The sequence below is a fragment of the Diabrotica virgifera genome, chromosome 9 (assembly GCF_917563875.1).
Source record: "Diabrotica virgifera virgifera chromosome 9, PGI_DIABVI_V3a".
Lineage (NCBI taxonomy): Eukaryota > Metazoa > Arthropoda > Insecta > Coleoptera > Chrysomelidae > Diabrotica > Diabrotica virgifera.
In genome coordinates, this window is record NC_065451.1 from 75373806 (window position 1) to 75662163 (window position 288358).

The 288358-nt window shown below is 33.0% G+C and overlaps 1 protein-coding gene across 1 annotated transcript; it reads right to left on the reverse strand.

Annotated features, from left to right (window-relative positions):
• Positions 1 to 239852: 239852 nt before the first annotated feature.
• LOC126891009 (uncharacterized) lies at positions 239853 to 240635 on the reverse strand. Its single transcript, XM_050660189.1, has 2 exons — positions 240204 to 240635; positions 239853 to 240151 (listed from the first exon to the last, which is right to left on the reverse strand). The coding sequence occupies exons 1-2, from the start codon at positions 240355 to 240357 to the stop codon at positions 239853 to 239855; spliced, it is 453 nt and encodes a 150-aa protein (XP_050516146.1). The 5' UTR covers positions 240358 to 240635.
• Positions 240636 to 288358: the final 47723 nt, after the last annotated feature.

Here is a 288358-nt window from a genome sequence, read left to right on the forward strand (position 1 = left end):
GTTTAGATTTCCTGAAAAAACTATTTATCTCCAAAGTTTATACAGCATTGTTGAATGTGCAGATTTTTCTACAGCAACCCACTTAACGACCAGATTAAAGTATCACTCACTTTTGTAAAGAGTAATGAAATTTAAAGTAGCACATTTTGTCCACAAATACAAACCCCTCGAAATATTATTCGAGTGTAAAACTCACCAATTTACCGGCCGTATTTTTTCTTGTGTTCAAAAACAATATACGCCAACGATAGAGTTAATTAAATGCTCTACTTTCTCATCATCATCATCACAGCAACTACACTCCTAGTGGAGTGACTGCCGCCCTCTTTGGGCTCTTCCGATTCATTTTTCGCGGTGAATTAGTCCGCATTAACATTTTGGTTTTACAATTGGTTGTGTGACTTGGCATCTTCTACAATTGTTCTCCATTCGTTCCTGTTTTTACTTGTGGTTACCTATTCTCTAACTCCCATCTTCGTAAGTTCCTAATCTACTCCTATATAAACAAAAATGTCAGTTCAGCAATTATCCCATCATTATAATTCGATTTGGGCCTTTGTGTACTTTCAAATTCATCGACTCTGCGTATGCGAGAACAGTGAAGAATATATAAAAATAAAAAAATACAAGACTAAGTTTTTCAACCTAATAAAAATATTTGTAAAATAAAATATTTTTAAAAGATTTTTAATTGAAAAACTTATTGACCCATTTTCCTGGTGACACCGCCAAGGCTTCTAAAAAGGGAAGGAATTCTACACTATGCAATTCACAACCCCCGTCTGCAGCTTGGTAAAGTTCCAACGGAAAATGGACCTATTTAGTTACTCTACAGGAGTAATACTAATATAAAATAAAAGTGTATACAATTTTTATTCAGTTGCAGTGCCAAGCCAAAACCGTCTTAATTTTTACTTAGATCAGAGAGTGCAGCCAGCACTCTTATCGATGATTTCACCTCTTGTTGGAGGCTCTTCGGAGAATGCATAGGCTACTTTCTCTACTCCAAGTAAAAATTTTCGACATATATTAGTCCCCCATTGCAACTGACGTGAAGACAGTTAGTAGGTTCGTAGCGGCACCTGCTAAATGAAAGACTAAGTTTTTCAACCTAATAAAAATATTTGTAAAATAAAATATTTTTAAAAGATTTTTAATTGAAAAACTTATTGGCCCATTTTCCTGGTGACACCTCCAAGGCTTCTACAATGTGCAAGCCAGATGGATGCTGCAGTGAAGACAAAAGGGAAGGAATTCTACACTATGCAATTCACAACCCCAGTCTGTAGCTTGGTAAAGTTCCAACAGAAAATGGACCTAGTTACTCTATAGGAGTAATACTAATATAAAATAAAAATGTATACCATTTTTATTCAGTTGCAATGCGAAGCCAAAACCTCTTAATTTTTACTTAGATCAGAGAGTGCAGCCAGCACTCTTATCGACGATTTCACCTCTTGTTAGAGGCTCTTCAGAGAATGCATAGGCTGCTTTCTCTACTCCAAGTAAAAATTTTCGACATCTATTAGTCCCCCATTGCAACTGACGTGAAGGTAGTAGGTGCGTAGCTGCATCTGCTAAATGAAAGACTAAGTTTTTCAACCTAATAAAATATTTGTAAAATAATAGTTATTTTCCTAACAAGTGCAGAAAGTCATACTTTTCCGCACGCGACTGCAGTTTGCCGAACGACGCGAAGCGGGAGTTCGGCAAGCAGTCGAGTGCGGAAACGAGACTTTCTGCAAGCGTTAGGAACAATAATATTATTTTTTCTACGAGTCTTTAAAAAATGACCAAATCTTAATCAATTAATTTAATTAATATGAAAATAGATAAACAAATTAATTATTTGACAAGGTTGTCAAAACCAAACTTTCAGCATAATTGGTTAGCATGACGACGATCTTGGTTTCCATGACGACGATTCAAAACCACTGTTATTGTCTACTGATTTGACTTTCGAAAATTATGTCAAAATTATTTTATTTCGAATTATTTTTTATCGAATTCTCAGTAGTAATTGCACAAGAGCTCTAAAATTCTATATTAATTTTAGAGATCGAGTGCAATTTGTTGCGATTATTTCATGAATAAAACTGTTCAAAACCAAAATTTTATTATAATTTATTTATGTAAGTACAAAATTAGTACAATTAAACACACATGTTATAAATATTTCACGGTTGAAAGTCATCACTTTTATAATTTTTAAAACATTAGTTGTCATTAATGTCACTGAATGTATTTTTTCGTAACAACGAAGGGCATCTGACGTAATATACTTGACGACGGGAAATTATCAAAAATTATCAATTTAATTTAGATTTCTGTAGCTTTTCTATTGGTCAGAATCTCCAATGAATGAACTAATCGCGTTAATTTCATTAAAACATGAATACAGTAAGATATATTTGAAATAAATTAATAAATAATATCTAAATATCAGTTTATTGCATGTATTATAATTACTTTAAGGCCATTAACATATCTAAATTAACACGCGTACGGAAAAGTAAAACGCGGGCGGAAAAGTAACACGCGTGCGGAAAAGTAACACGCGTGCGGAAAAGTAAAACTTTCTAAACTAAAACGCGTGCGCGAAAGTAGACATTCTTGCACGCTTGTAGAAAAAATATTTTTAAAAGATTTTTAATTGAAAAACTTATTGGCCCATTTTCCTGGTGACACCTCCAAGGCTTCTACAATATGCAAGCCAGATGGATGCTGCAGTGAAGACAAAAGGGAAGGAATTCTACACTATGCAATTCACAACCCCCGTCTGCAGCTTGGTAAAGTTCCAACGGAAAATGGACCTATTTAGTTACTCTACAGGAGTAATACTAATATAAAATAAAAGTGTATACCATTTTTATTCAGTTGCAATGCGAGGCCAAAACCGTCTTATTTTTTTACTTAGATCAGAGACTGCAGCCAGCACTCTTATCGACGATTTCACCTCTTGTTAGAGGCTCTTCAGAGGCTGAGATGCGTAGCGGCATCTACTAAATGAAAGACTAAGTTTTTCAACCTAATAAAAATATTTGTAAAAGACTAAGTTTCTACTACCTTCACCACAGTTGCAATGGGGGACTAATAAATGTCAAAAATTTTTACCTGGAGTAGAGATAGCAGCCTATGCATTCTCTGAAGAGCCTCTAACAAGAGGTGAAATCGTCGATAAGAGTGCTGGCTGCAGTCCCTGATCTAAGTAAAAAATTAAGACGGTTTTGGCTTCGCATTGCAACTGAATAAAAATGGTATACATTTTTATTTTATATTAGTATTACTCCTATAGAGTAACTAGGTCAATTTTCCGTTTGAACTTTACCAAGCTGCAGACGGGGGTTGTGAATTGCATAGTGTAGAATTCCTTCCCTTTTGTCTTCACTGCAGCATCCATCTGGCTTGCATATTGTAGAAGCCTTGGAGGTGTCACCAGGAAAATGGGCCAATAAGTTTTTCAATTAAAAATCTTTTAAAAATATTTTATTTTACAAATATTTTTATTAGGTTGAAAAACTTATTATTTCGTTTAGCGGATGCCGCTACGCACCTACTACCTTCACGTTAGTTGCAATGGGGGACTAATAGATGTCGAAAATTTTACTTGGAGTAGAGAAAGCAGCCTATGCGTTCTCTGAAGAGCCACTAACAAGAGGTGAAATCGTCGATAAGAGTGCTGGCTGCACTCTTTGATCTAAGTAAAAATTAAGACGGTTTTGGCTTCGCATTGCAACTAAATAAAAATAATATGGGTCATTCCATTTCAAATCACTCAATTTTGGAGCAAAAAAAAATTTGGACCTCCGATTTGTCTGAAAATTGGTATATAGCTTCTGCGGGATGTAAAAATAAGATATTTAAGGTCAAAAAATCTTCTTCTTCTTGTTTTCTCAAAATGTTATTTTATGCGATTTTACAGTGATTTGGTGTTTATTTATACAAATTTGCATTTTCTATCGTAAAGTATCAATGAAAAACATAATATTTTAATAGAAGGGACTCAAAAATGTAATTATATGGCATTATAACAAGTTACTTTGATTCAAAACAAGCTTTTGATCAAATTTTATAGTGCAGAAAACGTTAAAATACCGTTTTTACATTTTTCTCCATTCCCAAAATACATCATAACCGATTTGGTTGAAAATTTGCCCACAGATAGACAAAACATAGGACTTTAAGTGGTGAAAAGGATTTGAATTATATTACAATACCAAAAAAGTTACATGCAATATTATAGTCAAAATATAGGCGTCTACTGTAAGTAAAATTAACTCGAAAATATCGACCTCACCACAAAAATTGTTAAAAAGAAATTGTAATAATTGTAAACACCATTTTTTTTGGAACAATTTCAGTTCCTACCATTTTTGTCGAAAAGTTAAAAATGGCGGAGATATTGAGCAAAACAGGTTCTCCTTTAAAATCGAGATGGCGGCTAACGTAACGGAGGAATTCATTCGTGATTTTAAATTTAGGCTACTATTGACTCCCCTAAAGATCAGAAAAATAAAATTTTGGGCATCTCGGCATTCAAGGTCAAATGCTATCCCGACTGGACTAATATATACTTTTGGGTCTGATATTACTGCATGTAACTTTTTTGGTATTGTAATATAATTCAAATCCTTCTAACCACTTAAAGTCCCATCTTTTGGCTATCTGTGGGCAAATTTTCAGCCAAATCGATGATGATGTATTTTGGAAATGGAGGAAAATGTGTTAAAACGGTATTTTAACGTTTTTTACGTTATTAAATTTGATCAAAAACTTGTTTTGATTCAAAATAACTTGTTATAATGCCATATAATGACATTTTTGAGTCCCTTCTATTAAAATATTATGTTTTTCATTGATACTTTACGACAGAAAATGCAAATTTGTTTAAATAAACACCAAATCACTGTAAAATCGCATAAAATAACATTTTGAGAAAAAAAGAAGAAGAAGATTTTTTGACCTTAAATATCTTATATTTACGTCCCGCAGAAGCTATATACCAATTTTCAGACAAATCAGAGATCCAAAATTTTTCGCCTGAGTGATTTGACATGGAATGTACCATATACATTAAAAAAAAATACCTTCAAATTATCAGCCACCTTTGGGGCTCTTTCTGACCTACGGATCTCCACGATCAAACCATTTTTTTGCGTTGGCGTCGACTTTGGCGGTCCTTTTCTGATACAGGCCATGAGCTTAAAAATTCAAAACGAACCAAAGCCTATAATTGCCTTTTTGTATGCTTTGCCACTAAGGCTTTGCAATTGGAATTGGTATCTGAGCTTAGTATATAGGTAGTTTAAGCGTCATTTAGACGTTTTGTCAGGGCCCCCGCAACGCTGATTGGCGCCCGCGTGCGGGACATATTTTAGCGCCCTTTAAATCAACTATATGTATAAAACTAATAAATATTTTTGAAAAATTTAAACTCAGAATAAAAGACTACATTATTACTGAGGTCGAAAGTCCCTGAAAACTTCTATAATGTTTATTTTAATAAGTTACAGGGTGAAAATAAAAGAGAAAATTTAGTGTAATTTTTAATAATTGCAAATATTTAATTCAAAAGAACCTTTTTATTTATTTTAAGGGACTGTCGGCCCTCGGCAATAACGCTATCGTTCATTCTGCGTTTAAATGTTTTAAAAATGCTAATTAGTTTTCTCAGGATTCGAAAAAAATTAATATGTACATTTAAAACGTATTGAAAATTTTGACAGGCGACATTTTGCGCCTTTCCCCTTAAATTTTTTGCTGCAACATTCATGAAGCACCCTGCATATTAAATTAAAAATATACATTTCAGTAAATAAACAATAATATTTTTTCATTTCAAAGTTTTCAAACAAATTTTATAAAGGGTGTCTACATAACTAGGAACCATATGGGAAACTGTTTTATTATTAATTTTACGAGAAAAAGTTATTCTTCATAAAAAGTTCCGCATTGTCTAGAACTCAGAATGCAACCATCAAATATCAAATTTTATGAATCTTATACGAGGTATGTCAAAAAATATGAGTAGAAGGGGAATGCCGGTTCTGCTACCAAGATATAGAAATCAATGTGTTAGAGAGAGAAGTACCTTTCCAATGAGTAAGAGTGAGATAGATGCTGACGTCACAAGGAATCTTCCATAATGGAATCTACCATAGTTATACAAAAAACAAAGATGGCGGCATAGCCAAAACGGCACTAAAGCATATCTCCGTTGTTATTGGTCCGATCGAGACATGTGAGGTATCATAGGAAAGGGGAGGGGGTAACGAATACGTTAACACAAGAAACAAAGATGGCGGCATAGCCAAAACGGCACTAAAGCATATCTCCGTTGTTATTGGTCCGATCGAGACATGTGAGGTATCATAGGAAAGGGGAGGGGGTAACGAATACGTTAACACAAGAAACAAAGATGGCGGCATAGCCAAAACGGCACTAAAGCATATCTCCGTTGTTATTGGTCCGATCGTGACATGTGAGGTATCATAGGAAAGGGGAGGGGGTAACGAATACGTTAACACAAAAAACAAAGATGGCGGCATAGCCAAAACGGCACTAAAGCATATCTCCGTTGTTATTGGTCCGACGTGTGAGGTATTGGAAAGGGATGTGTTGGATCGTGACGTACAAATTGATCGGTGGAAAGGGGCCCGTTGCATATACTATATTTTATCTACGACCATAACATCATATGTTATTTAAACCAATCACGTGCAGAAATCTAAGCATTACGAGTTGCATACTATATTTTATCTACGACCGTAACCTATTCGGCATTTTTATTCAAATTCGCCATTTTTATTCAAATTCACCATTTTTAACCCAATTTTCCTTGACATTACATCGAAGAAATCTACCATAGTTTACCTATTAGCCGCTGGATGATGCCATTTTTAGTCCATTTTTATTCAAATTCGCCATTTTTATCCAATTTTCCTTGACATTACGTCGAAGAAATCTACCATAATTCAGCTATTATCCGATAGTTGGCGCTATACATCTCGTTAGCATTGGTCTGATTGGAGATTGTGGTACGTTAAAGGTGTGGGTATAGTATTTTTACTACAAAAACGTTATTACGTAGGTCAAAATTTTTGACGTAAGAGAACTGTCAAAACATTAGAATGTGACTTTTCATTATTGCCGTGTTTATAATAAACCTAGCAATAATGAAAAGTCACATTCTAATGTTTTGACAGTTCTCTTACGTCAAAAATTTTGACCTACGTAATAACGTTTTTGTAGTAAAAATACTATAGTAACGAATATGTTATTTAATACATAAACTATCCGTTGCAAGCTGCATACTATATTTTATCTACGACCATAATATGTTATTTAAACCAATCACGTGCAGAAATCTAAGCATTACGAGTTGCATACTATATTTTATGTACGACCGTAACGTAATTTATGTTTAAGCGGTGGTAGCATTACAGTGCCTAAACGGCTTAACGTAGAGAGGCATAGACGTTAGGAGAGAAATGGACAATAAAGGTTGTAGGTATGCCTAAATGGCTTAACGTAGAGAGGCATAGACAATAAAAGTTGTAGGTCTGTAGTACCTAAACGGCTTAACGTAGAGAAGCATAGACGTAAGGAGAGACATGGGCAATAAAGGTTGTAGGCATGCCTAAATGGCTTAACGTATAGAGGCATAGCAAATAAAAGTTGTAGGTATGTAGTGCCCACCGGTATGGGCGCACAAAAAAAATTTCCCTAGATCTACTGACAAACTGGGCATTTCACAACATCTGGCAACAGCGCCTCCCATAAGAGCCTGTGTATTAGAGTTAGATAGAAAATCAATTTTTCCCCAGATGCTGGGGAAATTTTAAAAAAATTTTAAGGTCCATTCTGCTCATTTTTGTCTCGTTTTGTGGTGGAGGCCCGACTTGTACGTCACGATTGGGTCAATAAAATCGAAGATATAACTAATGCCCATTTGGTTGTATCATGAAAATACGTAACTAAAGCCCCTGATAACGTATAAGATACAATAGAAGCATTCTTTTGATATGTCCAATCCATCCCTCTCTGAGAGATATGCGAGGCATCATGTGATTTAACAAATTGAATAATATAGAAAAATTAAACATAACATCATGCCATAAAGGCATTAGATACAAATGATTTAACCAACAGACACAGAAAAATCAAATACAGCATCATGTTAAAAGGACCTTAGTTACGTATCTTCGGTAATATTGGTCCAATAGTGACATACGAGTTCTCAAATGATTTAACCAATACAGTACAGTGACAAAAAAATAAAATACATCATGTCAAAAGGCCTTAGATATGTATTTTCGATCCAATCGTAACGTACAGTACCTCAACCAATAGAATACGGCATAAAAATCAAGTACATCAGCATATCAAAAAGGCTTTAGTTAGGTATTTTCACAATACAGCCAAAAGGGCATTAGTTATACATCTTCGGCCGTATTGACCCAATCGTGACGTCCAACCAATAAAATACAATGGCATAAAAATCAAATACATCAGCATGTCAAAAAGGCTTTAGTATTTTCGTTTCTACTGAGAAACATTCAAATCTTTCGTATACTATTATACACACAGGCGTTCTTTCATTGTGTCCAATCTAGTAAACCTCTTATTTTTAACGTGCAACTCTCAATATTTACATTATCTCTCCCTAGAAAATGTCAGTGTATGGAACACAAATATATGCAAACCACCAATTGCCAAATCTATCATTATATTGCTAATACCTACAATACATATCAGATAAATTCTTTCTGTAAGTCCAGACCACCTATATTTCCCACATTATTTTCAAACCAGATTTAGAGAAATCGAACTCCTATTGGTCCAATGAAAAAATTCAACACGTTAAAAGAACCTTAGTTACATATTTTCAGTCCTATTGGTCACATGATTATTTAACAGAATAAAATGACACAGAAAAATGAAATTTTCCTCCCCGTAGATCTGCTAATATGGGAAAAATATTATATTAGAAACTTTATTTAATTTTTGTTTAATAGCTAAATGATATATGGAAAAATATTAGAAACTTTGCTTAATTGCAAAGCAATTAGAATGTAATTTAAAAAAATACTTCACACTAATTGATGGAGAAAATACAATAATTAAAGACAAATCAATATAATTACTGGACTTTGATATAAAAACGAGAAAATCACTGAAAATATTATTACATTAGAGTTTTCAAGACAGCTAAGTACATTTGGTATATTGCAGTAAATATAGAAGTAAGTACTATTTTTACTTTATTCTGATATTTTTATTTATATTCGCACCTTGTTGTATGTCATTTTTCGATAAAATTAAACTAAAATAATTTTGTGACCTTTTTTTCTCTTAAATACATGATTTTTCTGTTTTATTTTTTAGTAGTTCTCGATATTTTTTCGTTTCGTGACTATGTAGTTTTATTGCTCTTTGTACATTATTGCCTCTTTTTTGTAAACACACTGCTTCTCCATTCGTCTGGCGTTTGTCCAACTTCCATAATTCTAATAAATTAACCTGTTAGCAAACTTGTTTCTGTCTTTATCAGAAATATCATCTGACAGCTTTTCCATTCTTTATTTTTTGAAGTGCTTCGAAGAGAGTGAAACTGTGTAGAGCAAAAATAAATTATGTGTCTTTTTTCTTCTGTTTTGTCCAGTGCCCCGTAGCGTTGCATCAGATTAGAATCTCACATTTTCAAGTATTTTATTTATACAAATTAGATCTATCTTTGCTTATAGTCGTACTTTGTGTATATGTAATTTTCTCAATGAAATTACTCTAATTAAACTAAAAGTAAAATTTTGCAACTTTTTCTTCTATTAGAGACCCTACTTTTAGATATATTTTTTGTTTTTGTTCTATTCAGAGTCTCGTAGCGGGTTCAAATCTCACACAAGAGGAGCATTTTTTTCTCGATTTTTTCGAAGAGAGTCAAGTTGTGTATAACAAGTTATTATTGTTTTAGATGGATCTAGCAAAAATAAATGCCGTTTCTTCTATTGCAGAGAAAAAAACAAAACAAATAAAAAAAGTGAGTGATTTAACTCCTAATACTCCATTTAAAATAGTAGCAGCCAAGCTGGTCAAGGGAAAGTTCAAAAAACAAATTTTGCTGGAACTAGAGGAGAACGTTGTGTTCCTGCCAGATAGAGTAACAGAAGTGTATACTCCATTCATCACCGAATTTATAAGCAAAAAGTACTCAATAGTGTTTCGAGAACTCATCGATATTGGGTTCCACCACCCAGCGACAACATTTGAAATAATTGAAGACTAGATCTTAGAATAAAATACTCAGTTAGTTCACCTCACTCTTCAACATGAGTTCTCAAGATAGTGGTTATAGTTCATCAAGTAGTTCTATTGTGGTATTCGATGATTCATCAAGTGAAATTAATTATGGTACCGAACTAGACCAAGTTTTAACAAAATTCGAAGAAGCTGTGAAGAATGAACCATGCTACTTGTTAGAAGCCTCCTTTCCACTAGATAGTTACATAATTAAAGTTGGTCTATCTCCAGCTAGACAGTTTACGGCATCTGTCATTTTATGTCAACATGCCCTAAAAGAAGAATTATTCTACGGTCGAAGAATTAGTATAGACAAATTTGAGTGGAGTAACATAATTAACCTGTTTTCACAAAAGATGAATGATTTTTTCTATGTAGACGAGTTTGATCCTGTCGAGTTTCAGTGTGGAGACTACTGCAAGATACGACAATTGGTGTTGGATTCAATCAAATTCCTTGTTATTGAAAAACATGGTGTGGAATACTATTTAGATGAAAATGATGTTACGCAAATTCTACAAGTACACCACAGTATAGTGACTCATCGCATATCGTTGTTGGAAAATTTAAACTTTCATGCATATTATACAAATGTTGTATATTTTTTGCAACAGAATTTTTGTACCGATACTAGTTTATATGGCCCGTTTGAAGCTATGACTGCGTTTTGTGAAATTTCTCCAGCAGATACTTTGTTAAGCCATGCTCTGAGAGAATATGTATATTATTATAAAATTAAAGTTGTAAATGACTTGAATAACTTAATTTGTTAATAAATATTATGTATGTAACACTTGTGTTTTATTTTAATGGTCGAATACACCTTTGGTTTGTGCTTTTAATCTTGTATTCTTTTAAGCAATTTTCAAAATCTTCAAATGTGATTATATTTTTGACTACAATATATTTTACACCTTTTGCTTTTTTGATTATATAGGGGAGTGCATTTAGATTTTCACTTTGGAAAAAATCAAACAAGAAAAAACTTTTTGTAATTTCATTAAGAAATGTTCAATAAACAACATACCAAAAAGTTCTACCCGAGAAGTGGGTGCTTCATTTTGTATTAAACAAATGAACAGCAAAGTTAGATGGTTTTTAAATAACTCCGAAAATTTAATTTTTAGAAAAAAACTGACTTGACCATTGAAAAATTCAGAAAATGTTACAAAAAAACCTTATATAAAGATTTTTCTAAAATTAAATCTCTAGCTTCTGTAATTTTTTATTTATAACGCTAAAGTCCCCTTCTTACACACATTGGAGCACTGTAAACTAGGGTTGGAAGAAGCGCACGGTTGAGTTTTTGTAATGTAATTCCTTAACTAATGGATCAAAAGAAATTTTACAAATTGGACATGAAAGAAGATAAAATGGTTGCAATAAAAAGAAATAAAATGTATGGACATAAGTACGGTGTTGGCGGAAATTGAGCCTTACATGAATTTTGTTTAAAAATGATATAAAAATGTGTAACTAATACAATTTTACTTATAAAACTCTCAAATCTGCACAGCTTACCTCTCAATCATCTTACTAAACGATGTTTCATTCAAAAAAAAATCTCGAAAATTTAATTCAAATAATACGATGTCTCAAAAAACGTAATTTTTGAAAACTTCGTAGTTTTATAGAATTCCCACCATTTTAAGACGGTATTACTCAAGTTTGAATAAATCTAATACAATTTTTTGATATTGTTTTAAAGCTTAGAATGTAATCTTTAAAAAACATTGAATTATTGTAGTTTAATAATAAATTAAACAATTTCTTTTTGAGAAAACTAAGAAAGATAACAAAAATGTAATACAAAACCGAAAATTACCAGCTGAAAAATGTATATACAGAGTGATCAATGATATATTATGCAGCAATAACTATGTTTTCAAAAACTATACCAACCAATCTCTTTCATTCTGACTATTTTCCGATGTATTTATACAATTACAACATTATTTACTTAAAAAGTTTAAAGCAATGTTGGCTGAATATCCAAGAAACTGAGTATATTTAGCCTATTTTACAATATTTCTGAAAAACTTCAACGAATTTGTCTATTTACCGAAAAAAAAAATCTAATTCACACAGTTTTATTGGAAAAATTTACTATTTCACCATTTTATTCACTGTCTTTTTAATCTGTTGAGTAACATCTTTAATTTATTTTGATTTTTATGAAGTTGTCTAACCTCGTGTAATTACGATTTTTTTGTAGAATTTGGATTGGTTTTATAGGATTATGATAGGTATGTGTATCTGATAACACAATAATTCCAAAGAGACATTCGTTGTAGCTTAGTGTAAATTGGTCTTCTAATACTAAAACATTATAAAACATAATAGAGTAAAGCAATACAGGAGACTTAAAAAAGTGTTAAAATCTCATGGTACAAAAAAGAAAATGTCTCGAGTGTGAATTTAAAAATGGAGTTACTACAAAAAAGAAGATGGTACATACCTTTGAATATTAAAAAATATTTGAAAAATTTTAATTTTTTTTTTGTAGATTGTGTAGTTAATACTAAAAATTAGTAAGGAAATAAAAATGATTATAAATTAAAAAAATCTTCGACGTTTGTTCTTAGAGCATGTGAAACATTAATAATTACCAAAAAATTTCAGTAGGTACCTTTAAATATTAAAAGTATTTGAAAAATTTTAATTTTTGTAGATTGTGTAGTTAATACTAAAAAATTAGTATGGACCTTGGACAAGTGACCCCGTCACTTGTCCAAGGTAAACTTTCCGTTTTCCATGCTTTTTATATGGGTATCCTATGTCAAAACTCACAGCTAATATTGGGAAATCGGGAAAGCTCGGGCATACTCGAACTACGCTCTAAGAACAAACGCTGAAACTTTCCGTTTTCCATGCTTTTTATATGGGTATCCTATGCCGAAACTCACAGCTAATATTGGGAAATCGGGAAAGTTCGGGCATACTCGGACTACGCTCTAAGAACAAACGCTGAAACTTTCCGTTTTCCATGCTTTTTATATGGGTATCCTATGCCAAAACTCACAGCTAATATTGGGAAATCGGGAAAGTTCGGGCATACTCGAACTACGCTCTAAGAACAAACGCTGAAACTTTCCGTTTTCCATGCTTTTTATATGGGTATCCTATGCCAAAACTCACAGCTAATATTGGGAAATCGGGAAAGTTCGGGCATACTCGAACTACGCTCTAAGAACAAACGCTGAAAATTTATTTTTTAATTGATATTTATTTTTATTTCCACACTAATTTTTGGTATTAACTACACAATCTACAAAAAATTAAAATTTTTCAAATACTTTTAATATTTAAAGGTACCGTAATTTTTTGGTAAATATTAATGTTTCACATGCTCTAAGAACAAACGTCAAAGATTTTTTTTTATTTATAATCATAAAGCTCACACTCTAAATAACAGTATTTTGAATAAAATATTATTTGAAAAACATTTTATTTCTTTTTATTGTCAATAGGAATGTCATAACATGTGAATATCATCGTTGTTTTTTAGAGCAAAGTTCCAAAGCCACGTTGGTCGAGTGATTTAAGACTTTGTTACATTGTATTGAAAATAAGTAAGTGTTGGACCATAGGTTCAAATCCCCTGCACTGCAATACTTTAAACCAGTCAACCAACTTGGCTTTTTTATTTTATTCCAAAGAAATAAAACATTTTTTCTTATTTTTGTATATATCTTATTCCGATCACGTAACTAATTAGATTATTTTATTAAGAATTAAAAAAGAAAAAGAGCTGGTACCCACAATAAAACAGTTAAAATCGAATACATCCGACACATTGTAAGAAAGAGCGAAGATATGAACTGCTGCAACTAATTTTACAGAGAAAAGTAGAAGAAAACCAGGAAGGTGAAGGAATTTCTGTCTAAAAAATCTATATATGTGGTGCAGCACAACAACTACAAATCTTTTCAGTGCATTAGTATGCAAAGTATATATTTCTAGGATAATCGTCAACATCCAAAATGGATGAGCACTACAAGAAGAAGAAGAAGTAGATATATTGGGAATCGGGAAAGTTCGGGCATACTCGAACTACGCTCTAAGAACAAACGCTGAAGATTTTTTTAATTGTTATTTATTTTTATTTCCATATCTACTGAAATTTTTTGGTAATTATTAATGTTTCACATGCTCTAAGAACAAACGTCGAAGATTTTTTTAATTTATAATCATTTTTATTTCCTTACTAATTTTTAGTATTAACTACACAATCTACAAAAAAAAAATTAAAATTTTTCAAATATTTTTTAATATTCAAAGGTATGTACCATCTTCTTTTTTGTAGTAACTCCATTTTTAAATTCACACTCGAGACATTTTCTTTTTTGTACCATGAGATTTTAACACTTTTTTAAGTCTCCTGTATTGCTTTACTCTATTATGTTTTATAATGTTTTAGTATTAGAAGACCAATTTACACTAAGCTACAACGAATGTCTCTTTGGAATTATTGTGTTATCAGATACACATACCTATCATAATCCTATAAAACCAATCCAAATTCTACAAAAAAATCGTAATTACACGAGGTTAGACAACTTCATAAAAATCAAAATAAATTAAAGATGTTACTCAACAGATTAAAAAGACAGTGAATAAAATGGTGAAATAGTAAATTTTTCCAATAAAACTGTGTGAATTAGATTTTTTTTTTTTCGGTAAATAGACAAATTCGTTGAAGTTTTTCAGAAATATTGTAAAATAGGCTAAATATACTCAGTTTCTTGGATATTCAGCCAACATTGCTTTAAACTTTTTAAGTAAATAATGTTGTAATTGTATAAATACATCGGAAAATAGTCAGAATGAAAGAGATTGGTTGGTATAGTTTTTGAAAACATAGTTATTGCTGCATAATATATCATTGATCACTCTGTATATACATTTTTCAGCTGGTAATTTTCGGTTTTGTATTACATTTTTGTTATCTTTCTTAGTTTTCTCAAAAAGAAATTGTTTAATTTATTATTAAACTACAATAATTCAATGTTTTTTAAAGATTACATTCTAAGCTTTAAAACAATATCAAAAAATTGTATTAGATTTATTCAAACTTGAGTAATACCGTCTTAAAATGGTGGGAATTCTATAAAACTACGAAGTTTTCAAAAATTACGTTTTTTGAGACATCGTATTATTTGAATTAAATTTTCGAGATTTTTTTTTGAATGAAACATCGTTTAGTAAGATGATTGAGAGGTAAGCTGTGCAGATTTGAGAGTTTTATAAGTAAAATTGTATTAGTTACACATTTTTATATCATTTTTAAACAAAATTCATGTAAGGCTCAATTTCCGCCAACACCGTACTTATGTCCATACATTTTATTTCTTTTTATTGCAACCATTTTATCTTCTTTCATGTCCAATTTGTAAAATTTCTTTTGATCCATTAGTTAAGGTTGATATGAACCCTCAATTAATTTGTTTCTGATCCTAGAGATGGCTCTACTGTAGCATGCCATTGTGGTAACATTTTCAACTTAATTGTAGATTTCTACATGATGACTCAGTAATATGTAGAAACCTGAACACTTTTTTATCGTTACACCCATCGGCTCAATTGGCTATGTTGCCAAATTGTTTAAACACTAATTTTATCAACGCCCAATAACACAATGTTAATAGCAAGAAACATTTAGTCCCTGTTGTGAAGCCGCTCCCGTCTGAAAGAAAATTATGTTTCGGTTTCTTTGCGGATTCCTATTCAAAAATGTCCCCTTTAAGGAAATCTGAGGGCGAAATTTTTCGCCAGAAATTGTTTAAAAAAGTTTTTTAAAGAAATTTAAAAGATTACCATTTTTTGCTCCGAAAAATATTTTTTTTAGGTTTTTTGGGCCATTCTAAACAAGAAAGGTATCTTGTCATTTTTCTCAAAAGTTAATAGTTTTCACGTTAGAGGCGATTTAAAATCTGAAAAATGCGATAATACGCATTTCGACGATTTATATTAATATATCGCACATCCCATTCAATACCGATACAACTGCGGTTTTCTTCTTCTACAAAATAGATATTTTAAGACAAGTAATTGAATATTAGAATATTAGTAATTCAATAGCACACGAATGGATATATTTTTTCAAAAACAAGCAATATTTAACCGTTATAAATATTTGTAAGATATGGCGGTATTGGCAATACCGTATTGCATTATCTTGTTAAATAACTCATCAACCATAACTGCTACGATTATAAATATAGATTAACAATGAAAAACCAGACAAAGTTATAAATGATAGTTTATTACATGTAGATAAATTTAATAATCATAATTGTATATTATAAATCACTTACAAGAAATTAACTCAACAAATTGAAATAAAATTATTGGTGTACATTTGCAATAAGATTTTTTTTGCATAATTCCAGTAAATGCTCTTTTGTTTTCTCTCCTACAATAGGAGGCTTTTCGTAGGCTGGTTTTGAGTTATATTGCTCTAAAATATTATTATTATCAGAAAAACGACGAGTAGAAAGGTCAATAGTTTTATAGGTTATATAGTCAAAGTTAGTTTTGTAAAAAACTTTTGTAAAAAACTTTTGTAGGATAACACTTTTCTACTTTAAGAATTTGTATATTATTCCATATTACTTTCTCGTTATCCGAATTTTTGGTGAATTTTTGCCCAAAAATTTTTGAAAGGTACTTGAAGTCAAAAACGTCTTCAGCGTCATTTCATTCACGATAGCTAGAGAGACATGTTAGAATTTAATTTGCTCCTCGCATAGGAATGGTTTCGTGCCAAAAAAAGCAGGAACCGTTTGCGATGCTACTTCGAAAATCGTAAAATTAAAGCAATTGAGGCAAGACTTACAAAAAAATGTAGAAATATCTCCGCAATGTGTAGGTAATACTGCTTGCAAATCAAAGCAAGCTAACATGAGTTTATTATTTTTTATGTAGGCTTTGTAATATCTTTTGCTTTTTCTTCTCGGCTTCTTTCTTTACTACGAAAGTGACGTGTGTATTGTTCTTGGCCTTTGTATTTTTCTTCTTGATTGCATTGTTTATACACCTCATAAGTTGCGCACTGATCTTTCGTCGGTTAAAAAAAAAGAGATATTACATTCTGTGTTAAAAAATGTTTCATATGTACATCTTTTGACAGATGGCAACTGCTTTTCTTCTCGTTACTCTTTGTAGTATCTACACATCTGAGCTAAGGTTAATGATCCATCAAGATCAATTCTCTACGAGTTTGAGCTCTTAAATAGTGAGACTCTACGCGCTCAAAGCTATTAATGTGTTTTCTTACGACGGTTTCCTTAAGTTTCTCGTCTATAGTTGTGCGTTTTTGATGATTTCCTCTATTATCTTTCTGAACGATGTTATAATCTTTTGACTTAGCCCAACTTGTTCGAATAAATCGATCTCCAATAATAAGGGTATTCATAAAAATATTTTGCATGCTCTTCTCCTTAATTTGTTTATAGTTAAATAGAAACATAAATTGTTTGTCCTATTACTTCCTTCTACAACTCTCCCATACTTCGGAATATTGTGCAAACGTTTCTGTAAAAGACCCCTAGAACTCGCAACATGTGGCGGTATAACATTTAAACATATTATATTCTCCGTGTAATATCCATACATTATGATACAGTTACGGCGCTACAAACTACTAGACTAAGAGCCGCTATAGGTGAAATTTCTTAATCATTTTAGGCACGACGGGACCTTATAACTTAAATAGTAGAACCTAAAAGAAAACGTTTGAGCACTATGCCGTCACTTTTCAGTGGCACATGTGTCTACAGTGGCGCATCAAATTTTCCACTTATGGACGGGATACATAAATTAAAAAATACCCTCCCTCATTACCAGAATTTAATTTTTTTCATTTTTTTTAAGTTCTTTGTGATTAAGACATAAGATTCATCGTAATATTAACCCACCACCCCCTTCTCCTTGCCCCCACCATCAAAAACTTTATTTTTCGATTTTATTTTCTTTTGGTGGGATGCAATCAATTTTAAAATTTCAAAAAATTCACATAGACCTGTAGGTAGAGTGTACATAACCTCAAAAATATTTTAATTTTTTTTTTGGAAAAAAGTATATAACTTTTTTTGGGGGATAGCTGCAGATCTAATTTTTTCTTAGTCTTGTGTATTTTATCATACACTATATTTCTAATTTTTTTCAGATTTTTCTGTAACGCTGGTCACCTTCAAAAATCCAAAAAAAACTGTTTTTTAAGGGGGTAAGGTGGGTTAAATTACGCTGAAATCTATGTGTCAATCACATAGAACTTAAAAAAATAAAAATAAAATTAATTCTGTTAGTAAGGGAGGGTAACTTTTAATTTATTTATCCCGTCCATAAGTGGAAAGTTTGATGCGCCACTGTCGACGCATGTGCCACTGAAAAGTGACGGCACAGTGTTCAAATGTTTTCTTTTAGGTTCTACTATTTAAGTTATAGGGTCCCATCGTCCTAAAATGATTAAGAAATTTCACCTATAACGGCTCTTAGTCTATACGTTTTTGAAGTTACGTCACTAATGTTCTCAGCAAGCGATGTGTATTCTCGCAATTTTCAGATTTTAAATCCCTTGTAACTCGAAAACTGTAACTTCTCAGAAAAATGAGAAGATATCTTTTTTGTTTAGAAGGAGCCAAAAAACCTAAAAAATTACAGGGCAAAATTGGAGATTGTTGAAATAGAGCTTGCCGCATTGGCATTAAAATCGGATGGACGCGCATAATTAACAATTAAAAAACAACGGTCTAAATTGAAGTTAGACCCGATTACTACTCAGAATTTCAAAAATGAATGTTTAAACTTCACTTAAATATAATAATTTAAATATGAGTTTTTACGCCTCGAAAATGTGTATTTCGCATTTTTCAGATTTTAATTCACCTCTAACTCGAAAACTATCAACTTTTGAGAAAAATGACAAGATATCTTTCTTGCTTAGAATGACCCAAAAACAAGACAAAATATTTTTCTGGACAAAAAATGGTAATCTTGTGAATTTGTTTAGAAACATTTTTTAAACAATTTCTGTCCAAAAATTTCGTTGGCACCCTTCTGATTTATTTAAAAGGGACATTTTTGAATAGGAATCCGCAAAGAAACCAAATCAGAATTTTTTTCAGACGGGAGCGGTCTCACATAATAGACTAATTACATCTTATGTTTCTCGGTAACTAAATATTCCAGTTTGTCAGGCATTCATCTTATCTCACACTGACACTGAAAGATGGTAATAAAATTTTACGACCTCTTCCATTCACTGTCGACAAATCAAATCATGTAAAAATGTAGTTTTGTATTTGCATTGCACAAATTTTGTTTATACACATAAACCTTTTTTTAACACGTTGACGGACAGTGGACAGTGCGTCAAAAGTATAATCAAGTGTTGTGACACTATTATGAATTTTACAAAGTAGAATAGGGAAATTGCTAACTTTGTTTTAGCGCTTATAGTTTATGGAAACAATATGTTTTTTGTAAACATGTGGACGACGACCATGGATGTAGTATCATATTTCATATGCATCTGGTAGATGTAATAATAGGATTTTGTTTTAAATTCAGCAAAAATGTTTAAGCAAGGCGAAAACCTCGCGTTTCTTGGGAAAAATATTCCCATGAGATCTTTTTGCGTAAGGGACCGTTCAAGTATTAGGTACGTACCACAGGTTAGGGGGGGTCAAAAATCTTCAAAAATTGCGTTACGCAATAGATAAAATCCCATAAGACTGCATTACGTGGGGGGGGGGTTAAAATCTTCAAAAATCGCGTTACGTAATACTTGAACGCACCCTAATCAGTTTCATGAGATACCGCAGAATAATAATAAAGATATTAAAAATGACTGTTAACAGAAAAAAATACTCAAAACTATTTCACTAACACCAAAAGTAATTCGTCTCTGTCTTGTTAAGAGAACCGTCGATTTATTGCATTTCGATGCAATGATTCAGCTCCATAGTAAAGCACACTGTGTACATAACATTTAATTAGCCTTATTCTGAGGGTCATTATCAGATCTTTGCTGTATAAAATCTTTTTTATTTTCACGAAGTTGGCACGTGCTTTTTCAATTCTCTCTCTTATTTCTGCAATCTAATCGTTATTTTCTGTGATTATCGTTCCCAAGTAAGTATATTTTTTTATTATCTCAGACTACTGGCCGCCTACCGTTAATATTTCATTTGTATTGTTGTTCTTGCTATTTTTCATAAATTTGGGTTTTTTGATGTTAAGAGAGAGTCCGTATTCTCCACTACATATATCTTAATATTTTGTTCATTATTCTTTCTAAGTCTTCCAAGTTGTCTGATATTATGACTGTATCGTCGGCATACCTAATGTTATTAATTAAATTTTCATTCACTTTTATGCCGACTGTCTCGTTTACCAAAGCTTCTTGTGTGATTTCTTCAGAATAAGCACTAAACAATAACGGTGACAGTATGTAACCTTGCCTGGCCCCTCTCCTTATCTCCATTTCTTCTGACACGTCTCTTCCAAATTACACATTTGATCGTTGGCTGTAGTATAAATGGTATAGTTTATTACTAATGTTATTATTATTATGGTATGGTTTATTACTAACGAGGAAGTTATAAATGCCTTAAATCAAATGAAAAATGGAAAATATAGAGACGACGGAATAACAAAAGAGATGATTAGAGATGGAGGTCAAACTAACTTGAAGGCAGTTAAAATCCTAATGAAGAAGTGCCTCTTTGATATTGCTATTCCAACCACTTGGCAAAATGCGCAGCTACTTCTACTACAAAATAAAGGAGACAAACACAAACTCGAAAATTACAGACCAATAAGTTAGAACATTAAGACAATAGAATATAGAATTATTTACTCTTGCATTAGAAGATGCCTTATGTCTTAGAAGAAAAAGTTAAATTGTCACTTAAATTATTAAGTCATCTAAGATTTGCCGATGACATAGTGCTCATAAGCAACAATACAGAAGAACTAATCTACATACCTAAAGATGTAATGCTTAAACAGGAATCTGAGAAAAGCGGTTTAAAAATAAATTTAATAAAACAAAAGTGATGACAAATCAAAAAATCAGAATCGACTTAGATGCAAGTGAGATCGAAACTGTCGAAGAGTCACACGATCAAGCTAGACAAACAGAATCAAACGGCAGAGATAACTAGAAGAATCCGAATTACTTGGGCAGCAGTTGCAAGACTCAGTGATATGTTGAAAAACAAAAAGATGCCAATAAATCTAGAAAAAGGGTGTTCAACAGTTGTATTCTACCAGTTATGACTGATGGAGTGGATACCGTGACACTTACAGGGTTATCAGCCAATAGATTAAGAACACAGATTGCCATCGAACGAGCTATGTTAGGAGTATCTCTGAGAGAACATATTCGAAATGGGACGTACGAAACAGAACGAAGGTGGAATATGTAATTGGAAGAATTGCGCAAATGAAATGGAACTGGATAGGACACGTGGCACGGCAAAACAACGAAAGGCAACACATAGTAGTAGCAGAGGAAGACCACAAAAACGATGGCTAGATGACTTCAAAGCAAAAGTGGGTAGAAACTGGTACCAAATCACACAAAACAGAGAAGAGTGGAGAACTCATGGGAGGCCTTTGTCGAGGAGTGGATGCAAACAGGCTAAAGAAGAAGTTATTGTTTTCTTTAGGGACATTCACTTAACAAGCTACATGTTTTTATGGATTTGGCTGTCTCTAGAGGTGTATATTCTCGGTCTGAATACAGTCACTTAACTTCCACAATCTTATTATCACCTACTAACCCGTCCGGGGAAGCTCATAAAAACCGATAATATTTTTCCAAGCACACAAACAATCCACACTGCTTTACTTTTGATAGCAATTTTTGGCTTTTCTTCGTGTCTTATCAGATAAAACAATTGCTCTAGATATCGTTATCGGGTTTCCTTTTTTACTTCTTTATGGATGATTATTCTGCCGCGCCGTTTTCATTTTCTAATATTCCATACTCTTTCTCTTCCTGCTCTCAAAGAAACTGTTTATTAGATTTTTCTCTTTCTCATCTAATTTATACCGATCCAGATTAGCTCCATATAACAGTTCTAGTTCTACTTGCATCAGACTAATCAATACGTTTATTTAACATATTATTAAGTGTCAACACATTTTTGCTTTTGTCTTCGCTAAGATTTATTTATTTCTGTTGTTTTTTTTGTACATATGTAGAAGAAATCAATATAGATGTAAGATTTTTAAAATTGACTGTTATTATTCCTTTTATATTGATCCTTTTTTATTTTTAATATGAAGGTGAAAATATTTTTTAACCTATCCTGAATTAATTTCAGAAGTGGTTATTTATTTACTCTTACATATCTATTTAAAAAGTAAAAAGTAATGAACAAGGAAAATTTTAAAGATAAAATAATGGTTTCAATTAAAATCTTTAATAAACATAAGTGCGACAAAAGAGAAACACCATGGATGGCAGTTATTAGAAAAACTATTTGACAAAAGAAGACTATTTATGCTCCAATTCAAAATATAGTCAAATACAAAGCTTCAGAGATACATGAAAAAATACAAATAAAAAAGACAACTTATGTTACTTAAAAACATTAAAAAGCCAACTCGGGTTTAATCGAGACAGAAAGTACCGACCCTAAATATATCAAAATCTAATACGGCCAAGGGGACTGACAATATTTCTGGAACAGTAGTTAAATTAATTTCAGAAGGTCACGTTGATGCGTTATAAATAGACGTTATAGTAGGCTTATATCTATATTATGTTACCTACTAACCATAATACAATAAAACATTTTGTTGTACAAAGTAATTGATATGGCAACGCTGCTAGGATAAAGTTCTGTTTGACGCGATTCTAGCAGAAGGTACTGCTATCTATCGAACATAAATATTACCGATGGTGTAGGTGGAGCCACGTCATGGCAGCACAAATTCATAGCGGCAATTCAAGATATAATTCTTGTTTAACGAGATTTTTCATATGTTTAGGAAAAAATATTGAACATTTTATTGCAAATATTTTCCACTCTTACAGTTTTATATATGTTGTTATTAAAATTTTGTCCGATTTCTTACCGGTAGCTTTATTATAAGCCAAAACATATTATTTTTTCCTATTGTGGCAAAACTGTAAGATCAAAAATTTTCAAAAAATTCATAAGTATTTCTTAGGATTATATCTTTATCCTGTAAGAAAATTAACAAAATTGTATGTTTGGTTTTCCCGTTTTATACTTGGAAAAAAAGAGTATTATGGAGTTTTTTTGAAAACGAAAACATGAAGTTTGCTCAAAATTTGTCAATATACTTCTAGTAATCATATACACCTTCTCAAATTTTTTCAAAATTTTTGAACTTCAAAATTTTTTTTAGGGGGTTCAGATCAACCTTAAGGAATTACATTACAAAAACTCAACCGTGCGCTTCTTCCAACCCTAGTTTACAGTGCTCCAATGTGTGTAAGAAGGGGACTTTAGCGTTATAAATAAAAAATTACAGAAGCTAGAGATTTAATTTTAGAAAAATCTTTATATAAGGTTTTTTTGTAACATTTTCTGAATTTTTCAATGGTCAAGTCAGTTTTTTTCTAAAAATTAAATTTTCGGAGTTATTTAAAAACCATCTAACTTTGCTGTTCATTTGTTTAATACAAAATGAAGCACCCACTTCTCGGGTAGAACTTTTTGGTATGTTGTTTATTGAACATTTCTTAATGAAATTACAAAAAGTTTTTTCTTGTTTGATTTTTTCCAAAGTGAAAATCTAAATGCACTCCCCTATATAATCAAAAAAGCAAAAGGTGTAAAATATATTGTAGTCAAAAATATAATCACATTTGAAGATTTTGAAAATTGCTTAAAAGAATACAAGATTAAAAGCACAAACCAAAGGTGTATTCGACCATTAAAATAAAACACAAGTGTTACATACATAATATTTATTAACAAATTAAGTTATTCAAGTCATTTACAACTTTAATTTTATAATAATATACATATTCTCTCAGAGCATGGCTTAACAAAGTATCTGCTGGAGAAATTTCACAAAACGCAGTCATAGCTTCAAACGGGCCATATAAACTAGTATCGGTACAAAAATTCTGTTGCAAAAAATATACAACATTTGTATAATATGCATGAAAGTTTAAATTTTCCAACAACGATATGCGATGAGTCACTATACTGTGGTGTACTTGTAGAATTTGCGTAACATCATTTTCATCTAAATAGTATTCCACACCATGTTTTTCAATAACAAGGAATTTGATTGAATCCAACACCAATTGTCGTATCTTGCAGTAGTCTCCACACTGAAACTCGACAGGATCAAACTCGTCTACATAGAAAAAATCATTCATCTTTTGTGAAAACAGGTTAATTATGTTACTCCACTCAAATTTGTCTATACTAATTCTTCGACCGTAGAATAATTCTTCTTTTAGGGCATGTTGACATAAAATGACAGATGCCGTAAACTGTCTAGCTGGAGATAGACCAACTTTAATTATGTAACTATCTAGTGGAAAGGAGGCTTCTAACAAGTAGCATGGTTCATTCTTCACAGCTTCTTCGAATTTTGTTAAAACTTGGTCTAGTTCGGTACCATAATTAATTTCACTTGATGAATCATCGAATACCACAATAGAACTACTTGATGAACTATAACCACTATCTTGAGAACTCATGTTGAAGAGTGAGGTGAACTAACTGAGTATTTTATTCTAAGATCTAGTCTTCAATTATTTCAAATGTTGTCGCTGGGTGGTGGAACCCAATATCGATGAGTTCTCGAAACACTATTGAGTACTTTTTGCTTATAAATTCGGTGATGAATGGAGTATACACTTCTGTTACTCTATCTGGCAGGAACACAACGTTCTCCTCTAGTTCCAGCAAAATTTGTTTTTTGAACTTTCCCTTGACCAGCTTGGCTGCTACTATTTTAAATGGAGTATTAGGAGTTAAATCACTCACTTTTTTTATTTGTTTTGTTTTTTTCTCTGCAATAGAAGAAACGGCATTTATTTTTGCTAGATCCATCTAAAACAATAATAACTTGTTATACACAACTTGACTCTCTTCGAAAAAATCGAGAAAAAAATGCTCCTCTTGTGTGAGATTTGAACCCGCTACGAGACTCTGAATAGAACAAAAACAAAAAATATATCTAAAAGTAGGGTCTCTAATAGAAGAAAAAGTTGCAAAATTTTACTTTTAGTTTAATTAGAGTAATTTCATTGAGAAAATTACATATACACAAAGTACGACTATAAGCAAAGATAGATCTAATTTGTATAAATAAAATACTTGAAAATGTGAGATTCTAATCTGATGCAACGCTACGGGGCACTGGACAAAACAGAAGAAAAAAGACACATAATTTATTTTTGCTCTACACAGTTTCACTCTCTTCGAAGCACTTCAAAAAATAAAGAATGGAAAAGCTGTCAGATGATATTTCTGATAAAGACAGAAACAAGTTTGCTAACAGGTTAATTTATTAGAATTATGGAAGTTGGACAAACGCCAGACGAATGGAGAAGCAGTGTGTTTACAAAAAAGAGGCAATAATGTACAAAGAGCAATAAAACTACATAGTCACGAAACGAAAAAATATCGAGAACTACTAAAAAATAAAACAGAAAAATCATGTATTTAAGAGAAAAAAAGGTCACAAAATTATTTTAGTTTAATTTTATCGAAAAATGACATACAACAAGGTGCGAATATAAATAAAAATATCAGAATAAAGTAAAAATAGTACTTACTTCTATATTTACTGCAATATACCAAATGTACTTAGCTGTCTTGAAAACTCTAATGTAATAATATTTTCAGTGATTTTCTCGTTTTTATATCAAAGTCCAGTAATTATATTGATTTGTCTTTAATTATTGTATTTTCTCCATCAATTAGTGTGAAGTATTTTTTTAAATTACATTCTAATTGCTTTGCAATTAAGCAAAGTTTCTAATATTTTTCCATATATCATTTAGCTATTAAACAAAAATTAAATAAAGTTTCTAATATAATATTTTTCCCATATTAGCAGATCTACGGGGAGGAAAATTTCATTTTTCTGTGTCATTTTATTCTGTTAAATAATCATGTGACCAATAGGACTGAAAATATGTAACTAAGGTTCTTTTAACGTGTTGAATTTTTTCATTGGACCAATAGGAGTTCGATTTCTCTAAATCTGGTTTGAAAATAATGTGGGAAATATAGGTGGTCTGGACTTACAGAAAGAATTTATCTGATATGTATTGTAGGTATTAGCAATATAATGATAGATTTGGCAATTGGTGGTTTGCATATATTTGTGTTCCATACACTGACATTTTCTAGGGAGAGATAATGTAAATATTGAGAGTTGCACGTTAAAAATAAGAGGTTTACTAGATTGGACACAATGAAAGAACGCCTGTGTGTATAATAGTATACGAAAGATTTGAATGTTTCTCAGTAGAAACGAAAATACTAAAGCCTTTTTGACATGCTGATGTATTTGATTTTTATGCCATTGTATTTTATTGGTTGGACGTCACGATTGGGTCAATACGGCCGAAGATGTATAACTAATGCCCTTTTGGCTGTATTGTGAAAATACCTAACTAAAGCCTTTTTGATATGCTGATGTACTTGATTTTTATGCCGTATTCTATTGGTTGAGGTACTGTACGTTACGATTGGATCGAAAATACATATCTAAGGCCTTTTGACATGATGTATTTTATTTTTTTGTCACTGTACTGTATTGGTTAAATCATTTGAGAACTCGTATGTCACTATTGGACCAATATTACCGAAGATACGTAACTAAGGTCCTTTTAACATGATGCTGTATTTGATTTTTCTGTGTCTGTTGGTTAAATCATTTGTATCTAATGCCTTTATGGCATGATGTTATGTTTAATTTTTCTATATTATTCAATTTGTTAAATCACATGATGCCTCGCATATCTCTCAGAGAGGGATGGATTGGACATATCAAAAGAATGCTTCTATTGTATCTTATACGTTATCAGGGGCTTTAGTTACGTATTTTCATGATACAACCAAATGGGCATTAGTTATATCTTCGATTTTATTGACCCAATCGTGACGTACAAGTCGGGCCTCCACCACAAAACGAGACAAAAATGAGCAGAATGGACCTTAAAATTTTTTTAAAATTTCCCCAGCATCTGGGGAAAAATTGATTTTCTATCTAACTCTAATACACAGGCTCTTATGGGAGGCGCTGTTGCCAGATGTTGTGAAATGCCCAGTTTGTCAGTAGATCTAGGGAAATTTTTTTTGTGCGCCCATACCGGTGGGCACTACATACCTACAACTTTTATTTGCTATGCCTCTATACGTTAAGCCATTTAGGCATGCCTACAACCTTTATTGCCCATGTCTCTCCTTACGTCTATGCTTCTCTACGTTAAGCCGTTTAGGTACTACAGACCTACAACTTTTATTGTCTATGCCTCTCTACGTTAAGCCATTTAGGCATACCTACAACCTTTATTGTCCATTTCTCTCCTAACGTCTATGCCTCTCTACGTTAAGCCGTTTAGGCACTGTAATGCTACCACCGCTTAAACATAAATTACGTTACGGTCGTACATAAAATATAGTATGCAACTCGTAATGCTTAGATTTCTGCACGTGATTGGTTTAAATAACATATTATGGTCGTAGATAAAATATAGTATGCAGCTTGCAACGGATAGTTTATGTATTAAATAACATATTCGTTACTATAGTATTTTTACTACAAAAACGTTATTACGTAGGTCAAAATTTTTGACGTAAGAGAACTGTCAAAACATTAGAATGTGACTTTTCATTATTGCTAGGTTTATTATAAACACGGCAATAATGAAAAGTCACATTCTAATGTTTTGACAGTTCTCTTACGTCAAAAATTTTGACCTACGTAATAACGTTTTTGTAGTAAAAATACTATACCCACACCTTTAACGTACCACAATCTCCAATCAGACCAATGCTAACGAGATGTATAGCGCCAACTATCGGATAATAGCTGAATTATGGTAGATTTCTTCGACGTAATGTCAAGGAAAATTGGATAAAAATGGCGAATTTGAATAAAAATGGACTAAAAATGGCATCATCCAGCGGCTAATAGGTAAACTATGGTAGATTTCTTCGATGTAATGTCAAGGAAAATTGGGTTAAAAATGGTGAATTTGAATAAAAATGGCGAATTTGAATAAAAATGCCGAATAGGTTACGGTCGTAGATAAAATATAGTATGCAACTCGTAATGCTTAGATTTCTGCACGTGATTGGTTTAAATAACATATGATGTTATGGTCGTAGATAAAATATAGTATATGCAACGGGCCCCTTTCCACCGATCAATTTGTACGTCACGATCCAACACATCCCTTTCCAATACCTCACACGTCGGACCAATAACAACGGAGATATGCTTTAGTGCCGTTTTGGCTATGCCGCCATCTTTGTTTTTTGTGTTAACGTATTCGTTACCCCCTCCCCTTTCCTATGATACCTCACATGTCACGATCGGACCAATAACAACGGAGATATGCTTTAGTGCCGTTTTGGCTATGCCGCCATCTTTGTTTCTTGTGTTAACGTATTCGTTACCCCCTCCCCTTTCCTATGATACCTCACATGTCTCGATCGGACCAATAACAACGGAGATATGCTTTAGTGCCGTTTTGGCTATGCCGCCATCTTTGTTTCTTGTGTTAACGTATTCGTTACCCCCTCCCCTTTCCTATGATACCTCACATGTCTCGATCGGACCAATAACAACGGAGATATGCTTTAGTGCCGTTTTGGCTATGCCGCCATCTTTGTTTTTTGTATAACTATGGTAGATTCCATTATGGAAGATTCCTTGTGACGTCAGCATCTATCTCACTCTTACTCATTGGAAAGGTACTTCTCTCTCTAACACATTGATTTCTATATCTTGGTAGCAGAACCGGCATTCCCCTTCTACTAATATGAATTGAAAATTTATTATGAAAAGTTGTTCAGTATTAAAAACAAACTAAATATGTTTCTATATGCAATTACATCCTTCTAATTGAAATATATTGTGATATAGAAAGGCACTTACTTTTGATCGAAACTCATATTTTTTACATACCTATATCTCATATAAAATTGAAAAAAATTGATAGGATATGATGGTTGCATCTTAGATTTTAGACCATGCAAAGCTTTTTAGAAAGAACTTTTTATCGTACATTAATTGTACTTTTCAACAACGCCCTTTTCATTTATTAGAAATAATGTGATAATTCTTTTATTATTAATAATTAGCCCTTTTCAGAAACTACAAATAATGTGATAACTCTTTTATAATTATTAATTAATTAATCAATAACAATAAAGAGTTATCGCATTATTCGTAGTAAATGCAAAGGGCGTTGGGTATCTGTAATTTGAGAAAAAAATTCAATTAAAAGGATGTAATTGCATAAGAGTTTTTAATTAATTCCAAACAACTTTTCATAAAAATAATTTTCGATATTGTGAAATATAAGGTACTCTTGATCGAAATTCATATTTTTGATACTCATAAGATTGACACAATTTTATATTTGGTTGCATTTTAGTTCTTAGACGCATTTTATGAAGAATACAGTTTTTCCGTAAAATTAATAATAAAAAATTTTCCCGGTTCCAATTTACGCAGACACAATTTCTTAATTATTTTATTTTTTTTCAAAATAAATTGTAAATTGTAGATTTTATTAGAGGAAACCCAATTATAAGTATTTAAAATGAATAATTTTATTATTATTCTATGCAATGATTATGATACTTACCATTTTCACAATTAATTTAATTTCCACGCCACTTAAAATAACAACAAATAAAAAGACTCTCCAATATTTTTTACACGAAAACAAAAGTTTAAAATCAGTAAAGATACTCAAGTCAAATACATACTCATAATTATCATTAATTCGAGTAAAACGGGCTCCACACTCTCGGCGAAGTTACTTCGCCAAAGTTGACCGAAGTCTGAAGTACCCTCTCAACACACTCGTTGGAAGTGCGATACCGACAGAGAATGGAAGTAGAACGAAGTCAGGCAAAGTTGTACAAGGTGGCCGTCTACACTCTCGTACTTGTTGAACCTCGATCGACTTCCGTGAGAGTGAGGTGCAGGCGAATATATTTTTGACGGAGCAAGTTCAACATTTCAAGACGGGAATAATTATTTTTTCAGTAATAACACAATGTTTGATTTTTGAGGAGAATAAACACGGAGCAAGTTCAACATTTCAGGACGGGAATAATTATTTTTTCAGTAATAACACAATGTTTGATTTTTGAGACTTCTAGCTGTTCATGAAATAATTAAAATTGTATATAAAAAATGATTATCTCATTTAAAATAAATAATTTTTATTTACCAAACCTTCGGTTTGGCGCCCCTTTGGGGTTACGCCCGCGTGCGCCGCACGCTTTGCACGCCCGGTTACGGGGGCCCTGCGTTTTGTAGCATGTCGAGGATGTTGCTTTGTGGTAAATTCAGATTACGGAACGAATTTTATAGGTACAAAATACTATGTACAGGACATTAAGTCACAGTTTGATAAAGACAACGTCATTACATGGCATTTTAATTCTCCTGCATCTTCCCATTTTGGTGAATTGTTTGAAGCCGGTATAAAAATCATATTTGTACAGAGTCATAAGCGAACAAATTTTAACCACTGTATACGTTCTTTAACAAGCTCTTCGACAAGTTCTTCAAATAAACCCGTATGAAGAATTTAATACGTTACTCATTCAAATAGAGGCGGTCTTAAATAGTCATCTTTTATGTCCTGTCAGTAATGATCCAAATGATTTTTCAGTATTGCACTTGGGCATTTTTTGACATTAGAACTTTTAAAGATTATTTACGATTGGAATTACAGTAATGATCAATTAAATCGACTAAATCGTTAGCAAATACTGCAACAATAACATGCAGCCTTTTGGCGAAGATGGATCAGAGAATATTTATATACTATTCATCAACGCACAAAGTAGCATAAAAATGAGGGGAATCCTAATATAGGCACACCTGTATTAATTCGTAATGAGACCAAGCCTCTCTTACAATGGCAAATGGTTCGAATTAAACTTTAATTTTCGGTAAAGATAGTATTGCTCGCATCGCTATCGTACAATCCGCGAAAGGTGATCTTATACGACCTTTAGTGAAGCGATGCCATCTGCCATTATATTAACTAAAATGCAAAAATAAATTTTGCTGGGTGAGAATAATCCGTCCATCCACATATATTTTTCTTTTATTAGTTATTAAGTATTTTATTCTTATTCATTTTTCTATTTAGTTTAAATTAACGTATGTGTATGTCTTTGCAAGCTTGCAAAGCATTCACACATACGCTCAGTCATGTTTTAACAGTCACAAATAAATGACACACAGTTTTATGTTTTTGACTCAAACCAAGTGAAAGAAAAGCAGTTTAATTGCAGTCCAGTGTACTAGATAAAGAAAGGGCATTCATTCATCATCAACGGTACCGCAACGTATTTTTACATGCACACTCATTCAATTAATTGATGAATTATAACTTATTTTGTCATAATATATAGCAACAACACTTATAAATAAAATATTATCTGAATTCTAAAGAATATTTATATGGCAATGCGGTTGTTTCGTTGTCCTTTCGTTGTAATTTCAGAAAAATAATCGAAAAATGATCCAGTTTAAATTTTTTTAAAAGACTATTTATCTCCAAAGTTTATACCGCATTGTTGAATGTGCAGATTTTTCTACAGCAACCCACTTAACAACCAAATTAAAGTATCATTCAGTTTTGTGAAGAGTAATGAAATTTACACTAGCACTTGTCCACAAACACAAACCCCTCGAACTATTATTCGAGTGTGAAACTCACCAATTTACCGGCCGTATTTTTTCCTGTGTACAAAAACAATATACGCCAACGATAGAGTCAATAAATACTCTACTTCCTATATAAACGAAAATGTCGGTTCAGCAATCCTCACATCATCCTAATTCGATTTGGGCCTTTGTGTACTTTCAAATTCATCGACTCTGCGTATGCGAGAACAGTGAAAAATATGATTGGAAACCGACTGCTAATATTGATGTAAAACAGATAATTTTTCTGTTGTTTTTTGTTTGGACCGTTACACTAACGCATCGGTTAACTGCATTAAATATCGATTTGTGATGTTTTTGACACTAAAATATGGCAAAAACCTGTTTGATACACTTTTGGGAATATGGACTATTAAAAAATGTACATTTGTTAGTTGAAAATATAATTTCGCATAAAACATAAAATTTTCCTGTTGAATCGGTAATTTATATAATTCGAGAATATTAATGGCGAATATCATAAATAACACCGAAAATTAGACAGGAGTCTTCTTCTCCTTTTATATTCTTTTCAACATGTCTTTGTAACCTTATAAACGCTTTTATTCTATTGCTAATGTTCATTTTCAGCAATTTTCATTTGATTTCTTGCTTATATAGTCGAGGAAATGAAGCTGAAAAAATGGCAAAACCTCGCAATCTTTTCGTCCAGCATCGATTTGTACAAAAATTTGGGGTTAGGCTCATTTCACCCTCTAGTTAATTTTCTATATTGAGCCATTGTACGCTTTTGTTTTTTTAAGGGTGAAAACTACCCCTAATTGTAAAAAATTATAAAATAACATTTTAAACTTTAATATTGTCAACATTTGGTTCTTATTAGTTACATAATGATTGTTTTATGCTTTAAGATATACTATCATAATATTTCAACCCTTAAAGTCACCCTTGTTGGAGCTATATATAAAAAATTTACTTATCCTAAAAGAATAATTTCGGCTTGCATCGATTTACATAAAAATTTGGGATTAGCATCATCTCACCCTGTACTTCATATTCTATATCATGCTTAAGGGCGTTGATTATTTTTAGGGGTGTAAACTACCCCTTATTGTCAAAAATTATAGAAAAATATTGTAAACTTTAATATGGGTAAAATTTGGTTTTGATTGGTTAAATAATGATTGTTTTATACTTTAGGATATAATATCATAATATTTCAACCCTGAAAAATCACCCTTAATAACATTACAGTTTTTATAAGTAGATATTGTATATATATAAATTCGGGTTCAAAACGTCCTCCGACGTTGTCCGATGCCTTGTTGCCAATATCTTCTATCATTGCAGTTTTCATCTTCTAATCCTCGTACACTCATTGATCGTCTTACTCCCTGTATCCATGTCGTTCTTGGCCTTCCTCTTTTTCTGTTTTCTGTAGGTATCCATTTCATAATTTTCTTTGGCAGTCTTTCCTCCTTAATTGTTTCTTCTCAATGCATTCTACAACCGTTTCCTGTAAATTCATTCTTCGCTTTACTTCCTCATTTCTAACCCGGTCCAATCTCGATGTTCTACTTGCTCTTCTTAGGGCGTCCATCTCAGTAGCTTCTATTTTTCGTTTTTGGTGTTCCTTTATTCTCCATGTTTCGGATCCGTATACCAATGTGCTCTTAATCATGGTGTTGTATATTCGCATTTTTCTTTGTTTCCCTATCTCGGTACTCCACAAAACTCCGTTCAATGATTTAATTATCGTTCTTGCTTTATTTATTCTGTTCTTAATTTCTGCATCGTCAGTACCTTCCTTGTTGAAATTAATGCCCAAATACTTATATTTATCACAGCTAGTTATTTTCTGATTATTGTCCAATATCATATCAGTTGAATCCTCACCTAGGCATAAATATTGTGTTTTTTCTACATTCATCTGCAATCCCCATTTTTCGTATTCTTCCTTCAATTTGTGAGTCATATATTCCAAATCTTCTTTATCGTTTGCACATATTACCTGATCGTCTGCAAACTGAAGGGTGTATATGCAGGTGTTGTCGTCGATTTGGATGCCCATTCCACTGCATTTTCGTTTCCATATTGTAAGGGCTTTGGCGTCATAAATCTTAAACAGACTTGGTGATATGCAACATCCTTGTCGTAGACCTTTGTTGACTGTAAACAAATCTGTTATTTTGTTTCCTAATTTTACTGCAGATTTCATGTCACTGTATAAATTTTGGACAGCTTTTATGAGAGTAAAGTTAATGTTGGAGTTTTGCAGTACTTCCCATAATTTCGGTATCGGTATGTTGTCATAAGCTTTTTGCAAATCTATAAAAACTAGGTGTATTGGCCTATTCCGTTCCAATTTTTTTTCGATGATTTGTTTTAACGAAAATACATTATCCGTACAGGACCTTCCAGCTCTAAACCCGCATTGTTCTTCTTCTTCGTATCCTGAGTATTCTTGTTCAATCAGTTCTCTTAAAATTTTTGTATATACCCTGCTTATTGTATTTGTTACTGATATTCCGCGATAATTGCTACATTTATTTTATTGCCCTTTTTATGAATCGATGATATATAAGCTATTTTCCAGTCACTGGGTACATTTTCGCCATTGATGTACTTTGTAAATACATATGCCAGAGATTCGAAAAATTTTTTAGTTCCATTTTTCAGTAGTTCGGCATTGATCCCACCTGGACCAGGAGATCTTCCATTTTTTAGTTGTTTAATTGCATTTTTAACTGCTACACTGTTTATGTTTATTTCTTCCCCTACAATTTGTATTTCCGTCTCTGTTGGTTGTGAGTATTCGGGCCTTTGTTCAGTTAATAAGTCCTTATAATGTTGAACCCATTTATCTGTTGGTATTAATTGTAGTTTGTCGTTGCGTGTTTCGTTATTCTTGATCTTGTTCAGAAATTTCCATGATTCACTGCATTTTCGTCCTCCTATGTGTGCTTCGATTTCTTGGCACTTTCGATCCCAGGTCTCTCTCTTACTTTGAATGATTTTATGTCTTGATTCTCTTTTCTTTTCTCTATATCTGTTGTAGTCTTCTTCATTTTTTGTGTTAAGCCATATTTTTGGTATAGTATCTTTTTTTCCTTGACTAGTCCTCTGTCTCTGAATTCCACCAGTATTTGTTACTTTTTCTAATTTCTCTGATACCAAGGGCTTCCTTTGCAGCTGCTTTTATGCTGTATACTATATTATTATAAACCTCTTCTGTTGTTAGATTATTCGGGCTTAGTATGTAATTGTCGAGTCTCGTTTGATAGAGATATTTAACACTTTCATGTAATAGGCTCTCTAAGTTATATTTCTCGTCTGTTATATTTGAAGTATTTTTGTCTGCATCCAGGATTGTTTTCGTCTTCGTTATTGTGTGTCTTATCGGGAAGAATATTTTAGCTCTTAGGAAATGATGATCTGAATGTTACATATTCCTCTGCATACTCGTATATCTTCAACTTTCAATAAGGTTTGTTGTTTTAGTATTGCGTAGTCAATTATTGATCTTAAATTTCTTGTCGGCTGTGTCCATGTATACTTATGTACCTCTTTGAAGTTGGTCGCATAAGTCTATAAGTCTTTCGCCATTGTCGTTGACTATTTCTTCATCAAAAGGTCCTATTATGTTGTTGTTTTCCATTTTTCCCGTTCGACTATTGATGTCTCCTAATATAATTATTTCTCTAGTGTCACCAATTTTCGATATCTCTTGATGTAACGTTTGAAAGAACATTTCTTTTTTACTGACGACACTATCATTTGACACACCGTATACTGCAAAAACAGTAAATACTGCATAATTTTAATAAAAAAAGTAGAACTAAATAATTACAAAAACATTTATTTACACAAAAATGCGAATTTACAAATATGTACAAATACAAATACAAATAGTTTTTTAGTCATCTTCCAGTATACGAACCGGTTCTGTGGTATTATACATACATTGAAAATTATCCATAAGCGGACTATCCGAATGTTTCGAAAAAAAAAATTCGTTTTATAAACATAGCTCCTTCATTTTTGGCGACAAAAAATGAATTTGTAGGATTTTTGAAGAGATATAAGACTGTGTAAACTAAATTGCGTAAGATCCCTTAGTTTTTAATTAGGGTGGGGTTAAAAGGCTCGAATAGGGGGGTGTTTGCTCGTAAATAGAGGTTTAAAACAGCTATAGCTCGCTAACTATTCACTGTAATGAAAATCTATTCAGAAGGTAATTTTAGTTATTAAAAAAGCTACAATTTAGTAGTACATCATTTTTTTCGTATCTGCTGTATTTTCGGAGATATTTTGAAGTAAAAGGTGAAAAATGGGAAATTCCAAAAAAATAATTTTTCTTTAAACTCCAATGTTTCTAAAATTAGGCCTTTTAAATAGGTCAAACAACTTGGGTGTATTGATAATACAAATATAAAAGGAATTACAGAAAGGTGAAGACCAATTTTTAATTAGGAGGGTAGTTAGGGGGTGGTTTTCACTGATTTTTTCATAGAGAAAAGCAGGTACCAACTTTCTTTTGATCATAAGTCGCCTAATTTTTAGGCTAGAAACTTTTTATTATTATTTTTTGAGAGGTCTAACTGTATTCTTGAAAAAAGATTATTTAAGTTTTCCTCAAAAAATGCAAAGTTTTTCCGTTATTTTACTTTGAATATTTCAAATTATGCATTTGACGAAAAAAGCTAAATTTAACATGCTGAATCTCGGTTTGTATTGGTCATAAAGATATTACAGAAAAAGAATTTGATTTGTGTTACTAAAAGGTACAAATTTGATGTCTTCAGTTTTTTTGATTAAATGCATATTTTTCGAGGTATTCTCAAAAAACCCTCTAAAAAAGTCGATTCTTTCATCGAAAAACTGCTACTTTCATGCGCGAATAACTTGAAAAATATTAGTTTTACGAAGAAAATGTAAAAAACATTTTTTTCTTAGAATTACTTTTTACATCGATTTACATAGTTAAATTGTAAAAAAAATCCCGCCCTCGAGATGGGATGGCAACCACCCCCAAGGTTTTAGCGTAGAGCGGCATGATATAGAAAATAATCCTTGGACTATTCCCTACCTTCTGTGAAAATCTCAAGTAAATCCATGCTGGACGAAAAAATTGCGAGCCAAAATGCTTCATTTCCTCGACTAATAATATTACGCCAGTCAATGAGAGCAAGAACAGGATCATCATCATCATCATATATCATACATCTCCAAGTGGAGCAAAGGGCACCTTGCGGTGTTTCAAGTAGCATGAGGAGTGATGGTGAGGTTGCTAGTCCCACGCATCATCTCTTGAGTTCCGTCCAATTTTGTTTACTAGTTTTCTCCATTCTCTTCTGTTTTTTGCTATCTTTTTTGCATCGTTCCATGTTAAATTATTTTCTTTGAGTTCTTTCTCTATTGTTCTTTTCCACGTATAAGATGGTCTACCCATTCTTCTTTTGCCTTGAGCATTGTAATGTAGAGCTTGTCTAGCAATATTTGTTGCTGGTTTTCTTAAGGTGTGTCCTATCCACTTCCATTTCCGTTTTTTTATTGTATGTTCTATCCTTTCTTCATTTGTTATTCTCCACAATTCGTCATTAGTAATTTTGTTTGGCCAAAATATTCTCAGTATAATACGTAGGCACCTGTTAATGAAGGATTGTATTTTCTGAAAGAATTTTTTATGGTGTTTCCATGTTTCTGCTCCATATAACAGGACAAACTCTACATTAGTTTCAAATAATCGTAACTTTGTTCTTCTGCTGATGTTTGTCGAGGCCCATATCTTGCGCAAAGAGTTGAAAGCGTTTTGTGCGAAGCTTATTCTTTGTATTATGTCCTTTTCTGTGCCTCCTGTTGTGTTTAGCAGACTGCCCAAATAACAGAAATCTTTTACTTCTTCTATTTGTTTCCCTTCCAAATATATATTGTTTCCGTTCGTTTCCCCATTTGATAGTATTTTCGTTTTTTTCGGATTTATTTTTAAGCCGGTTGTTTTTGCTATGTTGTTCAATCTGGTGATTTTGTTTTGCATGTGTTGTCTGCTTGATGTTATGAGACATATGTCGTCAGCGAACTCTAGATCCTCTAGTTTTGTAAATGGTGACCATTGTATACCTGTTTTTTTATCTTCAGTTTGTTTCATTATCCAATCTATGACTATTCTAAACAATGTCGGTGAAGAACAGGATATTACCTCCGAATTCATTGAATTCTACTGCATGGATTTTAATGAAATTTTGGGAATAGCCTATACTTTTCTCCTAATTTAAAGTCTACCCTATATACTCTGGCGCTTTTATCTTGGGGGCGGTTCCCACCCCTTTTTATGGGTGGAAAATTTTTTGGTTAAAATAACTACGGAAGTGGCTAGAGAACCTAATTCTAAGCAAAAACGGTTCTATAATTTTTTTTTGAAAACTCAATACTTTTTGAGTTATTCGTGGTTGAAAATTGCTCATTTTTATTGAAACAACACCTTTTCGAACCGTTTTTGCGAATATCTTAAAAACTATGCATATAACTAAAAAGACTATATAAGTAGTAAATTACATACCTAGCGGGAAAGTACTCTATTTCAGCCGAGCGGCAAGGTAGTTTACCGAGGTGCGAAGCACCGAGATAAACTACAGACGCGAGGCTAGAATGAGTTCCCGCGAGGTTTGTATACTATTTTACTCACAATCGGTTAGTAGTTTATGGATTTCTAATACTCACAATCTACCAATAATAATTTCGTTTCAAATATCACTATCCACTTTCATTATGTGATAAGATGAATTATTTTAAGTAACCTGTGAGATCGTTGCTAGGTAACAAAACAAGTTTGTTGAATCTGACAAATATATTTCTGAAACTCATAATTTTGAGCAACACGGTCTTACTTTAACCGTTAATAGTAATCATAATTCCAATGTAACTATTAATATTTATAATTCCAAATAGTTTTCTTTTTGTTATTGTTGTTGTTGTTTCTTAATTAAATAAATGTTGAGTGGATTCTATTCTTTCTAAACCATCTTTTAATCAAAAATAACATTGACATTTGCAGGTAGAAAAGTGACAGATGCTAGCCGGGAAAGTACTTTCCCGGCTAGCTGGGAAAGTAAAGTAAGTAATAAGTCGCTTCCTGATTACTTCAAAGGTTAGAAATCCATAAATTACTAGCCGATTGTGAGTAAACAATTTTGTAGCTTATAAAAAAACAAAGAGAGTCGTTCCTTCATAAATCCTTTAGTTATAATATAAAAAGAGATATGGTAGGTGAAAAGAGTTTATTTTTTTGGTATGCTCACATCGGTGTATTCAACTAGAAATAACAGAGAAACGGTCGATTTTAGGTGTATAATGCTAACAGTACCTTTTTTAGTACTTGAAGAAAGTCCTTTAAAATGAGCAATATTAAATGTCGATTACATTCAAACTTAGCGAGATATGCTGCAAAAAAAACTTGATGACTATTGTATTTTAAGAAAAAAATGGGAAGTATATTTAACCCCTCGTTCACCAGAATTTAAATGCATCGTTTTTGTTCTACAATACCTTTTATTATAGTGTTAGTTCTATGTTCAAAAAGTTGAACGGGTTTAAAATGAATGGTTTTTGAAAAAATAAGATCAAGTTATAGAGCGCATTTTTAAATTTTCTTAAAAATCTTCCTTTTTCTCCATGTAACTTGAAAATGATAAGAGATACGGCAATGAAAAATAAAAACAAGATTTTTATCTAAAAAACCCTACATTTTTGTACAGTATCTTTTTTTCGTACCTCTTATCATTTGCGAGTTACATGGAGAAAAAGGAAGATTTTTAAGAAAATTTAAAAATGCGCTCTATAATTTGATCTTATTTTTTTTTAAACCATTCATTTTAACCCGTCCAACTTTTTGAACATAGAAATAACACTATAATAAAAGGTATTGTAGAATGAAAACGATACATGTAAATTCTGGTGGATTAGGGGTTAAATATACTATTCTCGAAAAAATGAATTTAGTCCATAATTTTGAACATCTCTATTTAAGTGTGTTGAAACTTTATTATATAATCCAAATTCTAATCTTTGCTTTATTACGCCCCTAAAATTATGTCACATTTAATACACGATTTTGGCCTTCTTAAAAAATCTATCTCAAAAAATGAGTGACAATTCCTAAAAAAAATATTTGTCAATGTTACATATATTTAAAAAAAAAAACGATAGCTTTTTCAATTATAATAGTTCATAATTAGGTCCAAATTAATATTTGGGACTTTTTTTGTACAATATTAATTCTCGATGTGTCTGGCGTAAAAGCTAAACTTAGCTTTAGTAAGTGTAGTCTTTTTAAATAAACCCATTAGGAAAAAGAAGTAATTTATTCTACAACCAAGAGACGGAGAAAACGGTTTGGGAATTAATACCAAAGCGATACTTCTTCATTTGGCCTACATCGAGCCGGATTTTTGACCAGTATAAAACTTATGGAAAGTTCTTCAAGATTATTCACCGACACAACAGCAAAAGGATATACTGGGTGAGATAAGTCCATTTATGTACCCTTTGTTTCATTATTCTATTTGGCTATCAGTTATTCAAAGACATTAAAATCATTAAATTCTGTGATTCAAAGACATTTTCGTGTTCCAATATCTTTAATAAAAATGGATGAGTTCAAAAAATACAGAAAAATTGCTAAGTCTTCTCTTACTCGTATGTATAACTGGTTTATAGCCAAAAAAGACGTAGAATTAGATGTTACCCAGTTCGAGACGCGATTAAGTAGACTTCATTTAATATTTCATGATTATGAAAAAGCACAAAATGAAATCGAATTCCTTGCATCAAATACAGGCAAAGAAGAAAAAGATAGAGAGTTTACAGAAAATCAATATTTCAAACTTGTAAGCGATTTGACCGCTTGTGTTAATAAATTAAAAGCTGCACCTTCTCAGATAACATCTAGTTCATCCAGTGAGGGTTCTTGTAGTGCTCCAATAGCAGTTCGTCTTCCGGATACAAAAATTTCAAATTTCTCAGGTCATATTAGAGACTTTCAATCGTTCATCGAGCTCTTCGATGCGCTCATAGTGAAAAATGAGACATTAACAGATGTCCAAAAACTTGTGTACTTGAAGAGTTATTTAAAAGGTGAAAGCCTTCAACTTATAGATTCATTACCGATAATTAATGAAAATTTTGTAATCGCGTTAAATATTTTAAAGAAGAGATACGAAAACAAATTCGCCATAATAAATTCTTATTTGCAAGCAATTTTTGATTGTAATAATATTTCTAAATGTAAGTCAGACACATTAAGACAATTAATCACTACAATTCAAAAAAATATTTTGTCACTAAAAAATTTGAATTTAACTTCCGAAAATTTATTTGACTTAACACTTATATTCATTCTAAAAAAGAAGTTAGATTTTCAATCGGCTAATGCATATGAATCTGAGAGGAATCACGATGAAATACCTACTTTAAATCATTTCTTAAAATTCTTAGAAAAACGTGCAGTAATTCTGGAAAATGTTGAAATTTCTAGTCCTAAAACTACCAGAAAAAATTTCTCATCTCATTCGACAATGCATGAGGCAACTTCAAATCGCCAATTTCAATTAATTTGTATCTACTGTAACAAGGAGGGCCATACAATTTACACTTGCTCTGAGTTTAAAGATATATCTCATTCAGCCAAATTGCAATTTATTAGGGCAAAGAATTTATGCATAAATTGTTTTGGTAAACACAATTTGAAAGAGTGTAAATCCTCTAAAAAATGTTCTTTTTGCTCCAAGTCACACAATTCGTTAATGCACATAAAAATCGGCGAAAATCAACATTCTCCGCCAATGACTAGTAGTAAGCGTCATTCACATTCTCTATATAATAATGGTTCAAATTCTCAACCTAATAGCTACGCAGGTAACCATAGCTCTCTAATCTCATCTAATAGTTCTTATTTAGATAATACTGCTCATGTTCAAAATGGTAATAATTCATCTTCTCATCTCGATAGTAATTCAAATCTTCAAACCCGTTCTCTGGATATCCAACCAGTACAGGAAAATTCAGGAATAACAAATTTTCAAGGTCCTTCGAGAAATTTTACGGAAAATAACCCTACCGCAAATAATCATTCAGCGAATCATTCTGTTCAGTCAGTAAAAAATAGTCATATTCTTCTGGGTACTGCAAAAGTAACCTTACTTGGTAAAAACGCTAATTTCTGCATAGCGAAAATTCTTTTGGACACAGGATCCCAAAATTCATTTATCGTAGAGAAGCTTGTGAACAAGTTACAATTAGATACGTATAACAAGTCAGTACATATATCAGGAATAGGAGGGAGTGGCTCGACTTGTACTAAAATGTCAGATATAACCATATTTTCCAATTATGGTCGTCGAAGAAGTTTTCATTTTTCAGTAGTTGTATTACCCGAGATTACTTGCGCTCTCCCTCAATCAAAAATACTAGTGAAAAAATTAAATATTCCGGAACAATTCTTTCTAGCAGACGACGAATTTTTTAAGCCTTCTGAAATTGACATTCTAATTGGTTTAGATCTTTATTACGATATTATTTTACCTAACTTCGTCAGACTTGGCAAAAATCTTCCAGTCTTACAAGAGTCTCACTTAGGTTTCGTGGTAGCTGGTACAGTTCCTGATCATTTTACTGTATCCAATATGTCTGTTACAGATAGTAGTTCAGAAGTTTTAACTGAATCTAATTCATTTCTTTCCACATTACAATTAGACAGCCGTTTGAAAAAATTCTGGGAAATCGAGGAAATTCCCAATAAATTCTATCTTTCAGAAGCTGATGAGGCATCTGAAAACCTATTCCGTTCTACAACTAAAATTTTACAAAATGGTAGATTTCAAGTAAGTTTGCCGCTGAAATCACCTTCAGAAAATCTAAAGTTAGGAAATTCTTATTACATGGCCAGAAAGCGTCTCATTTCTTTAGAAAATAAATTTAAAACTAATTGGAACTTTTATCAAGACTATAAAAAAGTTATTGATGAATTAATTGAACTTAAACATGCTCATTATGTACCCCTAACTCTGCTAAATGCCAAATCTGAAAATAAATATTTTATTCCGCACTTAGGTGTAGTTAGAGAATCCAGTTTAACAACGCGTTTGCGCGTTGTCATGGACGCCAGCGCCAAAAGTTCCTCAGGGTATTCCTTAAACGACGTGTGTTTAAAGGGATATCAGGTCCAGCCAGAATTGTATGACATTCTATGTAGATTTAGACTTTTTCCTTTTGTATTCACGGTAGATATTAAAAAAATGTTCCGACAGGTCCTCGTGAACCCGGAACAAACTTTTCTTCAAAACATTTTATGGCGAGAAAACCCTGATGAAGACTTTAAATGTATCCAACTCGATGTTGTAGTTTTTGGAACCAATTCAGCCCCGTTCTTGGCAACAAGGGTTCTTAAAGAAATTGCTTGTCTAAACTTTTTAGAATTTCCTCTTGCGTCTGATGCAATTCTGAATCAATTCTATATGGACGATGGCCTTTGTGGTTCATATAATCACAACGAACTTTTCAATTTATACTCTCAATTAAATACCATCTTAAATAAGCATGGGTTTGAGTTGCATAAATATTGTTCAAATAGTGATTATTTTCTTAAAAATATTTCCAAAGACTTTTCGGAAAATCAAAAAGCTGATTATGACATAAACATAGATGAACTCCCAAGTAAAGTTCTTGGGCTAAAGTGGAGTACAGCAGAAGATACTCTTTGTATTTCCGTGTCTCAAGAAATCGTGCAGGGTCCAGTTACCAAAAGAAAAATACTTTCTATCTTAGCTCAATGTTATGATCCGTTAGGCTTGATAAATCCTGTTATAGTAAAAGGTAAGATACTGATGCAAAAATTATGGTTTAAAAAGTTTCATTGGGACACCGTAATAAACGACGCTTGCATTCTTAAAGATTGGCACAATTTTATTGAACATATCCCCTTGCTTTCACAACAAAAAATAGCTAGACAATATTTTCGTCCGAAAACTATTAGCAAAATAGAAATTCATGGCTTTTCTGATGCAAGCATAGAGGCTTATGGTGCTTGCATTTATTTTCGAGTTCTTTATTCTGACAATGATATTTCTTCTACTTTAGTATCTTCAAAATCTAGAGTCGCCCCACTTAAATCAATTACCATTCCAAGGTTAGAACTTTGCGCTATGCTCTTGCTGGCGAAACTTGTAAACAAAATTCTACAAGTCTCCGAAAATAAATTAGAGTATGACTCAATAAATTTGTGGACCGATTCTCAGGTCGCTTTATGTTGGTACAGGGCACACCCTAGTAAATGGTCAGTGTTCGTATCGCATAGAGTTGCTCAAATTCAAGAACTGACGCAAAATTGTCAGTGGCGATACGTTAAATCAGCTGAAAACAGTGCTGACATTCTATCACGCGGTTTATCAGCCCAAGAAATTCTGGACAACAAGTTGTGGTGGTCCGGTCCTGCTTTTCTTCTTAATCATTCTTTAGAATTCTCTGATGAACCCCCAATAGCTGATCAGCTAATTACAGAGCACAGAAAAACTCGTTCCAATATACTCACAAACGTCAACTCAAAACCTCCTTTGGAACAATTATTTCAAAAATTTTCTTCTTTTTCTCGATTACGTCGTACTATCGCATATGTACTCAGATTTGTCAGTTGTTTAAAAGGAAACAAACAATCTGATCCCCTCACTGTTGAAGAATTGGACCAAGCTCTATATTTTATAGTTCGGCAAGTTCAGCTAACCAATTTTTCTAAAGAAATTTCCGAACTTTCTGCAAACCAGCAACTATCAAATAAACAATTATTATCTTTAAATCCATTTCTCGATGAATTATCAATGCTGAGGATCGGCGGACGGCTTTGTAACGCCTCCATTCCCTACCAACAGAAACATCCCTTGCTTTTGCCACCCCATAATCATACGACTTCCCTTATACTAGAGTACGAACATAGGCGGCTCGGCCATGCTGGTGCTCAAACCGTTCTGAGCAATATTCGTTTACGTTTTTGGCCCCTTAATGGGCTCAGAGAGATCAAAAAAATCATTCGAAATTGCAATATGTGTTTTCGATTCAATAATCAAGTCTGCCAACAGATTATGGCAAGTTTGCCCTCTGATCGTGTAAATGTTTCTAGACCATTTCAGAAAGTTGGAATTGATTTCGGAGGATTCTTTCAAATAAAATCCTCAAGGCTTCGTAAATCTCCACTCATAAAATCATACATTGCGGTTTTTGTTTGCATGGTCACCAAGGCAGTTCACATAGAGCTAGTTCTTGGACTGTCTACTGACTCCTTTCTGAACGCTTTAAAACGTTTTGTCTCGAGAAGAGGAAATCCGTCAGTGATCTATAGTGACAACGCCACCAATTTTTTAGGTGCAAAAAATGTCCTACATGAGTTGTATCAATTTTTCAAAACTAATAATAATGTAAATATTATCTGTGACTTTCTTTCACAAAATGAGACCAAGTGGAAATTCATTCCACCTCGATCTCCGCATTGGGGTGGAATCTGGGAATCCACCATCAAAAGCACAAAATTTCATATCAAGAGATTGGTGGGTAATGCTTTGCTCACTTCAGAAGAGTTTAACACTATTCTTTGTCAAATCGAGGCAACACTAAATTCTCGGCCCTTAGGTCCAGTTTCTAATGACCCTACAGATTTAACCTGCCTTACACCGGGACACTTTCTGATAGGGTCTCCTCTCACCGCTTATCCTGAAAAGGATCTTTCACATTTAAACGAACATAGACTTTCCACCTTCCAACAGATTTCTAAAATTCAACAAGTTTTTTGGAAACGTTGGTCGGTTGATTACTTAAATCGCCTTCAGAACCGGCCTAAATGGGCTGAAGAATATTCTAACCTGCAAGTAAATAAACTAGTTTTACTCAAGGAAGATAATGTACCTCCAATGATGTGGCCGTTGGCGCGCATCATTGAAGTATATCCTGGTAAGGATGGCAAAGTCCGTGTGGTTAAGCTCCGTACGGCTTCCGGAGAGTTTATCCGATCCATTTCAAAGCTTTCTTTATTACCAAATCAAACTCAACCTTAAAACGACCAACATGCTTATTTCTAGTTTTGTTACATTCTTCCTAACACTTTGTTTTTTCTGTTCCTGTTACTGTGTAATTTAGTTGAAGCAGGGATGCTTCAACGCGGGGGAGAATGTTGAAACTTTATTATATAATCCAAATTCTAATCTTTGCTTTATTACGCCCCTAAAATTATGTCACATTTAATACACGATTTTGGCCTTCTTAAAAAATCTATCTCAAAAAATGAGTGACAATTCCTAAAAAAAATATTTGTCAATGTTACATATATTTAAAAAAAAACGATAGCTTTTTCAATTATAATAGTTCATAATTAGGTCCAAATTAATATTTGGGACTTTTTTTGTACAATATTAATTCTCGATGTGTCTGGCGTAAAAGCTAAACTTAGCTTTAGTAAGTGTAGTCTTTTTAAATAAACCCATTAGGAAAAAGAAGTAATTTATTCTACAACCAAGAGACGGAGAAAACGGTTTGGGAATTAATACCAAAGCGATACTTCTTCAAAGTGTTTCTAATTTAAGTGGGTCGCACTATATATGCCCTACAATTATCATATGTAGCGTTGCGATTATGTTAGTAAATTTTGGTAAGAATTTACAAAAGTATGAATACAAAACCGTACTCTCGTTATGACTTCCTTAGTCGGTTGTAAAGAAATAATCTCGTCTTAGTATAAATAGCTACTTCCTCGAGCCCCTATATCCACCACCGAAGAAAAAAGACAAAGTGCTCAAATAGACTTAATTTATATTTAACGCATTGTGCAGGGAGGAATGAATTAGTTACAATCACCCTTTCCGACAACATTTCAACGCGAGTAATTGCCCAACAACGGTCACTAAATTACCCTAATGAATGGGGGTGCTCCTTCAGACTCAGTGCCCGGTATTTCGTAGTGCTTCCTACCTAAATCTGACTGTATTTATTAACACCAACTACGAAGTAAACTCGTTGCAGGGTAATTGATTTGTTTCTGAGGGGTTGAAAGCACGCCATGTCATAAGAAACCTCGAACGGACACATAAGTTTTAGGAGTTTCGTATGAGGATATATTTCTCACAACGGCAAGCTGCTTGCAAATAAACTAACAAAATTAAAGCATATATTTTAAGAGCAGTTTTTTTTTTAATCTTTAACTTAATTAACAATGAATGTTACGATAATTATTGTTTAATTTTCAAATGTCAAAAATATTATTATATTTTTGACTGTGTTTAATCTCTTATTAAAACCCTTAACTTTCAATAAATCTCAAGCCAGCCCTGTTCAATAGTACCATATCATCCCTCCTATTTCTTATCCTCTCTCCTCACCCTTACAGACAGACAGTATTTGGACAATTTGCGATTGAGAATTTTCTCTCTTCTCCTACAACCGCCAAAGGGTGAGCTTCTCTCTCGTACTTCTCGCCACACGTGAAGGTGCAACCTCTCTCCTCTACGATCTTTCGGTGGATCAACAGGGGTACCGGCTCATCTCTTGACGGTACAACTCATTAAACTCTTTGCTTAGCGCCAACCCAAGCTAGTCATAACCGTTAATCGATACGAACAATAGCAATACGTGCACGAACAGTAATTAATCGCGAGTGACGGCATACATCAGCACGGCAGTCAAAATTCAATTCGTGTGTGACCACGGCTCTAGTGATCTACAACGTTTCACAGTTTGGTAAGACTTTATTATACATATGAATATTGTCTGTCTAAAACATTTATACTCCCACTTAAACCAGTAAACTAGCAATCCTCATACAGTCCAATCCTAAGATTGTATTCACAATCTCACCTGTGTACAAGTTTTCGTACAATTATAATAAATAATAATTTCGTTGTGAATCGAAACAAGAGCAGCCTTACTTTAGTTAGTTCAGAGAACTCCAAAAGTGCTCTAACTAGTTTCAACTCTTGTTAGAGTTTCTTCAGAGAGCACATATTTGATTCTCTCTGAACCACCAAAATTCTGGCCGTCAGCCTCGATCCAAAACGAAAGACTACCATGACATGGATGCCTTGGCGGCATCTGCTAAAGACTAACGAAAGTTTTACCTTTAATATTAACAATGTTAAATATAAAGCTTTATCAGAACTTTATTGTTAATATTGTTAATATTAAAGGTAAAACTTTCATTAGCCTTTAACAGATGCCGCCACGGCATCCATGTCATGATAGTCTTTCAGTTGTGGATCAAGGCTGACGGCCAGAATTTTGGTGGTTCAGAGAGAATGAAATATGTGCTATTTCAATTTTTTTTCAAATTCAAAAGACGAAAAATTTTCAAATTGATTTTTCTAGAAAACGGTGCATCCTACAGACTTAAAGAAAGAGTACCTTTTAGTACTAGAATACCTCACAATTTAATAATTCAGTGTCAAAAATGCTTAGAACTTATAAGATAACAAAGTTATATTATAAAATAACCGTTGCCCTATACCCAAAACGGGCACCTATGACCGTTACTAGAAATTCGTAATCAATGGAATCGAATTACCTCTGGAAGAGCAATAAGCGTACCAGTTTTCGTTTTCCTAAAACAAAGCGTTCTGGAGATATTTAAGAAAAACTAATTCCAAGATGCCATCTTCAAACAGCTCTAGCTCCCTTAGGAAGTATTTTCGGACTAGGTGAATTGGGTTAAATTGTCTTAAAATTATCAGTAGTAATTACACAAGAGCTCTGAAATTATTGAATTTTTCCCGAGTGACACTTTGACAGTTTTAATTTCACTCGAAGGCGAGTGAAATTATGTCGAAAGTGTCACGAGGGCAAAAATCCTATATTAATTTTAGAGATCGAGTGCAATTTGTTGCGATTATTTCATGAATAAAACTGTTCAAAACCAAAGTTTTATTGTAATTTATTTATGTAAGTACAAATTAGTGCAATTAAACAAACAGTTATTATAAATATTAATTTGACTGTTGAAAGTTATCACTTTTATAATTTTTAAAACATTAATGTAATTGAATGTATTTTTTCGTAGTAACGAAGGGCATCTGACGTAATATACTTGACGACGGGAAATTATCAAAAATTATCGATTTAATTTAGATTTCTGTAGCTTTCTATTGGTCAGAATCTCCTATGAATGAAATAATCAGTAGTAATTGCACAAGAGCTCTAAAATTATTGAATTTTCCCCGAGTGACACTTTGACAGTTTTAATTTATGTCAAAGTGTGACGAGGGCAAAAATTCTATGTTAACATGAAGAGAAGTATCCATACTTACTCAAATGTGGTCTCGAGGTAAACCAATTACAAAAAACTCGAAGATGTACCACAAGGTTATTTATTATTGTTAAAAAACATATGAAAGGACGCGTTTCGGCTTTACACAAGCCATCATCAGCCATCATCGGCTCACATGATGGTTCCTCTACATGCGGAAGTTCTTGAGGATTTTACAATACAATAATAACAAAATGCTATTAATAGCTAATTATTAATGAAGAAATGTGTACATCTATATATTTTATAATGTAAACTAGCTGATTCTTCCTACTTCCTGTTTTTCTGGTCAGTCCGTTGTTTTTGTCCTGTATTTAAGCTGATGATGGCTTGTGTAAAGCCGAAACGCGTCCTTTCATATGTTTTTTAACAATAATAAATAACCTTGTGGTACATCTTCGAGTTTTTTGTAATTGGTTTAATTCTATATTAATTTTAGAGATCGAGTGCAATTTGTTTCATGAATAAAACTGTTCAAAACCAAAATTTTATTGTAATTTATTTATGTAAGTACAAATTAGTACAATTAAACACACAGTTGTTATAAATATTTTACGGTTGAAAGTCATCACTTTTATAATTTTTAAAATATTAATTGTCATTAATGTCACTGAATGTATTTTTTCATAGCAACGAAGGGCATCTGACTTAATATACTTGACGACGGGAAATTATCAAAAATTATCAGTCTAATTGAGATTTCTGTAGCTTTCTATTGGTCAGAATCTCCTATGAATGAAATAATCTGAGAAATCTCCTGTCTTCGTTTGTCGGGAGAGTTTCTGGACACCCTTTATATTGAAAAGTAAAATACGCGAGTATATAAGGTGAGGCAGATAAAGGATTTATTAGGAATATATCGAGAACTAAAGGCAACAGAATCATGAAAATTGGAGTGAAGGGGTTTTGAAGAGTGATCTATTTAATGAAAATATTTTTACCTGTTTGCTACTTCCGGTTATACCAGAAATTGCATATAACTTCGTTTTTTTAATGGGACGCCCTGTATATTTTTACATTTTTGGATTCTCCTCGACGTCATCTTTCTTAAAATATAAGGTTTTGTAATATTACACAGGGTAGTTTAAAAGATAATTACGTTTTTTTCTTAATTTCGTAGCAACATTCACACCCTGTAGAATTATAGTAGTTTGACATCAAAAACTCTATTTATATTGAAATGATTTTTAATATAGCCTACTATTGTTAAGAATTGTCAGTATAGCCAATTTTTTAATTTTAGTATACAGGGTTGGTCGACACTCGGAATGAGTATTTTCTGAGTTTTCTTAAATGGAACACCCTGTATTTTAATATTGTAATGAAATTATATTTTATGGTAGTTTTTTATTTCTTAAGCATTCCCCATACCTAAATGCTTTAATTTGTGCTTAATTGTTAATCGAACCAATAACTACGTAGGCATTTTGATAGATCAACCATTATTGCTAATTTTAAGGATCAGTCCAGATTAATATGTATTTATTTCCGAAAAATTATTTGTGACTGAATATTTTCACGGCCAACCTAGTAAAATTTCACGTATTTTTTGTTGCAATTAATAGTTGGTTTAAATCACCAATAACTCACAAACTAAAGGATTTAGGTATAGGTAATGTTTAAGAAATAAAAAAGTACCATAAAATATCATTTCCTTACAATACTAAAATACAGGGTGTTCTATTTAAGAAAACTCAGAAAAGACTCATTCCGAGTTTCGACCAACTAATATAATTCTACAGGGTGTGAATGTTGCTACGAAATTAAGAAAAAAAACGTAATTATCTTTTAAACTACCCTGTATAGTATTAAAAAACCTCATATTTTAAGAAAGAAGTCATCGGGGAGAATCCAAAAATGTAAAAATATACAGGGCGTCCCATTAAAAACGCAGTTATAGGCTACTTCCGGTATAACCGGAAGTAGCAAATAGATGAAAATATTTTCATTAAATAATCACTTTTCAAAACCCCTTTATTCCAATATTCATGATTCTGTTGCCTTTAGTTCTCGAGATATTTCTAATAGAACTTTTATCTGCCTCAGCCTGTATAATTCGATTGATTAAATTTTCAGACAGTACGTTTTAGTAAGTATATTATCTAAATAAATCGAAGAGTAATAGCCTCCCAAGTTGGGTCTGTTCTAGGAGAAGAGCCATTAGCATATCGCATGTTGGAAATAACGTGAATAGGTGGCTTCGATCCTGAGGCTCATTATCCTAATATGAGTGATTAGCGAGAAGGCAAGGCACGTTCATGTCCCGAGCCCGAGGAGCCCACCACGAAGAAACGATTCATGTGTGATAGAATAATCGAAAACATACAATGAGTTCACTTGCTAGCGGATGTATTTATTTTGTTTTACCGAGTAGAATAATTTTAGTTTAATTTTTTTGGTATAATATGTATATTATGTGTATATGAGACATGAGAAATGTCATTACAAAATATAAAAACCTTATCTTGTAAAAGGTATATTTAAAATCCCTGAAAAGGGCTATATCACAACAAAACGTTTTCGGTATCAGTATTCCATCATCAGTGTTATCACCTAAAATAAGTATAACTCTATAAGTAAAGCAAACGCGAGGTTAAATTTTGACACAGGTAAAAAATGAAGATCACGTTTGTTTTACTTATAGACTTATACTTATTTTAGGTGATAAAATTCATGATGGGATATTGATTCCGAAAACGTTTTGTTGTGATATGGGACCGTTGAAGTATTACGTAACGCAGGTGAGGGGGGGATCAAAAATCTTCAAAAATTGCGTTACGTAATAGTTAAACGCCCATTACAGTGCGTTACGTAGGGGGGAGGGGGGGTCAAAAAACTTCAAAAATCGCGTTACGTAATACTTGAACGCTCCCTATATCCCTTTTTAGGGATTTTATATATACCTTTTACAAGATAAGATTTTTATTTCTTGTGATTTATGGTCTACATCCAGTTACAGGAATTTTTCCTTGTGATATTACAAAATATTATGATATGACGTCACAAGGTCTCGCGCGCTTTTTCGATCGTTTGAATTGATTTAAATACACAGAACATTTTAAATTTGTACTTCCAAGTTATTATGAGGTTTTCTTCTTTTTCTTCTTCTTCTTCTTCTTCCTCTTTACAAGCAATTATTCTTGTTCATTGGCGGATTGGTATCTCTACGGACGGTTGTCACTCCATCTTTTGCGCGTTCGGCCGATACTTGTTCTAGCGATTGGTGAGTTATCTCTTGCTATTTTGACCACACGTGTCTCCCCTATTCTGGTTATGTGGTTATTCCATTCTTTTTTTTTTCTATTTAGTGTCGACTCGTTTATACACTGTACGTTACATTGTCTCTTAATGTCTTCACTCCTCTTTCGATCTCTCAGCATATTTCCTGTAATTCTTCTCAGTACTCTCATCTCTGCCGTTTCCAGTAGTCTTTGTGTTGTTGCTGTATCGGGTGTTGGTTCTGATGCATATGTCATTATTGACCTTACATTGGCTTTATAAATTCTTGACTTCATATCAGTGATAATAGCGTTATTAATGCATCCAGCCAGTCTATTTGCTTTTTGTACTTGATTTCTCATTTCTTTGTCCAGGTCTCCGTAACTTGACAATGTAATTCCAAGGTATTTTACTTCTATTACTTGTTCAATACTGATACCATCAATTTCTATTTTACATCTGATTGGTTCTTTTCTGATTACTATTGTTTTAGTTTTCTTAGATGAAATTGTCATATTGAATTCTTTTGCTGTTATGTTAAATCTGTGGACTAATCTTTGCAGCCTATCTTCATCTTGGGCTATCAATATTACGTCGTCTGCGTAGCAGGGGCAGACTGCAATTGCGCGCAGCGGTCAGGGTTCTCAACAGGGTGTCTAAGCCAATGGTGCAATTGCGCGCACGTCTTTAAAAAGGTATGCTGTGATTGCACGCAAAGTGGTAAATTATAGTAAACGGAAGTTTTATTTACTTCTTATTCGTTTTGAACGGAAATTTTGCTAATTTTAAAAAATTAAGATAATAACAAGTGAATACTACATTGAAATAGTTGTGATAAAAAAAACTAAATAGTGTTTCTTTTATAGTTAATATTTATTGTATTAAATAATGTACATACGTATACATTTAATTTGAACATGCCTTATAACATATAGTTTTAACAAATTCTATTCTGGATATTTCTTTATTTTTAAATTTCTCTATCAAATTTGTTACATATTTTAATGTTCTTTCATAATTAATATTTTTAATTTTTTTTGTAAATGTAAGCTATTTAATTGCACATAAGATCCTACTTGAACATTTTTTAATTCATTTAAAAACACAAAAATATTAGGATGCGGAGAATAAAATCTTTTGTTAAAATGGCTATGAAAAGATTCACAGGCGTTGGTAGTCCGTTCTCGACTTGGGCTACATGAAGCCCACATCTCTGGAGGAAATCTTGCAGATTCAGAAATGTAATTCTCCGTTAAATAATCGCAGAAGGACGTTATACGGGTATCGTTGGGGGCTTCAGCAATCAATTCTTCAACGAAGCATTCCGAAACATCGGTACTATCTAAATATATGAGGCCGAAAGACCAGCGTAACCATTTCCCCAACTCACTGTCCTTGTCGGAATACTCTCTTTTGAGTCCAATATTCTGTATTTTCCTCAGCCAAGCTTGGCTGATGTGGAATCTGCAGCCAGTTATCTTTAGCTGGGGCCAAACGTTTCGGCTTGCTTTGTGAATAGCTTCTTCGAAATCACACACAATTTCACGGGGATTTAATGTCAGATTCTTGCTATCACAAGCAGATATTACAGTTCTGAATACTTGCTCATAAGCTTGTCTTTTTATTTTTTATAAGTGCAAAAACTAATGGCACATAATGTCCATTACGAACCACGTGAATCGTGAATAACTGCGTGAAGAATTTTGTGCAGTAGTTGAAGGTCCCATCACACAAAAACTTTATGTAGTTTACGATGCACTGTTTTTTAAAAAACTTAACACTGAATTGTTCGTAAATATCACATATTTCTTTGTGTTTACATGGTAATTAGTACAAACTAGTAATAAGAAAAGAACTCGTACATATCAGAAATATCTACCTACAGCAAACGATAAAGCCTGTATTTAATATTAAAAATAATAAATAAGTCGATTATTATTCGAATATATTAATTTTGTTAAAACATCTTACCTTGATTTTCAGATTTTCATTTCCATCGTGGTTGTGCTCGTTCAAACTTTCTAAGAAAATAGTTTCGTTGTGATCCACTCTAATAGATGCTTTACACAATTTGTTCGTACACCGATATTTTGTACACGTAGATTGCACCCTATCTTTACGAAACGTAAAATTATTAATCACAATTAATTTGCTGCCACGTTCGCTCAACATAAACTCCATTTTCGAAATACTATATATTTATTTGTGATTTCTGTATTTATGCTGTCTTCAACAAATAAGAATTTACAAAATGTCATTAGTATCGTTCGCGGTAACGATCCCGTACTTGTCCAGGATTACTTCGCATGCGCACTTTAAAAAAGAGCGTTCGCGGTAATCGAGTTCTGAACTGCTAGTCCGTGATTTTGTCCGTGATATTTATTTTATTTGTGATACAAAAATAACCAATGTAATGTAAATGTATTAGGTTTAGGTACTTGAAAGAATGAATAAAATAACATAGGCAGTGGCGTAACTAGTCTGACCTGCGCCCCAATGCAAGTATTCCTCGTGCGCCCCCATCCCCAGACTTATTCTCCCCCCCCCCCCCCAACCTCCAACGAAACTAACAGCGACATTTCTCCAGAGAAAGATTATACAAAGAAATATAATACTTCCAAATACCAATAATATAACTCAAGTAAGGATCACATTATATACTTACAATTAATTAATGTACTTTTTAGGACGATAAAATATACACTACTTACTTTACTCAACATTTTTTATTTATTCAGTGCCCTATACAGTATCTATAGTATACATGATATCGCAAGCAACAATATAATATTTATGTTCCGTTTCTCAAACTTTGATTAATTTTACTAGAGATGCATTCTTACAGTCAAACATACCTACGGCTCATAGGAACAACACTGTACGTTAATTCCTATTCCCTGACAAAGCCCCTGCGACTCTTTGTTTCTAGGAACAGTCTTGCTAACTTTTCTACATCTAAAGACCGAGCTCTTTCATGTTCAATACTAAGTACACTAAGATCACACAGTCTAGTATTGGACATAGAGTTCCTTAAGTAGTTCTTTATTATTTTTAATTTAGAAAAAGATCTTTCATTACCTGCAACAGTTACGGGTAATGTAAGAAACATTATTAATGCTGCACGTACGTTTGGGACACTTGATGCAATAAATTTATTCCTAATTAATAGATAATCAGCCAAGTGGCTGATTTTGCTTATTTTATTACTTTTGATATCGTCTTTGACTACATTTCTAAAGCAAATTACTTCATTGGTCAAAGCATGAGTCACATCAGATTCATATTTTTTACAAAACTCAGAGGCTGACTTTACAAGTTGTTTGTCAGAAAAATGTAATAAATTATCTGGGTTTAAAAAACTGAACGTGTCAATTATACATACCATAGATTTAAACCTTTCGTTTAACTGTGAAATAAGAATATCAACAGCTCTCAAAAATACCTTAACTTTAAAGCAATGCACAGGATCACTAAACTCATAGTGACTAGAAAGTTCGTCAAAAAAAGTCTTTACTTTTCTTTTGCGTTTGGAGGTCATTGAGGAATCAATATTCCACTTCGCAGCTAACTTTCTGGCTTGATCCAGGACATCGTCGAATTCTCCTCGCAGTTCTCTCACAGTCTTTAAACACTTCTAAAGGAGATTCTTTGCATCATCTAGATTAACATCGGATCTCTGTAGGGTTTTCGATATAATCTGGATTCTTTCTAAAATTCGACTTTGAAACACTAACATCAAAACAAAATCAAATGAAGACATTTGATTTATAAGACCATTTGCTTCTGCAACTTCATTGTTCTTGTTCGAAGTCAAAATTATTTTTTTTAGACACTTCAGCACTGCTACAAAATTTACACTGATTGATAGCAAAGCGTCGTACCTCGACGACCACCTAGTAGGACAGAGTTTTTTCAAGGTTAACTTGATAACACACACACGAGTCGGTTAATTCTTTTAAACATTGCAATCTTGGTAGGCTTTGGCCGAAAAATACGTATATACTGTTTATTGTATCATAAAATGATGAAATCTGTGAAATCGATTTCATACTGTCGTTTAAAACTAAATTTAAATTGTGACTAGCACAATGAACATACTCAGCGTTAAGAGACTTTGATTTTATTCTGGTCATCATATCCCTGACCTCGGCACTTATCAAAAGTGCCGAAGTGAATAAAAATACCACGAATATTTTTTTTACATTTTTTATTTTCGGGAAGCTACAGGGAGTTTTGCTTCAACATATTTTTTTGCTAAAATTTTCCAGAATATCAGTTTTTTGCGCCCCCTAAGGCCTGCGCCCCAATGCACCGCATTGGTTGCATTGGCGTTAGTTACGCCACTGAACATAGGTATATCTATGAAATATTTATTAGACGAGGATACCCTAGTATAATATTGATTAATTAATTAAAAAATTAATATATTATATATATATATATATATATATATATATATATATATAAATCCTACTATCAATTTGGCATCGATACATTATGCATTTACCATCAATTTGGCATCGTCTTGCAAAGTGGCATCTGTATATCGATGCCACTTTACACTACCTTAATAACTTTTTTCCTGTACTTGTTAGCAGAAGTCTAATCAACTCTGTAGTTAGAGATTTGATTCCTTGATGTTACTTTAATATATCAGCTTTCTTTGTTTATTCCTTACTGACTTATATAAGTTTATTCCATAAAATGTTTGAGTTCAAAATGATGGCACAGTGAAAATATTATATACATTTAGTTCAGTGTTTTACCGTTTTGTCGCTGCCGCTATATACATGAAAACGTATATCCCACTTTCATTATCAATCATTTTGGCATCAGAAATTTGGCATCACTGTTGAATACAATATTATCCACAACGAAAAATAGGCAATTTGAGAATGTATATATTATTTTCATCAACAAATCATTCTGGCATCAAGTTGTTTTCACCCAATTTTGAAAAAATGTGAAAGCTTATAATCCAAGGATGGTACTAAAGGTGAGAAATTTGACCTAAACTATCTGTCCGTCGGTCTGTCCGACCGCGAATATAACTCTTACGTCATTATACCAGGTAGAATGACAAATGAGGTGTCAAATGAAAGCGTATAATCCAAGGATGGTACTAAAGGTGAGATATTTGACTTAAACTTTCTGTCCTTCGGTCTGTCCGACCGCAAATATAACTCCTCCGTCATTATACCAGGTAGAATGACAAATGAGGTGTCAAATGAAAGCTTATAATCCAAGGATGGTACTAAAGGTGAGAAATTTGACTTAGGCTGTCTGTCCGTTGGTCCGACCGACCGCGAATATAGCTCCTCCGTCATTATACCAGGTAGAATGACAAATGAGGTGTCAAATAGAAGCTTATAATCCAAGGATGGTACTAAAGGTGAGACATTTGACTTAGGCTGTCGGTCCGTCCGACCGCGAATATAACTCCTCCGTCATTATACCAGGTAGAATGACAAATGAGGTGTCAAATGAAAGCTTATAACCAAAGATGGTACTAAAGGTGAGAAATTTGACTTAGGCTGTCTGTCCGTCGCGTCGGTCAGTCCGACCCCGAATATAGCTCCTCCGTCATTATACCAGGTAGAATGACAAATGAGATGTCAAATGAAAGCTTATAATCGAAGTATGGTACTAAAGGTGAGACGTCGGTCCGTCCGACCGCGAATATAACTCCTCCGTCATTATACCAGGTAGAATGAAAAATGAGGTGTCAAAAGAAAGCTTATAATCCAAGGATGGTACTAAAAGTGAGAAATTTGACTTAGGCTGTCTGTCCGTCTGTCCGTCCGACCGCGAATATAGCTCCTCCGTCATTATACCAGGTAGAATGACAAATGAGATGTCAAATGAAAGCTTATAATCCAAGGATGGTATTAAAGGTGAGAAATTTAACTTGGGCTGTCTGTCCGTCGGTCCGTCCGACCGCGAATATAACTCCTCTACTATACCAGGTAGAATGACAAAAGAGGTGTCAAATGAAAGCTTATAATCCAAGGATTGTACTAAAGGTGAGAAATTTGACTTACGCTGTCTGACCGTCGGTCCGTCCGACCGCGAATATAGCTCCTCCGTCAATATACCAGGTAGAATGACAAATGAGGTGTCAAATGAAAGCTTATAATCCAAAGATGGTACTAAAGGTGAGAAATTTGACTTAGGCTGTCTGTCCGTCGCGTCGGTCAGTCCGACCCCGAATATAGCTCCTCCGTCATTATACCAGGTAGAATGACAAATGAGATGTCAAATGAAAGCTTATAATCGAAGTATGGTACTAAAGGTGAGACGTCGGTCCGTCCGACCGCGAATATAACTCCTCCGTCATTATACCAGGTAGAATGAAAAATGAGGTGTCAAAAGAAAGCTTATAATCCAAGGATGGTACTAAAAGTGAGAAATTTGACTTAGGCTGTCTGTCCGTTTGTCCGTCCGACCGCGAATATAGCTCCTCCGTCATTATACCAGGTAGAATGACAAATGAGATGTCAAATGAAAGCTTATAATCCAAGGATGGTATTAAAGGTGAGAAATTTGACTTGGGCTGTCTGTCCGTCGGTCCGTCCGACCGCGAATATAACTCCTCTACTATACCAGGTAGAATGACAAAAGAGGTGTCAAATGAAAGCTTATAATCCAAGGATGGTACTAAAGGTGAGAAATTTGACTTACGCTGTCTGACCGTCGGTCCGTCCGACCGCGAATATAGCTCCTCCGTCAATATACCAGGTAGAATGACAAATGAGGTGTCAAATGAAAGCTTATAATCCAAGGATGATACTAAAGGTGAAAAATTTGACCTAGGCTGTCTGTCCGTCGATCCCTCCGACCGCGAGTATAAATCCTCCGTCATTATACCAGGTATAATGGCAAATGAGGTGCCAAATGATAGCTTATAGTTCAAGCATGGTATTAAAGATGAAAAATTTTACCTAGGCTGTCTGTCCGTATGTCTGTCCATCCGCGAATACAACTCCTCCGTTATTAATACAGATAGAATGACAAATCGGGTGTCGAATGAAAGCTTTTAACTTAAGGATGGTATTATTAAAGATGAGAAATTTGACGTCGGAGTTCCGGTTTTAGAGTTGCAACCGTAAGTATTTACTATTTTAAAGTTGCCGAAAGAGAATAAGTGATATATTATTCAACGTGGCTTAGCAAGATGAGAACAAATGTAAAATTTTGGTTTTTACGTAATTTCCGCTTAAAAAGTTATAACCGGAAATGCCATTATTCGCGGTGTGCAAGTACTTGGAACGGATACGAGAAACGATCGTGCGCGAATAGCGGAGAAATATTGCAACTTTCTTAAATAATTCATATTGTCCATTGAAATTGTCAAATTGACGTACATTTCATACCTACTGTCATTGAAGAAGAAAAATTATATGTTGCTCTGCAATATTGATATTATATGCAATTATTATATGAAGGCAAATTAAATTAATTGTATTTTGCTTGCAGTACTGCATTTTAATAACTAATTTTATTTACTACATACAATTGTTTACGTTTTAATAACATAACCTGAATCTTATTTTTTCTTCTTATTATTTTTTTGGATTATGGCCTTGACAATTATCCAGTAACCAGGACTAATATAATTGGCCAATATAATTAAAAGTGCGAATAAAGTTGCAGAGCGTAGAAACCAGGTGTCGTTTTGCCGAACTTGCACGGTCCCAATAGACTCAGAAATAGTATACGAACACATAAATCGAAGCGTATTGAAAGGTTTGAATCTTTAGAGTTATTTCTGTGTAAACAGTTTAGTAAAAATGACTCAAAATTAGTAAATTTGTATATCAATCCACGCAAAGTTACACGAAGAATTCAAATATCGACTTCCAATTCTACTTTCGATTACTTTGGGTGAAAACCTAGGACTTACGAAGTCCAATTACTTGTTTTCTTTAAAAATAAGACATGTCATAAATATGCCTTAGGCATCATAGAAGACAATGACACAGAAAAATCAAACAAGCAGCAGGTCAAAAGGGCCTTAGTTATGTATCTTCGGTCCTATTGGTTCAATCGTGACGTACAGCGCCTGAAACGATGGGATTTAACTGGCAGAATACGATGGTGTAGACAAATGAAAATGACGGCATGTAATAACACTTTAAAATTGTAGAAATAAAATGGATTAACGCACATGGTATGACATATTATGTGAGAGTATTTAACAAATAGAATACGATTACATACGTCCAGTTTTTGACAAGCGACTTCTCTACATATGATAAACGCGAAAGGGCCCCAACGTTCACTGTTCGACATAGGCCTCCCGTTCACTGCATATACCCACTGCTTTCTGACGCTGTGACTTAAGAGGATAGGATTTAACGAATAAAACGACAAAGAAGACTAAACAAGGCAGATCACGGGAAAAACACAACTGTCCGTTTTATACTCCACAGGGAAGCATCAAATATTCAACGTAAGGATATATTATAGTATAACGGTATGATAAATCTTTTTCTTTTTTTTTTTTTTCATTTAGTGCATTCCGTACGTTTTTTAAACATAATCAGGAGAAGTTGTTGAATTTCTGAAGTCTATAAAAGAATTTCTTAACAAACCTTTTTTTAATTGTGTTATGGATTATTTTTAAGAATGTGTTTAAAAGGTAGCTCACAGGCTTATTGTTCAATGGTCTTATCACTTTTAAACGCCTGTCTTTTTTGTAGGACTATTAATTGTGATTTCAAACATTCTAGCGGGACAATGCCTTTTGTGTAACTGAAATAAATATTGTTATCCATTTAATTTTTTTCCTCAATTAATTGAATGCCTCCTACTGGTGTTTGGTCTAAGCTTACCGCTTTTCCCCATTTAAGCTAAACTGCTCGTCAAAAGTTAGGGATATAGAAAATTATGCTCATTTTCATAGCTAATTTTTTCGAGAACAGATTAACGGATTCCACTAATTTTTTTTAATATTTTAGATTTTTCGTTAGTATTTACACAGTTGTGCAAAAGTTTACCCAAACTTTTTTTTGTACTTTTACCGAGTGGTATAAGTACAAAAAAGAAGTTTGAGTAAACCTCTTGTTAGGTATTAGTTACGTATCTTCACTCCCATTGGTCCAAACGTGTCGTACGGCGGCTCAAATGATAGGAATCAGTCAACAGAATACAATGACACAGAAAAATCAATTACAGTAAAATATTGAAAGGGCCTTAGTTACGTATATTCGCTGCTATTTTTCCAATCATGACGTACGGTGGCTAAAATGGTAGGAATTAACCAACAGAATACAATGACACCCAAATCCGGTGTCGGAAAGCTGGTCGAGAACACTTCGTCGACGGAAAATTGGTCGACAACAGTTGGTCGACAAACAGTTGGTCGAATGCACAATTCATCGAATGGACAATTCATCGACGAACATTTGATCGAATGGAATTTTCGTCGACAAACTGTTATTTATCTTTAGGATAAAGGGATTAATGGTGACAAACGACGGGTAACTGGAATATTGTATTATATATTTTTTTTTGGGTTTTGTTAATTTTGTACCTAAATCTTACCGGAGGTATTGCGCCTTTTATAAATGTGTAGTTGTGAATTAAGTTTTTGATAATAAAATTAAGAGGGTAAGAATCGCTTTACTTTTAAACTCTTCACTTTTGGCGCATCATGGACGGCTCGTTTTTAAAAGAATCGTTTTAATTTTTTTTTGTATAAACATGCTCTTTCATTCGTTTAAATGTTGCTTTTCAAATTTTCTAATATTTATAAACAAAGCCCCGGTGAATTTTTGAAAAAAGTGGCTAACTCGGGTTTTAAGGGTTGTAGGGCATTAAATTTTTGTTTCAGTTTCTATAAGAATACCAACATGTCGAATAAAAAAAATTAACTTCCTACGTGTTGTTGTTCTGAAGCTATTTTCTTGTGGCATTTTTGGAATTAACTAGTTTTGATGGGAAATAAGCCACAATTTTACTAAAAAAACTGATTTTATTAACGTTTCGACGCTCAAATCGGGTGTCGTTGTCAAAATAAAACCATTTTTTTTAGTAAAATTGTGGCTTATTTCCCATCAAAATTAGTTAATTCCCACATGTTAATGCGGTTGTTATTTTAATTGTTTATTCGCGAACTCAATCGACTATAGGTGGCAGTGCAGTTGCATGAAAATGGCCGATGTAATTGGGATAATGCATTTTGATATAATTAATATTTTTATTGATGTAATTAATTAATATAAATAAATCATTCATTAAATGAACACACCAGACAAGCATTCAATCGACATTGATATATAGGTTAACGGATGTTTTGTTTAAATCTTCATCCCAATTCCTCTAGTTCAAAATAAGCGGCAGCACCCTCGCTTGAGTTCGCGAATAAGCTTAAAATAACACTACTTTTTCAAAATTATTTTATAATTATTTATAATATTTATTATAAACTTTTTATTCAAGACTTGATCTAATTTGATAAATTGAACCTTTCTCTTTGGTTTGATGTCTTTAGAATTTATGTTGACCTAATAGTTTATGCATAATAACGCTGTAGATAGAAGCTTTTTGGGATAAACAATTTCAATTTTGCAATAACTATTAGGTAAAACTTCTTGAAATTTTAACGGCTGAATACTTCTAATATTGTTCCTTTACTTACGCGAAAATAAAGCTTTTAGTGTATTTTTAGAAAAGTTATTAATTATTTTCAAAAAATCGACTTTTGAAGCTATTTTCCCAATAACTAAGCAACAAATTAACAAAAAGAACTTTCCAAACACTCATTTTAAAGAATTTTCTATGCTCTTCAGTAAAATTGTATCACCTTTCCATACAGCATACCGGTCTCCACCTTTAATATTTACAATCAAATAGCGATCTTTAATTGTTTATATATTGTTTATAAGTTAAAAAGTACGTTTGATTTTTTGCATAATTTTTATATTGGATACTGTTGTAACTAAATTTGCCCTAATGCCATAAGCAGTTCTTAGATACCTGTATCAACGGATGTCACGAAAGAGGCCATTTATTTGCTAATTTCTCTGGTCTATCACACCCTTTCTTATCTGTGTTTACAATCCAAATCATTAAGCCACATAAAGAGGTAGGGCAATAAACTCACTATAGCTATAGAAATGCTTTTACTACAAAATTTTAAAAGATAAGAGTTATAACGGAACAAGTATGCATACCTGCATTTTAAGACCCAGGTAGATTTTTGGGGATGACACAATGACACTAAAAGATGGCTTTGCCGATGATTGCATTCAATTGAGATGGTAAGTAGGTATGAATCACCTCTAGTTATATTTTAATGGCTTTGTAATTTAACTTCATGGGGTACGAAAGAATTAAGAAACTTTTAAGAATTTGAAAAAACATAGTTTTTGGGGGGTTTAGGTGTTTTACACAATTTTTGAATATCCCTAAAAACTCAGTTATTTCAAATTATATATACGTAACCTATAAAAAACCTTGAGTTAGTCTATTTTGAAGTATATAAAATGGAGAAAATCCCAAAAAACTACCGAAAAAACCAGTTTTCCGGATTTTTGAAGATGGCGCACCTTACGAATAAATCTGAAAAAAGTCAGAAATACAGATTTTGATAAAATTCACAAAACGCAAAAAAATTAGACATGCAGCCATCGCCAAAAAAAGTTATACGTACCTATTAAAAAAACAAAAAACATTGAGGTTATGTACACTCGACCTTCGGGTCCATAAAAATATATGTTTTGTAAAAGCCTCAGCTGTGCGTGTGAATTTTTTGTAATTTATAATTTAATTGCAAACCAACTTAAAAAAAAATAAAATCGAAAAATTGACATTTTTTGATGTGGGGAAAGGGGAAGGGGGTGGTGGGCTAAAATTGCGGTGATTCTTAATTTTTTTAATCACATAGAACGTAAAAAAATAAAAAAAAATATTCAGGCTGTATCGACTTCAAAATAATACAGCATCATGCCAAAAGGGCCTTAGTTATGTATGTTCGGCCCTATTGATCCAATCGTGACGTACGTCGGCTGAAATGATAGGAACTAACCAATAGCATACAATGACATAGAGAAATCAAATACAGCCTCATGTCAAAAAGAATAGAATAAACAAAAATTTCTTTTGAATTAAATATTTGAAATAAAAAATCACACTAAATTTTCTTTTTTTTTCACCCTTTCACTTATCAATATAAACATAAAAGTTTTTAGAGAGTTTCGCCCTCGGTTATAATGTAATCTTTCATTCTGCGTTTAAATTTTTCCAAAATTCTTATTAGTTTTCTCAGGATTCGAATAAACTGAATGCATTTAAATAGCATTGGTCATAATTTTGCGCCTACTCCCTCAAGGCTTAAAAAATGTAACATTTCAAAGGAATGGAGATATTTCAAAGATTCGCTGAGACTATAATTTTTATCTAATATACATATATCTGTAGTCCATCCACTCACGGTAAATATTGCAAAACCTCCGAATTTTAAACAACCGCTTGGATTGACATGAAATTGGGTATGCACATAGCTGACAGGTCAAAGAAAAAGTGATATTGTGCCGACGTGTGCTTTTGCCTTGGGAGTTAGTACAACCACTTTTATAATGTGAAAAGACATACATTCAAAATAAGTCCTAAAGTGGATAAACTGAGTAATTCTAAGCTAGTTTTTGTTCTATAGATTTTTTCTTAACATACTGTTTGAGTTATTTGCAAGTGAATATATTATGTTCGTTTTTCAACAAAAAAGTCACGTTTTTAGACGGTTTTAGAAAAAAACTCAAAAAGTATTTTAACGAAAAATATTCTTAGCAAAAATATAGCGTATAAAAAAGTGAAAACAATGGTGTATGTATGAAGTCTGTAGACCCTGTAAAAGTAGAGTTGTAGTTAAGAGGAAACAGTAGCGATCAACAGGTAGCGAAAACGCGTTCCAAGATTGCGGCTGTAATTTTGAATATTTTTTCGAGATATTTGGCACACGTATTCGTAATATAATAAAGAATGGCGGTACAGAGCCCAATTTGAAAAATATATGAATATGTGGAAATTACTCTGTAATTAAATACAATATTTAAAAAACGAGCCTGTACCGCCATTAAGAAGAACAAAAAAATACACTTTCTTCAAATGAACTTTTTTATCCGATGCCTAGATTTTGTGTCATTTTGGAACTACTAAAATTTTGTATTTCATTAGTAGTTCCAAAATGACACAAAATCTAGGCATCGGATAAAAAGTTTATTTGAAGAAAGTGTATTTTTTTGTTCTTCTTAATGGCGGTACAGGCTCGTTTTTTTAATATTATATTTAATTACAGAGTAATTTCCACATATTAATATATTTTTCAAATTCGGCTCTGTACCGCCATTCTTTATTATATTACGAATACGTGTGCCAAATATCTCGAAAAAATATTCAAAATTACAGCCGCAATCTTGGAACGCGTTTTGGCTACCTGTTGATCGCTACTGTATCACCTTAATGAAAAGCAGGTTCTACTTCGTCAAAATACAAATCGAATATTTTAACATGAAATAACCATAAAACGAAGCACTTTTCGGGAAAAACTCATGACTTACAACTGTTATAAAATGTCTAAAAAGTTTTATTTGTATTTTTATAAACGTTTCTAGCATCAAAAGTTAGTTAGCATCAAAATGAAGTCTCTTTTTTGTTAAAAAAATGTAAAAATCACCGCCTAATTTACTTATGTATTGTTTATGTGATATGTACATTTTTTACTCTTTGAGATATTTAGTATCACTAATGTTTAAGTTATTTTAAACCAAGGCATTTTTTTTCAAAATTAAAATTTTTTTATTTTAAAACCAATTTTTTTTAATAAGCATTTCTTGCCAATAAATCTTATAGATCATATAAACAGTATAATATAAGTAAATTAACTAGGGCGGTAACTATTAATTTCATATGGAATGCTAATTGGGTGGTGATTTTCACGATTTCTTTTAGCAAAAAAAGGGACATATTTTATTTAAAGCGTAACTTACTTTTGATGCTGATGGTGATAGAATAGATACTTTTTAAATAACAAAAATAAAACTTTTTTAAACACTTTAAAAAATTTGTGGCGAGTTTTCCCCGAAAAGTGCGTTATTTTTTGGATATTTTACGTTGAACTAGTCGATTTGGAATTCGACGAATAAGAACCAACTGTTGTTCAGCTCCAACTCTGTTTTTATTGTGTGTCCAGACTTCATACATACATAATTTTGTTTACTGTTTTATAAGCTTTATATTTGCTAAGAATAGTTTTTTCGATCAAATACTTACTTTTTGATTTATTTACGAAAAACCATCTAAAAACAAAAAATACAAGGAATTTAATTAGTTTATCCACTTACGGACATATTTTTACCTATATTTTTTCACACTCGAGAAGGGGGTGGTACTCATCCCCAGAAAAAAGCACACACTGGCACAATATCACTTTTTTCTTTGACATGTTAGCTATGCTTATGTCAAATTTCATGCCAATCCAAGCGATTTTGTAAAATCCAAAAACAGTGAGTAAATTGTCCAATGATATCTTTAAAAAAGACTAGTGCATTTTACAAAAACTTAGGTCAATAAATAATATGAAAACAGCGGAATATCAACCAATGTTGAATGTTTTTACAAAGTATTGTTTATTTTTCGCTACTCGAAGGGGACAACTATTAAACTGGTTTCTTCCACTTCCAGACAATTTTTTAACCGCATATGACATCAAAACCAGAATTAAAAAAATTCGGTTTCGACCTCTTAATACACGTAAATTGATCAAGTATATTTTTCTGTGACTATGTGTGTCACTTCCGGGTACACCATTTTAACCGGAAGTGGTGTAAAACTAAAAAAAGTATTTCTTTGTTCTCATTTTTCTAATGCGCGTCAAATTTCTAATCGCTAGTACCATCTATGGGTTATAATCTTTCATTCAACCTCTGTGATTATATCTGACAGACGGACGGACAGACAGGCATAAAACCGGACAGGCATAAATATTTGTTCTCGTCTTTCTAAGGCGCGTCGAGTAATACATAGTTTGTACTATTTCTGCGAATTTAGAACAATACTTCGGGTTGCAACTCTTTATCCTGAAGTCGGAGGCCAAATTTCTCACCTTTAGTACCATCTTTGGGTTATAAGCTTTCATTCCACATCTAATTTGTCATGTTTTAACCCGGCATCCGACAGGTGAACTTTTTTGCCACTAACAGACAGGTGGGATGTGACAAACCCCAGCATTGAAAGAGTTAAAGAATCTCAAAAAATATCTCTACGTTTAGATTAGTTAACAGAAACAGTAAAGATGCAGTAGAAATAAACAAACCAAGACACGTTAAATGATACTAGGAGCACTCCCGAATCATAATTTACAATGTGTAAACTTTGGAAATCATGACTTGGAATTTACAATGTATATACTGATGTGATCTTGATTATTGATATGAGATAATATTCTTATATGTCACTTAATTTAATCAATGTATTAATACTAATCTAATTAATTAACCAGATCACATATCAATATGTTTTCAATCTCAGGGCGAATTATAAATTAATTACTTACTTTCGTGGCTTCTGAATATTTCTTAATGGTTCCTAATCGGGATAGAAAAGAAAAGAGTAAAAAAAAATACAAATATGGGTTACAATTATAATCAAAATATTTTTTATTTTATTCAAAAGGCAATCAATGCTTAATATTTGCTATTTCTTATTATTCTTAAACATAACATTTACAACTGGGAATTTTATTTCCTTTTGGTTTTCTATTGAAAGTTTTTATTAACATTTAACTATTAGGAGTTATTAGGGACAACTCTATTTAAGTTTGATGAAGCTTTTCTGATATTATTGATTATGTTATTCAATTTTTTATGTGGAATTTAATACGAAAAACCCATACATTCATGTCCAAACAAATGAGACTGACCTTTTCCTGGTGAACTGAAAATGTCCTCACACAAAACCCTTTCCTGCTATCTTTGGCTGCGATCAAACCTCGTCCTGGCTTCCAGTGATGTTCTCCTTTGAAAAACTAGCTCGAATAGCTCTCGTTCCTGCTTTTGTCGTGATGCTGTGTTCTACCTTTTTCGAAACTGCTATCAGCTACCGGGACACTCTGGGCTCAAGGAGGTTCTTTTACTCTCGACCTGGCCTACTTCTCGTTCCACGATAGATACTCCACACTCACGGAACTACCGGCTTTCTCACTCCTCGAACACTACCGTCTACTACTCGACTTCACTTCTCGACAGCTCAAAACATTCTGATCCCACTTTGTCATTCATTCACCTACTTTCTCAATATCCCTTCCAGATTCACAAATCAACCTTCCACCACCAACTCTCATTCTCAGTATTCCTCAAAAACCAATTTTTAATCTTTCTAAATATGCTTAATGGATTTCAAAAGAAAATATTTAATTCCCATTCTAAAATCACTTTCTACTATTTACAAATTTTAATGACCTATTCTCTCTTTCAAATGAGTCTTATTTAGCATAGGCTAATGATCGAAACCTTCCGCGAAAAACGATAATGAACTATCATCTATTTCACTGAGTTTTATTTAGCATAGGCTAATGATCGACCTTCCGAGAAGAACGATAATGGTACGCGTCATTCACTTTGTTTATTTTAAGCGCACTGTCCCGAGTTCCGTCTAATCACTTCTTAAAATTAAATATAACAATTTGTTGTATACAGGGTGTTCTAAATTTATATGCCCGTGGTTGAGAAAATTGAAAATATTTTATATTAAATTGAATCCTGTTTACAACCATCAAAATTTAATTTTCATATCAAATAGAAATATAACAATACATTGTAAATAATTATGATTCGGGAGTGCTCCTAGTAGCATTTAACGTGTCTTGGTTTGTTTATTTCTACTGAATCTGGATTTTAAATTTAGTATAAATTTCTACGTATTATGACTGTTTCTTGTTGAGAATAAAGAAAAAACTTCACCAATTATGGTTTCATTTCGAAAACAACGCACACATCTTATGGAAAATATAATGTCACTCAAATTCAATAAAATTTATACGAATAGATCCGTTTTAATTTACCGATCAAATCTTATCATTGCGCCAACTCTCTATTTTCAAAAATAAGAGCAGAAATTGATACAAATAAATCTGAAATCAAATGGGTAGGTACATAAGTTAGAGAGAGAAAAAATATTTTAAACTACCCAGATTTTCGGTACTCCATAAATCAGCGGATTAGTTTCACTAATCCGCTTAGGCCCAGCGGGATTTAAGCTCTTATGAATAGCACTCGGAGCAATAATGATTGTAACTTTAACACTTTTAACACTTTATGGACTCCAAAAATGTGATTTCGATAAACTTTAATTGCAATTTGCGCCGTAATTAATCATAATTAAGAGTTGGCGCAATGATAAGATTTGATAGGTAAATTAAAACGGATCTATTCGTATAAATTTTATTGAATTTGAGTGACATTATATTTTCCATAAGATGTGTGCGTTGTCCGTATTATGACTGTTTCTTGTTGAGAATAAAGAAAAAACTTTACCAATTATGGTTTCATTTCGAAAACAACATAAGTCCACAAACTTTAAAACATAATATCAAAAAAATAAGCAACATTTAAACTTTTTTGGTCTTTCAGATATAGGTCTGGATCCCGCGTATGAAAAAAAAGTTGATTAATAGCAAGCTGAAAATTTGTTAATAGCTTAAGGGTGTCTAGTCGGATAAACTTTGATATATGGGAACACTGGAACAGGGGCAGTTATAATTTTGGAACAGGTTAAAAATTTGAAACGGTCACACCACGAAAACGGCACATGTATTTTGTCCGACAGAACAGACTTAAACTCTTCGAACAGAGATTAAACTCTCATGCAAAAATTAGACTGCTATTTATCACCAAATGGGCCTTTTAATGAGTAGAGCATGTAGAATATGTCAAATGACAGGAATTATGACAGGTGATAAATAGCAGTCTAATTTTTGCATGAGAGTTTAATCTCTATTCGGAGAGTTTAAGTCTGTTATGTCGGACAAAATAAATGTGCCGTTTTCGTGGTGTGACCGTTCCAAATTTTCAACCTGTTTCACAATTAAAACTGCCCCTGTTCCAGTGTTCCCATATATAAAAGTTTATCCGACTAAACACCCTTAAGCTATTAACAAATTTTCAGCTTGCTATTAATCAACTTTTTTTTCATACGCGGGATCCAGACCTAATAGATGCATTTATAACCCATAATACTTATATAAAATATAGTATTACTATCAGAATCTCTAACTACTAATGGAAAGATTTTTACGTTTCCTGAAAAATTTACACATTGTAACATACAGTGCTTCCATAAAGTAACGCATAATTTCATTATTTCGTAAACCGGCGACTTTAAGGAAAATTTTCGAAACAGGTCGATTTTTATTTTTAAATTACAATTTTTTGGCATATTACATATCATACTAGTGATGTCATCCATCTGGGCTTGATAACGTAATCGATGAATTTTTTAAATGAGAATAGGGGTCATGTGATAGCTCATTTGAAAGGGTATTTAATTCTCTATTTACTAATACAAACAATTATAATTATATAATTATATATACAGGGTGTCCAAAAAGAATTCTTTAATTAAATTAATTGAGACAAAAAGAAAAATGTATGTAACTTATTTAATTCAAAATTCGTTTTACTTTTGTCAGAAAATTAAATGTTAGAGCTGCCATCCACCTGCCTCTTGGAAGTTTAAGATTACGCTTAAGCGAAAATCAATATTTAGGTTTTAAATAAAACATTTTTATGTTTGCTGGCACCAATAAAATATATTTAGAATTAAACAAATTACATACATTCATCTTTTTATACCAATTAATTTAATTTAAATAACATTTTTTGGACACCCTGTATAAATAATTATATTAACAATTATATTATTGAATAGAGAATTACATACCCTTTCAAATGAGCTATTACATGCCCTTTATTCTTATTTAAAAAAATCAACGATTACGTCATCACGCCCAGATGGATGACGTCACTAGTATGATATGTATGCCAATAAATTGTAATTTAAAAATAAAAATCGACCTGTTTCGGTATTTTTCCTGAAAGTGTCCGGTTTGTGAAATAATGAATTTATGCGTTACTTTATGGACGCACTGTATATTGTTTCGCAATGACCCATTCAATTATTATAAATGCAATTAACCATTGACCATGTCATGAAAATGGCAATATAAAATTAATTTTTCAAATGTCAAACTTTAAAATTTGTTTTTGTTAACAAAAAAATAATTTAAATATCTATTATGAAATTCGTTACAAACAAAATCTGATATTTCAACTAAACGAAACAAAATACACAATAAAAGTGAATTATTAAACTCATTCAGGGACCCGTTCAGACAAAAGAGCCTACAACTGGTTTTTACCTGAGTGCGAGTGGAAGACTTGTAACGTGAAGCGATCGATATTATGTATCTAACTAGGTACTGTCTTTTCCGTAAAAATGTATATCTTGGCAACATCCTGTTGTTGCCAAAGTGATGTTTAAGCAATGTTTTTGACCTACGGGGGTCAAATTGTCGTTATAGTGTAAGGAATAAAATATATAAATAAATCGGATTACTGAAAATCCGACAACGGTGCCAAGCTTAAAGAAGTGTACTAAGCGAACATTCACGGATTATACCTAGAAAATGATAGCATTTCTAGGTGATGCCAAATGACTGCAACGTGAAAAGATGCCAATTTAATAGCGGGATGTATATATATATATATATATATATATATATATATATATATATATATATATATTATATATATATATATATATATATATATATATATATATATATATATATATATATATATATATATATATTATATATTATACAGTACAATTTTCAAAGGAGGAAGACCTAACCCTTCGGTCCAAACCTAACTTTCGGGTATTAGAGTGTAGAGTACCCCAGGAGGTATTTGACCGCTGCGCGCAATCACAACCCACCCCGTAGCAGAGTATTTTTACTTCTTTGTTTCCCATTCTATATTCTCTTCCTTTGTTGACGTTTTTGATTATTTTATTTATGATTAAATTGAAGAGCATAGGACTCAATGAGTCTCTCTGTCTTATTCCGCTGCCTATATCTATAAGTTCTGTAAGTTGTCCAGCTATTCTGACTTCCATTTTGTTGTTTTGGTAGATGTTTTCAATAGTTTTTATGATATCTAGGAGGACTTCTCTATTATACAGAAGATGGATTACATTTTTGAGTCTTACTCTGTCAAATGCTTTCTTCAAGTCAATCAGACATAGAAATTATTCTGGTCTATTATACTCTAGTAATTTCTCAGCCAAGAGTCAACAAAAGACTGGAAATATTGGAAACCATCAAGACACGAAAGCTGCGGTACCTGGGGCATGTTACGCGTAATGAGAGATACAACATACTTCAGTTGATTATACAGGGGAAAATCCAGGGCAAGAGAAGTGTAGGAAGGAGACGAATCTCGTGGTTGCGTAACTTGAGGGAATGGTACGGATGCACATCAACCGAACTATTCAGAGCAGCAGCATCTAAGATCAGAATAGCCATGATGATTGTCAACCTCCGTCGCGGAGATGGCACATGAAGAAGAAGAATTTCTCAGTAATTTTCTTTATGACGAATATTGCATCTGTTGTTCATCTGCTAAACTTATCCTCTGATTCATTAGGTCTTGTAAAATTTTAGCTGTAAGTTTTAGGGTAATATTTACCAAGTTAATACCTCTGTAGTTTTCTAGCTATTTTTTATCTCCTTTTTTGAATAGTAGAAGTAGTTCAATCGTTCTCCATTCTTCGGGTATTTTATTGTTGTCTATGATTTTGTTAATTAATGTTGTTAATTGTTCTGTCATTGCTGCTCCACAATATTTCAGTAATTTGTTTGCTATTCCATCCTTACCTGCAGCTTTTCTGTTCTTCAGCTTTTCGAGTGTTTTTCGTACTTCCTGTGCACTTATATTAACATCTTCATTTGTGGTAATTTTTAGTGTTTCTGGTTCTAGCATCATTTTTTCTTTCTCTGCATAGAGCTTTTTTAGATAGTCAATCCATGTATCCTTTTCTATGTGTTTTGATTTTATTAGTTCCTTTATCTCCGTTCTTTGACCTCTTATAAAGCGCTATATTTCCTTGTGGAGACCGTCAAAATCATGTTGAATTTCTTTCCAAAAACGTTCCCAGTGATCATTTTTTATCCTTCTTACGACTAAATTTTATTATGAGGTTTTAACGCGTGAAATTTTGAAAATCCTATTTTTAAACGAAACTGAACATTATTATGTAATAAAACAAAAAGGTGGAAGTTCCCTATTGCCCTCAGACTTTAATTAGAAAATCATGGAAGATGATGACCTCCTAGAAGTCGTACAACAACTTCCAGGATGTGAAAATGAAGAAGAAATCGCTATTACACAATGGATTGCAGCTGAAGACATTGTAGACTTGGTTCAATCGTACGGTAACCCTAATGAAGATGAAGAAAGCTAGGAAGAAGTTTTCCTGCCCGATCGAGTGTCACACGCAGAAGCCACTAAAGCTCTGGATGGCTCTACGTTACGCGGAGCAAAACTCTGCTGCGTTACCGATCGACGTATTGTTTATACGTAGGTTCAACATCGCTGCATCAAGTCACTACATTTCCATGCGTTCTGGTTTTACTCTGTATAATAAACACGTTTTTAAATTTTTGGCTTGAATTTTTAAATTTTTTTCACCTTCCGTTGCTTCTAGCGCCGGCGAGAACATCTAAACATTTTTAAATGTCTATAAACTTCAGGTCGACAGCCTGAATAAAATGAGTACCTTGGGTAAAACCAGGGGTAATAATAGGCGGTTGAAGCGTAGCACTGGCCCTGTTACCTTCCTTGTATACCGTTGGCCCTAGATATATCAGACTAGCTTGCTATAATCCCAAAGCCGCGTAAGCGGTATAAAACGGGAGACTATTGTTACAAAACTTGACTTTTATCTGATCTTTTAGGCACTAATGTTTAATTTTAGTTGACTTTATTTATTTTTAATAACTTACACCTAAACAAATGAAAAAAACTGAATTTATGTCCTTTATTTTACAAACTACGATATCTAATTTATTTATTACACTCAATCTTATAATTTATCTAATTACAAATTCAAAAATATACCGCGCCCGTTACATATCAAAGTACACCGACGTTTTCAAATTCACAACTGCCCTGCTAATTACAAAAACCTACTATTTATACAACATTCAATGTTCTAGAAATAAATAATATCTCGAATAGTATTTACACGAAACAAGAAAGAATTTACTCCAAAAGTCGAGAAGGAATAGAACATCATAAATAATAAAAAAAGGTTACTTGGTAAACAACTCGGGTCTGTTAGGCCGGGAGCTGAAAACAGTCTGTGGCATAATTACGTCACACTATTATTATTACATATTTATGAAATTTTATCAGTTAATAATATTATCTTCTCGTATATCTATTTTAGTTTGTCAAACGGTTTCTATTCTTCTTGTAGTTTCTTCTCCTATCGGAGGTTGGCTATCATCACAGCTATCCGTACCTTATTGGCGGCTGCTCTGAAAAGATCTACTTATCTGCAACTATACCAGTTTCTCAGCCAGGAAATTCTTCTTCTACCTATAGATCTTTTACCCTTTATTTTACCTTGCATTATGAGTCTACATATCTCATATTTCGCACCTCTGGTAATGTGGCCTAAATATTATAGCTTTCTTGTTTTGATGTTCTTTATCACCTCGCAATCCTTTTGCAGCCTTCTTAACACTTCTGCATTTGTAACTCGTTGGATCCATGGTATTTTCAAAATCCTTCTATAGACGGTTTATATACTTTCTTTCAAACTCTAATCCCTTTGTAGTATTTAACGTTTATTTGTTTTTAATTACTTATTCTACTGTATACTAACATTTTCTTTCTATATTTCAGGTAAGTGACACATATTATTACATATTATGCAGATCAAAGGTGAGTCGCTTCATAATACTTTAACTTGTACTTCTCTCTATTTAGGCGAGAAAGGAAACACTAAAATCGCCTAAACCTCTAACTTTTTTAAAGTAATACATTCCCACGGTCTGTTATTCTACGGATCATCACGCACAGCAGACGACTACGGACAAGAACGCACCGCGGACAGAGCTGTTCCCATGGTCCGCGGTCCGCGACAGTCTGTGTTTTTTATTGAGATTGAACTATTTAACTTTATTTCTCGCTAGCGAAACGACTGACGGTGTCACTCATGTGACTCATTTAATTTGTAATTTAATTTGGATATTGATTATATTGCGTTTCTCACATGTTTCTTATCTTTTTCAATGTTTTCGTTAATAGCATACGGTGTGAAATCTGTAGTATGCACATTCCGTGTAAATCAATAATTATACACGTATGTGTTTTATTTTTAACAAAATGTGTTAAATTATCAACTTGTAAAAAAATCGTTGGCCAAAAAAAATTTTGGGCCAACTTTGGATAATGCTTTATAATAGCTCGAGCGGTAGTGTCAAAGTTGACCGGAGCATTTTAGCATGGGTGTTTTTCTTTATTTAGTTAGGTGTTCCATTAACAAATGAGGTGGCAGATGGCCCAAAACCGGGGCTTTTAGGTAAAACAAGATAAAATATGAAACTAGATGAAAAAACCCTGGATGATACTAGATGGAAAATATGTCAAATATTTATCTCCGTGGCTTACATCCATGATGGCCTAAAATACCTTGCTCCTGGCTTTCACCCAGGCGAGCCGGGTTCCATTCCCCACGTTGTAAGTTTTTTTTTTGTTTTTAAAATTGACATTTTGATTTGAAAAAGAATTATTTTTATAATACCACGTTTTTATTATTTAGGTATACGACACAATATAAAAAAGTCTGTATGTCCTTTATAGGATCGTAAACTATGCATTTGATCATAATATGATGACCTCAAGCAAAGTTGTTGTACATGAACCCGGGAAGGTTTCTGAGTTAATACGACCAACCAAGTAATCATTATTTACGCAGACACCACAAAAAACTATTGTTTATTAGAAAAAAGGGCTGTTTGGGTTGTATGTATCTTTTGGTTATACATCATATAAAATTAAGAAAAAACAGTTTTTCCAAAAAAATAAAAAATAATAATAATAATAATATGGGGCAACCCCCAGATTAGTCGTACCAACTCAGCAATCTTCAGGGGTTCATGCACAACAACTTTGTTTAAGGTCATCATAATATGATCAAATGCATAGTTTACGATTTGTGTCGGATAAATAATAAGAACGTGGTATTGTAAAAACAATTATTGTTCAAATCAAAATGTAAATTTTAAAAACAAAAAAAACTTCCAACGCGGGAAATCGAACCCAACTCGCCTGAGTGAAAGCCTGGAGCTAGGTATTTTAGGCCATGATGGATGTAAGTCACGGAGATAAATATTTGACATATTAGTTTTTTCAACATTAAGTCAACAACAACAATTGTTGTTACTTGAAACAACAATTTCTAAACATCCCGTATTTAAACAGTTCTTATATTGGTGGAGATACGTGGATGATATACTAGTATGCTTTACAGAAACTAACAGACAACTTGACCAATTTCTATCATATATTAATTCACTTCATAATAATATTGAGTTTACAATAGAAACAGAACAGAATAACTCCATAAACTTTCTAGATGTAACGATTTCCAGACTACACAACAAACATGAGTTCTCCGTATATCATAAACCTACCCATACTGACACAACTATACACAATTCATCATCCCACCCTACACAACACAAATTAGCAGCCTACCATAGCATGATACATAGACTGACAGAAATTCCCATGACAAAAAATAACTTCGAGATAGAACTAAACATCATTAAACAAATAGCAGTAAACAACGGCTATAACGAACAAACAGTTAACAAAATTTTAAACCAAAAACTCCATAAGAAAGCCCTGAAATTAGTGTATCCACCACCACAGAAAGAACCCAGTACCTTCTGCTCTCTCACATATACTGCCAAGATAACAACAAAAATAGCCAGATACATAAAAAAGAAAGGAATAACACCAGCTTTCAGAACTAACAACAACTTAAGCAAATATATTAAGAACAATAAAAGCCGAAAGAGAAAGCAACTACAGAGTGGTGTGTACAAACTAACTTGTGGTGACTGTCCGAAAACGTACATCGGTCAAACTGGCAGAACTTTTGACAAACGGATAGCAGAACACAAAAGGGCATTCAACAATAGAAAAACAGACACTTCTACATACGCACTTCACCTTCTAGATCATAATCATTCTTTCAATGAAGAGTTTCAAATTCTGCATATTCAAAATAAAGGCCTTAAGCTATCTTTTTTAGAATCTATGGAAATTAATAAACAGAAAAATACAGATATAATTCTGAATGACCAACTCGAGACAAACAGCTCCCCACTCCTCAACCTCTTCAGTTGAAGACTTAAAAAGGCAAACACATTGTAAACTATATCACTTGAGAAAGGCACTCTGCCGAAACAGCTGTAGTCACTTAGTTATAATAAATTTTGTGGAGGTATAGAAAACAAACGTTTTCAGTGTTTTATTGTTAGATAAAATGAACTTCCATCAAGTAACGGTCGAATCCATCAAGTATTCCTTTGTATCCGTTTGGATACAGGTGGCCTAGATACCAAGCTTTGTGTTACACCCTGTAGTCTCTGTGGCAATTATTTTGGCGGATGAACTGTATTATTTCTGAAATTTCCACTAGTATTGTTTCTTGAGATAGTGTACTACAACAATAATTATAATAACAAATCAAGAGAGCAACTTTTTAATAGATCTACTGGTTCAATTTCACATATTTAATTTACTTTTTCTTTGTATGATTAAAGTATCTCGGGCGAAACCGATTTTGATGCTGACGTGATCATCTCGCTTCTCACTGCTGTTATTTTTCCCAGTTTTTTCACTTAATAAACTTCTCTTTTTTATCTAGAAGTGACTGATGAAAGGCGTGTTCTAGTAATGGAGTTGTCTGTATTCATACAAAATGGATACGACACGTTTTTCTCTTATCTCTTATCTCCGTTTCGTCTGTTTTTCTCTTTCTTTGCTGGAAAAGGGAAAACACGTTTTCAATTTCTAGTGTGTTCATAAGATTAGGAAGTTAAACGGTTTTAGTGTTTCGGGTTTGAAGTTAATTACAGTTGATTAACAATTTGAAACAACTGCCTCGAATTTATTTTTCAAGTCTGGGAGTTGTTGTTTGTAAACTTTTATCGATTATTAGGTCTCTACATTTATAAACTGAAAAATAAATGTGTAATCTAATAGCAGATTCATTTATAAAATAGCTATGACTTATATCTAGAGAAAACTGTTCCAAAAGACAAAATAAAAATGGCTAACGTTTCGGAGGACATAAAAAAATATGAGTAATAGTCTGCGTCACTATATCTATTGTGGCGACACGCTTCAATTACTATTTTGCTAATTTTAATTTTTAATTTTTAATAACTTTTTCAAAATGAAATCAAACGTCCCATTTAAAATTCACATTCTTTCGGCTCTTAATATCTATACGAAACCAGATGTTAATGGCCTGTTCAGTTTATGTATGGGAAACAAAAATTCCATATTTAATAAATTACCTTATCAGACCTTATGTCAATAAATCACTTTTTAAATGCATTTAAACCACAAACCACATAATGACAAACTGATGTTTGTAGTTCAGTAGAGTTACAGCAGGCACCCTGTGCGGTCACACCCTCGCTAGAATAACAAACTCTCTTTCGAGACATGTTCACGTTCTTTTTACCGATTAAAATAAATATATTGTTGACAGACAGTTTGTTGTTTTTACATTTATTTTAATTTCATTTAATCATTTCCGTGGACAATAAGATCACAAACGCAACTCGAACACCACCACGGAACACTACTAACTAGTATCTATTAAAATAAAATAAATTATGTTTTTAAAGATACAGAATGTTATGTTGGTAACACTGTTTCTAATGAAAGACAGGTTAACATTTATGTTAACAATAATAGGTTTCTGACCTATTAAATTAAATTGGAATTATTAAATTATAATTTGTACTATTTGCCATTCGTCTAGCATTTACTAGGTGCTGGTAGTATGAATCAAAGGAGAAAAAACACCAATACCTGCAAGAATTAAGCAGCATTGACGCGAGCAGTCGCTCTAACTTGTAACGTAGGCCATAGCTTTTTGCATGATCAAAGTAAAGAGATGAGCGAACTAATAAAAACGAGACACATTCAGAAGTGGACAGACTACCTTCGATACCTATTTGCTAAATGTGACCATAATGACTACCTGTGACAACCAATTAGACAGAGGTCCCAGTATATTGAAGTCAGAAGTCATAAAAGCAATACAACAAGCCAAAAATAATCAAGCACCTGGACCAGATCAAATCCCTGTTGAGCTACTTAAACTTTTAGATGAGGAAAACATTACCTACGTGACTACTTTCTTTAACAAAATTTACAACGAAGGAAAAATACCAGATGATTGGTTGGAGTCACTGTTTATAACATTACCAAAGAAAAGCAGGCCCACCAAATGCAGCGATTTTAGACTAATCAGTTTGATAAGTCACACACTTAAGATACTTTTACGTATTATACAAAACCGAGTATTCCTTCTGTACGAAACTAGAATGGGTAATAAGCAATTTGGATTTAGAAATGGTCTAGAAACTAGAGAAGCACTATTTTGTATGCGCGTTCTATTACAAAAAAGTTGTGAATTCCGAAAGAACGTTTATGTTTGTTTCATCGACTTCGAGAAGGCATTCGAACCGAGTACAACATGATACACTTTTCGATTACCTGCACGCAGCAGGACTTGACCACTACGATATAAGACTGCTGAAATAAAAAAAAAATTGAAGAAAATCTTCTGTGTAAAAGGTATATTTATTTAATACCCCAATAAAGGGCTACATTAAAAGACAGAACGTTTTCGCTCTAAAGAGCGCATCATCAGTGTTCTAAGCAAGCTCTACATGCTGAAATACTTATATTACAATCAAGTAGCCACTATCCAAATTGGAGACAGTCGTACTGAAAAACTGCCGATAAAACGTGGAGTTCGACAATGTTGTTTTTAATCTGTACTCTGAAGAAATCTTTAGGGAGGCTTTGGATGACAGACAAGAGGGAGTAAGGCTAGGCGGAGAAGTAATCAACAATATTAGATACGCTGACGATACAGCCATTCTTGCTGAAAATTTACAAGATCTTCAGACACTACTAAATCTAGTCAGTGAAGCAAGTTATCGGAGAGGTCTTAAAATCAACATTCCAAAAACAAAGTGGATGGCAGTTGGAAAGATTAATATAGATCAAGGTCAGCTTTCTCTTGATGGAGAGGAGTTAGAACGGGTAAATCATTTCAAGTAACTTGGTAGCTGGTTAAATGTAAATTGTGACTCTGATGAAGAGATAATAACTAGGATCGAAATATCACGGAAGGCTTTCATGACCTGGAAACCAGTTTTATGTAACAGAAACCTGTCGATGAATATTCGAGAGAAGGTGCTGAAATATTATCTGTGGTATATACTATTGTATGGTTGTGAGACATGGTCGTTAAAAACCACAATGCTAAACAAAATAGAAGCATTCGAATTGTGGTGCCATTGACGAATCCTAAAGATATCGTGGGTTTCGCACACTTCCAATGAAGATGTTCTTCAAATGCTGAATTCAGAACGTCTGCTCATAAGCATCACAAAGAGGAGAAAAACAGAATACTTCGGCCATATAATTAGAGGACCTAAATACCATCTGCTTCGCCTTATAATACAAGGAAAAGTGGAGGGAAAGAGATGGATTGGTCGAAAGAAACTTTCATGGCTGCGTAATATTAGACAGTGGTGTGGCTGCACAGTAGAAGAATTATTTCGCGCAGCAGCCGATAGAGAGAGATTTCAGGAAATTGTAAACATGATGACGGCCAACGTCTGAATACAGACACGGCACCTAAAAAAGAAGAAGACCATAATGAACTACCAACAGCAGACGTAACGGCAAACGAAAAAAGAAAGTTTCAGGAGGAAGGGCTAAAGGACGAATTAAGGAAATTAAAAATATAAAATGACCACGAGAGGACCGAACAAACTCATAAAATACGGAGGACCAGATCTGACCACAAGAGACCACAAGGGGAGCAGAATACCACAAGATAGAATTTAGATCAAAACCTCTCTTCAAAAAGGAAGACAAATCGGACCTGGAGAACTACATAAGAACTAATTTATTAAACATAATACTAAAATCAAGAACCAAAGTGATAACAAATACGCTGAGTGAAATTAAAACTGCAATACAATACAGAAGATAAGGAGAATACATATCGAAATCATGGGAATAGCAGAAATAAGATCGTCAAATTCTGGAGAAATACAAGTGGAAGGTTATAAGGTATACTACTCAAGAAACAGTGATGGATCACATGAATGTGGAGTCGGAGTAATCATGTCACCCAAGCAGTGGCGGCTCGTGACCTCAGTATGCGGGTAGGCTACACATATACTTCGGGTAGGCGACAAAAAATATCCTACAATTTGTAATACATTTTGAGCCGTCTTGCAATACTAAATGTAATCTATGAGCGCAACAATGTGTAAAAATTGCTTTTGGAGCATCTACTTTAATTTTTGATTGTAATCCGTTTAAAGAGCCAGCCATTACACTTGCACCATCGTAAAATTGAGAAATTAATTTATTTTTGTAATCATATGGCTCAAGCACGTTTGAAATTAAACTATATAATATAGAGCGTCTGCAGATCTATTCTCGCTAACATCAAAAAACCCTAAAAATCTTTCTGTTACCTGACCAACTTTGTTAACAAAACGGATTGTTAAAGTACACTGTGATTTTTCGGTTATATCAGTAGTATCGTCCGCTAGTATAGAAAAAAATTGACTTTCATTAATTTCTGTTGAAATTCATTTTTTACGTAATCGGCAAGACAATCTATTAAATCATTTTGTATTGTTTTTGACAAACCCGTGAACACCCCTTCTATTTTTTAACATGATCCTGGATTTCCTGATTGCGTTTAACTACTAAATTAAAAATTTCTTGAAAATTACCCATGTTTGAAGAATTATGGCTCTCATCACGACCGCGAAATGCAAGTTCTTGCTTTGCTAACAGAATTGTAACATCAATTTCTTCAACTTCTTCAATCTTTTTCAACTTCTTCATTATATATCTTATTAGATAGAGAAATATGTCCAGCTAAAGCACTGTCAATAGTTTGTTTATTTTTTTCTAACCGTTTTAAACCTAAGCAATTGTTTAAATGTTCTTTCGAAGATTCATGTTTTTTTACACTAGCTGATAAATTTTTTAAATCTGAATATCCCTGACTCACCCAAGCATTTTGCTTCAAATTTGAGAGCAACAGACAAGGCCAACAGAAAAGTGAATTTTTAAAATAACTTCCGCTTAGCCATTTATGATTTTCATACCATATTGTTTTAAACGATCTCGAAAATGGTCGATTGTCTTTTGTCTTATCTGTGGATAAAATTGTTAAATTTGGTAAAGGCCGGCCCATTGAAATAATTTCTGATCTTTCTTGATTTTGGCGCCTTGAAAAAGGCGTCTCGATCAAACTGCATATTACATCGTTTAAAATATTCATATTCGATGACTAAAGTTTTTCCACCAATAAAACTAACACACCTACGTTTCAACAACGTCAAATATTACTTATTTTATTTATGTATCAAATAATAATTTACTCTTCGAATAAATTGACAAGTTAACAATTAACCTCGCTTTAAATTTTTAATTATCTATATAATCTAATAACACAATTCGTCAGTTTAACTTTAAATTATCCAAATTGTATTGAAACACAATAAAAATATAATGGACGACTGACAAATAACTATTCACAGATTTATTTGTCGTTAGTGAATTATTACTAAATTAATATAAAATTAAAATGCCCTTCAATAGACCGATCTCAAATTTACCTGTTTATTATTCAGTTTTCATAAACAAATTTAAATTGTCCTACCTAGTTTTATTCAATACTTAACCTACTAATAACAGCCAAAATCAAATACAATTATTTAAAACATTTTCACAACACAAGAGAAGCAACTGATAAAATTTTGTAGGTCCGGCTATAAGACTCTGTGCCTATCCGCCCTTTCAAAATCGTAGAATACGGTCGCTAAGCAGGCCTTTAGTTCGCGTAAACAGAGAGAGATCGCACGTCAATTCGGTGCTGGCGTCGTTCTATTTCAGGCTACGTTTTCAAGTGCCTGACCAAGGAAGAATATAGAATCTTATACAGTTCTACTGATACTACAAGGAGCGTACAATAATTATAACTACGGAGAAAATTTTTTGGATATTTTTAAAAATAATTTGGATAATTTTTGCTATTTTATTGTAGGTATTGTGTCAAAATTTGTAAATTACAATTTTGAAATAAGTAATTTATATTATTGTACTATATTTGAAGAGGGTAGGCGGCGCCTTCCTTGCCTACCCCGACGGGTCGCCCCTGCACCCAAGGTTGCCAAATGCTTTACTAACTTTATACCAATGTCAGAGTTCGATAAGCATATCAAGAAGGAGAAGAAGAAGATGAATATTTAAACTAATTGTCGTCTATACACTAACGATGGTTGAGAAAAAGAACTCTTGACATTCTTTATATTTTTTTTTATTTTTTACTCTGCAACATTGAATTATTTTTAAATACCGAACAGTTTTTTTGAAAATAAACGAAATTACAACCGGAAAATCAAAGCACAAGCATCGAGTACGTTTAAATCATGATATATCATCATTAAGTTGTCACCACCTCAAAAATTAATAGCCTGAAACTTTTACATCGTGGAAAAAGTAATCGACCTCCTGTAGCTTCCAAGCTATCCATAAATAATTATGGCCATATTTAACTTACGGATCACGGAAGAAGGAAAAATAAAAAACTGGTTTCATAAACGCCAAAAATAAAATTTAGATAGTGTTCCCTTTTATCCGCCTTTCCAGAAGTTGATCTAGGAGGTCTATAAATAACTGCTATAACATCAGAAAAAGGTGGTCGGTTTTTTATGATTGTCAGAGTTGAACTAACTTTTTTTAAGTAACTGAATGTGAAAAATGAATTTTTTAAAACGTAGAGCGGCGAGAATTTTTATTTATCTGTAACAAACAACACTGCCCCCTCATGATAGTCTAAGAGCTAGTGAACCCTCCCCGACTAACGGTCTTCCTGTAAGGCTAGAAATTTGTATAGTGATAATTCATAGCACACCAAGGCTAAAAACCATGACCTGGCAGGCATCAGCCCTGCACGTGTATCTACAAGGTGAATCGAAAAGTGCATAGTTTGGGGGAAAAATAAACTTTCTTCTGTAAAGTTTAAATTTAAGTATGTGTTTGAGTAAGTCATTTAGAAAAAATATGTACAATGACAGGCGATTCTGAACAGCATAAAACCTTGCCAGGCGAAGGGAAAGGTTAGGGGTTTTTCCTAAAATTATTTTTTTTGCATCGCACAAAAGTTTTTTTAGGTATTTTGAATCATTCCAAACAGAAAGGTCTTTAGTGATTTTTCTCTTAGGTTAATAGTTTTTGTTATATAAGCGATTAAAAATTTTGAAAATTGCGAAATCGGCCATTTTTAACCCTAAATCGGACATTTAACTAAAAATTTCAATGTTGCCAAGGTAGGTAGATATTCTTTAAACATTGATTGATGAAATCCCGAAGAGTTTTTGCAATACAATATCGAAAACCCCTTTGTTTTTTAATTGCTAATCAAGCAGGCGCGACACTGTAGTATAAGTGAGGACGTTTGAGTTTGCATAAATTCATTATCTCGAGAAAGGGCAAATTTGAAGAGAAATCCTCAGACAGGTCGATTTTTATTCTTAAATTAGGACTTTTTGGCATATAATACTAGTGACGTCATCCATCTGGGCGTGATGACGTAATCCATGATTTTTTTTAAATGAGAGTAGGGTTTGTGTGATAGCTCATTTGAAAGGTTATTTAATTTTCTATTCAGTAATATAAACATTAACATAATTATTTATACAGTGTGTACAAAAAAAATTTTTGATTAAATTAATTTAGACAACAAGAAGAAAAAAATTTTTTGTACACCCTGTATAAATAATAAGTTAATGTTTATATTACTAAATAGAGAATTAAATAACCTTTAAAATGAGCTATCACACAACCCCTACTCTCATTTAAAAAAAATCATCGATTACGTCATCACGCCCAGATGGATGACGTCACTAGTATTATATATATGCCAAAAAGTCCTAATTTAAAAATAAAATCGACCTGTCTGAGGATTTCGCTTCAAATTTGCCCATTCTCGAGAAAATGAATTTATGCAAACTCAAACGTCCTCACTTATACTACAGTGTCGCAGTTTTCGATATTGTATTGCAAAAAACTCTTCGGGATTTCATCAATCTATGTTTAAAGAATAGCCTACCTTGACAACATTGAAATTTTTAGTGAAATGTCCGATTTAGGGTTAAAAATGCCGATTTCGCAATTTTCAAAATTTTTAATCGCTTATATAACAAACACTATTAACCTAAGAGAAAAATCACTAAAGACCTTTTCAGTTTGGAATGATTCAAAAAACCAAAAAAAACTTTGTTCGATGCAAAAAAAATAATTTTAGGAAAAACCCCTAATCTTTCCCCTCGCATCGCAAGGTCTTATGCTGTTCAGAATCGCCTGTCATTGTACACATTTCTTCTAAATGACTTACTCAAACACATACTTAAATTTAAACTTTACAGGAGAAAGTTTATTTTTCCCCTAAACTTTATTATTCACTTTTAGATTCACCTGGTAGATACACGTGCAGGGCTGATGCCTGCCAGGTCATGGTTTTTAGTCTTGGTGTGCTATGAATTATCACTATACAAATTTGTAGCCTTACAGGAAGACCGCTAGTCGGAGGGTTCACTAGCTCTTAGACTATGAGTAGGAATGGACAGTTAATTCATAATACCAAATATAAAAATACAAGAATGAAATTTATGCAAGAGCTGTTTTGGAATGAATTCGATAAATAATTCTATTGAAAGACCATCAATTTCTGTCCACCAATACCTGACGAAGTTTACTCTGAGATACTTAAATTGAAAGAAAATGATAATCTTGATCTGCTTGTAATTTTTAATGATACAATTTTCGATATAGAGTCCTGAGATGTCTAAGAAGAACGGCTTTAGGACGTTTCATCGCCGCCAGTTCATCGCCTCCCTTTCGATGCCGCCAATTCATCGCCGGTCGATTCATCGCCGGCCGATTCATCACCAGCCGATTCATCGCCAGTCAGTTAATCGCTAACTGATTTATTTCCGAATTTCCGACCAATTTTCGACAGTTACATTTATTTTTAATATTAATTAGGAATTCTAGGAAATGATCTAACCTAACCTAATTTAACTTAACACTACATAAATTTGAACATATATATTTCTACAAAGGCCATTTAACACTACATATTTAGTACTATTTAGTATCAAATTTAGGGGAAGTAGAAATAGAACAGTAAATTAATATAATATGTTTTATCTTTTTAATTGTCATAAGTTTTGAACTGAATTTAACGTCGTGCCGTGTCATCTCCCATAATAAAAATCAACTGACTAACTGGCGATGAAACGGACGGCGATGAAACGGACGGCGATGAAACGGACGGCGATGAAATGGACTGGCGATGAACCGGCGGCATCAAAGCGGCGGCGATGAACCGGCGGAGATGAAACGTCCCATTCCGAGAGAAACATAGGGCTTCCAGGATGTGGCTCCATCCAACTCTATTTCTCGCTAGTACTTTGATTTCAAGTCAGGATTTTCCCATTTCTTTCTCTTCGTCCAGTACTATTCTTTTCCAAGTGTTTTTAGGTGTGCCTTCCGTCGGCCTTGAGGATTCCAATCCAGCGCAGATCTGGCAATGTCATCTGGAAGTCTACGGAGTGTGTAACCCAGTCATTCCAATGTTCTTTGTCTTATTGGCTTCATGACATTTTCTTGGCTGGCTTGATTGCAGCTGGCACTGCCAATAAAAAGTTGTCAAATACTTGAGGATTTACCTAGACAGCTGCTTAACATGTCACAAGAATATTTGGAACAAACGAGTGTAACTGGGACTCCTATATAGAAAGATGTACTGGTTCATGAATCAAAAATCACACCTATATCTAGGCAACAAACTGTTAATCTACAAATGTGTAGTGAAACCTATCTAGACGTATGACATCCAAATCTGGGGAACTGCCAGAGCAACAAACTTACACAAACAAAACTCCTTGGTACTTTTCCAACAATACTATACAAAGGGATCGCCAAGTCCAAACACAGACACAGACCAAACACAGTCTAATACCGCATTTATACTCAGTCCTGTTGAGCAGAGAATTGGACTGGGAAGTGGGCAGCGTGAATGTGTAAATAGCTCACTCGCGCTGCTGCTGCTCATGCTACTGCCATTGCACGGCGCTCTCCAAAAAGTCGGTTTTCGGGATGGAAGTCAAAGGACTGGCAGCGTGAGCGCGAGTGAGTATTCACATTCAACTACTCATTCTCCCACTTGCCGCCGGCAAAGCGGCAAGTGAGTAAGTGAGCAAGACGATGCTGTCGTCACATTCCATTCTTGAGAGTCGTTCGGTAAATGAGTTGTGAGGACATTGGCGAGGAACTGATGTGAACACCTCACTCGCGTCGATATCGTATTTCGGGCAATATTTCCGGCAGCTGCAGCAGCAGTGGCAATGGCTGAGTATAAATCCGACATAAGTACCACATTCGACTGCCGGTTCAGCCTCCTGACACACCTACAGAACAGAAGACTAAAAGGAGCAGATACTCTTGACCGCAACGCTAGAAACTAATTAATTATTTCAATTATTGTACTGTACAAATTAATTCAATTAATTAATAACTAAATTAGTTCAGGATAAAGGCAGTTTTTGTTTTTATTTGATTCAGAGTCGGACCACCATCTCCATATATCTATTTCAGCATGTATGCATCCTCAGTGAAGCTATACAGTCACAACTCTGAAACAAATATCAACAATCCTGCCTATTTAAGGTAAAACATCGCGATGCAATGTTTCCACCTTTTGAGACGCAAAACAGCGACACCTCTCATAATACGAGGAAGACGAAAAGCCCTAGATACAAAGTTTGCTACTTTTATACAATTAGAATAATTGAAATAAAAATAATAAATAACATTTTAAATCCAAGACTTTTCGTTAAGAAACTGCTTTCTGGCTGCATCCTATATCTCCGGCTATTACAATGTATAAGCACAAGAGACGACGAATATATAAGAAAGCAAATAAAGTACCTGAAACTGTCCTTCGGTCCTTTTCCTAGACGAAAAGAAGGTAAATACGTGGCCAAAGTGTCCTTTATTTGCGTTCTTCTATATTCGCCGTTTCTTGTGCTTATACAGGGTGTTTCATTAATAATTGTCCATATACTAACTGGAGAAACCTTAGCACAAAATACGAAGATTTAACCTAAAACACTTAAATAAAATGTGGCTCCTTACTGAGTTACAGGGTGTTTTATCTAAAAATTTATAAATTATTTTTGCTCAGCATTTTAAAAATATTCGACATATCCTTTTCATAATTGGCAGGAAGTATAGATACTGTACAGACTACTAAATTATGTTAAACAAACGTTTCTGGCTATTACCAGAGGCGTACAACGGGGGAAAGTGAATGGTTGACCCTTTCCAAATTCTACGCCACTGGCGGAATTGCTATTTTAGTTCAATTTTTAGATTCTCCAATACTTTCTATGAAAATAATATACTCCTCATTCGTAACGATAAAGTCATTAGTTTTCGAGATCTTTGTAGTTAAAAATGAAAAGGCACGGTTATTTTGATTAATTTATTGTGTCGCTTCATTTTTAATTTCAAATATCTCGAAAACTAATCATTTTATCGTTACGAATGAAGAGTATATTATTTACATAAAAAGTATTGGAAAATCAAAAAATTACACTAAAATAGCAATTTCGTCAGTGGCGTAGAATTTTGGAAGGGTCAACCAGACTTTATCCCCTGTCGTACGCCTGTGGTAGTAGCTAGAAACGTTTATTTATCTTAATTTAGTAGGATGTACAGCACTTACACTTTCTGCCAAGTATGATAACAATATCCAAATAGTTTTAAAGTACTGGGTACAGATAATTTTTAAATTTTAATCACATGAACCATATCATAAATTAATCAAAATAACTGTCCGGTTTCATATTTAACTTCAAATATCTCGAAAACTAATGACTTTATCGTTACCAATGAAGAGTATATTATTTACGTAGAAAGTATTGGAGAATCTAAAAATGGTACTAAAATTGTAATTTCTCCAGTGGCGTAGAATTTGAGAGGGATCAATCATTCACTATCCCCTGTCGCACGCCTCTGGTAGCAGCTAGAAACGTTTGTTTATTATAATTTAGTAGGGTGTATAGTAGTAGTACTTTCTGCCAAGTATGAAAAGTATACGTTGAATATTGTTAAAATGCTGAGCAAAAATAATTTTTAAATTTTTAGATAAAACAACCTGTAACTCAGTAAGGAATCACATTTTATTTAAGTGTTTTAGGTTAAATCTTCGTATTTTATGCTAAGGTTTCTCCAGTTACTATATGGACAATTATTAATGAAACACCCTGTATATTGTAAGAGCCGGAGATACAGGATGTAGCCAGAAAGTAGTTTCTTAACGAAAAGTCTTGGATTTAAAATATTATTTATTATTTTTATTTCCATTATTCTAATTGTATATGTTACAGTTCAAGTTGATTCTCAGTTAGAGTTGACTCCAACTAGTTGGAGTCAACTCCAACTGAAACGAGCAGTAAAAGTTGATTTTAAAAATTTAAATCAACTTTTACTAGTTGGAGTTGACTCTTCCTGGATCGATTCAGTAAATGTTGATTATATATCCGAGAATCTCAAGTACATTTTTGATGAGTGTGCGTTTCTTTGTTTTGACCGTTTCAACTACTTATTAGTATAGTCTGTAACGTCGCCTCCGTTAGGTAAATTATTCAGATTCGATTTTTTGCACAAACTTATTCAAAGAAATACATCCGTATAACAACGTGGAATGAAGTAAACACTTCTGTTGTATGTAGGCATATATGAATTTATTAAAAAATCCTTAAAATTTATCCACGAAGGAGTGGAAGTACAAAACGTTTTCGGTTAAACTGACCATCATCAGTGTAAACCTGGAAATAAGTAAACCACTAAGATTAAAAAGCAAAAGGGTGAAATTTTGACAGTTAAAATTTTTTTAAAGAAAATGTGGTTACTTACGTCCAGTGTACAAGTAATTGAAACTAGCCACCTCAATAGGTATAAAAACCTCAAAAATACATTATTGTTACATTCTACAATGAAAAGTGGTCGACATTAAGTCGATGTCTTAAGATTTAAAGATCACCTGTGAATGTATTTCATCCTTGCTCGAGAATTACACAAGGTAAGTACCTGTGTTCAGGTGAGAGGTTACGAACCAACTGATTAGACAGTTTGGTGCCAGAAATGAATGACAAGATGTCAAAGGAAGTTAAGTGGATTTTTCATCTGTCAACCAAAAAAATTTTTTAACAAAGAGATTGATATTTAGTTTTAATTGGTATAATGAAAAATGCAGATATTAAAAAGTTTAATGTGAGTTCTAATTTAAAATTGAGGTAATACATTCCTTAGTACTAACTGAATTAAAAAAAAAAACAAAAATCTGCTCCGCATAATAATCCTTATAACAAATACATAGGGTGTCACGCGGTACCATCTCTTTAGCACTCACCATTGACGGCCGCCTAATACGCACTTAGCGCTCATTGTTAATAATTAAAGATAAAGCAAATGATCTAAAAAAACTGTTCGAAGTGAAAAAATTATTTTTGTGAATTTGTCTAAAAAAATTGTTTCAACAATTTATCGATCGAGGTACTGTCTGACACCCAGTAGATTTGTTATAAGGACCTCTTTTTGAGTAAGTTTGTGCAAAAAATTCGAATCGGATTAATTTACCTAACGGGGGCGACGATATAGCCTAGACTAATTTGAACATATTCAGTAACATTTAATTTTTAGAATCGGCTGTTTGTGTGAATCAGAATCAACTTTTACTAAATGGCATTGGGAAGAGTATACTTTTCCTAGTAAATGTTGAACATAAATCTTCATTTTATATTTATAATCAACTTTTACTGAAACCAGCCGTTAGAGTTGACTCCAACTAGTTGGAGTCAACTCCAACTGGATAATCAACTACTATCATTGTTTGATTTGCGTGTATAGATATAATGCTATGTAGAAATGCGTTCAATGATTGTCCCCGTTTAGGATTTAGTCCTCTTCAGGGTTTGTAGTGAATGTAAAATGTTGGCAGCAAAAGCAAACAGTCCGAAAAACACACTGGGGCAAGTGCCGTATCCTGGTGTTTTTTGGATCCTGGGTTATGCCGGACGGTGGTGTCCAGAAGGCTAAGAAGTCAACAGAGAAGAAAGTTTGATGGATTGTTGTTGGTTCCATAGACATTTACGTGTACTGTCCGTGCTTTGCTCTCGACCAGTCTCCCTAGAAACCATTGTACAACGACAGGCGAACCTGCGTCCCTCGTGGGCGGTCAGGAGGTGGCTTATGAGCGCAGCGTGGACAGTGAGCGTTCGAGTGGAGAAAATAGTTGCGGCTATTTTCTTGGGACGAACAGGTATAATTGTGCAATGAAGTTGGGAAACCGCAAAAAACCAACTTCTCCCTGTTCGGGGTAGGGAAGAGGATATGTTAAAGGTGGGTACGGTAGGCTAACGGGGTAGCCTCGAGGATGTTTTCGTACTCTACCGGGAGTTCGTCAATGCATGTTTGCATTAGAGCAGACGGTAAATGAATCTTTTTGTGTTTGGGCTTTCGGTAGAGTACGTGACCGGAAGATGAACAGGAACATTTGAGAGTTTCTTGTATGTCGGAGGGGGGATCGTTGATTACTTTTATTGTGAAGTTCCTGTTCAGAGAGTTTATTCTCTCGGTGATTTTGGGATGTTTGAAATGTTATGGATTTCGTTTGAGGGATATCTCCAGTGCTCGTAGTTGCATACACGCAAGATTCTACGTTCCGCTCGCAACAACCTCTCTTGTTTTGCTCTTGTGCAAAGAGAGTAGAGGCATGACTTGTACTCCATTACGGGTCGAATAAAGGTCTTGTAAGTGTGAATGAGAGTCTTTTTATGTGTCTTGCCAATTCGTCCAGAGAGAGGGTAGAGAAGTCTGGCCCTGTTCCTTACCCTATCTAAAGTTGCCTTTAGATCTGCGTCCCAGTTAAGAGTCCTGGTGAACAGTACTCCCAAATAGGTTGCAGTCGGGCTAACAACAAGCCTTCCTCCCAACAGTCTCAATGGATATTGGTCGTCTTCATTAATTATGATTCTATGTGACACAGAAGGGGCGCGAAACACAATTGTTGTTGTTTTGTTCGCGTTCAGCGTGACTCTCCACTTACAACACCATTCTCCGACCCCGTCCAACAGAGCCTGGGCTCTTCTGTGGATGAGTCTTGGGTTGTATCGAGAGGTTGTTGTGAGCAGAGCCGTGTCGTCTGCGTACAGAAACAGCCGAGTACCTGGGATATTTTGATTGGTGATATCGCTGTTGTAGATGATGTACAACAGCGGTGCTAGGACTGAACCCTGGGGAACTCCAGCTTGTGGAGTGAAAGGGGTGGACTTTTGCTCGCTTATTTTCACTCTGACAGTTCGGTTGTGGAGGTATGAGTGTACAATTTTGGTAAATTGTAATGGTAGCCCGATGTCCAGAAGTTTCCGAACCAGTCCGTCATGCCAGACCTGATCGAAAGCCTTCTGCACATCCAGGAATGTGGCTATGGCGAATGAACCATCGTTGATGGTTTGGGTAACTTTAGTAGTGAAATTTATTAATGCTGGATAATCAACTTGAACTGTAACATATACAGTATGTCCCTGTAAGTTGTATCCATATGGAAAACTTTTTTATTATTAATTTTACGAAAAAAAGTTATTCTTTATAAAAAGCTCTGCATGGTCCAAAACCTAAGATTTAACCATCAAATATCAAATTTTTTGAATATTATACGAGGTATGTCAAAAAGTTTGAATTTCACTCAAGAGTAAAGTAGCTTTATTTTTCACAATATTGAAAATTGCTATTATGAAAAGTTGTTTGGAATTAAAAACTGTATTCTAATATGCAATTACATCCTTCTAATTGAAAATTTTATTTATTATTTGTTATTTTCAGTTATTTTAATTCAGATAACTCTTTTATTATTAATTTTACGAAAAAAAGTGATTCTTAATAAAAAGTTCTGCATGGTCTAAAATCTAAAATACAACCATCTTTTGTCAAATTTTATCAATTTTATACGAGGTATGTCAAAAAATATGAATTTTTTGCTCAAGAGTAAAATACGTTTATTTTTCACAATATCGCAAATTGTTATTATGAAAAGTTATTTAGAATTAAAAACTATGTTTCAGTTGTAATTACATCCTTCTAATTAAAATATTCTGAACTATAAAGGTACTTTACTTTTGATCTAAATTTATCTTTTTTGACATACCTCGTATAAAATTGATAAAATTTGATATGAGATGGTTGTATTTTAAGTTTTAGACCATCCAGAACTTTTTATTAAGAATCACTTTTTTTCGTAAAATTAATAATAAAAGAGTTATCAGAATTAAAATAACTGAAAATAACAAATAATAAATAAAATTTTCAATTAGAAGGATGTAATTGCATATTAGAATACAGTTTTTAATTCCAAACAACTTTTCATAATAGCAATTTCTAATATTACGAAAAATAAAGCTGCTTTACTCTTGAATGAAATTCAAACTTTTTGACATACCTCGTATAATATTCAAAAAATTTGATATTTGATGGTTAAATCTTAGGTTTTGGACCATGCAGAGCTTTTTATAAAGAATAGCTTTTTTTCGTAAAATTAATAATAAAAAAGTTTTCCATATGGATACAACTTACAGGGACATACTGTATAAGTAGCAAACTTTGTATCTAGGGCTTTTCGTCTTCCTCGTATTACGAGAGGCGTCGCTGTTTGCGTCTCAAAAGGTGGAAACATTGCATCGCGATGTTTTCCCTTAAATAGGCAGGATTGTTGATATTCGTTTCAGAGTTGTGACTGCATAGCTTCACTGAGGATGCATAGATGCTGAAATAGCTATATGGAGATGGTGGTCCAACTCTGAATTAAATAAAAACAAAAACTGCCTTTATCTTTTTGATCTTTACTCAGATTTGAGTACCTGAAACTGTCTTTCTGTCCTATTCCTAAATTAGTTCAATTATTATTATAGTCTGTTAGGTATTCCCCACTGGGTGAATACTGACCGTGTCACTTTCGTAACACTTACATGTTTTGTTTATTGTTTTGTGTAAAATAGATCCAAACAAAATGGATGCAAAAAAATTGTACAAAGATTTCCTATATTTATTTACTTTGCTGCGGCACAAACGTTAAAACAGAGCGACTATTCGTTTCGTGTATTCATATTTCCAAATAATTACAATGCTTTGAAACAAACAATCAGCGTTCCTCATCTAGCTCAAAAGTCGGTTGGAGAAACTTATTCCAGAGTTAGTTAACTATTTTATTTCGACATCGTTCTGAGCTACCTTTATAATAGCCATGCTAGTAGTATTCTGTTACAGACTAGCGCAAATTTTATACTTTTCACAACTCCGTAACTTGTGCAGCGAAGTTCTCGCTCTAACACAATATCAACTTAATACAGGTTGATGTTACATCAAACAAGTAGTTATATGCCGGAATTTCCGTAACAGGAATGGATAATTTTGTTTTATATATTATACGTAGTTAACTATATTAGTTGGGTACTATGATTCTTATGACCATTGTCGTGATATTTTGGATCTTTAAATGAGTCTGGTTGGCTTTAATGTTGATTACAAGTAAAATAATGATGTTATCTTAGTATTCTCGTGAAATAATACATATTATCACAAAGCAAGGAAATATAATCTCAAAAGAGTGGCCCCCTATCTGTAGACCAGGACGGATCTGTTTTGAGGTGGATGTGAGAGGTGGCATTCGGATTTTTGCAGATAAAGTTAGGTGACAACTTCAATAATTATAATTGACTTATGCTCCTTATCAAATATGCCCGGAACATTAATAAAAAAATTTAAATATTTAAAAATTTCGAAAAAAAATCGATTTTTTTCAACTTTCATTGCTTATAACTTTAAAACGATTCATTTTGGAACAAAGTCGTAGGGAAAGAAAATAAAGATAATTTATGTAATATGAGACTGGTTTAAAATGTCTTACATTATTACGATTTCTGCAAAATAGCAATAAATAGAAAATAAGGGGGCAAAAAAGACTGTTTTTATTCAATGATTTTCAACCACTTTGGTTGCACTTAGAACCTTCATAATTCGCTTAGAAAATTTTTACAACATACTTAAACTGTCCACCAAATTTCATTAAAATCAACGTAATAGATTTTGCATAATAATTTTGCAATCTAAATTTTTTTAAAAATGTTCAAATTTTTTAAAAACTTTCTGAACAAAAAGTAGACCATGTAGAAGTTTGCTAATTTTTTTACATATAAAGAGGTTCTCTACCTATCTCATACACTTTACAGAATTACAATCGGATTATTTGAGCGGCCTCAGCACTGTTTTAAAATTATAAATTATAGTTTTGGCTTATAAACAAATACAGTGAGGACGTTTGAGTTGGAATAAATTCATTTTCTTGGGAATGGGCGACTCTGGAGATAAATCCCGAAACAAATCGATTTTTATTTTTAAATTATAATTTTTTGGCACAAATATCATACTGCTGACGTCATCCATCTGGATGTGATGACGTAATCTAAATATTGGAATTAATTTAATTATTTTTTTTTAAATTCAAACCCTGTCTAAATAAATTTGTTGATGTTTATATCAGTGAATACAAAATTGAATAGCCTTGCGATTGAGCTGTTACGCGGCAAGTATTCTTATTTACAAAAAATCATCGATTACGTCATCACGCCCAGATGGATGATGTCACTAGTATGAAATATATACCAAAAAATTTGAATTTAAAAATAAAAATCGACCTGTTTCGGGATTTATCTCCAGAGACCCTATTCTCGAGAAAATAAATTTATGCCAACTCAAACGTCCTCACTGTATTTTTTTATAAGCGAAAAAATTGTTCATAACTTTAAAACAGTGCTGAGGCCGCTTAAATAATCCGATTTTAATTCTGTAAAGTGTATTAGATAGGTAGAGAGCCTCTTTATATGTAAAAAAATTAGCAATAGTCTACTTTTTGTTCAGAAAGTTTTAAAAAAATTTTAACCTTTTTAAAAAATTTTGATTGCAAAATTATTCTGTAAAATCTATCAAGTCGATTTTAATGAAATTTGGTGAACGATTTAAGTATGTTGTAGGAATTTTCTAAGCGAATTACGAAAGTTCTGAGTGCAACCAAAGTGGTTGAAAAACATTGAATAAAACAGGCTTATTTTGCCCCCTTATTTTGTATTTATGGCTATTTCGCAGAAAGGGTAATAATTTGAGACATTTTTAACCAGTCGTTTACCATACAAAATTCAATTATCTTTATTTGATTTCCCTACGACTTCCAAAATGAATCGTTTTAAAGTTATGAGCAAAGAACGTAGAAAAAAATCGATGTTTTTCGAAATATTTAAATATTTAATTTTTTTTATTAATTTTTCGGGCATATTTGAGCAGGAGCATAAGTCAATTATAATTACTGAAGTTGTCACCTAACTTTATCTACAAAAATCCGAATGCCACCTCGCACATTCAAAAATAGACGTTTTTTCACAGATCCGGCCTGGTCTAATACATATTATCACAAAGCAAAGAAATATAATTTCAAAAGAAGGAATTATAAAAATCACAAAGCAAAGAAATATAATTTCAAAAGAAGGGATTATAAAAATCACAAAGCAAAGAAATATAATTTCCCTATCTGGGGGTTATTATAGACGAGAAACATCAGGAAGAATGAGAACTGAATGCCAGATTAGATGGGAAATTAGGGAAATAAAAAGATGGGAAGTCTAAGACCATTAATGAAACCCAAATATGTATCCAGAAAAACAATATATCAAACTAAGGATATATCAAACGGTAGTAAGACCCACAGTGACGTATGGTAGCGAGGTATGAACAATGAAAAAAGCAAATAAGGAGAAATTGGAAAGATGAGAAAAGAAAATTCTCAGAGCTGTTTATGGAGGCAGAAATACGGTGTAAGGTTGGGTGCGATGAACAAACAGGGAGCTAGAGGGATTGTATATCGAACAAAGCATCAGTCGCTTCATAAGGGCGCAGAGAGTGAGATGTAACGAGAAAACAATCACGAAGAGATGGAAAAGAAAACCCAAACAAAGGTGGTTTGACAGCGTCCAGGAAGATCTCAGAAATGAGGGAGTTATTGGTTGGGAAGAAAGGCAACAAACAGGGATGAATTGAGGAGAATATTAAGTCAATTTAGTGGGCAAGGAGCATGGTTGAACAAGAAGCCATCTCACTTTATACAAGTTTTTTAAAATAAAAGTATTATAAAATAAGTTATCAATCGAAGTATGTAGCACATAAAACGACAATAAAAATATCGTTCCCATACCACCAGATTGACTACAGGTGGAATACTTTCTTTGGTTACAACCTCCCTAGATTTTCAAAAATTATAAATCATACATGATGCCGAGGAAATTAAGATGAGAGAATTTTAAATAATTCACAACTCATCTGCTCAGCGTGGTAAAAGTTTCAACAAGAAAGATTCCTTAGTACTCAACAAAAGAATAAATGAATAAAAATGTATAAACATTTTCAATTTCTTTGCAACACGAAAATGCAGCAACTGCATAATACTCTGGTTAAATTGGAGAGTGCAGGAAGAGTCTATACCAGTTTCGGAGGTTTTTTCCTCCATCAGTAGTCCCATATCCTCTTCTCTCCGATTTCCCCAGGTATCATACTTTATAAGTACGATACCAAGTATGATACCTGGGGAAATCGGAGAGAAGAGGATATGGAAGTACTGATGAGGAGGAAAAAACCTCCAAAACCGGTAGTATAGACTCTTCCTGCACTCTCCGATTTAATCAGAGTATTATACAGCTGCTGCATTTTCGTGTAACAAAGAAATTGAAAATGTTTATACATTTTAATTCATTTACACTTTTGTTGAGTACTAAGGAATCTTTCTTGTTGGAACTTTTACCACGCTGAGCAGATGGTTGTGAATCATTTAAAATTCTCTCATCTTAATTTCCTCGGCATCCTGTATGATTTATAATTTTTGAAAATCTGCGGAGGTTGTAACCAAAGAAAATATTCCACCTGTTGTCAATCTGGTGGTATGGGAACGATATTTATTGTCGTTTTCTGTGCTACTTCGATAGATAACTTATTTTGTTTTTCTGTAGATGGCTCTAGTTCATCCGCGACATTTCGTTCTTTGCATTTCGTAAAGGCCCAAAGTATGATACCTGGGGAAATCGGAGAGAAGAGGATATGGGACTACTGATGAGGAGGAAAAAACCTCCGAAACCAGTATAGACTCTTTATAGATCTATAGATCCGATTTAACCAGAGTATTATACAGCTGCTGAATTTTCGTGTTGCAAAGAAATTGAAATTGTTTATACATTTTAATTCTGTTACTCTTTTGTTGAGTACTAAGGAATCTTTCTTGTTGGAACTTTTACCACGCTGAGCAGATAAGTTGTGAATTATTTAAAATTCTCTCATGTTAATTTCCTCGGCATCCTGTATGATTTATAATTTTTGAAAATCTCGGGAGGTTGTAACCAAAGAAAGTATTCCACCTTTTGTCAATCTGGTGGTATGGGAACGATATTTATTGTCGTTTTCTGTGCTACTTCGATTGATAACTTATTTTGTTTTTCTGTAGATGGCTCTAGTTCATCCGCGACATTTCGTTCTTTGCATTTCGTAAAGGCCAAAAGTATGATACCTGGGGAAATCGGAGAGAAATGGATATGGGACTACTGAGGAGGAGGAAAAAACCTCCGAAACCGGTATAGAGTCTTCTTTCACTCTCCGATTTAACCATAGTATTATGCAGCTGCTGCATTTTCGTGTTGCAAAGAAATTGAAAATGTTTATACATTTTAAGAGTATTATATTAATTGTATTTTTAGCCCTAAGTCTTCAAGGACTGTTGAGTTTAATAAAATGATAAAATGCAACAATATCCCTTCTTCGCTCCGCCCCCGATGAAAGCCCATTGCCGGGCATCTGCAAAAGAAAAACAAAATTGTATTTACTACTATCAAAAGAAAATGCAATTAATACAAGAAGCAATTACACACCGGCTCGCACCTCATTACACTTCAAACCAGTGTAACCACACATACTCTCACGATCAAAATATCAATAACTACACAGATACCCCTACAACAACTCCGGATCGGAGATGGCAGCAACCGTTCTCTACATGATTACACGGATTTTGTTACGAGCGAAGCATCTCTTCACTACAGAGTTCCTTCGCCCACATCGGCATACCGGTTCAGTGCAGTGCAGTGCATACTTCTTCCTCGGCTCTCTTCCTAAATAACATTTCGGCGGATTCTCATCTGGCATCCATCGGTAATGGAAGGAGTCTAGTGGGGGTGCGTTGGAATTTATGCGAGCTCGCTACCTTGCCGGTGATATGCTGAGAGGGCCATGGTTACAAGATCTCTAATGAGAGTAAAACATACGTAAGGACGTTTATGCTCCTCTCTGAACAAACTTAAATATAAAATGCCTCTCAGTTTAATAGTTTTTTCTTTAAAAATATTTCAATTTAGAAAGCAAAAGTTCCCTTAATTCTAAAAATCTTTCTTGATGCGTTTATGTAAACTACTTTCTAAAATAGCCGTGTTCCAATTTCATTTCGTAACGTACTTCCGATATACGCCACATATGCTAATAGTTTGGACTTCAGCTACAGCTTCAAATGCTAAAACAACTCCGAACTGGTCGTGCTGGCTTCAAAGCTGCTGACCAATTATGTATTACAGTTGTTTAGTTTTAGTTTTCGCTTTGCGTCCCCTTCAGGATGTGACATAACGACGTTATTAAATACGAAGAGTTTAATATGAGTGGATTTTGGGAATGAAATAGGGCTTATCTCGTGGTTCCTGTTTTTTTTGTAATTCTGACATTCTGTATTTATATATTTTAGTTAAATGAGTAATGTTATGAAAATAAGCTATAACTAATGGATAAGTAAAGTATTGCAACAACGTTTCTTGCATACTATCAGCATTTTTTAATATATTTTACTGTTTTACGGGGAATAAACTAACTGGGATAAATGAACGACATAAGCTGTGTGAGATCAGGAAGGATCGAGTAGGGATACCGAAATATGCACAGACTTATGTACATAATGAAAAAAACCTTATATTATTTTTAAGAGCTCTTTATTGATATTTACGATACGTCCAGATTCTAAAAGATTGGAATACACGCTACATTTATCGCTCTATCCAAAATACCACGTGGTACAGTATGCAAGAATCACCGGCTAAACTTTTGTTCACAATACTAGTACACACAATAATATTTAAGAAATGAGAATAGGTCAATTGATGGAGTCAATTTCGTTTGTTTTTCTCTGTTTCGTCGATTAAGAGAAAGCATTCGATAACGTAAAACAAGAACTTATGATAAAATATGTATAAGAGAGAAGAGAGTTAGGATTTGATGCAAAGGATATAAGAGCTATCGCCAATCTGTATTAGAAAAAGACAGCAACAGTACGGCTTCAAAATTTCAACGAAATGGAGGATTTCTCAATAAAAAAAGGAGTAAGCAAAGATTTTATACTTTCTCCAACGTTGTTTAACTTTTACGTAGAAAAATACTTCGCAGAAGCAGTGGCACGCTCTAATAAGGATATTAAAGTAAACAATAAGTAAATAGTTATTAATAATGTTATGAAAAACCTGTTGTCCCTAGCCGATCGCAGACGTTGTCGCACCTTTCAAAAAGTTATTTATCTGTCTTTGATTTATTTGTGTAAACATTCTTTGTTGTTCTAAAATAATAAGGGGCCCCATAACTGGTAAACAATAACCTTTCTTTCGAGATTAATCGATATATTCTTTTCTGTTCGATAAAGTAAACTTTATTTGATATTTTTATGTAAATATACTTTTTATTCTGGAGAATTCTTTTGTGTTCTATTCGATCAGGAATCGAGATGCAATGAGTATTGTATACATAAGATGCATTTGAAATAAATAAGAAATATGAGGCATTTGAAAGATCCCTAAAAATGGTAAATTCAAACTTTTATATTACAAATGATCTAAAATGTTTCAAACTGCTTATTTTCAATTGCACATGTACGTTTTTCCAAACAATACAGCTTCAGCTAAAATTTCTACAAAATGCCATCGTCAGCTACAATTTCCACGAAATGATCATTTCCAGTGACGTGAGATCGTTTATATGTGAAGGTTTAAATTCAGCCTTTTTAGGCATACCTCAAATGCCTCATATCTGTTGCCAAAATTCAAAATTGAAATTTTATGTTAAGAATATAATGCTGATAATAAGTTTTATTGATCTAAAATGATGATTTACTTAAATAAATGTCAAAAATCGCGCAACGTTTTTTTAACAGCTTCAAAAATAGCGCAATTTCTTTGAGGGGATTAGATATTAAGGGGTACAAGTGATAAAATGGTTTAGTTGAGAAAAACGAAGTCAAAGTTAAATTTACATAGTAAATTCTACAGCGAATTAATCAGTTATATGGAATTATTTTGAATAAATTTTCTACATTTTTTTTAAATTTTGCACTTGTTTCTCTTTGCCCCTTAATACTTTGTCACTTTTTAGTATCTAATATCTTACAGGCAAAGGTATACAAGTGTAGTTATAAGTGTTTGCCACAAACTCTTTTTAAATATTTCGTAAGTAGTCAAACTAGAACCTGCGATATGTCGCCACCGGTAGTTTAATTCACCTGATCTCTTTGGCACTAAATTTTTAATACTATCTAGTATTATTTTGTGCACTTATCTCAGTTTACAATATTTTGTCATTTGTACCCCTTAGCATCTAATCCACTCATTTAACAGCTTCATAGAAACTGACTTTTAGTATGTACAGGGTGTTTGGTAAAGAATGGGCCATAGCTTAACCTCAGGTTCCTGAGGTTAAAATAGGCCGACTTAAGCTAACTTACCTTAGTACAAAGTTTATAATAACCGATATACAGGGTGTCAAAGTTAAACCTTTTTTTTATTTATTATTGAATATTTCCTGACAGGTATGAGGTAACAACATGAGGTATGTGGGGGTTTTTTGGGTCGAGAAAACTAAATTCCCTACCAAAAATGATGTATTGCCCAGAGGGCGCCACATAAGCCTTTCAGCACTCATTTATTACGTTCAATTTTTTTATCCCTCACTCTGTATAATTTTGATATTAAAATTTTTATTCTCCTATTAGTTTTACTTAGAAAAGGTATACTTCTTTCATCTCCCTAAACTCAACCGTTTTCGAGATAAACGCATTTTAAATCTGCGATACACCATCATTTTTAGCATAATATATCATTGTATGTAGTTACGCCCGAAAAATAACTTAAAACCATAAAATTATCCAAAAATGTATCGCAAATTTCTTCAAATGGAATTTGCGATGCAATGACGTAAATTTGAGAACTGGCACAATTATTATGGTCTTAAGTTATTTTTCGGGTGGAACTACATGCAATGATATTATCCTAAAAATGATGGTGTATCGCAGAATTAAAATGCGTTTATCTCGAAAACGGTTGAGTTTAGGGAGATGAAAAAAGTATACATTTTTTAAGTAAAACTAATAGGAGAATAAAAATTTTAATGTCAAAATTATACAGAGTGAGGGATAAAAAAAGTGAATGTAATAAATGAGTGCTGAAAGGCGTATGTGGCGCCCCCTGGGCAATACGTCATTTTTGGTAGGGAATTTAGTTTTCTCGACCCAAAAAACCCCCACATACCAAAGGACATCGCTCACATCTTATGGAAAATATAATGTCACTCAAATTCAATAAAATTTATACGAATAGATTCGTTTTAAATTAACGGTCAAATCTTATCATTGCGCCAACTCTTAATTATGATTAATTACGGCGCAAATTGCAATTAAAGTTTATCGAAATCACATTTTTGGAGTCAGTAAAACTGTCAGTTACAATCACTATTGCTCTGGGTGCTATTCAAAAGAGCTTAAACCCCGCTGGGCCTAAGCGGATTAGTGAAACTAATCCGCTGATTTATGGAGTACCGACAATTTGGGTATTATAAAATATTTTTTCTCTCTCTAACTTATGTACGTATCCATTTGATTTCAGATTTATTTATATCAATTTCTGCTCTTATTATTGAAAATATGGAATTGGCGCAATGATAAGATTTAACCGTTAATTTAAAACGAATCTATTCGTATAAATTTTATTGAATTTGAGTGACATTATATTTTCCATAAGATGTGTGCGATGTCCTTTCATGTTGTTATCTCATACCTGTCAGGAAATATTCAATAATAAAAAAAGTTTAATTTTGACACCCTGTGTCTCGGTCATTATAAACTTTGTACCAGTGGCGGCTCGTCAGAGGAGGCAAGGGAGGCTCAGCCTCCCCATAAATTTTTTACATACTCTACACTGTTTTGTTTATCATGAATCGCGAAAACAATAAGCACTCTCACTATTATACAACGTGTAAATTCCATGTGATCACTAATTATCCATACGTACGGAGCATTAGCATTAGAACGCATGATCGCGTCTCAGTTTTATTAAATATTATTGTAGGCAGGACCCTGGGTTATCCCGAGATGCATGGACGGAGCCGAGAAGCCCAGCAGTTTCCGTTGCTAATGCTCCGTGCAGCGCAGCAGGCGTTTAAGGAGACCCGTTCTCCTAAGGCTACGGCTCCACGGGCGGGAAATTGACGCTAGCAGTAGCAGTAAAATGAACTTAAGGTTCCGCGGAACGGAATAGGGATAGCCGAACTGTACCGACTACAGGACTTGTGCGTAGTCGGTTCAGTTCGGCTATTCCCATTCCGTTCCGCGGAACCTTAAGTTCATTTTACTGCTACTGCTAGCGTCAATTTCCCGCCCGTGGAGCCGTAGCCTTAGGAGAACGGGTCTCCTTAAACGCCTGCTGCGCTGCACGGAGCATTAGCAACGGAAACTGCTGGGCTTCTCGGCTCCGTCCATGCATCTCGGGATAACCCAGGGTCCTGCCTACAATAATATTTAATAAAACTGAGACGCGATCATGCGTTCTAATGCTAATGCTCCGTACGTATGGATAATTAGTGATCACATGGAATTTACACGTTGTATAATAGTGAGAGTGCTTATTGTTTTCGCGATTCATGATAAACAAAACAGTGTAGAGTATGTAAAAAATTTATGGGGAGGCTGAGCCTCCCTTGCCTCCTCTGACGAGCCGCCACTGGTACAAAGTTTATAATAACCGAGACACAGGGTGTCAAAATTAAACTTTTTTTATTATTGAATATTTCCTGACAGGTATGAGATAACAACATGAAAGGACATCGCACACATCTTATGGAAAATATAATGTCACTCAAATTCAATAAAATTTATACGAATAGATTCGTTTTAAATTAACGGTCAAATCTTATCATTGCGCCAATTCCATATTTTCAATAATAAGAGCAGAAATTGATATAAATAAATCTGAAATCAAATGGATACGTACATAAGTTAGAGAGAGAAAAAATATTTTATAATACCCAAATTGTCGGTACTCCATAAATCAGCGGATTAGTTTCACTAATCCGCTTAGGCCCAGCGGGGTTTAAGTTTTTTTGAATAGCACCCAGAGCAATAGTGATTGTAACTGACAGTTTTACTGACTCCAAAAATGTGATTTCGATAAACTTTAATTGCAATTTGCGCCGTAATTAATCATAATTAAGAGTTGGCGCAATGATAAGATTTGACCGTTAATTTAAAACGAATCTATTATAAATTTTATTGAATTTGAGTGACATTATATTTTCCATAAGATGTGAGCGAATAAATTTTTTACATACTCTACACTGTTTTGTTTATCATGAATCGCGAAAACAATAAGCACTCTCACTATTATACAACGTGTAAATTCCATGTGATCACTAATTATCCATACGTACGGAGCATTAGCATTAGAACGCATGATCGCGTCTCAGTTTTATTAAATATTATTGTAGGCAGGACCCTGGGTTATCCCGAGATGCATGGACGGAGCCGAGAAGCCCAGCAGTTTCCGTTGCTAATGCTCCGTGCAGCGCAGCAGGCGTTTAAGGAGACCCGTTCTCCTAAGGCTACGGCTCCACGGGCGGGAAATTGACGCTAGCAGTAGCAGTAAAATGAACTTAAGGTTCCGCGGAACGGAATGGGAATAGCCGAACTGAACCGACTACGCACAAGTCCTGTAGTCGGTACAGTTCGGCTATCCCTATTCCGTTCCGCGGAACCTTAAGTTCATTTTACTGCTACTGCTAGCGTCAATTTCCCGCCCGTGGAGCCGTAGCCTAACAGTGGCGTCTACGGCGCCATCACACGCTGCCCGGAGATATACCAAGGGAGGCAGAGTAGCTTCTCGGCTCCGTTGCGTGGTTGCGTGCGTCTCGGGACAACGAATTTTAGGGTCCTGACTAAAAATAATGAAAAATCTAAAAGTGCGAATTTTGTTATGAAATTTGGTATGTGGGGTTATAATAATATTTGGAACAACTTGCTCAAATAACTTTTTCCGATATCTCTAACTCAAAGCAAAATATCGGTAATTTATCGTGTTTTTGAATTCGCAGTAGGCCGCGTTTAGAATTAAAAAAATTCAGTTGAGTATCTTAAAAAATTTGAAGCTCCATTATGTATGGACTGCAAAACTTCAAATCTGTATTTATTTTGATATGCATAGGTATCTATTTAGAAATAGATGAAATTGTTAACAAATAAACGACACAAACTTTGGTATTAAACTTTTACAATTAGACTAACTATTTTTAAAATGATATGATATCATGAAATTATGAATTAGGATGATATTATGAAATGTAAATAAAAAATGGTCAAAAAATAGAGCCTTAAATTACATTTTTTGGCGCATTTTTTTGCTAGTGCAAATTTGTCTAGATATTTTACAGTTAGGTATAGCCTCCCCTATTGTAAAAATCACGAGCCGCCACTGCTTTGTACTAAGGTAAGTTAGCTTAAATCGGTCTATTTTAACCTCAGGAACCTTTACCACACACCCTGTATATCCTTTCACGGTTTTTGCTGTAAATTTTAAAGAACCGCTTGGATTGACATGAAGTTTGGCAAACGCATAGCTAACATATCAAAGAAAAAAAGTGATATGGTGCCGATGTGTACTTTTGCCCTGGGGGTGAGTTTCACCCCATCTCGAGGGTGAAAAAATATATGTCCAAGACAAGTCCCGAAATGGATAAACTGAATAATTTTAAAAGTGTTTAAAAAAAGCTTTGTTTCTGTTTTTATAAAAACAATTTCTAGCATCAAATGTAAGCAAGTTACGCTCAAAATAAAGTTGGTCCCTTTTGTTTTGGCAAAAAAAAATCAGGAAAATCATCACCCAATTAGCAACTTAAATGAAATTAATCGTTACCGCTTCAGAAATTACTTTACTTATGTTGTGTTTATATGATCTGTAAGTTTCATCGATTCAAAGTGCTTATTTTTGAAAAAATTTGGTTTTAAAATAAAATTTTTAAAAATTTTAATTTTGAAAAGAATGCTTTTTTTCAAAATAACTTAAAAATTGTTAGAGATGCCAAAAATCTTAAACAATAAAAAATCCGGCTTTACTTTTCTGAATATTTTGTATGTTTTTGTTTTTCTGTAAGACACAAATTGGTTAAGATTCGGTGTTTCTAAATTTGCATACACTCGTGATAAGTGACTCGTTCAAGCCCTTTTAACTACAGCTCTTTCAAAAATAAGGACTTTGAGCCGATGAAACTTACAGATCATATGATCAATACATACGCGAGTAAAAAACTTGTGAAGTGATAACAATTAAAATCATTTGAAAAGCTAATTAGGGGGTGGATTTCCCGATTTCTTACCAAAAAAGGGACCAACTTTATTTTGAGCGTAACTTGTTTACTTTTATTGCTAAAATTTTTTTTTAAATAGGGATTTTTTTAAACACTTTGAAAAAGTTAAAATGAGTTTTCCCCAAAAAGTGCTTTGTTTTTGGTTATGGCACGTTAAAACATTCGATTTGGAATTTGACGAATATGAACCTATTTTTCATTAGCTATAACTCTGCTTCTACTAGGTATGGTGACCTAATATATACACCATGTTTTTCACTTTTTTACGTTCTATATTTTTGATAAGAATTTTTTTTTCGCCCAAATACTTACTTTTGAGTTATTTGCGAAAAACCGTCTGAAAACGTGGTTATTTTGTAGAAAAATTAACATATTCACTCGCAAATAACTCGAAAAGTATTAACTTAATGAAAAAACTTTATAGAACAAAAGTTGCTTAGAATTAGTCATTTTATCCATTTCCGGACTTATTTCGAACATATATTTTTCACTCCCAATAGGGGGTGAAACTCACCCCTAGGGCAATAGCACACATCGGCACAATATCATTTTTTTTTCTTTGACTTATTAGCTATGTGTATGCCAAATTTTATGTCAATACAAGCGGTTCTTTAAAATTTAGAGGTTTTGCAATATTTTACCTTTAAAGAACGTACTATTTGTTTCTGGCTAAATAAAAATATTGCTTACGAACGCAGCACTTTTCACCTTTAAAACGTATTTTAATTTTTGTCGATAGAATACTCTGATCAAAAGATATCGAATTCTAACCGTCGATTTGATACAAATTTTATTTAAAAACTTGATTTTGCGTAATTAACATTCAAATTCACGGGTCCATCCATTGCCCAGTAAATGAACGGGAAATACGGCGATACCCTATAATTATAGTGTCACCACCGAATTGCATGAAAACTATGATTTAGGTTCTAGTTACCCTACACTTCAAAGTTGGACTTACGCCGTTGGTTGCTTTTACTTGTAGGGCGAAAGTCACCCCTTCTCGGAGGTGAAAAAATATACGTTCAAGATAAGCCCGGAAATGGATAAATTGAGTAATTATAAGCAACTTTCGTTCTATATAGTTTTTTTTTTCTACGAGCGTGCAAAAATGTCTACTTTCGCGCACGCATTTTAGTTTAGAAAGTTTCACTTTTCCGCACGCGTCTTACTTTTCCGCACCCGTGTTACTTTTCCGCACGCGGTTTTTACTTTTCCGCACGCGCGTTAATTTAGATATGTTAATATGGCCTTAAAGTAATTATAATACATGCAATAAACTAATATTTAGATATTATTTACTAATTTATTTCAAATATATCTTATTGTGTTCCTGTTTTAATTAAATTAACGCGACAATTCGATGAAATAAAATTATTTTGACATAATATTCGGAAGTCAAATCGGTAGACAATAACAGTCGTTTTGAATCATCATCATGGAAACCAAGATCGTGGTCATGCTAACTAATTATATTGAAAGTTTGGTTTTGATCACCTTGTCAGCGAATTAATTTGTGTATGTATTTTCATATTAATTGATTAAGATTTGGTAATTTTTTAAAGACTTTTAGAAAAAATATTGTTCCTAACTCTTGCAGAAAGTCTCTTTTCCGCTCTCGACTGCTTGCCGAACTCCCGCTTCGCGTCGTTCGGCAAACTGCAGTGGCGTGCGGAAAATAATGACTTTCTGCACTTGTTAGGAAATAGTATATTGTGCAACAAGTGCAGAAAGGTACTACTTTCTCACGAGTTTGAAAAGTTGCGGTACGAGCGTAAGCGAGTGCCGCAATTCAAACGAGTGAGAAATTACCTTTCTGCACGTGTTTCACACTATACTTTTTCTACAAGCACAGTTTTTCCTAAAAATAAAAATCACAATTTCCAAACGACGATTAATTATAATAGGTACCTATGTGATAAATTTTAAACTGTATTTAATTAATACCTACTAATCAATTTAAATTCCTTATACCTAAATAAATTGCACAGAAATCAGTTAAAAAATTAATGCACTGCCTTAATTTGTTTAAATTTAAACAATTATTACACATTATTGACATTATATTTACGCAGTCACGGATTTACACAAAACCTACTTCATTCGACGTCTCTTGCACAGGTTGCTAAATCCTTATTGGTTATTTGATAATTATAAAATGTTTAATAAGAATAAAATTGTAAAATAAAACAGTTGTAACATCCATAATTTAGTTTCTATGCTATAGTTAAATATAATAATTGTCTTATAGGTTATATATTTGTCTAAAGTTTAACCACAGATGTAAACAGAATATAACGTTACTCAAAATGCGGTAGTCCACGGATGTAAACAGAATATAACGTTACTCAGAATGAGGTAGTCAACTGTGCAGAAAAGAACTTTGCGGCACAGAAACGTCACTTTGCGGCACAGAAACGTCACTTTTCTGCACACTAATGTCAAATATCTTATACTGTGAGAAAATATCAAGTTTGCTAACATAAAACCGTGCAGAAAAGTGCACTTTGAATAGTGGTTGTAGAAAAATAACTGTTACGTAAGTCAATACTTTTCGAGTTATTTGCGATTGAAAATGTTTATTTTTCGACAAAAAACCTACGTTTTCAGACGGTTTTTCGCAAATAACTTAAAGTAAATATTATGTTATCGAAAAAAATATTCTTAGGAAAAATGTAGCTTAGAAAAAAAAACGAAAGAGTTGTGTATTCGTGAAGTCTATAGATCCAGCAACAGCAAAGGACACCGCACACATAATTATGCCTATGGAAAATATAATGTCACTCAAATTAAATAAAATTTACATGAATAGATGCGTCCTGAGATTTCAATAATTAGATACCATTGCGCCAACTCTGAATTTTGCTTAATTGGGGCATTACTTATTGTAATTAAAGTTTATCAAAATCGCATTTTGAAGTCCATAAAACTGGCATTCATAAATAATATTAGTTTAGCGGCTATTGAAATCAGTCTATTCACCACTAGCTTAAGCCGATTAGAGGCGGTACAACTAACCAAATTATCAAATAATAGGAAAAGATAAGAGTAAGCCTCTGCCTTAATCCCTCGAGAAAGATTTATGGAGTAAGTGAATCACAAGATATTTTTTCTGTCTTTGACACACGTACATTCCTATTTGATTTTAGATTTATTTTGATCAATTTACGCTCTTGTTAATCAAAATGCAGAGTTTGCGCAATGGTATCAAATTATTAAAATTTCATTACGCATCTATTCATGTAAATTTTTATTTCAGTTGAGTGACATTATAATTTCCATAAGATGTGTGCGGTCTCCTTTGTAGCTCATGAAAAATACGTTTTTATTTGTCCAATTCCAAATCGAATATTTCATCGTGTAATAACCAAAAAACGAAGCACTTTCGGGAAAAACCCATTTAAAATTTTTTAAAGTGTTCTTTATTTTAATTGTTTATGAAAGTTTCTACCATTAAAAATAAGCGTGTTACGCTCAAAATAAAGTTGGCTCTTTTTTTAGCAAAAAAAAATATGAAAATCTCTCCGTTTAGCTCGCCAAATGAAATTAGTCGTTACCGCTTTACAAACAATTTACTTTACTTATCTATGTTTTATATGATCTGTCGGTTTCACCGGTTTAAAGTGCTTATTGAAAGGGTTGTAGTTGAAAGGGCTTGAACGAGCTACTAATCACGAGTGTATGCAAATTTTGAACAGCCATATCTTAACCAATTTTTGTCTTACAGAAAAACAAGATGATACTAGCATATTTATACAGTCGAACCTGCTTATTGGAATAGCCTTCGTGCCAAGTAAAAGTATTCCTATAACAGGGATATTCTAATAACCGATCATATGTGCATAGTAAAAACGTTTTGGGACCTCAAATTTTTATTCCTTAAGCCGGGATATTCCTTTAACCAGTATTCTAATAAGCGGGGTCGACTGTAACAGCAAAACCTCCATTGTTTTACTCTTTGAGATTTTTTGTATCACTAATGGTTTTTAAGATATTTTGAAAAAAAGGAAATTTTTCCAAAATTTTTGAGAAAATTTTTTTTTACTAGAAAACCAAATTTTTCCAAAGACAAACACCGGTCAAACTTACAGATCATATAAACAATACACTTGCATTTAAAGTAAATGGCAAAGCGGTAACGATTCATTTTATTTAGGGTGCTAAATAGAGGGAGATTATCATGATTTTATTTACCAAAAAAAGGGGCAACTTTTTTTTCAGCGTAACTCGTTTATTTTTGGTGCTAGAAACTTTTGTAAAAATAACAATAAAGCCTTTTTCAAACACTTTAAAAAATGTTAATAAGTTTTTCCCGAAAATTGTTTAATTTTTCGGTGAATTCACGTTGAAATGTTCGATTTGGAATTAGGTGAATAAGAACGTATTTTTCATGAGCCACAACTTTGCTTTTACTCGGTTTGTAGACTGTACTGATACACCATTTTTTTCGTATTTTTTTATAAGCTACATTTTTGCTGTACATATTTTTGTTTCGATAAAATATTTACTTTTTGAATTATTTGCGAAAAACCGTCTGAAAACATAGTTTTTTTGACTTGTGTGAAGTTAGCAATAGATTCCAGCAATAAACTGTATTTCGAAAAATCTCGTAAACTACCTCACAAAATAAATAAAAAATACTTCGTTACTTGTGTTACAACTAAAATATCATTAAAACCACCCCCTAAATTAAGCCCAAACCCAAAAAGTTCTACTACGTGAGTCCCATTTACAGCACGTCACAAAAATGATGAAATTATCGTGTTCATCACGAAATTTTTGCGAGTTTTGTGGATTATAAAATTAATCGATAATGTATCAACATGATATAAAAAAATTGGGGTAGGGTTATTTTTTGTTTTCACGTAATTATATGTAACCAAATCTATTGCCACCCTACGCCGGACGGCACGAAAATGATAAAATGACGGTGTTCATCACGAAATTTTTGCGATTTTTGTAGATTACATAATTAATGGATGATATATAAACATAATATAAAAAAATTGGGGTGGGGTTATTTTTTGTTTTCCCCTAATTATAAATAACTTAATCTTTTGCCAGCCTACGCCGGACGGCACGAAAATGATAAAATGACGGTGTTCATCTTGAAATTTTTGCGATTTTTGTGGATTATATAATTAATGGATGATATATAAACATACTATAAAAAAATTGGGGTGGGGTAATTTTTTGTTTTCGCGTAATTATAAGTAACCAAATCTATTGCCAGTCTACGCCGGACGACACGAAAATGATAAAATGACAGTGTTCATCATGAAATTTTTGCGATTTTTGTGGATTACATAATTAATGGATGATATATAAACATACTATAAAAAAATTGGGGTGGGCTTATTTTTTGTTTTCGCGTAATTATAAGTAACCAAATCTATTGCCAGTCTACGCCGGACGACACGAAAATGATAAAATGACAGTGTCCATCACGAAATTTTTGCGATTTTTGTGGATTATATAATTAATGGATGATATATGAACATAATATAAAAAAATTGGGGTGGGGTTATTTTTTGTTTTCACGTAATTATAAGTAAACCAATCTATGGCCAGCCTACGCCGGACAGCACGAAAATGATAAAATGACGGTGTTCATCACGAAATTTTTGCGATTTTTGTGGATTATATAATTAATTAATGATATATAAACATAATATAAAAAAATTGGGGTGGGGTTATTTTTTGTTTTCACGTAATTATAAATAACTTAATCTATTACCGGCCTACGCCCGACGGCACGAAAATGATAAAACGACGGTGATTATCACGAAATTTTTGCGATTTTTGTGGATTATATAATTAATGGATGATATATAAACATACCATAACAACTTGGGGTGGGGTTATTTTTTGTTTTCGCGTAATTATAAGTAACCAAATCTATTGCCAGTCTACGCCGGACGACACGAAAATGATAAAATGACGGTATTCGTCACGAAATTTTTGTGGATTATATAATTAAGGGATGATATATAAACATAATATAAAAAAATTGTGGTGGGGTTATTTTTTGTTTTCACGTAATTATAAGTAACCAAATCTATAGCCAGCCTACGCCGGACATAACGAAAATGATAAAATGACCGTGTTCGTCACGAAATTTTTGCGATTTTTGTGGATTATATAATTAATCGATGACATGTAAACATAATATAAAAAAAAATGGGGTGGTGTTATTTTTTGTTTTCACGTAATTATAATTAACTAAATCTATTGCCAGTCTGCGCCGAACAGCACGAAAATGATAAAATGACTATGTTCATCACGAAATTTTTGCGATTTTTGTGGATTATATAATTAATCGACGATATATAAACATAATATAAAAAAATTGGGGTGGGGTTATTTTTTCTTTTTACATAATTATATGTAACCAAATCTATTGCCAGCCTACGCCGGACGGCAAGAAAATGATAAAATGACGGTGTTCATCACGAAATTTTTGCGATTTTTGTGGATAATATAATTAATTAATGATATATAAACATAATAAAAAAATTGGGGAGGGGTTATTTTTTGTTTTCACGTAATTATAAATAACTTAATCTATTGCCGGCCTACGCCGGACGGCACGAAAATGATAAAACGACGGTGATTATCACGAAATTTTTGCGATTTTTGTGGATTATATAATTAATGGATAATATATAAACATACCATAAAAAAATTGGGGTAGGGTTATTTTCTGTTTTCGCGTAATTATAAGTAACCAAATCTATTGCCAGTCTACGCCGGACGACACGAAAATGATAAAATGACCGTGTTCATCACGAAATTTTTGCGATTTTTGTGGATTATATAATTAATGGATGATATATAAACATACCATAAAAAAATTGGGGTGGGGTTATTTTTTGTTTTCGCGTAAATATAAGTAACCAAATCTATTGCCAGTCTACGCTGGACGACACGAAAATGATAAAATGACGGTGTTCATCACGAAATTTTTGCGATTTTTGAGGATCATATAATTAAGGGGTGATATATAAACATAATATAAAAAAATTGGGGTGGGGTTTTTTTTTGTTTTCACGTAATTATAAATAACTTAATCTATTGCCGGCCTACGCCGGACGGCACGAAAATGATAAAATGACGGTGTTCATCACGAAATTTTTGCGATTTTTGAGGATTATATAATTAAGGGATGATATATAAACATAATTTAAAAAAATTGAGGTGGAGTTATTTTTTGTTTTCACGTAATTATAAGTAACCAAATCTATTGCCAGCCTAAGCCGGACGGCACGAAAATGATTAAATGACGGTGTTCGTCACGAAATGTTTGCGATTTTTGTGGATTATATAATTAATGGATGATATATGAGCATAATATAAAAAAATTGGGGTGGGGTTATTTTTTGTTTTCACATAATTATAAGTAACCAAATCTATTGCCAGCCTACGCCGGATGGCACGAAAATAATAAAATGACCGTGTTCGTCACGAAATTTTTGCGATTTTTGTGGATTATATAATTAATCGACGATAAATAGACATAATATAAAAAATTGGGGTGGGGTTATTTTTTGTTTTCACATAATTATAAGTAACCCAATCTATTGCCAGCCTACGCCGGACGGCAGGAAAATGATAAAATGGCGGTGTTCATCACGAAATTTTTGCGATTTTTGTGGATTATGTAATTAATCGATGATATATAAATATAATATAAAAAAATTGGGGTGAGGTTATTTTATGTTTTCAAGTTTTCACGTAATTATAATTAACTAAATCTCTTGCCAGCCTACCCTGGACGGCACGAAAATGATAAAATGACGGTGTTCATCACGAAATTTTTGCGATTTTTGTGGATTATGTAATTAATCGATGATATATAAACATAATATAAAAAAATTGGGGTGAGGTTATTTTATGTTTTCACGTAATTATAATTAACTAAATATCTTGCCAGCCTACGCTGGACGGCACGAAAATGATAAAATGACGGTGTTCATCACGAAATTTTTGCGATTTTTGTGGATTATATAATTAATTAATGATATATAAACATAATATAAAAAAATTGGGGTGGGGTTATTTTTTGTTTTCACGTAATTATAAGTAACCAAATATATTGCCAGCCTAAGCCGGACGGCAAGAAAATGATAAAATGACGGTGTTCATCACGAAATTTTTGCGATTTTTGTGGATTATATAAAATTATCGATGATATGTAAACATAATATAAAAAAAATGGGGTTGTGTTATTTTTTGTTTTCACGTAATTATAATTAACTAAATCTATTGCCAGTCTACGCCGAACAGCACGAAAATGATAAAATGACTATGTTCATCACGAAATTTTTGCGATTTTTGTGGATAATATAATTAATTAATGATATATAAACATAATATAAAAAAATTGGGGTGGGGTTATTTTTTGTTTTTACATAATTATATGCAACCAACTCTATTGCCAGCCTACACCGGACAGCACGAAAATGATAGAATGACGGTGTTCATCACGAAATTTTTGGGATTTTTGTGGATTATATAATTAATCAATGATATATAAACATAATATAAAAAATTGGGCTGGGGTTATTTTTTGTTTTCACGTAATTATAAATAACTTAATCTATTGCCGGCCTACGCCGGACGGAACGAAAATGATAAAATGACGGTGTTCATCACGAAATTTTTGAGATTTTTGTGGATTATATAATTAATGGATCATATATAAAATAGGTCTTTATATAGTCTTTATATAAAAGAGGTTCATTTGTTAAAAGCGAAGGGTACACGTTTACAGAAGCGGCGGGTAATATTGAAGAAGATTCGTGTTTATTTTTTTTTTATAAAATGCTAGAATATTATTATCTATGTCATCCAAATTGTCAGGGGGTCACATTATTAAGTTCATTTTGGGGAGTATTAGTCATTGACAAATTAGGATTTGTTGTACTTATCGTAGCGGTCTCCGAATCTTCACCAGACGTGGAAATGTCAGACACAAACACATGTTGATCATCATCATAAGATTGATCACACAAATTTTCGGTATAAATATTGTTTTTTAAAAACTTCACTGTCACGTAATTCTATATCACTTACATTATTTTCGGAACTATTTTTCAAATTTATAGAATCCACTAAATTTATTATTTCCTCGGTACTTCTTTTTAACTTTGTATATAAATGTAACCTATTTAACTGTTTATTGTCTCCGAATATTAACTTGCACGCATTTTTAATTAAATCATCGCTATAACTTAAACGACGAATTTTGTTTGAGCTCGTGGATACAGAACTAAAATAATTTGCTAATTCAAATACGATATCTTTAGAAGCCATTGTATGGAAACTTGGTATATGGATATATATAGGATAGGTATATTAACGCGTTATAACTACTAATTAAAAACAATGTACAAAAGAACAAATAAACTTATATTTAGAGGAAACGTAAGTAAAGCAACAATCTAAAATCTAACGGAGTGGACACGACGTGCTTGGTCAATTCACGCTTAAAAACTATCCCATTCTCATTTTAAATTCCCTTAGAGAGCCCTTGTATTTTTTTACAAACCAATATATTTAAAAGTAATAGCCCAGTGCCCACTTAATTAATATTCGGTCTAGAGTCTTAATTTCCTTCTATCGACACTGCCGCCTTTGTATTATGTATTTTATGACTACTCTCGGCTGAAGGGTGTCACGCTAATTAAAAATTTAACCATATCAATTTTTTTCACATTTAATATTTTACGGAACTTTAAGTACTCTCCATGAGACTAAAAGCAGTCTACCGGTAAAATACACGATCAGCCCAAAAGGTCTGATTGTTATTATTAAAAAATAATAATAATAGTTACCCAAAAAGCAAAATGTAGAAAATTCAGCATATATTCACTAAGATGAGGAATCCGATATTATTATGTTATTTATTTATACCTAAGTTTCAAGCCTGGACACTTCATGATATTGTATTACAAGTTTTAATAGTTTTTTGTCGAATTTATGTGTGGCATGTGTTTAAAATAAATAACATTTCTTCAGCTATTTTAATTGTATTTCTCGAAACCGGAAAAGATTTTTTCTATGGATGCTATACAATGTGCAACTTCTCTCACTACTTACATACCTTCAAAATGAACAATTTCTCAGGCAGTGAGAAAAGTCGGCCATTGCAGTGAGAAATATTTTTTCTCACGGGTTCACCGCCGGTTTACATACATATTATCGCCATTTCCATAGTAACATGCACAATACAAACACAATTATTTTTGTCAAATAAAATGTGTTCAAACTTGTCAAAACTTATCAAAAATTCCCTTTTAAGACTGTTCAACTGTGAATTATAATTTTAAATAAATAAAGTATATAAATATTAAGCATATTAAATACATATTTGTATATATTTATTTTATTTCAATTTAGGCATATAATATACCTAAAAGCACCTAAATTGTTTAATTTTAAAGTTTGAACTCTTGACAAAAACGCATCCATAGAAAAAGTACAGTGTACAACACGAGAGAAAATGATATATTTCTCTCTCGCTTGATTTGCGGCACTCGCCTCGTGCCTCCGCTCGTGCCAACAAACTTCTGCGCTCGTGAGAAATATGTCTTTTTTCTCTCTTGTTGTACAATATACTATTCTTTTGATTTTATAATCAACCCTTGATAAAACACCCATTTGTTATATTTACATATATAAAAAAAATTTACTTACATCTCAAGAAAAGAAATATTATTACAACATCATAAACTTTACTTTCAATTCCTGTGTATCTTTGAGTTACATGATGGAAATTTTCATTGTGATTATCATTCAAAAATAAATATTGTTAGCATCCATAACATGGACTTCGTCAAATTAGTAATTGTTATTACGCGAAAACAAAAAATAGCTCCACCTAAATTATTTTATATGTCGTTTATATCATCAATCAGCTAAATAATCCACAAAAACTGCAAAAATTTCGTGATGAACACCGTCATTTTATCATTTTCGTGCCGTCCAGCGTAGGCTGGCAAGAGATCAAGTTAATTATAATTACGTGAAAACAAAAAATAACCCCACCCCAATTTTTTTATATTATGTTATTATGTTTATATATCATCATTTAATTATGTAATCCACAAAAATCGCAACAATTTCGTGATGAACACCGTCATTTAATCATTTTCGTGCCGTCCTACTTAGGCTAGCAATAGATTTGGTTACTTATAATTACGTGAAAACAAAAAATAACTCCACCTCAATTTTTTTATATTATGTTAATATATCATCCCTTAATTATATAATCCTCAAAAATCGCAAAAATTTCGTGACGAACACCGTCATTTTATCATTTTCCTGTCGTCCAGCGTAGACTGGCAATAGATTTGGTTACTTATAATTACGCGAAAACAAAAAATAATCCCACCCCAATTTTTTTATATTATGTTTATATATCATTAATTAATTATATAATCCACAAAAATCGCAAAAATTTCGTGATGAACACCGTCATTTTATGATTTTCGTGCCGTCCGGCGTAGGCTGGCAATAGATTTGGTTACTTATAATTATGTGAAAACAAAAAATAACCCCACCCCATTTTTTTTATATTATGTTCATATATCATCCATTAATTATATAATCCATAAAAATCGCAAAAATTTCGTGATGGACACTGTCATTTTATCATTTTCGTGTCATCCGGCGTAGACTGGCAATAGATTTGGTTACTTATAATTACGCGAAAACAAAAAATAAGCCCACCCCAATTTTTTTATAGTATGTTTATATATCATCCATTAATTATGTAATCCACAAAAATCGCAAAAATTTCATGATGAACACTGTCATTTTATCATTTTCGTGTCGTCCGGCGTAGACTGGCAATAGATTTGGTTACTTATAATTACGCGAAAACAAAAAATTACCCCACCCCAATTTTTTTATAGTATGTTTATATATCATCCATTAATTATATAATCCACAAAAATAGCAAAAATTTCATGATGAACACCGTCATTTTATCATTTTCGTGCCGTCCGGCGTAGGCTGGCAAAAGATTAAGTTATTTATAATTACGGGAAAACAAAAAATAATCCCACCCCAATTTTTTCATATTATGTTTATATATCATTAATTAATTATATAATCCACAAAAATCGCAAAAATTTCGTGATGAACACCGTCATTTTATGATTTTCGTGCCGTCCGGCGTAGGCTGGCAATAGATTTGGTTACTTATAATTATGTGAAAACAAAAAATAACCCCACCCCAATTTTTTTATATTATGTTCATATATCATCCATTAATTATATAATCCACAAAAATCGCAAAAATTTCGTGATGGACACTGTCATTTTATCATTTTCGTGTCGTCCGGCGTAGACTGGCAATAGATTTTGTTACTTATAATTACGCGAAAACGAAAAATTACCCCACCCCAATTTTTTTATAGTATGTTTTTATATCATCCATTAATTATATAATCCACAAAAATCGCAAAAATTTCATGATGAAGACCGTCATTTTATCATTTTCGTGCCGTCCGGCGTAGGCTGGCAAAAGATTAAGTTATTTATAATTACCGGAAAACAAAAAATAACCCCACCCCAAATTTTTTATATTATGTTTATATATCATCCATTAATTATGTAATCCACAAAAATCGCAAAAATTTCATGACGAACACTGTCATTTTATCATTTTCGTGTCGTCCGGCGTAGACTGGCAATAGATTTGGATACTTATAATTACGCGAAAACAAAAAATTACCCCACCCCAATTTTTTTATAGTATGTTTATATATCATCCATTAATTATATAATCCACAAAAATCGCAAAAATTTCTTGATGAACACCGTCATTTTATCATTTTCGTGTCGTCCAGCGTAGACTGGCAATAGATTTGGTTACTTATAATTACGCGAAAACAAAAAATAACCCCACCACAATTTTTTTATGGTATGTTTATATATCATCCATTAATTATATAATCCACAAAAATCGCAAAAATTTCGTGATGAACGCGGTCATTTTATCATTTTCGTGTCGTCCGGCGTAGACTCGCAATAGATTTGGTTACTTACAATTATGTGAAAACAAAAAATAACCCCACCCCAATTTTTTTATATTATGTTTATATATCATTAATTAATTATATAATCCACAAAAATCGCAAAAATTTCGTGACGAACACCGTCATTTTATCATTTTCTTGCCGTGCGGCTTAGGCTGGCAATAGATTTGGTTACTTATAATTACGTGAAAACAAAAAATAACCCCACCCCAATTTTTTTATATTATGTTTATATATCGTTGATTAATTATATAAACCACAAAAATCGCAAAAATTTCGTGATGAACATAGTCATTTTATCATTTTCTTGCTGTTCGGCGTAGACTGGCAATAGATTTAGTTAATTATAATTACGTGAAAACAAAAAATAACACCACCCCATTTTTTTATATTATGTTTACATATCATCGATTAATTATATAATCCACAAAAATCGCAAAAATTTCGTGATGAACACGGTCATTTTATCATTTTCGTTATGTCCGGCGTAGGCTGGCTATAGATTTGGTTACTTATAATTACGTGAAAACAAAAAATAACCCCACCACAATTTTTTTATATTATGTTTATATATCATCCCTTAATTATATAATCCACAAAAATTTCGTGACGAATACCGTCATTTTATCATTTTCGTGTCGTCCGGCGTAGACTGGCAATAGATTTGGTTACTTATAATTACGCGAAAACAAAAAATAACCCCACCCCAATTTTTTTATATTATGTTTATATATCATTAATTAATTATATAATCCACAAAGATCGCAAAAATTTCGTGATGAACACCGTCATTTTATGATTTTCGTGCCGTCCGGCGTAGGCTGGCAATAGATTTGGTTACTTATAATTATGTGAAAACAAAAAATAACCCCACCCCAATTTTTTTATATTATGTTCATATATCATCCATTAATTATATAATCCACAAAAATCGCAAAAATTTCGTGATGGACACTGTCATTTTATCATTTTCGTGTCGTCCGGCGTAGACTGGCAATAGATTTGGTTACTTATAATTACGCGAAAACAAAAAATTACCCCACCCCAATTTTTTTATAGTATGTTTATATATCATCCATTAATTATGTAATCCACAAAAATCGCAAAATTTCATGATGAACACTGTCATTTTATGATTTTCGTGTCGTCCAGCGTAGACTGGCAATAGATTTGGTTACTTATAATTACGCGAAAACAAAAAATTACCCCACCTCAATTTTTTTATAGTATGTTTATATATCATCCATTAATTATATAATCCACAAAAATCGCAAAAATTTCATGATGAACACCGTCATTTTATCATTTTCGTGCCGTCCGGCGTAGGCTGGCAAAAGATTAAGTTATTTATAATTACGGGAAAACAAAAAATAACCCCACCCCAAATTTTTTATATTATGTTTATATATCATCCATTAATTATGTAGTCCACAAAAATCGCAAAAGTTTCGTGATGAACACCGTCATTTTATCATTTTCGTGCCGTCCGGCGTAGGCTGGCAATAGATTTGGTTACATATAATTACGTGAAAACAAAAAATAACCCTACCCCAATTTTTTTATATCATGTTGATACATTATCGATTAATTTTATGATCCACAAAACTCGCAAAAATTTCGTGATGAACACGATAATTTCATCATTTTTGTGACGTGCTGTACATGGGACTCACGTAGTAGAACTTTTTGGGGTTGGGGTTAATTTAGGGGGTGGTTTTAATGATATTTTAGTTGTAACACAAGTAACGAAGTATTTTTTATTTATTTTGTGAGGTAGTTTGCAAGATTTTTCGAAATACAGTTTATTGCTGGAATCTATTGCTAACTTCACACAAGTGTTTTTTTGTCGAAAAATAAACATTTTCAATCGCAAATAACTCGAAAAGTATTGACTTAAATAAAAAACTCTATAAAAGGAAAGTTGCTTATAATCAGTCAATTTATGCATTTCCGGTCTTATTTTAGACACGCATTTTTTCACCCCTGATAAGGGTTGACTATCATCCCCCAAGTAAAAGCAACCAACGGCACAAATTCAACTTTAAAGTGGAGGGTAAGTAGAACCTGAATACAAATTTTCATGCAATTCGGAGTTGCCCCTGAAAATTACACTCCAAAACGGTCGTTTACTGGGATATCAAGCGTTGTTTTTTAGAGAACGGTTCATTCTACACAAAAAGTGCTATAGACCAGTGCGCATATGTAAAAACATTAGTACATTTGGATGTTGAGAGGTGACTCATATTTTTTTGCAGAAATTGCTTGAAAATAACTCATATAATAATATTTGAGTTATCCTCCCACTCAAATTGAATTGAAAATTTTAAAAATTGTCACCCTTGTTGCAAAATAGCAATAATTTCGAAAAAACCATTAAAAAACAAGTATTTGCATTTTACGTTTTTCAACCATATATGCTACACTTAGGACCTTCATATTTCACCCAGAAAAACTTTATATGTTAAAACAATACTATAAATTTCATTAAGATCGGTTTAATAAATTTTGCAAAATAAATTTTACAATCCAGCTTTCGCAAAAAAAATTCATTTTTTCAAAATGTTGCAGCACTGAAAATAAAGCAGACAACAAGTTGAATTTTTTTTATATATAAAAGAATACTGTAATTTTTAGTACATTTCGAAATAAATAAATAAATTTGTTTATTGCAAAATAAAAACACATACTCTGTCCTTTGAAATAACCTTTTTTTAGCAAAAACTTTCTTTGTTCATATATTTTAACTTTACTTTAACTAGAAAATAAAAGTGTAATATTTTTAAACATATGTAATTGTTTAAACAATTTTTCACAAAAATTATCAAATTAATTTGATTTTTGTGGAATTAAAATATGAACATACAACAAAATATAGAGTAAGAAAATAATATATTAGATAAAGATTGCAAGAAATTTTGGTGGAAATCAACTTGTGTGAATCAAACACCGCTGTCCTGCGCGTAACACCAAAAATTATTATTTATTTAAAAATATTCCTGACGCCGTGGTAGTTAACCGATTTTAATTTTGCAAATTGCAAATGAAAGGTACAGTATTCTTCTATTTGTAAACAAATTTAACTTGCTATCTGCATTACTTTCAGTCCTGCAACATTTTGAAAAAATGAATTTTTTTGCGAAAGCTGGATTGCACAATTTATTTTGCAAAATCTATTGAACCGATCTTAACTAAATTTACAGTATTGTTTTACCATATCATAGAGTTTTTCTGGGTGAAATATGAATGTTCTAAGTTTAGAAGAAATGGTAGAAAAACGTAAAATGCGAATACTTCTTTATGTTTTTTTTTTGGAATTATTGCTATTTTGCAACAAGGGTAACATTTTTAAAAAAATTTAACCAATCTTATATTGTAGCAAATTTAATTACGCAACTTTTATTTTAGTGCAACTTTTTCGGAAGTGAATACTTTTAAAGTTATAATCAAAAAACGAAGAAAAAATCGAATTTTTCCTTCATTTTTTGACATTTTGATTATTTAAACAATGTTTTGGAACTTTTTGAGTGTGAGGATAACTCAATTATTATTATATTTAATTTCAAGCAATTTCTGCAAAAAAATTAGAGTCACCTCTCAATGTCCATCTCAAAACAGATCCGCCCTGGACTACTAATAAACATTTTTGTTCCATATGATCTCAGCTCGGAAATAGGAGTGGCAAACTTTTTGCTGCATCTTTTTAGCGATCCCAAAATTCCCATTTTTAGTATTCAATTCAATTAACAAATTAAGTTTGTCTCTCTCGTTTTTAGAGATCAAATATGTCAGGACTGGACTAACACTCTTCTGTATCTTTTATATTTATACTTTGTTCTTCTTCTTTACGTGATATCTCCACGACGAAGGTTGGCAATCATCATTGCTATTCTAACTTTGGACATTACAAACCGAAAGAGTTGAGTTGAGCTGCATCCAAACTATTCTCAACCAGGACATTTTTCTTCTACCTACTTGAGACTCGTCTAATAATTCTAATCTAAAAATAAATGTTTCCAATTTTTCAAGTTTGACTATTCCCGCATGAGAATGTAAGTTGCCACTAGAGAGAGTTTCAGACAATATTGATCGAATTTGTATAAAAACTTCCCCTCATTTGTAAACATTTACGAGTATATTCCCTGAAGTTTGCATTATATTTGAAAACTAAAGCAAAACTTGTGCACGTGGAACTCGCGGAAGAGCATAACTTCAATATGTAGCAAAATGTAAATATTTTCAAACAAACTAGGAAACTGACGTGCATCAAATATTCATTGGTTCCCGTTTTACGTTTCACAGCGCGAACCACTGACATATATGAAGTAAATAAGATAAATTAGAAAATAGGGGTATGTAGATAGATCTTCGGATACCTGTTAATAAGAGGGTTGTTTTGGAAGTTATTATTAGACCAAAAATTGGGTGGAAACAGAAATATATCATTCAATTACTTAATTTGCTCATTCATCAACTTAAAAACTAAGATAATAAACAGTCAGTAACGTTTCAAAATTGCGATACGTTATATCTTGTCAAAATTTTCTTTATTTTATTAAACTTTGTTAAAAACAATCAGTATATGATTTTAATTTCTGTAAAAGTACCCAAGAAATTATTCTAAACCGCTAATTCCTTTCTAATAAAACAACCGTAATAAACTGTTATAAACCGTTTTAGTTTGCCGTTAGGCCGATGCCACATTATGCGTTTTGAACGGATGCGGTGAAAACGCATCCGTTTCCAACGCAACCGGACCGACCTGTCACACTATGCATTTAGTCTTGTACAGTTTGTAAGCGCCTACCGATGACTCAAAACGCATCCGTTTCCAACGCAACCGGACCCATCTGTCACACTATGCGTTTTCACCGGATGCGGTGGAAACGCATCCGGTCAAAACGCATAATGTGGCATCGGCCTTAGCCGTTGGGCTGCCATAATACAATTACCCGTTAAAAGTACCACCTAACTATTCTGACTAAAGTTGTCGGTTGCTTTTCTAGAAGATAATCCCTCAAGAACTGCGCCGAAAGAGTGCCCCGTTGGTTTGGTCAATTTTAGTTTTATCTGTTTTGTTTAGAAATGTTCCCAGAGACTGTTCAGGTCACACACCAAGGCCGATGCCACATTATGCGTTTTGACCAGATGCGGTGAAAACGCATCCGTTTCCAACGCAACCGGACCGACCTGTCACACTATGCGTTTAGTCTGGTGCAGTTTGTAAGCGCGTACCGATGACTCAAAACGCATCCGTTTCCAACGCAACCGGACCGATCTGTCACACTATGCGTTTTCACCGGATGCGGCGGAGACGCATCCGGTCAAAACGCATAATGTGGCATCGGCCTTATGCGTTTTGACAGGATGCGGTGAAAACGCATCCGTTTCCAACGCAACCGGACCGAGCTGTCACACTATGCGTTTTCACCGGATGCGGCGGAAACGCATCCGGTCAAAACGCATAATCTGACATCGGCCTAAACGGTATATTTTTAGAATTTTTTTATATTAAAACGTTTTTATATACATACTTGGCTTCGTCTTTGTCACTATCTCCGCAAATTTTGTAATCCATTTTAAACAGAGATCTAGGCTACCTAGGCACCTGAAATTTTCAGAATAGCTCATAACTTGCTAACAATGCAATATTTAACTGCTATTATATGGATATATCTTCTTCTTCTTCTTCATGCGACTAGGATTACTCCTGTTTGTCTGCCTCTTATTCTGTTTTAGTTGTTGTTGACTGTACATTGTCTTTCCACTTTTTCGGCGGCCTTCCAACGGGTCTTCTGCTATACAGGTTGTTGTTTTTACAGTTATTCGCTAATATATCTGGTTCTATTCGGTTTATATGTTCGTTCCAGTTTTTCATTATGGATAAATCGATTTTTTAATTTCAAAATATTTTCAGGCCACTATCATTGTTGTGGAAGATCAGCTAGGCCCACTAACAGTATCAGCTATATACTGTCCGCCAAAGCACAATAACAAAACGGAACAGTTTGAAAATTTCTTTAAAACATTAGGAAATAGATTTATAGCAGGAGGAGATTTTAATTCTAAGCATACTACCTGGGGATCCAGAATTATTACCACAAAAGGCAGAGAATTTCTTAAAGCTATAAACGCGACCAATGCAAATTATCTCACCACAAGGGAACCAACTTACTGGCCTACCGACAATGCAAAAATACCTGATCTACTCGACTTCTATATTCTTAAAGGAATTAATCTTAAATTGGCAAAAGTAGAATCTTGTTACGATCTACCCTCTATCCGATCTGACCACTCTAGCATAATCGCGACATTGTATGCACAAATAACAAACAGTACTAAACAACCATCACTATACAGTAACAAAACAGACTGGAGCATTTTCAAGACTAAACTAGATGAACTAATTGACATAAACATCCCATTGAAAACAGAAAGTGACATCTACGCAGCAGTAGAAAATCTTCAGAAATCTATACAAGAAGCTGCTTGGTATGCTACCCCTGACTGCTACCAAACAGAATTTAAAGAGCATTGCCCAACTGTAATAAAGGAAATGATTGCTAGAAAGAGAAAAATAAAGGAGGAGTTGCGAAGAAAAAGAACACCCGAGAACAAGACAAAATTAAATAAAATCACCAAGGAAATTAAACTACAATTCCATAATATAAAAATAATAAAATACAAGAATATCTTACTGGTTTATCAGCAAACGCAGATAGTGAATATTCCCGTTGGAAGGCCACGAGAAAAATCAAACACAACATAAGGAAAAAGCCGAAGCATTTGCAAATCACCTCACAAATGTATTCCAGACACATCCCATGGAAGATGGTGACACAGAGGAAGAAATAAATGACTTCCTGGAATCACCCTACCAGATGGACTTACCTATACAAAAAATCACCACTAAAGAAGTTAGAAATATTATCCAGCATGAAATCAGTCCAAAAAAAGCTCCAGGGTATGACCTGATCAACGGGAAAGTACTGCAGCAATTGACATGCAAAGGTCTGAAAATGATAACGCAAGTATTTAATGCAATATTTAGGCTAGGTTACTACCCAGAACAATGTAAGATTGCTGTTGCAATTTGTTGCTCAAATTATTCTCATACCTAAGCCAGGGAAAAATAAAACTCAGGTGACTTCATACAGACCAATAAGCCTGCTACCTGTTCTATCAAAAATCTTGGAAAAACTTCTCCTTAAACAATTATCCCCAGTTATAGAAGAAAGGAAACTAATTCCCCAACACCAATTTGGGTTCAGAACACAACACGGAACGATAGAACAAGTACATAGACTGGTAAAACACATCAGAAGTGATCTAGAAAATAAAAGGTATTGTTCTGCTGCATTCCTGGACATTGGTCAGGCCTTCGACAAGGTATGGCATGCTGGTATGCTCTTTAAACTAAAGAAAAACCTTCCCCATCCTTTTTATCAAATCCTAAAAAGCTATATTTCCAACCGACATTTCCTAGTCAAGCAGGATAATGAATACACAAGCCTAAGACCAATAAAAGCCGGAGTACCACAAGGAAGTGTCTTGGGACCGATATTGTACTTGCTCTACACTGCTGACCTACCCACAAGTAACATAAAAACGTGTGCAACTTTTGCTGATGACACCGCTGTACTAGCCTCTCACCATGATCCAAATACAGCATCCAGAATCCTTCAGAAAGACCTTAATAATATACAAAGATGGCTTAAAAAATGGAAGATAAAGGCGAATGAGAGTCAATCCATCCATGTAACCTTCACTATGAAAAGACAAACATGTCCATCTGTAACACTAAATGAAACGCAACTCCCACAAACCGATACTGTCAAGTACCTAGGAATCCATCTTGATAGGAGATTAACTTGGCAAAAGCACATTTTTACAAAAAGGAAACTAGGAATAAAATTCCGAGAAATGTACTGGATCATCGGTCGTAAATCTCAACTATCTCTTGAAAACAAACTGCTGATATATAAATCTATATTAAAACCAGTGTGGACCTATGGTATCCAACTTTGGGGGACAGCCAGTCAAACTAACCTAGAAATACTGCAAAGATTCCAGAACAGTCCTTAGAACAATGCTGAATGCCCCTTGGTACGTGCCAAACTATGTGATAGAGCAAGACCTCAATGTGCCATCCATAAAAACAGTAATAACAGAATATTACAAAAAATATTCCAAGAGACTAGAATCTCATCCAAACGAGTTAGCCAGCAACCTCACTGATGACCACAATGATGTACGACGCCTGAAGAGATTCAAAGTAGTGGACCTAGCAAGAAGATTCGAATAATCTGTGATAACTAAACTTTTAACTTGTTTTAATTTAATTTATGTTAATTTATGTAACATTTATGTATGGTCAAATTTTCAATTTTTGTCAAAGAATTTACCTATTGTTCTTAGTTAAGGATAGATTGTAAATATTACAAAAAAAACTATTTTAAAAATGTGACTAATGCAATGAAATTTAGATTCCATTTTAAAGTACGTCAACAAATCGATAATTACAAATTGATAGTGGCTCAGTGGTAGAGCATTAGACTGCTCGAGAGGTCCCGAGTTCAAAACCCGGCTGTCGGGAATTTTTTTAAATTTTTTAAATAAATAATTAAAAGTTAATACACTTAAAGTTCATATTTTATAAGGTAATTATTATATACATATACCATTTTAAATATTTTCTTTGGTTTATATGAGTTTAAATCCGCTAGAGAAAATATGCCTCTAAAATAGCCGATTACAAAATTCTTTTATGACAGAAATTGAAACGACAAAATAGTTTATAATTTTATATTGGGTCCTATAAATAATGAAAACGTTTTATTATAAAAAGTTCTTTTTTACAAAAGTGTAATTATTTTTAGTATATTTTTATTGGAACATGTTCCTATATATACGCCTACTCTGGCTATTTTGTTCATTTCGCGTTAAAATTAAGCTGTAATGCTGGGGCCACACTAGCGTCTAATGCCGTTAATTATCGCATTATTTGCATTACAGAGATGGCAAATAATGCGATAATTTTATTAACGGCATTGGACGCTAGTGTGGCTCCAGCGTAAAGATTTGTTTTCATCCGCTGCGGTATTCTAAAATACTAAATTAAAAATACCTTTTGAATACAACAATTTCTATGTAGGAAAAACCGCAAGATCAGTGTCAAGATAAATGAGGATAAAAAATACATCATCAACAGGGACTTCGACAAATCACGTATATACAAATATGCCTGGGACATTGAACACTAGAGCTTCACAATACGATACAATATCGATACTTTTTAAGTATTGAGTATTGTATTGGTTATGCCAATGAAGTGTCGTATCGAGTATCGATATCGGCAATACTTTCTTATAAAAATATCGTATTGATATTGATTTCGATACGATATGGATACAATACTCGATAAAATATCGACATAAAGAGGATTGATTATACATCTGAGCTGCGTAGGCTCTTTATGCCCACTTTTGCATGCTTGGCAAATGGACAATATTCTAAAAATATTATAGTTATAACTTATAGATTCTTATAAAAATTGAATAAGGCTGAATGCTTCTTTGAAATGTTTGAAAGTCGACTAATACTTACCAATTCTGTATTGTTTAAAAACTACTTTTGAAAAGATAGGAAAATTCCCGGAGATTCGGAATAAATCGCAATTCAGTATTTGTTGAAAATTATTTTTGCGTCATCATCACTCACTTCCATAATATTGCCACAAATTCCACATGATATAAACATGATATACCGCATTTATACTCAGTCCTGTTGGACAGGGAAGTGGGCAGCGTGAATGTGTAAATAGCTCACTCGCGCTGCTGCTCCTCATGCTACTGCCATTGCATGGCGCTCCCTCAAAAGTCGGTTTTCGAGATGGAAGTCAAAGGACTGGCAGCGCGAGCACGAGTGGGTATTCACATTCAACTACTCTCTCACTTGCCGCCGACAAAGCGGCAAGTGAGTAAAGCCTTGGTTTCCTCGAAAGCGGCACCGACAAACTGCGACCGTAACACTGCGATGAATGACGTCAGATTACGGTGAAAAATTCAAGGTTCTTCACTGCGGCAATAAAATGTGTAAACTCAGCAAGCGGTGGCTTCCAACGTATCCTTGGAAACCACTGCTATTATTTTGCGTGGTACAGTTTTTTATGACGTCATCTATCGCAATGTTACGGTCGCAGCTTGTCTGTGCCGCTTTCGAGGAAACCCAGGCTTAAGGGAGCAACACGATGCTGTCGTCACATTCCATTCTTGTGAGTCGTTCGGTAATGAGTTGTGAGGACATTGGCGAGGAACTGATGTGAACACCTCACACCTCATTTGCGTCGATACCGTATTTCGGGCAATATTTCCGTCAGCGGCAGCAGCAGTGGCAATAGCTGAGTATAAATCCGGCAATATAAACAGTGTAAGCATAACCGTCATTTAGTCACTCTCAAGAGTTGCAAGTTCAGGGCATTCAAGTGTAAAATTAACAGCTGATGCTTGGGTTGCAGATCACTTATACTTTTATGTAAATAATTATTGTTTACATTATTTTTTTTCTCGATATCGATATTTTCAATAATATCGAGGCAAGCGTATCGACATTACAAGAGTATTGTATTGATTTCGGATAATGAGTATCGTATCGACATTAATATTACTAAGTTATGTATTGTATCTGTATCGTATTGATTTTCGATACGATATCAATACAATATCGATATTTTTATCGAATATCGTGAAACTCTATTGAACACAGAATACAATGAAAAGACGCATCAGCAATCACGAAAAAAACAGCCATAAAAAAGAGAAAAATCATAGAAGGATTCCCCATCCTACTCAATGAAGAAAAATGTGTAGCAAACCCATCAGCAGAATGTAGTTGGGTTTAGTTGCCAATACCAAAAGGAGAAGTCAACAAGAAGAATATACAAACAATGGCGGATCAGAAAACCTGAAACATATCGTCTACAATCATACACAATACATATGCAACACACAATACACAAACACTCACGTACAATCCCATATAGCACGTACATATAATGCAGAAACCACACAGAATAACCAGAATTTGATGTCCCACATAGCATACAATTCACCCTAAGATGTTTTCCGTGGCTGTTGCCTACAACACCGCTGCCAAGTAAATTCACTTCCATTTTTGAAAGGACAACCTCTTCAACAACTTTGGTGGTTATACACTTTTTCAACAAAAGTTTGTTAAGCAACCTTTTTTTGAAAACGATATCCGGAGTGGAAATCGAAACGTCAAATTTTTAGTTAAAAATATAATTGTCATTACAATCAATTGTGACTTAATCGCATATAAACACAATATTTAATTAGGACATGTCACAAGAAAATCATTTCGGAAATCAATAGATTGGTTGCCGTAGTCAATCATAACCTCAACACACTCCACAACCTTTCGATAACTGTGTTATCATATAAAATACACATAGTTACAAAAGTTATGCCTCACCTAAAATTATCCTCATTTTCATAGTTGATTTTTTCATGAAGAGATTAACTGATTCCGGTAATTTTTATTTAATATTTTAGATTTTTCTTTGGTACATAAGAACACAGTTGGGCAAAGGTATACTCAAACTTTTTTTTTGAACTTAAACTGGGTAGAAGAAAATAAATGTTTTTCTTATGTTAAGTTTGAGACACCATGTAGGGAAGAAAAGGTATAAATGTGAGTATAATATATCCAAATCGTCTGTAATATATCCAAATTGGAGTCTTATTATCTTAAGTTTTGTGAACATTTTGTTTTCCAATTGTCTCTGATATCTTTAGAAACAAAAAATAGACGGTTTTATTCGTTAACATGTGTTTTAACTGAAACGAAAATTTGAGACAACCTGTAGGGAGGAACAGGTACAAAGGGTATACATCGAAATTATGTTTAGTCCAGAGAAATAAGGTTTTCGTCGGGACACTTGAGCAGCCAGGTTGCAAATGGATTTTTTGGATACTATTTACCTAATACATTATAAATACAAAAATGCCCGTCACAGTTCGGACGAGAATTTTAGTTATTAACAAATAAGCATGAAAAATGGCAGTTTTTTCGTTTAAATCGCTACAGGTAAAAATAGGGTAATTAAAATTTAATTACCCTATTTTTACCTGTAGCGATTTAAACGAAAAAACTGCCATTTTTCATGCTTATTTGTTAATAACTAAAATTTAGATATTTAATATCTTCTTTAGAGTATTGATCTTTTAGTAGATGGACAAAGGTTCAAATTGGCAGTTTTTAAATTTTGGTCCCATCATTTGTTGCTTCGCTAATTGCCAAATCAGACTAAAATTTCGAAAATAAAAAATTTGCTATAACTTTTACGAAAATTTAACTTTGATATTGCATGAAAAGTTGAGACAACCAGTACAAACCATGCACAAAAAATTTCAAGACGATTTGTCAATTAGTTTAAATTTTATTCAATTTGTTTATCCCAAAAAGCTTTTTTTGCACTGTTATTGTTCAGAAAATGATAATGATACAGCAATTATGTGGAAACCACATAAAAGAAGTACACTTATATTTTCACAGCATTTAATAAAATCCAAAAAAGTCATTTTTGGCTAAAAACAATTTGAATAGCTTTGTTAATATTGACTCTAGAGTAAATCTACTTTGGGATTTCAAAAGCTGGTATTTTTACACGGATTTTTTAAAAAACAAACTTTTCTCCTAGTTCAATAATTGTGGTTAAAGTTAGCCACTTTTATTATTTAATTCAGTTACTTCTACATACATAAAATTCTCCTGTAAAAATGTTAGTTACCATACTCCTCCAAAACGGCTTGACCGATTTTTATGAAATTTTACACGTGTATCGTGTACGAATGAGAATAGGATTTAACCTATTTTTCATAGCCATAATTTATAAGGAGGGTTGCCTCCCTGACATTTTTTTTATTTTTTTAGACAAAATTGTCTACTTTAATTTTATATGGTGTAGAATTAAAAAAATACAAACAACCTTTAATTTTCATTCTTCTATCACCAACCCCTATTTTTTAATAGCCATCTATATATTTACTTCTATAAAATTCTCCTATAACAGTGTTAGTTGCCATACTCCTCCGAGACCGCTTGACCGATATTTATGAAATTATATATGTATATTTGGTAGGTTTGAGAATCGGTCGTAATCTATTTTTCATATCCCTAAGTGATAAGGGGGTTCCCCCTAACATTTTTTTAATGTTAGATGGGGATATGCGTACATAACGTACTCTACAAGACTACGAGTACATACAAATTAAAAAAATGATGATCAAAATCCATTAACAAGCTCCGGACATAATTATTGCAGCATATGTTTGAAGGATCAATTTCATTTTTTGAGTGCACGGATTTTAATAATTCCCCTCCACCGACCACGAATCAATTTCGTTAGGACGTAATTTGTAAACCTTTATTAAACACTTTGTTGAAGTTTAAAGTTTACTCAAACTTTTACACATAAACTATATACCTTAAACTTCAAAATGGCGCTAGTTAGGTTGCCTAATTTTTATAAACAAAATAGCTGTGAATTAAATAAAAAAAAGTGGCTAACTTTGACCGTAATTAACCTAGGCGAAAAGATTTTTTTTTGAAATTCGTGTAAAAATACCAGCTTTTCAAATCCCAAAGCAATTTTAGACTAGAGTCAATATTAACAAAGTTATTCAAATTGTTTATAAGCCAAAAATGACTCTACTATAGTAAAATATATTCGGAATGAAAATGACTTTTAATGATTTTTTTTAATTACGTTGAAAACATAAATATTCTTCTTTCACGTGGTTTCCACAGAATTGCTATATCGTTATTATTTTTTGAACAATAACATTTCAAAAAGAAGCTCTTTGGGATAAACAAATTAAATAAAATTTAAACTAATCGACGAATCGTCTTAAAATTTTTTGTCCATTATATGGACTCTTTGACTCAACTTTTCATGCAATATGAAAGTCTTAAGGTCATTTTTACAAAAGTTGTAGCACATTTTTATTTTCGAAATTTTAGTTTTATTCTGAAATTTCCAGAGCAACAAATGATGGGACTAAAATTCAAAAACTGCCATTTTAAACCTTTGCTCATCTACTAAAAGGAGGATACTATAAATAAGATATTTTTACCTGTGGCGATTTAAACGAAAAAACTGCCATTTTTGACACTTATTTGTTAATAACTAAAATTCTCGTCTGAACTGTGAGGGGCATTTTTGTATTTATAATGTATTAGATATATAGTACCCAAAAAACCCATTTGCAACCTGACTGCTCAAGTGTCCCGAACATGGTATATTTTTGCCTTAATTCCCTGGCGTAGTTGTAGTCTCATATTTTGTGAATATTTTATTTTTTTAGGTTCTGTGATATCTTTAATAACAAAGAAACTAGACTCTTTAATATGTGTTTTAACTGACGCCATGCAATACATGAGGAGGTCATATCTTATGATATACAAGATGAAATTATTTTCCATACCCATACAGTGCGAAAGTAACAAAGTGTTCAAAGAAAGAAAATCTGTACAATGTACATCTCGCTATTTAAAGAGCCTCCACGTAGACACCAAATTCGTACTTACACCTAATGAAATTCCAACCAAAAACATCACAGAGCCTTCATTAAACAATCTCGTCTCTCTTATGTTGCGCTGTGCATACCGCTCACTTGTTCGACAAGTACCTCTAACGGCACGGCGCGGCGATCTTACGGTGCACGTTGAAGAATCGTGCGATATGAAAAGCATTGGCTAGTTTATAGTACAACGCGCCGAATCGACAACGGGGAAGTGCGCCGTCTATTGTTTCAGTAAACCTTTTCCTAACTGTATAAATACCAAAGAAAAATCTAAAATACTACTACTATCGGTTTAAAGCGTTCTCCGATGCCTTTCGACTCCTAACCGCCATTCTTCTCTGTTTAACCATAGACCTGGACAGAGAGAAAACTCTAAAATAATAAAGGTACATTCCATGTCAAATCACTCAGGCATAGTGATGTAAGAACAAAATATTCTCAAGAGAATATTCTCGAGAACGAGAATATTCTCGAGAATATTCTCGGCCAGAATATTCTCGTTTTTGAGAATATACTCTTGACAGTGGCTGCGTCCCTAATCGTGCTAAGACGTTACATAAAAATGAAAAATGGAAAACGTGGATACGGCTTTTCTAAGTAAACGCGAATCAATCAGTAATTTAACTATGGAAATAATGCTAGACAATTATTTGAACTAGTGATTTCGAACTATTAATAAATATGATAGAGCCAAGAATAGAGAAGAACAAACATGAGAAACGCAATACCAATCTCAACAAGATTAGCAATTGTTATTTATATAATATACTAAAAGTTTTAGTTTAATGTATTTATTCAGGGTGCACTACTCTTCCATTTGTCTCATAGTTCCAGAAGTATGCCAAGTTCCACATGGATGTACTGCATTAATAAACCTTATTGTGATTTCATTTGACCACGTATTCATCTTTTCTTTGTATATTTTGACAAAACCAAATTAAATTTCAACAGAGTACAGGAAATAAAGAAGAAATACAGAGCAACATGCAAAATTTTCCACAGCAGTTCGACTTTATCGGCAACGCATCAGGCACTGCAATAGTGTTCAAATACCAGTAAGATTTCGGCCACATGGCTCAGCCAAACGGCGATATTTTCATTAGATGGCTGTAATGTTGCCAGAAACATACCAAATATATATTTTCGGCAACATATTGCTTCAAAAACTAGCCCGTCTAAATGCCCCTTTAGACATAGACACATGACTCAGCTGGCGACTCGTGAAAAATAAAATCCCACAACTTCTCATCAGTACATTGAAATGCAGAATGTAGATGGCCACGAGCCACGATGACCTAATGATAGAAATAGATTCTGAACCTGAGGCCTCATGTTTTTCTGATTAAATCACAACATCCATTACTTGCATTATTTGTTGTTAAGAGGAAACTTTCATTTTTTTTTTTCAAATAAATTTTGAATTCTCTTTTGTTTTTGTATTTTGTTTATATATAAAGAACACTATTGGAACGGTCAGACCACGAAAACGGCACATATATTTTGTCCGACAGAACAGACTTAAACTCTCCGAACAGAGATTAAACTCTCATGCAAAAATCAGACTGCTATTTATCACCAAATGGGCGTTTTAATGAGTGGAACATGTAGAATATGTCAAATGACAGGAATTATGACAGGTGATAAATAGCAGTCTGATTTTTGCATGAGAGTTTAATATCTGTTCGGAGAGTTTAAGTCTATTCTGTCGGACAAAATAAATGTGCCGTTTTCGTGGTCTAACCGTTCCAAATTTTTAACCTGTTCCACAATTAAAACTGCCCCTGTTCCAGTGTTCCCATATATCAAAGTTTATCCGACTAGACACCCTTAAGCTATTAACAAATTTTCAGCTTGCTATTAATCAACTTTTTTTTCATACGCGGGATCCAGACCTATGTAGTGGAGTCACTGAAGGTGGATATTAGCTATTACCTCCGATTTCGTTGAACCTCCATCGATTTGCATGAAAATTGGTGAGTGGTTAGAGGATATCTCAAGGAACAAAGGTGACATGGTGCCAACTTGCGCTTTTACCCTGGGGGTGGATGCCACCCCTTCTTGTGGGTGAAATTTATTTTATTAAAAATAACCAAATAATTTGATAGAGGGACAAATTTCAAGCAAAATTTGTTATATAAAGTTATTAAAATAAATCAAAACTTTTTAAGTTATTAAAGATCAAAATTTTTAATTTTTCTTGAGAAGAATGCATGTTTTTAACCAATTTTTCATCAATAACTCAAAAAGTGTAAATTTTGACAAAAAAGTTATTATTATCAAAATTGAAGCTAATAAAAAATGAAATAAGCCTGTTACTAAAAAAACCTTTTAATTTTAATTAAAAGTGAGTTATAGGTAATTGAATGTATATTTTTTTCGGCGAGTAAAAAACTCTAAGTATTCAAGCTGAAATAACGGGACATTGATGCATTTTATAACATAAACTTATTAAACATTTGTCAAAGTACTTAAAAATATCTACCAAATGAGCCCCGAACGTGTTGATAGCGTTAAAATTTATTCTCCAAATTTTTAAGTTTATCTTTTAAAAATTTTTCCAAAAAATATTATGGTTTTTTTTAATAACTTCGTTCGTATTTACGATATCAGTTTCATCTAAAAACTGTTTGGAAGTTAATTTCAAACGCTATTTAAGCACGTTAAACCTAATCTTTTAAACCCCTTAATTTTTGAAAAATAAAAGGTTAAATGGCCCCGGTTGCATGGTTCCCACAGCAAAATTTAAGATTTAAACGTTTTTATCTCGGTTATTTTTTACCCTATAGAAATAGTAAATTACATAAAATCTTTGGCACAGATAAAAGTAAAATTTGGTTATATACAATTTTTTACGTACATTGAGTATTTTTGGAGAATTATCAAAAGAATATGAGAATTACAATAATTTTAAAAATTATGATTTTTTTAAATTAAATCTTTTTTTCAAAAATATGCATTCTAAACCGGTCAAAATTATCGAAAGCATTACTTATGGTAATATAAAGAAGTTTTTGGAAAAATTACTATAAATTTTAAGTTTTATGGAAATGGCGTATGTTTAATTCTTAACTTTTTCCTAAAAAATTCGAGACGGTTCTATTATTTTCCTTATAACTTACTTAATTTTGACGCTATTACCTTGTTCTGAAGCTCATTTAATAGTTATTCCAAAGTACTTTGACAAATGTTTAGTAGGAATATGTTATACATTGCATCGTTTTCCCGTTATTTAAGCTTGAATACTTAGATTTGAGTACTCGTCGAAAAAAATACACATTCAATTGCCAATAACTCACTTTGAACTAACATTATTTTAGTTCTTTATGTGAGGAATGTATTCAGTTTTTTATTATCTTCAATTTCAGTAATAATAACTTTTTGGTAAAAGCTTATAGTTTTTGATTTATACGTGAAAAACCGATTTAAAACATGCATTTTTTTACTAAAAAATAAAATTTTTGGTCTTTAATAACTCAAAAAGTGTTGATTTATTTGAATAACTTTATCTAACAAATTTGGCTTATAATTTGCCCCTGTATCGACTTATGGTATTATTTTTAATAAAATAATTTTCACCCCCGAGAAGGGGTGTCATCCACCCCCAGGGTAAAAGCGCAAGTTGGCATCATGTCACCTTTGTTTCTTTAGGTATCCTCTAATTACTCACCAATTTTCATGAGAATCAATGGGGGTTCAACGAAATCGGAGGTGAAAACCTTCAGTGACTGCACTAATGTTGTTTAGTCTCATAATTTTTTATATAATTTCATGATTTTTAATACCCTATTTCATCTTCAACAATATCCCTAAGTGCGTCATAGGGTTCATTCTCAGAAAATTCTCCATATTGAGAATATTCTCGAGAATATTCCCGAGAATATCCTCTGATTTTTCATTCTCGAGAATTTTCCAACACTACTCAGGCAAAACTTTTAGATCCCCGATTTTCTAAAACTTGGTGTCTAGCTTCTACGGGACGTAAAAATAAGTCATTTGAGGTCAAAAAGTCTGCTGATTTTTCTTTTTTTTTTCTCAAAATGTTATTTTATGCGATTTTACAGTAATTTGGTGTTTATCTAAACAAATTTGCATTTTCTATCGTAAAGTATCAATGGAAAACAATATTTTAATAGAAGGGACTCAAAAATGTCATTGTAAGGAACTATAACCAGTTATTTTGATTCAAAACACGTTTTTGATTAAATTTTAGTGTAGAAAACGTTAAAATACCGTTTTTCACATTTTCCTCCATTACCAAAATACATCATATTCGATTTGTCTGAAAATTTGCCCAAAGATAGCCAAAAGATAGGACTTTAAGTGGTTAAAAGTATGTATTTGAATTATTTTACAATACAAAAAAAAGTTACTAGCGAAAACGGTTCTCCTATAGAATCAAGATGGCGGCTATCGTAACGGAGGAATTCATTCGCGATTTTAAATTTAATCCATTATTGACCCCCTAAAGATTACAAAAATAAAATTTTGGGCAGCTCGGCATGCAAGGTCAAATGCTATCCCGACTAGACTAATATACTTTTGAGTCTGATATTATTGTATGTAACTTTTTTTGTATTGTAAAATTATTCAAATCCTTTTAACCACTTAAAGCCCTATGTTTTGGCTATTTTTGGGCAAATTTTTAGCCAAATCGAATATGCTGTATTTTGGGAACGGCGGAAAATTTAAAAAACGGTATATGTTTTTTACACTATAAAATTTAATCAAACACTTGTTTTGAATCAAAATAACTTATTATAATGCCATATTAATGACATTTCTGAGTCCCTTCTATTAAAATATTATGTTTTCCATTGAAGCTTTACGATAGAAAATGCAAAGGCTGTAGCGGGGTAAGATGGTCAAAAATGCCCCCGCACCGATCAGCCCCGCTACTTATGTTTTCGATAAAGGATATAAAATTATGCCCTCATGCAAATTTTTAGCTTCCCAGAGGTCCTAAAACTTTTTAAATGGAGAAAAGAAGAATTTTTAGGTTTTATTTTTTTGTGAGCGCAGTTTGACTTATAAAAATCTGAAAAAATTCAAAAGGTTGTATCTTTTGAATACAAAACCACCTGATTTTTTTCAAATTTTTGTAATAAAAAATGAGCCCATGAAAAATTTTTGAAATTTTCAAAAAAATTTTAGGTTATGATAATATGATTTGGCCAACTTTGAAATAGTATTTTTTTTGTGTACTTTTTGCCGTTCTTTTGAATGGCAGAGGCAGAATTTTTAATATCTGAGCGGAAAGAACGAAAAAATCGAAAAAACCGTTTTTGGCTGTCACGAGAAGCATCTCGGGACAGCCAATTTTAGGATTTAGGATCCTGACTACAACAACTGAAAAAAAGACTAAAAGTGTGAATTTGGTTATAAAATTTGGTATTTGGGGTTATAATAATATTTGGAACAACTTTTCCAAATAACTTTTTTCGATATCTATAACGCGAAGCAAATCGAATCGCATATCGAAAATTCACCCTGTTTATAATAGGCCGCGTTTAAAACTTAAAGTTTAGTTGACTATTTTAAAAATTGTGAACCATCACCCTGTATGACTGTGCAAAATTGCAAATCTGTATATATTTTGATAGCCGAAACATAGGGGTGTCTTCATCTTAAATGCGACACACTGTACTTATCTTATCAATTTGATAATTTATTGCAACTAATATAGTCGTATTTTTTATAGATTAAAAATATAAAATCAAAATACTGACTAATTCACTAATTTTATCATAAAAAGTTCAGATTGATTGCATTGAAGTATTGAACCAATTAATGTGTAATAATATGTATAATATAATATACAGAGTGAGTTTTATGTATGGAAACACTCAATTATCTCGGAAATGGCTTGCACGATTTTTATAGATTGTGGTGGGTAGGGGTTTTCTAATGTGGCCGATATTACAGTAATACTTACATTGTTGTCAGATCTTCCGTTTTTCTGAATATCTAATTAACTTTCTTATTTCAAATGGAACACATGTATATTTTTTGCGTTTTGAAGTCCTTAAGAAATACTGATTATTTTCCATGTTATATTCCCTATACATAAAGGCCATAATTTCGAAGTTATTGCTACATTTATTTAATAAAACTTTTTAAACAAATTATAAAAATCAATTTTTTCGGCCTGGGTAGACATTATTTTAGGTTCTGGACCATTGGGAACAAAAAAGTTCTTTTTTGTGTAATTTTTCTCTAAATCGTTTTCGAGTTATAAATAATTTAAAACTGAAAATAAATAGAATAATGACGATTTTCAAGGTTAAAAAACACAAATCAAAAATATTATTTTTGAAACTGCGAAGTACAGAAATTCAAGGTAAAGCCTTATTTTATCAAAAATACAAAAATAGACGGTTTCGTTTTGATTCAGATCTTTCTAATGCCATCCCACTTTCACATTTATTTCACTTATTTTATCAGTTAACGATAAGTAATTTGAGCTTGTTTCATTCTAAAATGTTGTTTTTTTGTTGTTAATGCCTGTCCTCTCATATACGCTTCATTAACATTGATTAAAAAGCAATGTTTTAGAATAAAACGTGCCAAAAATTTTATAGCGAGCTCCTGGAAGAAGGGTTTAGCTTGAATTTGGGTACATTGCAGTTTCAAAAATAATATTTTTTATTTTTGTTTCTGAACCTTGAAATCGTCATTATTCGATTTTTTTCAGTTTTAGATTGTTTATAACTCGAAAACGATTAACTTTAGAGAAAAATTACAAAAAACCTTTTTTGTTTCCAATGATCCAAAGAACGTAAAATAATGCCTACACGGGCCTAAAAAATTGATTTTTATAATTTCTTTAATTTTTTTTTAAATCAATATAGCAATAACTCCGAAACTATGGCATTTGTATAGGGAATGTAACATACAAAATAATCATAATCGCAAAAAATATAAAGGGTGTTCCATTTGAAATAAGAAAGTTCATTAGATTTCCAGAAAAATGGAAAATCTGACAACAATGTAATTATCACTGTAATATCGGCTGCATTAGAAAACCCCTAGCCACCAAAACCTATGAAAAACGTGAAGTCGTTTCCGAGATACTTCAGGGTTTCCATACATAAAACTCACTCTATTAGAATATTATAATAATTATAATATTATTATATTAATACGCATTAATTGGTTCAATATTTTAATGCAATCAGTTTGAACTTTTTATGATAAAATTAGTGAATTAGTCAGTATTTTCATTGTATATTTTGAATCTGTAAAAAATACGACTATATTAGTTGCAATAAATTATCAAATTGATAAGATACAGTGTGTCGCATTTAAGATGAAGACACTCCTATGTTTCGGCTATCAAAATATACAGATTTAAAATTTTGCAGCCATAGAGGTTGATGGTTCACAATTTTTAAAATAGTCAACTGAACTTTAAATTTTAAACGCGGCCTACTGCGAATCGACAAACAGGGTGAATTTTCGATATGCGATTCAATTTGCTTCGCGTTAGAGATATCGAAAAGTTATTTGGAAAAGTTGTTCCAAATATTATTATAACCCCACATACCAAATTTTATGACACAATTCACACTTTTAGTTTTTTTTCAGTTGTTGTAGTCAGGATCCTAAATCCTAAAATTGGCTGTCCCGAGATGCATCTCGTGACAGCCAAAAACGGTTTTTTAAATTTTTTCGTTCTTTCCGCTCAGATATCAGATATTAAAAATTCTGCCTCTGCCATTCAAAAGTACGGCAAAAAGTACACAAAAAAATACTATTTCAAAGTTGGCCAAATCATATTATCATAACCTAAAATTTTTTTGAAAATTTTCAAAATTTTTCTTGGGCTCATTTTTTATTATAAAAATCTGAAAAAAATCAGGTTGTTTTGTATTCAAAAGATACAACCTCTTGAATTTTTTCAGATTTTTTGAAGTAAAACTGCGCTCACAAAAAATAAAACCTAAAAATTCTTCTTTTTTTGATTTAAGACGTTTTAGGACCTCTGGGAAGCTAAAAATTTGCATGAGGGTATAATTTTATATCCTTTATCGAAAACATCAGTAGCGGGGCTGATCGGTGCGGGGCATTTTTGACCATCTTATCCCGCTATAACCTTTGTTTAAATAAATACCAAATCACTGTAAAATCGCTTAAAATAATATTTTGAGAAAAAAAAAAGAGAAGAAAAAGAAGACAATTCGACCTTAAATGTCTTATTTTTACATTCCGCAGATGCTATACGCTGTGAGCTCGTACGTAGAGGGGATATTTAAAAATTCGCGAGCATCAGTAGTGACAAGTATGTAAACGTTTACTGGAAATTTGACATAAATGTCAAAGTGATTAATTTAAAATTAAAAATAAAAACATTAATTATAAAAAATATTAGTTGGTCAAAGCTGTGGTATATATTTTTACCTTAAATATACTTACGTTTTAAATACTGAATTTAAGTTTTTTTAATGTTCCGTAATATGTAATTATAAATTAATCTATTAATTTTAGCGCCATCTACACGATAAGTGTGAAAGTATCCGAAGTAAGAAATTAATATTTCTTCAATAGAACGTCAAAATGATTAGCAAAATCTTAAAAAAAATCGATTACAATTTAATTACTTTTTTGCGTTGTAAATATTAAGGGATAACAATTAAATAATAAATTTAAAGCCACCAGCGAAGACCCACCACCAGAGACACCAGCGAAGCTCAGAGCGTATATACCAATTTTCAGACAAAATCACCCTAAAACAAATTAGAATCACAGAATCACCCTAAAACAAATTAGAAGAATCCATTAAAGTGTTCACGAAAAAATCAACTATGTAAATGAGCATAATTTCAGATGATGCATAACTTTTGAAACTGTGTGTATTTTCGACTATTGTGTTTAATGTTACATATTATATTAAATTATTGCGAAATATGTCAAAATTGCGACCCCGTATCAAGGTTTGAGTTTTATGTGTTTTTTATCACAGAAATATAACAACAATATTTGCATTTGACGGTATTTCTGCCTTGATGATAGTTACTATTTAGTGTTATGTTTGCAAACAAAATTAACTAATTACAAAAACTCCGAAATTTCGTAATATGTCCAGTGATGTCATTTAGTATAGTTAACGAGTGAATAATTTGATTACTAGATTTTTAATTATGACATATTTTACTTAAAAATGAGAATAACACTGTACAGGAACAAAAGTAATTTGGGTTAAAATGTTCTGGAAACAGGAATGTCAATTATGCATAGGCGATATTTAAAATTCTCTTATGTGAGAATGATAAAATTAATAATGCAAGTGCATTTAATAATAAAAAAATACCAAATTTGAAATTTTACTTTGGATTATTTGCTTGTTGGAAAAGCTTATAAAGAGAAAAGCCATTTTCATTGATATCTCGCGATCCTGGTATGGAATTATTATGTTAATGTTGCTTCTAGCTTCTAGACATTTTCTTCTTCTTATTATTCTTCTTCTTCTTTAGGTACCGTCTTCTCTAAGAAGGTTGGTAATCATCACAGCTATTTTCACTTTTGAGATTGCAGCTCTTAATAAACTGCAATTATACCACTTTTTCAGATGGTTGAGCCAGGAGATGCATCTTCTTCCAAGACTTCGTTTTCCCTGTATTTTTCCTTGCATTATGGTTTGTAGCAACACATATTTATCCCCTCTCATAACGTGGTCGAAATATTGTAACTTTCTTATCTTAATCGTATTCATGATTTCCTTTTCCTTTTTCATCTTTCTGAGTACCTCAACATTTGTTATTCGGTCTACCCAACTTATTTTTAATATTCTTCGGTAGGTCCACATCTCGAATGCTTTAAGTCGATCTCTTATTTCTTTCTTTAAGGTCCACGCCTCTACCTCATAAAGAAAGTTACAAGTGCTCTAAACCGTTCCTGACGTTAACGTCCATGGCAATACGGCAATACGAAGTTTATTTACTGCGCTGCAGAATAGCTCGATTCATTTTGGGCTAAACAATTTGTGCAGGATGGCAAGCCAAGCAATTTTTCTTCCTGGATCTCTCCTACCCTCAGTTTTTCCCTAGAGTATAACCTGGTGTAACCCATATTTTCCTTTGTTTCCCATAATGTGCGGAAAATGTTTTAGTTTTCGGCATTCTACTGTTATCAGCAGGCCAGGTTGATAATTCATTCTTCTGGGTACTTCTTCGTTAGTAACGGTCCATAAAATTTTTAGAATTGGTCGGTGTATCCAAATCTCGAATTATTTTAAGTAAGCGGAGTTTGCGACGACAAACTTCGCAAACAAAGACTTTATTAGAGATCAACTTCAAGTGATAGCGTATGATCTAGTCATCATAGCAAAGATGACGATGACACAAGATAAGAGCAATTGAAAAAATTGATAGAGAATAAAGAGAAAAGGGCTAGAGATAAACCAGCACAAAAGAAAATACATGACGATAGATAACGGCGACACAACAACTCAGAAATTTCTAATAAAACAGCACCATAAATTTGAAACTGTATCCACATTTAACTAATTGGGAGTAACAATATAAAAAATCGAAAAAGGGAGAAAAGATAAACGAATTCTGAAAGGAAAAAAAAACATGGATTGAATGGAAATCTGCTATAAAGTAAGATTCGCCAGACAACAAAGATGGACCTATAAATATAGGTAAGTCCTTAATAAGACCTGTTGTTACATATGGGATGGAAACAACGACGATTAACAAGAAAGAGGACGATACCCTTCTGAAATTTGAAAAAAAAATAATGAAAACGATACTTAGCCACAATCTAGCAAGAAAGAGAGAAAGAAGAAATGAAAACAATCTCCAGATACAGAAAATCTCCTGACCTTGAATGGATGGTACATATACAGAAACGTCCACACCCAAATATGCTGAGAAGGATTACGAACTGAATTTCACTATGGGCCAGGTGTAGAGTAAGGCCTAGAATTAAACGGCTGGATGATGTAGAAGAAGATATAAGAACAATGAGTTTTAAAGACTGGAAAGTTCAGTGCACGGACAGGAAGAAATGGAAAGGAGTCACGACAGCATCAAAAATACACATCAAGCTATAAATGATATAAATAAATAATCCACCTCACCCAAGAATAGAATTGTGAACATCATGACGTTAGCTATAATCCCTAGGGATTATAGCTTCAATGAATCAATGAATTTTCTCTGCCTTCAAACCTTTAACTATTCTATTTTTGGAAATTAACGCTAAGTATAATTAATAGTTATTTATGAGGTCCGTGAAGTTAGCCCGAAAAACTCGGGAAAAAAATGTGACCAACACCATTCGATTGTCCATTGATTGTCCACGTTTGTCCACTGTGTTATTTCGTTAGTCCACCCATCAATCTTTTTATAAACAAAATTTTTTTTTCGGGGTAACTTCGCAAATACACAAATTTTCGAAAATTCAAAAACTCTCTTGCTATATTGTTTGTCCATCGTCTGTCCATGTTTGTCCACCCAATAATTTTGTTTGTCCACCCACTGGTATTTAAAAAAAAATTTATATACATATATTGCTTACGGATAATAGAACAATACTGCTGAACCAGTACTTCAGACTGAATGGAATTGGAATGAATGAATCTGAGGGGGCAGAATATTAACTACTCATATTTGTCCACACCCTCGCAGCGTTTATCCAACCCCTTAAAGTGCAAAACAACCCCCTTGAAGACTCTTTATTTTTTTTTAATTCTCAACTCGGACCAAGTTTACGTCCGCTTAAAAACGCATTTTAACATTATTTCAGGGTCCGAATCCCAACTACCCTTTTGTCCACTCCTTCGCAGCGTTTGTCCAATCCCTTAAAGTGCGAAACGACCCCCCTGGAGATTGTAATTATTTTTTTTAATTCTCAATTCGGACTAACTTCTTGTCCGCTTAAATGCGTATTTAAACGTAAATTCGGGGACAGAATCCTAACTGCACGTTTGTCCACCCCTTCGCAGCGTTTGTCCAATCCCTTAAAGTGCGAAACCACCCCCCTGTTAATTATAATTATTTTTTTAATTTCTTACGTAGGGCTAACTTCACATCCGCTTAAATGCGTATTTAAACGTTAATTCGGGGACAGAATCCCAACTAACCATTTGTCCACCCATTCGCAGCGTTTGTTCAACCCCTTAAAGTGCGAAACGATCTTCCTGGAGATTGTCATTATTTTTTTATTTCTTAATTCGTTTTAACTTCACGTCCGCTTAAATGCGTATTTAAACGTTAATTCGGGGACATAATCCCAACCACCCGTTTGTCCACCCCTTCGCAGCGTTTGTCCAACCCCTTGTGCGAAACGACCCCCTTGGAGATTGTAATTATTTTTTTATTTCTCAATTCGAGCTAACTTCACGTCCGCTTAAATGCACATTTAAAGGTTAATTCGGGGACAGAATCCCAACTACCCGTTTATCCACCCCTTCGCAGCGTTTGTCGAACCCCTTAAAGTGCGAAGCGACCCCCCTGGAGATTGTAATTATTTTTTTTATTTCTTAATTCGGGCAAACTTCTCGTCCGCCTAAATGCGTATTTTAACGTTAATTCGGGGCAGAATCACAACTACCCGTGTGTCCACTCCTTCGCAGCGATTGTCCAACCCCTTAAAGTGGGAAACGACCTCACTGGAGATTGTAATTATTTTTTTATTTCTTAATTCGGGCTAACTACACGTCCGCTTAAATGCGCATTTAAAGGTTAATTCGGGGACAGAATCCCAACTACCCGTTTGTCCACCCTTTCGCAGCGTTTGTCCAACTTCTTAAAGTGCGAAACGGCCCCCCTGGAGATTGTAATTATTTCTTTATTTCTTAATTAGGGCTAACTTCACGCTCGCTTAAATGCATATTTAAACGTTACTACGGGACCGAATCCCAACTAAACGTTTGTCCACCCCTTCGCAGTTTAGATTCTGTCCCCGAATTAACGTTTAAATACGCATAGCGGACGTGAAGTTAGCCCGAATTGTGAAATAAAAAAATAATTACAATTAACAGGGGGGTGGTTTCGCACTTAAGGGGTTGGGGATTATGTCTCCGAATTAACGTTTAAGTACGCATTCAAGCGGACGTGAAGTTAGCCTGAATTAAGAATTAAAAAAATAATTACAATCTTCACGGAGGTCGTTTCGCACTTTACGGGGCTGGACAAATGCTGCGAAGGGGTGGACAAACGGGTAGTTGGGATTCTGTTCCCGAATTAACGTTTAAATACGCATTTAAGCGGACGTGAAGTTAGCCCGAATTAAGAAATAAAAAAATAATTACAATTAACATGGGGGTGGTTTCGCACTTTAAGGGGTTTGGACAAACGCTGCGAATGGGTGGACAAACGTGTAGTTGAAATTCTGTCCCCGAATGAACGTTTAAATGCACATTTAAACGGACGTGAAGTTAGCCCGAATTGAGAATTTAAAAAAATAATTAAAATCTCCACGGGGGTCGTTTTGAACTTTAAGGGGCTGGACAGACGCTGCGAAGGGGTGGACAAACGGGTAGTTGGGATTCTGCTCCCGAATTAACGTTTAAATGCCCGAATTGAGAAATAAAAAAAATAATTACAATCTCCAGGTAGGTGGTCTCGCACTTAATGGGTTGGACAAACGCTGCAGGTGGTGGACAAACAGGTAGTTGGGATTCTATCCACGAATTAACGTTTAAATATGGATTTAGGCGAACGTGAAGTTAATAATTAAAAAAAATTAATTACAATCTCCATGTGGGTGGTTTCGCACTTTAAGGGGTTGGACAAACGCTGCGAATGGGTGGGCAAACGGGTAGTTGGGATTCTGATCCTGAAATAACGTTTAAATGCGTTTTTAAGCGGGCGTGAACTTGGCCCGCGTTGAGAATAAAAAAAATAAATAAAAGTCATCAAGGGTTTGTTTTGCACTTTAAGGGGTTGGACAAACGCTGCGAGGGAGTGGACAAACGGGTAGTTGGGACTCTGGCCCCGCAGAGACATTCATTCTAATGGAATCTGAAGTACTTCTTCAGCAGTACTGTCCTATTATCCGTAAGCAATATACATAATTTTTTTTATTTTGAAAATTTCAGTAGGTAGACAAACAAAATTATGCAGTGGACAAACATGGACAAACGATGGACAAACAATATAGCAAGAGAGTTTTTGAATTTTCGAAAATTTGTGGATTTGTGAAGTTAGCCCGAAAAAAATTTTTTGTTTATAAAATAAAAATTGATGGGTGGACTAACGAAATAACACAGTGGTCAAACGTGGACATTCAATGGACAATCGAATGGCGTCGGTCACATTTTTTTTTTCGAGTTTTTCGGGCCAACTTCACGGACCTTTATTTATGATATAAGTGTTAAAAGTACAATTTTAAGACACGCATGTGAAGGTTTGCAGAATGAGCGAAGCGAATTCTGCAATTCTCATGAGTGCCTTAAAAATGCACCTTTAACACGTATATCATACAATATTTTTTCTACAAACGTGTTAAAAATGCAATAATACAGTTTAAATTAAATTTTAAATACATTGAACGGAGATAGTTTTAAGTTGCATCGTATATTACGGACCTTAGCAACCATTGTTGACTTGTTTACGGAAGTTTTTAAGCATCTGTCAGACGTCTGTTAGTTTTTTAAAACGCGGTTGTGGATTTTTCGTTAAAATGCAAGAAAATATCGTAGAAAAAGATCAATTTCAAGATAAAGAGATAGCGGCCAGTCGAGCTATCCTAGATTTGTTGCCGAGGCAATCCAGAATGCAATATGATATCGCTTATAAGTTTGAAAAATGGTGTGAAGCGATAGGCGTTTCTGGGAAATATACTGAAAATGTATTTCTGACGTATTTTGAGGAGAAATCAAAGGTGTGGAAGGCATCATCTTTGTGGTCGAATTATTCGGTGATCAAATCTGTGCACGTATAAATAGCGACGTAGATATCAGCAAATATTTTAAGCTTATCGCGTATTTAAATCGTCAAGCAGAAGGTTACCGGCCAAAAAATCAAAAATCTTGACAAGAGACCAAGTTGACTAGTTTTTGTAGTATGCATTAGATGATGAGCATCTTCTGATGAAAGTAGCTGTGATTGTGGGAATATTTGGTGCCTGCCGCAGGAAGGAGCTTTGTCAGTTGACTATTGACGATGTGAAAGATATGGGTATTTCATTACTGATTAAAATACCAGATACTAAAACCAATGTTTCACGAAGTTTCACTATTATTGAAAAAATCTATTTGGATATTTATCGAAAATATGCGGCTCTTCGACCAGCAAATGTCGGACATCGGCGATTTTTTCTGAAATACGTGAAGGGTAAATGTACCAGAAATCCTGTTGGAATTAATTCGTTTGGAAAAGTTCCTGCTGCTATAGCAAGATTTCTGGAACTTCCATATCCGATCCTTTATACGGGGAATTGTTTTCATTCGCTCTTCGGCTACCTTACTTGCCGATGGTGGCGCAAATTTGACGTCAATTAAGCGTCATGGGGGGTGGAGATCTTCTACCGTTGCTGAGGGGTACATCGAGGATTCTTTGGAAAATAAGAATTTGATTGCCCGAAAACTGCTGCCAGTGCAGCGAACATCACCAACAACATCCGAAGATATTGTGGCCTCAACTTCGACTGGAAATTCAGTTATTTCTACTCATTCCGCCTTAACCATGGAAAATGGTAAAACTGCAGTGCAAAAAATTAATTTTTCAAATTGCGCAAATTGTACTATTAATATTAAGGTTAATAAATGAAATATAAATATTTTGACGTTTGCTTTCAAAATTTGACATTTCACTTTTAACTGCAGTGCCTTAAAAATTTTAAAGCACAAAGTGCTTTAAATTGACATTTTTAAGGCTCCTATGGAGTGCTAAAGATTGCATTGTTAACATGTTTGTAGAAAAAAATGTTTTCGATTTATCAGTAGAAAATCGCTCTCAAATTACGAATTATAAAAAGCCACAGGAAATACTTTCAGAGCCCTAACCTTTAATAACTAAGTTATTAAACTACACAGTCTTAAAACCTCAAAGAATTTAATAAGCCGAGTCGTTGTCCTTTTACTATTAACAGAATAAGAGAAAATGCTCATAAAAGCCATAAATTTTAAAATGACTGTTCTTTCATTTTATTTGAAAAAGTCCAATATTTACATCAAACACAATATTGCGGCGCTTTATTGGCAGAGCAAAGAATAAGAGAACATTTCTTTGTTTTATAGTTGTTATAATTTATTGTTAAGAGGGGTACGTTGTTACTTTTATGGTATCCGTTAAAAGTACGTACGAAATATTTCGGTATATTTTAATGAATATTGAGACGTCTTAATTTGTTTGGTTTTTATTTATTTTAAGTATTTAAATATTTTTAATTTTTTTAAATAATCCTTTATAATATAGATATATGAGTATTTTAATATATTATACAGTATGATGCAAAAGTATGAAATAAATGCATTGAATTGAGAGTGTAATCATTCGAGCGTATAGTTAAGCTAAAAACGCGAGCGACTAGCCATGAGGGTGGCTAGTAATTGACTGAGAAACTAAAATCAACTAAAAGCATAAGAATTATTCTTTTTTTCGGGTTTCGCAACAAGAGGGGAGATCAATTTATGAAAGTCCTATGCGTATCTAATTTAAGTTTTAGAGTAAGCAAAACTTCTAATGCGGTCTTTACCACAAAGGCTTTTATTAATTTTAGGAAACGTAAATCCAACAGCGAAACAGCTTAATTTTACAATTCCAACTATAACTCTCCACCCATGGTCAAGTTAGGGGATAAAACTGTTTTGATTTCGGCCGAAAACCTGTGAGAAATGAGATATATCTTAGAATCGAATGTTTTCATAGCGGAACGCTCCTTGTATCAAAGACTCAAAAAAGGGCCAACGGAAATGCAATATTTTCTCGGATTTAGTTAGCTGGCAGATCTACAAAATAGGCAGATGTGTTCATTTTGAAATAGTCAAAGATGCGATGAATTGTATTAAGATTATATAAGCAGAAATTATAATTATCGATATGTTAGAAAAGTTTTCTAACACATATATAACAGTGTTACTCAAGTGAACGTAGGTACTTGTCATGACAGGAAAACTGTAATTTTCTAACAAATAATGTGTTATGCAAAACTGGAATCCGCACGTGGGAAGATGATAAGGGTAGCGACTGCTACCCCGTTACGAATAAGCTCCTGACTTTCTTTGTTGTCGGGATATTAGTTTAGAACTACGCCTACTAAGGATTCTTCGGTGTTATGTGTTTCGTACTCTTCTTTAAGGCTTGGAAGCGTGGACACTAAAAAAACGCATCTGAATAAGTTGGCCGCCGCTGAATTTTGGTGTTACACAAAAAATGAAGCGAAAATGAAGCGGCCATGATGATTTTCGACCTTCGATAGAAGATATAACTTGAAGAAGAAGAAGTAAATTGCGAACGGTTTCCGAAATGGAAACCGAAATGTCAAAATAAACTTTTTTTCAACTGAAATTGTGATTAATTCCTAATAAAAATAGTAGATATTGGTTCTCATCAGTATATAATTCTATAGTTATTATAAGATATTTTTAAAGTGTTACTTTATTAATAGCATTTTAAATTACTCTCAAATTTTAATAGCACTGGAAAACATTTCGTAATATCAGTATCACGAAACAACATACACTTTGCACTTCTTTTTATTCGTTTTTTATATTTTATTATAGTTATTTATTATTAGCTAAACGGTTATTAATGATTACTAATTGAATTAATCAAACAGTTTATCATTTGAGGTCGGAAATTATCGTGTGCGAAGTAGTCCTGTTCATTGAGTTGGTTGTTGATTTTTAGCTCAGCTATATCAAATGAGATTATAAAACAATAAAAATTGTAGGTTATCAGCAGTTTTAACGAATCTATGGTTTGTGTTTAAACCAGGAGGAGTCATACAAATTTACCGCGCCGTAATACTTGTTTATAATTGGGCCAATCCCAGGCCAGTTTACACCACTGTTTATAATTTTGACACTAATGACATTTATGAAATTTTGACACTAATGACATTTATGAAATTTTGACACTTCTGGCATTTCATAGGTTAATTAAGTTATATCAGCGATTTTTTGTGTTTTCTGCGTTATTCCTTAAATTTTTAGATTTTCAGTCTGCTTTATACAAGGTGTCCAGAAACTCTACCGACAAACGAAGACAGGAGATTCCTCAGGAAATTTTAAGACAATTTAACCCAATTCACCTAGTCCGAAAATGATTACTAAGGGAGCTAGAGCTCTTTGAAGATGGCGTCATGTAATTAGTTTTTCTTGAATATCCCCAGAACGCTTCTATTTAGAAAAATGAAAATTGGTATGCTTCTTTACTTTTATGAAATGAATCGATTCCATATATTGCGAATTTCTAGTACCGGTCATAGGCGTCCGTTTTGGGTAGGGCAACGGTTATTTTATCGCTTAACTTTTTTGTATTTAATTTTTAAGCATATTTGACTCTGAATAATTAAATTGTGAGGTATTCTAGTACTAAAAGGTACTCTAACTTTAAGTCGATAGGATACACCGTTTTCTAAAAAAATCAATTTGAAAATTTTTCGTTCTTTGAATTTAAAAAAAAAGATTAAAAAAAACTATTTAGAAAGATGAAAACTGGTACATTTATTTATATTCCAGACATTAATCAATTTCATTAATGGTGAATTTCTAGTACCGGTCATAGGCGTCCGTTTTAGGTAGGTCAACAGTTATTTTATAGCATAACTTTATTGTCTTTAATTTTTAAGTATTTTTGACACTATATCACTCAATTATGAGATATTCGAGTACTAAAAGTTACTCTTGCTTTAAGTTGGTAAAATACATCGTTTTTTGAAGTTATACTTCTTTACCGGCGATAGAGGCTGAATTTTTATATGGTAAAACCTAGCGACCAGGCGCATGCGCATTATACCTTTGTTCTGATTGGTTGGATGTTCAAATGACATGTCAAAAATTATCCAATATGACAGCTGTAGCATAGCTGTGGTTTGAACGGTTTTTGGTTATGTCGTTGATTGATAAATAATATAGAGTGGTTGTTATACTGCCTTTTTAAATAGTTTTCATATTATATTTTTGGACTTATTAACATGCATGTTGCATGTCATTGTGGAAGCCCAAACTGTGTGAGTGCGATTTTCAATCGCAAAATTACTGATAACCTATTCGCTCGAAGAGGTAGAGTGTGGAGAACTGTTGTGGATAACATCAATCAACCCGGAACGATTTACGATCTCACTTATTCAAAACTAAAGAATCGGAGAATCCAGTTATTACTGTCAATGATTACTGGTAAGTGTTTTAAAAATAAGTTGATAAAATTTGGTTCCTACATTTGAACATAGCCACTTTACACATTGCAAGTAATTGCGAAATTTATAGCACAAGTTCTTGCAGCAAGAACTTCTGCAATCAGTTGCAACTAGATTACTGCAATAAAATGATTACAGGGTACAAGTAATTGCATAAGCTGACATGAAATAGACATAAACTTTGACCTAACCATAAATTTTAGGTTATGTTGTTTTTATAAATTAAATGTGATTTTTTAAGTAGAGTTATCAGATATTAGATTAAAAAGGTTAGATTACTGAGAAAATTATAATATTTGTTATATATAACAATTGCAGAAAAAATTGCATGTACATGTTCCATTTAGCTGTAACTTCTTGCAGCAGAACTGCAGACTGTCTTCTTATATGCAATAAACCATTAGCTCATGTGATGCTCCAGCTACAATTTGCTTAATCCATATTTTATAACTTTTCCTCAGCTTTTCGCTTTCATGTATCACATTGTTGTTAGCATTAATGGTTCTGATTTAAGTCGAGCTGCAATGCCACTTTTTTTGAATAGCGTAGTTAACCATATATTATCTGGTAAAGTATCCAAAAATGTTTCTTACGAACTTGGTGTCGGTGTTCTGCTAACTGCAAATTATATTCATATTTACCAGTTTTACGTGGACTCATTTAACTTTTCTCTATTGTTTGAGAATAGTCCGTCCGCTACAACTTTTCCCATGCGGTACGATTCATTTTCAATCAAATTAAGTCAAAACAGGAAGTGGGACGTATGCCGATGTGTGTAGTATATAGTATACAGTATACAAAATGTATATACACATCGATGTTCGTTTCAATTTATGTTTTGATTTAGTTTGATTGAAAATGATTCATACAGTATGGGAAAAGTTATAGCGGACGGACTATATCTGCATAAGTATGCTCTACAAACTCTACATAAATGTATACTGTTTATAATGATCAGCTATTGCCCAAAAATTATTAAATGAATTGAGTCATTCTTTTTTTATATAATTTCGATTTACATTTAATGTTACATTTATCGTTACATCGAGGTCCCAATTCTCTCATTTACGTTAATTTTACAGTTTTTCTGGTGTATTCTTGGTCAGAGTTCCTCAGTTTCTTCAAAATATTAATTTTGGAAACACCTCTTTGTCTCTCCTTTCCAAGATTTTTCTTCTTTGGAAATTTTTCCTTAGCAGACGTATCTAATAATAAAACTAATGCCTTTGATGCAGGAAGGGGTTTCCGCTGTTGTAATTGAACATGTAATCCACTGTGAACATCAGATATAACAGTGGAAGTTAGTTCACTCGTAAATTATATAGATGTTACAATGTGTTTATAAAAATATTCATCAATAATAGAAATTTATAGTATTGTAACATTGGTTACAAAGTTTTTCCCACCGAGTGATTCAAAATTTGCACTTACAATGAGGTTATTTTATTAAAAAACTTTATATTTCGGTACATGATAGGATAAAAGTTTTTAGATCAAAATGAAAGTTGTCCTTTATAGAAATCATTTAAGCAATAGTTGAAAAACATTATAAGTGGAGTTACAATGTTATTCATATCAGGTGTAGTTGTGATCTAAAATTTAAATTGGATTAATTTTTTTTGTAGGCTATACAGATAAATCAAAAAGTAAACATAGAGGACAATGATGCATTAGAGACTGGTATATCATCTCATACGGACAACACTACAGGAGAGTTTTTTTATATTTGAACAATTCAGCTTCGCTTCAAAGAAAGTTGGACGCCTTGAAAAAAAAATTTAAACTCACCGTTTGGACTTACGGAAGATATTGAAAATGCTATAAAGTAGGGATAGTATATGGGATTTGTATATACTTTTGTAAATAATATATTGTATGATATTTTAAAAGAAAATAATGAGTACCACCAGTGTTACTACAAATGGCTAGTGAATTTAGTAAGTAATTTTGCCAATTTTGTAAAGTTGGCAAGAAAATAATTACTAAATAGTTGGTAATTTTGCCAATTTTCGCAAAATTGGCCAAAAACAAAAAAAAAATATCTACTAAAAACACTAGCCAGTTGTGTCTGAGTTTAGCGAACCGACTATAACTCTTGTTAAATTAAGGTTGAGTTTACACTTTTGACTTGCCTACAGATTTAAAAATATTTTTGTCATAATATACAGTATGTCCTTGTAAGTTGGAACCATAATATGGAAAACTTTTTTATTATTCATTTTACGAAAAATAGTTGTTCTACATAAAAGGTTCTGCAATATCTAGAATCTCTGATTCAACCATCAGATAGTAAATTTTTATGGGTATTGCACAGGGTATGTCAAAAAATATGAATTTCACTCAAGAGAAAAGTAGCTTTATTTTTACAATATTGAACATTGTTATTATGAACAGCTAATTGGAATTAGAACTGTATTCTAATATGCAATTACATCCTTCTAATTGAAAAAGAAATTAAAAATTTTTCTCGGCATATATCATCAACATTATTTTCTGTTATTTCAATTATGATAACTTTTGTTATTAATTTTACGAAAGAAAAGTTATAGAATGTTCTGCATGATCTAAAACCTAAAATATAACCACCTTATATCAAATATTATCGATTTTGTATGAGGTATATAAATAAACTGTTTTTTATGACGACAAGAAGTATAACTTCTTACGTGCGTACACAAGTACACACACTCTTTTTTTTTAATTTTTTTCAATTTTTTTTTTCAAATTCCCAAAACTAAAATCGATTTTTCTAGTAAACGGTGTGTCCACCGACTTAGAGTATCTTTTAGTACTAGAATACCTCACAATTTAATAATCCAGTATCAAAATGCTTAAAAGTTGAAGACAAAAATGTTATGCGATAAAATAACCGTTGTCCTACCCAAAACGGACGCCTATGACCGGTACTAGAAATTCGCAATAGGTGGAATCGATTCATTTCTGGAAAGTAAATAGGTATACCATTTTTCGCTTTTCTAAATAGAAGCGTTCTGGAGATATTTAAGAAAAACTAATTACATGGCGCCATCTTCAAGGAGCTCTAGCTCCCTTAGGAAGCATTTTCGGACTAGGTGAATTGGGTTGAATTGTCTTACAATTATCTGAGGAATCTTCTGTTTTCGTTTGTCGGTAGAGTTTCTGGACACCCTGTATATAAAAAACAGTTGTTTTTAGAACTCTTTAGCGACGTATTCGTATAATATAAGATTTATGGAATACCGTCGAAGGCCGACATGATCAACCAAAAAAGAAGAAGTATTTGTTGACTTTTCTAGTGACTTTCTCGGGTGTGAAACTGCCTTTTTATTTTACTCCTCTTGGTTAAAAAATAAACCATAGTCCCAGGAGAATGGTAGGTGTATTTTTCTGCAAGTCGTTATAACTATATCGTTATAACTAGAGACCAGCATATATGCAAATTGCATTTTAATTCATATCTGTGCAGATTTTGAATAAAATTCATATTTTTACAATATTCAGATTTTCACAAGAAAATTGTTACTCCTAAAGAAGTCCAAAAGGAAATAAATGAAATAATAAAGCACCTGGATTCGACCTGGTAACAGGAGACTAAAACAACTTCCAGCAATACCTAGTGAAAATTACTCAATTAATAAATATGCATCACTTAAAGTCAAGTATGTGCAGCTTTATTGAAAAGTGGCAGAGGTCATAATGATAGCAAAGTTAGGTAAACAGCAAAATTAAGTTTCATCATACAGGCATAATATGTTTCTCTTGCCTGTACTATCAAAACTGTTTGATAAACTATTGCTAAAAATATTGAAACCACTAATAGAAGAAAGGAATCTCATACCACCGTATCAGTTTCGTTTCAGGGAAAGTTATTCGACCTTGATTAAAATTCATAGAATAACTAACTTACGGCCGGTTTCACAAAGTAAAGTTAACTTGTGGTTATGAGATAACCAGAGGTTCCCCCATTATAATATATTGGGGTGACCTCTGGTTATCTCTTAACTTGACTTTGTGAAACCGGCCGTTAGGGTAAGTCAGGGAGAGTTGGACCATATTTCTTTGGACGCTCACTAAAATTATATTTGTCAACTTATTAACATTATTATTTAAGTGTTTTGTAAAGAATTTAGTTTTATACCCTTAAACAGTTTATTTTCTAATTGAACATGATTAATAAAGGCTACATCGCATTTTTTCCAAAACTTTTCATGGTCTTTCTCACCCGGACGTGTCTGGGTGAGATGGACCAGTAGCTTGGGAGAGATGGACCAGGGGTAAAAAGTAGGATCAACGACTACAAACCAAAATATGTATATTTTACATAATAATAAATGTTACAATAACGACTACATAGTAAAAAACGGCATACAAGCCATAGTAAAAACAAACAAGTCTATGCTTTTGCCTTCGTGACCACAATCTTCCCATTAAGGGGAAACTTCCCTTTTTGTGACATTATTTCCCTGTTACCACAAAGGTTACATTTTACTTCAAATATAGAGCAACCTTCATGAAACCACCGAGAACACTGTACACACTTCACCCAGTCTTCCAGTCACCCATATCTCCCAAAACATACTAGTCCATCTCTCCCAAAAGTTCGGGTGAGATGGACCACCCCATAATTCGCATTTTTTAACATAAACATGGCGAGCTTTTTAGGTTAGGTTACTACCTACATGTTTATTGACATCGCTACAAGAACCCTACGTCGATATCACGTAAACTTAAACTGAAAATTAAAACTACGTTACTACCTTAAAAAACTTTTGGACTTGCCAAAATAGACAATGACGTTTTTCTCCACAAATATTAAAAAAAACACCACACAACTAACAGTCTGTCTTCACTGTAACTGAAGCATACTCACAACAAACGATGGCACCGCTCGAACGTCACAGTTCGGAAATAATGGACTGGTCCATCTCTCCCGGAGTTACCCTAATAGAAATAGCACTGGAAGAAAATTAAGTTTGTTCAGCTCGCTTTTCTAGATGTAACACGATGTAACTCAAGCTTTTGATAGGCATAAGTGTAATGGCATAAGGGCCTTATTCACAAACTATAAAAAATACTACCAAAACAATTAACAATTAACTTATTGGAATCTTACATCCTAAATAGATAATTCAGAGTCAAGCTAGACAATGCCTTTTCTGTACTAAAAGAAATTAAAGGGGGTGTACCGCAATGATACACCAATGATATTACAGACCTTGAAGAAGATATCTGAAGATGCTGACGATCAGGCTATCCTTTTCGTTGATGAAGACCATGAAAAATCTGCAGAAAATCTTCATCAGTAACTCCAAAAATCAAACATTGTAGAAACAAATGGAGAATTAAACTGAATGGTGCAAAATCAGTTCATGCCAATTTGACCTATAAAAGAGAGCAATGTTGTAGATTCTGGAAAATACCTAGAGATATATTTGGATAAGAGACTACGTTGGAAAGTCCATATTAAAAAGAAGAGAGATGAACTTAACTTAAAATTTAGAAAGATGTACTGTACACTCAACGAAAAGTGTAGGTAATATCATGAGCATCAAGTTAGCTAAACACCTATCACAAATCGATTCGAAAGTAGGTGGATAATTTGCCGCTAATTAGTCGTTAATTAGTTGTGAAAATACCGATTTTGTCGTTTCTTTTTTTTATTTTTTTAGGTGCTTTGCTAACTTGATATAAAGTTAGCAAAGCACACCTCCGAAAAATGACTTTAGAGCGTTCGTAGGAGAATCGGAATAGGATTAGTTTTTGCCGCTAATTAGTCGCTAATTAGTTGTGAAAAAATTAATTTTCTAAATTAATTTTTTTTTGTTTTTTTGGGTGCTTTGCTAACTTGATATAAAGTTGGCAAAGCACGCTTCCATAAAATGATTTTAGGGATTTCGTAAAAGAATGAAAATAGAATGAGAATTTGCCGCTAATTAGTCGCTAATTAGTTGTGAAGAAATGAATTTTCTAAATTAATTTTTTTTTTGTTTTTTTGGGTGCTTTGCTAACTCGATATAAAGTTGGCGAAGCACGCCGCTATAAAATGATTTCAGAGTTTTCGTAAGGGAATGAGAATAAAATGAGAATTTGCCGCTAATTAGTCGCTAATTATTTGTAAAGGAATTTTATTCACAAAAAATTTTTTTTTTGTTTTTCACGGTGCTCCGCTTACCCGATATAAAGTTGGCAAAGCACGACTCCATACAATCATTCTAGGGTTTCCGGAGAAGAATAGCAATGGAATAAGAATTCTTTGCTAATTAGTCGTGCATTAGTTGTGAACACACCAATTTTGTCGTTTTTTTGTTTTTGACGGTTCTTTGCTGACTTGATATAAAGTTCGCAAAGCACGCATCCATAAAATGATTTAGGTTTTTTTGTAGTAGCATGAAAATAGGATCAGAATTTGCCGCTAATTAGTCGCCAATTAGTTGTGAACAAATTGATTTTCTAAATTAATTTTGTTTTTGTTTTTTTGGGTGCTTTGTTAACTTGATACAAAGTTGGCAAGCACACCTCCGAAAAATCATTTTAGGGTTATCGTAAAAGAATGCAAATAGAAAAAAAATTTGCCGCTAATTAGTCGTGAATAAGTTGTAAGAATTGCTAAAAAAATTCGTCCACAACTAATTAGCGACTAATAAGCGACAAATTCTCATCCTATTTCCATGCTTTTACGAAAAAACTTAAATCATTTTAAAGATGCGTGCTTTGCCTACTTAATGTTGAGTAAGCGAAGCACCGTAAAAACCAAAAAAAAACAGAATTTATGGATGAAATACCTTCACAACTAATTAGCGATTAATTAGCGGCAAATTCTGATTCTATTTTCATTCTTTTACGAAAACACTAAAATCATTTTAGGGAGGCGTGCTTCGCCAACTTTATATCAAGTTAGCGAAGCACCCAAAAAAACAAAAAAAAAAATTAATTTAGAAAATTCATTTCTTCACAACTAAGTAGCGACTAATTAGCGGCAAATTCATATTATATTTTCATTCTTTTACGAAACCCATAAAATCATTTTATGGGGGCGTGCTTTGCCAACTTTATATCAAGTTAGCAAAGCATCCAAAAAAACGAAAAAAAAATTAATTTAGAAAATTCATTTTTTCACAACTAATTAGCGACTAATTAGCGGCAAATTCTCATTCTATTCTCATTTTTTTACGAAAACCCTTAAATCATTTGATTGAGGCGTGCTTTGCCAACTTTATATCAAGTTAGCAAAACACCCAAAAAAACAAAAAAAAAATTAATTAAAAAAATTATTTTTTTCAGAACTAATTAGCGACTAATTAGCGGCAAATTCTCATTCTATTCCCATTCTTCTACGAACGCTCGAAAGTCATTTTTTGCAGGTGTGCTTTGCTAACCTTATATCAAGTTAGCAAAGCACCTAAAAATAAAAAATAAAAAATAAACGACAAAATCGGTATTCTCACAACTAATTCACGACTAATTAGCGGCAAATTTTTTTTCTATTCCTATTCTTCTACGAAAACCCTAAAATGATTTTTCGGAGGTGTGCTTGCCAACTTTATATCAAGTTAGCAAAGAACCCGAAAAAACAAAAAAAAAATTAATTTAGAAAATTAATTTCTTCACAACTAATTAGCGACTAATTAGCGGCAAATTCTGATCCTATTTCCATGCTTCTTAAAAAAAACCTAAATCATTTTATGGATGCATGCTTTGCGAACTTTATATCAAGTCAGCAAAGAACCGTCAAAAACGAAAAAACGACAAAATTGGTATTCTCACAACTAATGCACGACTAATTAGCAAAGAATTCTTATTCCATTGCTATTCTTCTACGGAAACCCTAAAATGATTGTATGGAGTCGTGCTTTGCCAACTTTATATCGAGTAAGCGGAGCACCGTGAAAAACAAAAAAAAAAATTTTCTGAATAAAATTCCTTCACAAATAATTAGCGACTAATAAGCGGCAAATTCTCATTTTATTCTCATTCCCTTACGAAAACTCTGAAATCATTTTATAGCGGCGTGCTTCGCCAACTTTATATCGAGTTAGCAAAGCACCCAAAAAAACAAAAAAAAAATTAATTTAGAAAATTCATTTCTTCACAACTAATTAGCGACTAATTAGCGGCAAATTCTCATTCTATTTTCATTCTTTTACGAAATCCCTAAAATCATTTTATGGAAGCGTGCTTTGCCAACTTTATATCAAGTTAGCAAAGCACCCAAAAAAACAAAAAAAAAATTAATTTAGAAAATTAATTTTTTCACAACTAATTAGCGACTAATTAGCGGCAAAAACTAATCCTATTCCGATTCTCCTACGAACGCTCTAAAGTCATTTTTCGGAGGTGTGCTTTGCTAACTTTATATCAAGTTAGCAAAGCACCTAAAAAAATAAAAAAAAAAAGAAACGACAAAATCGGTATTTTCACAACTAATTAACGACTAATTAGCGGCAAATTATCCACCTACTTTCGAATCGATTTGTGATAGGTGTTTAGCTAACTTGATGCTCATGGTAATATCAATAAAAATGTTAATTCAGACAACAAACGCAATACTTAAAATTTGTCCAATTCTTGGTTTTATTGGAACAACAAAGCGATGTTCATCAATTCATTATTTTCGTTAACTGAGCCAATGTATTACGTTTATTGAATGGATCAACATTCATTATGTATACCATAATATCACTTTATTGATATTACGAACTCTGTTCACTGAGTCAACGAACACTATTCATTGAAACAACAACGTCGTTAATTGACTGACGAAGACTATTCGTTGTGTCAATAACAGTGTTATTTCTCCCAACGTATTTCGATTATTTCTACAATTATTTCCGTTTATTCTTACAATTATATCTGTTCATTCCCACAATAAATACGGTTATTCTTACAAGCAATTCTATTCATTCGTAGCCCAATTATATTACTGCATTAGCCCAATAATTACTGAATGCATGAGCCCAATGTATGATATTGATTAATAATAATTTTTTAAATCCCCCTTTTTTGTCCTAAACCAATGGAATTTACACTGTGTGATTTCTCATATGATTTCACTTATACAGTGCGCTGGAATAAGTGTTACACTCCCCCCCACCCCTTAATTAACTTATTTATTTTTAGCACATAAGCAAAACGCTCGGACAGGTCGATTTTTAAAATAATCAAAGTATATTAGAACATCAATGTTTCGAACTTTACACGATCCTTCAGCTGACAGGCATAACTTTGATTTTTTTAAAAAGGAAAGTACATCATGTGACAGCTCATTTAAAAGCGTTTGAAATAGTGATTCCAAAAATGTATAAAACTTTAATTCTTTTTGAGAGCGCAGGTGCAAAATTTCGATCGAATTCTTTTTAAACGCATTCATTTTTTTGGAATCCTGAGAAAACTAATAAGTATTTTTGAAAAATTTAAACGCAGAATAAAAGAATACATTATTACCGCGGGCTGAAAGTTCCTTAGAATAAACAAAAGTTTATTTTAAATGGTACATTTGAAATTAAAAATCATACTAAATTTTCTCTTTTTCACCACTGTGACTTATTAAAATAATCATTATAGAAGTTCTCAGGGACTTCAGACCCTCGATAATACTGTAATATTTTATTCTGCGTTTAAATTTTCAAAAATACTAATTAGTTTTCCCAGGATTCGAAAAAAATGAATACCTTTAAAAAGAATTCGACCGAAATTTCACAATAATAGACACACGAAAACTTCCTTCTACTACGGACTACACTTGGAAACGAAATGAAATTATTATTCGGCACTTCGGCAGAGGTAACAGCATTGTTTAACAAAGAATTCTTTTTTAAACAATGGTAACAGAGAAGCTAGGTGTATCACGATAAGGAAAAGCCGTTACATTTCAAATGGTCAAGCAAAACATTTATTGTCTCAACAACTACGTTTATTGTCACCATGAACGCATTGATTGTGGTTATTAAACGCACTAGTAGATTAATTAATAAACACAACAATCAGTTTACATCTATACAATAATCATATATTACTCTATATTAACAACATTTGTACATTGTTTTAATGACATCTGTACGTTGTCACGATAAACCAAGGTAATTGCTTGTCATCTACGAAATCAAGAAAGTGAGTTGCTGCCAGAATTAACATTATTTATTAAATATACGAAACTAAGTTATTGGCTGAATAAATTTAGTGTTATTGATTAATGTACTCTAGTTATTTTCACAACTATTATTCAATAATTGTGACAATAATTAAATACATTCGCCAATGTCTAAAAGTTCGTTGAAACAGAAAATTAAATTGTTGCTACAACGAAATACTATTCAATAATCACTGTTAATCAATATTACGAACTAAATTTTTTTGAGTGGATGCTTGGAAGAAATTCAAAACTATCCATTGATAACAAAGTACTGATTTATAAGCAAATACTAACACTAGTATGTACATGCGGTATATACGGGGATGCGCCAGTAAAAAAACATTGAAGTAATACAAGATTGAAAATACAATTGTTTCAAAATTGGGTGCTAAGGAGCAGCTTTGATGCCACATGGTACGTAAAAAATAGATGCGAGATCTGAAGATGGAAACAGTAAAAGAAATAATAACCAAATGTACCAGCAGACATGATCAACGTCTACTTCAACATGTGAATATCAAGGCCATCCAACTTCTCTATACCGTAGATATAGAAAGAAGGCTCAAGAGGACAAAACTCTTCAAGCTAGTGAAGTGAAAAAAAAGTAAGTTGTACGAGTCTAATAGACCTGTGTAAAGTGTAAATATTATTGTAAGTAAGTTAATACGTATAGAAACATTACTGAATAGAACTATCGATTTTAAAGGGGTAGGCGCAAAATCTTGCTCCAATGCTATTTAAAAACATTCATTTTTTTCGAATCCTGAGAAAACTAATAAATATTTTTGAAAAATTTAAACGCAGAATGAAAGACTATTGCCGAGAGGCCGGAAGTCCCGAAGAGTCCCTAAGAATAAACAGAAAGGTTCTTTTAAATGAAATATTTGAAATTAAAAATCACACTAAATGTTGTCTTTTTTTACCCTTGTAAGTTACTAAAATAAACATTATAGAGGTTTTCAGGGATTCTCGGCCCTCAGTAATAACGTAATATTTCACTCTGCGTTTAAATTTTTCAAAAATACTAAATACAGTCGAAAAAAAATGAATGCATTTAAATACCATTGGAGCATGATTTTGCGCCTACCCCCTTAAAGTGAATTGTAACAATTTAGGCTAGAATAGAACTGCTCATTGATCAGTTGTCAGAGTACAAAGTACCCTCAGTGTGTTGGTATATTAATAAAAAAAATATTTTTACAAGGAATTGCATATATGTGCATATTTTTATAAAAAAAAATGTATATGTAATGCCAATATTTTCTGAATGTGTAGACCTTATCTCGAAATTGTTCATTCAAATTACCCGAGTAATAAAACCTGTTTCTTTGAATCATTTTGGGCTTACCTGCTATTCTAATGAAAGGTTGTAAATAAATGGGTAAGTAATTAATAACCCTAATATACAAATTAACAACCCTAATATACAAACAAAATGAAACATAAATGAACACTTTTAGTGGGGTTTTTTCCGTCTTCCAGACGTCCAGAAGTCCAAAAGGGGTGGAAATGTCGATAAAGCTGTTAGGAATAAGAATCTATATGAATCTCTGAAATTTACATTATGGTAGGGGAGCAAAGTAAATTTACCCCCACCCCTCTACGTGGTAAGTCGCTGGTATCATTCGATAGATTTTTGAATAATATTGAGAACGTATTTTTTAGTTTTTCGATCTGTCATTCATTTCGCGAAATATTCGCTTTTTTCTTGTGAAACTTTGGGACTCATTTCCTTACGCTCCGCTCAGATCGTCAGATTTTTTAAATATACATTGTTTTGCATGTACTTAACTTACCTTATCTTAATCTGACAATTTCGAGTTTTTCTAAGGATAGATTTTTTTCAGCCCCCCCTTAACGAACTCCCCTGCATTAAGAGCCAATATATGGTAGAAGTACATTTTCAGGGTACAAGGTTTCTCCCCATGTAATAATCTGACGCGCTCGAGTAACTGCAAAAATCCCCGCTTGGGCTCCCCTACCAAAAAACGTGTGAATAAGCGCTGGTTTTTCAGATTTCTTTTGATAGAAAGTTTTAACCAATTAGCATGCTAAGACACCTTTTTACCTAAAAAAAAAACATTCTTAAAAGAACCAGTTTAAAAGAGCAATTGAAAATGGCTCAGTGCTTAGGAAATTTACAATATTTTTGCAGAATTATTGTAACTAACATTCCTACGAAAGTACCTGAAAAAAATATGTTACTTTGTTGCATCAAAACAATTGGAGACAACCAACAATTTGACCATAACTCGTGTTCAAGCGTGTGAACTGGCCTATTTTTGTATTAAACTAATTGATATTTGCATGATATATGATGACAGTTGCACATCTGTATCGCTATATAATCTGAAAAAAAGAGAACTTGGCTAATATATTTGAGCAAATTTAGGACCACAGCATTGTATACGAATAATCTTTACAATAGCTAATTGGTTAATAAGTTGGCCCATTATTGTTTTATTTTGAGTATGTATTTAAATTTTGGTAATCACTTGACCTTTCATTGGAATTAGTATGGTGATTCAACGTATTGCTTTCATTGCAAATAATAAATATATGTTCCGATGGTAGGTTAAGGAATCAATTAAAAATAAGTGTAAACAATGAACAATAATATATTTATTTGTGTCGATAAAAAACGTGTTTTGCTTATATCTCGAAAGGGTGTGTTGTTGACGTACCACGTCTATCCCGACGCCCGCTGGGGTGTGACTGCCGACGGGAGGTTGTAAGCCGACCCGTGGTTGTGTATCGACTGACTGTGGCTGAAAAAAAACACAAACGCTAATATGTTTGTGTTTCTACAATATGGCTAGAAAAGGCAATAAATTACTACATCTGGCGTTTTAAAAGTTGAGAACCTTTCTGTATTTTAAGAAGTTGACATAAAGTCTGATAATTTAATTAATTTATGACTCAATTCAAGGAAAAATCTCGGGAAAGAGAAATGTGGGACGTAGGAGGATTTCCTGGTTGCGAAATTTAAGGGAGTGGTATAGGTGCAGTTCAATACAGTTGTTCAAAGCTGCAGCCAAAAAAGTTAAGATTGCTGTGATGGTAGCCAACCTCCAATAGGAGACGGTACTGCAAGAAGCAACCCGTCAGAGATATAAGGGGTCAAACTTTGAGATTTTTCAAAAATTTACATTTTTGAAATTTTTTTTGAAAACATTTACTCAAGTCTCAAAGCTCAAGCTTTTTTTAATTAGAGTATGTACGTATGTCTTTTCCAGAAAAAAATTACAAACCATTATCGGCTTGCCTTATGGCTTTATTTAAAGGTTTATTTAAAGCCTTAAGGGTAGTTTGAAATTAAATAATGCTTTAGGCCGCTTTTTTAGAACATATTTTTCTAAAAGTTTGGTTTTTGATTTATTGTTCTAGGACAAACCTCAGAGAAAATATTGGCTAAAGAGCGAAGCCATGTTTTCCGTGAAAATAATCGATACGCTTTAACAAAAATGGCCGCAATCGGCAAAATAATTTTTTTAAAAATAAAATGTATGCAATTTTGTACTCTCTATAGACTGAAAGTTTGAAAGGTAGAAAAATAAAAAATATTAAAAATGGTCAAGCACCCAACTTAATTTATATTGGACCACTTGGCGTGGATTGACCCCGGAGTAAAAAAAAAAACAGTTTTGGTGTACATCCGGAAGGTTTTTCCCACCACTAATTTTCATAAGTTGTTTAATTTCGAACAACTTTTCTGAAGATTTATAAGTACGAAAAGTGCATATAGTTTACCTTAATGCACCTTAGTGCTTCTTCTCATCTTCTTCTTTTTGTATAGACATGACTTTGTCTGTTTTTTTAATGTACCTCTAGTAAGTTGTCGCTCCATCGTTTTCGTGGTCTTCCCACTGATCGTCTTCCTATTGGGGAACCGTCGCTCGCTGTCCTGACTACTCTATTTGTAGTCATTCGGCTTATGTGGTCATTCCATTCTATTCTTCTGTTTGTTACCCCTGTTAAAGGATTTTAATCTCCGCTGTTTCGAGCAATCTTTTTGCCCTCTCTGTGTCGGGTTATGTTTCTGCCGCGTATGTCATTATTGGTCTGATGACTGTTTTGTAAATTCTGCCTTTCATTTCTTTTCCGATATTTTATTTCTTCATATTGTGTCATTCAGGCAACCTCCGGCTCTGTTTGCTCTATTCACTTGATCTTCCACATCTGTTTCGAGCCTTCCGTAGCTAGATAGTGTGATGCCTACGTGTTTAAACTCCATCACTTGTTCTATTATCTGGCCTTTTAGCTCCAATTTAGATCTTATTGGATCTGCTGTTATAACCATGCATTTTGTCTTTTTTGAGGAAATTAACATGTTAAAGTTTCTGGCGTTTATGTTAAATTGATGCAGCATACGTTGTAAATCATCTTCACTTTGAGAGATTAGTATTGCATCGTCTGCATTATTTTAAGTTGTTTTTCTCCCATTTGGTACCCTTTTTAGTTCTTACTTTTTTTATTATTTCGTCCATGATGAGGTTGAACAATAAAGGACTCAAGGAATCCTCCTGTCTTATCCCATTGCTGGCTTCAATTGGGTCAGTTAGTTCATCTTCCACTTTTACTTTTATTGTGTTGTTCTGGTAGATGTTTTCGATCGTTTTAATTGTTCCTAGAGGTACCTCTCTCAAGTATAACAAATGGATAACGTCCTTTAATGTGACCCTGTCAAGTGCTTTCTTAAGGTCCACGAAACATAAATACGCCGATTTGTTGTATTTTAACGATTTCTCTGCACCTTAGTGCATAGGGACTGATTCACCCTTTCTCAAAAACGCATAAATGGTAGCACTCCAGGGTTTTTTCATATTTGGCGATCCATTGAACATTTGAAACAATAAAACTGCTTTATCGTTGTAGTGCCTTTTAGCCCTCTCTTCTGGACATAACAAGTAGCCCCTAATTAAAGAACTTTTATTAGCATTGTAATAGAAAATCGTAGGGGAGGATATTTAACTAGAACATATCATACGCATACGGATGTAATTTAGCAAGCATGCTAGTGAATTAAGGTTTTTAGTATTTGCGGTGGATTATCAAAGGACCAGCATAGAATCCAAAGGGCGATTTGACTTAAAGGTCCGGCATGAAATACGTCCGAACCAAAGCAGGGTAGCAGGGAAACAAGAATAAATCGTGGGCCGGCCGGGAGGCAACCTTGTACGCGATACTTAATCCCTTGAAAAGGAAATTCTCCCTTAATAATCGTCCTTCCGCAAAGGCAAAGGACGTACAGGCACTGCTTGCTTGCTTGCGGCACTCCATTGCGGTCCTTTTCCTTTATACTCTCTTACTGCCAGTCTTGTTTTACTCCGAGCAGGAACGGGCCTGGAATTTTCTCATGTATTGACAACAAATTTTCCTTTTACGACAATATAGTTATTTTCCTAACAAGTGCAGAAAGTCATACTTTTCCGCACGCGACTGCAGTTGGCCGAACGACGCGAAACGGGAGTTCGGCAAGCAGTCGAGTGCGGAAAAGAGACTTTCTGCAAGAGTTAGGAACAATATTTTTTCTATGAGTCTTTAAAAAATGAATAAATCCTAATCAAATAATTTAATTAATATGAACATACATATACAAATTAATTATTTGACAAGGTTGTCAAAACCAAACTTTCAATATAATTAGTTACCATGACGACGATCTTTGTTTCCATGACGATGATTAAAAACGACTGTTATTGTCTACCGATTTGACTTTCGAATATTATGTCAAAATAATTTTATTTCATCGAATTGTCGCGTTAATTTCATTAAAACAGAAACACAATAAGATACATTTGAAATAAAATAGTAAATAATATCTAAATATTAGTTTATTGCATGTATTATAATTATTTTAAGGCCATATTAATATATCAAAACGCGTGCGGAAAAGTAAAATGCGTGCGGAAAAGTAAAACTTTCTAAACTAAAACGCGTGCGCGAAAGTAGACATCTTTGCACGCTCGTAGAAAAAAATATTTTGCTTCATTGCTAACCACATCCAATCATAAACTAGTTATTAGTAATTATGGATTTGTCGATTTTTAAATTACGCTGCGCGCCGTGATCAGTGACCGTGATTTTTGAATAATGGTGATTTTAAACAGTGACCATGATCACCGTTGTTTTATGTACAGTTACGGTCATTGAATAGTTTATAGGCTTACGTATCTAAGAGCCGATTTTTTAAATTATTACCTCGTTTAAACTCACCTTTTACGTCAAAGTGACGTTAACAGTGGTGTATCTAGAATAGGTTATTTAAAATTAAAAAATAAAAATAATATAAAAATATATTTTACAAAGTTTAACAGAATGGAAAGTATAGAAAGAAATTTTTTTGAATGGAATGGATTGTGGTCTTAATAATGAAAACAAGGAAGTCTGGTTTGAAAATACCGATTTTATTTTATATCTATCCAAAATTATCCCATCTTTGTTTGATTTTCCATATGCACATATATGGCTCACGTCCAAATCTGCAGCAACTTGTCTTAAAAACCAACCTTCTTCGAGTTTGGCAATTGCTCTTGCTTTTGTGCATCATTCAAATTCATTATAACCATTTTGGAGGAGTTTGATATCGTTATTTTATGTTTCAACACTCGCGAAATTTTTGACAAGCATTGACTTTTTGACTTTGACATTTATGAAATCCGTACGACACTGCAATTTTACAGTATTACAATATAAAAATTAAGGTGTAAACTATTCAGTGATCGTAACTGTACATATACAGTAACATGTAGTCGCAGTCGTAGTAGTAGGTGTTACTATAAAAAAATATTGCTGATATTGAATACATATGTCTAGCTAACGCAATTAGAGGTTTGACTTATAATATTTTACAATTCTAACAATAATAATTATAATCCATTTAAAAAGCGCTACACACTTTCGAGTGGACCATTTATGTAGACTGTTTCCTCACCAGTCCACCCAGAAATCGAGTCCTTGAGGAACGCATTCCCGGTGTTTGCCACCGTATTATTAATATTGCTATGAATGTTGTTCTGAAGCTATTTTCTTGTGGCATTTTTATAATCAAGTATATTCAAATGGGAAATAAGCCACAATTTTACCTAAAAATGATTTTATTAACGTTTCGACGCCCAAGTCGGGTGTCGTTGTCAAAATACAAAATGATTTTGTATTTTGACAACGACACCCGACTTGGGCGTCGAAACGTTAATAAAATCATTTTTAGGTAAAATTGTGGCTTATTTCCCATTTGAATATACTTGATTATTGCTATGAATATTGTTATTGAAATTCTATTTTATTGAAAAGATGAAGAAAAACTGAGAATAATAGAAACAAACATTATGAGGAGAATACATGGTCCAATTAAAACAGATCAAGGAGAAATACGAATTCTGATGAATCACGAAATAAGAAATCTAATGGAAGGAGAAGACATAGTGAGATTCATTAAAGCACAAAGACTAAAATGGTTTGGCCACATCCAAAGAACAGAAGCGGATGAATTAATTAGGCAGATAACAAATTGGACGCCAGTAATAAACAGACCTAGAGAAAGACCGAAAATAAGATGGGAACATCAACTGCGAGAGGATATATCTCCAATATGGAAATTACACGCTGAAGAGAAAAAATACAGAATAGGAAAGAATGGAAACAGATCACAGAGAAAGCAAAAAAACACGAAAATCTATAAAGGATAATGAAGAGGACTTATGCGGACCAATCCACCGCATGAAATGGATTAAAAGAGCTCATGAACCTGAGCGACCTATACTCTACTAGAGTGACCGGTCTATTTGCAGTGTGTCTGCGTAACTTGGAACCATATGGGAAACTTTTTTAATATCAATTTTACGAAAAAAGTTATTCTTTATAAAGTGCTCTGTATAGTCTAATACCTAAGACGCAATCATCAGATATTAAATTTTATCAACAGTATACGAGGTATGTCAAAAAATATGTATTTCGCTCAAGAGTAAAGTGCCTTTATATTTCACAATATCGACAATTGTCATTGAGAAAAGTTGTTTGTAATTAAAAATTATGTTATAATCTGCATTTACACTCTTCTAATTGAAAAAAAAATTTGAAAATTTTCCTCAAATTACGGACACCTACATCATTTTTATAACTCCGTTATTATTAATTTTACGAAAAAAAGTTATTCTTTATAAAACGTTTTGCATGGTCTAACAACTAAGATACAATTATAAGATATTAAATTTTGTCAATTTTATACGAGGTATGTCAAAAAATATGAATTCGCTGAAGTGAACTCGCTATCGCTCATTCTGCAAACTTTCACATGCGTGCCTTAAACGTGTACTTTTAATACTTATATCATAAATAACTATTAAATTGTACGCTTATTTAATCAAAAAATAAAATATTTCTACTGCACTTTCAAAAAAATTTACAAACACAATATGTTAGCAGTTACAGCACATATTATGTGCTGTAACTGCTAATTTCCAAACCTACGCCCTCTTTAACGCTTAAGATCCTGAATTAATTTATTTAGAAAATTTTATTTTTTTTTATTTTGATGTATTCAGGAGAAGGTTTTAACACAAAATACATACTTTTTTTTCTTAATTACTTTTGATTTTTTAGAAAACTGCCGTTACATATATGTAACGCTAGAAAGATATAGAAGCAAAAATATTTAAAATATTTCCGATTATAAATTTCAAAATAACAAACAAATACATAACTAGATAAATGAAAATTCATAATAAAGTTATTGTAGATGAAAATCTATGTTGCACTTGATGCACACTCCCACATTGCACTTGCAACCCATGGTACCCACATATGAACTACAGCATTCATCTGCAAAACGTCTCCTTTTCTTATCAGGAATATAGGTCAGATGATCAATCTTATCATATCTTATATCTACGACTACTTTGAACAAAGATGGCCTGCCTGCATCTTTTGGTTTGGTACCATACTTCGTAAGATACGATGTTACTAGATACCTTCGAAATTATAGTTGTAACATAGGATCATAGCATCTATTTTGTCCAGTTATGTCCAGCATCAATGTAAATAGAACATTATTTATGTCCATATTTATGTCCAGCATCAATGTAAATAGAAACCACCACCATTTTTCAGAGCAAATTCTTACTTGGTATCTAGCTACATTCTGGTCCATAAGATCAACTTCAACTTTTCTTTCACTAGTTTTTTAGCTTTTGCTTATGATCTGGAAGGCTGAGCCTCGTTAATATCATCATATATGTCGGAATCTCTTTCATTATTTCGTAAAACAATTTCAACAGTTACTCTAAGAATTCTCTCGGACAGCGTGTTAAAATCATTATATTCCTCATCACCAGACTCCTCGTCTGTAAGCACATTCAATTCTGGGGGTTCAGTACCTATATGTATGTATATAGCATCGACGTCCAAAGTTTCAACGGCATCAAGCATCTCCAGCGCTTCTTAAAGAGAAAACCCTTTTTTGGAAAAAAATACGTTACAATTCTAAAAAGTTCCTATTTTTGCTCTCATATGTTCCTAGCGTTACATATATGTAACACCAAAAATTAAAGCCATTTTTTACAAAACCAGGATAAAATTTCTAAAAATTTATATTATCAATAAGAAAAGACATTAACTGATTGTCAATTAAACACACTTTAAACAAAATATAATAAAAAAAGAACAGTAAAAATATATTTACTCAAACTTGAGATCCATTTTTACCATAAATAATAAACACCGTCACATAAAACACTCAACTAAATAAACATTTTATATCAAATCCTCGAACCAACTGCTGAAAACTAGTAAACAAGTGTCCCTTGACAGTCTTGCATCACCATCTAGTTAAAATTAGAATCACTTCCCAAATTTAAGGCTTAATATTTTAGCGGTTTCTGCGTTACATATATGTAACGCTAGGAGCTTAAGGGTTAAGGAAACAAAAAAATGTGTCATCCATTCAACAGGGTTGAAGGTCGACCTAAATTCGAATTCCGTACTATAACAGCTTATGTATATAACGTGTAAATAGATCCATTCACAATTAGCACAAAATAGATTGAAATACTTAATTAAAAGCTGATTTGACTCCCTTCCTGTGTAAAAGAATACACACACCCAAACTTATATGGAATCACCATGTATTTCAAAATAATATTTATTTCTTTTGAAAAAACTTGTTATTGTTGCGAAGAATAAAGGTTTTTATTGAAAATAAACAAATATATAAGACAATCGGATAGTACAGCTCGGTACGGTGTAGGTTATTTGCTTGAATTGCAAATTGAACGAAAATAAATAAACTAACTTTTGCGTCCAAAAACAAAAATATGCCTGATGTGGGGTTATAGAACTTACAACGAGGAAATATTATTGGTCTTGTGGAGAAAGTAATGTTCTGAGAGGGGCATAGCTGTAGAGCTGGGCGTAATACAGGGCATTCTGTCCAAAACCTATGCTAGGTAACAGGAACTAGGAAAGCTCAAAAATAAAGCAAGGAAAAGTCGCCAAAAGTAATAACGGATCTCCAAGATCGTTTAATTGCCCAATCAGCTGGAAGACACCCAACCATTTCTCACCTGCAGCTCCAAAGGCAGCTTTTGGAAGCTACAGGTGTAACTGTTTCAGTTGAAACGGTAAGAAGAAGAGTTCGTACCAAGAAGTATACAGCAGGAGATAGTTATGGGTTCTCGAGTTATTCAGGCAGCACAAGATTGATCGCCTAAATTGGTGTCTTCACCACCAAAACTGGAACATTGGAAATTGACAAAATGTGATATTTTCAAAAAAAGTCAGGAGTTGTGTAAAATCAGATGACCCATGAAATCGTGTACTTAGAGGTCGAAGAAGACAAGCAAGAATGAATACTGTCAGATCTGTTCACAAATATACAAGGTGAAGTGTAATGTTCTGGAGAGGAATTGTGATCCCTAAAAAACTCCTTTAATTTTCACCCAATCAACTTTAACTGCTCACAGATTTGTTGATAACCTATAGTTAGGCTATGGAGAGGTGCAACAGGAGAAAATTTAATTTTCATGCATGATAATGGACCTCCACATACCATTAGAGTGACTAGAGACATCATTGAAGCAGAAGGTGTCCCTTATTTGGAGTGCCCTGCTTGCTCACCCGAGCTTAATCCTATAAAGTATTTATGGGATATCCTTAAAAAAAATAGAGCTCGCCGGGATAATCGACAAAACACCGCACGGCTGGTACAAGCTGCTCTTAAAGGATGGAGCAGCCTACCACAACATAATGTTGATAATTTGATTAGGAGCGTGCCCACGGAAATTGAAGCTTGCATAAGGACTAGAGGCCATAAAGGTCGCGTCATATTATAATACACGTCGCGTTTTCGGCACGTAGCGTTTGCAGACCGTCAATCGGACTGCCCATTCACATTATCATACATAGAACGTTTACGTTAGTTTCAGTTTGGTGTGGTGCAGATGTGTTTATTGTCACAACACATGTTTACATGACAAATTGCCTCGAAAACTACTTTTTAAATTAGACCGGGCAGTATCGTCGCCCCGGCTAGCGAAATTATTGCGATTCGATATTTTTAAACAAACTTACTCAAAAAGAAGTCCTTATAACATATCCACAGGGTGCCGGGCGGTACCGTGGTCGAAAAATTGTTTAAACATTTTTTTTAAACAAATTCACAAAAATATTTTTTTCATTTCGAGCAATATTTTTTTAGATAAACTGGGTCATTCTGGGCAAAAAATGTCTCTTGTCATTTTTCTCTAAAATTGATTGTTGTCGAGTTACATGCGATTAAAAATTTGAAAAATGCGAAAAGGCCATTTTCAAGGCTTAATAACTCGATTAAAAGTATTATTATGAATTTTAATAAGTGACCAAATCAAGTTTCAAACCCCTTCTTCAAGGTCCCAAAGAGATTTTTGTCATTATTTTATTTGTTTAATTAAATTATTAATAAAAAATTATTTTTGTGAATTTGTTTAAAAAAAATTGTTTAAACAATTTTTAGACCACGGCACCGCCCGGAACCCTGTTGATGTGTTATAAGGACTTCTTTTTGAGTAGGTTTGTGCAAAAAAATCTATTTTCGCTAACGGGGGCGACGATACAGTTGGACTATAGCGGTAATTGTTAATAGTTAAAAATAACAGCTTTGTAATAAAATAATGACAAACATCTCTTCAGGACCTTGAAGAAGTTGTTTGAAACTTGATTTGGTCACTTATTGAAATTCATAATAATAATTTTTAATCGAGTGATTAAGAGTGATCGCCTTGATTTTTCGCAATTTTAGAGAAAAATGACAAGAAGCCTTTTTTGCTCAGAATTACCCAAATTATCTAAAAAAAATATTGCTCGAATGAAAAAATATTTTTGTGAATTTGTTTAAAAAAGATCGTTTAAACAATTTTTCGACCACGGCACCGCCTGGCACCCTGTGGATATGTCGTACAAAAAATCGAATCGGAATAATTTCGCTAGCGAGGGCGACGATACTGACCGGTCTAAATACTCGGTATCAAATTCAAAGAAATACCTACATAAACAACAAGGGGAAAACGACCCGTATCTGTCAACATCCGAAAAATATTGTTTTCGAATGAACCGAACGCAGACGTAACGTGTCTTATACGCTACGTTACGTGTCTTATACGCACAATATGAATGGTTCAATTTAAAAACCATTAAATTATATTTTTCGCAAACGAAACGCTACGTGACGAAAACGCGACGTGCATTATAATATGAGGCGACCTTAACACTGACTACCGCAAAATACAAAAAAAAATAAATAAAAACAATTTAAACATTATTCGTTTTACATTGAAATTTTGTATGCTATTGACTTTAAAACAACTACTTTCAATTTGTTAGTTAAATACTTTATTGTTTTATTTAATTGTTATGTATTTGTTATTAAATTGCTTTAAAATAAATATTGTTTTAGGGACCATTCAAGTATTACGTAACGCAGGTGGGGGGGGGGGGGGGGCAAAATTCTTCAAAAATTGTGTTACGTAATACTTGAACGCTCCCTTACTTCCTGTGTTTGTTCTTTTAAATTCGCACGAAATAGTAAAAAATATCAGAATATTCCATATAAGTTTGGGTGTCTGTATTAAAATTTAATAGACAGATTAATAATAATAAAATTTAGTAAAACATTGTTTTTCTACAAGTGAAAAATCGTCAAGTGCGGATCTGTTTCCGTCCTTTTCCTATTTTCGTACTTCAGTCAGTCTTATGTCGGTCTAGACGCGCAGTGATTAGATTTAGCTTGACAAAAGACGGATCAGGATCTTACGCTGGACAGTGAGCAAGAAGGGCGATCTCATAATGATGATGGTGGCCATCATTTTTTTCTTTTTCTTTATATTAATGCTCTCTTTCTTCCTGTGTAACATATTGGAGTCTTTTATTCAGTGTTTCAATGTTACTAAGCTGCTTTCTTTATAAAATATTGCGGTGGCAGTGCTTGTTAAAATTATACGAAAGCAAGGGGAAAAGTTCTAGGACAGTTGACAGATGAAACTCCTATAATCAGATTAAGATTAATTATTCCTTGTCTGTTACAGAAATAAATTACAAAAAAATGAACTCTAATTTTTCCTTTCATTAAAAAACTGTTCGTTTTGGATAGTTTATCATTAACACGAACTGATTTAAAAGTGATGAGAATATTTGAAGAATATGCTTAAGGCAGTGAAATAGAAAATACTGCATGCTCTCAGACCAAAAGGCAACGATAGTAATGAGCATTATAGAGGGTGTTTCATTGGAAAACGGAAATACTTTAACGGTGAATAGAGGTCACCGAGCCGGTTCTAGATTAACTACATTTTTTGCCCTTAATTTTGAAATTATATTGAATTTTTTAAGAACTCTGACATTAAAAAGCAGATATTATTAACTTTTAGTTATAAATTATTAAAGTTAATGAATAAATACTTATTTTAAAAATAATCAATACTTATTTACCACATTGGAACGACCCAGTTACTAATGACAAGAAAAATCCAGGTCCGGAATAACAAAAAAATATAAAGTAATTGTGACCTTCAAACAACACCCTGTATAATATTGAAATTTTGAAAATTTGTTTGCGTATTTTAAAAGAGCATCAAAAACTGCGTTAAAAGGTGCATGCCAAATTTTTGCACAGATTATTTAATTACGGCAACTTTGAAATCATATTGATTAATTCTGTCAAGGTCACAAAAAGCTGCCAGAAAAATGAAGAACAATCCCAATGTAATCAGAAAATCGATTCGAGGTCATTTGAAACGAGCAAGGAAATGCATCGAACAAAATGGCGGACATTTTGAGCAACTGTTATAGTTCAAATATTTTTCATTTATGTTAAATTGTTTAAACGAATTTTTTTTATTAGATAAAGCTGTTTTTTCAATTCTTTACTAAATCATTAAAATATCCCAATTCTCGCAATTCTAATTTTTAATGATGTGCATACAGCTACAAATCCAGAGAATCCATGAAGCCAGCGTAGTAAATAAGTATTAAGTATTTTTAAAATAAGTATTGATTCATTAACATTAAATTATTAAAAGTTAATAATATATACCTGGTGTTTAATCTCAGAGTTCTTTAAAATTTCAATATAATTTCAAAATTGATGTAATAATTAAATCAACGGCGAAAAAATTAAAATGAAACTTTATTTACAGTTTTTTATACTCTTTTAAAATGCGCAGACAAAATTTCAATATACAGGGTGTTGGTTCAAGGTCACAATTGCTTTATATTTTTTTGTTAATCCGGACCTGGATTTTTCTTGTCATTAGTAATTGGGTCGTTCCAATGTGGTAAATAAGTATTGATAATTTTTAAAATGAGTATTTATTCATTAACTTTATTAATTTATAACTAAAAGTTAATAATACCTGCATTTTAATGTCAGAGTTCTTTAAAAATTCAATATAATTTCAAAATTAAAGTGATAAAATTGCCTGGCCGAAAAATTGAAGCGAACCATTAAACTTACTTTGTTGTGCTCTTTTCAAATATGCAAACAGATTTTCAAAATTTGAATATACACGGTGTTGTTTTAAGGTTAAAATTACGTTATAATTTTTTGTTAATCCGGACCTGGATTCTTCTTATGGTTAGTATGTCAGTCGTTTGGGTTTTGAATGAACATAATATGTGTACCAAATATCAAAAAAATATACAGGGTGGTTCTAAAGTTATGGCTTAGGAAAGGAATGGGCAAAATCGATAAAACACCCTGTAACTCGGTTATAAAAGTCGGCAGGGCAAAAAATGTTGTATATCTAGAACCGGCTTGGTGACCTCTATTCACCGTTAAAGTATTTCCGTTTCCAAATGAAACACCCTGTATACAAGAGACTACATACGCGCAAACGTAAGAAAGTGAAATCACAACTGAAATATTTGGAAGCTTTATTTAGATACATATAGTTTCTCATAACAGAATAAATTACATATGCTTAAGAAGAGCCACGTGACCAGCCTGTACATAATATACCTCCCATTCAGTTAATATAAAACAGAACAGACTATAAAAAATCAATTATGTGTAACCGAAATATATTTTATTACATTTTTATATCTCCCCAGATTACTTTTTATCTCCATGTATTTATTACTCGGGTCGATAAAGATTGTGTGAACAAAATTAATGCGGCACTATTAGATATAAAAATGACAAATGTCCCTAGCGCCAGATGTCATCATAATTTGGACCCGAAGATATTATATAAATAAAAATATCCGAAAAGTTATCTCCCCCACAGCTGTCTGATGATGGTTACGTAGGGGACTCAATTTATTCGATGTCTACCTCGTTTTATATAAAACACAAGCAGCTGATGGCGCCTCAAATAAAACGCGAATAATAAATGTGTATCGTTTGTTCTACCTTTGTGGATTTTGTGATAGACTCGGCTTTTGACAAGCCTATATTTTATATTGCTGTTAAAATATACATATAAATAAAACACTAAAAAGCATTTTTTATTTATTAATATCATAGGACATATACACACCCAAACTTATATGGAATCACCATGTATTTCCAAATAATATTTATATGTTTATCGAGCATCATTACGATAACTTTCCTGATGAGAACTAAAGGGTTCGAAATGGCCATAGAAAGGGGGTAATGGTCTCTGAATTGAAAATAAAAATAATGCCTTCTTCTAATATTTATATCTTTTGAAAAAACTTGTTATTATTGCGAAGAATAAAGGCTTTTATTGAAAATAAACATATCTATGTCTATAAGACAATCAGCTAGTACAGCTCGGTACGGTATGGTATAGCTTATTTGCTTGAGTTGCAAATTGAACGAAAATAAATAAACTAATTTTTGCGTCCAAAAACGAAAATATGCGTCATATGGGGTTATAGATCTTACAACGAGGAAAGATTATTGGTCTTGTGGAGTAAGTAATGTAGAGCTATAGGGGTAACACAGGGCGTTCTGTCCAAAACCTATGCTAGGTAACAGGACTAGGAAAGCTCAAAAATAAAGCAAGGAAAAGTCGCCATAAAGTAATAACGGCTCGCCACGATCGTTTAATTGTCCATTTAGCTGGAAGACACCCAACCATTTCTCACCTGCAGCTCCAAAGGCAGCTTTTGGAAGCTACAGGTGTAACTTTTCCAGTTGAAACGATAAGAAGAAGAGTTCGTGCAAAGAAGTATACAGCAGGAGACAGTTGTGGGTTCCCTAGTTTTCCAGGCAGCATAAGTTTGATCGCCTAAATTGGTGTCTTCACCACTAAAACTGGAACATTGGGAATTGACAAAATGTGATATTTTCAGAAAAAGTCAGGATTTGTGTAAGATCAGATGACCCACCAAATCGTGTACTTAGAGGTCGAGGAAGATAAGCAAGAACGAAAACTGTTAGAACTGTTCACAAATATACAGGAGGAAGTGTAATGTTCTGGAGAGGAATTGTGATCCGTAAAGAAACTCCTTTAATTTTCATCCAATCAACTTTAACTGCTCACAGGTATGTTGATAAATTGTAGTTAGGCTCTGAAGATGTGCAACAGGAGAAAATTTAATTTTCTTGCATGATAATGGACCTCCACATACCGTTAGAGTGACTAGAGACATCATTGAAGCAGAAGGTATCCCCTGTTTGGAGTGGTCTGCTTGCTCATCCGAGCTTAACCCTGTAGAGAATTTGTGGGATATGCTTAAAAGAAAAATTAGAGCTCGCCAGAATAATCCACAAAACACCTCACGGCTAGTACAAGCTGCTCTTGAAGGATGGAGCAACCTACCACAAAAAAATGTTGATAATTTAATTAGAAGCGTGCCCAAGGAAACATAAGGACTAGAGGTGATAACACTAACTACCAAAAAAAAAACAAAAAAAAATAAATAACAACAATTTAAACATTATTCGTTTTGCATTTGAAATTTCTTATGCTATTGACTTTTAAACAACTAATTTCAATTTTTTTGTTAAATACTTTATTGTTTTATTTAATTGTTATGTATTTGTTATTAAATTGCTTTAAAATAAATATTGTTTGACTTCGTGTGTTCGTTTCTTTAAATTCGCACAAAATAATAAGAAATATCAGGTAATTCCATATAAGTTTGGTTGTGGGTATTTCAGTGGCATCGCATTTATTTATTATAGAACTGAGTTCTTCACTTTATTTTACTTTTAACGCTTATTTTAATTGAAAACACTTAATTTATTAGTCTTTATTTTTAATTTATATACAGACAGTAAAATATATAATTTATACATATATACATTCAGACCCACTTATAGGAATATCCTTCTTGCCACTAAAAAATATTTCTATCACCGGGATATTCTAATAACCGATCATTGGTGGCTGGTAGAAACTGGGACCTCAAATTTCTATTCCTTAAACAGGGATATTCCTATAACTGGTATTCTAATAAGCGGGTTCGACTGTACAATTATTTATTTACATTAATGTTCGACATTTGTAACACGCGACATTAAGATAAGGACTGATTTCGGACTAAGACAAATTCTCTTATTAATACTATTTGATGCTGGTTCTGGAATTTTCATTGGAGGCCGATACCAATTTGGTAATGCTTCTAGTCTTTTCGACGCGAACTTCGAATAATACGGAACAGTATACCCTAATTTATTTATAGGCTAGTTCTTTATTTGTTTACTATACTAAATTTACAATAAAGACGCAGTAGAAATAAACAAACCAATACACTTTAAATGCTACTAGGAGCACTCCCGAATCATAATTTACAATGTGTAAACTTTGGAAATCATGATTTGGGATTTACAATGTATATACATTGTAAATTATGATTCAGGAGTGCTCCTAATAGCATTTAACGTGTATTGGTTTGTTTATTCCTACTGCATCTTGCTTGTAAATGTAGTATAGAGGATTCGATCTAGGGATCATTTACCAGGTGACTAAATAACATTGCCTCTTCTTTAAAAGATGGTTCCTTCTGGAACCTAGTCGGGACTGGAACTAGATGCTGCTGGCTTATTCGGTACATAACGCCGTTAATCTTCTTCACAATGAGGTACGGATATTCCCAGAACTGCTGAAACTTGGGAGAACAACCCTTTCACTTCTTTAGATTATAGAGTTAGACTTTGTCATTCTTCTTAAAACATTCCTTTTCGGCTTGGGTATTGTATCGTTTCTTCATTAGATCGCTAGCGATCTAAAGATGGGATCTCGTGTATGTCGTCCATTCTTCTTCGCAAATCATTCACATGCTCTTCGCCAGTTACATCTTCTTCAAGTCGACATCCAAGCTCTAGATCACAGGAAAGTTGCATCTCGCATCCAAATAGGACTTTTGCTGGTGTTTGGCCTGTTGATTCATTAACAGCAGATCTATAGACCATTGCGAAGAACGGAAGGTACTGGTACCGGTCTCGCTGGTGATTGGGCATTATCTTTGTCAAATACTTGCCTACTGTCATAATCATTCGCTCTACCATTCCATCCGATTGCGCATGATAGGCTGTAGTTCTCGTCTTCTTCATGCCTAGTCTATCATAGATTTCCTGAAATAGATCGCTCTCAAAGTTCCTTCCTTGGTCATTATGGATATCCAAAGGCACTCCAAATCGTCTGATGTATTCTTTTATCAACAAATCTGCAATAGTGACGGCGTTCTGGTATGGCATTGCGTAAATCTCGACTCATTTCGTGAAGTAATCCATTACGACCAACATGTAGTTGCATCCATTTTCACATTCTGGAAAAATTCCGGCGATATCCAAAGCTATCCTTTCAAACGGACTTCCAACATTGTACTGTCTCATAGAAGCATTTCTTTTCCGGTAGGGTCCGTTACTTGTAGCACAGGTAGTACAGTATTTACATCAGTTCCTTACATGGCGCATCGTCGGAACTATGCATCCAATAAAATAGCTCCCGAATTATTTGAAGAGTTTTTTTTATACCAAAATGCCCTCCTGCATTCAGCTATTCTTATCTTTGGAATCACCAACTGTGTTCTCTTTGCTGAACGATCATCATTTTCCAGTGCACGTTTAAGCAAGCTATCTTCCATGGAAAAGGAGTCCCACTGGGCCCAATACATCTGAACTACTAAGCATAAGCTTGATATCTCTTGCCATGATGGTCTTTGATTTTCTTTCTTCTTTTCTTTATATAAATAAAAATTATCTCTCGAAAAGTTATCTCGTCCACAGCTTTTTGTTCCAGCCAACTGTACTTAAAGCTTGCTCATTTCTAATAATTAATTTTCCAACTCTTGATACAAAATCATAAGCTTTTGATCATCCTACTTTAACAGGCTCCGATAACCCAAAAAAATATATATTTTTAGAGCATATTTTTAAGGTAAGCTGTTGAATTAGGATTTAGCATTTACTCTTAAAAACAAAGTTAATTTTTTACTTTAATAATATAACAATCTAAATCTAAACCTACTATATTATTAATATCTGTAGAGTCTTCTAAATATCCCTCAAATAAAACCATATCTTCATCACAAGATATGGGAAATACCACTGAAGTCACTGATGTGAAAAAGCTTTTGTTTATAGTTTGTCTTTTAACTACCAGCTCTTGTCTTAAATATTTTACTAACCTAACCTAACTTTTAAATTCGTAATTATAACCTATTTTTAAGAAAAAATGTCTTAAATATGATGTTTAAAAGATATCTTAAATTTGGCGTTTTAAAGATATCTTTTAAAAGTCTTAAGACATTAAGAACATATTTGGTTGTAAATACGACATCTTAAAGATGACCTGTGCTGTATGGGTATGTATAAAATAAGAAAATAATAATATTTTTTTTTCAGGTAAGTCGATCAATTCCATCGCTGGTGACAACTGGCTATGAGTAAGTGAACACATTTATGTTATGTTTTCTGTTCTCCAAAGACTCAAAAGTAACTAAAAGATAGTAAAATTATTTTCTGTTTCTTAAAAAATAGTTTATCACAATAATTTGTATCATTGAATCACACTGAATAAAATAACATTGCAATAATAATGCATAAAATTCCATGCGTTACATTATTTAAACTCATTCATAGAATATTTAATAAATATTTATTGTTAAAAAATTCACTTAGAAAATAAAGCGATCTTCAAAATTACTTTAAAAGGTTCTGTGTAGTAAAGTCACCATCACAGCTGCAAAATGGCGATCTCCTGTATTTTATTCTTCAATTTTTGTATAGACGAAATCGCAATCTGAAAAGCGAATATTCCCCAAGACACCGATAATTCAAGTGTTCCATCCACGATGGTTGGCACAAAACAGGTGTGAAACAATAGTTTCGCTAGTGCTCAGCTTTTTAGTAGAGGTGGGAAATTCGAATCATCTTTTATTTTGATAGATCTGAATCACTGAAACGTTTAATAATCATTAAAGCAATAAATGAAGTTTGAAGAATGTTTTTAGATTATTAGTGTGCAGAAAATCTATGGCCCTTCTACTAGTCCAGATATTGCTCTTTGAAGTAAAAGGTTTGATAATAAAACGAAATTATAAAAGCAGGCAAAGCCCGAGTTTCGAACTACACAAAAATGAAAATTATATCAACAAATACCTAAAAGAGAATGGAAAAGAGAATAGACAGCAATAAAAATAAAAATTGGATATTCTAGGGCAATAGGAGATAAAAAGAGTTAACAGAATAATAATAATAAGCTCATATTTAAAATATGATAAGATTCTTGTTAAAGTTGACAATATATAGAGGTTATATGTTTTTGATGTTAATCAAGGTGTACCACAGGAGTCAATATTTGGACGTTTGATATTTTTGATACGTCAATGATTTATCAGATTTTATAGAGGTAAATAAAACGGTGTTACGTGCTGACCACACAATTACTACATAAAAACTTATTATGTACATAATCGTTATGTATGAAACTAGCTGTTGCATAGAAGAGGACTCACATGGACTCAACCATACCAAAGTACAAGAACTTAGGAGAATATCAAATTAAAAAAAAAGGAGAAAAAAGATTCTAAGACATTGAGGTCCGTTCGTAAGAATGGTACTTAAATAAATCAATGTTGGTATAAATCAAAAAAAAATTCTTATTCCTCGTTATAAGCAATTTTGCTTGCTCACTAGAGTTTGACGATATTCGATAAAAATATCGATATTGTATTGATATCGTATCGAAAACCAATGCGATATCGATACAATACATACCTTAGTAATATTAATGTCGATACGATACTCATTATCTGAAATCAATACAATACTCTTGTATTGTCGATACGCTTACCTCGATATTATTGAAAATATCGATATCGAGAAAAAAAATAAAACGCCACAGTTGTTTGGATTATATTTTGTGGAATATTTAGATCATAAGTAATTATTTATGTATATAAAACTATAAGTGATCTGCAACCCAAGCATCAGCTGTTGTAATATTTTACACTAGTGCCTGAACTTGAAACTCCTGAGAGTGAGTAAATGACTGTGTGATTAGACTGTTTATATCATATGGTATTTGTAGCAATATTATGGAAGTTAGTGATGATAACGCAAAAATAACACAGGCCTACAGAAAAAAAAAATTGTTTTGGTGCCGTGAATCCTTAAGCTGATTTTTACTATATTAGGGGTGATAAATCGAAATATGGATTTCGTTTTTTTGTATCAGCTCTAGTTTTATGGATATGGCAAAATCCGAAATTAGAGCTTTAATATTTGAGATAATGAAGAATGTGCTATTCAAAGGAATGAACATTGTTAATTAAACTTATTCCTCAGTATATATTTGTTGTCCTCACTCTATTATGCCTTATTTATACAAGAAATAATACTTTAAAAGGGTAAACCCTGTAGTTGGCTGTATACCTTTGTTAAGACAACGTAGAATGAAGTAAACACTTCTGTTGTATATAGGTATATTATAAATTTATTAAAAATTTTTTTTAAAATTCATCCACAAGGGAGTGGTTGTACAAAACGTTTTCGGTCAAACTGACCATCCTCAGTGTAAACCTGGAAATAAGTGAACCACTTAGATAGAAATGCAAAAGGGTGAAATTTTGACAGTTAAAAAAAGAAAATGTGGTTACTTACGTCCAGTGTACAAGTAATTGAAACTAGCCACTTGAATAGGTGTAAAACCTCAAAATAACATTATTGCTACATTATGAGCTGTATAGTAATCGACAATAAGTCGATGTATTAAGATTAAAAATGTATCACATGTGGATGTATGTCATCCTTGCTCGGAATTAGCACAAGGTTGTGATCAGGTGAGAGGTTAACAACCAACTGATTAGACAGATTGGTGCCTGAAAATTCATGACAAGATGTCAAAGAAGATAGGTGGATTTCTCAAATGTCAACCGAAAAATTTTTGACAATGTGCATTAATATTTAACTTAATTATTCAATTGTGAATATGCAACTATTAAATTTGTTTGATATGAATTCTAAATTGTAAATAAAGGTTAATAAGCTATAATAATATATTCATTAGTGCACCGTAAACAAAAGCAAAATTCTACTCATATGCTGTGACGTCATAGACTGTTTGTCTACTGTATAGGACTGATAATAATTATATTAATTTGAGCAAAGTTATAATGAATGAATATTATTGAAAATTATATAGAAAATTTTTAAAATTTTTTTATCAAAATATGATATTTTAATAGAGTAGCAGCTGTAGAATTGGAAGAAATGCCAATAGGGAATGGTCGGTTGCATATGTTTCAGGGAACCAACGAATATAATGAGAAAATACCAATCTATAGATCTGTAATGTGAATTATTGGAGGTATTAAAGGAAATGATATTAAAAGAGGGAAGTGGAATTGAAAAATGTATGTACATATCTTAATCAAGAAATCTTCTCTAAAAATATTTTGTTATGACTGAATGTAAAAAGTTTGTCCCATATAGAACTATTGAAAATCTAAATTTAGAAAAATTATTAAAAAAGGTGATAAGGTAAGTTGCCTATGTTCAGTGGACAAATAAATGAAATATAATTACTGTTTTGAAATTAAATTGTGTGAATTGTTAAATGGATAAAGACTGATATTAAATTAGGAAAACTGCGCTGAAAGAAATGTACATGTTTTGATCAAAGAAGAAAATTAATTTTGATTGTAAGCTCTAAATGTAAAAAGAATATGTCACATATTAAACTATTGAAATTCTAGATTGAATATTGTATTGACCAAAGTTGGTATAAAGTAAATTTATTAAATGTTGATAGCTGAGATTTATTTTTTAATTTGAATCTAAATGAAAAATAGAGTGAATCAATTAAAATGTTGGAAATTCAACAAAATTTTTGGTTATTGTCTATATTAGAATGTCATATCCGAAAAGATCAAGGGTTCCATGGTGTGATTTTGATATAATGAGAAAATGATTTTGTTAAGTGAAAATAATTAAAGAATGAGATGGAAGAGATAGAGTCTTGACAGGAGCACAGAGTGAAAAAAAAACTGGAAGATACTAAAAGAATATTTGATTAGGTATAATGTTTGGGTTTTTTGTTTATTTTGGGTTTGTAGTGGTATGTATAGGAAAGAAGGCCAATGTGAAGGTGAATAAAAATATAGAATTATGGAAATAATTGTCTATGAATGGGGGTGAAATCACGGTTAAGAGAAAGTTGACGGTTAACACAGTTTGGACTTGTCCTTGCGTCCCTGACAATCTCTAAATCCTCATATAGGTCTAAACGAAGGGTATTCTTATCTTGGATGTTATGAATCAAAGTCACACCATCTGGGATGTTAAGGTGGTGTTTGTTGACTTTGAGATGGTGAGAGAAAGCTGATGTATTGTCACGTTTAGTGTGCTCTGCTGCTCTAGTAGATAGTGATCTATAGGTTCTTCCTACATAAGAGGCATCACAATCGGAACAAGATAATCTGTAAACACCACTACGATTCATAAAGTTGATTGGATCTTTAGTGTTAGATAATGTTTTGTTGAGAGTGTTATTGACTTTAAATGATATGTGGACATTGTCCGAAGAACAGAGAATGTGTTTGATCTTCTCAGATATGACAGAATTATGAAAAGGTAGGGACCTATAGATTGGTGTGATGACTGGGTTTGAATTGTAAGCTAGTTGCTGAAGACGATTGGATTCTCTTTTCCGGATGAGCTTGTCGATTATATTAGGGTTGTAATCATTGTTGACTGCTATTTGTTTGATTATATTAAGTTCCTTGTTAAATTCAGCTGTAGATAGAGGTAGTGTATGTAGTCTATGGATGAAACTCCTAAAAGCAGAATATTTATGAGACAGTGGGTGGTTGGATGAAGAATGGATAACATGATCAGTTTGAGTAGGCTTGCGGTAAATACCAAAGTTGAACTGGTTGTTGAGTCTGGTAATGGAAAGGTCTAAAAAATTAATGGCATTAGATGATTCTAGTTCCATAGTAAATTTGATATTGGGATGGATTTTATTGATTTTGAATAAAAGGTGATTAGCTGAGTCTTGCTGACCATCCACAAAAACGAGACAATCATCTACGTAACGGAACCAATGTAGAACTTCAGGATTTTTCATGATATAATTGGATTCTAAATGATCCATAAAAACATCAGCTAGAAAGGGGGATAAGCAACTACCCATTGCTAAACCATCTGGTTGTTTATAGAAATTATTGTTAAAAATAAAGAAATCTTGTGATAGACAAATTTGTAGAATATCTATTATCGAAGAAATGATATGGGGTTGAATAACCTTATTGATTAGGAGAGTTTTTACCAGACTAATTGTTTCATTTTTGGGTACTGAAGTAAATAGGTTGCTAACATCAAAAGAAAGCATAGTAATGTTTGGATTCAGATTGATGAGTTGAAGTTTTTCAACCAATTGGTAAGTGTTAGAAACTGAAAATTGAGGAGTGAAGTTAATTAAGTTTTTTATTGTTTTTAATAGAAATTTAGATAAGATAGAAACTGGAGTATTAATGAAGCTAACAACGGGGCGTATAGGAATGTCAACTTTGTGTATTTTTGGCAAACCATACAACCTTGGAACTAAAGGATTGCTAGGAATTTTGCTGTATGGAGCATCAAATTCAGTGAAAAAATCAGAAAATTGTTTGATGTTGTCTTTAAGTTTAGTGATAAATCTTTTTGTAGGATCTACTGTTATAGAAGTAAAATGGTTGCTCTCTAAGAAAGATGTGACTTTGTTGTTATATAAGTCACGTTCAAGGATGACAAGACAGTTACCTTTGTCTGCTTTACTGAAAATTAATTGATGGTTTGTAATTTTTTGTTTAATTGATTTTAATGACTTAAGAAAAGAGTTGGCTTTTTTGGAAGAAAGACTATGTGAGAAAGAAGAGTTATTGGAAGAATCAATTTTAGTTTTGAATTTGTTGAGAAAGCGGTAACAAGAGTTTCTGATAGATGTTCTGTCTGAAAGGGTTACGGAGAGATTTTCGATAACTATGTCTGTCTCGATAGAAAGGTTCTCTATGTCTTTGAGTGAAAAATCTTTGGGGACTGAGTGTTTAAGACCGTAGTTGAGCAATTGTATTTCGTCTTTGGAAAAATTAATGTTGGTGAGGTTCTTTATACGGGGATGGAATTTGAAATCTGAAAACTTTCTGACATCTCTGACATCTGAAGCTTGATCGAGCAAAGTTTTGGCTTGAATAAGTTTAATTAATTTGTTATTAACTCTATTAAATTTAATTGAATTAGAAATCTCCACCTTATCCTGAACATCTGACATAAAGTTATTAATATTGATAAAACCTATTATTTCGAGCAAAGAATCATACATTACCTTAAGTTGACAGTTGAGGTAGTTTAATTTTCCATAGTGGTTACATATCTCCTTCTTCATTAATTTAACTTGTAGTGAGCTCCTGATGTTTGGAGGTACATTTTTTGATGTTTTTACTCTGCAAAAATTAGGAATAACTTTGTGATTAAGGCATTGAGATATGAACCATATATCCAATTTAGTGTTGTTCCTCTTTGTAGCTAGCCGCAAGTACTTAAGAGCCAAGTTGACCATATCGTCATTAAATAAAACTTTAAAAGGGTAAACCCTGTAGTTGGCTGTATACCTTTGTTAAGACAACGTAGAATGAAGTAAACACTTCTGTTGTATATAGGTATATTATAAATTTATTAAAAAATTTTTTTAAAATTCATCCACAAGGGAGTGGTTGTACAAAACGTTTTCGGTCAAACTGACCATCCTCAGTGTAAACCTGGAAATAAGTGAACCACTTAGATAGAAATGCAAAAGGGTGAAATTTTGACAGTTAAAAAAAGAAAATGTGGTTACTTACGTCCAGTGTACAAGTAATTGAAACTAGCCACTTGAATAGGTGTAAAACCTCAAAATAACATTATTGCTACATTATGAGCTGTATAGTAATCGACAATAAGTCGATGTATTAAGATTAAAAATGTATCACATGTGGATGTATGTCATCCTTGCTCGGAATTAGCACAAGGTTGTGATCAGGTGAGAGGTTAACAACCAACTGATTAGACAGATTGGTGCCTGAAAATTCATGACAAGATGTCAAAGAAGATAGGTGGATTTCTCAAATGTCAACCGAAAAATTTTTGACAATGTGCATTAATATTTAACTTAATTATTCAATTGTGAATATGCAACTATTAAATTTGTTTGATATGAATTCTAAATTGTAAATAAAGGTTAATAAGCTATAATAATATATTCATTAGTGCACCGTAAACAAAAGCAAAATTCTACTCATATGCTGTGACGTCATAGACTGTTTGTCTACTGTATAGGACTGATAATAATTATATTAATTTGAGCAAAGTTATAATGAATGAATATTATTGAAAATTATATAGAAAATTTTTAAAATTTTTTTATCAAAATATGATATTTTAATAGAGTAGCAGCTGTAGAATTGGAAGAAATGCCAATAGGGAATGGTCGGTTGCATATGTTTCAGGGAACCAACGAATATAATGAGAAAATACCAATCTATAGATCTGTAATGTGAATTATTGGAGGTATTAAAGGAAATGATATTAAAAGAGGGAAGTGGAATTGAAAAATGTATGTACATATCTTAATCAAGAAATCTTCTCTAAAAATATTTTGTTATGACTGAATGTAAAAAGTTTGTCCCATATAGAACTATTGAAAATCTAAATTTAGAAAAATTATTAAAAAAGGTGATAAGGTAAGTTGCCTATGTTCAGTGGACAAATAAATGAAATATAATTACTGTTTTGAAATTAAATTGTGTGAATTGTTAAATGGATAAAGACTGATATTAAATTAGGAAAACTGCGCTGAAAGAAATGTACATGTTTTGATCAAAGAAGAAAATTAATTTTGATTGTAAGCTCTAAATGTAAAAAGAATATGTCACATATTAAACTATTGAAATTCTAGATTGAATATTGTATTGACCAAAGTTGGTATAAAGTAAATTTATTAAATGTTGATAGCTGAGATTTATTTTTTAATTTGAATCTAAATGAAAAATAGAGTGAATCAATTAAAATGTTGGAAATTCAACAAAATCTTTGGTTATTGTCTATATTAGAATGTCATATCCGAAAAGATCAAGGGTTCCATGGTGTGATTTTGATATAATGAGAAAATGATTTTGTTAAGTGAAAATAATTAAAGAATGAGATGGAAGAGATAGAGTCTTGACAGGAGCACAGAGTGAAAAAAAACTGGAAGATACTAAAAGAAAATTTGATTAGGTATAATGTTTGGGTTTTTTGTTTATTTTGGGTTTGTAGTGGTATGTATAGGAAAGAAGGCCAATGTGAAGGTGAATAAAAATATAGAATTATGGAAATAATTGTCTATGAATGGGGGTGAAATCACGGTTAAGAGAAAGTTGACGGTTAACACAGTTTGGACTTGTCCTTGCGTCCCTGACAATCTCTAAATCCTCATATAGGTCTAAACGAAGGGTATTCTTATCTTGGATGTTATGAATCAAAGTCACACCATCTGGGATGTTAAGGTGGTGTTTGTTGACTTTGAGATGGTGAGAGAAAGCTGATGTATTGTCACGTTTAGTGTGCTCTGCTGCTCTAGTAGATAGTGATCTATAGGTTCTTCCTACATAAGAGGCATCACAATCGGAACAAGATAATCTGTAAACACCACTACGATTCATAAAGTTGATTGGATCTTTAGTGTTAGATAATGTTTTGTTGAGAGTGTTATTGACTTTAAATGATATGTGGACATTGTCCGAAGAACAGAGAATGTGTTTGATCTTCTCAGATATGACAGAATTATGAAAAGGTAGGGACCTATAGATTGGTGTGATGACTGGGTTTGAATTGTAAGCTAGTTGCTGAAGACGATTGGATTCTCTTTTCCGGATGAGCTTGTCGATTATATTAGGGTTGTAATCATTGTTGACTGCTATTTGTTTGATTATATTAAGTTCCTTGTTAAATTCAGCTGTAGATAGAGGTAGTGTATGTAGTCTATGGATGAAACTCCTAAAAGCAGAATATTTATGAGACAGTGGGTGGTTGGATGAAGAATGGATAACATGATCAGTTTGAGTAGGCTTGCGGTAAATACCAAAGTTGAACTGGTTGTTGAGTCTGGTAATGGAAAGGTCTAAAAAATTAATGGCATTAGATGATTCTAGTTCCATAGTAAATTTGATATTGGGATGGATTTGATTGATTTTGAATAAAAGGTGATTAGCTGAGTCTTGCTGACCATCCACAAAAACGAGACAATCATAGTAATGTTTGGATTCAGATTGATGAGTTGAAGTTTTTCAACCAATTGGTAAGTGTTAGAAACTGAAAATTGAGGAGTGAAGTTAATTAAGTTTTTTATTGTTTTTAATAGAAATTTAGATAAGATAGAAACTGGAGTATTAATGAAGCTAACAACGGGGCGTATAGGAATGTCAACTTTGTGTATTTTTGGCAAACCATACAACCTTGGAACTAAAGGATTGCTAGGAATTTTGCTGTATGGAGCATCAAATTCAGTGAAAAAATCAGAAAATTGTTTGATGTTGTCTTTAAGTTTAGTGATAAATCTTTTTGTAGGATCTACTGTTATAGAAGTAAAATGGTTGCTCTCTAAGAAAGATGTGACTTTGTTGTTATATAAGTCACGTTCAAGGATGACAAGACAGTTACCTTTGTCTGCTTTACTGAAAATTAATTGATGGTTTGTAATTTTTTGTTTAATTGATTTTAATGACTTAAGAAAAGAGTTGGCTTTTTTGGAAGAAAGACTATGTGAGAAAGAAGAGTTATTGGAAGAATCAATTTTAGTTTTGAATTTGTTGAGAAAGCGGTAACAAGAGTTTCTGATAGATGTTCTGTCTGAAAGGGTTACGGAGAGATTTTCGATAACTATGTCTGTCTCGATAGAAAGGTTCTCTATGTCTTTGAGTGAAATCAAAATCACACCATGGAACCCTTGATCTTTTCGGATATGACATTCTAATATAGACAATAACCAAAAATTTTGTTGAATTTCCAACATTTTAATTGATTCACTCTATTTTTCATTTAGATTCAAATTAAAAAATAAATCTCAGCTATCAACATTTAATAAATTTACTTTATACCAACTTTGGTCAATACAATATTCAATCTAGAATTTCAATAGTTTAATATGTGACATATTCTTTTTACATTTAGAGCTTACAATCAAAATTAATTTTCTTCTTTGATCAAAACATGTACATTTCTTTCAGCGCAGTTTTCCTAATTTAATATCAGTCTTTATCCATTTAACAATTCACACAATTTAATTTCAAAACAGTAATTATATTTCATTTATTTGTCCACTGAACATAGGCAACTTACCTTATCACCTTTTTTAATAATTTTTCTAAATTTAGATTTTCAATAGTTCTATATGGGACAAACTTTTTACATTCAGTCATAACAAAATATTTTTAGAGAAGATTTCTTGATTAAGATATGTACATACATTTTTCAATTCCACTTCCCTCTTTTAATATCATTTCCTTTAATACCTCCAATAATTCACATTACAGATCTATAGATTGGTATTTTCTCATTATATTCGTTGGTTCCCTGAAACATATGCAACCGACCATTCCCTATTGGCATTTCTTCCAATTCTACAGCTGCTACTCTATTAAAATATCATATTTTGATAAAAAAATTTTAAAAATTTTCTATATAATTTTCAATAATATTCATTCATTATAACTTTGCTCAAATTAATATAATTATTATCAGTCCTATACAGTAGACAAACAGTCTATGACGTCACAGCATATGAGTAGAATTTTGCTTTTGTTTACGGTGCACTAATGAATATATTATTATAGCTTATTAACCTTTATTTACAATTTAGAATTCATATCAAACAAATTTAATAGTTGCATATTCACAATTGAATAATTAAGTTAAATATTAATGCACATTGTCAAAAATTTTTCGGTTGACATTTGAGAAATCCACCTATCTTCTTTGACATCTTGTCATGAATTTTCAGGCACCAATCTGTCTAATCAGTTGGTTGTTAACCTCTCACCTGATCACAACCTTGTGCTAATTCCGAGCAAGGATGACATACATCCACATGTGATACATTTTTAATCTTAATACATCGACTTATTGTCGATTACTATACAGCTCATAATGTAGCAATAATGTTATTTTGAGGTTTTACACCTATTCAAGTGGCTAGTTTCAATTACTTGTACACTGGACGTAAGTAACCACATTTTCTTTTTTTAACTGTCAAAATTTCACCCTTTTGCATTTCTATCTAAGTGGTTCACTTATTTCCAGGTTTACACTGAGGATGGTCAGTTTGACCGAAAACGTTTTGTACAACCACTCCCTTGTGGATGAATTTTAAAAAAATTTTTTAATAAATTTATAATATACCTATATACAACAGAAGTGTTTACTTCATTCTACGTTGACAAGAAATAATACTTTTTTAGCGTTACATTACTATTTTATAAGGAAATAAAACACCTTGGAGAGTATTTTTAAACTTTTAAAATGATAGATTTACCACTTGTAAACCCATTCAGCCTCCATCTAATAATGGCTCATAGCCCATGGACCATGCTTCGCCTACATAGGAAGAAAGCTTCCCCAGATAAGTGTGGAAAAACTTAAAGCTGGAATCTTTGATGGACCAGAGATCAGACTTCTTACAGAGGATCCGGCTTTTGTGGGGTCAATGAATGAAGTAGAGAAAAAAGCTCGGCTTTCATTTGTGGATATTATGAAAAATTTTCTGGGAAATCACAAAAGTGAAAACTATGCTGAGCTGGTAAACCGTTTGCTGAATGACTTCCAATCACTTGGATGGAATATGAGCATCAAAGTCAACTATCTTCACAGCCACCTGTACCGTTTTGCTGAAAACTTAGATGACACAAGTAATGAGCAAGTTGAGAGACTTCACCAAGAGATAAAAACCATTGAGGACCGCTACCAAGGAAGACGGGGCATGGGCAGCCTATGGAAAACTCAAAGACATCTTCAAAAGCGATATACCAATTTCTTTAAAACGTAAACATGTGACCAATGTGTGTTGCCTGTGGTGACTTTCTTCTTCTTCTTCTTCGTCTAGCCATTCACGTCCACATCTGAACATAAGCCTCTTCAAGTCTTCCTTTCCATTGTTTTTTGTTGTACGCTACTTGTAGCCAATTTTTCCCGGCAGTTCGTTTCAGATCATCTGTCCATCTCATAGGAGGTCTGCCTCTGGGTCTTTTGTGTTCGTATGGTCTCCAGGTTAGAATTCTTCTCTGCCATTTGTTAAGATCGCTCCTAGCTACATGTCCAGCGTATTTCCATTTCAATTTTAGCGATTTTTGTACCACATCGGTGACTTTGGTTTTCTGTCTTATCCATGTGTTTCTTTTTCTGTCCTTAAGTGATATGCCAAGCATTGCTCTTTCCATCGCGTGTTGAGTGACTCTGAGTATGTTCATATTCTTTTTTGTGATTGTCCATGTTTGTGCCCCATATGTTAATATCGGAATAATGCATGCATCAAAAACTTTAGATCTAAGATGTAGTTGAATTTGCTGATTTTTGAGTATATAGTTCAGTTTGCCGAATGCTGCCCATGCTAACTTTCTTCTTCTTTTTATTTCTTCCGTTTGAATTTCCCTATTTAGTATTATTTTTTGTCCTAAGTATATATATTCTTCAACTTTTTCTATAACTTTGTTGTTTATTATTGTCATCGTTTCTTCGGAGTGCATGACTTTTGTTTTGTTTAAATTCATTTTCAGTCCTATTTTAGAAGATTCTGTGTGTAGTTCTGAAAGCATGATTTGCAGTTCTTGTAGGTCAGTAGCTATCAGGATTATGTCATCCGCAAATCGTAGATTACTGAGATAGCGGCCATTGATGTTTATTCCCTTATATTTCCAATTTAGATTTTTAAAAACGTCCTCCAAAACTAAGGTGAACAGTTTGGGTGATAGAGTGTCTCCCTGTTTGACTCCCCTGTTTAGTGGTACAGGGTTCGTGTATTCATTTTCATTTAGGTAGTATGTAGCTGAAGCCAGCTGTGGTGACTTATGGTGCCGAAACTTTGACATTGATAGCTACAACTTCTAAAATGCTGCCAATAGCTCAGAGGAAACTGGAAAGGTCAATGCTGAGTATATCGCTTCGTGACCGAGTTGGAAATTAAGACTTAGACTAAGAGCATGAGTTACCGATGTAATTTCCCGAATTGCCACCCTGAAATGGAGCTGGGCCGGGCACGTCGCCCGAATCAGTGATTGGAGGTAGACGAAGAGATTACTTGAGTGGAGGCCGAAATTAGACAAAAGAAGTAGAGGAAGACCCCCTACTCGTTGGACTGACGATCTCAAGAAAATGTCAAGAAATTGGATGCAAAGTGCTCAAAATGGAGCACAATGGACAAAAATGAGGGAGGCCTATGTCCAGAAGTGGACGCAAAGGGCTGGAGGAGGATGATGATGATGATGAAATGGCTTAAAATATACGTATTTGTTAATTGTTTGGTTTTTATTTTAATTTAGTATATTCATATCAGCATATTCGAATTTTAATGCATAAAAGCTGGCATGATCTACGTTATCTTGAAAACTAGAGCTGATACAGCAAAACTAAGGCCATATTCGGAATCAGCACCCCAAATATACCCAAAATCAGCTTTAAATACTTCGGCACCAAAAACACTGTAGGCCTGTGTAATTTTTAACAAAAAGATTGAATTGTGATTTATTCCGAATGTCCGGGATTTCCCTACCTTTTCAAAAGAAGTTTTTAAACAATACAGAATTAGTAAGTATTAGTCGACTTTCAAAGAAGCATTCATCCATATTGAATTTTTATAAAAATTTATAAGTTATAAGAAATATTCGTAATATTTTTAGAACAATTTCCATTTCCAACAAGCATGCAAAACTGGACACAAAGAGCCTACACAGCTCAGATGTATAATTCTTTTGATGTCGATATTTTATCGAGTATTGTATCGATATCGTATCGAAATCAATATCAATACCATATTTTTTAAGAAAGTATTGCCGATATCGATACTCGATACGATACTTCATTGGCATAACCAATACAATACTCAATACTTAAAAAGTATCGATATTGTATCGTATCGTGAAGCTCTGTTGCTCACTGGCGGATTGTTACCTTTATGTAAGGTTGTTGTCACTTCATCTTTTGCGCATCCGATGCTTCATCGGCCTATTGACCATACGGGTCTCATCCATTGTGACTATGTGGTTATTCCATTTTTTTTGTATTTAGTTTCCAGTCGTTTATACACTGTACTTTTCTACTATTATCTTCACTCCTCATTCGATCTCCTAGCGTATTTCCTGTACTTCTTTCCAGTATTATCGTCTCTATCGTTTCCAGTAGTCTTTGTGCTGTTGCTGTATTGGGCCTTATTTCTGATGCATGACACTGTTGGTCTTACGCTGGCATTATAAATTCTTCACTTCATCTCAGTGTTAATACTGAAGCACGACAAATTAGATAAACATGTGATGTACATAAACTTGACAAAATTCGTGCTACATAATTTATAAACGCTCCGGAAGCTCTAATCATCAAGAGATTTTAGGGTGTGAGTTCATACAACAATATTTAAGCTAAAGAAAAGAAATTATTAATTTTTTGGGCGCCATTAATAGATCAGAATCTATTGCTATTTATCTATATAAAAATTACAAAAATGTTACGAAAAAAATGGTATCCCTTTGACTAGTAATGGTACTTACCCTTGTTGTCTGTGGTAGCCTGCATTTCCTAATACAATAAGGATACATAGATGGATTGTGCGAACAGAAAAAGACGAAATAAGTTTAAACATAGTTACCATTTATTTAGATAGAAAATTGTTAATAAACTGAGTTGATTAGAAAAGTAAAAAAATAAGTCTTTCGCGTTTCATTTTAAAAGTTCAAAAAAAAAAAAAGAAAAAGGAACGAAACAGTTTATTGCAAAATACCTGGTGATGATCCGTTGTTGTTGAACTGCTGGAATCGGGTTAGCTCGCAAGAGTTGTGGATACGACGAAATCACTTTCACTTTTCACTTTCATTTTTAGAGTTAAAGTACTGTTACATAATTGTTATTATATTATACGAAAAATAAAAATTCCATAGTTCTTTTTGTTTTATGAGAAGAAAATAACTGCGTTCATGATTATTAGTGATACTTCTCACTGACTTGATAATTAAACATATTTTATTTAGACCATTGTCTTTAAAAAAAATGGAACTGCGTTCCACAAAGATTAAATTAAGTGCGGTTTATATGAGACATATTAAACGGAAATCTTATCCGCAAAAGTTGAACTAAGTTCTGTTTGCACGAAACATATTACACGCCGTACTAGGAAAACTATTCCTTTATCGTACCGGACACAACACAGAGAATATACCGGTATGGTATTTAAGACAACATATCGCACTTACGATTTTCACCACAGAATCTTTAAGATCCCATTTTGCCTATTTAGGCACAGACAAGAAAAATGCAGGTCTTCACTGCATGACCGCTAGAACTTAATTAAAATTCTTCTTGTCCTAATCTCGGACAAGATTCCTCTCTGCTCTAAATTCACCTCCCTTTTTCACAGCTATCACCTAATTTGACCAATAATCATCATTCCGAAAATTTTCGTACCAATCACATAGCTGGAAAATAATGTTTAGACCAGCCTTATTATGATCATACGTTTCTTTTTCGGCCAATCACCACGAGTGTCCTTTTTGTAACCGTTTAAGGATTTCCATGAAAGTTACTGCGTTGCAATTTTGTGGAATTCTTAGATTTCTATCATTCAAACGCTTAGCAATCTTTCCTATTCTTCTTTTTATGAGGCATATCCTGTGCAAAGTAAATAACTCTTAGGAAAGCTGTCTTCGAGCCCTAAAGTCTCTTTGTAATTTTACTGCCTGCAATAGCTAAATTACCAGCTTAGGCGTCTAGAATTTCTTAAAATATTAATCTTTCCGCTTTCTTGTAGGTGGTCTTAGAGAACGCGTTGGGAGTTACATTTCGTCTTATTTCTATCTATAACGACAGAGACGGACTTTTGCGATATTTAGATTGTGATTCTTTGAGCCTGTTTCAATACTTATATCGTTTTCGCCATATTATACAGGGTGTAACAAAAATACAGATCCAGGGACCAAAAATAGTTCAAATCAACCTAACTTACCTTAGTACAAATATGCACATAAAAAAGTTATAGCCTTTTGAAGTTACAAAATGAAAATCGATTTTTTCGAATAGATCGAAAACTATTGGAGATTTTTTATTGAAAGTGGATATGTGGCATTCTTATGGCAGGGGCATCTTAAAGAAAAATTATAGTGAAATTTGTGCACCCCATAAAAATTTTTTGGGGGTTTTGTTCCCTTAAACCCCCCCAAAGTTTTGTGTACGTCTCAATTAAATTATTATTGTGGTACCATTAGTTAAATTTAATATTCTTAAAACTTTTTTGCCTCCTAGTATTTTTTCGATAAGGCAGTTTTTATCGAGTTGAGGCTTATTTTTTAATATGTTTACTTAAAAATTTTATGGGGGTTTTGTTCTTTTAAACCCCCCAAATGTTTGTGTACGTTCCAATTAAAATATTGCTGCAGTACCATTAGTTAAACACAGTGTTTTTAAAACTTTTTTGCCTCTTTGTATTTTTTCGAGAAGGCACCTTTTATCGAGATATGGCTTCTTTTTTAATACGGTTCAAAAATATACCTAAAAATGTAAATCATACATAAATTTTCATATTACCAAGTCTCCATAATCGTACTTAACCATATACAAATATGTGGTGGATTTGACAAATATTCAAAATATCTGATAAAAACTGACTTTTCGAAAACGTATTAAGGGCCAAAAAAGTTTAAAAAAAAATGTGTTTCAGTAATGGTACTACAATAATAATTTAATCGGAACGTACACAAAAGTTTGGGGGATTTAAAGGAACTAAACCCCCATAAAATTTTTATAGGGTGTCCAAATTTCACTATAATTTTTTCCTAAGATGCTACTGTCATAAGAATGCCATATGTCCATTTTCAATAAATAATCTTTAATAGTTTTCGATATATTGGAAAAAATCGATTTTCATTTTGTAACTTCAAAGGATTGTAACTTTTTTTATATGCACATTTGTACTAAGGTAAGTTAGGTTCAATCAAACTATTTTTGGTCCCAGAATATTTAATTAAATTTATGACCTGTATTTTCGTTACACTCTGTAGTATTATTAATGCAATCTGTCAGTTTATTTGATTTTTGTACATGATCTCTCACTACTTCTTTGTCCACGCCTGCTTAGCTGGATAGTTTAATTCCAAGGTATTTTGTTTCCATTACTTGTTCAATACAATTGCCATTAAATCTGTGGACTACTATTTGCAGACGACTATCTTCATCTTGTGCTATCACTATTGCGTCGTCTGCATAACCGAGTATTTTTATTTCTTTTTTTCTTATCCTCTTCTTTTCCCCTAGGGTCCATGAGCCCCATTGTGTTATTGCGCTGCCTTTTCCTATAGGTTCTTTACGTTGTCCATATATTCTGACTTCCATTTTGTTGTGTTGTCAATTATACTCTAGTGATTTGTCAGCAACTTACTTTATGACGAATATTGCATCTCCAATTCTGTACACCATCTTTTAGTACGAAAACCCTGTTTAGGGGAGTGCATATAGATTTTCACTTCGGAAAAAATCAAACAAGATAGAACTTTTGTAATTTCATTAAGAAATGTTTAATAAACAACATATCAAAAAGTTCTACTCGAGAAGTGGGTGCTTCATTTTTTATTAAACAAATGAACTACGAAAGTAGATTTTTTTTTAAATAACTCCAAAAATATAAATTTTAGAAAAAAACTGACTTGACCACTGAAAAATTCAGAAAATTTTACAAAAAAAACCTTAGATAAAGAATTTTCTAAAACTAAATCTGTATCTTCTATAATTTTTTATTTATAACGCTAAAGTCACCCTTCTCACAAACATTGGCGCACTGTAAACTAACGTCCGGCGAAGTGCATGGTTGAGTTATTTTAATCTAATTCTTAACTACTGGATCAAACGAAATTTTACAAATTGAACATGAAAGAAGAATAATTAAGTTATCTTGTGGTTATAATAGAAAGAAATAAAATGTATGGGCATAAGTACGGTGCGGGCGGAAATTGAGCCTTACATGAATTTTGTTTAAAAATGATTTAAAAATGTGTAACTAATTTTTCTTATAAAACTCTCAATTTTGCACAACTTACCTTTCAAGCACCTTACTAAATGATGTTTCATTCAAAAAAATCTCAAAAATTTAATTCAAATGATATGACGTCTCAAAAAATGTAATTTTTGAAATTTTCGTAGTTTTATAGAATTTATTACCAACATTTTAAGACGGTATTACTCAAGTTTGAACAGATCTATTACAGCTGTATAAGTGCTTTTTTAAAGCTTAGGATGTAATCTTTAAAATGCACTAAATTATTTTACTTTAGAGATGAAATAAACTATTTCTTTTTAAGAAAATTAAGAAAGATAACAAAAATGTAATACAAAAACCGAAAATTACCAGCTAAAAAAATGTTTATACAAAGTGATCAAAACTTTTTTCTGTAAAACTTACCTAAAATACATTTAATAATAGGCTTCAACAATAATAAATGTTCAGCAAAAAAATATTTTTTAGCTCTTATACAGTATGTCTGCGTAACTTGGAACCTATTGATAACTTTTTTATTATCAGTTTTACGAAAAAAAGTTATTCTTTATAAAATACTCTTCATCGCATATAATCTAAGATACAATCATCAAATTTCAATTTTAATTAATGTTATACGAGGTATGTCAAAAAATATGAATTTCACTCAAGAGTAAAGTACCTTTACATTTCACAATATCTAAAATTGTTATTAAGAAAAGTTGTTTGGAATTTAAAAATTTGTTTTAGTGTTCAATTACATCCTTCCAATTAAAATATTGTGAATAATAAAGGCACTTAACTCTTTAGAAAAATTCATATTTTTTACATACCTCGTATAGAATTAAAAAAGTTTGATATTTGATGGCTGTATCTTAGATCTTAGACCAATTAGATATTTTTATGAAGAATAACTTTTTTTGTAAAAGTGATAATAAAGTAGTTATCATAATTGTAATAAAATGATGATGAGTATCCGTAATTTGAAAAAAAAATTAAAAATTTTTTTTCGACTAGAATGATGTATATTTAGACATAGTTTCTAATTTCAAACAACTTTTCATAATAGCATTTTTTGATATTCTGGAATATAAAGGTACTAACGAAATTCATATTTTTGACATAACTCGTATAAAATTGATAAAATTTGATATCTGATGGTTGAGTTTTAGATTTTTGACTATTCAGAGCATTTTATTACGAAAAACTTTTTTTTTTCGTAAAATTAATAATAAAAAAGTTTTCCATGTGGTTCCTAGCTACGCAGACACACTGTATAAGAGCTTCTGTATAAGAATTCTTAAATTGCAATGCCATATTCGGATTCAGCATAATCAAAAACAAAATAGAAACATATTTGATCAAAGTAAAATGATCAATTTAACGATATTTTTAAAATTATTTAAACAAAACAATTGCTATTGTTTAAACAATTAATAAACAAATAGCGGCCAAATCTGCGAGTAGAACTTTTTACTTTAACATGTATATAAACTAACAAAAAGAGTTTTAGAAAAATATAATCTTGTTTGAATTTTTTCGAAACAATGCATATTTTCAGTAGTAATTGCACAAGAGCTCTAAAATTATTGAATTTTTCCTGAGTGACACTATGACAGTTTTAATTTCACGAGCCGAAGGCGAGTGAAATTATGTCAAAGTGTCACGAGAGCAAAAATTCTATATTAATTTTAGAGATTGAGTGCAATTTGTTGCGATTATTTCATGAATAAAACTGTTCAACACCAAAATTTTATTGTAATTTATTTATGTAAGTACAAATTAGTACAATTAAATACACAGTTGTTATAAATATTATTTTGACGGTTGAAAGTCATCACTTTTATAATTTTTAAAACATTAATTGTCATTAATGTCACTGAATGTATTTTTTCGTAGCAACGAAGGGCATCTGACGTAATATACTTGACGACGGGAAATTATCAAAAATTATCGATTTAATTTAGATTTATGTAGCTTTCTATTGGTCAGAATCTCCTATGAATGAAATAATCGTTCTAATTGCACTCCCCTAGTTGTTCATCTGTTAAAGTTATCCTCTGATTCATTAAAAAGTTTTCTGGTTGTTTTTTTATTAAATCTCTATTAACAGTAGAATTAGTTCGCTGGTTTTCCTTACTTCCGGTATTTTATTGTGTTTTATAATTTTGTTAATTAATGTTGCTAATTGTTCTGGTTCTTAACAATATTTCAGTAATTCGTGATTCATTTGGTATTCCGTCTGTACCTGCAGCTTTTCTGTTCTTCAGCATTTTGTATTTCGGAAGTGTTTTTCGAACATCCTGTGTATTTATATTAACTTCCTTAGTTGTGCTAATTTCTGTTGTTTCCAGTTCTAGCATTATTTTTTCTTATTCAACATGGAGCTTTTTTAGATAGTCAATAGTTTTCCCGTGAAAAAAAAAAGATTATTAAAAAAAATAGAAAAAAAAAATAAAAATAATAAAAAAAAATTAAAAAAAAATAAAAAAAAATATAATAAAAAAAATAATAAAAAAAATAAAAAAAATAAATAAAAAAAAATAATAAATAGAATATGATAAATAAAAAAAATAAATATATGTAGCTATGTACTAGATAAAAAATATATGTATAAGTCAAGATAAGATTAGATCTATATTGTTGTTACGGGTTCTCTCTATAACAGTTGTTAAAAAAAAACTTGAATTATTTATCAAAACAGAATAGGCTAATGGATTATGTCCCTAGTCATAAAATAAAACTACACACACACACATAGATAGTCAATAATATATTATGTATATATTCTGTTCTATGTCGTTGTGTTCTATTAGTTCCTTTATCACCATTCTTCCTTTATCACCATTCGTCCTCACCTAAAGGGCCATAATATTTTTTTCTACAGACCATAAAAATCATGTCCCATTCATGTTTAAAATCCATATTTGTTATGTTCAATATTTGGAAGTTGGAAGTATTTAATCGTTTAAGCACTTAAGGGAGGGGGGGTGGTTTGAAATCAACATATCAATCACATTTCTGTGATTTTTTTTCGAAGCTATGGTACAATTATTTTATTTTTAAATTAAATAAACATATTAAGTACAATTCAAAGAATATTTAGAAAAAAATTCAGTCCAAAATATTTAAAAATAAGCCTTTGGTGACAAATTTTGACAGGCAGCTTACAAAAAAATGGATTTTGCGGTCGACATCAGAACTCGTCACTAGATCATACGAAACAAAAAATTCAAAAAGATTTAATTAGCTTATGAGTTTCACGAGATCACAACGTCAAGTTCTTTATTTTTAAAGATTTTTGAATTTTTGGTATCACTCAGAAATCAAAAAAATGAAATTTTTGGTAAAAATTTTGTGAAAATCAACAGATTTATTATTGTTGAACAAAATATAAGCAAAAAAAGAAAAATATCTCGACGTTGTTACCTCACGAAATGTCGAACGAAAATCTGTGCAAAATATCAGCTAAATCGGCCGAGTAGTTTTTCAGTTACAATGTCCACCTCATTTGAAAAAGCAGTTTTGAGAAAAATGCATTTAAAGTGTTGGCAACTGCATCTTCATCTTCTTATCTGTCTGCCAAATAGTAAAGTGATGCACATTGGAATATGTTTTTTTGAATCGAGGAGTAATCTACACAAGAGAAGGCGAACAGTTGTTTAACGTTTCTCACTACACTCAATCGTGCTGGCGCAAAGTCGCGGCAAAGCGAGTCGAAGGTGAAGGTAAGGATATTCAACACGCTGTATCTCTCGTAATTTTACTCCGATTATTTTGAAATTTTCAGAGAGTATTCTTGAAAGTATGCACTTTTATTTGAAATAATATTAAATATTTCAAACCATACCCCCCCCCCTTAATTAACTAGACAAATATTCTCAAAGATTCGATACTCTTTGCGCTAAAACAAATTGTAGCGCCCATCTCTACTTAGGGTTTCTCTCAAAACTCTCAAATGCATTTCTTGTCACACATGTCCGATGCTTATTATCGTCGCGATCATCGTTTACCGGTGTTTCTCTGGAAAAGTGCCAGCTTTCGGGATGCATTCCTTGTTTTACTGCTCGGACACGTTCGATGATAAACGTTTTATCTCTGTTGAAAGCTGCGTTATTACTCTGGGGATAAAATCCTAAGAAAAGTGAAGGCTAAAATCAGCAGAAAAAAATTTCGTTATCGATGATTACTTTTTTTTTTTATTTTAACCAAGTAGCACTGAGGAAAATTCTAAAAGATACAAAATAAATTTGTAGCAGAATATTTAAAGTACTTATATTTGACGAAAGTTTAGTTAAGTACAGTTTTAGTTTCAATACAGAGCACTACCATTCGCTTATTAGTCTGGTTGATTATCGGAGAATGGGCCATTTTTGGGAAAAGTTATTTACCACCAATTTTATTGCAGGAATCGAAGCTTATGATTATATATATTAATAATATAGGTATGTAAATTCCGCAGACAGTGTGCTACTTTTTTTATAAACAAAATGGCGCCCGAAAATCGTGTTTTTTTCAATTATTGCTCTGTAACTCCGAAGATTTTAACTTTACAACTTCTTCTTCTTCTTTACGTGCCATCTCCGCGACGAAGGTTGGCAATCATCATTGCTATTCTCACTTTTGACACTACAGCCCGAAAGAGTTCAGTTGAGCTGCATCCAAAACATTCTCTGAGATTTCTCAGCCAGGACATTTTTTTCCTACCTATGCTGCGCCTTCCTTGAATCTTTCCCTGCATAATTAATTTTAGGAGTTCATATCTGTCACCACGTGTTACAACAAAAGCACTCAAATAAAAATTCACCGCAATTAAATTCTGCATAGAGATATGTTTTCCTTACCTACTCTGACGAAAATTTTCCTTGGAAAATGCGGGTTTTCCCAACAAAATCTTTAATTTTCAAATAAAGTTTTAGATAAGTAATTATATACCAATAATTAAATAATTTGGTAACTTAAAAGCCTTCTTGGTTTAGATTATAGTTCCAGAAGCTGGTGAAAATTGAACGAAAATTTTAGCAACAATTCAATTGTTAATTAATAATTTACGGTCGCAATAGTAACCAAAATAATTTTGATACACTAATCAAACTTTGAAATCTTATAAAGATGAGATGCCTATTTAACATTTTGTTGACAACATATAAATTTTTTATTTTTTTGCATAATCGTTAAATGTTTAAAAAAATAGTTATAAACAAATTAACGTTACTCAGAAAGTTTTTATTATATTCCAATTTTAAAAAATAGTTAAAATGCGTATTTCAAATATCTTGAAAATGAATGCTTTAAAACTTTTTTGCAACCATTTGCAAAAAAGTTATGAAACAGCAAAGGTAACATACGAGAATTACGTTGTTTATAATTTTTTTAATTCTTTTAAAGCGTGAAAGTGAGTTTAAAGTACAAGCTAAATATTTACAAAAAATATCGATTATTAGTTTAATGGTTATAATTTAATTAAAGATTATAAATATATTTTTTTGTAATTTACACGCGCGAAAGTAGACTAATACAGTACCACACAGTACTGTAGCTAAAATTTTCACTCGAAGCGACGACCGCCCGCGCGACGTACACTTAATAAATAAAATTTATAGTATTATGTATGCTGCGTGTCAGTCGCTTCGAGTGAACATTTTAGCTCCGGCTCTGTATCAAGCCTACTTTCGCGCCAAAAATTACAAAAAAAAGTATTTTTAATCTTTGATTAAAATATAACAGTTGAACTAATATTTGATATTCTTTGTGAGTAATTAAATTGTACCACAGACTCACTTTTAAGCTTTAAAACAATTAAAACAAATTATAAACAACGGAGCAAACGTATATTTACTTTGCTGTTTCATAACTTTTTTGCAAATGGTTGGAAATTTTTTTTAAAGCATTCATTTTTAAGACCTTTGAAATACGCATTTAAGTATTTTTTAAAATTAGAATGTAATAAACAATTTCTGAGAAATGTTAATTTGTTTATAACTATTTTTTTAACATTTAAACATTATGCAAAAAAATGAAAAAATTATATTTTGTCGACAAAATATTAAATAGGCATCACATCTTTATAATCTTTCTAAGTTTGATCAATGTCTTATGATTATTTTGGTTGTTATTGCGACTGTAAATTGTTAATTAACAATTGAATTGTTGCTAAAATATTCGTTTAATTTTCACCGGCTTCTGGACTTATAATCTATACCAAGAATGCTTTTATTTCACCGAGTTATTTAATTATTGATAAATAATTAGTTGCCCAAAAAATTTATTTGAAAATTCGAGATTTTGTTGGGAAAACCCGCATTTTCCGAGGAAAATTTTCATCGGAGCAAATCGGGAAAAACATATCTCTATGCAGAATTTAATTGCGGTGAATTTCTATTTGGGTGTTTTTGTTGTAAATTTAAAATCTTCGGAGTTATAGAGCATTAATTGAAAAAATACGATTTGTCGGCGCCATTTTGTTTATAAAAAAAGTAGCACACTATCTGCGGACTTTGCATACGTATATTATTAATATATAGCATCTTATAATTCGATTCCAGCAATAAAATTGCTGGTAAATAACTTTTCCATGAATTTTGCTAATTAGCCCAGAGTATATACGTATTTCATCCATATGAAATTAGGCGAATCAACGAAGCACTAAAAAGCTCAAAACCTAGGAATTTTGTGCAGTAAGATGAATCGTCATGCAACATTTTGCATTCGATTCGAGAGAGCGTCAGGCAAGTTTGTGAACTAAATTGATCTTTGGCAAAAAACTTTGTGCATAAGAAAATGCATTTTCAAAGTGCATCTCGAAGAGATGGAAAATGAAAAATTTAGAACTCTGGAAATATTGACGGAAATGAGTTCACTTTTTATACTTGGGTGTTTTGTACGTCACTGAAGACGAATTTCCTGACGGCGATGGTCTCCGAGGTACCTGATGCTCATGATGGAAATCGTCGCCTGGGACGATCGAACAAATCTCGGGACGATCGAATAATTCGCGAAATGAATATTGGATCGAAAAACTGAAAAATAAGTGTTCGATATTTTTCAAAAACCTATCCAATGAGGCCAAACACCACCCACCTACTCCACCCCCTGGAGGTATGGTGGGGGTAACTTTAAAATCTTAAGTGGACACCCCCATTTGTTATTGCAGATTTGGATTGCTTGCGTAAAAATAAGCAACTTTTATTCGAGACATGTTTCGTGATACCATAGGTAAAAAAACCAAAAAATATGTGTTTAATTAATATGTTTCAAGAACCTATCGAATAACATTAAAACCTGACCCTCCACCCCACCCCTGGACTTGGGGTGGGGGGCAACTCTAAAATCAATTAGAATCCCCATGTTTTATTGCAGATTGGGATTATACACGATTCCGCTAAGTCAGGAATATCTTTCATCCAGATCAATGGCGTTATTGTTTGATACTAATCTATCCGCATTCCTTCGAAATATCGCGGAAATACTTAACCAGCAAACTCGCTGTCATTTGCATAAAATCATATCAAAATGTCCTCTAGACGTGGAATTAAGTCGAAGAAATGGTTTTCGGTGGCGACATTGGCGTGGAGACGTGGAGTAAGCGAACTACATTTGCAAATGCAAATTATTCCGAAGGAAATGCTCTTCAAACGTATTAAGTGGAAGAGGCTTTACCTACGACTCGATTTGACGGGATAAGTGCCTTGTATATCTAACAAAATAAGTAAATATGCATACAGGATGTTCACAAGCTTTGCATTTAAGCTAACACAAAATTTATCTTTGTAAACGGTCAGTGTAAGTATAAAAAATGTGTCGAAATGATAAAATATTACGTACATTCCAAAATTTAATAAACCACCTAAAATATACCGTAATTTTACAGCTTTGTTTACTAATTTTTTTTTCTATACGCATGTAACTTCGATATTGTGATATAATGATTGAATTGTAGTCTTTTAAATCAGAAGAAATAGAGAAATTAAAAATGGAAATAAACATCGAGGAAAGTAAAATAATGGTCATCGGCGAAAAGGAAGAAAATGAAGTAAATATAAAATGCAAAAATACTCAACTGGAAATAGTTACCGCATATGATTATCTTGGAAGTATAATTACCAATGATGGGAAAATAGACCTCGAAATAACCAACAGAACTAAAAAATCAAACAAACTGTACTACTCACTAGCGCCAGTCCTGAGGAAAAAATAATTGCCCCACGAAACAAAAATTAAAATATATAATACGATTGTGATACCGACGCGACGATACTGTATACGAGCGAAAATTGGACTTTACAGAAAAAGCATAATAGTAGGATAAATGCAATTGAGATGAGACATCTACGAGCTATAGTCGGAAAGACCAAATGGGATAGAATAAGAAATGAGGTAATAAGAGGGATAACTAAACAGGAACCAATAATGAATAAAATAATAAAGAGACAATTAAACTGGTATGTACATCTGACATCTGATGAGAATGAAACCTAGTAGACTAACAAGGAAAATTCACGAAACAAGGAATATTACAAAAGAGAAAAAAATCAGACCGAGGAAAAAATGAATACAACAAATAGTAGAAGCAGGAAAAATTAAACAGAAAACGCTAGAAGAAATGAAACTAATATAGACGGAGAGCTAGAGCAAAAAAATCATCGTCATAAGTAATATGGAGTTTTTCCTGTGAAATGTGTCCATTGTATATTGACAATTATGACCCCTTTCAGGCTGACATCTCAGTGGATACAGGAAGTAGCAATAAGGGATGAAAGGGGAATGTTAGTGCAGTCATTAAAGGTTTTCACCTCCTATTTTGTTAAACCTCCATCGATTTGCATGAAAATTGGTGACTAGTTAGAGCATACCTCAAGAAATAAAACTGATTTGGTGCCAACTTGCTCTTTTACCCTGGTGGTGAATACCACCCCTTCCCACGGGTGAAAACAATTTTATTAAAAATAACCCCACCAATCGATAGAGGGACAAATTTTAAGTAAAATTTGTTATATCATGTTATTAAAATAAATCAATACTTTTTGAGTTATTAAAGATCAAAAATTTGTCTATTTAAGAGCATATGCGAGCAAGGTTCGGATGATAAAAAGAACATATTAATTAATTGTATGTTAGTAATATATTATTTTTATATTATTTCGATATTTAATTGAATTTTTTTCTATCAATATAAACTGAATATGTCCAGAAACTGGGGGTGTCCAATAATGGGTACATTTGACATATATTCGAATACACTTTTGCTAAATTTATAATATCGAAATAATATAAAAATAATGTTTTAGTAGATAACATACAATTAATTAATATGTTCTTTTTATCATCCGTAACTTCACGCATGTGCTCTTAAACAGACAAATCTTTGATATTTAATAACTCAAAAAGTATTGATTTATTTTAATAACATGATATAACAAATTTTACTCATAATTTGTCCCTCTATCGATTTGTGGGGTTATTTTTAATAGAATAGTTTTTACCCCCCGAGAAGGGGTGGTATCCACCCCCAGGGTAAAAGTGCAAGTTGGCACCAAATCATTTTTATTTCTTGAGGTATGCTCTAACTAGTCACCAATTTTCATGCAAATCGATGGAGGTTTAACAAAATAGGAGTTGAAAACCTTTAAAGACTACACTAACTTTTCCCTTTTATCCCTTATTGCTACTTCCTGTATCCACTGAGGTGTCAGCCTGAAAGGGGTTATAATTATCAATATACATTAGACACATTTCACATGCCAAACTCCATATTACTTATGACGATGATTTTTCGGCTCTAGCTCTCAGACTATAGCACAAGACAGAAAAGAATGGAAGAGATGGGTAAATATGTAGCTAAACTAAACCCAAATCCGACACCTGAAAGGGTATAAGGAAGGGGAGAAAGAAAGAAAGTAGTCTTTTAAATCTAGTTGACGCTAAAATTAGAGAAAAGTATCCTAAAGCTATATTTCGCGCTTTTGAATAATTAGTGTTTAACGGACTTTTTTAATAATGTTCTTTTAACGAAATTTTTTTAATAATCGGTTTTGAACACGATTTCCGGAATAGAAATTGAGATGTCAAGTTTTGTAGGTCAGACTGTAATCTTCATTACAATCAACTGTGGCTAATCCCATTTACAGGGTGTTTTATTAACAATTGTCCATATAGTAACTGGAGAAACCTTAGCACAAAATACGAAGATTTAACCCAAAACACTTAAATAAAATATTCTTCCTTATCGATATACAGAGTGTTTTATTACAACTAAAATTTAAATTAGAAATCAACCTCGATGGATGTAATTAGCAATTGCTCCTAAAAAACTGTTGTTTTACAAGTAAATATCAACAATTAATTATTAAAGTTATATCAAATAAGCTGAATTAGTACAAGGAATTTGAAGATCATCTTTCTTTTTTGGAAAAACAATTTGTTTGTCTGTAAATTGCAATGCAAAGTTTGTACCTTTAGTTTTTCTTTTTTAAACAAAAACTTGAAGCAATTAGGACAAATTGATAGTGATAGATAAGTAATTACCATATACCAGTGAAGTGACTTACTATCTTTATTAAAGGGTTTATTTTTGACATTTTGTTGAATATTCAAATATGGGCAAATGCTTGTTATGCAAGAAAGATGCTGCAGAGGATAAGACTTCTTTCAAGTGTGATGGATGTAAGAGGGCTATACATATTAATTGTGCCAGTATAACAGCTACAGAAGTAAGATGTCTTCAATTGGCAGCAGATACTAGGAAATTAAAATATTTCTGTGAGGATTGTGAGCAAGGTTTACTGTTAGTACCAATTTTGAAGTCTATGGTTGAAGATCTAAAGATTGAGGTAGAGAAACTTAAGTGTGCCAATGAAAAATCCTTACACGAAAAGGACAATCAGATTTGTGATCTAAGGAAGACTATTGATGAACTGAAATGCAACTCCAATGCGCCAGGTTTGCCATTTGAGGAAATGTTCATAGAAATAAATGATAGAATTGTAAAATCTAACAATATTATGTTATTCAATGTTCCCGAATTGAATTCTGAGAATATTGAAGATAGGATAAAACAAGACAAAGCCAAAGTCGAGGAAATTATGAAACAAATGGGAAAAGATGAAGCGTTGGAGGATTTAGTGAAGGTTGTTCGAGTAGGAAAGAACACGGGTGGTAAGTCTCGTCCACTTAGAGCTATTTTTTCCAATAATGGTGTTGTTAAGGACATTTTAAGGAGTAAGAAAAGACTACAGAACTCAACAATCAAAATAAATAGTGATAAACAAATATGCAAAGTGATATGTTCAGTAAAGCTTGGAAAGAATTAAAAGACAGACAAAATAAAGGCGAAAAAGACATTGCCATAAAATACAGAAATGGTGTACCAAAAATTGAATCATTCAAGAAAGAAGGAAAAAACTAATCTCATCCCCATTACAAGTTTATTGTCAGAACGTCGGAGGACTTCGTACAAAAATTCAAGATCTGATTAGTTCTATTTTATGTTCTGATTATGACATTTTTATATTTGTTGAAAGTTGGTTACACGAGGATATTTTAGATAGTGAAATTAAAATATCTTCATATAGAACTTTTAGATGTGATCGTGATAATAGTTATAAGTCAAGAGGAGGAGGTATTTTGATTGTTGTTAAAGACTACATTAAGGTAACTGTGCTGAAACCCTTGTACAAATCTATTGAACAACTTTTTCTTTTATGCTCATTTGGTAAAGAAAATTTTATAATTGGAGGGGTATATATTCCACCAAAATCCGTAGAACAAATATATGAACAACACTGTTTATCAGTCGAAGATATATCCCAAAGGCATAATCATCATAAGACATATATATTCGGAGACTTCAACCTTCCGGAAGCTTCATGGGATAACAATGAATCAGGTGTCTTGGTGAATTGTCCTCAAGGTTCACATGCATTGTACTTAGCTGAATTTTATGGGTACTTGAATTTTTTCCAGATGATTAATATTCCAAATGAAAGAAATGTGTTTTTAGACTTAATATTTACAAATGTTTGTGATTTACAAGTAGCAAAAGCCTCAGATCCGATTTTTAAAAATAGTTATCATCACATAAGTTACACTTACAATATTAGTTTGTGTGAACATCGAGGTAAGTCATTAGAATATACTGAATTTTATCATGATTTTGTAAATGCAGACTATGAAGGTCTCAATAACTATCTTTCAATGATACCTTGGGAAGACCATTTGAATTTGTCAAATGTTGATGATGCTTTAACAGAATTTTACAACATACTAAATATGTCACTATCATTGTTTGTACCGGTGAAAAGATTTAAAACTTCTAGTTATCCAAAATGGTTTGATGCCAACTTACGTTATTTAGTTGTACAGAAAAAAATTGCTCATAAAAATTATTTAGCTTCCTGTAATCAAGAGGATTATGTGATTTTTTCAGAACTTAGGAGATTGTGTAAGGATCTATCAAATCAATGTTATAACACTTATCTGAATCAAGTAAATCATAATTTATGCAGTAATCCTAAGTACTTTTGGCAGTTTGTAAACAGTAAGAGATCATCAAATGATTTACCAAACAGTATGTACTATGGTAATGCTATAGCAACAAACGGACAACAGATTGCAAACTGTTTCCGTCAATTTTTTTCAACAGTTTATTCGCCACAATCAAATATTAATAACTTGGAAGTAAAGGGAAACAACAATCTTTTTATACCTAATTTTTCAATATCAGTGAAAGATATTTTCAACAACATTTTATCCCTACCCAATAAGTTAAGCAGTGGTCCAGATGGTATTCCCGATTACTTTCTAAAGAACTGTATATATTCACTAACTAATCCTTTATATCTTCTTTTTGATTCATCATTAAAGACATCAGTTTTCCCAACTTTATGGAAGCACTCTTATATCTGTCCAATTTTTAAATCAGGTAATAAACAAGACATAACAAATTATCGAAGCGTTTGTAAACAATCCTCTATACCAAAACTTTTTGATAGACTATTGCACGATCAATTAAAATTTTATTGTAAAGAGCGTCTAATACACAATCAACATGGATTTTCTCAGAATAAATCAACGGTAACAAATTTAGTACTCTTTGAACAAAAAATATTAAACGCGTTGGAGAATAAAAGTCAGATGGATACTATTTATACTGACTTCTCCAAGGCATTTGACAGAGTAGATCATAGCATGTTATTGGGAAAATTAAATGCTTTTGGCTTCAGTCATCAATCCTTACAATGGTTCAATAGCTTTTTAAGAGATCGCACACAGCAGGTGAGAGTAGGTTGTTTTAATTCAAATATAATTCATGTGACATCAGGAGTACCCCAAGGAGCTCACTGTTCACCTTTGTTATTTAATATATTTGTGAACGATATATCAGAGTGTTTTAGAAATTGCGATTTCCTGATGTTTGCAGATGATTTGAAATTATTTAAATCCGTAGATTCAAATGTTGATGTAACATTAATTCAAGAAGATTTAGACCGGTTGAGTATTTGGTGTGAGAATAATATTTTGCATTTAAATGTTGCTAAATGCTGTTATATAAGCTTTTATAGAGGTAATAAAAAATATGATACTTCTTACACAATTAATGAAAATGAATTGTCTTATGTTAAAACAATAAAAGACTTAGGAGTCACATTTGATGAGCAGTTGCGTTTTGTGCAATATATAAATAGTGTAACAGTAAATGCATCAAAATCTTTGGGCTTTATCATTCGCAACTGTCTGAGACTATCTGTAGGGGCTTTAAGAACGGTATATTATGCTTTGGTTGTATCTAAAGTGGAATATGCATCTATTGTATGGTCTCCACAATACCAAGCTCATTCTACTACGTTGGAGAGATTGCAGAATAAATTTTTGAGATATTGTGCATACAAATTAAACATACGCATTACTAATCATGATTATACCTATATTTTAAAAACACTCAATATGAATTTATTAAAAACTCGACGAGATAACTCTGATTTGGTATTTGTGTTTAAATTAATAAATGGTTTAATTTGTTGTTCTGAACTTCTCCAATCTATTAATTTATATGTTCCCTCCAGAAGTCTCAGACATGTTGATTTGTTTTATATACCTTTTCATCGGACAAACTATGGTATGCATTCGCCCATTGAGCGAACACTAAAAATTATAAACGAGAATAACTTGGAAATGTTTGGTGTCTCCTTGGCTGGTTTTAAGAATCGGATTAAAAGAGCTTGACAGGTACTTTTTGTTTATTTGAACTGATTTGTGTAATAGATGTAATATGTGTAATCGATAACTATTAATATTTCGTTTTTGTTTAATAAGTATGTAATTAAGATTTATTTTACTCTAGTTTAGTAGATATTACAGAGATTGATTTTATACTGTATGTGTTGTAATGGGGGTAATCCCGTAAATAAATAAATAAAAAAAAAAATAAATAAATAAAATGATTTTAGTCCATGGTTAAATCACCTTTTAATATTTTTTGTTCAAACTTGACACACAATTTACACATGCTAGTGTACTTTAACTAGTCTTAAAAGATAGTTTTTCGCTGTTACCAGAGGCGTGCTATTACCTTTTCGCCCTTTTCCCCCTTACAATCTACGCCACTGTCGTAATAATCATGTTAGCATGTTTTTTTATTCTTCGTTATTTTTACGTAAATATCATCCGTTGTCTCAATGCGATAGAGTAAGTAGTTTTTAAGTTATTTGCGTTTTAATATAATGGATTCAATGAGAGGTGTTTGCTGCACTCTCTGATTTAACTAGAATATGATGCGGCTGTATTCTCGTGTTGCAACGAAATTGAAAATGGTTATTCATTTTTGACAGAAAAATTTTGTTAATTTTTACATGAAATAAAATGTTCCCAATATTATTTCATTTAAAAATTAAAACTATATCAATGTTGACAAAAAGAAACAATTTTAGAAAATTTTATGGTGACGTCTATGCATAGGAATGCTCCGGACATAGAAAACAACTGGTTGAGATAGAATCTTACCCCCAACTACATTTTCCTTTTTGCTCTGCCCGTTTTCAAACGATAATTATAACCATTGGCTTTCCTGCCCCTTTAAATCGACTATTAAAATTCGGAAATCCATGAATGGTTATTTTCATGAATTTCCATTAGTTAGATTTCGGTTTCGACAATTATTTATGGAGTTCTTTGTTACCCTTCATCCTGTGTTCGTCCCAAATGCTGGCGCTCGTCCGTTGAGTTCTAAAACTTCAATCGGTTGTCGTATAAATTTATGTGTTGTCCTTTACGTTTGGAAAATGACAGAGGCTAATTTGAATGATGAGTTTATAATAAACAATATGCAAAATAGTTATTCCGTAGGGCCTAGGAAATTAAATGGCTGAATTTTCAACTGCATAAGAATATACTACGAGAAATGAAAATTGATTATTATTCATAGTACGGAATCCGAATCTTGGACCTCGACCCATCGGCTTTCCGGATGAAACATTTTTGAAATTATATTTCTTTAGACGCGATTGGGAGTGAATTTTTATTATCCCACGCGCCTGCGCACACCGATAGTATGGAGTTAATTGCTAAATATTTCAATTTATGTATGTATCAGCGCAAATAAGGTGCGAAATGAACATATTAGTGTTTTTAGTAAATATATTTATTATAATTTTTGCACGATTGATCATTTTTGACTGTTTACCGTGACAGATTTTACGTCAGTAGGTGACATTTACTAGCAACTCGACGGTAAGTAACCCAACTTGACGGTAAGTACTCCAACTCGACGGTAAGTAATTCACTTACCGTCAAGTTAAAAAATCTCTTAATTTTAATTTATTTTTTGAAAGAATAAAGAAAACTAACGAATTATTTATTAATATTGAAACTTATGGTACAATTTGTTAAATTATTTAATGAAATCCCACTTGTTTGGGCTGTGGTTTCACTTCTAACAGAAACTCCTGCAGAATCGCATACATTAGTAGTATCCAACATGTTTTCTATTCAGATACGCGATCAAAGTTGAAAACTTGGAAATATCAATGCCATCATAAAGAAAAACGGTGAATTTAATCATTGAATATTCTGCCCAGAGGCTTCCATGAGCTTTCAACTGCATATGTCTTTGAACGAAATATGCCAATAGAGTCTTTTCTTCGATTCTTAAATTCTTGCCTTCGCACCATTTTTTAAAACTTTGGTAGGTATTTTGATAACGGATTTTGGATTTTTCGGGAATAATTGCGGAACACCCTTCTTCCCAAGCCCGTTCAATTTCTTCAAATTCACTTTCGCTCATATTTTAATTTATAATAATCAAAATTGTACTTAAAATTATTGACAACTAAATAAAAACTCAATTCTCTATTGTTGTTATGCACCCTAGTTACTACCTAACAACCAAAGTATCTATCTTGATAAAATGAATGAAACTAGTCAATATGACGAAAATGTTTAATTTTATAATTTATAATGGTATCAATCGTGCAAAAAACGTTATAAGCATGTCGAACGTTAAGGGTAACCGATCTCAGACAATAATTGGAGTCGTCGCTCCGCTCCTCCTCCAAACAATTGTCTTCGATCGGTATAAAACCCTTACCGTTCTCCATACTTAATATACTATTTTGTGTCTTTGGATTTGCCTTGTTCGAGAGTAAATAATAAGGATTATTAAAACATTTTTATTTTATACTTCACTTGATCTATTTGTCACCGTGATTGTAATTATGTCCGAGAAGTGATGTAAACAGAGCCGTGGTAGGTCACTGGTAAGAGAATTCGACTACGGATCGAGAGGTCCCGCATCCAAATCCGGACAATTCATACTTACTTTTTTTTTCAATTTTTGGTATTGTTTTAATAAAAAAATTTTGAACGTGGTAAGTATTAAAATTAGTTTAATATTTAAATAAAATACAAATAAACTGTTTAAAGTATATTATTTTGGTTGAAATCATAAATAATAGAAGTATAACTTCTTACGTGCGTACAAAGTACACACATTCTTTTTTTTTTATTAAATTTCATACATAGACAAATATTTCTTGCATGGGTGTAGGGTTTGAAATCGACATTTCAAGCACATTTTTGTGAATTTTTTTTAAGTATGGCAGAATTATTTTATTTTTAAATTAAGTAAGCATATTCGGTACAATTCATAGATCCTTAAAATAAATTCAAGGAAAAATATTGAAAAATAACCCGACACGGTGTCAAATTTTAAATACCCCTCAAAAACAATTAATTTTGCGGTGGACATCAGAACTCAACATTGGATCATGCTACACAAACAACGTTACAGAAGTAACGCTGACTGACAAGTTTTTTAGTTTTATCGAGATTTGACTTTTTGGTAGCACTCAGAAGTCAAAACAACGAATTTTTTGCAAAAAAGTGATGACAATCAACATATTTATTATTGTTTAACAAAAAATCAGCATTTCACAACAAATATCTCCACAGCGTTATCTTAAGGAATGTTAAAGAAAATATATACAAAATTTCAGGTAGGTCGGTCAAGTAGTTTTTGAGTTACAATGTCTACCCCCTTTGAAAAAAAGCAGTTTTGAGGAAAGCACGTTTAAAGTATTGTCAATTTTTGCCGGTGTGTGCACGCCGGAATATTTTTTTGAATCGCGGAGTAATTTGCAAATGAGAATGAGGACTCCTGTTGTCCGTTTCTCATTACGCTGAACTTGCTGCAAAGCGAGTCGAAGGTAGGGTCAAAGAATATACTCTCCTAGAAAAAGAGGTTGGATGGAACAGATGGTCACGTTTATTTATCCCTTGAAAATACCGTAGTCATTGTCAGGCCACATGCACCAATTCAGTAGGTGCACAAAATCCTCTGCTGAAACGTTACAGGGCAGTAGCCTTCTATAAAGTCTATATTCTTTGGTAAGGAGGTAGGGAGATAATGTTGAGTATCCCTACTTTCGACTCGCTTTGCAGCAGGTTCGCGCCAGCGCGCTTGAACGTAGTAAACAACGGTCAACAGCTGTTCTCATTCACTTTTGTAAATTACTCCGCGATTCAAAAACATGTTCCGGTGTACACAAACTTTACGGTTTGACAGTCAAAAAAGAAATTGAAAATAAAAGTTGACAAAACTGACAAATGCGTTTTTCTCAAAACTGCTTTTTAAAAAGGCGGTAGACATTGTAGCTCAAAAACTACTTGACCGATCGTCCTGGAAATTTTGTATACAGTGCGCTGGAATAAGTGTTACCGCCCCTTATTAACTTATTTATTTTTAGCACATAAGCAAAACGCTTGGACAGGTAGATTTTTAAAATAATTATACATAGTATATTATAGCATCAATGTTTCGAACTTTACGCGACCCCTCTTCAGGTGACAGGCACAACTTTTATTTTTTTAAATGAGAAAGTACATCATGTGACACCTCATTTAAAAGCTTTTGAAATACTAATTACAAAAATGTATAATACTTTAATAGACCAGGGCGCATCTGTAAAAATATTGGTACATTTGGACGTTGAGAGGTGACTAAAATTTTTTTGCAGAAATTGCTTGAAAATAACTCAAATAATAATATTTGAGTTATCCTCCCTCTCAAAAAGGTCCGGAACATTGTTTAAATAATCAAAATTAAGGAAATATTCGATTTTTTTCTTCGTTTTTTGATTATAACTTTAAAAGTATTCATTTCGGAGAAAAGCTGTACTGACATAAAAGTTGCGTAATTAAATTTCCTACAATATAGAATAGGTTAAAAATTTAAAAAAATAATCACCCCTGTTGCAAAATAGCAATAATTGCGAAAAACCTATACAAAAACAAGTATTCGCATTTTACGTTTTTCAGCCATTTTTGCTACACTTAGGACCTTCATATTTCAGCCAGAAAAAACTATATGATATGATAAAACAATACTGTAAATTTTGTTAAGATCGGTTGAATAGATTTTGCAAAATAAATTTTGCAAGCCAGCTTTCGCAAAAAAAATTTATTTCTTCAAAATGTTACAGGACTGAAAATAAAACAGGTAGCAAGTTGAATTTTTTTTTGCTTATAGAAGTGTACTGTACCTTTCATTTGCAATTTGCAAAACTAAAACCGATTAACTACCACGACGTCAGGATTTTTTTTAAATAAACATTAATTATTGGTGCTTCGCGCAGGACAGCGGATAGTTTGCTATGATTGGGCATTCCAATGACCTTTGATAATGATACATTTTAATTTTTATTACATTTCGATACAAATAAATAAATTTGTTTATTGCAAAATAAAAACACATACTCTATCCTTTAAAATAACACTTTTTTAGCAAAAACTTTCTTTGTTCATATATTTTAACTTAGAGAATAAAAGTTTATTATTTTTAAACATATGCAATTGTTTAAACAATATTTCACAAACAATAATAAAATTAGTTTGATTTTTGTGGAATTAAAATATTAAAATACCACAAAATATAGAGTAAACAAAAATATATTAGATAAAGATTGGAAGACATTAGTGGAAATCAACTTGTGTGAATCGAACACCGCTGTCCCGCGTAGCACCAAAAATTAATGTTTATTTAAAAAATTTCCTGACGCCGTGGTAATTAATCGATTTTAATTTTGCAAATTGCAAATGGAAGGTACAGTACACTTTTATAAGCAAAAAAATTCAACTTGCTATCTGCTTTATTTTCAGTCCTGCAACATTTTAAAAAAATGAATTTTTTTGCGAAAGCTGGATTGCAAAATTTATTTTGCAAAATATATTAAACCGATCATAATGAAATTTACAGTGTTGTTTTACTATATCATAAAGTTTTTCTGGGTAAAATATGAAGGTCCTTAGTGTAGCATAAATGGTTGAAAAACGTAAAATGCAAATACTTGTTTTTGTATGGTTTTTATCGCAGTTATTGCTATTTTGCAACAAGGGTGACTATTTTTTAAATTTTTAACCAATTTTATATTGTAGGAAATTTAATTACGCAACTTTTATGTCAGTACAACTTTTCTCAGAAATGAATATCTAGTTTTAAAGTTATAATGAAAAATCCAATAAAAAAATAGAATTTTTCCTTCATATTTTGACATTTTGATTATTTAAACAATGTTCCGGACCAGTTTGAGTGGGAGGATAACTCGAATAGTATTATTTGAGTTATTTTTAAGCAATTTCTGCAAAAAAATTTGAGTCACCTCCCAACGTCCATCTCAAAACAGATGCGCTCTGGACTATAATCCTTTTTGAAAGAGTAGGCGCAAAATTTCGGTCGAATTATTTTTCAATGTATTAATTTTTTTCGAATCCTGAGAAAACTAATACGTATTTTTGAAAAATTTAAACGCAGAATGAAACATTACAGTATTATCGAGGGTCAAAAGTCCCTGAAAACTACTATAATGATTATTTTAATAAGACACAGGGGTGAAAAAAAGAGAAAACTTAGTCTGATATTTAATTTCAAATAAATCATTCAAAAGAAACTTTTTTTTTAATCTAAGGGACTTTCAGCCCTCGGTAGTAATGTAATCTTTCATTCTGCGTTTAAATTTTTCAAAAATACTTATTAGTTTTCTCAGGATTCGAAAAAAATAAATGCGTTTAAAAATAATTCTAATGAAATTTTGCGCCTACGCTCTTAAAGAGGATTAAAGTGTTATATATTTTTGTAATCAGTATTTAAAAAGCTTTTAAATGGGCTGTCACATGATGTACTTTCCCATTAAAAAAAATCAAAGTTGTGCCTGTCACCTGAAGAGGGATCGCGTAAAGTTCGAAACATTGATGCTACAATACTATGATTATTTTAAAAATCGACCTGTCCGAGCGTTTTGCTTATGTACTAAAAATAAAAAAGTTAATAACACTTATATTATAGCGCACTGTATATTTCCTTTAGACATTTCGTGAAATAACGCTGTTGAAATATTTTTTGCTGTTGAAACAATAATAAATACGTTGATTTTCACCCTTTTTTACAAAAAAAGTCGTTGGTTTGATTTCTGAGGGATACCAAAAAGTCAAAAATCGATAAAACTAAAAAACTCGACAGAGTTAAATCGCGAAACTCATAAACTAATAAAATCTTTTTGAATTTTTTGTTTACCATGATCCAATGATGAGTTCTGATCTCCACAGTAAAGTCTATTGTTTTTTGAAGTGTCTTTAAAAATTCTCCACCCTTGGATTATTTTTTAATATTTGTTCTTTAATCTTTTTTTTAATATTCTCTAAATTTTACTGAATATGCCTATTTAATTTAAAAAACGAATGTGTGTGTATTTTGTACTCACGTAAGAAGTTATACTTCTATTATATGATTTCTTAAAAATAAATATACTTTAAACAGTTTGTTTTAATTTTTTTAAACACCAAATTAATTTTGTGCTTACCGCTTTCAAAAAAATAAAAAAAAGTATAGGATTGCTCCGGACTCGAACTCAAGACCTCTCGATCTCTGGCCGAATGCTATACCAAATACGCTACGAGGACTGTGTCTGTATCGGTTCGGACGTACCTAATGACAATTCACGGTAACAAACAGACAAGGTGAAATAAATATACAATAAAAAATGTTTTAATAATACACATCTTACTCCTCACGAAGACAAATCCAAAGACACAAAAATTATAATAAATATATTTACTAAAAACACTAATATATTCTTTTCACACCTTTTCTTGCACTGATATATTTATACATAATTTGAAAGATTCAACAACTAAACGCCATACTGTCTGTGTGCGCATGCGCGCAGTATTATGAAATTTTACTCTCAATCGCGCCTAAAGAAGTATAACTTCAAAAGTAAATAATTCTACCATACCTTTAAAAAAATTCACAAAAATATGCTTGAAATTTTGATTTCAAACCCCACGCCTCCTTAAGAATAGCTATGACAAGATTTTGATAGGCAACCCATGCTTTGAGTTCAGCTTTGGCGATCGTAGTATCAACATCGTTAGCGGCGATTGCTTCGAAAATTAGACCCAGTTTTTGTTGATTGCCATTATCGTTATCAGTTAAAAACAAAACAACAGATAAATATACAATTTTTATTATTTAATTGTGTGGAATTTTAAATAGAAAAATGGAATATGTTTAATTGAACAACTTCCACGAGATGCAAGGAACCAGTGACGGCCCGTCCGCAGGGGATCCACATAATTATCAAGGTAACAATAATGTTAATTATTTTATACCACAATATCCATACAACATTCCGCTCCAAAATCAATGGCAGGGCCAAAGCCAGCTACAATCACACCAACCACGAGCTTTATTTTTTCAACAACATTACCCACAAATTGCATATGGTCAATCCCAAGCACAGACAACAAATATGATGGTTGATCAAATGGCAACTGCCGCAAATTACACACAACCACCCATACAGGTAGCATACCAACAACCCACTACAGGTAATTACGTCCCACAACAGATGTCTTTTCCATCAACATCGAGATATCCGGATTTACCAACGCAAAACACTCCCATAAATAAAGCATGCCATGTTTCTACGCAAAATAATGAAACCAAACTCTCTGAGGAATCAAAATAAAATGAACCAGAAGTAGAAGAGCTCTACGAACCAAACCAATTCCAAACAATAAAATCACGGAGTAAACGCAAACGAAGCGGAGACAGCCCACAGAACAACTCGAAATCAGCAAAAACTATGATCATAAGTAACAAAGTTGAACTGAGCAATCGTTTTGATATACTGCAAGATACTGAGGGAGATCAAAACGATACCACAAACGACAACAAAAGTACCACAAAGAAAGTAAGCATTCCACCATTTATACTATACGGGGTGAATAGAAATGCCCCAAACCTGCTAAAGTTAATTTAAACAGTAACAACTGATTTTACATATCGCTTACTTTACGATAATAAAATGAAAATACAAGCCAATAGTGTTGAAAATTATAAAAAAATTAAAACACTACTGAATGAAAATAAGATTGTAAGACATACATACAAATTACCAGAAGAAAAACTTTTTCGAGTAGTTTTGAGAAACCTCCACCACAGTACAGACATCAATGAAATAATAACAGCGCTAAAAGAAAAAGGTCACATGGTTCATCAAATATTGAATGTCAGAGACAAACGAACCAAGGAGCCAAAAAACTTATTCTTTATAGACCTCCAACGAAACGAAAAAAATAAAGAAATCTATCTATCAAATTATTACTGCATGCAGTGGTTAGATTCGAAATGCCATATAAAAAGCAAGAAATAGTCCAGTGCAAGAGATGTCAGAATTATGGACACACTAGAAATCAATGTACACAGCAATTTCGATGTGTTAAATGTGCAGGACTACACGATTATAGACAGTGCACAAAGAAAAAAGAGGATGGTAAGCCACCCAAATGTTCTCTTTGCGGAGGAGCGTATCCCTCAAACTACAAAGGGTGCCAGGTATATCTTGATATCATAAATCGTAGATTTCCTCAAGACAGAAGTGCACCTGGCAAAATAAACACACCCCAACCAGCAAAAACAACAAAACATAGTAACACAAATGAAGAAAGGTCGATAGCTATGACGTATGCAGAAGCTGAGGCAGAACATGTAGTGTTACCAACAAATACAAACGCCCAACCAAATTCCTCAGCAAATGATTTTCAAGTAATAGCATTTCTACAACACCAAAACAATTACCTCCAGCAACAAAACAGACAACTGCAGCTAACTATTGAAAAACAACAAGCTTCAATCAACGACTTAATACTAGAGGTTAAAAACCTAAGATTGGAGGTAAAACAAGACAGGGAAACTAGAGTATAGATGGCACAGTTATTCAAAATTGCTCTCTGGAATGCTAATGGTGTATTGAACCATAAAAATGAATTGCAGGTATTTTTAGAGTCTCATAAAATACATATAATGCTAATTTCAGAATTCCACCTAACTTCTAACACTAGTTTCAAGATACATGGATATACCAGTTATAATGCAGCGCACCCCGATGCTGTTAGACTAGCAAGAGCAGGAGCCATGGTCCTAATAAAGGATGGCATTAAACACCATTTGGCTAACAAAGTAGAAGAAACATACCTCCAAGCAGTCAGCTTAGTCATAGAGGATTGGATAGGGCCAATAGCGGTTTCAGCTGCCTACTGCCCTCCTAATTATCCACCTAACAAAGAAGCATTCACCAACCTCTTCAAAAGTCTTGGCAATAGATTCCTAGGAGGGGGTGACTACAATGCTAAACATACCAGCTGGGGATCTCGACTTACAGCACCCGGTAGAGGCAGAATACTCCATCAAGTAAAACAGGAATTAAAACTAGACCATCTATCTACATATCGACCAACCTACTGGCCAACAGATCATCGAAAAATACCTGACTGCCTAGATTTCTTCATTACAAAAGGTTTTGCACAAGGATACCTAGACATACAGTCAAATTTTGATATTGCCTCTGATCATACACCAGTAATTGCTACAATTAACTCTTCGGTAGTATTAAAAGAAAAACCAATAACCTTATGCAATAACAAAACTAATTGGGATCTATTCCGGGATAAAATTGAAGAAAAGCTAAACCTAGCTATATTCTTAAAGAATGCAAAAGAACTCGAAGATGCGGTGGAGTACTTCACAACACTGGTCCAAGGAGCTGCATGGGAATCAACCCCTACCACAACACCAAAGCAAAAACAAGTAAACTGCCCCTTAAATGTCAGAGAGATGATTAACGAAAAGAGAAGCCTAAGAAACACCTGGCAAAGAACAAGGCACCCAGATGATAGGCAAAGATACAATCGAGCTGCAAGGCAGCTAAAAAAAACACTTAGAAGACTTAAAAATAAATCATTCACAGAATATCTACAAAACTTATCACCCTGAGCCGAGACTAACTATAGTCTCTGGAAAGCCACAAAACATCTAAAACAGCCACGAGATCAAATCCCACCAATTAGAAAATCTGATGGTACCTGGGCCAAAACAGCTGGAGAAAAGGTAGAAGTTTTCGGTAGACATTTGGAGGAAGTATTTCAACCGTTACCACCTGCAAACGGAATTAATGACGACAAAATATATGCATTCCTTGAGGAAAACGAGCAAGAAATGGAGCCTATTAAAAGCTTCACAATACAAGAAACTTACGACGTTATAAAAAATCACTTAGACCCCAAGAAGGCACCTGGCTATGACCTGGTTACCGGCCAAATATTAAAAGAACTTCCTAGAAAAGCGGTCGTTATGTTGACGCAACTCTTCAACGCAGTTCTAAGACTGAAGTACTTCCCTGCACAATGGAAGGTAGCAGAAATCATATTAATTCATAAACAGGGAAAACAGCCAAATGAACCTAGCTCCTATCGACCAATCAGTTTACTACCAGTCTTGTCAAAAATAATGGAAAAGTTACTGATGAAGAAACTGATGGAAACTGTCGCAGCAAAAAGCTTAATCCCAGACTATCAATTTGGGTTTCGTCAAAAACACTCGACAGTAGAACAAGTGCATCGTGTTGTTAACACAATCATCAAAGCATTCGAAGATAAAAGTTATTGTGAATCAGCTTTTTTGGATGTCAGCAAAGCCTTTGACAAGGTGTGGCATGAGGGACTCCTTTACAAATTAAAAACGCAGCTACCAACAACAATATATTTGATTCTAAAATCCTACTTAGAAGAACGATACTTCAGAGTCAGATATGAAAATGAAGTAACTAAACTACGCATCATCAAATCAGGAGTCCCACAAGGAAGTGTCTTAGGCCCAGTCTTATACCTACTCTTCACCGCTGATCTGCCATGTACTGATGACACAGTCACCTTTACCTTTGCTGATGACACAGCTATATTAGCAGTAAACAGAAATCCTGAAGTAGCAGCGACAACACTACAAACCAGTCTCAACAATATAGCAACGTGGGCAAGGAAATAGCGAATTACAATAAATGAAAGTAAATCTGCACACATAACATTCACAAAATGCCATAGTGAAACGCCAAGCATCACATTCAACAATGAACGAATACCTAAAACAGACAGCGTAAAATATTTGGGGATACACCTGGACAAACATCTAACCTGGCGTACCCACATATGGAAAAAAAGAAAGCAGCTGGATACTAAATGGAAAAAGCTGTACTAGCTCCTTGGCAGAAAATCACAATTATCATTGCGGAACAAATTACTAGCTTACAATACAGTTCTCAAACCAGTATGGACCTATGGAATCCAGTTATGGGGAACAGCATCTAAATCGAACATTGCTATCATCGAGAGATTCCAGTCAACAGCCCTGCGCAGTATAGTAGATGCTCCTTGGTTCGTAACAAACCGAGACATTTATAATGATCTAGAGATGCCAACGGTTACTGCAGTGACTAAACAGCTTAGCACAAATTACCTAAGACGCCTAGAGCAACATCCAAACACACTGGCCATTAATCTGCTTGACAACAGTGAAGAAACCCGAAGGCTGAAAATAAGAACTCCCTTGGATCTACCATTCTAACAGCAACAATTGTACATATGAAATTAATTTTAAATTGTGATAGTTTTATTTTATTTTTTAATATCGATGTAATAATGTAAAGTTACAAATTTTTATTGTTTTTAACATAAATGTAAGAATGTAAAAGTGCATACAGAGAGTTGATCATTGGACAAACTCTCTCTCACGACATTGTACCAATCAAAATGTATGCTTGTTGTTATTATATGATGTAACTGATTGCAATATAAACATTAAACAAAAAAACGCATGCAAGTTCTATTTGTATATGTATGAAATTTAATAAAAAAATGTTTCTTTCGAAAAGCAGATGGGTCCTAGATTATGATCCCGTACTAAAACAACATGCCTGATTTAAAAGTCAAAACATAATTAGGTCACTAAGTTTTTACGATGATAATTAGTGTATGCAACTGGAATAATTGCTCTGAATAGAGCATTTGATACGATCCAAAAGAACGGTTGGCTGCTCTATCTGGTAGTCATTTATTACACCCGATAATTATTTGACAATAAAATTTAATTAGAGTTTGAGATTCTCAATTAACGTCGCGTTGCGCTTAAATGTAAGGGACATCATTATTGCGCACTATTTCATAAATTCAGGAAGTCAATTTTAAAAGGATTTATTAATTCGTAGGCTGGATAGAAATTGAGTGTGCATATTAGATTTACTCTGTTTATGATTATTGACATCATGGGTCAATGCCGTTATCAAATAATTTGAATAACACGGTTGGACAGATGCTGATAACTATTAATTATTCAGCTGATGTTTTAAAGCATGCGTTACCCTAATTTATTGTGTTTAGATTAATCCTTTAAATACTGATGACGTCTAAGAACGGCATCCCAGACGTCATATGAAGATATGCACATCATTCTTTTAGATGTTAGTATTTGTTTGACATTGGTTGAAACAAGTTGTATTTTTATTGGGTACGTAGATAAAAAAGTGTATTTATAACGTCAGTTTACCAACTGAGCCAATTGAAGCTAAAAATTTGTTAATACCTTAACGGTGTCTAGTCGGACAAACTTTGATGTACGGGAACACTGCAACAGGGGAAGTTTTAATTGTGGAACAAGTTACAGGTTTCGAACGTCAGGCTACGAACACGGTCCATGTATTTTACCGGGCAGAACTTTCAATTGGTTTGTTACTCTTTCATTAAACTCTCATGCAAAAATCAAACTGCTATTTATCACCAACATAATTAATGTCATTTGACATGTTCTACGTGGCGGACGTATTAAAATGCCCAACATATTTGTCGGACAAAGATTTTTTCATATATTATAATATAAAGTTTGCTATTGAATAAACTTAAAAAGAACCTGCTAGTTTTCACAATCATAAACTTGTGAGGATGACAAGTTCCACAATTAAAATCACGTTTCACAATTAAGACTTCCCCTGTTCCAGTGTTCCCGTACATCAAAGTTTGTCCGACTAGGCACCGTTAAGCTATTAACAAATTTTCAGCTTGCTATTAATAAACTTTTTTATAGCAGCAAATGAGCAAGAAATGTTTGATCTTCTGCGAAGAGTTGAGTACGAAAGCAATAAAGTTGGTCTGAAAATCAATAAAGCTAAGACAAAAATAATGGTGGTCGACAGATTTGACACTATTCAACTGACTAACATATTACAGGAATACCAGATAGTAAACACCTTTGTCTATCTCGGGTCTAGTATAACTAACGATGGTAACTGTGAAGCAGAAGTTCGGAGACGTATTGGTATGGCAAAAAATGCGATGAGTCGCCTAACTAAAGTTTGGAAAGACAGATCTATCTCACAATAAAACACTGAAAACGTTTGTTTTCTATACTTCCACAAAATTTATTACAACTATGTTATTACTACAGCTGTTTCGGCAAAGTGCCTTTCTCAAGTGATATATTTTACAATGTGTTTGCCTTTTTAAGTCTTTAACTGAAGAGGTTGAGGAGTGGGGAGCTGTTTGTCTCGAGTTGGTCATTCAGAATTATATCTGTATTTTTCAATTTATTAATTTCCATTGATTCTAAAAGTGATAGCTTAAGGCCTTTATTTTAAATATGTAGAATTTGAAACTCTTCATTGAAAGAATGATTATAATCTAGAAGGTGAAGTGCGTATGTAGAAGTGTCTGTTTTTCTATTGTTGAAAGCCCTTTTGTGTTCTGCTATCCGTTTGTCAAAAGTTCTGCCAGTTTGACCGATGTAAGTTTTCGGACAGTCACCACAAGTTAGTTTGTACACACCACTCTGTAGTTGCTTTCTCTTTCGGCTTTTATTGTTTTTAATATGTTTGCTTAAGTTGTTGTTAGTTCTGAAAGCTGGTGTTATTCCTTTCTTTTTTATGTACCTGGCTATTTTTGTGGTTATTTTGCCAGTATATGTGAGAGAGCAGAAGGTACTGGGTTCTTTCTGTGGTGGTGGATACACTAATTTCAAGGCTTTCTTATGGAGTTTTTGGTTTAAAATGTTGTTAACTGTTTGTTCGTTATAGCCATTGTTTACTGCTATTTGTCTAATGATATCTAGTTCTGTCTCGAAGTTATTTTTTGTCATAGGAATTTCTGTCAGTCTATCAGAAATTCAGGACAGAAATTCCTATGACAAAAAATAACTTCGAGACAGAACTAAATATCATTAGACAAATAGCAGTAAACAATGGCTATACGCTCTGAGCTTCGCTGGTGTCGCTCCTGGCGGATTACTAATTCAACTTTCACTGGTAATTTTTAAATTTTTTATTTAATTGTTATCGCTTAATATTTACAACGCAAAATAGTAATTAAATTGTAATCGATTTTTTTAAGATTTTGCTAATCATTTTGACGTTCTATTGATAAAATATGAATTTCTTACTTCGGATACTTTCACAATTATCGTGTAGATGGCGCAGATTAATTTATAAGTACATATTACGGAACATTAAAAAAACTTAAATTCAGCATTTAAAACGTAAGTATATTTAAGGTAAAAATATATACCACAGTTTTGACCAACTAATATTTATTATAATTAATGTTTTTAATTTTAATTTTAAATTAATCACTTTGACATTGATGTCAAATTTCCGGTAAACGTTTACAGACTTGCCACTACTGGCGCTCGCGAATTTGTAAATATCCCCTCTACGTACGAGCTCACAGCGGATAACGAACAAACAGTTAACAACATTTTAAACCAAAAACTCCATAAGAAAGCCTTGAAATTAGTGTATCCACCACCACAGAAAGAACCCAGTACCTTCTGCTCTCTCACATATACTGGCAAAATAACCACAAAAATAGCCAGATACATAAAAAAGAAAGGAATAACACCAGCTTTCAGAACTAACAACAACTTAAGCAAACATATTAAAAACAATAAAAGCCGAAAGAGAAAGCAACTACAGAGTGGTGTGTACAAACTAACTTGTGGTGACTGTCCGAAAACTTACATCGGTCAAACTGGCAGAACTTTTGACAAACGGATAGCAGAACACAAAAGGGCTTTCAACAATAGAAAAACAGACACTTCTACATACGCACTTCACCTTCTAGATCATAATCATTCTTTCAATGAAGAGTTTCAAATTCTACATATTCAAAATAAAGGCCTTAAGCTATCACTTTTAGAATCAATGGAAATTAATAAATTGAAAAATACAGATATAATTCTGAATGACCAACTCGAGACAAACAGCTCCCCACTCCTCAACCTCTTCAGTTAAAGACTTAAAAAGGCAAACACATTGTAAAATATATCACTTGAGAAAGGCACTTTGCCGAAACAGCTGTAGTAATAACATAGTTGTAATAAATTTTGTGGAAGTATAGAAAACAAACGTTTTCAGTGTTTTATTGTGAGATAAAATGAACTTCCATCAAGTAACGGTCGAATCCATCAATTACAGATCTATCTCTCAAAATATCAAGATGAGACTGATGAATTATACCCTTGAGAATACCCTTGTATTCTCAATATTTCTATACGGAGCAGAGACTTGGACTCTTCGCGCATGCGAGCGCCAAAAAATTGCCTTTGAGATGTGGTGCTGGAGAAGAATGCTGCGCATACCTTGGACAGCTCATAGGACAAACGTTTCCATTCTAAACCAACTCAATATTAAAAAAAGTCTGTCCACAATATGTCTGCAACGAATTCTGCAGTTCTTTGGTCACATGGTTCGCAGAGGTGACGACAGTTTGGAGAAATTAATTGTTTCTGGAAACGTTCCGGGGAGAAGATCAAGAGGACGATCACCAACTAGATGGTCTGACCAAATAAAGCATTCAGCTGGAAACTCATTCTGCGAAGCTCTTAGAGCAGCTGAAGATAGAGACTAATGGAAAAACATTGTTAGGAATATTGGAAGAAATCACGATCCTCAGTAATGGGGAAACGACAGGAGAGAGATTAATAAACTTTTTTTTGATACGCGGGATCCATGCCTAGTAGAACTGTTAGAAGTTAAGCGAAACAGAGTTAGTGGAAAACTGAGAAGATGGAAGGATTGCCAGGCAGAGGACCTGAGAGCGAGAGCTTTAAACGATGGACAGGAATAAGTGGTGAAGAAGAGTAAGAAACAGCGACCACTGAAAAGGAAAAACTGAGGAGGAAGAATGAAGGGAAGAGGACAATACTTTTGATAAATTAGTATAAATGACATCAACTATATCGACCAGCAAAATAACGCAATAGATGGTAAACATAATATATTTTGAAGTAAAAAGAGATGAAACTAGTAGAGGTGGAAATTGTCGATATAGACGTATAAATTAACATTACATTACATAAAAAATCAACGAGGAAAGAATTTTCCTGTAGTTGGCTGTATACCATTTATTACAAAAAACCATAAAATCCTTTATAAAAGGTATATTTGTTAAAATCCCTATACAGGGCTACATCACAGAACAGAACTAGTTTTCAATCGGTTGACCGATCATCATCGGTGTTTGCCTAAAATGTGTATAAGCTGATAAAATAATGCAAAGTATTTAAAATTTTGACTACAATTTTAAAAAGTTATAGGTTATACTCACTTGTATCTAACATGCTAACCACCAAAGTAAAAATATTTGGGTAAAAACCCTTTACAATTAATCCGTCATAAGAACATAGAAATAAGATGTGAATTTAAACATGGATGTCTAAAATATCCAATGTATTATGCTCTAGGTACCATTGAGCTCGAATTTGACTTGTTCACATCATGACTGTATGGTAGCAAGTGGCTCTGATAGCGGAAATTTTGAATGATGACATGACAGAAATGACAGCTCCACGGGAAGTTAAAATTTCCCTGATAGTTTTGTGAAAATTTATTGTAAAGTTTGTTAAATTACGAACAATAAAAACAGTCGCTCCCACTGTGGTAAATAATCTGTTAAAATGAAAATAAACTTGATGTAAAAGTTAGAATGTTTGCAATGAAAGAGATAGGCAAACCACATTACACGTTAGATCGAAAACTTGATAAACGTTATCAAGCCCTCTTATGTGAACATCTAGGGTTTAGAAAAGCAATTTTATGTTGATTTTAAGTTATCGATTTTATTCGAATAATTGGAAGTTGTTAGAGTATGTGGAAGTTCAATAAAAGATCACAATGGGGGTGACAGAGGTGTAAAATTGTCTCATAATCTGGAAGGGATGTATAAGGCAAGCTCAGATTCATATGACTAATTCCCAAAGGCCCTGCAGGCTACTCAGAACTCTAAGGATTCGACAAAACAAACCGTCATATGATACAGTTAACCATAGGGGAGAGGGTGGAATGTAAGAGGTTTATGAGATTATAATGAAAATATGACATGAACGGGATCCAGAAAGAGTAGTGAGACTATTAAATTTAGTTCTAGTATGAATAGATGTGGTGAAAATAATTATAGATAGAATATGGATGAAAATTTAGAAATGGAGATGTATGCGGTTGATGATAGCAGATGTTAGTTTGTATGTGTATCATTGGATAGATGATAGTGGTTAATGGATAGAGATGAAAAAGGAAAGAAAATCATTGTGGATAGTTCCAAATCAACTGTAAATGTGACTGTAGGAAAGTGAAGGAAGTAATAAAGGGGTGGAAAGTAATATTGTAATTAAGAAAGAAGTTAAGAAGAGAGTTGTCGATGAAGTGGATGGAAGTCCCGGTTAAACGAAACATGGCGGTTGACACAGTTCGGACTTTTTTGTTTTTCTTTGACTATTTCTAGGTCCTCGTACAAGTCCAACTTTAAAAAAACTTTATGTGGGATGTTGTGTAGAAGAGAGACGTCATCTGGGATATTATTCAGAGTATGAATTTTCTCTTTAAGATGTTGTGAAAAGGTAGAGGTATTCTCTCTTTTGGTGTGTTCAAGAGAACGAGAAGCAAGTGATCTACAAGTTCTTCCTATGTAAGTGGCATCACAGTCAGAACATTGTAGTTTATAAACACCACTACGATTCATATAGTTGATACTATCTTTGGAGTTGGATAGAGACTGAACTAAGTTGTTGGATACCTTAAAAGAAATTTGAACGTTATCTACTGATATTTTTATAATATTTGAAATATCCCCAGATAGTCTATCTTCGTGGAAAGGTATGGAAGCATAAGTAGGTTTGGTTGTCAAATCCCTAGGGAACGCAGCATGCCGTAAGACAGAAATGACAGTTCCTTGAGCTGTCTTGTATGAATGATCTTGCTTATGATGTGTGGATCATATCCGTTGTTGAAAGCTATTTGACGTAGTATATTTAATTATTTTTTGTAGTTAGATTGTGATAAGGGGATGGTTTCAAGACGGTGTATGTAACTGTGAAAAGCAGCAAGTTTGTGTGACATAGGGTGGTTGGAAGATGATGGAATAACATGGTCGGTCTGTGTTGGTTTCCTATAGATACTGAATTCGAAGTGGTCATTTAATTTGGTAATAGTAAGGTCCCGAAAATTGATTGATTGGGAAGATTCTAATTCCATGGTGAATTTAATATTTGGGTGGATTTGGTTGATTCTAGAAAGTAATAGTAATATATGACGGATTAATTGTAAAGGGTTTTTACCCAAATATTTTTTACTTTGGTGGTTAGCATGTTAGATTCAAGCGAGTATAACCTATAACTTTTTAAAATCGTAGTCAAAATTTTAAACACTTTGCATTATTTTATCAGGTTATACAGATTTTAGACAAACACTGATGATGATCGGTCAACCGATTGAAAACTAGTTCTGTTCTGTGATGTAGGCCTGTATAGGGATTTTAACAAATATACCTTTTATAAAGGATTTTATGGTTTTTTTATTACATTACATAGTTTCCCACCTTTAGACGCATCGAAGGAGTATGACAACTGTCACTGTGACAGGAGAATTTTATAAAATACTCCTCAGATACGTCACAGACGTCCAAAGGTGGGGAACTATGTAATGTAATGTTAATTTATACGTTTATATTGATAATTTTCACCTCTACTAGTTTCATCCCTTTTTATCTCATAATGTTTTATGTTTTCCATCTCTTGCGTTATTTTGCCGGTTAGTAGCGCGCTCATCACTGTACTCCTTCTCTATCGTATCCCTTATACAATTCATGCAATTTAGTACATTGATTGAGTACGTTGATTTTCCTTTCTAAAAGCCATATTATGACATTCATGTTGAGCAGTATTCAGTAGCTAGTGTGTCTGCAGTCTTCAAATAATTTGGAAATTGCATTAAACATTTATTTAGGGCGATAGTTCTTTAGACCATGTTTATTCCCAGTTTCAAAACCACAGCAATCATAGTCATAGTACAGTGGAACCCCGATAAGTCGGCCTCCGGTAACCCGGAAGTCCGGATAACTCGGACCAATTTTCATCAGACAAAACAAACATTATTTCCCTTTGACTGACTTTTTTACCAAGAAATAAACAATATTGTATACAACTGTACGCAAATTAGATGTACTGTGCATATGTAAGTGTTTTTGCAATTATTATAATGAGTACATATTTGTTTATTATTTATATGTATTTTATTAATTTCTACCACATTCTACGGCTAACCCGGATTTTCGATAACCCGGATCAGCCACGGTCCCGATTAATCCGACTTAGCGAGGTTCCACTGTACCTACTCCTACTACAAAAATAAGAAGTGTTAGATAGAACATATATCATGATGTACTTCTTTTAACAAACATTATCTAAAGACTCTGAACTAAAAATTGATTTGAATCTAAGTAAAGTTAGTTCTAGAAATAGATTTACGATCATCTCATTAAATCTCTTGGCAGATTAATAGACAAACTTCCAGTTTCTTTGAATATTGCAGTTTAATTGAAATTCGAGAGTGCTTTAAAAAGCAGATAACAATCCTTGAAAGTGCAATTCGCCGAAGCCTTAAATCCCCTTTATTAAAATGTACAAGTTTTTTTTTCATTAAAAGCTACTGACGTTAAATACGAGGAATGCATTAAAATATTTTAGCCTATTAGTTACATACTAGCAAACAAAATATAAGTTTAATGAAAAGTGCTTTTTAAAAGTTATAAAAATTTATTAAAATCCCTTTAACCCTTTCGCTGCGTCAAATAAATACATATCGCTGACCAGTGCGGCAGTAGTTTTTTAACACTAAATGCGATATTTTTTCAACAATTGTTTTTTGTACATATGTTAAAACGGATTATTATAATTTTTCTTCTGAATTTTTGCAAGACGCACATGTGCGCTGTACGCAGTTTTCAAGGAATTTCTTTTAAAAATGCGGAGGACGCACTTGTGCGCTTGATACAAATTTTTGTATTTAGTAAATTAAATCGACTTTTTTGATCTAAACTAAAATTTTATTCATTCAAACAGGATGTAAAATAAACAAATAACATATAATGTAAAATAAAAGTATACAAAATATTAATTTTTTCCTAATGTCTTTCTATATTGATACATGATATTCTCTGAAACATTTGCCTAAGCAGAGGCCAGGTTTATCGGGACATTCTTGACAATGATAAATAGTATCCTTACGTATCTTATTTTTATTGCATGTCCGACATTTTTTTCTAAGAGTTTTACCACGTTCATTATGTAACTCAATTTTTGAAGGTGTGTGGTTTACACCCGAAGTAACTGCTACTTCTGCCGTTACAACTGCTGTTCCTTGACATTTTTCTGGTAATAACTTTTCAAGTATTGACAATCGAAACTTATAATATGACATTTTGTTATTTTCGTGGTACTTATTATACAATCTATGAGCATTTTGCAAATATAGCTGAAACAGATATATGCCAATTTTTTTGTACCAACGTAAAGTTTTGCGTGTCGGCGGATAATAAGAAGACATTTGGTCTTGAAGATCTACTCCGCCCATATATTTATTATATTGAATGATTGGCAGTGGTTTAATTTTCTCATCCCCTCGTCTATTTCTTACGGTTACCATCTCATTTTTATATTCAGTTGAAATGTCAATGATATCTCTTTTGTCTCGCCATTTTCCAACCATTACGTTGTTGAGGTACATACTTTTGGTCTGTCCTTTTTTAACTTTGCGTCTACGACGTTTTTTGAACAGCCTTTCCTATCTTTTCTCAGAGTGCCTGTACAAAAACTATTTTTATCCAGTAGTAATTTGGCCAAGTTATAACTATTGTAATAGTTGTCCATATGAAGCGAATGTCCATGGTCGAAAAAATTACGCATTAGGTGTAGCACCACTCTTTCTGTATGAGACTTACCAGCAGTTGCATCACCTGCACCAGCATATATATGGATATCCAAAATTGTTGAATCGGCTTCTGTCAGCATATAAAGCTTTACTCCATACTTATGTCGTTTCTTAGGGAGATATTGCTTGAATACCAGTTTTCCTTTCCACAAGATCATAGATTCGTCTAGAGATAAATACTTTCCTGGATAGTATACCGTCTTCATTTTGTTATTAAAATGATCTAGCAAGGGTCTTACCTTATATAGTCGATCTACTGGAACTGGTTCATTTTCTTTTACATTTTCGGCAAAATGAAGGCATCGCATTATAAGCAAATAGCGGTCTCTACTCATGTATGAAGAAAAACAAGTCGAAAATAATCTATTTTTCTTCCAGTAGTCTTGTATGCTAGGCAATTGGATTGTTCCTGTATGGAAGGTTAATCCAATAAATATTAGCAATTCCGATATTGTTAATTCCTTCCATAGGGAAATCCTTGAACGGTCACATCCTTAGCTGGTAGAAAGAACTTCAACTGCATAACTGTTAGTTTGTAAGACAATCATATTTAAAAGTTCATCGTCAAACAACAGCCTAAACCAATCGTACGCACTATCACCAGGACTATCGACTAACAATCCACTTCTTTTTGTAAATGGAATTTGTTTCATACCGCTAGTTGTTTCGGTCCATTCATTGTCTGTAATCTGTACGTCAGGATTATCTGCAACGGTATTATTTAACTCGTTCTGTAGTACATCACCCTCAGTATCACTTCCAGAAGAGTCTTCCGAAACATTTTCAATTTCAACTAAAAATATTAATTTCAGACCACAAGTTTATTATTACATTTATTTACTTACAGTTATCTACATCAGAGTCTTCATAATCTTCATCTGAGTCTGAATTATATAAAAACTGCATCAATTCCTCAACACTCAGATTTTTTTCATTTCTCACTTTCACGGTCTTACGTCTTTTTACGCCTGAAGGTCCAGCTTTATTTAAATCAGCCATTATTATACAAATAATTAAACTTATAATCACACTAAACCGTTTGAAACGACAACACCTTTGAAAACCTAACTATGTGAGTAACTGATCTGCGACGCCACCTATGAATAGCTCTGCAAACCTAACCACATGATTCACCGAGCCGCGACGCCACCTATGAATAGAAGTGACCTTTAATAAAATGCGGACAAAGTTTCCTTGATCTCCTGAAACTGAGTCAATTTTAAATGTATATGGAAATCACCATATACATAGGCCGCTCATGTGCGCCATACGCATTTTACAAAAAAATAGGAGGGCGCGCATGTGCGCTTTACGCAGCGAAAGGGTTCAGGGCTACATCACAGAACGTTTTCAATATTTAAATTATCATCATCAGTGTTGGGAACCTAAAAGTGTTGTGGCGAGCACGCCACTGTGTGTTTTTATTTCAATATTTAGACTACATCGGAGATGATAAACACCCACGCTTATAATTTCGCGGTGTCAGCGAAAATGTTCGTGGACTATGAAAGGTTTTAAGAAATAGTTTGTATTCATTAATTTAGTATCATTTGTACTCTAAGTATTTTTTGTACTCTAACATATCAATAAAACTTGTGCAATTTCCTTCAGATTTTCGTTACTTAATTCTCCAACGAACACACATCATTTTATATAGAATAAAAGTAAAGTAAGTATAACCGTTTTAGTGAATACAAAAGTTAATATTTAAAATTTTTACCAAGGTTAAAGCAAAGTTGGTTGTACTTACTGGTTGATTAGAACCTGAGCCACCAAAAAATACCAGGGTATGAATCCTTTAAATGGTATACAAATTTGTTATATTAACATAGTTGCTTAAAATTCCAAACGATGGATACAATTTATAAAGATTAGGCCCTTAGGCACTGGATATTTTTTACACATGAAGAGATGCACCATTCCGGCAGTCCAACGGTGCATCTTACTCGCACGCACATTGACGGCCGCGGCCGCCTCAATACGCTGTTAGCGCTCATGGTTAATCATTGAAAATAACAGCTTAGTAATAAATTAATGACACAAATTTCTTCACGATCATGTAGGGGGGCTTTAAACTTTTATTTAGTCACTTTCTGACTTTCATAATAATAATTTTTAACCGAGTTATTAAGCCTTGAAAATGGAGCCATTTTCGCGGTTTTAAAATTTTAAATCGCGTATACCTCGACAACAATTAATTTTAGAGAAAAATTACAAGAGACCTATTTTGCTCATAATAGCCCAAAGAATCTAAAAAAACTTGTACGAAGTGAAAAAATTGTTTTTTTGAATTTGTTTAAAAAAAATTGTTTAAACAATTATTTTCAGACCGCGGCACCTCCCGGCACCCTGTGGATTTCTTATAAGGACCTCTTTTTGAGTAAGTTTGTGCAAAAAAACGAATCGGAATAATTTACCTAAGGGTTAGCACGTAACAAGTAAGTCGCGGTGGAGGTGTAGGTCGCGGTAGATGCTACTAGTTAAGTCGCGGTCGATGTCGACAGCACATAGCAAGGAGGTCACCGGTCACCTGCGCTATCAGTCGAGCTAGAACCACTATCAATTAGCTGTAAATAATAAGATCCTCCTTCATGTTTCAAAAATTTACTGAATTTAATTACTTTAGAAATTCAAAAATAAACTGAATACAAAAAAGGGATTATATAAAAAGTATCGTCTCAGATCATCCTTGTAGGCCGCGCAGTAGACATCCATGTAAAACAAACTCATTTTATTTTCAAAAGCATCGATGTAAACCTCATGGATAGCATCGCGCTAAACCTTCATCGTGACTTACCTGCTCTGTTCGCTTCCATTCATTACATTGTGTTTGTTTTACATGGATGTCGACATCGACCGCGACCGACACATACAGCTCCACGGCGACTTACTTGTTCTGTGCTTACCCTAACGGGGACGACGATACAGCCTGGTCTATACAGTATTGTACGCTTTAAAAATTGAATACGGCTATTATCTAATGTATGACTCATGCTCTTTAAATTTTGTTACGGTAGTCCATGCGTATAACAAGTATTTTTTTGTTCCAGGTAAGTCTATCCATTAGTGGTGCCAGCTAGTTATGAGTAAGTGTTGTCTAACATGAACAATTTGATATTAATTACCTTTCCGTGGCCAAAAAAGTCAACATAGACTAAAAAAAGATAATAAAATTGTTGTAGTTTATAGACCTAATCTATTCCAGCAAAAGTTTCAGATACACATATTTCCAACAAAAATCGGTGAGCTCGACAGTCGAGTGGTCTTGCCCGTATTCCAATAGCGGCAACAGCCCGACTATTGGGCCCAAAATCTGTCGGACCGGGATGTATGTAACGTTGTTGGACTGGCCTCCGACTCCAACACAGATGAATATGTTAATAATCTATACGGGTGGCTTGTGTAAAGCGGTGGACACAAATAACAGGATAACTATGCTAAGGTCTGTAATATAAAGTACATAATTTTAATTTACGACATGGTACGAAGCTAGGACAAATAATCCCGGACAAAAAATCCCCACAAATTATCCCCGGACAAAAAATCCCCGGACGAATAATCCCCGGACAAAAAATCCCCACAAAAAATCCCGGACAAATAATCCCCACAAATTGTTTTGGACAAAAATATCCCCACAAAAAATCCCGGACAAAAAATCGTCAAGAAATATTTGCTGTCGAATAGGTCTCTAAAAGTTTTTCTGAAATTTGAACAAATTTCGAATTCCAATTCCATGCTGAAAACTTTAAATTAGCGTTTCTTAATCTTTTTGAGTCATGGACCACCAAATAGTTTTTATTATTTTTGGTAACACTTAACTGAACGTAGCTAATCTAATTAACAATAATAGTGGTGCTGATTTTGGTTGTTTTTGCGTTTTGTGTACCACCTCAAATAATGATATGTACCACCAGTGGTACATCTACCGAAGATTGAGAACCGCTGCTTTAAATTATGCATGACAAAAAAGTGGGAGTTTTTTCAAAAATCGTGGAAAATATGGGGAATGATCTAAGGCCCCGTTTTCATGACAGGCGCTTAACGCGCGATTACAACTACATACACTTTACTTGAGACCGTTCACATGCCAACGCGCGTCTTAATGACCTAAAACGCGCGTTAGCATGTAAACGGTCTTCGGTAAAATGTACGTAGTTGTAATCGCGCGTTATCAAAACGCGCGTTGAGCGTCTGTCATGAAAACGGGGCCTTAGCTCATTTCCCATATCTTCCACGATTTTTGAAAAAACTGACACTCTTTTGTCATATAAAATTTGAAATTTTCAGCATGGAATTGGAATTCGAAATTTATTAAAATTTCGGGAAAACTTTTAGAGAACTACTCAGCAGCAAATATTTCTTGGCTGAAATGACAAAAACATGACAAAGTAAAATAATTACAAAACATTAATTACTAACAAATAACAAGGTTATGACATTGCTAAATATTTAATTTGGTTAAATGGTTCTTAAAAACATCTACAGAGTTACCAAAAAGTAAAAGGTCACCTAGGGAGTTAGCAAGTCTTAGTGTTCTAGGAACAAAAGTAAAATATGAGTAATTATATCTATGAAAAGAAATATGAAAGGTTTGAATTTGTCTTGTTGATCGTGGTGGAACAAACAACAATATTTTAGCAAGGAGTTCAGGGCAGTAATATATGCCAGTGATAATATTAAACAATACTGTAAGATCTTTACGCTTCCTACGGACATCCAGAGAAGAGATATTCAAAAATTGTTCCATATCTGTATAATTATAATTGATGTGTTTTTTGAACCCAATATATCTAAGAAAATTATGTTGAACACTATCAAGTTTGTTCTTGAGGTGTAAATAATGTGGGGACCAAACTGGAGAACAGTAGTCAAGGTGCGTCCTGACTAAAGAACAATAGAGCATTTTAATAGCGAACACGTTCGTGAAATCACGAGTTGTCCTTTTAACAAAGCCAAGCATTTTCATGGATCTTTGAGTAATATTGTTGATGTGATGGTTAAAGCTCAGAGAGGAATCAAGAATAACACCTAAATCTTTAATTGAGTCTACCGTATCCAATAATTGATCATTTAAGGTATAATTAAATACTGATAAATGATGATTCCGACAAAACCGGATAATGTGACACTTGTTGACATTCAAATCCATCCCATTATCAAGACACCAGTTGGCTAAATTATCTAAATCTGATTGCAATGATATTGCATCATCTTGATTATTAATGATTTGATAACATTTAAGATCATCAGCGAATAAGAGAGCAGAAGTGTTAGAGAAGCAGGTGACGATGTCGTTAATATACAGGTTAAACAAAAGTGGACCCAAATGAGAGCCCTGAGGTACACCAGAGGTTACTAGAAAAGTGTTGGAGTAATGATGATTAACCCTAACCTGCTGTGTTCTATTTGTTAGGTAACTGCCCAACCACTTCAACACAGAACCTTCTATGCCATATAATTTGAGCTTATATAGTTGAAATATCTTGTTTTACTCTGTGGCAAAAATGATTTTTTCTGTGACAGGCAAAATATTAACATTTTATCTCTGTTGATATGTATCAAAAAGTTCTTTTTTATGAAATTACTTTGTTCGTTTCTTGTGTTGAAGAACAAAGAAGAAACAAGTAACTTAAAAATAAACAAAACTTTTAGTAATAAAAGTAAGAGTAACTAAAAAGTATTGGTGCTACTATAGTATGCGGTCTACAGTCGGGTTTCTACTATAGCTTGCGGTCTACCGAGGGATGCAGTGTAAGTATAAGCTGAGATGATAAAGATATTAACTTGTAAAATTACAATAATGATTCTTCTTATTTATGCGTATTATTAACTTTGTAAAGAAGGATTTTGTTGCTGGTAATCACCATAATCTTTTCTCAGAAGGCTTTGAACACAATAATGAAAGGCTCCAGTAGGTACTAATAAACATTACAATAAAATATAATCTTTATTATAATGCAAATTACACCGTAATCTTTTCCAGGATATACGAAATCCTTCGATTAGAGGTAGGTAGATCAAACCCACGGGGTAAACCGTATAAGTACTATAATATAATGGTACCAAACTATTGTTATAAACGGTTTAAACATGCTTATTAATAACTCTTACTTATTTGCCTTGACACCTCGCATTTCTCCAATAGAATAGCTTTTACTACTTTTTATAAAAGTTGCCACGATGAAGACATCAACGGTAGGTAAGTTAGTCAGATTGACCTTTTGAAAAACCCTCGGCCGTCATATTATGCGTTTTAAACTCTTTACAAGGTAGCACTCAACTTTATCAATTTCAGTTTAAAACTAAGCTGATTGGGGAACTACTTATTACAATATATAAGATGAACATAAATAATACCTAGGAATTTTTCATTAAAGACGATTAAAATGTAATATACCCGTGATACCTACCTTAAATCGCGTTGTTTCCGCCGGTTCACCGTGGCCGGTGACGTCGAACCAATAGAAGGACGTTCAAGAGCCTCCTAAGATATTTGAATTTTATAGCATTTTCAAAACGTCGTAATTAGCGTACGGGTTAAAAATATTTGTTTTTTTTTCGCATGCAAGCGTTTTAAGATCATGTTACCTTATGTTTTTTAATATCATTTTAATATTTAAAAATTTTTGCAAGTTCCCTATTTGTGGGGATTTTTTGTCCGGGATTATTTGTCCGGACCCACTTAATACACATTGTGTTCAGTAAAATGTTACCATATTGGTAATACGTTGTTTATTTAGTTCTTTCCGTATTCATAAACATGCAAATGCACAAGTTTAAAATTATAAATAAAAAAACAATTTCCTTACACTAAAACATAACATTGGTATAAATAAGGAATAAATAATTGTACCTAGCATTGCATAAATTTCACTTGCAACGTATTGTCGGGTAGATTGGTCAGATCGTGTGTAGAGCAGATCCCGACAAGGATGCTCGTGTCGGGACGTGTGTAGGCCCTTTAAAACACTGAAAACGAGGTGTGTTCTGTTAGTGCGAGGAATTGGTCGGTGCAAAATTTTTCGGGTCTGAATCCTCCTTGTTGTGGGAGGAGGTGCTTGTCGACACATTTGTCTATTCTGGCGAGGATTAGTCTCTCGTATAGTCTGATAAAATGACACAACAGGGAAATAGGTCTATAGCAACTGGGATTTTCTCGGTCCGTTCCTGGTTTGGTGTTAACACGGCTATTACTTTAGATTTTCTCCATGATTTTGGAATTTGGCAGGTTTTACAGGACGTCTTATAGAGCTACAAAAGGTTGTTGTTTGCTCCTTTGCCGTGTTTAAAGATCGTCAATCACTATCTACCATTGTATAAGAGTCTAACTTGAGGTTATATAAATAGTTCCCCTGGTGAATAACTATCTCAAGTTTATTTACCTTTTGGTGGAATAAATGCAAATAGTGATGAACTGTCTTAAAACACTGAAAAGCTTCTGGCTATTATGTACGCCTTGTTTAACTCCTAATAATAGGGTTGTAACCCAGATTTGATTGTGATTGATTGTTTAATTACATATAATTGTATTCGCGTGAAACCGGAGCCGTAAAAAACAAATGATATAGAATACTTTTTGACACGAAAATATCGCAATGCTATAATAATTACGATCGTTTTTTAATTATATGTTATTTTGGATTATTTGAAGGTATTTTGGTGAAACGTTGTTGCAAGCTGTAATTTTACCAACAATGTAATGAAGTAGAAGCGTCGGATAATGTGTTTGATTTATTCAAGTTACAAACAAGTGAAATAATGTTGCAATACTACAGAGATACATACACTGCTTCAAAAAATAAATGCACCACTTTATTTCGTATTACTATTCTTCGCAAAAAAAAGAGATTTGGTGATGTTGTCGCTAACCATTTTCAATATTCATAAAATTAACACAACCTTAAAATAATGAACAACAAAATCGCTAATTCTAAAAATTGAAATTGTTCAAATTGTTTTGCTTAATAAGACCACCTTTCCTATGAACGACAGCTTGGCATCGATGATTCATACTCGAAATAAAAATAGTTATTATTTTCATCCAGTTCATTTCAAATTTGGACAAGACATTGTTCTAGTTCTTGCAGGGTGTTTGTTTTATAGGAAAATTCCTCAGACATCTACCAAGCAATTCCCAAACATTATATAGGATTGAGATGGTAATCGGGGAGCAAAATATGCTAAATGTGCAGTCACTCGACCGCTTTGGGTACCTATTGGGTTGTGAAGAGTAGGTCCTAAAACCAAAAAAAGGTAGGTAAAGTTTTCCATTTTAGTGGGGACTTTCCATTTTTAATACGATCTATTCAACCTGTATAAAAAGGTTAAAGAAATGGCAGGGCTGCAAAGAAGATACCACAACACAACTCTTTTAGAAAAAAATGGAAACACTATTATAACGACTGACGCAAAGCTAAAACGATGTAAAGAATATATGGAAGAGCTTTTCGACGACGAAAGAGGAAACCTACAAGACATATCTTTCGAAAACAGGGAAACAATTACAAAGGAAGAAATATTGTATGCACTAAGAAACACCAGTAACGGAAAAAGCCCGGGGCAAGATCAACTGCCTATTATTGATATCCTTAAAATACTAGAAAATGAGTACATATTTATTATTATGAGTACAAGTTTATCAGTCGGGTGACATACCCAATGAATGGTTGACCTCAACTTTTATTTGTCTCCCAAAAAAGAAAAATACTAGAGAATGCACCGGCCACCGCACCATAAGCCTGATGTCTCACATCACACACTTAAAATGTTTTTAAAGATCATTCATAAACGCATTTACCAAACACTTGATATGGATATTGAAGAAACCCAATTTGGATTCCGTAGAGGCGTAGGTACCCGTGAAGCTTTCTTTACATTCAACGTACTAATCTAGAGATGCTTGGACGTGAACCAGGATATGTACGTCTGTTTTTGATTGTAAAACAATTACAATACAATGACCTTCGAATTATAACAAATCTATATTATAAACAGCAAGCACCCATACGCATTAACGAATACACATCAGAAGAGTTCGAAATTAAAAGAGGAGTGCGACAGGGGTGTGTAATATCACCACTACTATTTAATGCATACTCTGAAGAAATTATGAAAAGAGCTCTTGAGGGAGAAACAGCAGGAATAAAGGTAAATGGAACGCCAATTAACAACATTAGATATGCGGACGACACTATCATAATAGAAGACAACCTTAAAGACCTCCAAAAGCTAATGAACAAGATAGTTGAGTATGGAGAAGGATATGGATTATCAATAAACATCAAGAAGACTAAATTTATGAGGATATCAAAAACCCAAAATAATGATGAAAGCCTGACAATTAAAGGTAAAACTTTAGAACAAGTAGAAAACTACAACTATCTTGGCATAATAATTAATCACACAAACGATTACTCCAAAGAAATCAAAGTTCGAATAGAGAAAGCAAGAACAAACTTCAATAAAATGAGAAAGGTACTTTGTGCAAGAGAACTGAAATTAGACTTGAGAGTTAGGCTGGCAAGGTGTTATATTTTCTCGACTCTGCTTTACGGAATAGAAGCATGGACACTTACCGCATCGACTACTAAAAAGTTAAAAGCATTTGAACTGTGGGTGTATAGAAGAATCCTGAAGATATCATGGACCGAGCATATAACAAACAACGAAGTCATGAGAAGAGTCAACAAAAGACTGGAAATATTGGAAACCATCAAGACACGAAAGCTGCAGTACCTGGGGCATGTTATGCGTAATGAGAGATACAACATAATAATAATAATCTCCCGTTTTATACCGCTCACGTGGCTTTGGGAGTATAGCAGGGTAGTCTGCTATATCTAGGGCCTACGGTATACAAGAAAGGTAACAGGGCCAGTGCTACGCCTCAACCGCCTATTATTACCCCTGGTTTTACCCAAGGTACTCATTTTATTCAGGCTGAGTCGACCTGGGGCCTATAAACATTTTTAAAAATGTCTAGCTGTTCTTGCCGGCGGTAGGATTTGAACTCCAGACCACCGGCACGCTAGCCTAGCACACTACCACTCGGCTACGCCGGCCCTTTGAGATACAACATACTTCAGTTGATTATACAGGGGAAAATCCAGGGCAAGAGAAGTGTAGGAAGGAGACGAATCTCGTGGTTGCGTAACTTGAGGGAATGGTACGGATGCACATCAACTGAACTATTCAGAGCAGCAGCATCTAAGATCAGAATAGCCATGATGATTGTCAACCTCCGTCGCGGAGATGGCACGTGAAGAAGATACATGCCAGAGGGCCAGCCTTGAGCAAATCATGTCCATTGGTTGGAGGCTAATTGGAACAGAGTGCCGTTTACAGATGAGAGTACATTCTGCCTTTACAATTGTAATAGATTTTGCGAACGGTATTCACAGTGTAACATGCGAGGAACGACTTTTCGGTGGTGGATCTGTTATAGTCTGGGGTGGCGTTTCTTTAACGGGTCGTACAGACTTGGTGGTGTTGACTAACGGTACCATCAACAGTCACCGATATACTGTTGACATTTTTCAAAACCATGTTGTGCCATTTGCTCCTTATATTGGCGAACATTTTGTTCTAAAGCATGATAATGCAGGAGCGCACGTTGCAAATACAGTGCAAAATTATTTAGAGGAAGTTGTAATCGACGTTATGGATGGTCAGAGAATAGTGCCGATCCTAATCCTATAGATAATGTGTGGAAATTGCGTGGTAGAAGGCACAAAGTTGGTATAAGAAGACTAAGAATTGGACATTACCGTCTTACGCATGGTTACCTGATGCAATCCACATTCGTGCCATATCTGCAATGCCCGTGTCACCGTCAAACAAATACTAGTCGAGTGTCAGCTATAGGTACACCAACACTCGAATGCTGCGTAAATGGATGAAGACCTAACAACCAATCTTAGTGACAATCGTAACTTTAATAATGTGATAATGCTCCTCAAAGACTATCAGTTATACATTTTATTTGTTTTTTTTTTTAATATACTGTAATCCTTACTTTTGTAACCAACTCAGTGGCCTTTGTTGCTGAGATACGTTAACTTAAATAAAAAAAATATATCTGATCGTAGTTATATCATGTATTGGTGATAAATTTCTATGTGGTCTGCAACTGACTAAAAATAAAACCCATCACCGACCTCACATTCAGCTTCTTTTCAAATGGCCGCAGACTTTTTCCGCGATAAACGAATGATATGAACAATACCGCTGTTTTTTTCAAGCGAATCGCTAAAATCGCCTTATCGAAACTACAAAGAATCTAACAAAGCGCCACCCCTGTTGAGCTGCCCCCCCCCCCCACTTGCAGAAATTAAAAAACAAATAGCCCTGATTTATGAGCTATTTATGAGCTCTCATATTCCGCAAACTAAAAATTTTGAGCTCGTTCCACTGAGCAGGAATTTAATACCCTAGTGGGGGGGGGCTGAGTCAGCCCCCCCACTACTTAAAAATAGGAATATTGAATCGGTTTTTGCGGCAGAATTACGAGCTATTTATGAGCTCTTGAAATTATATAGTTTCGATTTTTGAGCTCATCCCCTTCACCCCAAAACAACCCTTTAATTGATTTAACTTAGAGAAAGATGCTGAGAAAACTTAAAATATATCGTATTGCGGATATAATTCCTATAGCTTATATAATCTAAGAATAAACTATTAAATCAAGGGCATTTCGATTATTGAGCTACAACCCCTTCGCAAGAGAACCACCCTATCTTCCCGGCTTAAGAGAAAGTTGTACTTAAAATGCGTTAAACTAATTATTTGGCGACTACATATCATTTAATAATTTATAAGCTTCCAAATTACGCGCATTTAGATCAGTAAATTGCAATTTATTTTGTATAGTGCAGTCACTGAAGGTAAAAATCAACGATTACCTTCAAGTTCGGTGAACCTTCATAGTTTTTCACAAAAATTGGTCAGTGGTTAGAGGATACGTCAAGAAACAAAGGTGACATGGTACCACCTTGCGCCTTTACCCTGAGGGTGGATACCGCCCCTTCTCAAGGGTGAAAATTATTTTATAAAAAATAACTGCATAAATCAATAAAAGAACAAATTAAAAGCAAAATTTATTATATAAAGTTAATAAAATAAGTCAATACTTTTTAAGTTATTAAAGATCAAAGATTTTAATTATTTGTGAAGAAAATGCATGTTTTGAAGAGGTTTTTTGTAAATCACTGAAAAACTGTAAGTTTTTACAAAAAAGTTAATAGTGGTTTAATTCGTATAGCTTATATTCTAAGAATAAACTCTTAAATCACGCACCTTTCGATTATATAGCTACAACCCCTTCGCAAGAAAACGACCCCATTTTCCCGGCTTAAGAGAGAGTTGTTCTTAAAATAATTTAAATTGATTATTTGGCGACTACATATCGTTTAATAATTTATTAGCTTGCAAAATATACGCATCTCAATTATTGAATTGCCATTTTCTTTCTATAGTGCAGTCACTGAAGGTAAAAATCAACTATTACCTTCGATTTCGGTAAATCTCCATTTATTTTCACGAATTGACAATAACAACTTGGGGTTTTAGCCTGGGGTATATGTCACCCCTTCTCGGGAGTGAAAATTACTTTATTAAAAATAACCCCACAAATCGAGAGAGGGACAAATTTTAAGCAAAATTTGTTATATAATGTGATTAAAATAAATCAATACTTTTTGAGTTATTAAAGATCAAATATTTTAATTTTTGGAAAGAAAATGCATGCTTTAGAGCGATTTTTCATAAATGACTCAAAAACTGTAAGTTTTTACAAAAGTTTTCATCACTAAAATTGAAGCTAATAAAAAATATAATAAATTGCTTACTTGAAAAACCTTTAATGTTAATTTAAAGTAAGTTATTGGTAATTAAATGTATATTTTTTTTCCGCGACTGTTCAAATCTAAGGGTTCAAGCTTAAATAACGGGAAAAAGATGCATTTTATAACACTTAGGTACTAAATACTTGTCAAAATACTTAGAAATACCCATCAAAAATAAGATCCAGAAAAAGTTGATAGTATCAAAATCCGCTCACGAATTTTCGTAAAAATGAATGGAGATTTACCGAAATCGAAGGTCATAGTTGATTTTTACCTTCAGTGACTGCACTATAGAAAGAAAATGGCAATTCAATAATTGAGATGCGTATATTTTGCGAGCTCATAAATTATTAAACAATATATAGTCGACAAATAATTAATTTAAATTATTTTAAGTACAACCCTCTCTTAAGCCGGGAATATGGGATGGTTTTCTTGCGAAGGGGTTGTAGTTCAATAATCGAAAGGCGCGTGATTTTAGAGTTTATTCTTAGAATATAAGCTATACGAATTAAACTACTATTAACTTTTTTGTAAAAACTTTTTCAGTGATTTACAAAAAACCTCTTCAAAACATGCATTTTTTTCACAAATAATTAAAATCTTTGATCTTTAATAACTTAAAAAGTATTGACTTATTTTATTAACTTTATATAATAAATTTTGCTTTTAATTTGTTCTTTTATTGATTTGTGCAATTATTTTTTATAAAATAATTTTCACCCCCGAGAAGGGGCGGTATCCACCCTCAGGGTAAAGGCGCAAGGTGGTACCATGTCACCTTTGTTTCTTGACGTATCCTCTAACCACTAACCAATTTTCGTGAAAATCGATGAAGGTTCACCGAAATTGAAGGTAATCGTTGATTTTTACCTTCAGTGACTGCACTATACAAAATAAATTGCAATTTACTGATCTAAATGCGCGTAATTTGGAAGCTTATAAATTATTAAATGATATGTAGTCGCCAAATAATTAGTTTAACGCATTTTAAGTACAACTTTCTCTTAAGCCGGGAAGATAGGGTGGTTTTCTTGCGAAGGGGTTGTAGCTCAATAATCGAAATGCCCTTGATTTAATAGTTTATTCTTAGAGTATATAAGCTATAGGAATTATATCCGCAATACGATATATTTTAACTTTTCTCAGCATCTTTCTCTTAAGTTAAATCAATTAAAGGGTTGTTTGGGGGTGAAGGGGATGAGCTCAAAAATCTAAACTATGTAATTTGAAGAGCTCATAAATAGCTCGTAATTCTGCCGCAAAAACCGATTCAATATTCCTATTTTTAGGTAGTGGGGGGGGGGGCTGACTCAGCCCCCCCACTAGGGTATTAAATTCCTGCTCAGTGGAACGAGCTCAAAATTTTTAGTTTGCGGAATATGAGAGCTCATAAATAGCTTATAAATCAGGGCTATTTGTTTTTTAATTTTTGCAAGTGGGGGGGGGGGCAGCTCAACACGGGTCAAAGCGCCATTGTACGCCCCACCAGAAAAGATCAGTTAAACAAACACTTACAGGGAAAAAACAAGTTGATATTTGAGACTCGTCCAGATTTTAATTCATTTTTAAGGGAGATTTAACATGACAAAACACTAAAGGTACATTTTACTAATAGAGCGGCTGTTGCGCTCATCGCTGAACAATCGTAGCTGAGCAATGATCGCGGTGTACTGCTAAACTGCAGTGTGGTTCCACGGGCGAGAAATTGACGCTAGCAGTAGCAGTAAAATGAAGAGTGATAAATGAAACCAACAGCAATAATACTGGACGGCTCCACGATTCTGTAAACTATCGCTCAAGATCGTTAAAAGACGCGTCGTCAAGGTCATGTCGCAGATGGATAGGTCCAGACCTATTTTTACAGTAATTTACAGGGGCGGAGGTAAATTGAGTCCCATAAATATATCTAAATTAAGAAGGGTCAAAATATTTAGATGGTCGAATTGAATCCCGGGCATCGTAATCCTTCTAATTACCCTGTAATAGCTTTTAATTTGTAAGTATTTTATTGGTTATGCATTTATGATAATCAAATTAATATAAAATGTAATACATACAGTGCGCTGGAATAAGTGTTACCCCCCTCATTAACTTATTTATTTTTAGCACATAAGCAAACCGCTGGGATAGGTCGATTTTTAAACTAACCATAGTATATTATAGCATCAATGTTTCGAACTTTACGCGATCCCTCTTCAGGTGACAGGCATACCTTTGATTTTTTTAAATGGGAAAGTACATCATGTGACCCCTCATATAAAAGACTTTGAAATACTGATTACAAAAATGGATAATACTTTAATCCTATTTGAGACCGTAGGCGCAAAATTTCGATCGAAGTCTTTTTAAACGCATTAATTTTTTCAAATCCTGAAAAAACCGTTAAGTATTTTTCAAAAATTTAAACACAGAATGAAAGCTTACATTAATACGGAGGGCTGAAAGTCCTTACAATAAACAAGAAGTTTCATTTAAATGATATATTATTTGAAATTAAAAATCAGACTATATTTTCTCTTTTTTTTACCCCTGTGACTTATTAAAATAAACATTATAGAAGTTCTCAGGGGCTTTTGACCCTCGATAATACTGTAATATTTAATTCTGCATTTAAATTTTTCAAAAATACTTATTAGTCTTCTCAGGATTGGAAAACAAATGAATGCATTTAAAAAGAATTCGATCGAAATTTTGCACCTACGCTTTCAAAAATGATTAAAGTATTATACATTTTTGTAATCAGTAAATGAGGTGTCACATGATGTAATTTCCCATTTAAAAAATCAAATTTATGCCTGTCACCTGAAGATGGATCGCGTAAAGTTCGAAACATTGATGCTGTAATATACTATAATTATTTTAAAATTCGACCCCGTCCGAGCGTTTTGCCTATATGCTTAAAATAAATAAGTTAATAAGGAAGGGTAAAACTATAGAGCTCGATCTATCTGTATACGATACGGTTTGAGTTGATTGTCAAAATGAATTATGTGAAAGTTTTCTTAGTGAAAAAGGAAAACAATTGATTGTGGTGAATGGCTTCAAATATCGTTTTCACAAATCTTTAAAAAATGACGGGGTGATGACAAGCGTTGAATTTGTTGTGCGCAGACGAAAGAAAAATGTAAAGTAATTTTAAAAACCCAAGGGGACCACGTAGTGACGGAAATTATGGATGACCACAAGCATTGTGAATTAAACGAAGATGTGCTCAATCGTCAAATGTTAAGTAACTCCTTGAAGTGAAAGACCGTAGAAGATATCAGTGGACCTATGAAAATGGGTGATATGAAGTCCCGTCTGCAAAATTAGCATATACGCCCTTGGTTTTTTTAATTAGTACAATATTTTGCTTAACATGTATACAGCAAAAAAGCTCATTTTGGAGCCACTCAAATAGGAGCGCCCGCCTGCAGTGCATCCATCGCAGGTCCGTTATCGCCGACCCTGTGGCGCTTTGCATGTTGTAAATTGTCGTTCTCGTGGAGCCAAGATTTTACAGCTGTGCTGCTGCCGTAATTTTACCGCTACTGCTAGCGTCAATTTCTCGCCCGTGGAGCCGTAGCCTTAAGGCGCCGTTTTGACTGAAGCGTCTTCAGCTGTTATACTGCTGGAGCAGGTAGCATCGATTTTTGGCGACCTGTCCGAGAGCAGACACAGTCGTAGATGCTGTGCGGTTATAGTGACGTGTGCATTCTGTTTTCGGTGTTTCGGAGTTTTTTATTTCAAATATTTTTAGCAGTTTGTTGCCTTTAAGGGATTAGAGAGAGAATGAACCAGAATTGTTCTTGATTTACCGATAAACATTTAAAGGCAGTACTGCGCGTTCTTACGTTTAATACCGCATTTATACTCAGTCCTCTTGGACAGGGAATTTGGCAGGGAAGTGGGCAGCGTGAATGTGTAAATAGCCCACTCGTTCTGCTTCTCGTCATGCTATTGCCATTGCACCTACATACCCAAAGAATCGGTTTTTGTGGCGGAAGTCAAAAGAGAGGCAGCGCGAATACGAGTGGGTATTTACATTCAGCTACTCTCTCTCTCTCACTTGCCGCCGGCAAAGCGGCAAGTGAGTAAAGCCTGGGTTTCCTCGAAAGCGGCACCGACAAACAGCGACCGTAGCACTGCGATGAATTACGTCAGATTACGGTGATAAATTCAAGGTTTTTCACTGGGGCAATGGAATGTGCAAGCTCAGCAAGCGGTGGCTTCCAACGCATCCCCAACGCTATTATTTTGCATGGTACAGTTTTTTATGATGTCATTCATCGCAGTGTTACGATCGCAGGTTATCGGCACCGCTTTCGAGGAAGCCAGCGCTTAAGGGAGCCAGATGATGCTGTTGTCACATTCCTTTCTTGTGAGTCGTTCGGTAATGAATTGTGAGGACATTGGCGAGGAACTGATGTGAAGACCTCACTCGCGTCGATATCATATTTCGTGCAATATTTCCGTCAACGGCAGCAGCAATGGCAATAGCTGAGTATTATGCCGGATTATATAAATAGCCAATCCGGCATTATGCCGGATTTATAAAATGAAAGAGGACATTAAAAAACGTTCAAGTAAAGTGCAATCCCAAAAATAACATTAGCTTTATAATAATTTTGAATCCATTACATTAATAATAAGAAAAGATTACCGACCCGTTCTCTAAGCGACTAATTAGTTAATGGTCGGAACTGTTAAAACTACCATTAAAGGCCATAAATTTTTAACATAAATCGTTAATTTTTCCGCTTTAACTCTGTCGGAATCGTATTTATACCATGTATTGTTGATAAATTTCTTCGTGGTCTGCAACTGACTAAAAATAAAACCCATCACCGACTCTCATTCAGCTTCTTTTCAAATGGTCGCAGACTTTTTTCCGCGATAAACGAATGATATGAACAATACCGCTGTTTTTTTTTTCAAGCGAACCGCTAAAACCGCGTTATCGAAACTACAAAGAATCTAACAAAGCGCCGTTGTACGCCCTACCAGAAAAAAATAGTTAAACAAACACTTACAGGGAAAGAACAAGTTAATGTTTGAACTATTCAAATGTATATTCATATTAGATGAAACTGAAACTATTATTTATCAAGCAAATTAATTAAAATAATGCTCTTATACCATTTTACCAACTACATAAAGCCTTTGAAGAAGTTTAGAGGACCAAACACTAAAATGGTAAATGCTTTGATACAACTCCAAACTGAGTTTGGGAATGCTCGACCATTTTTCTAACTGCAAGAAAGCCGTTAAAGAAGCTGGGAGAATTTTAGATGACACAACACTAGAAGATATGTTAGATGACAAAACACTAAGATAAAAAATGTATTGACATTCCATATTGCTTCCAAAACCCTTTTGCAGTTATATTGAAGCTGTACCAAGCAATTTTCAAATTAACACAGCAAATTTGCAAAGACAACCTACTCTCCACACGGAATTTAAGAACAGTACTAACTCACTGCACTTGGTACACAGTTTGGGTTTAACCTCAAAGACCTGAAAAGGTTTGCTCCGCAGGCGTAACTATCTTAATTAACGAAAAAACAGGAGAATTGAGGCATGTATGTACAATCCGACAAGCGAGAACTGGCGGGTGACCTTAATCACGGGTGTCACAAATGCGTGGTTGCCGTATCAAAAATTTAGTTGGGATCTGAAAATTACGTTAGTAGATATTATTCACTACGATGTGAACTCCTAGCCAACAGCGATAGAAATGAGCAATCCCTTCCACTTTTCAATTTGTTATACGCGCAACCCGCCAACACTCACTTGTCGGATTGTACATATCATGAAAAATTATTAAAATAATCTCAGAGTTTGTGGACTGTATTATAAGGTGTGGTTCAAAGGAATTGAGAGAGTTAATTATGTTATACAGACAATATCTAATTAAGTTTATAAAAGATCTTACCAGAATCACGCTGTTGTTTCCCGTACGAGGTTTGATTGTCTTTAGCGGACTAGCGGTTTTTGTCTATAACGGATTAGCAGTATTTCTTCATAAGGGAAAATGAAAATGTAGTATGTCAAAGTGTGTAAATAATTTATTTCCTTAGCTGAGCGCTTTCGACATAAACGTCATCATCGGAGCTAATGCTAACATAAAAAAAGAGATCTTGTAAGAAAAAGAAGTACAAAATTCTTTTTTTACTTACGTCAAATACTAAAAAAGTACCGCTACATAGAGGTGTAAACAAGTGCATCTTAGGAATGTAAATTTGATTTTTAAATTGTGAATGCTAACTTAGTCCTCCGTACAACAGCAAACAGCAAAAAAACAGAAAGAAACGGCCACATACACGTTGCACAAAAACATATAAACTTTTTTCATGGTACGGGTGTCGATATCACCCGTCCATCCTTGGCCTAGTAACAACAGCTGACTGACAAGGTCGGATATTCAAATCTGCTTTTATCTGTTCTGCGTTAACGTTGACAGCTGACGTTGAAACATGAATATTTTAAACATATTGAAAGGAAAATTGAAAATTTTTACAATGAAATTGATAAGGAAATGTACCTTAGATGTTTGTACTAATCAACTATTAAATTAATTGATGACATGCTTGATTTTGAGACTAATTGGCCTCACTTACATACACTGTGTTAAGTTAAAAAATTAAAAAAACAAAAAAAAAATTATTAAACAGAAAGTAATGAGAAAGATCAATTTTGATTGTGAATTCTCAAATTCAATATTCAGAAGATGTTAGCTTGTTGAAGTTAAAGATTGAGATAATATTATATTGTTGTTATTTATCATCTTTTTGTCATTTATGTAAGTCATTGCAATGACCTTGACTTGGTGTATGGATATTTTATTAAGTTGAAACCCTAATGTTTATGTAGAAATATTAAATGATTTTATTAAATGCTATGATGTTAAAATGGGTATATTCAGTGTCTATTGTTGTAAGACGTTGATGACATAATAGAAAGATATAGTGTTCGGTGGAATTCAATTTTTAACAAAATAGTTTCGAACACTTTTGTTGTTAGGTGTTTTATTTCTAAGGCTCACATTACTTGTTGGTAGAATCTGTATTAATAATGTATATATAAATCTGGCCAATAGTCAAATGTTTTCCTTTTTTTTTTTTGTTTTATATAAAGTTATAAAATTTAATTTTGAATAAAAATACAATAGTTTTTATATACATAAAAGATTGCAAGAGATCACTACTCAACTGTCTCCCACAGATACTTGAAGAGAGGTTTATAATTACAATTTAAATTGATCTGAGTATTAACACAAAAATCAGGATTAGACTTCTCTCAGAGAGATGAAGTCTAATCCTGATTTTTGTGTTAATACTCAGATCAATTTAAATTGTAATTATAAACCTCTCTTCAAGTATCTGTGGGAGACAGTTGAGTAGTGACCTCTTGCAATCTTTTTTTATGTATATAAAAACTATTGTATTTTTATTCAAAATTTAATTTTATAACTTTATATAAAAAAAAAAGGAAAACATTTGACTATTGGTCAGATTTATATATACATTATTAATACAGATTCTACCAACAAGTAATGAGAGCCTTAGAAATAAAACACCTAACAACAAAAGTGTTCGAAACTATTTTGTTAAAAATTGAATTCCACCGAACACTATATCCTTCTATTTTGTCATCAACGTCTTACAACAAGACACTGAATATACCCATTTTAACATCATAGCATTTAATAAAATCATTTAATATTTCTACATAAACATTAGGGTTTCAACTTAATAAAATATCCATACACCAAGTCAAGGTCATTGCAATGACTTACATAAATGACAAAAAGATGATAAATAACAACAATATAATATTATCTCAATCTTTAACTTCAACAAGCTAACATCTTCTGAATATTGAATTTGAGAATTCACAATCAAAATTGATCTTTCTCATTACTTTCTGTTTAATAATTTTTTTTGTTTTTTAATTTTTTAACTTAACACAGTGTATGTAAGTGAGGCCAATTAGTCTCAAAATCAAGCATGTCATCAATTAATTTAATAGTTGATTAGTACAAACATCTAAGGTACATTTCCTTATCAATATCATTGTAAAAATTTTCAATTTTCCTTTCAATATGTTTAAAATATTCATGTTTCAACGTCAGCTGTCAACGTTAACGCAGAACAGATAAAAGCAGATTTGAATATCCGACCTTGTCAGTCAGCTGTTGTTACTAGGCCAAGGATGGACGGGTGATATCGACACCCGTACCATGAAAAAAGTTTATATGTTTTTGTGCAACGTGTATGTGTCTTTCAACTATTAGTATTTCTTCAGTTTACTGCCTTTAGCGGATTCGCGTGTTTGTTGCTTTCAATGCAGGAGAGAGGAAATGGACAAGCATTGTTCTTGATTTACCGATGAACATTTAAAGACGATACTGCGCGTTTTTACGTCTAAAATGGAAGCGAACATTAAAAAATGTTCAGTAGTAATTGCACGAGAGCTCTAAAATTATCGATTTGTTTCTCGAGCGACACTTTAACAATTTTAATTTCACGACCCGAAGGGTAGTAAAATTATGCCAAAGTGGCATGAGGGCAACAAGTCGATAATAATTTTAAAGATCGAGGGTAATTCGCTGAGATTATTTCATGAATAAAACTGTCTTTTTCAATCATTTTAACTAATATTTTATTGATATCTTCACCTGAATATTTGCTAAACGGGTTTCTTGGTGTTCTCTGTGACAAGTTGTAAAACATTAATTGTGATTAATGTCACTGAATGTTCATTTTTGCATAGTAACGAAGGACATCTGACGTAATGCTGGCCCACTGGATATTATCAAAAATTATCACTTTAAGTTTTATTTCTGTAACTTTCTATTAGTCAGAATCTCCTATGAATAAAATAATCAAGTGAATTACGACCTCAAAAATCACATTATCTTATGTGAATTAACAGGTGAAATGTGGCTCGCACCAATATTCTTGTGCCGCAACATTCGTGGCCCTTATACAGGGTGTTTCATTGCGAAACGGAAATACTTTAACGGTGAATAGAGGTCACCGTGCCGGTTTAAGATATACTACATTTTTTGCCCTGTCGACTTTTATAACCGAGTTACAGGGTGTTTTATCGATTTTGCCCATTTCTTTCCTAAGCCATAACTTTAGAACCACCCTGTATATTTTTTTGATATTTGGTACACATATGTCTCATTCAAAACCCAAACGATCGACATACTAACCATAAGAAAAATCCAGGTCCAGATTAACAAAAAATTATAAAGTAATTGTGACCTTAAAACAACACCCTGTATATTCAAGTTTTGAAAATCTGTTTGCATATTTGAAAAGAGCACAAAAAAGTAAGTTTAATGGTTCGCTTCATTTTTTCAGCCAGACAATTTTATGACTTTAATTTTGAAATTATATCAAATTTTTTAAGAACTCGTGACATTAAAAAGCAGATGTTATTAACTTTTAGTTATAAATTATTAAAGTTAATAAATAAATACTCATTTTAAAAATAATCAATACTTATTTACCACATTGGAACGACCCAATTACTAATGACAAGAACAATCCAGGTCTGGATTAACAAAAAAATATAAAGTAATTGTGACCTTGAACAACACCCTGTATATTGAAATTTTGAAAATTTGTCTGCGCATTTTAAAAGAGCATAAAAAACTGTGATTAAAGATTTATTTTAATTTTTTGCGCCGTTCATTTAATTACATCAATTTTGAAATTATATTGAAATTTTAAAGAATTCTGAGATTAAAAACCAGGTGTTGTTAATAACTTTAAATAATTTAATGTTAATGAATCAATACTTATTTTAAAAATACTTATTTACTACGCTGGCTGGCTTCATGGATTCTCTGGATTTGTAGCTGTATGCACATCATTAAAAATTAGAATTGCGAGAATTGGGATATTTTAATGATTTAGTAAATTAAAAAAAAATCAGCTATATCTAATAAAAAAATTCGTTTAAACAATTCAAACAATTCAACAATTTAACATAAATTAAAAATATTTGAACTATAACAGTTGCTCAAAATGTCCGCCATTTTGTTCGATGCATTTCCTTGCTCGTTTTAAAAGATTTCGAATCGATTTTCTAATTACATTGGGATTGTTCTTAATTTTTCTGGCAGCCTATTGTTACCTTGACAGAATTAATCAATATGATTTCAAAATTGCCGTAATTAAATTATCTGCCCAAAAATTTGACATGCTCCTTTTAACGCAGTTTTTTATGCTCTTTTAAAATACGCAAACAAATTTTCAAAATTTCAATATACAGGGTGTTGTTCCAAGGGAACAATTATTTTATATTTTTTTGGTTAATCCGGACCTATATTTTTCTTGTGATTATCAATTGTTTCGTTCCAATGTGGTAAATAAGTATTGATTATTTTTAAAATGAGTATTTATTCATATTTTTAATAATTTATAACTAAAAGTTAATAATATCTGCTTTTTAATGTCTTAGTTCTTATTTCTTTAATGAGTTCTTAAAAAATTCAATATAATTTAATAAACTTACTTTTTTGTGCTCTTTTCAAATATGCAAACAGATTTTCAAAATTTGAATATACAGGGTGTTGTTTTAAGGTCACAATTACTTTATAATTTTTTGTTAATCCGGACCTGGATTTTTCTTATGGTTAGTATGTCGATCGTTTGGGTTTTGAATGAGACATGTGTTTACTAAATATCAAAAAAATATACAGGGTGGTTCTAAAGTTATAGCTTAGGAAAGAAATGGGCAAAATCGATAAAACACCCTGTAACTCGGTAATAAAAGTCGGTAGGACAAAAAATGTAGAATATGTCGAACTGGCTTGGTGACCTCTATTCACCATTAAAGTTTTTCCGTTTCCCAATGAACCACCCTGTATAAAAAAACGTTGCCGACCCGTGCTCTAAGCGACTGAATACTACTGGTCGGAACAATTAAAACTACAATTAGAGGTCATAGTTTTTAATACAAATCGATAATTTTTCCCAATTTAACTCTGTCGGAATCGTAGTTATATCGTAAATTTCTATATGGTCTGCAACTGACTAAAAATAAAACCTATCACCGACTCACATTCAGCTTCTTTTCAAATGGCCGCAGACTTTTTTCCGCGATAAACGAATGATATGAACAATACCGCTGTTTTTTTCAAGCGAACCGCTAAAACCGCGTTATCGAAACTACAAAGAATCTAACAAGGCGCCGTTGTACGCCCGACCAGAAAAGAACAATAAGTCCGCCGCCCGATTCTATTATCGGAATCTATGAAAGTCATTAATCATGAAGTTCTGAACAAAACCAGATGAAGTAGAGTAATTGCCTTATTTTTAGCTCAAATGACGATCTCCGATCGCAGAGCAATTCGACGCTCTAATACGAGATTCAGCCAAACGTACATTTTAATTGACGTCTCGGGTCCAGAACAGGAAGAGCATATTGACAATAGTAATTACCCTTAATAGAGATCGATAGGATGGGATAAAGACATTATGCAAATAAACGTTCCATAACGTCAAATATCATTATATGATACAATATCAACAACAGCTGGAATTGTTTTCTTGTTATATTTTTAAATTTGCATTATACGCAGAGGACGAAAAAACAAAAGAGAGGCATGTTAGGATTGAATTTCAAAAGGTATATTAATCAGAAATGGAATCGAAACAAGACAGACTGGAAAAATTAGGCTAAGATGCTTAGATGAGAAGAACATAGTGTATCAAAAAAATGAAAACAGTTTAGCAAAGGATAAATATACACAACCAAACTTAACTGCAAATTTAAAAAAAAACGAACAAACGAAGTCAAACAATATTTATTTAAAAGCAATTTAATAACAAATATGCAGGGTGTCTGCGTAACTTGGAACCAGATGGGAAACTTTTTTAATATCAATTTTACGAAAAAAAGTAATTCTTTATAAAGTGCTCTGCATAGTCTAAAACCTAAGATGCAATCATCAGATATCAAATTTTGTCAACAGTATACGAGGTATGTCAAAAATATGAATTTCGCTTAAGAGCAAACTACCTTTATACTTCAAAATATCAAAAAATTTTATTATGAAAAGTTATTTGTAATTAAAAACCATATTCAAATATGCAATAACAGCCTTCTACTTGAAAAAAAAAATTCTGAAATTTTCCTAAATTCCTAAACCGATTCCGAACATCATTTTTATTTATTAGACATGTAATAACTCTTTTATTAATAATTTTAGGAAAAAAGTTATTCTTCATAAAAATCTGTGCATGGTCTAAACCTCAAGATGCAACCTTCAGTTATCCAAGTTTGTTAATTTTATACGAGGTGTGTCAAATAATATGAATTTAGAAAGAATTTCTAAATTCGAGTTTCTAGATTCAGTCTCATAACAGGCCTAACAACTGACATATATTCGGGCCTTGTTTCCAATCTTAGGTGTTTGTTTTTCCAAATTGTGTCATTTAGGCATCCGACCGTTCTACTGACTTTAATTATTTGGTCTTTTACCTCTTTTTCGACATTGTTGTCGGCTGATAGATTAATTCCCAGATATTTCAAAGTCATTACTTGTTGTATAATTTGATTGTCTAACTCCAAGAGTAAACCTGTCAAGTAAAAAACTAAGAAACCTAATAAAAAAGTCAAAGAACAAATCAAATTCAGTATTTTAACACAAAATGGTGAAACGGAACAATTTGAAAGAAATAGAGTAGTAAGGCAAGTGATAGTGACAATTTAACCTGACAGTAGAATTTGTGTTAAGAAAGGTCCACAAGGGAAACCTAAGAGCATCAGGTTACCAACTAATCGCCTATGCAGATGATATATCCATAATAACAAAAACAAGAACAATCATGAAAAAATTATTAACGGAGATTGAAGAAGAGGGAAAGACGATGGGACTAAGAATTAATAAAAAGAAAACAAAACTAACGAGACTCGGAAAAGCAGAACAAAACAGAGAGATAAAGATAGTAAATAAAAAATTCTAGGAAGTACAAAAATTTAAATACCTGGGCGTTATGATAAACAACAAAGGGGAAAGAAAAACGGAGATCAAAGAAAGAATAACTTCGACAAACCGGGTATACCAAACAAATAGACAACTACTAAAGAGTAAAACATTGACCAAACAAACAAAAATCAATATAAAAGAATAGTAAGACCAATAACAATATATGCAGCAGAAACCATGACTATGACAAAAAAAAAGAAGAGAAATTAAGGATAAATGAACGAAAGATAATAAGGACAATACTGGCTCCAGTGAGAATCGAAGAACAAGAAGGAGAACAAATAAAGAAATTTTAGAATAATTAAATGGAGAAGATATAGCAAAAAAAATAAAAGTAGGTACAAAGAACCAAATGGCATGGTCATATATGGAGACAAGGATAAGAATCAGTATCAAAAGCGATGATATTATGGCAAACAGGAGGAAAAAGGATACGTAGTCGACCCAGATCAAAATGGTTAACTGAAGTAGAGGAGGACCTAAGAGTGCCAGGAATTACAAAATAGAAAGAAAAGGCAATAGATTGGAAGAAATGGAGGCGTATTAGTCAGCAAATACAATGATCATGGCATCGTGTGGACTGATCCACCCTGTAAAATGGATCTAGAAAGCGAAAGCGGTAAACCCCATATGGGTGTTAAGCCATATACTAGACCAGTGGCGGCTCGTGGCTTGAGGGACAAGGTCGGCAAGGTTTTGTCTCCTCAGATAGGTATGCCATCTAATTAAAAGGCTTCCATTTCATAGAAGATTTTTGGTTTTTGTTTTTTTTTATTTTTTTTTATTGTTTTTTTGTTTTTTTTTTGTTTTTTCCTATAAATTTAGATCCTGAACCTGTTTATAAATTAACTCGTTTATGTTGTTTCAAAGTAACAAAATGGGTTATAACGTCATTGTAAAATTTAATATTGTTATGGGGAGGTTTTAAAAGTTTTTTTCTATTGACATTTGAGACAAGTTTGATATTCTCTCTTGCTTCATGGTGTTTCGACAATACGTTTTGACTCTTTTGAGACAAGAGAAATCCCGTTCATTTGAGGCAGAATTTGCCCACATTTGAGCACATTAATTTATTAATTTCGGGAACAGTTTGTTATACCTAACGAATTGCAGTATATAAAATTAAACATATTTTGTAACTTATTCCACCTTCTGAAAATATTTAGATCAGCTTATAAAACTGTTAATCAATTTTCTTATTTTATTTGATTAAAGAATGATGGATAATTTTTAATGAACTTGTCTAATAGATATTTTAAAAATTCTTTGGAAATAATAATTGAGCTATCCTTCCACTCAAAAAGGTCCGGAACATTGTTTAAATAATCAAAATGTCAAAAAATGAAGAAAAACTTCGATTTTCTTCTTCGTTTTTGATTTTAACTTTCAAAGTACATATTCACTTCTGAGAAAAGTTGCACTGACATGAAAGTTGCGTAATTAAATTTCCTACAATATAGGATTGGTTAAAAATTTTAAAAAGTGTCAATATTGTTGCAAAACAGCAATAATTGCGAAAAAAAAAACATAAAAAATAAGTATTCGCATTTTAAGTTTTTCAACCATTTATGCTACTCTTACGACCTTCATATTTTAACCAGAAAACCTTTATGATATAATAAAACAATACTGTAAATTTCATTAAGATCGATTCAATACATTTTGCAAAATAAATTTTGCAATCCAGCTTTTGCAAAAAAAATTAATTTTTTCAAAATGTTGCAGTACTGACAATAAAGCAGATAGCAAGTTGAATTTTTTTACATATAGAAGAATGGTACAGTATTCTTCTATACGTAAAAATAAATTCAACTTGCTGTCTGCTTTATTTTCAGTTCTGCAACATTTTGAAAAAATGAATTTTTTTGCGAAAGCTGGATTGCAAAATCTATTGAACCAATCTTAATGAAATTCACAGTATTGTTTTATTATATGATATACTTTTTCTGGGTAAAATTATGAAGGTCCTAAGTGTAGCATAAACGGTTGAAAAACGTAAAATGCGAATACTTGTTTTTTATGATTTTTTCGCAATTATTGCTATTTTGCAACAAGGGTGACAATTTTTAAAATTTTCAACTAATCCTATATTGTGTGAAATTTAATTACGCAACTTTTATGTCAGTGCAACTTTTCTTGAAAATGAATACTTTTAAAGTTATAATCAAAAAATGAGGAAAAAAATCAAATTTTTCCTTCATTTTTTGACATTTTGATTATTTAAACAATGTTCCGGACCTTTTTGAATGGGAGGATAACTGAAATACTATTATATGAGTTATTTTCAAGCAATTTCTGCAAACACATATGAGTCACCTCTCAACGTCCAAATTAATGTTACTAATATTTTTACAGATGCGCCCTGGTCTATAGGTACGTGTCTCGTTGCCGTTTGTAGATCACCATCACCGCTCGGCAGATTGTTTATCTGCCGTACTTGCCATTTAAATAAATACGGGGAATGTATAGTTTGTTGCCTATCGGCTAATATTCCATAGCTTCTTAGTATAAGCAAATGGTCAATCTGGGGACGGCTTGCCGAAGCGGGCCTTGAATTCACACAATCGCAATCGGGTGTATGGCTAGGATCATTAATTTGAAAAGTATCTTACGCACAGCGCACAGGGATCACTTAACGTATCGGATCGATCGAATACTTTTAAAAAACAATGAATAAAATTTTGTCTGTATTATCTCACAGATATTTTTTTTATTTCACAGAAACGAATATCATCAACTCTGAATAACTTATAAATTTAAAAAAATCTATAATGTGTCCATAAATGTGTGGGTCGGCACTGCCGACCCTGACCAGCCGCCACTGATACTAGTTACTAGACTATTCTACTTTTGCATCATACTTAAATGTAAAAGAGTACGAAATATAGAACGAAAAAGAAAATACGTTTAAATACATGCTGAAGGTTTTCCAAAAGTCGGATACGTCTCAGAAAATTCGATACAACTCAGTTTCTCATTTACTGACACATTTCGGCCGGCACGCCGGAAAACACTGCAAGCTGGCAATCGCGTTCCCGTCCCGACGTCAGCGTCAGCGTCAGCATCAACCTTGTTCCAGACTTCGATATCTGGATGAGCGTCCTTGCACTACGGAATCCTGTGACCCATAAAGGCGCTCCTACGCTGGGAGAGAGCTGTGTCTGCGATTTTTTGATATCTTATTTTATTATTTCCGAAGGTAAAAATGCATTTCATAAAACTTTTATTAAGATTTTTGTCATATATGCTAGGAAGTTGTTTATTTGGGGAAATATAATAGAACGCTGACGACGCTTACTCGATATTGTTCGGCGTTTTCTGACTGTATAGCTACAAAGTTGGGGAAGAATTAAAATTTCTTCGGGAAACTTCGAAAGGGAGATAGCCTATCATACCTTCTTTTCAACACGGCCCTAGAGAAAGCTATTAGAGAATCTGGAATACCAACAATTATTAATAGGAGTGTACAAATACTAGCATGTGCGTATGATATCGATTCCATAGTAAGAAGATAGGCATAGGCATACCTTGTAACGGGTAGCTCTTTCAGGATGACAGACTCAGTATAACACAGGTAAAAAATAAAGTAAATATATTTAAGGTAATTATATACAATTTAATATAAATAAAATAAAATATAATTCTATCTTCTGCAAATTATAAGCAATATTATACTTCTTACTGCCATCCTAACATAATGGTAATATTAAAATGATACGATAAACAATACAATATAATACAATAACAACCTCGCTACGTTAAATCAACATAGCCATATATTCCGATCCGGAGATACCGCATTTCACTTCAATGCCGCACGGCTGAACGGCGACACGCAGTCACTCGTTCCTCGCTACTACCGCCCACTGCGATAATGGTGATGGCAAGACTCCACGTCACTACTGTGGCGTCCGCCTAGGCATAGTTCCACCTCACATACGGTGCATCTCTGCCAATCGAGCTATTGCTATTTCAACACGCTAGCAACAACTGCGAAATAGCAGCAACAAGAACGGTGCTACACGTTAATACAAGTAAAACATAGTATGTGAAAGTGACAAACAGTAAGAAAGTAGCAAAACCCGAAGATCTAGCTGTTGGAACTTATATTTTCCAAGGAGTAAGAGAGTCCACATATCTCTTTGTTTAACGTTAAGAACGGAACATTGCGCTTATGGAGATCAGTGTTGCCAAACCTCTAGGGCACGGGTGGCTACTCGACTGCCGATATACGGTTTATTCTAATCAGTACGACGCGTGACGTGCCATAGGCGCACTTCTATCGTCCATAAGAATTACATTGGCATATCTAAGCAACGCTCCTTTCGTGAAACGCTGTATAAGCTCACAAATAAACAAAGGTAAATAACTGCAGAAATCAACAGACGTAAATATCTAGCAAATAGAGCATACTATGGATTAAAGAAACTTTTGAAATATATAGTCACAAAAAGAACGAAAATATTGACATACAGAACTCTGGGTTGCATATCAAGTCCGTTCTCGCTTACGCGTGAATGATGCGCTGTCACTTTTGCCTTAATAAAACTGTACAATTGACAGATTTCATAGCATACCTTGACCTGTAGAGAACAAGTTTTCAAATCGATTATGCATCAACAAGAAATGTTAAAAAAGGTGGGATAATACTGGTGTTTCTTTTTTATTAATGTAGTTCTTTTAGCGTAAGATTTTGTGGGAAAGGCTCATTTATTTAGAAGAAAGAGACAGAGGTTGTATTGCTAAAATAGGTTATAGAAAGCTGTTAATTAATAATCAGAACTGGAAATGGAATGAAATAACCGAAAAACTCGGAGAGATGCCAAAAAACTAAGTACATTTAATGATGGCAATGAGACGACAATGCAAAGACAACGGCAAACGAGAAAAATTGATAACAACGAATTAGAAAGAAATGAAAAAAAGCAAATAATGAAAATAGCAACATGGAACGTAAGAAGTATACAGGGCAAAGAAAGACAGTTAGAAGAAGAATTTATGGAAACAAAGCTAGATTTACTAGCAATAAATGAAACAAAAAAGAAAGGCAGTGGCACATACAAAACAGAAAATGGTAACACTTTTATCTGCAGTGGAGTCACCGAAAATACCAGAGCAGCAGCAGGAGTAGGGTGTATAATAAATAAGGAGTGGGAAAAGAAATCTATAATTGGGAAGCAAAATCAGAAAGAATATTAATAGTAGTAATGAAGAATAAGAATAATGACTTTAGAACAGTCATAATAATTGTATATGGTCCAAATGAAGATGACAGTGTCAGCAAGAAGGAAAATTTCTGTAGTGAATTAACACTAGCAGTGGAAGACGCAAAAGGAAAAATATTCATAGCGGGGGATTTCAATAGCAGAGTTGGTAAAAGAGGTGAGATATATAAAACGGTTATAGGTCCACATGGAGAAGAAACTAGAAACAATAATGGTAAAGGAATGATTGAATTTTGTATGCTACAGAACATGATAATTACAAATACATTTTTCCAACACAGAGATATACACAAATTCACGCGAGAAGTAATAAGTAGAGGAGAAAGATCCGTAATCGACTACATATTGGTACAAAAGGATGACTATAAAAACGTGGTAGATACCAAAGTAAGAAGGGGACCAGAAATCGGTAGTATCACTACCTATTAGAGCAAAATTAAAAATGAAGAACGAAATTGGAAATGATAAGAAAGGAATTAAGCAAAATCAAACGGAATATGAAACAATTCGATCATATAAACTAAAAAATCCAGAAGTTGCCAAGGTGTATAGAGCAAATGTGACAAAAGAACTAAAGAAAATTGAAAGAAACATGAAAAATTATACTTTGGAAAAAAATGTGGTACACCTTTAAGACCCTTATAAAGATATATAAGATAAAGCAAAAGAAATATGCGGAACTTAGTGAAAGAGTAGCAATAAAAAGCAAACAGCTTGGTGGATCATCGAAATTAAAGAAGCAGTAAAGACGAAGAAAATTGCTTGGAAACGATAGCTGGCTAATAAAACAACAGATTATTATGATCAATATAAAGAAATAAGGAAACACGTAAAAGATTTAATAACAAAATCAAAACAAAATAAATCGAAAGAATTTGGAGAAGAAATGGAAAGAAATTCAAGAGAAAACCAAAAACTTTTGTATAGGGTGCTCAAAACCATTAGAACAGGAAGTAAACAAGATAGTCAGTATATTAAAGACCAGAAAGGAGATGTATTAACCCAAGAACAAGAAATAATGGAGCGATGGAAAGAATATTTTGAGAAATTACTGGAAGCTAATAAACAAATTGAAACAGTTGTAGATAAACCCAGTAACATGAATGAAAACAATGACCAAGAAGAAATAACTATAGAAGAAGTAAGAGAGGCAATTCAAAATCTGAAATATGGGAAAGCTCCTGGTAAAGATAAAATCACTGCAGAAATGCTAAGAAACATAGGGCAAATAGGAGAAAAATATTAGTGGAAGTATATAAAAAAGCATGGAGGGAAGAACAAACCCCAGAAGATTGGCAAATGGCATTAATTACGCCAATACATAAAAAAGAAGATTGCAAGGACTGTAATAATTACAGAGGGATAACACTAATAAGCACTGCTATGAAAGTTTTTGAGAAAATAATTAATAAAAGATTAACAGTAATAGTTGAAGGTAATGTGGAAAAATCACAAAGTGGTTTTAGAAAAGGCCACAGTACACAAGATCACATATTTACAATAAAGCTGTATAAAATTCGTAGGGCTCAGTGGAGGCTGTTCTGCAGAGAGAATGGAAACACCAAATAGTAATGCGAGAATTTATTAATGAGACCTACACTAAGGGTGGTTACCCCGGGAGAACTTTGAGTATTGACTTATGACTTATTCGCGTTTCAGTTGAAGACTCTATTTGCTACATATTGAATGTATGAAGGAATGAAGTTAGAGGCACCTCTGACCTGGTTGAAGTGATTCTTGAGAATGATTCTAAATGTGTATTCTTTCTCAGCGGTGGCACTTAGTATTGGTGTCAAGCCACGCGCTGAGTATATTTACAAATATTGAGAACAAAGAAATATATTTGATCATCAAATTAAATAATGCAATTGCCCGAATTATTGTTTACAATTTACAATTTGTGAACTAAATTATGGACTGAATATGGACTCAAGCTAAACACCGCAAAGACCAAGGTGATGGTTGTCAGTAAGACGCCAATACAACCGGAAGTAGTAACAGCTTATGGTGAACAATTAGAAAGAACTAACAGTATCACCTACCTTGGTTGTAATCTAAATGAGAACTGGGACATGAGCAAAGAAATTAGAATACGTATAGAGAAGGCCAGAGCTGCATTCTTTAAGATAAAGAAACTTTTATGTGGAAACAACATTACTTTGAATCTTAAAATTAGATTAGTGAGATGTTATGTGTTCTCTACTCTTTTGTACGGTGTCGAAGGTTGGACTTTAATAGATACTCTTCTCAAGAAATTGGAAGCCTTTGAAATTTGGGTATACCGAAGAATCCTACGAATAAGTTGGGTGGATAGAGTTCGTAACGAAGTTGTTTTGCACCGGATGGGAAAAGTCACAGAAGTCGTCAGAACAGTTAAAAATCGAAAACTTGAATATTTTGGCCATGTTATGCGACACCCAGAGAGATATAATATAATCCATTTAATAATACAAGGCAAGGTAGACGGAAGAAGAGGGCCAGGTCGAAGAAGAACGTCATGGCTTAAAAACCTGAGAGAATGGTATAACAGATCCTCTGCATCCCTTTTCCGAGCTGCCGTTAACAAAATTACTCTAGCCAATTTGATAGCCAACGTTCGATAATCGAGCACGGCACATGAAGAAGAAGAAGAACTAAATTAGAAACTGAATTAGAATATGACATGAAAATTAACAAACAAAAAACAAAAGTAATGGTTAATGATGAAAACTCAATATCCAATATAGTGATTCAAGATGTAAGCATAGAGCAAGTAAAATCGTTTCAATATCTAGGGGTGGAAATAGATTCAACAGGATGAACTGAGTTAGAAATCCATGATAGAATAGACAAAACAATGAAGATTTATTATACAATGAACCAGAAATTGATCAGCAAAAGCGAAATAACACAAAAAACAAAAATTAACGTGTTCAAGACGATATTCAGGCCTATACTAACCTATGGGTGTTGGATAAAAGACAGAAAAGCAGAATCCAAGCAGTCGAGATGAAATATCTACGAAGAGTTAAGGGTGTGACCAGATATGATAGATTAAGAAATACTGATATACGAGAAGATCTAAATATAGAAGCTACTCTGGAATACATTGAAAAAAGACAACTTAGTTGGTGGGGACACTTGCAAAGAATGGACAAAATGAGACCAGTGAGGAAGGTTTGGGAAGCAAAAGTACAGAAAATGAAGAAAAGAGGACGACCAAGAACAACATGGGATGGGGTAGTAAGAAGAATACTAGAAAAGAGAAGAATAACATGGAGAGAGGAACCAATGTGGCGAAGAATCGAAAAGAATGGAAAAAGTTTTTAAATGATTCGTATAGATACTAGTAATTATAATGTAGAAATTGTAAACCCGACACCGTAAGGTATAATGGTACTGATTAATATATTTTATTATAAAATAATGATTGAATATAGTAAAATAATTGGACAGCATTACGATTATGAAGGTACACAGCATTTTCTTTATTTTCATCTACTCCAGCTAAACTATTGCCATTTTTTGTAATTACATGAAAAGTTGCAGGAACACTTCAATCAATCTGTTTAGAATATTACGTTACCACTCCTTCCTACTAGAAATGATCGCGAACAGAGTTTCAATCTCTGTTTTACTCTTCCGCTTCCTGCTAAAAAGAAGAACTCGAACTTGAAATCATTGTAAATGTTTATCGAACACGAACGAAGTCTTCCAGCCTGGGATGTACAATGAAATCTTAGAAAATTTACTTGATTTTATAATGGAACGTTCTTTGTGAATTATGAAGCCATTTAAAAGGAACAGTTTGGTTTATACCTATCTCTTTCATGCGAACTTTGGATAAATTCTCCCAAATTTGATATTATACACGTGCGCTGATTAAAGATTTATAAACTTTTTAATATCTTAACAGTATATTTCTGTAAATATATTAAGAAGTATTTTAGCACAAATTTTAATAAAGTTTGCAAAACAGTTATTCAGGTTAGTATAGATATATTAAAAAGATTTGCAAAAAACATACATTTATTTATATTTATATTTATATTTATATTTATATTTATATTTATATTTATATTTATATTTATATTTATATTTATATTTATATTTATATTTATATTTATATTTATATTTATATTTATATTTATATTTATATTTATATTTATATTTATATTTATATTTATATTTATATTTATATTTATATTTATATTTATATTTATATTTATATTTATATTTATATTTATATTTATATTTATATTTATATTTATATTTATATTTATATTTATATTTATATTTATATTTATATTTATATTTATATTTATATTTATATTTATATTTATATTTATATTTATATTTATATTTATATTTATATTTATATTTATATTTATATTTATATTTATATTTATATTTATATTTATATTACATAATTACATTTCTTTTTCCTAAATGTATTTACATTTTAAATTAACTGGTAACCAAAATTTTTTTAGGAAAGTATTATTATTGATTATCCGTATTCTCAGTCAAGTTGGAGTCATGTAAAAGATGATTATGTATAACTCAGATTTTTTATGTCACCTTTGACATTGATAGAGGAATCATTAATAGTAGAAGAGCCTAGGATGCTAAATTTGTAGTTAGCTATTTGTAGTTTTAGGACCTATTTTGTTGTGAAGATTAGGTAATAAAACCAAAAAAAGTTAAGTTAAGCTTTTCAGCTTAGTGGGAACTTTCCACTTTTTTAAATTCAGTTTTCTATTTACAACAATCGTTTTTCGATTATAGCGCCATCTGTCCATAATTCGAAAAAATATCTCGAATAAAAGTTACTTATTTTTAGGCAAGGAATCCTAATCTGCAATAAAAAATGGGGGCTCCTTTTGAAGCTTTTAAAGTAACCCCCCTACTTCGCCTCCGTGGGAGACGTATTTGGTATTATTCGATAGATTTTTCAGATATATTTAATACGTTTATTTTTCCGTTTTTAGATCTGGTGTTCATTTCGCGAAATGTCGCGGGGTTCCTATTTAAACTTTTAAATTTAGTCCCCACCCATCCCCGTGGGGGCCGTGTTTGGTATCATTTGATAAATTTTAAAAAAATATTGAACACGTATTTTTTAGTTTCTCGATCTAACGCTCATTTCGCGAAATATTCGCTTTTTTCTGAAACTTTGTGACTTACTCATTTCCTTTTAAGGTTTCTTACCATTTTTCGGCTCAAATCGTCAGATTTTTCAAATATACACTGTTATGTATATTCTTAACTTACCTTATCTTAATCTGACGATTTCTAGTTTTTCTAAATTTTTTTCGGACCCCCGTTAACGAACTCCCCTGTATTAAGAGCCAATATATGGTAGGGGTACATTTACAGGGTACAAGGTTTCTCCCCATGTGATTTTCTGATCTGCTCGAGTAATTGCAAAAATCCCCGCTTGTGCTCCCCTACAATAAGAAAGATACATTTTGACATTTGCAGAAATAATTAGTAATGATAAAATTGGGACGAAACTTTTTAGACGTATATACAGTGCGTCCATAAAGTAACGCATAAATTCATTATTAGCTAAATACACAACACTATAAGAAATTCCCGAAACACGTCGATTTTTATTTTTAAATTACGATTTTTTGGCATAAATATCATACCAGTGACGTCATCCATCTGGGCGTGATGACATAATCGATAATTTTTTAAATGAGAATAGGGGTCATGTGATAGCTCATTTGAAAGGGTAATAAATTCTCTATTCAGTAATATATACATTAACATAACTGTTTATACAAGGTGTCCAGAAATACAAGTACAAGGTTTTTTTAATTAAATTAACTTACACAAAAAGAAGAATGTATGTAATTTATTTGATTTTAAATACATTTTACTACTGTCACAAAACAGAAAAAGAATTTATTTGAAAAATAAACGATGCTTTTCTCTTAAATGAAATGTTCAAACAGGTGGGCGGCAGCTTTAACATTGAATTTAAGCAAAAAACAATATTGATTTGTCAAATAAACATATTTTCTGTCTTTTACAGCAGTGAAAAGTATTTTGAATTAAATAATTTACATGCATTCTTCCTTTTGTCTCAATTTAATTAACAAAAATGTTTTTTGGATACCCTGTATAAATAATTAATAAGTGTGTTAATATTTATATTACTGAATAGAGAATTAAATACCCTTTCAAATGAGCTATCACATGACACCTATTCCCATTTAAAAAAATCATCGATTACGTCATTTGGTTTTTCCACTTGCTTACAGCAAATTAAATACGATTTTGGAAAGGTTTCATCTCTAAGTACACCAATCAATAAGTGCACAATGTATCTTCCTGGCGAGTCAGTGGTCTCGTCCGCACATATGTAAAAGTATTTATTACCTGTTTCAGCTTTTATGTTGTGGATAACTGAGGAGTATAACAAATTGACATTATTTCTCTTTAGAGTTCGTTCACTGGGAATGTTTTGTTTGCAATATTTTTTTTAAAAGAACTTAAGTTTTCATTAGATAATTTTGAAAGCGGTATATTAGAAGATACATACTAATGCACGACACAAATCTTCGTTAAAAGTTTCTTGTTCGGTTTGTTTTTGGGAACTTGACTGAAAGCTATTGGACACTGAAGGTTGATATTTTTCACTGGATGTGGTTTTTACTTTTTTAGCTAAATGTTTCGCGGTTCTGACATGCTGATCTATTTGAAATTTTTTTTCAGATGAAATCTAAAAAAGAGTATAAATATTCTATAGTTGTACCCATTTTTAAAATCTAAGATTGTAGAAATAAACTAAAAATGAACCGTTTTTGCATAACAATTAAAATATTTAAATTAAATCAAATAAAAATCGGTGTAGTAATCTTGAAAATGTCAAGAAATGACTGTGCAAGAAGGAAGAACCCCCATATATTTACAAGAGGCTCTTGGTCTTTTCTGTTTACATTTAAAGAAAAAATACTGTGAGCATAAATTAAAAGCACTTAATCCAATATATGATATGTTTTTGTTTTTAGCAAAATTAAAGCACACTATGCTATTGTTAGAAAAAAAAATGTTAGCGATCTTTCAGTAGACTATTGAATGATTTGAATTTTAAATAGGTATCCTATTTTTTATCGCCAGGAGTTTAAAAAATGCTTGAAAAAAGAAAAAATACATCGACAAGGCTAGTGAACTAGCCTTGTGTCGGTACTTCTCTTAAACATAATCTCCAATTTTAAAATGTTTGTTTGTACCACCGTGTACATTACCGTTAAAATAAAATAAAAAATAATACGTATGTATTTACGGTTTTGCCACAACATGAGCAATAAACTTTATCCATATCCATGTATAGCTCTTTGTAAGGTTTTATCTAAGTTGAAACATTGCTTATTTTCGGCATTTTCAAAGCACAATAATTATTCACAATTAGAAATAAACGTTGTTTACGCCTCCAATTTTACAACAAAAGTGAAACCAAGTGAGACTGACGGTCAAAATAAAAATTTTTACCTAGAGACATAAACTGGCAAACACAAACCCTTAATTCCAGGACAAAACGTGACAAAACTATAAGTCGCTGTCTTTTATTAGTTACTATACCAAGAATTTGAATACCAAGTGATTATAAAACAAAATTAAATATTGGCATTTTCATGCTATCTGTAAGTTTGAATATAAAAATACGTAATTATATAGTTAACACCAAATTTTCAAATTATATCTTCTTTATGCTCACTTTTATAAAAATATGCAAAATTTGACATTTTTGTATTTTTTATGCATTATATGCCAAATATGCAATTTGCATATTTGCCTAAGTCTAAAATAATAATCTGATTGGACAGAATTAAACACGTGATGAAAAATCTTACTATACGATTGGAAATTAAAATCATGAAACAATAATCCCTGAAGTTTGATTTTTGTAGGATTTTATTAGCAAAACCTCTACCAATGAAATAATCCAAAAAATGTTACTTTGTAAATAATCCGTGAACATGTTTTCCATATAGAAAATGTATCAAATATGCTAGCAGACAAATAAAGGCAAAGTGATATTGATTCAGCTTTTCAGTTTACAAACTGTTCTGTTCTAACACAGTTACGGCATCGACAAACCGTTGTTTTCACTACTCTTGTACGGACCATATTTCCCGAAAGCTTTTGCGAAAACACAATGTTAAACAATTATTGCATGGGACACTAGCACCGCATTTACAGTCTCTATCTGTCAGGGTTATCTCTCTCGAAATATATATACGTAGACACTCTGTCGGTGATACTAACAACGTTTATGTCTCTTTGCATACACTGTATACACTGTGCGAAATTTATATCTTGTCATTAAAGTGTTTGATACCGGGTTTACTTGGGAACTCTTGTGTGTTCTTAGCAGCTTGGAAGTCTCACATGAAGCTTTATTAGATCGGTGGATCGTTGTTTTGAAACGGTTTATTTAAATAACGACCTTTTTAAATACGTATATAACAATTTTGACTACAAAACTGTATTAAACCTTAGAGCAAGGACACACCAGGCGGCGTGCGTCGAGTCGACGTCGGTCGAAGCAACTTAAAACCAGTGGCGACCCGTGACTTTTTCTAAAGTGTTACCAAAACCAGATATATATATATATATATATATATATATATATATATATATATATATATATATTATATATTATTATATACAGCGTGTCTACTTAAGTTGGAAACATATGGGAAACTTTTTTGTTATGCATTTTACGAAAAAAAGTTATTCTTTATAAAAAGTTCTGCATGCTCTAAAACCTAAGATTCAATCATCAGATATCAAATTTTCTCAATATTATACGAGGTATGTCAAAAAATATGAACTTCGTTCAAGAGTAAAGTACCTTTATTTCTCTCAATATCGAAAATTCTTATTATGAGAAGTTGTTTGGAAATATAAACTAAGATCAAATATGCAATTACATGCTTCTAATTGGAAAAAAATATTTTCCAAATTTTTCTCAAATTTATTGATACTAACTTCGTTTTTATTTATTACACATAAGATAGCTCTTTTATTATTACTTTTACGAAAAAAAGGTATTCTTTATAAAAAGCTCTGTATGTCCTAAGGCGGAAGATGCAACCATCAGATATCACATTTTATTAATTTTATACGAGGTATGTCAAAAAATATGAATTTCACTCAAGAGTAAAGTACCTTTATTTTTCACAATATTGAAAACGGTTATTAAAAAAGTTGTTTAGAATTAAAAACTATGTTTCGATATGCAATAACATCCTTCTAATTGAAATATTGTGAAATATAAAGGTACTATAATCTTGAGCGAATTTCATATTTTTTGACACACCTCGTATAAAATTAATAAAAGTTGATATGTCATGGTTGTGTCTTAGATTTTGGACCATGCAAAGCTTTTTATGAAGAATAACTTTTTTTCATAAAATGAATAATAAACGAGTTATCATATTTTTGTAATAATTAAAAACGATGTTGGGTATCCATAACTTCGAGAATTTTTTTTTTCAATTAGAAGCATGTAATTGCATATTTGATCTTAGTTTTTAATTCCAAACAACTTTTTATCATAAGAATTTTCGATATTGAGAGAAATAAAGGTACTTTATCCTTGACCGAAATTCATATTTTTTGACATACCTCGTATAATATTGAGAAAATTTGATATCTGATGATTGAATCTTAAGTTTTGGGGCATGCAGAACTTTTTATAAAGTATAACTTTTGTACAATAAATATATTATACACGGCTCACTAAAATAATTAGTTACGCCCCTGTACTACTGATTACTTAAAATTCAAGTAGTATTTATGTAACCTTTCTGGAAACTCCAGGTTATTGTTGAGACTCGCATTTGAACCCCTCGCCGGGGCAGATCGTCAAAAGCTTCCTAACGAGAATCATCTCTAATCTATCGACGCTCCCGCTATTCGTAAAAAGGCCGCATTTTACCGGCTTTTTTTGCTATCGTTTTATACCGCTCAGATAATTCAATCTGCTCAGTATTATCGACGATGATTTATTTAGCGTATTAGTGAGTGCCTTACAAATGAACCAAATGGATTATGGAATTCAATCAGAGCTCTGATGTGACACGTCATCAAGGAATAAAACTGTAAGTACTCTACATGTATGTGAACATAACTTATTAGTCGTGATACTGTATGCATTTTGAACCATATACCTCTCGTAGCAAATATTCTTTGTGCCATTTATGCAGATAATACTTTAAATTACATATGAAAAATCGTTATCTACTCTTAACCAGCTTACCTATGGGAATATACTCTATAACCGTACAATAAGTATAGGTTACTATTGTTAAGGATACTTTACGTATTGCCTAAACATTTCTGTTCCATCGAGCCGTATCATATTAATTATTTATTAATTAAATCCTCAAGGTCCTTCGTATTTGCATATTTTGATAATCTCTATTCTGAGAATAACGGTTTTTCATTTATAGTGTCTTTCTGTTGCATTTGGAAATTTCCAAGCCACGCCGCCCCGGCACAAAAATAAAATATTCCTCTCTTTCTGCACTCAAATTCTCAGTATTTAACCCAGCACGTCTCTACAATAGCTGGTAGGTTGTTAAGCCCGGTCTACACGTGCAATTTCAGAAACTACTTGCTTTGTTCAAATAAAGGAGTCGTTTTGTTTGTATGAAAAAATATTTGCATATATTACATTATTTTATTTTCGTAAATATATTTTTCTGTTTATAGTATACAAAAAGTGTACTCATTTCTTGGCTGATAGTACGGGTGTTATAATTTTAACATTGTTTGTTCAACCTTTTGATTTAAATTAAATTTATAATTTTGAATCCGATTAAGCCTGGTTCACAGGTTACAAAAATTATTAAAAATAATTTTGTTTTCTTGCATAAATTGTAAGTTTTTGCTACATTTAGCTTCGCTTAAGCTCATTTTACACTTCTAGAAAACTATAGAAAATAAATAATTGTTTTTTCCTTCAATTTAATTAATTTAAATACTTGTTAAGGGTGTCTCACACTTGCTGAAAAATACCCATTTTGGAAAATTGCATATATTTTGAAATTTTATAGTTTTGCATTTCATATACTAATCTGCGCTCATACAGGGTGATACTATTAAGCCAATCTCACACTATTAAACGTGTAATATATAATATATTGTACATATTCTCTCATTTTCGCATCGATTTATAGGTTTAGACATTTGCAAATAATCTATCTAATCTCACATTCTCGCAACATGGCTGACCGATCAAAATATAACCGACAGAGGCTCACCGCAAAACTTGATATAACCAAGTTGGCTGATTCGGTTCCCACAACTCTTAATTCTCTAAACAAATATAAAATTCGTGAAATAATTTCACAACTCAAACATTCTTACGGACTTTTCCGCGATGCTCAAAATGTGCTGGAGACGATCCCCGAGGAACCTACCCCCTCTACTGATTCCTCTGTGGTTTTTGATAAATATTTGGATACAATTTCTCTATTGGAAGAAAGGTTAGAGGTCATTGAAAGTTCTAATGTGACTGCTACCCCCTCCCTCCAATTTGACCCTAATTCTTCTCTAACCTCACAGTCTATGGCTAGGCAACGAACAGTAAACCTCCCTCGTATTCAGTTAAAACCATTTAGTGGCTTAGTTACTGAATACAATTCATTCATTGAGACCTTTGATACAATAATAGGATCTGATACTACATTAAGTGATCTGGAAAAACTCATTTACCTCAAAAGTTTTCTAACTTCCGAGCCTTTGACGCTTCTCGAGCATATCCCACTCACAGGTGACAATTACAAAATAGCCCGGGATAACCTGACACAAAGGTACGCCAACTCTAAATCGCTTATCAAAACTCTCATCTCTCAAATTCTTGATGCGCCTCCTATTTCTGGAAACGCAAATCACTCACAATTAAGAAATTTTCATACGGTCATGTCAAATAATTTCAAGGCCCTATTGAACTTGAATAGGCCCCCTTCAGATCTCTTGCATTTACTTCTCATACATATCGCTACTCAGAAACTCGACGCACCTACCATTAGGGCTCTTGAGTTCCAATCCGGTGGTAGCCAAGCTACCCCTGATTTTGTCCATTTTCTAGGGGAAATCGAGACACGCGTTGTTCATCTTGAGAATATTCAATCTCAATCAAAACCAAAATCGACTACTACTTCCAGACACTCTTTACACCTAGCCTCAGACACTTCTACCAGTAACCTTTCGCCTCGCTTAGGTCCTAAGAAATGTTCCTATTGCAACGACTCTCACTCGATCTACTCTTGTCCTCAGTTCAAGCAGTTGAATTCTAAAGAACGTTTTAGTTTTGTCAAACAAAATAAATTTTGTATTAATTGTCTTGGGTCTCACATGCTCGATCAGTGTAAATCCAAATTCTCTTGCATAGTTTGTAAATCTCGTCATCACACGTTGCTCCATTTCGACAAAACGGGTCATAGTAACCCTTCCGCGGCTGTTGGCCAACACAACTCAAATAATCATAATAAAACCGCTATCTCAAATAACTCCCATACACAGGGTAATTCACAACAGGGGCCCTCACATGTTAGAGCTCCTGAAACGGAAGTTAATCTTCAAAATTCGACTCCACATTCAATGGCTCTATCTGCAGCCTCGCTTGATAATCATTTGGTGTTATTAAGCACACTCCAGGTCTATCTTGTCGCTCCTAGCGGCAAGAGGGTCTTCGCAAAGGCACTCTTAGACTCGGCCTCACAGGTTTCATTTATTAGTGCTGACCTCGTAAAGGAACTGTCACTCACCACTAGAGATGGAAAATTACGGATCAATGGAATTAACTCCACCTCATCCTCGTCTCAATCTATTGTAGATACAACAATTTTCGCTGTCGCTAACGACGTTCCTTTTGACATCTCGTGCTCTGTACTCCCAAAGATAACAAATCCGCTTCCTCAAATTTCTATTTTAGCGAGCAAACTAAACATACCCTCAGAGATACCATTAGGTGATCCGATGTTCCATGTAACATCCCCAATTGGTATCCTGCTCGGTGCAGACCTGTATAACGATATCATTCAACCTGAAATAATTCGTTTGGGAAAAGGTCTTCCCGTTCTTCAACGCACTCTACTCGGGTACACGATATCAGGGTCAGTTCCAGACTTTGCTCTTAAGTCGAAAAATACTAAAAAGGCTTTGGAATTTTATTCAAACTCTCTCGTTACTTGTTGTTCTCATAACACTCCTTCCGCCTTAAATGAGCCGGTAGTGTCCAACGAGGAACTATTCGATCATTTACAAAAATTCTGGGAGCTGGAAGAAGCCGCTCCTCAGAACACCGATCTCGTTAATGATCACCCCGCTGAAATTAATTTTGTAAAACATGTTAATGTTCTCCCCAATGGACGATATGAGTCCACACTCAATCTCAAACTCCCTATCGAAGATATAGACATGGGAAATTCGTTTCTCTCGGCAAAAAGACGTTTTCTAAGTCTCGAGAAACGTTTTCAACTCAACCCTGATTTATTGGAAAAGTATCAGGACATTATATCGGAATATCTCAATAACGGACAAATAATTCAAGTGCCGTTAAAAATGCTAAATGACTCAGGTAAACCTAATTACTTTCTCCCTCACTTTCCCGTTTTCAAATCCAACTCTACTACTTCCACTCGTATAGTTTTCGATCCAAACAATAAATCGTCTACGGGAATCTCCCTCAGTGACGTCATAGACAAAGGTTATGTCGTCCAACATGAACTTTTTGACATTCTCGCTAAGTTTCGTCAGTTTAAATTCGCACTAGTAGGCGACATCAAGGCTATGTTCCTACAAATCGCCATTTGTCCCACTGAAACATTTCTGTTAAATTTTCTCTTTAGGGACAATGTTCAGCAGCCTTTACGGTGCTATCAATTTCAAAGATTACCCTTCGGGCTCCCAAGTAGCCCATTTATCGCTCAAAGAGTTATCAAGCACATCGCTGACAACAACAAACATACCCACGAACTTGCTACTAGTGTTCTGCAAGAATCTATCTATATGGATGACCTGATCAGCGGTGCTGACAGTCTTCATGAATTAAGTTGTCTTTTCGAACAATTAACTTCTTTGCTAGAAACCCATGGTTTCCTCCTCCACAAGTGGAACTGCAGTTCTTCAGAATTTCTGTCTCAACACAATTTAAATCCCGTCTCTGAAGTCAGTCTTAACTTCACGGGATCTGATAAAGTCTTAGGCATATTCTGGGATTCAGAACGCGACCACTTTTCGTTTAAAACTCCTATCTTCAAATTGGCTAATGTTGTTACTAAACGTACTATTCTCTCCTACATTGCTACTTTGTATGACCCGCTAGGATGGTTATCCCCTGTCCTTGTGAACGCTAAGCTCTTGATACAGGAAATATGGTCCCAGAAACTGGACTGGGATCAACCCATTGACTCACCCATCATTATGAAAAATTGGCAAAACCTCTTATCGACATTCAAAACTATAGAAGAGGTCAAGGTACCTCGATGCTTACTTTTACAAAAGAAAGTTGTTGATGTTCAATTAATTATTTTCACCGACGCATCGGAAAAAATATACAGCACTTGTGTGTATCTCAAAGCGACATACTCAGACTTTTCTGTATCGTCGCGGCTTATCGCTTCTAAAAACAAAATTTCTCCGCTAAAAAATAAACTCACCATCCCCAAATTGGAACTTTGTGGAATAGTGTTGGGAGTCACTCTGGCTCATAGACTTTTTCACATCTTCAAGAAAAATTTGAGTATATCTTCATCTCATCTCTTTGCTGACTCTACAATTGCCTTGTCTTGGATACTTTCTAAAAAACACATTTGGAACATTTTTGTACAAAACAGAATTCAAAAGGTCAATTCCTTGTTGGAAACTTTTCCTTGTGATTTCCATTTCGTCAGAAGTCACGAAAACATCGCTGACCCCGCTTCCAGAGGGATAAATGTCTTTGATAATCCCCAGACCACCGAAGACTGGTTATGCGGACCTAGCTTTATTAGAGACAATCCCATCGATTTTTCTCTTCATCAAATTCCTCATTTTCAGGATGATCTTCCTGAATTAAGGAAGTTAGTTGTCTCAAACATAGCAACAAATCACGAACTCAACGACACCTTTGAAAATCTATTCGCTAAATCTTCTTCTTTTCGTAAAATTCAAAGAATTGTCGCTTATCTTTTTAGATTCATCAGTAATATTAAAAAGAAAATAAATAACTCTCCACGAGATACGGATATATTGACGCCACCCGAAATGGAGATCGCTGATCACGCGATCATCAGGTATATCCAAAGTATCTACTTTAAAAAAGAGATTCTTGAATTGAAAAATGCTAAACTCGTGACCAATAAAGCCATTCGTAAACTCAACCCCTTCCTACAACATAATGATGGGCTGATTCGTGTGGGAGGACGTCTCCGACACGCCCCCATATCGTATAATCAAAAACACCCCATTCTACTTCCTTCTAAATGTCGAGTTGTAGAACTAATCTTGACTCAAGCTCATCATAAGTTATTACATTCAGGCGCGCAAACAGTACTTTCGTATGTCAAAATGAAGTACTGGCCAATTGACGGATTAAGACAGATTAAACGCTTAATTCGTAAGTGTGTAAACTGTTTCCGATTCATGACACCCAATTCTGTTCAACAGATGGCAGATATGCATCCCGATCGTGTACTCCCCACTAGACCCTTCCAAGTCGTCTCAGTGGACTATGGGGGGTTCTTCTTAATTAAGTCCTCACATTTGAGGAAGGCACCGCTTTACAAAGCATACGTAGCCTATTTCATTTGCATGAGCACTAAATGTGTTCATATCGAACTCGTCACAGGATTAAGCGCAGAAGCCTATATTCTTACTCTGAAAAGGTTTATTGCCAGAAGATCCACGCCCAGTATTATTTGGAGCGACAATGCCACAAATTTCCATGGGGCAAAAAATGAAATGCGCGAATTCTATGATTTTTTCTTAAATCAAAATAATTCGGAACAGATTAAGGAATTCTGTACTCAAAACTCCATAACTTTCAAGATGGGTGTTCCCCGCAACCCCCATCAATTCGGCCTCCATGAGGTAGGAATAAAGAGTGTGAAGTATCACCTCTATCGAATTATAGGAAATTCCCACTTCACCTTTGAAGTGTTTAACACAGTATTATGCCAAATCGAGGCTATTCTAAATTCGAGACCCATCACTAGGATGTCGTCTGACGCCAATGACTTCGCTTTCCTATCTCCAGCTCACTTCCTAGTTCAAAGAAGTTTAACCGCGCCCCCTGAACCAAGTGTTTCAGAGATACCTGAAAATAGGTTGAATCTTTTTCAGCGTATTAGTAAAATTCAACAGCAATTTTGGAAATTGTGGAAAAAAGACTATCTTTGCCTCCTGCAGCAAAGAAATAAATGGACCGACCCTACTGACCCTGTCAAGATCGGGGATTTGGTTCTGTTGAAGGAGGATGGTACTCCTCCACTCTTATGGCCAACTGCCAGGGTAATAGATGTATTGCCTGGTAAGGATGGTCTAGTTCGTACTGTCAAGATTCACACTACTCACGGTGATTTTCTTCGTGGTATTACGAAAATCGCTGTGATTCCCCTGGAAGATTAAAATCTATCCCTAGGGGGAAAACTTATCGTTTCCTCCATTTTATCGTTGTTACCCCTTGTGTATATAAACTCTAATTTCTTCAAACATTTCTTATCGTTGTGCACATCTTTGCCAATCCCCTCTCTTCGAGGTGATATAGGCCATCTCTCTCGCCTGTCGCCCCCGGCAATATGTACAATAAATATATTATACACGGCTCACTAAAATAATTAGTTACGCCCCTGTACTACTGATTACTTAAAATTCAAGTAGTATTTATGTAACCTTTCTGGAAACTCCAGGTTATTGTTGAGACTCGCATTTGAACCCCTCGCCGGGGCAGATCGTCAAAAGCTTCCTAACGAGAATCATCTCTAATCTATCGACGCTCCCGCTATTCGTAAAAAGGCCGCATTTTACCGGCTTTTTTTGCTATCGTTTTATACCGCTCAGATAATTCAATCTGCTCAGTATTATCGACGATGATTTATTTAGCGTATTAGTGAGTGCCTTACAAATGAACCAAATGGATTATGGAATTCAATCAGAGCTCTGATGTGACACGTCATCAAGGAATAAAACTGTAAGTACTCTACATGTATGTGAACATAACTTATTAGTCGTGATACTGTATGCATTTTGAACCATATACCTCTCGTAGCAAATATTCTTTGTGCCATTTATGCAGATAATACTTTAAATTACATATGAAAAATCGTTATCTACTCTTAACCAGCTTACCTATGGGAATATACTCTATAACCGTACAATAAGTATAGGTTACTATTGTTAAGGATACTTTACGTATTGCCTAAACAACTTTTTTTCGTAAAATTAATAATAAAAAAGTTTCCCATATGTTTCCAACTTAAGTAGACACGCTGTATATTATATATATTATATAATTTCTAGTTTATATATATATATATATATATATATATATATATATAATGTATTTTATAAATATTTTTATATATACAGTGTTCCCATACATCAAAGTCTGTCCGACCAGGCACCGTGAATTTTCAGCTTGCTATTAATCAACTTTTCTTTTGGTACGCGCGATCCAGGTCTATTATAAAAATAGATGAAATACAGAAATAAAATTTAAAAATTAAAAATTTAAGAAATTATATAAAGTATCTACAAACTAAAAACATATTTGTTGTTTTTAGGTAAAATATGTATTATATCACCTTTATACTTTATTAAAAAATCCAAATTGTATAATTAGTATACTAATCAGTACATTCATTTGTCATTTTTATCATAAAATATTAAATAATTTTTATTTGATTGATTATACACTACAATGTACTGTATAATCAATATTATTATATGTCATA

Excerpts from the sequence above, each read along its gene's own strand:
- LOC126891009 (XM_050660189.1), bottom strand. The coding sequence starts at position 240,357 with ATGGCTGATTTAAATAAAGCTGGACCTTCAGGCGTAAAAAGACGTAAG. Across the intron at positions 240,152-240,203 it reads AGACTCTGATGTAGATAACT|TTGAAATTGAAAATGTTTCG; the intron begins GTAAGTAAATAA and ends TAATATTTTTAG.